General features: G+C 40.7%; 1 protein-coding gene and 3 pseudogenes across 1 annotated transcript; 3 read left to right on the top strand and 1 right to left on the bottom strand.

Annotated features, from left to right (window-relative positions):
* The window catches only part of LOC116589391, an 11,787-nt pseudogene extending 9,402 nt beyond the window's left edge, over positions 1-2,385 (top strand).
* Positions 2,386-99,258: 96,873 nt separating this feature from the next.
* LOC116589390 lies at positions 99,259-99,844 on the bottom strand (annotated as a pseudogene).
* Positions 99,845-107,278: 7,434 nt separating this feature from the next.
* On the top strand, positions 107,279-121,952 carry LOC116589389 (annotated as a pseudogene).
* Positions 121,953-131,149: 9,197 nt separating this feature from the next.
* COL12A1 (collagen type XII alpha 1 chain) lies at positions 131,150-249,168 on the top strand. The gene is given in 69 exon segments (XM_032340481.1): positions 131,150-131,763; positions 134,809-134,916; positions 141,935-142,051; positions 143,937-144,080; positions 144,514-144,573; positions 147,067-147,330; positions 147,507-147,671; positions 148,350-148,523; positions 150,682-150,972; positions 151,171-151,773; positions 152,913-153,185; positions 156,635-156,907; positions 158,572-158,844; positions 167,801-168,073; positions 173,633-173,899; positions 174,364-174,556; positions 175,424-175,545; positions 177,325-177,474; positions 177,556-177,675; positions 177,775-177,939; positions 178,466-178,612; positions 180,332-180,471; positions 180,987-181,022; positions 181,025-181,055; positions 181,058-181,117; positions 187,421-187,563; positions 187,874-188,003; positions 189,871-190,007; positions 191,125-191,254; positions 194,872-195,011; positions 195,348-195,480; positions 195,596-195,622; positions 195,978-196,120; positions 198,597-198,726; positions 199,144-199,283; positions 199,710-199,839; positions 201,432-201,502; positions 201,504-201,575; positions 202,665-202,794; positions 203,475-203,617; positions 205,340-205,469; positions 207,412-207,531; positions 208,800-208,946; positions 209,686-209,802; positions 209,967-210,113; positions 210,706-210,780; positions 212,483-212,622; positions 214,105-214,228; positions 214,400-214,543; positions 216,032-216,196; positions 218,039-218,077; positions 218,180-218,318; positions 220,515-220,657; positions 221,003-221,112; positions 224,700-224,849; positions 226,708-226,785; positions 228,111-228,197; positions 229,670-229,723; positions 230,824-230,919; positions 232,165-232,218; positions 233,070-233,123; positions 237,383-237,436; positions 239,025-239,096; positions 242,550-242,585; positions 242,693-242,759; positions 243,850-244,038; positions 245,434-245,502; positions 246,496-246,666; positions 248,906-249,168. Coding segments are annotated over 68 exon segments (9,360 nt in total). The 5' UTR covers positions 131,150-131,763; positions 134,809-134,843; the 3' UTR covers positions 249,082-249,168.
* Positions 249,169-288,358: the final 39,190 nt, after the last annotated feature.

Below are 288,358 nucleotides of genomic sequence, written 5' to 3'. Positions count from 1 at the left end.
ATGATGCCATCTCTGGTCTCTGATAGACCTAGTTCTACTGTTTCCTTTCACTTGTGGATTCCTTATTTCTTGCCTTATTGCTCTGGGTAGAAATTTCAGTGCAATACTGAGCAAGGAGTGAAAGCCAGCACGATGGACTTCTTCATGGTTTCAGAGTAGAGCTGTCAGTCCTCAAAACTGAGCACAGTGTTTGATTAGGGTTAGGGTGGGGTTAGGATTAGGGCTTAGGTTTTAGGTCTCCCTGTCCTCCGCTGTACAGAGTCCATTCTTCTCTGCTAATCAGCAGAGTGATTTTTTTAGAATATAACCTTTGAGTCTCTCTGTGATCTGCTCCCCAGCTTCCTGTCCTCTCCAGCCTTTCCTCTCCCACCATATCCTCCCCACCCCTGTGGGGCTCCCAGGTGGGTGGTTGTCCCACATGTGCCTCAGGCCTGACTCCTGGCCTTTACATTCTCTCTGCCCTCTGCCAGGAGCATTCTTCTCTCCCCCTGCTTCATGTCTGGCTTGTTTCCCTTTTGGCTGGACCTGGACTTGCCCCCCAGTGAGCTGACTCATGTCTGTTGGCTGTGTATGCCCTTGTCCCCTGTTTAAATGTAGTGTCCACTTTCCCTGTGTGAGCGATTTACTAAGCTGCCAGGTATGGGGCAGGCACTAGGAAGTAACCTTAGTGCCTGTGTAAAAAAATCAGTTCCAGGGCACCTGGGTGGCATAACCTGGTAGTCGTTAAGCATCTGCCTTTGGGTCCAGTCATGATCCTGGGGTACTGGGATCGATCCCTGCCACGTTGGACTCCCTGCTCAGTGGGGAGCATGATTCTCCATCTCCCATTCCCCCAACCTGTGTTTCCTCTCTAGCTGTCTCTCTCTCTGTCAAACAAATAAATAAAACCTTAACAAAAATCCATCTCAAAGGGGCTCACCACCCTGGCTGACAATGGGGGAGCTGCTGTCCTCACAGGTAGTCCCCTCAGAGAGACAAGACTTCCAACTTCTTGGAGCCTGGGAGATGTAGACCTGGACCTGGAAGCTTCCATTCTTGGAATCATGGCTAGGACCTTAGCAAGCCCCCTCTTCTTCCAAACTTCCTCTTTCTTCTTCCATGTCCATGGGTTGGACCTGATTCCTGATCTGGGGGAGTTCAAGGGTGACCACTCCTAGGAATAACAGCGGTTGACTGATGGACCTTGTCAGCAAGAGACCCAGTAGTAGCCTTCAAGGGAGGACAGTTCTGTGGGGGCCAGCGACAGTCTCCTCAAAGCAAAGTGGGGCAGGAGACCAGCCCTGATGATTCTAGCCAGTATGTAGGCCATAGAAAGGAGGGCTGTGCCTAAAGGTGCTCCACTCCTGGCAGGTGGGGACAGGACCTGCAGGGGGTCGGCCAGGGAAGGGCACCTGCAGGGTTTGCCTGGGAGCTTGGCATAGAAGGAGGGTTCCTGGCTCCAGCATGCTGGCTGTGGGGTTGGTTTCCCATCTCTAAAGCCTCAGGTTCCCCTTTGTATGATGGGGTACTGCTGGCCCCATCTCTGGGAGCAGAAGGTAGGGAGTCCCCATAAGCAGACTTGCTCATGACAGGCTGGGAGAGTGGCTGTAGCTTAAAGCAGCCCAGGGCCTGCCCCTGTGAAGAAGGTACACACATCCATGGCTCCCAGCTCTGGAGTCCTGCTGCCAGCCTCTGACAGTGACCCTTCTCCCACCTTGTCCCTCATCCCTGTAGATAGGTGGTCTTCTTAGAGCTGCCCTGCAGAGGACAGAAAAGCCCATCATTGTGGGACAGTTTCATCTACCAAGTCATCACTGACCAGCGGGCTTCCAGGTCCTTGTGCCCCCATGGCAGGGCTGGAGGGTGGTGGTCCTCGAGGTCTTCAGCTCCCCATACTGGCAGGATGTATCCATGAAGCACATGGTGATGGTCAGCTGCTTCTGTGAGCAGCACTTCCTCCATGAGTTGGATGACCTAGTGTGTGTAGATGTGGACATGAAGTTCTGCGACTATGTGGGCATGGAGGTCCTGCCCCCCATTTGGCACCCTGCACCCCAGTTTCTACTGGGTGTTCCATGAAGTCTTCAGCTACCAGCACCAGCCATGGTTCCAGGCGCACATCCCCAAGGACCAGGGTGACGTTTACTACATGGGGGCCTTTTTGGGGGTGCTGGTGGTGGAGGTTCACTGACTGACCTTGGCCTGTCACCCGGTGATGGGAGTTGACCTGGCCAATGGGATCAAGGTTGTATGGCATGACAGAGCCACTTGAACAGGTACCTGCTGGAACACAAGCCCACCAAGGTGCCATCCATGTGGGACCTATGGTACCCACAGTGGATGGGCTGTCCCCTGGAGGACCTGTGGGACCTATTGTGGCTGGGCTGCTCTCCCCACCCTTCATGAAGAAGCTGAGATTCAGACCATGCCCAAGAATCACCAGGACATCCGGGACTTATGAGGGGCTGTCCCTGTCTCCAACAGGGGGTGCTGTCCTGAGCAGAGCTGTGAGAGCAGGTTCCTACTTCTGTCCCCTCGAGGGAGACCATGGAATCCAGCCCTGCCCAAATGGGCATTTCCAGGGTCCCAGCTGCACCCACACACAGGAGGCCTGCTTGGGGACACAAGTTCCTCTCTTTGTGGTCACTATAGTTTGATAACTTCTGGGTCATTTTCAGCTGTGAATGGCTCCAGTTTTATGTTGGATGATTTCTGTGTCCATGTTGAGCAACCATCTTTAAAAAGGACAATCAAGTGAAAAGGTTTTCTTCCTGGTTCTAGACAGACACTGCCGGGTGGGGGTTGGAGTGATCCTGCGGCGGCCGTGGAGCCAGGATGGCCTCTGGTCGAGTCTTCCCTCCCAGTCCCTTCACATTGCCAGGGCCATGGGGCTTCAGGGGTAGGGGTGCACCAAGCCTCCTCTCAGACCTTCAGTCCCCTGACTGCCAGAGGCCTTGGCTGTGGCCGCTAGCTCACCCTCCAAGAGCATGGAGCCTTCTGAGTTATGTGTGGTTTCTACCTTGGTTTTATTTTTTATTTTTAGATTTAACTTAATTTTTAAAATTTAAATTCATTAGCCAACATATAGTACATCAGTGGATTTTAATGTAGTGTTCAGTGATTCATTAGTTGCCTGGAACACCCAGTGCTCATCACAACATGTGCCCTCCTTACTACCTGTCACCCAGCTACCTCATCCCCCCACCCCCTCCCTTCTGTCAGTGGGGCCAAGTCCCCTGGCTGGGGCTCAGCTAGCTTCCTACATGTTCCACTTACCTCTCCCTGGCTCCCCCAGCCGTGCACAGCCCTATGCTGCTTCCCAGCAGAGGGCAGTTTTAACAAAGGTCAGGAAGACAGGATGGATTTTCCTGACTCCACCTGCCATCCCCCACCCCTGCCCAGGACTGCAAGAGAGGAAAGTTTTCTTCAACTCCTCTTAAGGTCTCTGGATGGGTCTGGAAATTGACAAAGACAGATGAACAGGAGAAAAGCTGGCAAAGTGTATTGATTTTTTTGCTGGGAGCCCCACAAGAACATGGAGACCACCAGAGGCAATGGAAGCCTACAGTTCTTCTATGTTTTAGGCAAAGAAGCAATAAATGTGTGAAGAATTGAGAGACACAAGGGTTTGAGCTGGGGTGGGTAAACGGTAAAAAAGTAACTAGGAAGAAAAGGTTAGTTTAACCAGGTTTGTTCCTCTAGCCTTTGTGGCCTGAAAGTCCTTGACTCTGGTGATCAGAATTTCCACCCTGCTGTCTGGGGAGAGAAGGTGCCACATGGGAGTATTCTGACCTGCTTCAGGGAAGGAGGGCTGACGGCTGGGGATCAGAGGGATCTTCCTGCCTCTGCTCTATGGAAAATTCTTTCAGCTTCTATATTTAACTTGCCAAGGTGTCATATTTGGGGCAGTGTGTCCTGACCCTCACTGGATTGGTGCTGCACTCTGTCTCTTCCTAGAGTCCCAGGCATTGAATGTGCTGTTGTGGAGACCTCCCAGTCCTGGGGCAGAGGGAAGCACCTGCCTCTAGGGGAGGGTTGCCTACAACTTCCCACACAGGTGCCCTGTTGCTAAGGGTGGCCACCCCTCCTTGGGGAGATTAGGTGAGAGTGTGAGATCTTACTTTGAGAAACTGACTTCATTTCCTACAGATGTCTGACTTCATTTCCTGCAAATGATCCAGTAGTGGGATCATGTAGGAGTACTATTTTTAGTATTGGGGGGAAACTCCATATTTTTCCCAGCATGGCTGTGCCAACCAAGGTCAATCCTGGATGATTTTACCCGTAAACCAGAGATTTTTCAAGATCCTCTTCAGCAGAGAACATGAGGAGAACATTTTCAAGGCCTTGCGAAGTACACTAACCACAGGAACAAACCAGTAACTCAGAAACTATTGAAATGAAGAACAGGTTCTCCTTCCATGTCTGGCTACTGTGCTGGTCTGTGGCACAATCCCGCCTCGTGCAGCTGGAAGGTTGACCTCCCAGGTTGGCTGCCATTGAGATGCCGACTGTTTCCAGATATTCTTTGGGGTATGGCCGGGTTTCTCCACCTGTGCACAGATCAAGTTGACAACCTCTGACAGGGGAGCCACAGTTTCTTCAGGCATGGTCCCTCCCCCATCCCGTGGTGGAGCCGTCACACTGAGGGTTTAGGGAGATGGGAGCCACCCCTAGGCGAAACCACCCAAGATTCCCACTGCCCTGACCTGACCTTTAGATGCTCCTCAGTTCCTCCTGTGCCTCTGGTGTCTTCCGGGCACCCTGACCTGGCTGTTTTCTGACAGCTCATCTAGTAGTACCCTTACTTTCTGGGAAGGGGATTTACTGGAATCCCCATTGTGTCCTGCTGCCCCACCTGGATTGCTTTTTGAAGGCACATCATATAAGTCATCTGAGGACCCAAGACTGCGGGCCTGTGGCCTGAAGGGGTTCTGAGCAGAGCTGGTGGGGTGGGAGGGCTGCAAGGCACAAAGGCAGGTTTCTAGAAAGTTGTCTGGGGTCCCTGGCATTCTACCTTTTAAATTTTATTTATTTATTTATTTATTTATTTATTTATTTATTTTTAAAAAGAGATCTTATTTATTTGACAGAGAGATCATAAGTAGGCAAAAAAGCAGGCAGAGAGAGAGGGGGAAGCAGGCTCCCCGCTGAGCAGAGAGCCCAATGTGGGACTTGATCCCAGGCCCCTGAGATCATAACCTAAGCTGAAGGCAGAGGCTTAGTCCACTGAATCACCCAGGCACCCTGCATTCTACCATTTTTGAATCAAAGCCCTGAGATCTTTCAAATGCTAGCAATGTTACAGCATGGGCCAGAAAATCACATGTTTCTGTGCACCCAACAACACCTAAACTATTGGCCATTTTTTGCACTTGAGCTGAGTACAAAGGACTGGGAGTAGGAGCTTGAGGGGAAGTCCTGGGCCAGACTTTGTGTTTGGGGACACAGATCATCCGGACAAGCTTGTGCTGAGCCTCAGGAAGGGGCCTGTGTGGAGACCCCAGCTGGAGACACTGCTCTCCGATGATGCCCCCTCAGTCCGCCCCAGTGCACCTGGTGCTGGGGGAGCGCCTGCCTCTTCCTCTCTACCTGAGGGCTCTCTTCTGCACCAGCCATGCCCCTCCCCTGGCAGTCACTGCCAGCCTGTAGCCTGGGAGGGTGGATACCCCGATGACCTCCAGCCCTGGGGACATCCAGGGCAGACGGGACATGGTCTCCCAGCAGGTCTGAGCACCAGGCCCCCACGTGCTCACTCTCCTCCTGGGGACTCACTGTGCCTCGTCCTTCCTCAGGGTCCCTGGGCCTAACTCCTCCTCTGCTCAGGCACCACTCTCGGCCCAGGCTCCACATGCTGGGATTGGAAGGGATCATCTGGACCTTCTGGACTCGTGCTTCCATGCCTGTGACATGGGCACAGGCTGGCCTCACAGACTCATCAGAGGAGACCCAGTGCAGGAAGATGCAGGCCACCTCAACGGAGAAGCCAGGTGACCCCAGAGGGAGCGCACAGGCCTTGCACAAAAGATAGGGCTCATGGAGCACAATGTGGGATGTGGGCACCCAGCCAAAGTGTATGGGGAATCCTGGTGAGGGTGGCCCTGGTGGGGGGAGCGCAAACCACAGAAGGGTCACAGAAAAGGCAGGAGACAAAGATGACAACAGGACAGAGCTTCCCAAGGAGGTGGTTGGAAGAGTCAGAGGATTTCAGAGACCCTTGGGAAAACTTGGAGGCCCTGGAGATGTTGGCTGAAATGCTGTCATTTGGTCAGAAAAGTTGTGTCACTGACCCCCAGTTGGCACTGGATGATTTACTCTTTATTGCTTCTAGGAATCAGGACGTATGGGCCATTAGCACTCACATTACATGAAGTCTAGGATATATTTATTTTTCATCAATTTTCAGGATTAGATTTTTCTAGAGGAGGTGCTAAGCATGGGTCTCTCCATTCTTTTCTTTGTGCCACCGGCCTCTGTTCTCAGGAGCAGATTCCTGGTGCTCATCACCACTGCTAGCCGTTAGGACCACTCCCTGTCACCTCCCACAGTGGACATGACCACGGTTGGGGGGCGTGCTCATAGATGAAGCCCCAGGGCTCAGTGCAGAGCAGGGACCCCAGATCTTCTGCTGAATGAAGGAGGGCATGAGGGAGGAAGGGTAAGGAGGAAGGGAGGAGGAGGAGGGAGGCAGGGATGGGGGAGGCAGGGAGGGTGATGGAGTGGGGGAGGAGAGGGAGGAGGGGAAGCAGAGAGGGCGTAATGAATGAGGTGGTGAATAAATGAGGTAAGGAAGGAGGGGGTGAAAGAGCTGAAGTCCGGTCCATACATCAGGAGCCATTATTTGGGGTGAGATCCAAGGGCATCACGGCCTGGGCCCTGGATGGTGGCTCAGGGCCCATCCCTCTGTCCTCCCAGTGCTGACCTTCCTTCTCCTTGTCCTGCTGTCACCCTGGATCCTCTCCACCTCCTCAAACAATTCTGAATATTCCCAGGAGCAGGGTGCCAGCAGGGGGGTCTCAGGAGGGGGTTCCCAGATCCTAGACAACCCTGGGACAGTAGCTACAGGACATTCTATCATGACTGGGACCGTAGATCCCACCCATCTCCTTGAACATTAGCCCTGTTCCATTCCCTGCTCTCTCCACCACCGCTGTGCTGAACGCTCCTGACAATTCATCTGTGAAAAATCGTGCCGGAGTTTCTGGGCCGAGCACTGCTGGGGGACGGGAGCACCTGCGGCCTGGATGGGTGCTTCTCACCCTTCTCCCAACAGGGGTGCCCGTCACCCTTCTTTCCGGGGGACCTGCATTGGACCTCTGGTTCTTCACATTCTCCCAGGGCTGCAGGTCCCCAGACCAGACACCTGCCACTCCGAGGGTGGCCAGCGCTGCCTTCATGGGGTTTCCTTTGCCAGCCCTCCCCAGGGAGCTCTTGCATCTCTGACACATACTCCCCGCGTGCCTATCCTCCCTTCTGGATGAGCATGCCTTTGGTCTCTGTCCCTGTGGAACCCTGTGACTTGGGAGCCTGGTTTGGAGCAGAGTCAGGTGAAACTTTTCTCTGGCCTTGGGTTGTGAGCGATGTGTTTGCCCTCTGTGATGTGTCTTCCAGCTTTCTGCATTTCCCTGGTTTCTGTGTGGGCCACAAGAGGAACCAGCTGTGTCCTGTCTGGGGTCAGGCTGTGGTGTTCCAGCAGGAACAGGGGTCTTGGGCCCGAGATTGTGCTCATAATTCCTAAAGGGGCCTCTATGATTACATCTCATCTGTAATCCATCGGGGGTTTCAATATCGAATAAGGGAAATTCTATGTCACATAAACACAGAAAAAAAAGAAAAACGAGTCCCCTTTGAAAATAGGACAGACAGAAAGGCACATATTGTGTGACTCCACATACAGAAACATCCAGAACAGGTAAAGAAACAGAGAGAGAAAGCAGCCTAGGGGTTGCGAGAGACTGGGCTGGAGGAGAAATGCGCAGGGAGGGCTTTGGGTTCAGGGTCTCCTCTGGGGGAGGAAATGTCCTGCTGTGAAGTTCTGTGGTGTGGTGGCACAGTGTTGGGAATGTGCTTAACGCTTGTGACATGTTCAAGTGAAGAGAAGTAATTTTATTTAAAACAATAAACTATGAAGAACATGGAAAGATAAAGTAACAGTTAATAAGTACCAGAGAGAAGGAATATACAGGTAGGGACGAAACATTCCTGCAGGATGTCGGGGTCGGGGGATAGAACAAGGGATAATTGTCCGACAAGCAGGGCTGTGGGCTCAGGATGTGGCTCTGGGAGCCCTGCAGGAACAGGAGTAGGGGCAGGGGTTGAGATAGAGGCAGGGACAGGAGCCAGGACAGAGGCAAGAGCAGGAGCACAGGCTGTGGCAGAGGAAGGGGCAGGAACAGGAGCAGGGTGGGAGCAGGGGCTGGGGCAGGGGAGGGGGAAGGGGCAGGGACAGGAGCTGGAACTGAAGCAGGAACAGGGGCAGGTGCCAGCTCTTCTGGGATAGCATCGGGCTCTCTGTGGGCAGGTGCCTGGTTCCCTGCTGGCTCATGGTCTCCTGCTGATGTCTCTCCAGGCACCATCACCCCCTCTGGAGCTGCAGGTGACGTTGGGGCCGGCTCTGGCTCTTCAGAGCTAGACACAGGTGTCCAGGCCCCCACATTCCAGAGACAGCCCCCTGCCCATCTCCTATCATTGGAGATCCTCGAATGAAGAACATGCTTACGTGCCTTTGCAGAGACAGAGCTCAGCCCAGGGCCTCCCAGAGAAGCTACAACCAGGAAGGAACCCTCATTGGGACATCGCCCCAACTGCAGTCCACTCACTGGGTGCTCTGGGCCCAGTCCTCACTCCTGGGCCCACACCAGCCTCTGGGTTCTCCTGCCTGTGGGGCTTAGCACCGTCTCATCCCCAGACACCCACATACACCCACATACATCCAGCCCTCACCTTCTCATGCTTGGGCTTGGCCTCCGTATACTGGACCACATTTCGGTGTGGTATCAGTAGGGACAGTGGCCTGGCAGTGTCAGAGGCCTTCCCAGGTAGTCCCCAGTCCCTGCTCCTAGAGAGCCCCTTATGGTCACTCCCTGTGTCAGGAAGATGGAGCAGGTGTCCACCAGCCTCCCATCATCCCTGGTGTTCTGCAAAGACAGGGACCGGTAACAGGCCTGGACGCATCACAGCCCTGCCTGGCCATCCTCACTGTTCTCCTGCCCACTCCCCCTGCAGCTCCCAGATCAGACACGGACCTGTGCATGCACAGCCCCACACCTGGGACAGGGACCTACACCTGCAGGGCACAGGATAAACCCTGGGGAGAAGCTCACAGCCCCCTACATTCCATCCCACCCAGCCAGCCTTGACCTAAGGTGTGAACATGACCTGCCCACCAGGCAGCTGACCCCTCATCAACCTGCTCTTGAATGGGGTGGGCGCATCCCACGTGAGCCTCCTTTAAAAACAGACACATACACACACACACACGCATAGGAAGGGGCCCTGGGGTTGCACAATCAGATCAGAGCATATGAGGCTGGGGGAGGGCCCTGGGCCTCATGATATCACCTTTCTGTACTTCTGGCCAAGTGACCAGAGATGTCAGGAAGCCCTGATGTGACATCCCCAGTGAGGGAAAGTGTTTGCAGGGTGTGCTTTCCTCTGCCTGCTGCCTCTGGACTTTGGGATGCAACACGCAAACATGTTCTTCTTTAGAGGATCTCCAAAGAAATGAGCTGAACAGGGGGTTGTCTCTGGAATGTGGGTGCCTGGTTACCCAGGTTCCAAATTCTGTTGGGCTCTGTTGTCAGAGAAGTGATGTCACCACTTCCTGGGGACACCTTACGAGACTTCATTCTCACAATAGAGTCCCCTGAGGGCCGCCCTCCCCCAGCTGTTCAATGCTTACCCTCTACCCCATACCCTGTCCAGTGACACCCACACAGCCTACCCACAGCCCCTGCGAGGCCTGCATGAGGACAGTGACCCGCTGTGAGGGCATAAAGCTGGGTTCAGACTGGGCTTTTGTTCATGCCCAGGACTGTGACCCTGGACAGACTTTGTGCCTCTCAGGACCTCCCCAGGCTCCCCACTGGCACAGTGGGGTCTTATGGCTTCTACTTCTAGGGATGCCATCAGGGGCAGGACCTCTACATATGTTCCTGCTATTACAGGAGACTGGGACACACACATGCCAATGCAAGGATGAGCTGTGGGATGGGTGGGGCATAGAACACAGCTCAGCAGGGCCTGGGTCTGCTCTGGGGTCCAGGCAAATTTACCCTCCTCCTGCTTGTCTCCCAGGCCCTGTGAACGGATTCCAGCCTTGTCCTCTTGTGCCACAGACTTCCACGGGCTCCCATTAGTTTTGGGCCCAGGTCCCAGGGCCGCCTCTGTGCCCATGTGCTGGGCAGTCCCCACAGTGGCTCTTGGCATTGCCAAATCCTGGTCATACATCCTTGTGGAATTCTCTCCCCTACAGGGTGGATGGCCTGTATGACTGCACTCTAAAGAATAGAATGGAGCACAATGAAGGGATATTGTTTCCAACCTAATGGAAGAAAGTCTGTGACTTCTCCTGGTTCCCTCTCTGTGTTCATTCTCTGTCTCTGTCTTACCTGTGTGTCTCTGTGTCTCTCCCAGGAGCAGGATCTGTAGGCTCTGGGGGTGATATAAGAAACCTCAGAGGCCTACCTTCTCCCTGTTTCCTTCTCCTGTCCTGGTGTTTTGTTCCCTCCTAAGTCCTCCTCACCCTGACCAGAGCACTGACTCTGGGACATCTTCCAAATGGGGACCCTGTGGCTGCAACAAGGAGGGTCCTGACCTTGGTCCCCAGACCAGTGGCCCAGTGGTCTGCCACGTTCTGCAAACCCAGGTCCTCAGTCCCCCAATCCTCCAGGCTATCCTCTGCTCAGAAGGACCTCGAGGGAGTACAAAGCATTTTCCCAGGACTGGGAGCACAGTGAGTCAGGGATGGAGAGCCTAGGCCAACAGACTTTTCTACAAGCCTGTGGGACCCTAGGGACACCCCATCTCTGTAGCCCAATTGACAGAAGAGTAAGCTGAGGCCTTTTGTGCTGTAGCCCCATCTGAACTTGTGGGGTATCTCTTCCTACTCCCAGTATCTCAGGATGGTGATGGACACCAGACCCCAGACCCTGTCTTTTCCCAGTGCCCTGGCCACCCCCCTGGGCTCCTTGGGGACCCTCCGACCATCAGCCTGGCCTGTCTTCTGTCCCCATCCTATGGATCTGGGTTCTTGCCAGGGGTCCTGATGCCCCTGCCCCCTTGCTCAGCTGTCTCTGATCTCTTTCTTCTTTCCCCCTGTCACCCACCTTGCTCCCAGGATATCTACCCCTTCTGACCCTGGGCTGGGCAGTCAAAGTGGGATGTGTGTGTGTGTGTGTGTGTGTGTGTGTGTGCGCGTGCGCACGCATGTGTGCAGGCGCACATGTATCTACTTGTCTGGGGATGCCCAAGGTCACGTGCCCACATGGGACAGGTTGGGTAGCTGTCCCTGAGGATCTGAGGGGCTCTCACCCCCAAAGAAAACCTCATGGAAGGGTGGGGCTGGCCTAGGGCTGGAGCACAGCCCCCCTCCTTGGCCTCTGTACTCCTCATTTGCCCTGGTCGGTCACTGCCTCTCTTGACCCCAGGTTTCCAACTGTTCCTGAGGGTCGAACATGGAAATGCTTGAACTTGGCCACTCTTCCAGGGGTGGGTGGAGGACAGGTGCACCAGGCACACAGGCCTCCCTCCTGAGAGGGCCAGGTGTGCACAGGGGATGTGCACGCAGCACTGTACCATGACCCAGCCCTGCGGCAGATGTGCCTCATACCCATGGCTTCACACCCGACATGTCCCCTGTGTTTCCTCACCACCACCAAGGGCTCTGTGGCCCCAAAGTCCACTTAATCCTGGAACCACGCCCATCCTGGGATGTAAGTCTCAGGGTATAAGGCCAGGTGGGTCTGACATCTGGGGCCACAAAGGTCACTGAGTACCCCCCACCCAGCTGGCCGGGAATGCAGACTGCCTCCCAGGGTCCAGCTAAGTGCAGGGCTGGGCCAGAGGACCTGGAGACAGCCGTGGAGGCTGACTCAGGGCAGGAAGGAGAGCAGCCCACCCACTCCCCTTCTCTTCTCCTCCTCCTTCCTCATCTTCCTGGTAGGACCCTGGGCCAGAGATTCAGCCTGTCCCTAGCTGGAGCCCTGGCTGGAGTCAGAGGTGTGGGATGGAGGCCAGGGAGGAGGGGCCCACCACCAGGATGCCCGAGTGTGAGAGTGTTGTTACTGTAGTGAGGGACCCCACGGGCACTCAGGGATTTCAGTGGCCCCAGGACTCGGCCCCTGCCCCACCCTTCACCCTCCATGAGGCCCCGCATCTTCCCTACCTTGTCTGCAGCCAGTCCCCCCTCCTGCCCCATGAAATCCAGCTGCTCTGGGGGCTTCAAACTCATTACCAGCTGGAAACAAGCCAGCCCTATGGGGCCTGGTTCTGGGTCCTGGAACACCACAGTGCGGAGAGGTTATGTGGGGCAGGAGAAGGGAGAGGGCAGCGTGGACTCTCCCTGGGGGCCATGGCTCCCTGGTCAGCGCAGGCCCTGTTGTGTCCCAGCCCCTAGGGCACCCAGACCCCAGCTCGCAGGCAGGCTCTGGGAGGGAGACCGGAGTGTGGCTCCTGCTAGCTCAGACCTGTCAGTCTGTCCTGTGGCTACAGCCTATCTGCCAGCCGCACACCCCTTCCTAGTCAGCTAGCATCATCCCCAGGACCAAGACGAACAGCCCATCATCCAGCTCAGGGGCCAGTGTGTGGCTGGGCAGGCAGGGGAGGGCTTGCTCTGGGCTTAGGGAGTCCCCGGGTGGGCTAATGGGACTCGAGAGGTGTGGCCTTCCAGCCCCTCCGCTGACCAGTCCTATCACTGGAGCCATTTCCCTTCCCTCTCTTGGCCTTGCTCTCCGCTTCTGTGCAATGCAGTGATGCTGAGTGATTGCTCCCAGGGCAGGAGCATGTGGGGTGCTGGTGATTGACCTAAGCCTGGCACAGAGCCTGGACTGCAGAGTGCAGTGGGGGATGGTGAGCCGTGTCACCAGTGAGCACCCCTCCCCAAAAAAGACACCCAGCCTTTCCATGCACCTGCCAGGCCCCTGGAAGACCACACTCCTGATACCAGGTCCTGTGTGTGTGGCACTTCATCAGCAGTGGGGCAGGGTGGGGACCCCGGAACCTGGGGCCAGCTGCTCCCTCTGAGGGCACAAGAACAAAGAAGACTCTCCTTGGGGTTCCCCAAGGCTATGTAAGAGAGGATGTGGCTGCCCCCAAACAGGACACTGAAATTCTGCTTCTGTTAGAATCTGAGGATTGGGCTTTGGGTTTTTTGTTTGTTTGTTTGTTTTGGTTTTGATTTTTTTTTTTGCTGGGCCAAGGAGACATACACTCTCTCCATGACTCCTCCTCGAATGAAGAGCTCTTGCAGGGCCGGTGCCCCTCCCTGGCTCCTGAAGGAGACCTGTGCTTTCAAAGACAGGATTGCTTCAGGTCATGATCCTGGGTCAGGATGGGAGATAGTCCCTCATGGATCCCAATTCTGGGGCTGAGAGCACCTTTCTCAGGCACAGCAATGCTCACTGAATGAGGGGACTTCAGAAAGAACACATGCCTGGCTCAGGTCCTGTCCCAGGATGGTGCTGCCTTCTCCAGCACCAGAGGAAGAGGGACATTCTCTGCTTCTCTGGGAGGGGGTCCTCTGACCCACAAGCAGGCCCTGGAAGGATTCTAGTCCATCTCTGGATGCGCACAAGCATTGAGTGGGCTAATCACTGGTCACACACAAACATGGACAATGTGCTAAGGAAGCACCGGAAGTGATCCTGTGCAAATGGCCTGCAGCCAGAGGGGCTGGTGACTTCAGTGCCCTCCAGTGGGCCCCTTTTCCTGATGAGAATCTTCCTGGATTCTGTCCTCAGTGCTCGCTGCCTGCTGGTTTCAGGACCAAAGGCAGGACTGTGGTGCATCTTAAAAGGCTCCACCACAGCCTCCCTCCTTCTGCACACATCACTGCTCCCCAAGAAGCAGGGGATGCTGCTCCCACACGCTCCACACAAGGCTGGTTTGAGGCACTCATTCCCTCCAAGCCCCACCCACTCTGGCTCTGTCATATACACAGTGGCCATAGCTGCCTGGCTGGGCCAGGCATCCCAGGAGAGCTCTCCTTTCCCAGGATCAGGGTTCATACTCCTAGACCGAGGAAGAAGTTTCATCTGTCATCTGCTAGAGAAGGTGAACTCCTGGGCCAGGTGGCCCTCAGGTGCCCGAGGACATGGGGGTCCCTTGGAGAGAAGATGGGCACCCCTGTCTGAGAGAACAGTGAGCAGTTCCCATTCCGGACCACAGGGGCACCCATCACCTAACAGTGCTCATACTCAGACTCATTCCAGGAAACTCTGGCACAATTTTTCATAGATGCATTTTGAGGAGGGTTCAGAACAGTGGTGGTGAAGATAGCAGGGAATGCACAAATATTAATGCCCAAGGAGATGGATGGTGGCTCAGTCGGTTAAGCCGCTGACTCTTGATTTTGGCTCAGGAAGTGATTTCATGGTGTGTGACTGAGCTCCATGTAGGGTCTGTGTTCAGTGCAGTGTGGGCTCACGATCCTCTCTTCCCCCTCCTGCCTCGCCCACCACTCTCGTGCCACACTCTCTCTCCTCTAAAATAAATTAATAAAATCTTTATAAAAATGGAATCATACACAATGTACTTTTAAAATATTGTAAAATATCCTAACATTGATTTTGCCATTTTAAACATTTTCAGTATAAAGTCCGGTAGTGTTATCTATATTTACACTGCTGTGAAATATATCTTGATAATATTTCATCATGCAAATCTGAAATTCTATTCCCATTATTATGTTTCTCATGTAGAAAGCATATAAATTAATTAACTAATCTATTAATTAATTTTATTATGTTCAGTTAGCCTTCATACAATACATTAGTTTTTGATGTAGTCTTCAATGATTCATTATTTGTGTGTAACACCCAGTTCTCATCACAACACGTGCTGTCCTTAATACCTATCACCCTGTTACCCCATCCCCCTCCCCTGTGTAACCCTCAGTTTGGCTCCCAGGGTCCAGAGTCTCTCATGGTTTGTCTCCCTCTCTGATTTCTTCCCTTTCAGTTTTCCCTCGTTTCCCCTGTGGTTCTCCATGCTATTCCTTACATTCCACGTATGAGTGAAACTACGTGGTAATTGTCCTTCTCTGCCTGACTTAATTCATTCAACCTAATCCCCTCCAGTTCCACCCATATCGATACAAATGGTAGGTATTCATCCTTCCTGATGGCTGAGGAATATTCCTTTGTGTATATGAACCACATCTTTATCCATTCATGTGCTGAAGGTCATCTTGGCTCCTTCCACAGTTTGGCTATTGTGGACATTTCTGCTATGAACATTGGGGTGCAGATCCCCTTCTTTCCACTATGTCTGTATCTTTGGGGTACCCAGTAGTGAAATTGCTGGGACGTAGGGCAGTTCTATTTTTTTTTAAAGATTTTATTTATTTATTTGTCAGAGACAGCGGGAGAGAGAGCGAGCGAGCACAGGCAGACAGAGAGGCAGGCAGAGGCAGAGGGAGAAGCAGGCTCCCTGACGAGCAAGGAGCCCGATGTGGGACTCGATCCCAGGACCCTGGGATCATGACCTGAGCCGAAGGCAGCTGCTTAACCAACTGAGCTACCCAGGTGTCCCAGGGCAGTTCTATTTTTAACATCTTGAGGAACCTCCAAACTGTGTTTCAGAGTGGCTACACCAACTTGCTTTTCCACCAATAGTGTAGGAGGTTTCCCCTTTCTCCCCATCCTTGCCAATAACTGTCATTTCCAGACTAGTTAATTTTGGCCATTCTAACTGGTGTAATGTTATTTCCCTGATGGCTAGTGATGTTGAACATTTGCCATGTGTCTGTTAGCCATTTGTCTTTGGAGATATGTCTTTTCATGTCTTCTGCCCATTTCTTGATTGGGTTATTTGATTTTTGGGTGTTGAGTTTGAGAAATTCTTTATAGATCTTGGATCCCAGCCCTTTATATGACATGTCATTTCCAAACATCTTCTCCCATTCCATGGGTTGTCTCTTTGTTTTGTTGACTGTTTCCTTTGATGTGCAGTAGTGCTTTATCTTGATGAAGTCCCAATTGTTCATTTTTGCTTTTGTTTCCTTGGCCTTTGGTGATGTGTCTAGGAAGAAGCTGCTGTGGCTAAAGTCAAAGAAGTGACTGCCTATGTTCTCCTCTAGGATTTTGATGGATTCCTTTATCACATTGAGGTCTTTCATCTATTTTGAGTTTATCTTGATGTGTGATGTAAGAGAATGGTTGAGTTTCAATTTTCTGCATGTGGCTATCTAATTTCCCCATCACCATTAATTGGAGAGACTGTCATTTTTCCATTGGGTATTCATTCCTGCTTTGTCAAGATGAGTTGACCATTTCTGGGGTCATAGACCCCAGAAGACATAGACCATTGATCTATGTGTCTGTTTTTGTGTGAATACCTGCTGTTTTGTATGAAAAACTGCTATCACAGTTTTGTAATATAGCTTGAGGTCTGGCATTGTGATGGACCCAGCTTTGGTTTTCTTTTTCAACATGTCCCTGGCTTTGTGGGGTCTTTTATGGTTCCATACAAGTTTTAGGATTGTTTGTTCAAGCTCAATGAAAAATGCCAATGGTATTTTAATAGGGATAGCGTTGAAAGTGTAGATTGCTCTGGGCAACATAGACTTTTTAACCATGTTTATTATTCCAATCCATGACCTTGGAATGGTTTTCCATCTTTTTATGTCCTCCTCCATTTCTCTCATAAGTGTTCTGTAATTTCTAGAGTATAGGTCCTTTATGTCTTTGGTTGGGTTTATTCCAAGGTATCTTACAGTTTTTGGTGCTCCTGTAAATGGAATCAATTCCCTAATTTCTCTTTCTACAGTTACATTGTTAGTGTATAGAAAACCAACAGATTTATGTACATTGATTTTGCATCCTGCCATATGACTGAATTGCTGTATGAGTTCTAGTAATTTGGGAGTGGAGTCTTTTGGGTTTTCCACACAAAGTATTATATCATAATGAAGAGACAGTTTGACTTCTTTTCCAGTTTGAATGCCTTTTCTTTCTTTTTGTAGTCTGCTGAGGCTAGGACTTCGAGTCCTTTGTTGAACAATCATGGTGAGAGTGGGCATCCCTGTTGTGTTCCTGATGGTATTTGCAGTGGGCTTTTCATAGATGGTTTTTATGAAACTGAGGAATGTCCCCTCTATTCCTACACTTCAAAGAGTTTTAGTCAGGAAATGGTGTTGTATTTTGTCAAATGCTTTTTCTGCATTAATTGAGAGGATCCTATGGTTCTTGTCTTTTCTTTTATTAATGTGCTCTATCATGTTGATTCATTTGTGAATGTTGAACCATGCTTGTATACCAGGAATAAATTTCAACTGGTTGGGATGGATAATCCTTTTAATACTATTAGATCCTATTAGCTAGGATCTTGTCAAGTATTTTGGCATCCATGTTCATCAAGGATGTTGGTCTGCAATTCTCTCTCTCTTTTTTTTTAAGATTGCATTTATTTATTTATTTATTTGTCAGAGAGAATGAGAAAGAGAGAGAGCACACAAGCATGCAGAGTGGCAGGCAGAGGTGGAGAGAGAAGCAGGCTCCCTGCTGAGCAAGGAGCCTGATGCGGGACTCCATCCCAGGACCCTGGGTTCATAACCTGAGCTGAAGTCAGCGACTTAACCCACTGAGCCACCCAGGTGTCCCTGCAATTCTCCTTTTTGATGGGGTCTTTGCCTGGTTTGGGGATCAAGGTAATGCTGGCCTCATAGAATGAGTTTAGAAGTTTTCCTTCTGTTTCTATGTTTTGAAACTGCTTCAGAAGAACAGGTATTATTTCTTCTTTGAATGACAGCCTTGCTGGATAAGGTATCCTTGGCTGCATGTTCTTCTCTTTTACTATCCTGAATATGTCTTGCCAGCCATTTCTGGTTTGCCAGGTCTCTGTGGACAGGTCTGACATTTTTCTGATGTTCCTGCTTCCAACCATAAGAAATCTCTTCCCCCTGGCTACTTTCTGGATTGCTTTCTTGGTTCTAAGATTTGCAAGTTTTCCATTTTGAATTCTAATAGTGTATTTATAGAGTATTTTTATATTTTCTATGTACACCCTCATATTATCTGTGAATAGTCACAATTATCCCCTCAATTCTTATTCTTTTTATTTCTCTTGCCTTATAATACTTGGTAGATTCTCCAATGCAATGTTGACTGGAGTAACATTGTTTGAAGACTTTAATATACCTTTCTTAATATCTGATAGAAAAAGCAGATGAAACATTGGTAATAAATGTAATCCATTAAGTACATTACCCATTAAGTACAGAATGCATTATTTTGAAGTGGTCCTAGGATATTTACCCAAGTAGACAAAATGTTGGGCCATGAAGCAAGTCTACACATTTTAAAGCCTGAAATTAACTGTGTTATATTCCTAGAACACAGGGGAATTGAGCCATATTCATAATGAAAAGAAAACCAGGAAGTCCCTCAATGTTTGAAAATTAAATGTAACTTTGCTACATATCCTAAGGGTTAGGGAGGGAATCACTAGGGAAATCTTCAACCTTTCCTACATCAGAGCTCACAAACAATAGCACTCTATGTGTGAAGAGCAGTGTAATTAGCTAGACAGGAGTTGAGCCTTAAGTCAGAGTTCTGCCTGCCCCAGCCACACCTGGCAGCTTTGTCCTGTGGTCTCCCCAGAACTGCCCTTTTTGGTGGCCCTGAGCGAAGGGGGACAATATGGCCATCTGGAAATGGGAAGCTTCCCACTCCTAGTGATGATGGTGCCCTCACCAGGCTGCCCTTTCTGGTGGCCCTGAGCTAGGGGGGACAACATATCCATATGGAAAGGGGAAGTTGCATACGGCTAGTGGCAACAGTGCTATTGTATTGTCCTCATCAGTCCAACAGCGTGTCTTCTGAGTAAACTACGACAAAATAGAAGGTTCTTGATGTTCCTTAATCATCTTGGGGCCATCTATTAGAAATACCAATTCAACATGTGGTCTTTCTTTTGGAAAAGAAATAGACCCAAATAGTCATTATGGCTTCCTGAGCACCTGCTCTTGAGAGCCATCACACTGGCTCTTTGTGGAATTCTCCCTCTTAAATGTCCAGACTTTGATGCAGATATTATCAGTCACATTTTCTAGATGGTTAGACAGGGGCCCAGAGATAATTCAAGTCACAGAGGATTTTACTGTCAGAAACCTAAGTGTGATCCCCAAACTGACTCCAAATCCCTTGTTATTCCATACATGGTACTATTTCCCTCTTATCTCTGGTTTTCTTGATCTGGAAACATCTCAAGTCTCAGGATTTTCTTGTTGTGTGGTCAACTGGAATGAATTCAGCTGGCCTTTTTACCTCTGCCCATCATGACCATTAAGCATGGAGGACCTCTGAGTAAGATACTCAAAGATCCTATGAATAGAGACAATAAAATATTTTTCTGGTATTAAAGTTACCAAAAGAACTATTTTTTAAAAACTGATTCAGGCTCTGTTATATTCAGAGTGTGCTGTAAGACAGGTCTGAAATAGTATTTTAAAACACTCAGCTCAGTCTCTTCTACAAAGTGAGACAATATTTATAAACATTACTAATATATTCCCTTACCCATGATGACTTACATTGCAAGCATCGTGGTGTTTATGTGGTATGACTATGACATACATTAGTCAAAATCTGCAGGGAAAGAACCAAGACAGTGTATTCAAGCTTTAGGGGGACTTCATGTTTAAATTAGTGTTGAGAAAATGAGCTACTCTGTTGTATTCTGTAGTCCAAGGGAATGGTACCAGACATTTCTAAGATGTTGGGAGGTTCTAAAATTCTGACTTTAAATTAACTGTGTGCTTCAGAGACTTGGGCAGGAGAAAGGGAGAAGCCCAGCTTCTGTGAACACTTCTGTTACCTGTGTTGACCATGGAACTGGTAACCTTCTGTAGGCATCATTTTCATTTCTTAGTAAGATTGTTAAAGGTACTTTTGTCTCAAGTTCCTCTCTTTAGTAGTAATTAGAATGATAATGGAAATTTTTGTCTTTTACCATCCATGGGCCAGGATCCTGGGCTCCCAGGGAAGCTATCCCTTAACATTTTACCAAGCTCAAAATGACTAGGCAAAACCTCAGAGCATGGGTCCTATTTCTGCCCCAAGCACATGTTGTACATCTGCTTTGAGAAGAAAAATAAAACCAAAAAGTGTCATTGCAAACATAAAGATAAGAAAAACAAAAGAACCTCTCCTGCTCCCATTAAAGTCATACTGACTTGCACATACTGAAAACATAAGAAAAAGTCTGTAACTTTCTGGGATTTTCTTCATCATGATGATGTGTAATTCTGTATGAAAAACAATACAGAAAGAATATAGAAATCTGCCCCAAATGTTCCTCCCCCGGAGCACTCCCTTCCTTGTGAAGATTGTGTCTCCCAGACAGCTGTCTTGACTTGGGTTTGAGTAAAACTCTCTTCCTTTCTCGCTAAAATGTTTAAAAGGGTTTTCTCCTTTAGTGTCTACAATAACAATATGTTTTCTTTTTAAGTGAAAAACCCATGATCCTGGTTCACACCTCCAACAGCACAGGAGGGCGGCTGTTCTTGTTCATCCTGGAGCTTCCCTGCAGAACCAAGCATACGTGCATATTTTCCAGCACAAGTGAGCTCATCCTAGAAGGATGCTCGGGAGATCTGAGAAGCACTATCAACTCTATGGGTGAGACCAGAAGGTGAAGCTTCTCCCACTTAGAGCATTACTTATTGGGTCTTAAAATGGCCTTGGAAATGTTGGAAACTATTGCATGTCCTTTTTTTTTTCCCCTTAAGATTTTATTTATTATTTGACAGAAAGAGACATAGTGAGAGAGGGAACAACAGGCAGGGGGAGTGTGAGAAGGAGAAGCAGGCATTCTGCTGAGCAGGGAGCCAGATTCGGTGCCTGGTCCAGTACCCTGGGACCATGACTTGAGCTGAAGACAGATGCTTAAGGACTGAGCCACCCAGGCACCCCAACCATTGCATTTCCTAAAGCCCAAACCTAGGAAGGTCTGAGAGCAGCTGACCTAGCCCCGAGCTGGGAAGAGCTCCGCAGGCAGAGCTGGTTCAGGAAGGGAAGGGGCAGGGCTCTTATGGTGGTGTGCAGCTAGGGGGTCCTCAGAAGGGGCCAGATGTCTCGGGGAAGGGGAGTCCTGCCCATGCCTGCCCCACGGAGCCAGGTGTTTGATGGAGGGGTCCCCTCTCCAGGAGTCTGTGCAAAAACAGGGAAATGTGGACCTAAGGCAGAGGCTTTAACCCACTGAGCCACCCAGGCACCCAGGGAAATGTGGACCTAAAGGCGGGACACTGGTACAGGCAGGTGCAGCATTCATTCAATGGGCTCAGGGCACCACCCTCCTCCACTGATCAGCACCTGGGGGTGGAGCTAAGTCATCTATGGTTGGGCCTAGGCTGCCTTAGGATGCAGAGGCAGGACAGGCAAAGGGTCCATGGGAGAGATCCTGGGCAGGGGTCCTGGCTGGGTGAGTGCTGGCTGTATGCTGGTGTGAGGGTCCCTGTGGTAGGGTCCTCAAAGGGCACATGAAGTGAGTTCATTATGGGAACTCAGATGGGTTTTCTTTTTCCCTTGAAAGCTCTTCTGCCTGATGTCCATCAACTGGCCCTTTCCCCCTCACCCCTGAATTCCAGGGTGCCTACTCACCCAGACTTTTGTGGGATGGGTTGTGGACATTTCAGGGTTTCCCATGTTCCCCAGGACAAGTGCATGTAATGACAGCAGACAATCCCCAACTTCATTGGGGTTCCTCCCATCCCCTGGCACAGTGTAGGTAATGGACCTTGAGCAGCACCCCGAGATCAGCAGTTTGTCCGCTGTTCCACACCCCCCACATGTATGGTGGTAGAAGCCCCAGAACAGTTCCCCAGCTTCAGCATTTTGCACCTTGTCTGCGGTGTTGGTGGTAATGAATGGGCTGTCAGGGTTGTGCACCAGGGTCCTCCAGGTTCCTGCACCCCCCAGACACAGGCATAGCTCTAAGAAACCCCAGAGCCATCCCCCAGCTTCAGTATTGGGCTCTGTGTTCCCCAGAGATGGTGGTAATGGGCTGTCAGGTACCTGCAGGAGCATCCTCCAAGTGTGAGCCTGGAAGCTGGAGGAAACCAGACTCCACTCAAGTTGCATGAGGAACAGGTGAGCTGAGGTGTTCATTTGGAAGGATAATTTCACTTTTCCAAAAAAGACAAAGTCATTGGTCTACTTTAGAATGTTGATAATTACTACTTAAGAAACAAGTATGTGTTCCCAAAAAGAAAAGAAAAGAAAAAGAAGAGAAAAGAAAAGAGACAAGTGTGTGTTTTCCCTTCTCCCAGGAACAGAGGCATGTGTGCCAGCCTTAGGCCAGAGGTGCATTCTCATTCCCACCTGACAACACTTCTCTGATTGGGCTCCACAAGACCTGAAGCTTTGAACAACAGCGTCTGAGTCAGTCACGCAGCTCAACGCAGGACATCAGTGTTCCGAGAAAGCAGCAGCTACTTTGGGCTCAGTGTCACTTACGTGTCAGACTGGAGGTAAAACTTCTTTTTAACCAAAACCCCCTAGGCTTTTCTCTTTTCTCTAGTTGAGCCACGAAGTAAAACTGAAGTAGCTGTCCGCACTCTGGCTTTGGTGCAAGAGTTACTTAGTGTCCCTGCAGGCAGGACATTGCAGGAAATACCATTTTCGCTGTTCATTTACTGCTTACAAAATATCATCTGCACATCTGTTTCCTGGGAAGTCACTTGTATCAGAGAAGGAGGATGAGATCTAGTGTGTTTTTAGCATGTAATTGGATCCTTCATCTAACAGCGTTTATTCCCTTGGGCCTGGGGTATGGTCGAGTGGCCACCATCTAGAGTTAGGTGGCTTTTTGTGGCCAGATAGAGACATGGATGATGTCTTGTCATTTGTCAAAGGTGATGCTTCATAACTGATTAGTGTTTTCATCACAAGAGTTCTAATTAAGGTAGAGGGAAAAATTCAAAATGATTCAAAGTAGGCTTTTATCGTTTAAAAGTAAAGCTTTACTTTCAAGTTTGACTCAATGTATCATCTAGATATTTTGACATGCTGTACTTTCTCTGTAGTTTCTTTGGTGGTGGAATCAGAAGGAGAGTCTCTGGAAATTCTCCTGGATAGAGGCCACACTGGTGGCGTCAAGGGGCTTGGCAGATTCCAGGAGCCCTGGGGTGAATTCTGGAACTGCTTGCCTCACACTGGGCAAGTCAGCTTATCCCACAACGTTTGTTTCTCCTTATGAAATTGCTGGAAGATAATATCTATGGGAAGGCATTTTACACAGAAACTTTCGACCTAATGAAGAGCAACTAACAATGAGGTGATTTGGACTGTATTATTCTGTAAATAATAGTTTCATAACCCCCGTCATAGGCTATGGTATTTACTGCACAAGGAGTCCTCAGAAGGCTGCAGTGAAAGACTCAGATCTCCAAGCACGTTCATGTTCTATTGATATGTGACTGTCAGTTTGCCCAGGTAGGAAGGTAAGTGGAGAGAAATATGATACATTTATGAAAGCCTTGGGCCAGTGTCATTTTGAAAAGAGCCTTGCAGCAGACAGGGAAGCTCCAGGTCTGGGTAGAGCTGCCAGGGGTCCTGGAGGAGAACAGGGTGAGATCTGCTGGAGGGTGTGGGCAGGGCTGGCTCCAGGGGTGGCCGTGTGTCCCCCGTGTGACAGTTGTGACAGGTCAGCATTATGAGTAGGTTCCTGGCTGAGGACAGGTGAGGCCTGGGTGAAGAGCTGGCAGGGCCCCTTGTTGTGTGCCACCAGCTTCAGCCAACACACGCGAGCTCTTCGTCTGTCCCTGTCCCTCCAGTTCAGACTGCTCCGTGTTGCCAGGCTGAGATGTTGGTTTCTTTCTTTGAGTGTGTGTGGTTTCACAACCTCGATGATGAAATGACGGGTCATCAGAATATCTATTCCTCTTGGATTTCCTGCTCTCCTTTAAGTCATCGCTGTGAATCGTATGTGCCAGTGAAAGGGGTGATCTGCGCATTTTTATTTCCTGTTTTAGTTAAACAACCGGAAACAAATCTGAAATGTTTAAAGAATTCCTTGTGGGTGTTCATGCTTTTCTCTTCCGTGAACCACATTCCAGTATTAGAAAATATTTTTTGTAGTAAAGCACAGGTGTGGGGCTCTAACAGGGCACAGTGACCTTTGTGAGGAGGACACATGGAGATGGAGTGTAGATTGTTGAGGAGCTCAGGGAGGGACTTCTTGTGCTCCCAGAGAAAATCTCTGGGTGGCTGCTCACCTGGTGGCCCATCCTGGGCTTTGAAACCTGACCCAGTGAGTCCCTTGTACCTTAAACTTCGGAATTGATGAAGAAAACAGAATGAGCCTTGGAGGGGCCCTGCATCTTTGCACTTGGACAACTCCATGGAGCAAAGGAGCTCATCATCTGTGAGGCATGTCAGGATCCCTGAGGTGTGGGTGTTGCTTCCTGGGAAGAGATTGTGTCTTTACCCTCATCTGTACTAGAGTTGTGTTGTCTGGTTATGGAGACCCAGACCTTTTTGTGACCATGCCATTCTTATTCTTGTTATTTTAAACAATCAATATAGACACTGACTTCGAGATCCAAACATCAAAAGGGAAAACACAAGGTCATCTATATGTATGAGGACTGAACTTGTGGCACCTCTCATTAGTATGGACAGTGTACGGCTGCCCGGATGAGAAAGAACACGGAATTCTATTTGGATAGAAGTGGGCTGTGCCCACAGAGTGCTTTATTCTATCCTTTCCCTTACTTCTCTGAAGGGAAAATAGAGCGGTGACTGGAGCTCGGTGTCTGATTTGAAGAAATAAGAGACCAGAGAGCTGAAAGAGCAGTGTTCATGCTGATGTGGTGCTGCATGCCCCGTGAGTGAGGGTTTGAAGCTTGGACTTGGAAGCGTTGCTGTTTGGGGAGGATGTGGTCCGAGTTTCCCACACACAGAGCCGCTCGGCTGGTCTGCCAATACGGACCTGTTCCTGCCTTTTGAAGGGCATCTTGAAGGTGGCTCGAAACCCTAGGGCACTGGATGAATGATCTGGAAGGAACATGTGGGTGGGCCAGTGTAGACAAACCCAGAGAATTCTAGAGCTAACGCTGAACTCGTTCCTGAGACTGGAGTTGGCTTCTCTGTGAGCGGCACTGAGCTGGGGAAGAAAGCAGTTTCTGGGTCTTAGGAGTCACTGTGTCAGCAGGTGTGAGCCTGGCAGGGAGTCAGATCATAGCTGGGAGATTGTGAGCCATGGCAGTGGGCCTTCACTCTTGATGCACAGGCCAGCTTGCTCCAGGGACAGGGCTCTGCTCCCCAGCCAGCCCTCCTGCTGCAGATGTGATAGGAAACTTGCTTCCTGTTGGGTTTTCCAGCCCTCATCTCAGCAGGGGGCTTGGTAGGAAGCAGCCCACAGGCAGCATTCTGGATTCTTGCGCAGTGTGCCCCTTGCTTCCTCAGACAAGGCACCGCAGGTGTCTTCTCCTGGCATCTATGAATTCAGCTGGCAGAAACTCTTCTTCCAGAGCCACACCCCTGAGAAATCCTCCACTTTCCTGTGCTGTGTGGAAGAGGCCAGATTTCATTTCATTTCAGTTCCATACTGAAATAACAACTCCTGCCATTAGGTTCCAAGGCCACAGGGCACATCAGTCTCCTTGAAGCTCTAGTTCCATATGGGATCTTCTGTGTGAGACTGAGACCAAACCTGGGCAGACTGATTCTGCTGGTGATGCTGCAGCTGCAGCTGCAGGTTCCTTCCTGAAAACCAGGCAGCAAAGCTGGTTTGTGATGACATCCCAGGAAAGAGGGACAGGTGCACCATTCTGCCCCAGCAGAGGAGGATGGCGGACATCAATCACAGGTGGCTGGTGCAGGGAGGAGAGATGTCTGTTTCCCAGGACCTTGGTCAGAAGGAGATTTGGACCCCAGGATGCTTCTCTGCTCAGCATCAGACAGGGAAAGCATATGCAAAGGCCCTGGGGCAGGAACATGACAGGTATGCTTAGGACCAGCCACAAGACCTGTGGCCACAGGAGACAGCTTAGGACATGACCTCAGGACATAACAGTAGGGTGACAGAAAGCTGTTGCAGGGCTGTGACCCCATGGGACCCTGTTTCATTGGGCCATCCTGGCTACAGTGTTGAGAACAGATGACACAGGGTTGAGGATGGACAAGGGAGATTCAATGATGAAGATTTTCCAGGAACTCAGGTAAGATATGGGATCCAGTGTGGACCAGACAGGCAGCTGGGATGGGTTAGTGCTGTTCCAGGTACCTGTTGAAGATGGAGTTCAAAGGGTTTGCCTATGGGTTTGATATTGGGAATGGAGAAAGGAGGAATTGAGGTAACTCCCAGATCTTGTGGGTTGTCCCGAGTGAGGCAAAGGAGGAGGTTTCTGGGGGGAAGTAGTCCGTGTTCTGCCTGTTGAGGAAGGTGCCTTTCAGAGTGGATCTGCTGTTGTTTGTGTCTGGGTGTACTTTCAACATCTACTTCCTTAGTGAACTTCAAGTACTAGTCTCCCCTATTTTCTCAAAGTTCATGGTAAGTCACTTGGCTTTTTGGAAAGACCTACATTATTACCCAGCTCCAGTACCAAGAAGAAACCTGAAGATGATTTCCCTCTTATGAAAAGAGTCAAAAAGCAGACATCGTGTTCAACATCTGTTTTGTGGGGAACCACCACAGAGGCGGCAGCACCCCAACCAGATCTTTCCTGGGCATTACTTTCTGCCCAGCTACTGCACTTTCAATTGTGTCTGTGAGCATCTGCTGTGCTTTATCTCTATTTATTTTGGGTATCCATTAGGATGTTGTGTCCTGAGGCCTAAGAAGAGCCAAAGAGAAGGATCTTTTGGTGTCTGAGCATGCTCACTCACTTTTCTGTAGAACTGAATGGTCATTCTTTTTTCCACTTACACCATTTCTGCTTTGAAAGGTTTCCTAGGAACACTGTACTTTCAGATAGTGGGGGAGCCTGCACCCCATCCTGCAGGGTTAGCTTTCATCTCCATGCTGCACAGAACATTCCACAAATTGCAGGTTTTATCACTCAAACATGACACCTTTGACTACCTTCACCCGTTTCCCCACTTCACCAAATCTGACAGCCACCAATCTATTCTCGGTATGTAAGTATTCAGTAGTCTTTGGATTCTATGTGGAATGTCCATGAGAGCCTCTGGTGTGTGTCTTTCTGTGTCTGAGTGACTTAGCATAAGGCTCCCAAGGTTGATGTTTCCATATCTGGTTATTGTGAATAATGCTGCTGTGGTCACAGCAGTGCATCTCTCTTTTGGAAGGAGTGTTTTTGTGTTCTCCGAAGAAATACTCAGTAGAGCAATTACCAGCTCATGTGGTAGTTGTATTCTTTTTTCTGGAACCTCCACAGCATTTGTCACAGAGGCTGCACCCATTTCCATTCTCACCGGCAGTGCACAGGTTTCCCTTGTGTACACACTCTTGACAGCACTGGTGTCTGTCTCTGGGATGATTGCCATTCCCACAGTTGTGAGGTGATAGCTGATGGTGGTTTTGACTTCTGTTTCTCTGACAACAATTGGTGATGTTGAACAACTTTTTGTCTGTTGGCCATCTTTGGAAAGTATCTATTCACCTATTTTCCCCAGTTTTTATTCATTTTTTGTTTGGATTTGAAGAAGTATCTTGTGTATTTTGGATATTAGCCTCTTCTCATGCACATGATGTGGAGATATTTTTTCTCATTGGGGAGGTTGTCTTTTAAGGGTTTGATCATTTCCTTGGTCATGCAGAAATTTCAATTTGATGTCCTTCCACTTGTTTATGTTTGCTTTTGTTGCCTTTGCCTTTGGTGTCTGATGTAAGAGACTCTTCACCCAAACCAATATCAAGAAACTACCTGGTTCATGGATTCTGTTCTTATGTTCAAGTCATTCATCCATTCATGATTTGTATGTGCGGTGTAAGACAGTGATCCAGTCACATTCTTTTGCATTTATTGTCAAGTTTTCCCAGTACAGTTCACTGAAGAGATAGTCCTTTCCCCATTTTGTATTTTCTGCTGCTGTGTCATAAGTTAAGCCTAAACATGTGTGGGTTAGCTTCGAGGTGTTTCTTTTCCTTTCCTTTCCTTTTCTCTTTTTTCTCTTTTCTCTTCTCTTTTCCTTCCTTCCTTCCTTTCCTTTTTTTCCTTGTTTTCTTCTTTCTTTGTTTCCTTCTTTCTGGTCTTACAGTTTATTTGCTGGGAAAATATTTTTCCTGTTGGAATATATACAATGTGTACTTCATTGGCAACATCTTTATAGTCTTTGTTAGGACTTTTCTCTGACATCTGTGTTTTTGTAAATGAGTAGCTAGATCTATAGCTTTCAACAGGTTGAATATTTGGGGAGAGCTACTTAAGTAGTATTCTATTCTTCCATCAGACACCAGATTGTGTCTGATTGTCTTCTTCTGTGATGTTCTCAGTTGTGATGATGGATATCTATGTTTCCCTTTCCATGGTAGATTTATGAAAGTGAATTTAAGTTTTCCTAAAAGTGTATATTCTAAATCATCCTTGTTTTATAGTATATATGTATATAAAACAGCACGTTTTAAAAAATGCATTTATTGGGGGGCGCCTGGGAGGCTTATTGGGTTAAAACCTCTGCCTTCGGCTCAGATCATGATCCCAGGGTCCTGGGATTGAGCCCCGCATTGGGCTCTCTGCTCAGCAGGGAGCCTGCTTCCTCCTCCCTCTCTCTCTGCCTGCCTCTCTGCCTACTTGTGATCTCTATCTGTCAAATAAAATAAATAAAATCTAAAAAAATGCATTTATTGGAAACAAACTTTGGAATAGGACACAAATATTATTAATTCCCATTCAAACTCAATAATTATATCAGAGCTAAGTTTAAATATCCCTTTAATATAAGAATGAATTAACTTTGCCAAAAGTACTATGATTATGTTCCTGAGCTTTCTATTGTGTTCCATTGACCCGTGTGTCTGTTTTTATGGCAGTCCCATACTGTTTTGATGACAACAGCTCTGTAATCTAGCTTAAAATTGGAGTGTGGTGAATCCAGGTCATTTAGTCGCTGTTTGCTTGCTTTCTATCAGTGAGATTATTTACTTATTTATCTTTATTTAGTATACATTTGTATTCTAAATTTTTTTTCCACTTTTTTATTATGATCATATACTGTGTCATTTGTTTCAAGAGCACAAGTTTGTGATCGTTCCGATTTACAAAACACACAATGCTCACCACAGCACATACCCTCCCCATCCCATCACCAGTTGCCCCATTCCCCCATCCTCCTCCCCTTCAGGAACCCTTAGTTTGTCTCCTGAGTTTAAGTTTCTCTTGTGCTTTGTCTCCCTCTCTGGTTTCATCTTGCTTCTATTTTTCCTCTCTCCCCCTATGACCTTCTGTCTTATTTCTTAAATTCCACATATAATTGATGAAATAAATCAATCAGGGAAGGAAAATGATAATGATGATGATAATGATATTTATCATTTTCCTTCCCTGATTGATTTATTTCACTTAGCATAATACCCTGTCATTCTATCCATGTCTTTGCAAATGGCATGATTTTGTTTTTTGATACCTGCATCATATTCAGTTCATTGTCATGTCCATTCATCTGCTGATGGACATCTGGACTCTTTGCATACTTTGGCTCTTGTAGGCATCGTTGCTATAGACATTGGGGTGCAGGTACCCCTTCAGATCACTCCATTTGTATCTTTGGGGTAAATACTCAGTAGCACAGTTGCATTGTTGTAGGGTAGCTCTATTTTCAACTTCTTGAGTAACCTCCACACTGTTTTCCAGGGTGGTTTTACAGCTTGCATTCCCACCAACAATATGAAAGGGTTCCCCTTTCACCACATCCTTGCCAACACCTGTTCCTGACTTGTTCATTTTAGCCATTCTGACTGGTGTGAGGTGGTATCTGATTGTGGTTTTGATTTGTATTCCTCTAATGTTGAGGGATGTGAGCAGTTTTTTTTTTTTTTTAATGTGTCTGTTGGTCATTTGAATGTCTTCTCTGGAGAAATGTCTGTTCATGTCTTGGCCTATGTCTTGATTGGATTATTTGTTCTGTGGGTGTGCTGTTTGGTAAGTTCTCTCTAGATTTTGGCCCTTTATCTGATATGTCATTTGAAAATGTCTTCTCTCATTCAGTTTGTTTTCTTTTGGTTTTGTTGACAGTTTCCTTTGCTGTTCAGAAGGTTTCTATCTTGATGAAATCTCAACAGTTCATTTTTGCTCTTGTTTTCCTTGCTTTTGGAGAAGTGTCTAGCAAGAAGCTGTTGTGGCTGATGGCAGAGAGGTTGCTGTCTCTGTTCTATTCAAGGATTTGGATGAATTCCTGTCTCACATTGAGGTCTTTCATCCATTTGGAGACTATGTTTTGTGTATGGCATAAGGAAATGGTCCAGTTTCATTTTATGCATGTGACTCCCATGTTCCCAGCACCAAACTTTGAGGAGACTTTCCCCCTTCCCATTGGATATTCTTTCCTGCTTTGAGGAAGATAAGTGGATCCTAGATTGAGGATCAATTTCTGTTTTTTCTGTTTTGTTCCATTGATTTATGGATCTGCTTTTGTGCCAATACCATACTGTCTTGATGATTAGAGCTTAGTAATAGTTTAAAGTCTGCAATTGGGTTGACAACACCTTTGGTTATTCTTCTTCAACATACCTTTGGCTATTCAGGGTACTTTTGGCTTCCATACAAATTTGGGGATTATTTATTCCTGTTCTGTGAAAAGTGTGGATAATATTTTGATAGGGATTGCATTGAATCTGTGGATTGTTCTAGATAGACATTTTCACAATATTTGTTCTTCCATCCATGAGCATGGAATGTTTTTCCATTTCTTTGAGTCTTCCTCTATTTCTTTCATGACTATGGTATAGTTTTCTGAGGACAGATCCTTTACCTCTTTGGTTAGATGGATTCCCAAGTGTCGCATGGTTTTGGGTGCAATTATACATGGGATGGACTCCTTAACTTATGTTTCTTCTGTCACATTGTTACTGTAGACAAATGCAAGTGATTTCTGTGCATTGACTTTATCTTCTGCCACTTTACAGAATTCCTGGATGAGTTCTAGCAATTTTGGGGTGGGATCTTTTGGGTTTTCTGAAGAAAGTATCCTATTGTCTGCAAAAGGTGAGAGTTTGATTTCTACTTTCCTGATTTGGATGCCTTTTATTTCTTTTTGTGGTTTGATGTCTGAGACTAGAAATTATGTACTATGCTGAACAATAATGATACAAATGGACATACCTGTTGTGTTCCTGATGTGAGGGGAAAAGCTCTCAGTTTTTCCCCATTGGGAATGATACTCGCTGAGGGTTTCCCATAGATGGCCTTAGTAGGATGCTCTCTATCCTCCATGTATTTGAATTCTTTCCACCTTTCCTCTTGTGATTGAGTTCCATTTTCAAAGTACTGTGGTCTGAAAATATGCAAGGTACACACCTCCACACCCTAAAGGTCATCTATGGGAAACCCTCAGCGAGTCTATGGCCTCAGAGCTGAGAGCTTGGACCCCACTCCTCAGTGCAACCTCACAGAAAAGCAGTCAATTCTTCAGGTCTCCCTGGTTTCTTTCTGCATTCTGTGCTCACAGGACCTGTGATCAAGCATTTCTGTCTCTGGCACATGACCCAGTTTGTAGTCTACCAACCCAGCAGACTCCTGCAGCATGCTCAGGCACCACTCCTCCTGGGGGAAGAAGGGGCTCTCTCCAGGTGTGCCCCTTCTTGGGCCCATTCTGAAAGAGCAGTGGCCAGACTGCTGTGGATCACAGTTTATGGAAACATCCAGCTTGGAGCCCACTCCTGGGCTCACACTTTGCAGCTGGCTTCCCTTCTCTGATACCTGGGAGCTCTACTGTCCTCAAACACCCCTGGTCTTCCTAGGACCCCAAGGAGCCTGAGAGAACACTGTCCCATCGAGGGTTCCACCCCCTGCCCAGCCACCAGAGTGACATCCCTCACAAGAGCAGACTTCTAAATGTTCTGAATTTGTGCTCTGCAGCCCCTAGCATCTGGTGGTAGCCAGCTGACAGGGGATCCTCCCCACCCCCCCAGGCTTATCTTCTCACCTATCAGCTTGGACTCACTTTTCTGCACTCTTAGCTTGTGGAAAGTCCTCCCTTTTCTGTTTGTAGAGTTGCAGCTATTCTTTTATTGGATCTGTGCTTGAATTTGCAGGTGTTCAGATGGTTTGATAGCTATCTAGCTAAATACCTTGTGCCAAAAGGTGTCCTACTCCTCTGCCATCTTGGACTCTCTCTCTTCTTTTTCTTTCTCCTTTTTGTTTTGGGTATTTGGGGTCTTTTGTGATCCCATATGAATTTTAGGACTGTCTTTTATTTCTTTGAATAATGCCATTGGAATTCAGATAGGGATTTCATCCCAAGTGTAGATTGCTTTGGGTTCAGTGGACATGTTAACATTATTTATTAAGTCTTCCAGTTAATGAGCATGCTATATGCCTGTTTATTTGTGTCATCTTCCACATCTTTAGCACATACATTCACCCACCAACATGCACATATTTTTCTTTCCTTTTCCACCATGTGTTCAGTGTACCACATCTTTCTCATTCTTGGTTACTTGTATTCCTAGATTTTTATTGCTTGATGCTATTGTCAATGGCATTGCTTTCATAATTTCTCTTTGCAAAAATTGGGTATGAGTATATGGAAATACAAGTTGGGCACTTGGGTGGCTCACTCAGTTAAGTGTCTGCCTTCAGGTCAGGTCATGATCTTGGGGTTCTGGGACTAAGTGTGGCATTAGGCTTACTTCATGGTTCATTCTAGGTTCTTGTTAGGAACTTATCCATTTCTTGTAGGTTGTCCAGGGGTTGGCCTCTACTTGCTCATAGTACTCTTTAATGATCCTTTGTATTTTTGTGATATTCCTTGTAATAGCTCAAGTTTCTTTCTTTTTCAAAATTTTTTTCACATTTTATTTAAATTCAGTGAGCCAAGGTATACTTTTTGATGTAATGGTCAATGGTTCATTAGTTGCATGTAACACCCAGGACTCATCACCATATGTCCCCTCCTTAATACCCATCACCCGACCACCCTGCCCCCCTACTTAACTCTCCTCTAGTTTGTTTCCTATGATTAAGAATCTCTCATGCTTTGTGTCCCTCTCTGATTTCTTCCCATTCAGTTTTCCCTCCCTTCCCCTGTGGTCCTCCACACTATTCCTTGTGTTCCACATACGAGTGACACCATATGATTATTGTCATTCTTTGCTTGATTGATTTCACTTAGCATAATCCCCTCCAGTTCCATCCATGTCAATGCAAATGGGAGGCATTCGTCCCTTCTGATGGCTGAGTAAAATTCTATGGTATGTATGTACCACATCTTCTTTATCCATTCCTCTGTTGAAGAACATCTCATCTCCTTCCACAGTTTGGCTCTTGTGGACATTGCTGCTATGAACACTGGGGAGCATGTGCTCCTTCGTTTCACTGCATCTGTATTTTTGGAGTAAATACCCAGGAGTGGAATTGCTGGTTCTTAGGACAGTGCTGCTTTTAACTTTTTGAGGAACCTTCATGATATTTTCTAGAGTGACTGAGACAGGTTGCATCCCCACCAACAGTGTAAGAGGGTTCCCCTTTCTCCACATCCTCGCCAACAGTTCTGGTTTCCTGTCCTGTTAATTTTAGCCATCTTAACTACTGGAAGGTGGTATCTCATTGTGGTTTTGAATTCCCTGATGACAATTGATGTGAAGCATTTTTTCATGGACCGTTAGCATTTTGTATTTCTTCTTTGGAGGAGTGACTCTTCCTGTCTTCTACTCATTTCTTGAGTGGTTTCATTATTTCCTGGGTGTTGAGTTTGAGTAGTTCTTTGTAGATCTTGGATACCAGACCTTTATCTGTCAGGCCATTTGCAAATATCTTTTCCCATTATGTAGATTGCCTTTGAATTTTGTTAATTGTTTCCTTTGCTGTGCAGAAGCTTTTTACTTTGATGAAGTCCTAATAGTTCATTTTTGCTTTTGTTTCCCTGGCCTTTAGAGACATGTTTTGCAAGAAGTTGCACTGCCCAAGGTTGAAGAGGTTGTTTTCTGTGTTCTCTTCTAGGATTTTGATGTGAGACAGTAATCAATTATCTTTCTTTCCTCATTGCATTTGAGCTCTCTCATTTTCTAGCTAAAAGTTTGTCAGTTTGGTTTAACTTTCCAAAAAAGGCATCTCATATTTTCATTGATCTTTTATCTTTTTAGTCTCCATTGGATTTATTTCCACTTTCCTTTTTGTTATTTCCTTATATCTACTTTTGCTCCCCCCCAACTTCTTTCCCATGTATATTAGGTTGGTTATTGGAGAGCTTTCAGATGGATTGATGAGGACCTGAATTTCTATGAACTTCCCCTTAGAGCTACTTTGGCTGTATCCCATTACTTTTCATAGTTTCTCTTTTTCATTTGTCTCAAGGTACTTTTAAATTTTCTTTTGAGGGGCACCTGGGTGGCTCAGTGGGTTAAAGTCTCTGCCTTCGGCTCAGGTCATGATCCCAGGGTCCTGGGACCAATCCCCACATCAGGCTCTCTGCTCAGCAGGGAGTGTGCTTCCTTCTCTCTCTCTGCCTGCCTCTCTGCCTACTTGTGATCTCTGTCTGTTAAATAAATAAAATCTTAAAAAAATTTTTTTTTGAATTCTTATTTGACTGTTGGTTGTTTACTAGCATGTTGTTGAATTTCCACATATTTGTGACTCCCTTTTTCTTCTTGTGACTGATTTCTACTTTCATACTGTTGTGATTGGACAAGATTTGAACCAGAGCATGAAGGGAGCATTCAGGTTAGTTCCCTTGCATATTTTCTGAGGGAAGACCATAACTTCCATGGGGACAGAGGAAGGTTTTCTGAGACTGGGAGTGGGGGGAGGTGGTCAACCCTTGTTGGAATTATTAGTTGCTACCATGTAAGCTGTGTAAAATTCTATGGTATGTATGTACCACATCTTCTTTATCCATTCCTCTGTTGAAGGACATCTCATCTCCTCACTGTTCCCACTATAGTCCTGGTGGACATATACTTCCTTAGAAACATTTTCCAGGAGGTGCAGGGTTGCCTTCTCTAACAGAGGGTGCCATGTGGGATCATGGCATGGTCCCAAGTCATAAGCCAAAATGTATGGTAAATAAAGGCTTGGGAACCACACTATGAAAACCAAGATTAGGGATGCCTGGGTGGCTCAGTTGGTTAAGCAGCTGCCTTTGGCTCAGGTCATGATCCCAGCATCCTGGGATCGAGTCCCACATCAGGCTCCTTGCTCAGCAGGGAGTCTGCTTCTCCCTCTGCCTCTGCCTGCCATTCTGTCTGCCCGTGCTCGCTCTCTCCCCCTCTTTCTCTCTGATAAATAAATAAAATTTAAAAAAAAGGAAGTTAAAAAAAAACAACAAAATATCAATACACAAAAATTTATAGTACCTGTATACACTAACAATGAATCATCCAAAAAGGAATTTAAGGAAACAATTCTATTTTAAGGAACATCAACATGGAGAAAATACTTTGGAATAGATGTAATCAAGGTATATGTCTTGTACACCAAAAATTACAAAACCCTGCTGAAAGAAAGTAAGGGAAACCTAAGTAAATTTGAGGACACTCATGGTGATAAAAAGACATACTATCGCTAAGATGGCAACAGTAACAAAGCAATATGGAAATTCAATATGCTTCCAAGAAATTTCACAAAGGCCTTTGGGAAGAAATGCACAAGCTAATTGTAACAGTCATATGGAATTTTAAGGGACCACAAGCTAGCCAAAACCACCTTGAAAAAGAAAACCAAAGGTGAAAAGTCATACTTCCAAAGTTCAAATCTTAATACTAAGCAACAGTAAATAAAACACTGTGATACTATTGTAAAGGTATTCTTACAACCTGAAACACATAATACATTATTTGTTAATTAATTGTTTTTAAATTTATTAAAAAATTTTAGATAAATAAAATAACTTTTTTTTTAAAGGATGCATACAGATCAGTGGGATTTAACTGAGAGCCCAGAAGCAAACCCCTTTATCTATGGTCCACTGAAATTTGAAGAGGGTGGACAACATTACACTGGGGAAACAGAATGGTCTTTTCAACAAAGGGTGCTAGACAATTGGCTATCCATGTACAGAGGAATGGAACTGAACCCTTAACTCACACCACATATATACATTAACTCAAAATAAGTTAAAGCCTTAAATATAAGAGGTAAAATTATAAACCCTAGAAGAAACAAATGGGCATAAATCTTTATAACCTTGGATTTAGCAATGCTTTTAGATCTGACACCAAAGCATAAGAAGGGGAAAAAAAATAGATAAAATAATATCCTCAACATTAAATATCTGCCCCGGGTTCCTTGGTGGCTCTGTTGGTTAACTGTCTGACTCCTAATTTTGGCTCACATCATGATCTCAAGGTCATGAGACTGAGCCCCAAGTCAGGCTCCACATTGAGTGTGGGGCCTGCTTAAGATTCTCTTTCCTTCTCCCTCTGCCCCTATCCACTTGCATACTCTCTCTCACTCACTCTTAAAAAAAGAAAGGTAAAAAATTTAAAAATATTTGTACATCAGAAGATGCTATCCAGAAAGTGTAAAAACAGCCCCCAGAATAGAAAGAAATATTTGTACATTATTTATCTAATAAGTGTCTGTTGCCCAGAATATGTAAAGAGCTTTTACAACTCAACAAAAAGACAACCCCATTTTTAAAATGGACAAAGGACTTGGATAGACCCTTCTCCAAAGAAAGCGTATAAATGGTGAAAAGCACATGAATAGATGTTAAACATCATTAGTCTTTATGGAAATGAAGATTTAAAACAGTTAGATGTCCCTTTACACAAGTAGAATCACTATGATCAAGAAAACAAAAAATAACAAAAGGATGTTGAGAGACTGAAACCCTTAAACCTCACCTGTGTAAAATGGTGCAGTATACATATACAATAGTTTGTCATTTACTCAAATAGGTCCAAACAGAATTACCATAGGGTTCAATAAATGTACTCCTAGATATATACCCCCCAAATTGAAAACACTGGATCAAACAAACAAAAATGTACAGGAATATTCATAGCAGCTGTGTTCACAACAGGCAAAAACCAGAAATGTCCATCCACGGGGAAATGGATGTCCTTTTGCAAATGACATATACAAATGTCCATGGGGAAAAGAATGAACAAAATGAGGTAGATCCATAAATGGCTATCTTGTTCTGCCCTACGAAAGAATGTAGTAAAATGGTTCATTTGTGGGGGAAAAAATATGGTGGTTCCTTAAAATATTAAACACAGAATTCCACTGTAGCCTATATGATCCCAAAAAGTAAAAGTAGAAGGACCCATATTCAGAGCAGCATTTCTCACAACAGCCAAAAGGTGGAGCCACCCAAGTGTTCACTGACAGATGAATGGATAAACAAAATGCAATTTATACACCATGGAACATGATTCAGCCTTAAAAATGAAGGGAGTTCTGACACAGGTTACAACATGGGTTGATCATGGAAGTCATTACACTGAATGAAATCAACCCGTCATGGAAGGACAGATATTGTAATGATCCCACTTAGATGAGGTGTCTCGGACACAAAGCTGGGTGTGGCTGTAGGGGACCGAGGGGAAAGGTCAATGGTGATTTGGTGTTTAATGCATACAGGCTCCCTTGGGGAGAATGAGAAAATTTTGGAGAATGATGTACAACTGTGGAATCTCAACTAAGGCCAGAGAATTGTGTACCTGAAACGCTTTAAGGGGTCCATGTTCTTATGTTCAGTCACTGTGAAAAAGTGAATGAATGACTGATGCATGCCACAATGTGGATGGATGTTGTGTCCACAGAAAACAACCCCAGTGACATAAGCCATACAGAAATACCACTCAGATAAGAAACTTCTGTGCTCCTTAAGTCTATTGAGGTTGCCCAAATAAGGGAAAGTCCTGGAAGAAATTCCAGAAGAAAACTGGATCCGAATGAAGAAGACATTTCAGACCATCAGGCAGGTGGTGACAGCTGAAATGGGCTTGTGGTCTGGGTTCAAATGTGGGAACCATCATGATTTCCTTACTTGGTGTTATGTGGTGGTTCCGCAGGACACTGTCCCTGTTTGGGGTAAAATGCACCAAAGTAGCCTATGTGAAGTGGCAAATGTGGTAAAGAAATGACAGCTGGGGAGTCTGAGTGTGGAGATAAAGCATATTTGTGCTGCTGTGACAAGTTACTGCAGATTTGAAATCACCGCAGAGTAAATGACTCTTCCAAACATGCACATTAGCACCACATCACAGAAGCAGAGAGGACATCAGACTTCGGGATGGAGGCCAAGCCCTCCCAGATCCAGTTCACCCACTGTGGTGAGGCCACTACCCTTGGAGAAGGCCACATGTTAGCAAGAGACTCGTGGGAGGATTAAATCGGGTGCCCCCATGTCTTGGGTGAAGTAGAAGCAGTAGGATTCAGAATTCCAGTTCTCCATAATCTGGTTAGAACTGTGAAAAAGCATGAAGGGAAGCCTCTATAAAGTAGACTGAGGATACCAGAAGGGGAGGCTGGAAGGGGGCGCCTGGTGCTCAGTGCCCATTACAGACCCCACATTACAATCCCCCATGGGAGAGAGTCATCTGTTCCAGGCCCCACAGGGGCAGCAGGAGGCTTCATCTCCTACAAGAAATCCACCATCCCCGCAGCTTGGCTGGTGAGAATCCTCCATCCCCCTGACCCCCTGTCTTTCTCCAGGGGACTTTCCTTCCAAGCAACTCTCTCAACTTCTTCCTCCTCCATGAAATAATGTTCCTCTCCTTTGTTTCTTGCACTTGCCTGTGATGTGTCCATAGCTTGGTCATCCCAGATTGCCATTCTCTGCTATCCCCAAATAAACCCATTCTGCTGGTCAAATAAGGCAAACAGAACTAATAAATTCAAGAAATTTGCAAGGAAAAAAATCAACATACACAAATCAATTACATTTCTATGTGCTCCGAAGGAACCATCAGAAAGAGACTACGGAGAACAATCTTATTTACTACTGCATCCAAAAGAACAAGACACCTAGAAGTCCCCTGAACCAAGCGGGTGACAGACCTGTCCTCTGACAGCTGTGGGACACTGATGACAGACAAGGAGGGAGACACACGGAGATGGGAAGACACTCTGTGCTCAAGGAAGAACCGACAATGGGAAAATAACTCCTCTCCCCAAAGCTGTCTTCAGTCTGCGCTGTTGCTCCCGAACTTCCAGACTCTGGACGAACCCTGACATGGGTGTGGACATGGGAAGGACCCGGCAGGGCTGAGGCAGGGGGAGCATGAGCTCCGAGGCGGGCAGCCACTCCCTGACTGCAGACTGTCTCAGGAGCCCCAGGAACCGACCCGCATGCACACAAACACAGATGCAGGACCCAGGGTGCACACCTGGGCTCAGGAAGGGGGGACCCCACAGCCCCACAAACAGCACTGCTGGAGGCCACATCACCACACACAAAACCACGGAAGCCCCAGTGTCTACACAGCATGCCCTTCTTCTGTGGGGTACTGAGACCACACAAGGCCTCGCCAGTCCCCACTCAGGCGGCTTCTCCTCACGTCCTCCAGCAGCAGGTCCTGAGGGGGCAAGATGGCTGTCAGTGTGGACACAGCCCCATGTCCTCTGCAGTGGGTCCTCTCATTGTGGATGTGGGACCACATCCTCCCCAGCTTGTTCTGTCAGCGTGGGAGTGGCCACATGTCCTCCAGAAGTCTCCAGAGCAGTTCCCAAGCAGACCTGACACTTGTCCCAGCCTTGGCTGCACAGGCCAGGCTCAGGGTGGGAGCTAGCATCTGCACCCTCTTCAGGTGGTGGAGGGCAGTGCAGAACTAGGGGAGCTCACCCTTCAATGGAAGCACCTGCTCCCTCCTGGGGTCCAGCTGGAGCCATTTCATTCTGGAAATTCAAGCTGCATGGATCCCAACATTCCCCAACTTCTCCAGAAATAGCTAAGAAACAATGAATTGGAAACAATATGGAATACCAACAGTCCCTGACCCAAACGGTGACAATGAATATGACCCTGGCCCTGACACACACCCACACTCTGATCTGAACTTACTCTCAATCCTGGCCCTAACTCCAATCCAAGACCCTAGCCCTAGCCCACAGTCCAAACAGTGTTCACAAGAATCAAAGAGTAGAAACTGCAAATATCCATCAGTGGTGAATGCATAAACAAAGTGTGGTGAAGGTTTTCAACTGGGTTCAGGTTCAGGTTTCATCCCGAGTTCTAGATCAGGCTTTGGGGATAGCATCAGAGTGACGACTTAGAATGAGGGACAAGGGAACAGTTAGAGTTTAGGGCTTTAGGTTTATGATTTAGGGTTAAGACTCAGGGCTTCTGGGATAAAGTCCAAGGTCAAATTGGGGGTTTGGGCTCATGCTGGGATTTGGGTTCAAGGTTCATGGCTCAGAGTTCTGGTTTAGGGTTTGGGTTCATGGTTCACGGCTTGGGTACAGGGCTCAGGTTCAGAGTTTAGGCTTCGGGTTCAATTTCAGGTTTTGGATTCAGGGTTCCAGTTTGGGCTTTAAGGTCAGGTTATGTTTCACCATTAAAGTTAAGGGTTAGGTTAGGTTTAGAGATGACACATTTTCTTCAGTTATCATTATGGACACAAAATTCCTATCTGAACTTTCTAAATCTGGAATGCTTTTCATCTGGGTATCAAGACCTCATTTAGAATTTAAGATCTCAGTAACTCTCTACCAATAACATTCTGATCCCGGGGTCTCCCAGTCACCGAGAATTAGCATTTGTCTTGGCTCAAACATACCCTTAGCAGAGAAGGGTGAGCAGCTGCCAAAGTTGGGATGATTTCACAATGGTATAGTTGTGAACCCAAACATTGTGGAACTGCTCATGGAAAATGAAATAGGTGACACATAATTCGTCAACTCCTGATTCTTCCACAAAGAACAAGTCTCCGATAGAATCTGATAATGTTCCCTAGGAAGGCCTGTGGTACTCATTACCAATACTTAAAGAAGGCCCCCTCCCCTGCTTTAAACTAAGAATCACAGCAGGATACATCCTACTTTGGGTCAAAAATAAAACTTTATTATTTGTCTGTTCCAGTGTACAATTTGTGGAAGCATTGATAACATTTTCTTTCTCAAATCCACATCAACACACGAAAAAATTGTAGGCAATGTTGTAATGCACTGCTCATTGGAATACCAAGTACAAGGAGGACTATCAGGAGCAATAAAAAGATATCGAATATGAAACTCAGAAGAAGAATCCTTGATGGGCACTTAATGAGGATCCCTAACCATAAGATCTAATGTCTCATCCTATGGAATTCACCCATATAAATCATCAATAACAATAGCCTGCTGACCACTGTAACGACCTCACCATTGGCCTCTAGGCTTGTAATACACACTCCAACCACTAGAGACACACTTCGCAGCCGCAGAATGGGATTGCCCACTTCCGGTGGACCAACTCTTACAGTGAAGCGAAAAAATCCCACCCCTTGGAAATCCCAGCCATCAGGACACAGTCACAGAAACCACACCCAGAACTCAATGAAGAATAGGCATCTCATGAAATGGATGCTACAGATCACCATCACTCCCATGGAGTAGCTCTATAGTAGACTCCAGGTCTGTCCCCTGCCTGGGATCACATAGGGCACCGCATTCTTCCAAGACTCCATCCTCAGAACAAAACCGTATCCTCATCAGTCCTATGTGTAGGCTCCCAGTGAGCCCTGTGAAAGTGAAACACTGTCTTGAGACACTCAGCCTCTCATGCCTATCCTAGCAGATGGAGGGTGCTGCTCTCCCCAACTTCCATACAAGCTAGAGAATGCTTGGAACAAGTCATGCCATACTCCATGCAAAAGGCATATTCTCCATCTACAAAATAATGGACACTGAAACACCAGGATTCCTCACACCTTCTTGAACCTAGATAAGCTTGACCTACAGCTTGGCCAGAGCTAATGTCTCCAACTCTTTCTCTACACACACACACACACACACACACACACACACACCCTTCTCTTGTGGACTCCAGATGAGTTTCCATCCATCTTGTTCATTCTTAGCCATTGTCTCTGAAGAGTAGTACAGCAGTACTGAGGTGCTGGGACTGAGGTGCTAGGTACTAAGATAGCACCTTTAACCACTTACTATCATAAATTAATATTCATTTAACAGATGCATCACAGAAGATCTTGCCACCATGGCCATTAGAAAAGGCATTACAACAGAGATCCTAAAAATCTGTGCCAATCTCTATGTCTCCACTTCCTGGCTCCAGGAATTGGCTCATAAATGGGGCATGTGACCTGGTCCCAGCCAATGAGGAGTGACGAAGTTTAAGTCTCAGCCTATAGGCCTATAGACCTCTAGTCAACCCCAGGCGAGGGGTTTATCCATCACGACTGCACAAGTGGCCTAGGCCAGGCCCATGTCAGTGCCACAGAGGGCCCAGGAAGCAAGGTGCTCCATAACATTGCTGAGGGCTCAATCAGACTCATCCTGAAGCCCACACATGCTAGATCCTCTGCTAACTCATGAGAAACCCAAATGTGCTCGTGGTCTTGGCCTGAACAAGATGAGCATCATCAAGATAGACTTGCAGGCTATGGGGACAGACTCAGCCAAACAATACCTACATGGAATTCAACCACAGACAAACATGTTGTGGGAAGCTCAAGGCTGACAGAGAAATGGGGGTGGGAGGGAATTCCTGAGGCCTTCATTGTTGGTCAATCTCACTATCATCTTTTTTTCCTCTCAAGTGCAGGGGCTGGGGTCAGGCAGGGTGGATCCCAGTGTCTCTCCACTCTGCCACTGGAAAAGAAGAGCCCTCTCCTCCATCATCCATCGTGTTGCAGATCTGGGGTGTGGGAAACTACCACCATGGGCCAAATGGAGCTCCTCCCATATTCTCTCAATCAAGTGTGTCCGGAACATTAGTTATGGATGGCCTGTGGCTGCTTTCAAGCCACAAAGCAACAGTGCAGTCATTGCCAGAGACACCACATGGACTATAACACCTAACAGAAAATCTTTACAGAAGACTTCCCAGAAAAGTCTATGCTGATCCCTGGTCTCAAAGATCCTAGGATCATGTCCCTTCTTTGAATAGAATGTAGCACCTTCTGCGCCAAATCTAATTTCTTTACCCCCAGAGGCAAGGACTTCCATCCTTTTAGCCAGAACTCTATCTCCATCCTCCTCTCTTGACACCCTGAGTGGCATGGCTACAGGTCTGCCACCTAACGGGAATTCACTGTCATTTCCATGGAAGTGATGCTCAGAAACAGAGTCATAGGTGTGAACTTGTGAGGGTTAGCGTGTGTTTCCTCTTCGGTAGCCACAGGGTGCAAGGAGGCTACAATACAGTAGTGTGCTTTCTGCCCCACAGGAATGGCCACGCAATGTGGTTGCATAGTGATCTCAGATGGAAGCCACCTCCATAGAACAAACTTCATCTGAGAGGACTCCCAAGTCCCTGGTCCTAGACACTAGGTTCCACTGAGGCTGGGTGCACACAGAGGGACAGAGACTCCCCCTGCCCATCAGGGTGTTGAAGAGCGCCTGCTGTTCCAGGGCAAAAGATCCCGAAACCGCTCATCCACCTACCATCCAGCCAGGTATCTGTGAGATCTACTTCAAGGAGAAGGGACAGCCTGAGAAACAAAAAATGACAGCCTTGTGTGACAAGTGGCATGACAGGGGACACTCAACAAGACTGGGGATGTGCAGGGTTGGCCATATTGGGGGGACAGGGGAACCAGGGGTGCTCCAGGAGGATGTCATGGCTGTGCCCTTGTATGGCTACACATGTCCGTGTGACTGGGCATTGGCCAGACCGGAAATGACAGCGTGTGGGAGGGGCGGTGTCCCTAAACTGTCTTCCAGGATGCAAAAGTTCGGTAATGAGATTTCTTTCAGTACAATTTCATGTCACATGCATCCGTGAGTCCCTAAAGCTGATTGTGTAGAACTTGAAGTACGATGTAGTGGGATATTGCTTTCAAACCCGAGGTGCCAGGGGCAGAGCACAGTCTGTCTTTCTTTTGGCTGTTTTTAGAATAGGCTGCCTTTCCCGCCTTCATTTCTGACCCCAGGACAGGGAACAAAGGCAACACAGATGTACACCTTGAAATGTCAACAGAAATCTGCAAAGCCAGGTTCTCCCAGAAGCTAAGGGTTCAGAACCGGGGGACAGAAAGGGGAGGCTAATAGCAAGGAACCGAGGAATACGTTGTCACGTGCATGGGAGCTGGCCCACTTCTCTACCGGTCAGAAGCAAGCCATGCCTGACAGGAGGGAGTCCCACCTGCATCTGGTCCATCTGTTTGCTGCCCTTGAGCAGAGCAGAGGATGGGCTGATCTGGGTGTGGCTGTGATGGGGGGTTGGTGGTGGTGGGGGGGCAGTGATGACTAGCTGGCCACAGATGCTACCGGCCAAGTCCCTAGAGGACCATCCCCTTGTCCTCCGCTAAGATGAAACCATCATTATGTGTAGGGACCTATTTCTGGAGACTGGTCATGTGCTGGGTGCTTTGGTGACTATATCCTCTCCCATTGTACTTTTTCCAAAACCCCTTAGCAGGTAAGATTGACCTGCTGAGAGCTGTCCCAAGTTAGTGTATGTAAGTTGACCTTGACCCTAACCCTAATATCTAGTTAAGAGATACTCCATTTGGAAAACTGCTCATAAATGAGAGGATGGATTTCAGGAGCCAAGGAATTCAGGGACCAACCTTCTTCAGTCCTATTCTTTGTTGAATCCAATGAATCAGAAAACAGTCGGCCACATGCTATCTGGAGAGTGGCCACACGGAGGCAGCAGTGAGGAAACAGTGCCCCAAGCCCCACGGCAAAGCCCATTCTTCCTTCACTGTCAAACCTTGGGCATTCAGTGTTTACAGATCCTGGGAGAGATGATGAAAAGTGTGACTTTGTTGAATTTTTTGAAAACCAAACTAATTCTTTCAACCTGTTAAGAATAAAAGAATAAAACCTGTTAAGAATAAAAGACGTTTTCTGAAATCTCGCGCTTGAAGAGTATGTGAAGGCCTAGGGGCTGGGAAAGGGCAATGACTATGGAAGCTATTAGGGTCTACTTAGGAAACAAGGATGCCTTTTTTTGCCCTTCTTTACAGGAAGAATTTGTGTCAACTAACAACCCTGAATCCACACAAAATAGTGCAGCTCAGAGGAAAACAAAGGAAAATCAATAGTCTCCAGCAGTGGAGAAAGAGCCTTGCCTAAGAACCAAGACAGACCAGTAAGCCTCTGCTCAGGCCCGCTGGCATTTCTATGGAGCCTTTGGAGCTGGATTGCCCCCAGTGCCCCCAGGGGTCCTGGGTCAGGCCCAGTTCACACCCTGACGCTGCCCTGTTAGAACCCGTGACCAGCCTCCTGGTCCCTTCCTCCACGAGACACCCCCTACTCCCTGACGACTGAAGCTTGCTTCTTGGAACTCCCATTCCCCTTTCCGACCCCATTGTTCACTTTTCCCATCACTGCCATCATAGAGAATCCATTGAACTACTTACTATTCTGTCATTGAAATGTTTTTGTCATGTTTGCTGGGAAACAATACCTTGCACCATCTACCCTGATGTAGAATTCCTTGTCACACTGCATGACTTCACTGTGGACTCTGAGTGCCCTAACAGTGTCCCATGGTGCTGCTAGTGTTCCAGGCAACGTCCTCACTAAGCCTGCTGAGCAGTTTTGGTAAAAGCTTGAGCCAGGCCCTGCTATTTGTGTGCGGGTAAGGCAGCTCAGCCAACACCTTGATTTGGGTTCAGAACTGTTCATGGTCCCTGGGCCATGTCAGATGGCCTTGGGGCACACCCTGCAGACACTGGCTAGTCCAGTGTTGCCCTGGGGAATATCCATTTAACTGCCATTGTGTCCAATGAGTGAATTCCAGAGGACTGGTGATGATGGGAGTCAGAACTCCTGAGATGGAATCCATCTTGCAGACTGTCCAGAACTTATAAACATTTCAAAATAGAGCTACCCTATGTCCCAGCAATCCCACTACTAGGTATTACCCCGAACATATAAGTTGGGTGAAATGTAGTGGCACCTGCCCCCCATTGTTCAGACATGGGGGTAGTGGGACTGGGGATCCTGCAGGATCACCTTCAAATGCTGACCAAGTCTTTCTTCTACTCAGTCCTCTGCGGAGCCCATCTCCGCACTGGCAGTGTGCCTACCATGCCTGGGTTTGGTTCTCAGGCTTCCTTCCCCAGAGGCCTGGCCCCGAAGCCCTCCTGATAGGGACCCCTAAGTCACACCCCAGGAGTTTGCCTGCCACCCAGGCAGAAACCATGCCCTTTGGAGCTGCAGAGAACCCTTAGAGTGGGAGAAAATTTCATGTACCCCAGAGGCCACTGCCATACTCGGAGGCCTCCTGGGCCATAATCTCCAATTTAACACCCCATAACCACACTCTCCAATCAGACCCCCAGATAGGACCTGCCATGCACTGGGCCCCAAATTCTGACTCTACTTTAGGTTTTCAGTCTCCCATCCCCAGAGGTTTGGCCCCCCAATCCTTCCAAATTGGGGACCCCTGAGCCACACTCCAGGACTCCACCTGCCACCCAGGAGAAGACCGTGCCATTGGGACCCGCATAAAACCCTCAGATTGGAAGAAATCTGCATGCACCCCTAAGGTCACCCCACCTTCTGCACCACCCTGAGCTACAAACCCAGAGCCCGAGGCTCAGCCTCTCCTTGTCCCTTAACTCTGACTCCGGGGAGCTCACTTACCTGATGACCAACAGGGAAGCCACCTGGACCAGGACCATGGTCCTATATGTCCCCAAGATGCACCTAGCGAGAAAGCGCTCCCAACACATGGTGGGCACGTGGCTGGTATTGCCTCACAATGATGGCCAATTCTCATGAGTTTTCTCCCCAAATGAATGCTGCTTTGGGCAGAAAGCTTGTGAGAATTGGTCAGGTACCCAGGCAAACTAGCTTATGGCAGTGGGGGCTTTCATGGGGGCCACGTCAGTCCCGTGTGGTCATGGGCCAAAGCTTTTGAGAAAGCCCTCTGAACACCAGATGCAATCGAGGCTCAGATGGCCTCTGAATGCAGGCCAAGCGTGTCCTCTACTCTGCCCTTTGGGGAGTCTGCCTAATAGCTGGCAGTTGGGGCCTGCCATGACCCTAGGCCTTAATCCTAACCTTGGGTTGAGTTTGCAGACTTTCACCCAAGAGGCCTGGCCTCCAAGCCCTCCACATTGGGGATCCCTGAGCCACATCCCAGGAGTCTGCCTATCATCAAGGAGGAAACTGTGGCCCATGGAGATGCGCAGAATCCTCAGAGAAGGAGAAACCTGCATGCACCCTTGAGTCCATACCCAACTTCGAGGGTCCCCCTGGCAATAAACCCAAAGTCTGACACCCCATCTGGATACTCCTTCCACTCAGCCCCATGGTGATCCTGCCTCAGTGTCAGCAGATCGCTAACCCTAACCCTAACCCTAGTTTGGGTTTTCAGGCTTTCATCTCCAGCGGCCTGGCTCCCCTAACTCTCCAGACTGGGGAGCCCTGATCCAATGCCAGGACTCTGTCTGCCAGCCAGGAGGAATCCATGCCATTGGGAGCTACACAAAACCCTCAGAGAGGGAGAAACCAGGATGCCCCCCAGAGGCCACCCCCACATTTGGTGCCCCACCAGGACACCAGCATGGAGCTTGAGGCTCAGCCTAAGCCCCTCCATCAACTCTGGCCCTGGAAAGCTCCCCTCAGCTGTGGCCCTCAGGGGAGTCAAGTGGATCCGGCCTGAGTTCCCAGATGGTCACAACATGCATGTAGTGAGAAAGCACTCTAAACAGCAGGCGCGAGCGTGGTCCGAATCACGGCACAACGCTGGACAATTCTCATGAACTTTCTGCCCAAATCAATATTGATTTGGGCAGAAAGCTCATGAGATTTGGCCGGAAACCCCCAGCCAACTCGCTTCCAACTGCTTAGGCTTTCAGGGAAGCTGCCTAGGCCTGGCCAGAGGTCCCAAGTGGTTACGTCCCAAACCCTGTGAGAAAGCACTCTAAAATCCAGGGCACAGGTGGCCAAACACTCCATCTACTCAGCTCCCTGGGCTTTCATTTTCAGCGCTAGCAGATCGGGCCTGCCATGACCCTAGACCCTAACCCAAACCCTAGGTTGGGTTTTCAGGCTTCTGTCCCCAGGCCTGTCCCTCAAGCCCTCCAGATTTGGGACCCCAGAGCCACACCCCAGGAGTCTGCTTGCCACCCAGATGGAAACTGTGCCATTTGGAGATGTGCAGAACCCTTCAGAGCCGGACAAACCTGCATGCCCCCCGAGGACTGCTTCACGTTCTGAAGCCCCCTGGTTACAAAACTGTAGCCTGACATGCTGCCTGACCCTGCCCTCAACTCAGCATCCCAGGGAACCCGCCGCAGCACTGGCAGATTGGGCCTGCCATGCTCTTAGCTCAGCTCACCTCAGGGACCCCTGTCAGCTCTAGGCACACCTGGAACTCCCATCTGCCACAAAGTTCTGGGATCCCCTCTCCTTCTTCCAAAGTTACACTGGCCCAAGTCTTTCATGATAAAGGGAAAAGGCTACCTCCTGAATGCTTAATACCACCTTTCCTCTTCTGTCGTATTTCTCTCTCCTTACCTTTGTTCCTAGGTAAACTGTAAGTAACATATGAATGGGACATGTACTTGCTCTGAGATGTGAATATTTCACTGCAGCTTTCTGAGGACTCCTTATGTAATCAGAAATTACCTTATCCTACCATGGTGTGTTTGAAAATGTTCATCTACAGAATAGGAGAGTGAAAATCACTCCATTTTTACTCACTCTTCATGAAGCAGAACATGGTCTTCTTTTCTTCATTGACTTCAATTCCAATTCGTTTCTATGCAGTGGTAATTCCTTTGCTTCAGGGATAGGATTTTACCATTCCTCACCTGCATGGATCACCCCGAGCTCATCACAACAAGTGCCCTTCCTAATAGTCATCACCCATTGAACCCTTCCCCCCAGACCCCTGCCCTCGAGCAACTCTCGGGTTGTGCTCTAAGGTTGAGTCTGTTTCCTCATTGGCCTATCTCTCACCCCTCACTATGTACATCTGTTTTCTTCCTGAAATTCCGTAGGAGTCAAATCATAGGTGTCGGTCTTGTCCTACTGATTTTGCTGAGCTGAATCCACTCTAGATCCATCCACAGCCTTGCAGATGGTAAGATTTCATTCTTTTTGAAGCTGACTTCTATTTCATTGCACATGGATATAGATATAGATTACCCACATCCTCTTTCTCCATTCTTCAGTGACTGGACATTTGGACTCCTTCCAGTTTCTGCTATTGCTAAAAATGTTGCTATAAACATCACTGTGCTTATACCCCATTGAATGTGCATTTTTTGTGTCCCTTGGGTAAATACTTAGAAGTGCAATTGCTGGATCCTAGGGTTATTCAGTTTTTAGCTTTTGGAGGAACCACCATACTCTTTTCCAGAGTGGCTACAACAGCCCGTATGCCCACTGACAGTGCAGGTGGGTTCTGCAGAATATTACCTGCCAGCAATTTCCTAAGGAGGAAACGGAAAACCTGTGGGACAGTCTGACTCACCAAGCATCAGGCCCCATGTCTGTGAGAAAGCACTCTAAATGCCCCGGGTCACCTCCCAATGTCGACCAAACCCTCCCTCTACTCAGGCCCTCGGGGAACCCACCTCAGCATTGGCAGGTGGGGCCTGCCATGCCACCGGGCCTGCACCCTAACCCTGGGTTCTCAGGCTTCTGACCCCGGAGGCCTGGTCCTCAGGCCCTCCAGACTGGAGATCCCTGAGCCATACAGTAGGACTTTTCCTGCCACCCAAGAGGAAACCATGTCCTTGGAAGCTGTGGGAAACACTCAGAGTGGGAGAAACCTGCATGCCCACCTCAGGCCACCTTCACCTTTGGTGCCTCCTTCTGCCAAAAATGCTGGAGGCTTATGTTAATGCACATCCCCTCCCTCAAATCTGCCAGCAGGTAGCTTACTTCTGCAGGGGCCCTCAAAGAGCAGTATGGGCCAGGCTCGCATTCCCGCACAGCCCCAACATGCACCTTGTGAGAAAGTGCTCCCAGCTCAGCGCCAGCCTGTGGCTGAATCACTAGCCAGCGCCAGCCAATTCTCACTAGCTTTCTGCCCAAATCGATGTCCCAAGTCGATTTTGGCAGAAAGCTCATGAGAATTGGCCAGAAAGACCACGCTTACTCACTTCCAGCAGAGGGGGCCTTCAGGAGAGCCGCCTGGGCCTGAACCAGTGTCCTGCATGGTATTGCCTGAGGCCTGCGAGTAAGTGCTCTAAACTCTGGGTGCATGCTCAGCCCGGGTCGCCTCTGAATGCTGGCCAAACCCGCCCTCTACTGAGCATCCCCCTCCCCCCGGGAGCCCGCCTCAGCACTGGCAGGTGGGCCTGTCATGCCCCCAGGTCCGAACCCTAACCATGGGTTGGGTTCTCAGGGTTCCATCCCAGAGGTCTTCCACTTAATCCCTGACATTGGGGACACTTGAGCCATAGGGCAGGATTCCGCCTGCCACTCAGGAGGAAACCTTGCCCTTGGGATCTGTGGGAAAAAATCAGAGCTGGAGAAACCTGCATGCCCACCTCAGGCCACCCTCTCTTTCAGTGTCCCTTCTGCCAAAAAAAAGCTGGACCCTTATTCTAATGCACACCCTCTCCATCAAATCTGACCCTGGGGAGCTTTTATCTGCAGGGCCCCGAGAGCCCAGCTCATAGTCCGGCACAGCCCTAACACACACCTAGCAAGAGAGTACTCCCAGCATGGTGCAAGCACGTGGCCCGAATCACTGCCCAGCGCTGGCCAATTCTCGTGAGTTGTGTGCCCAAATCAATGTCGATTTGAGCAGAAAGATCATGAGAATTGGCCTGAAAGCCCAATCGAACTCGCTTCCGGTGGCATGGGCCTTTGGAGTAGCCGCCTGGCTCCAGCCCAGTCTCCCACATAGTACTGCCTGAAGCCTGTGAGAAAGTGCTCTATACGCCAGGTGCACGCGTGGCCTGGGTTGCCTCTGAATGCCGGCCATACCTGCCCTCTACTCAGCCCCCTGAGGATCCCACCTTAGCACCGACAGGTGAGAATGGCCATGCCCCCAGACCTGAACCCTAACCCTGTGTTGGGTCCTCAGGCTTCCATCTCCAGAGGCCTCGCCCCCAAGCCCTCCAGATTGGGGACCCATGAGCTAAACAGCAGGACTCTGCAAGCCACCCAGGAGGTAACAGTTCCCTTGGGATCTGTGGTAAACACTAAAAGTGGAGAAACCTACATGCCCACCTCAGGCTACCCTCACCTTTCGTGCCCACTTCTGCCAAAAAAAGCCAGATCCTCACCCTAATGCACACCCACGCTCCGTCAAATCTGCCCCCTGGGGAGCTTTCATCTGCAGGGGCCCTCAGGGAGCCACATGGGCCCCACTTGCAGTCCCACACAGGCCCAACACACACCTAGTGAGAAAGCGCACCCACATGATGCAAGGGTGTGGCCCGAATTGCTCCCCAGCACTGGCCAATTCTCCGGAGATTTCTGCCCAAACTGATGTTGATTTGGGCAGAAAACTCCTCATGAGAATTGGCCGGAAAGCCCCAGTGAACTCACTTCTGGTAGCAGGGGCTTTCAGAGGAGGCCATGGGGTTCTGTATGGTATCCCTTGAAGCCTGTGAGAAAGTGCTCTAAATGCTGGGTTCACGTGTGGCCCGGGTCTCCTCCAATTCCAGCCAAACCTGCCCTCTATTCAGCCCCTGAGGGAGCCTGCCTCAGCACCGGCAGGTGGGGCCTGCCATGTTTCTAGGCCCAAGCCCTAACCCTGGGTTGGGTTCTCAGGCTTCCATCCCCAGAGTCCTGGCCCTCAAGCCTTCCAGATTGGGGACCCCTGAGCCATACAGCAGGACTCCGCCTGCCACCTAGGAGGAAACCGTGCCCTTGGGGGCTTCGGGAAACACTCAGAGCAGGAGAAACCCGCATGCCCACCTCAGGCCACCCTCTCCCTTGGTGACACCTTCTGCCAAAAAAAAGCCGGAACTTGACACTAATGCTCGCCCCCTCCCTCAAATCTCCCCCCAGGGACCTTTCATCTGCAGGGGCCCTCAGGGAGCCATGTGCGTCCCGCTGGCAGTCCCGCACAGCCCCAACACACAACTATCGAGAAAGCGCACCATGCACAGCAGAAGCGCACAGCCCGAATTGCTGCCCAGCAATGGCAAATTCTCACGAGCTTTGTGCCCAAATTGATGTTGATTTGGGCCGAAAGCTCATGAGAATTGGCTGGAAATCCCTAGAACACCTGCTTCTGGTGGTGCGGGCCTTCAAGGAAGCCTCCTGGGCCCAGCCTGGGGTCCCACATGGTGTCTCAGGAAGCCTGCGCTCTAAAGGGCAAGTGCACACACAGCACTGCGCTCCTCCAAATGCCGGCCAAACATGTCCTCTACTCAGCCCCCCCAGGAACCCGCCTCAGCACTGGCAGGTGGGGCCTGCCATGCCCCTAGGCCTGAAACCCCACCATGGGTTGGGTTCTCAGGCTTCCGTCCACAGAGTCCTGGCCCTCAAGCTCTCCAGATTGGGGACCCCTGAGCCATAGGATAGGACCCTGCCTGCAACACAGGAGAGAAACTATGCCATTGGGAGCTGCGGGAAACACTCAGACCGGGAAAAACCTGCACACCTACCTCAGGCCGCCCTCACCTCTGGCACCCCCTTTTGCCAAAAGAAGCGGGAACCTGAGGCTCAGGCTCACACCCTAACTCAACTCTGCCCCCAGGGAGCTCACCTCTGCAGGGGGCCTCCGGGAGCCAGGTGGGCCCAGCTGGAAGGCTTGCACAGCCACAACACCCACCTATTGAGAAAGCGCTCTCAGCACGGGGCCAGTGTGCAGCCCAGATCACTGCCCAATGCCGGCCAATTTTCATGAGCTTTCTGCCCAAATCGACATGGATTTGGGCAGAAAGCTCGTGAGAATTGGCTGGAAAGCTCCAGCAATCTCTCTTCGGGTGGCAGGGGCCTTTGGGGGAGCCTCCTGGGCCTGGCCCAGGGTCCCACATGGTGTCACTGGAATCCTAAGGGAAAGCACTCTAAATGGCAGGTGCATGCCTGGCACTGGTTTCCTCTGACTGTGGGCCAAACCTGCCTTCTACTCAGCCCCCCGGGAGTCTGCCTCAGCACTGGCAGGTGGGGCCTGCCATCCCCCTAGCCCGGAACCCTAACCCTGGGGTGTGTTCTCAGGCTTCCATCCCCAGAAGCCTGGTCTTCAGCCCTCCAGATTGGGGACCACTGAGCCATACCACAGGACTATGCCCGCCACCCAGGAGGAAACTGTGCTATTGGGAGCTGCAAGAAACACTCAGAGTGGGAGAAAACTACACACCCACTTCAGGCAACCCTCACCTTTGGCACCCCCTTCTGCCAAAAGAAGCGGGAACCTGAGGCTCAGGCTCACACCCTAACTCAACTCTGCCCCTGGGGAGCTTGCCTCTGTGGGACCTCCAGGAGCCAGGTGGGCCTGCCTCACAGTCTCTCACGGCATCAGCATGTACCTACTAAGAAAGCGCTCTAGCCCGCAGGCGCCAGTGTGGCCCGAATCACTGCCCAACACTGGCCAATTCTCATGAGCTTTCTGCCCAAATTGATATCAATTTGGGCAGAAAGCTCGTGATAATTGGATGGAAAACCCCCGGTGAAGTAGCTTTCAGTGGCGTGGGCCCACAAGACTGCTGCCTGAGCTTGTCCTGGGGCCCCCAGTGGTCGCGTCCTGAACACCCAGAGAAAGATCTCTATGAGCCAGGTGCATGTGAGGACAACTCATCCCGCTATTCAGCCCCCTGGGGTACCCGCCCCTGCACTGGCGGCTTGGGCCTGCTAAGCCCCAAGGCCCTGGCCCTAATCCTCAGTTGGTTTTCAGGCTTCTGTTCCCAGGGGCCTGTCCCTTGACCCCTCCGGATTGGGGACCCCTGAGCCGCATAACATGACTCTGCCTGCCACCCAGGAGGAAACGTGCCATTCAGAGCTGCGCAACAATCTCAGAGCAGAAGAAGCATTCATGTCCCCCAGGTCCACTCCCACCTTTGGCACCCCACCAGGCCGCAAACATGGAAGCTGACGCTCTACCAGAACCCCTCCCTCAACTCAGCCCCTGGAAAACTCCTGCGTGGGGGCACTCACAGGAGCTGCATGGGCCTGGCGCAGCCGTTGTTCCCGGATGGCTGGGACATGCACCAAGGAAGAAAGCGCTGTAGACAGCAGGTGCCAGCGTGGCCCTAATCGCCACCCAATGCCAGCCAATTCTCACGAGCTTTCTGCCCAAATTGATATTGATTTGGGCAGAAAGCTCGTGAGAATTGGCTGGAAAACTCCTCAGAAGTCACTTCCAGTGGTGCGGACCCGCGGTGCCACCGCCTGAGCCTGACAATGGCTCCCTACTGTTCATGGTCCGAACCCTGCAAGAAAGTCCTCTACAAGCCAGGTGCTCACAGGGTCAGCACCTCCCTCTACTCAGCCTCTTGGTATAACCCCCACCCCAGCCCTGGCGAACTGGGTCTGCTATACCTTTAGGCCCTCACCCTAACCCTTGGTTGCATTTTCAGACTTCTGTCTGAAGGGCCTCTCCCCCAAGCCCTTCAGATTGGGAATGCTGGATCCACACTCCAGGAATCCGCCTGCCACCGAGGAGGAAAGCATGCCATTCGGAGCTGCGTAGAACTCTCAGATTGGGAGAAACCTGCATGCCTCCCTGAGGCCACCTCCCTATTCGGCAGCCCCCACTGGCCACAGACTCAAAATATGATGCGCTTCCTGACCCACATCCTTGATTCAGCCACGAGGGGAATTCCCCTCAATGCCAGCAGATCGGGCCTGCTAGACCACTAGGCCATAATCATAACCCTAGGTGGCGTGACCAGACTTCCATTCCCAGAGGCCTGGCTCCAAGCATGCCAGATTGGGAAACCCTGAGACTCATGGTGAATCTGCGACAGCTGCCTAGGGTGAAAAGGTGCCATTTGGAACTATGCAGAACCTTCAGAAGGGAGAAATCTGCATGTCTCCTGAGGCACCCCCAACTTTGGCAGCACCCCTGGACACAAACCTGGAGTCTATTGTGCCATCTGATGCCCGCCCCCCCGACTCAGCCCACCATGGAGCCTGCCTCTGCACTGGCATATCGGATCTGCCATGCCCTTAGGTCCTAACCCTAACCCTAGTTTAGGTTTTCAGGTTTCCATCCCAAGAGGCTTGGCCCCTGTGCCCCCCAGATTGAGGATGCCTGAGTGACGCCCCAGGACTCTGCCCACCATGCAAGAGGAAACCATGTCATTTGGAAATGCGCAGAACCCTCAGAAAGGGAGAAACCTGCATGTCCCCCTAAAACCATCACCACAATTGGTGACTCCCCTGAACACAAACCCAGATTTTGGTGGGCTGTGAGACACATGGCCTCAACTCAGCCTCAAGGGAAGCCCACTGTAGCGCTGGCAGATCAGGCCTGCCATTCCCCTAGACCTTAACCCTAACTCTAATGTGGGTTTTCTGACTTCCATCCCAAAAGGCCAGACCCCCAAGCAAACAGATTAAGGATGCCTGAGGGACACCCCAGGACTGTGCCTCCCACATGGGAGGAAACTGTGCTATTTGGAGCTGTGCAGAACCCTCAGAGAAGGAGAAACCTCCACGCCACCCCGAGGCAACCCCCAGTTTCTACGGCCCCCTTGGACACAAACTCGGAGTCTAATTAGCTGCCTGATGCACACCCCAGGTCAGCCTACTGGGGAGTCCACCTCAGCACCGGCAGATCGAGCATGCCATGCCCCTAGGCCCTAACCCTAACCCTAGTTTCTGTTTCAGGCTTCCATTCCCAGATTAAGGACCCCTGAGTGACACCCCAGGAATCCAACTGCCACACAGGAGGAAACCATGACATTTGGAGCTCTGCAGATCCCTCAGAGAGGGAGAAACCTGTATGCCCCCCTAAAGCCACCCCCACCATCATTGGCCCCCTTGGCCACAAACCTCAATTCTGCCACACCGCCGGATGCATTTCCTCAACTCAACTCCCAGGGGAGACCACCTAAGCGCTGGCAGATTGGACCTGCCATGCCCCTAAGCCCTAACCCTAATCCTAAATTGTGTATTCAGGCTTCCTTCCCCAGGGGCCTGTCCCCCAAGACCTCTAGATTGGGGACTCTGGAGCCACACTGTAGGAGTCTGCCTGCTACCCAGCAGGAAACCAGTCCCTCTGGAGCTGCACAGAACCCTTCAGAACCAGACAAACCTGCATGCCCCCTGAGGACTCCCCCATGTTCTGAGTCTCCTGGCTACAAACCTGTAGACTGATACACCCCCCCAACCCCCCATCCTCAACGCAGCCCCCTTGAGGAATCCACCTCAGCACCAGCAATTCGGCACTGCCATGCCCCTAGCTCAGCTCTCCTCAGGACCCCCGTCAGCTCTAGGCCCACCTGGAACTCCCCTGTCTGCTGCAAAGCTCTGGGATCCCCCCTCCTTCTTCTAAATTTACACTGGCCCAGGGCTTTCATGAGAAAGGTAGAGGCTACCTCCTGAATACTTAAAACCTCTTTTCTTCTTCCGCCATATTTCTCTCCACTTACATTTGTACGTGGGCAAACTGTAAGTAACATATGGATTGAACATGTACATGCTCTGAGATCTGAATCTTTCACAGCAGCTTTCTGAGGACTCCTTATGCAATCAGAAACTAGCATATCCTACCACGGTGTGTTTGAAAATGATCACCTACAGAATAGGAGAACGAAAACCATTCCATTTTTACCTCGCTCTTCATGAAGCAGCACATGGTCTTCTTTTCTTCATTGACTTCAATTCCAATTCGTTTCCATGTAATGTTAATTCCTTTGCCTCAGGGGTAGGATTTTACCATTCCTAACCTGCATGGAACACCCAGAGCTCAACACAACAAGTGCCTCCCTAATAACCGTCACCCATTTAACCCTTACCGCACACCCCTGCCCTCTAGCAACCCTCGGGTTGTGCTCTAAGGTGAAGTCTGTTTCCTCATTGGCCTATCTCTCTCCCCTCACTATGTACATCTGTTTTCTTTCTGAAATTCCACTGGAGTCAGGTCATAGGCTATTGGTCTTGTCCTACTGATTTTGCTGAGCTGAATCCACTCTAGATCCATCCACAGCCTTGCAGATGGTAAGATTTCATTCTTCTTGAAGCTGGCTCTGATTCCATTAAGAAGATGAGGGAGACATAGCCCCCCCCCCCATTTTTCTCCACTCATCGGTGAATGGACATTGGGACTCCCTCCATAGTTTCGCTATGGTTGTTAATGCTGCTGTAAATATCAAAGTGCTTGTACCCCATTGAATGTGAATTTTTGTGCACTTTAGGGAAGTACCTAGAAGGGCAATTGCTGGATCCTAGGGTTGTTCAGTTTTTAGCTTTTGGAGAAACAATCATATTCTTTTCCAGAGTGGCTGCAACAACCCACATGCCCACTGACAGTGCAGGAGGGCTCCACTTTAAGCAGAACAGTCCCTGCCAGTGATTTCCTAAGGAGGGAATGAAAACCCTGTGGGATAACATGACTCACCCAGCTTCAGGCAAGCAGCACAGAAATTCACCCATGGGTTCCTGACGCCAAGCCCCTTGAAGCCACCAGAATGCCTCTATTCAGGGGAATTCCCAAAGCCTCTTCTTCTGATTCTACCACCCATGAAGCTGCAGAGAAAATATGGCATGCCCAACTATCTAGACGTTTCCTTGAGTGAAACTGGAAAGTCAAGCTTCCCTTTTAAATCATCCAAGGCTCTTTGGAATCATTTTGAATTTTCCCTCTGCCCTCACTGGAACTCTTTGGATGAAAAGACGAATCCATTAGGATACATCACCTTTGACAAAGGAGAAGACATCATCCAAGTCTCTATCTGACCACAAACAGCTACCTAATTCTAGATGCCTGCCATTCCACCATAGCCTAGTCCCAATGGAATAAACACTGTTATATGAAGGAACACATTACATTCTATGTTCAAAACACACACCAAGTCAACCTCATCTTCCCTTTAAAATCCAAGGGATTGCCTAGGAAAGAGATGTTCCAAATACATTTGTAAGCCAAAATAAACAGAGAAAATGGTATCCCCTACCATGTGCTCCCTGCAGGGAAACTCAAGAACTCGGGCCCCCACTCTGGATTGCTGACAGCCTCTTCAGTTTGATTTTGTGGCTCCACTGGAGACAAGAGGAAAGCCCTGGAGGTTTGGGGTGAAAGAAGTTTTACCTACCATCCTGGCATGGGTGTGACATTGCACTCAGTGGGCAAGCTGTTTTCTCTGAACGCTCATGCCCTGAAACAAGCTGCATGCCTGACTCAGACGCTGATTCCAAAACTTCAGGTCTCGTGGAGCCAGAGTGAAGAAGCCTTGTCAGGTGGAGATAAGCAGGCATCTCTCACCTGAGAGCTTGTTTGGAGGTTCTAGCAGGGGAGCGCAGCTACTGGTATACCCTTGACTGAAGAATGGTCCTCTCCTCTATCGGGGAAGGTCATCCTCTTCGACCGAGCGCGCAGCTTTGGGAAAGACGCACATGGAGCGGTGAGGGAGGAAGGGGACACCCGCCTAGCCAGCCAGATCAGCCGAATCAACCCTGGCGATCAGTGGGGTGACAGATGTCGCAGCCAGATCTCCCTCACATCCCAGGCACCTCTCACCTAAAGCCGGCACACCTGCTCCAATTCCTGGGCAAAGGAGAGACACATGCTTGTTTTTAAATTTTTTTATTTTTATTTTTTTAAAGATGTATTTATTTATTTGACAGAGAGAGAGAGAGAGAGAGAGAGAGAGAGATCACAAGTAGGCAGAGAGGCAGGCAGAGGGAAAGGGGGAAGCAGGCTCCCCGCCTAATAGAGAGCCGCATTTGGGGCTCGATCTTAGGACCCCATGACCATGACCTGAGCTGAAGGCAGAGGCTTAATCCATTGAGCCACCCAGGCGCCCCACATGCTTGTTTCTTAAGTGGTAATTAACTTCCTTTGAAAGCCAAGCAATGCCCTTGTCCTTTTTGGAGAAGCAAATATACTCTTCCAAACACTCAACTCCTTGGTTCCAAATGCACCATGAATCGGGTTTGGTTTCCCCACCCTCCCACCCCGCTCCAGACCCCCACCGGGAGGACCCTCCTGAACCATCCTGACAGCTCATTACCAGCAAACCTGGGGAAACGCACAATTCTGAGTGGGGGCCTGGCTCCAGGGTTTGTTACCACCACTCTAGAGCATGGGGAAACAGACTTTTCAGCTCACCACTCCCTCCTGTAAAAACAAGCTGCAGTGACTCACTTTCAGGGTCTCTCACCTACCACCTCACCACTGCCCTCAGAGCCAACAAGCTGCACTGACTCCTCTTCAGGCATTTCCCACTGCAACTCGGCACTGCCTCCAGCGGTGGCAAGCAGCATTACCATGCCTTCCGGGGACTCTCGCACCACAGCTCACCACTCCCCCCAGTGGCGTGAACTGGCACTGCAGGGCCTTCCAGCATCTAATAACAGCTCACAATGCCTCCACAGGTCTAAAGCCACACTAACACTGTTCCTCCAGATTGGGGACCTCTGAGCCACACCCCATGGTTTCGGCCTCCTACCCAGGAGGAAGCCATCCCATTCAGAGTGCACAGAACCCTCAGAACAGAAGAAATCCGCATGTCTCCCTGAGGCAATCCCTACCTTCAATGGCCCCCTAGTCACAAACTCATAGCCTGACGCCCTTCCTGACCTCCGTCCTTGTCACAATCTACCAGGAATCCCACCTTAGTGCCAGGCAGATAGGGTCTACCATGCCTTTAGGCGCTAACCTTAACCCCATTCTGGGTTTTCAGGCTTCTATCCCGAGACCTGGCCCCCAAGCCCTCCAGGTTGGGGACACCTGAGCCACACCCCCCAGACTCCACCTGCCACCCAGGAGGAAACACACCTATCAGAGCCGTGCAAAACCCTCAGAGCGACAGAAACCTGAATGCAAACACACCCAGGCAACCCGCACATTCAGAGCCCCACTGGGCTGCAAACACGGTGTGGTTGAGGCTCAGCTGAACACCCTCCCTCAACTCTGCCCCCAGAAAGCTCCCCTGTGCGGGGTCCCTCTCAGGAGCCACGTGGGCCTGGCCCATGTTCCTGGATGGCCGAGACTCCCACCAAGGGAGAAAGCACTTTAGATCACGGGCAGCAGCATGGCCCGAATCGCCGCCCAACGCTGGCCAATTCTCCTGAGCTTTCTTCCCAGATCAATATCAATTTGGGCAGAAAGCTCAGGAGAATTGGCCTGAAAACCCCCAGCAAAGTCCCTTCTGGTGATGCAGTCCTATAGGGCCACTGCCTGGATCTGGCCTGGGATCCTGAGGGTCGTGGCCCAAACCCTGTGAGAAAGCCCTGTGCAAGACAGGCATACACGCCACCAACAACCCCCTCTACTCAAACCCCAGGGTTGCCTGTCCCAGTGCTGGCAGATATGGCCTGCCATGTCCCAAGGCCCTCATCCTAACCCTCGGTTGGGTTTTCAGGTGTCCATCCCCAAAGCCTGTCCCCTGTCCCCTCCAGATTGGGGACCCCGGAGACACCCATCACGAGTCTGCCTGGCACACAGGAGGACACCGAGCCATTCGTAGTTGCTCAGAACTCTCAGACTGGGAGAAATCCGCATGCCTCCCTGAAGCCACCCCCACTTCCAGGGGCCACCCCTTGCCACAAAACTGGGAGACTTACATGCCACCTGACCCCCGTCCACAAATCAGCGCCCTGGAGATCCTGCTCAGTGCCAGCAGATCAGGCCTGCCATGCCCTTAGGCCATGGCCCTAACCCTCAGTTGAGTTTGTAGGCTTCCATTCCCAGGTGTCTCTCCCTGCAACCCTCCAGAATGGGGACCCTGGAGCCACACCCCTGTAGTCTGCCAGCCACCCAGGAGGAAACCATGCCATTTGGCGCTGTGCAGAACTCTCAACCTGGAGAAACCTGCCCCCACAAACTTGCTTCCAGCAGCAGGAACCTGCAGGGGCACTGCCTGGGCCTGGCCCTGCCTCCCAAGTAGTTGTAGCCCAAACCCTGCAAGAAAGTCTTCTGTGAGCCAGGACCACGTGCTAAGAACAACCCCCTCTACTCAGCCCCCTGGGGTGCCTGCCCCAGAGCTGGTGGATATGACCTGCCAAGCACCAAAGCCCTTGCACTAACCCTCAGTTGGGTTTTCAGACTTCCATTCCCAGGAGCCTGTCCCCTGAGCCTTCCAGATTGGGGACCCCAGAGGCACACCCCAGGAGTCTGCCTGCCACCCAAGAAAAAACCATGACATTCAGAGCTGTGCTGAAATATCAGATCAGAAGCAATCCACACGCCTCCCTGAGGCCACCCCCACCTTCAGTGGCCCCCTCCGGTCACAAAACCCAGGGCCTGACACGCTGCCTGACCCCATCTCCACCTCAGCCCCATGGGGATCCCGCCTCAGCACTGGCAGAATGGGCCTGCAATGCCCTAGGCATTAAACCTAAACCTAGGTTGGGTTTTCAGGTTTCCTTCCCCAGAGACCTGGCCCCCAAGTCCTCCAGATTGGGGACTCCTGAGTCACAAACCTGGACTCTGCATGCCACCCAGGAGGAAACTGTGCCACTCAGACTGCGCAAAACCCTTATAGTGGGAGAAACCTGCAGGCACAGGCACCCCTCCAGGCCACCCACACATTTTGTGCCCCACCAGGCCACAATCCCAGAGGCTGATGTTCAGCTGGTCCACCTCCATCACTCTTCCCCGAGAAAGCTCACCTGCACTGGGGCCCTCATGGGAGCCTGTGGTCTTTCCCCGGATTCCTGGATTCCCAGATGGCTGTGACATGCACCTAGAGAGAAAGCACTCTAGACTGCGGGCATCAGAGTGGCCTGAATCGCTGCCCAGTGCTGCCATGATATTGATTTGGGCAGAAAGCTCCTGAGAATTGGCCAGAAAATCCCCAGCCAACTCAATTCCAGCAGCTTGGTCCCACAGGACTGCCACATAGGCCTGGCCAGGGGTCCCTAGTGGTTACATTTGAGCACTGTGAGAAGCCCTCCACAAGCCAGGCACACACCCACCACCATCAAAACCCTCTACTCAGCCTTGTGGGGTTCCTGCCCTGGCGCTGGCGGATCGGTCCTGCCATGCCTCTAGGCCCTCGCCCTAAAACCTTTGTTGGGTTTTCAGACTTCCATGCCCAGTGGCTTTCCCCCAAGCCCTCCAGACTGGACACCCTAGAGGCAAATAGCAGGAGTCCACCTGCCAACCAGGAGGAAAGTGCCATTTGGAGCTGCACAGAACCTTCAGATCAGGAGAAACCTACATGCATCTTGGGGCCACCACCATCTCTGGTGGGCCCTCTGGCCACAAATACCAGAACCTGACGCACCACCTGACCCCCGTCCTTGACTCAGCCACCCAGGGATACTGCCTCAGCACTGGCAGATTGGAACTCCTTTGCCCCTAGGCTCTAACCCTAATCCTAAATTGGGTTTCCAGATTCCGTCCCCAGAGACCTGGCCCCAAGCCCTCTAGACTGGGGACTCCTGAGCCATACCCCAGGACTATGCATGCAACCCAGGAGGAAAATGTGCCCTTTGGAGCTGCACAAAACCCTCAGAGCAGGTGAAACATACATGACCGCCCTGAGGCCACCCCCATCTTCTATGCCCCACTCAGTGTAAATACAGGGTCTGACATTCAGCCAAACCCTCTCCCAAAACTCTGCCCCAGAAAATTCCCCTGGGTGGGGGCTCTCAGTAGACCCACATGGTCCTGGCCTGTGATCCTGGATGGCCATGACGTGCACCTAGTGAAGATGCGCTCTATATTGCGGGCACCAGCAAGGCCTGAATTGCTGCCCAAAGCCAGCCAATCCTCATGAACTTCCTGCCCAAATCAATATCGATTTGGGCAGAAAGCTCATTAGAATTTGCCGGAAACCCCTCTCCCCACCCCAAACTCGCTTCTGGCAGCGGGGGTTCTTAGGGCTGCTGCCTGGGCCTGGCCCAGGGTCCTGAGTGGTCACAGCCTGAACAATGTGAGAAAGCCCTCTGCGAGCCAGGTGCATGCACCAACAACCCCCTCCACACAACCACCTGGGGTGCCTGCCCCAGCACTGGCAGATATGGCCTGCCATGACTTAAGGCACTCACCCACACCCTCGTTTGGGTTTTCAAGCTTCCATCCACAGTGTTCTGTCCCCCAAGACCTCCAGATTGGGGACCTCAGAGCCACACCCCATGGAGGAAACTGTGCCATTCAGTTGTGCTGAAACCTCAGACCAGGAGAAACCCACATGACTGCCCGAGGCCACCTCCAACTCTGGCGGCTCCCCTGGTCACAAAACCCAGAGCCTGACATGCCATCTGACTCGTCCTCAACTCAGTCCCCCTGGGATCCTGCCTCAGGGCTGGCATATCAGGCCTGCCATGCCCCTGAGCCTTAAACCTAACCCTAGGTTGGGTTTTCAGGCTTCTTTCCCCAGATACCTGGTCCCCCAGCCCTCCCAATTGGGGACCCCTGAGCCATACCCTAGGACTTGGCCTGCCACCCATTCTGTTTGGAACTTAGGAAAACATAGAGTGGGAGAAACCTGCATGCCCACTGAGGCCATCACACCTTCAGCAGCCCCTTGGACAGAAATCCATAGCTTGACAATCAGCCTTACCCATGTCCTCAATTCAGCGCCCCTGGGAGCTCACCTCAGTGCTGGCCGATCGAGCCTACCATGCCACTAGGCCCTAACCCTGTACCTCGGTTGGGTTTTCAGGCTTCAGACTCCATAACTGGCACTCCAGCCTTCAAGTATGAGGACCTTGAGCCACACCACAGGACTGTGCTTGTCCCCCAGAAGGAAACCATGTCGTTTGAGCTGTGCAAAACCCTCAGTGCAGGCAAAACCAGCATTCCTTCCTGAGGCCACCCTCACCTTCAGCAGCCCCCCTGGAGACACAAACCAGCAGCCTGACACTAAACCTTATCCCCTGTGAGGGCTCGCCTCAGTGCCCACAGGTCAGGCCTACTATGTCCCAGACCCTAACCCTAACCCTTGGCTTGGTTTTCAGACTTCCATCCCCAGAGGCCTGGCCCCAAAGCCCACCAGATTGACAAGCACTGAGCCACACCCCAGGACTCTGACTATCCCCCAAAAGGAAACCGTGCCACTTGGAGCTGTTGCAAACCCTCAGAGTGAGAGAAACCTACATGTGCACTTGGGCCATTACCCACTTTCAGAAGGTCCCCTGGACACAAACCTACATCCTGACACACAGCATGACGCCTGATCTCAACTAAGCCCCTGGAAACTTCACCTCAGCAGTGGCATATCAGGCCTGCCATGCCCCTAGGCCCTGACCATAACCCTAGATTGGCTTTTCAGGCTTCCATCCCCAGAGGCCCGGCCCCTAATCCTTGCAGATTGATGACCCTTGAGTCACACCACATTACTCCGCCTGCCCATCAGGATGAAACTGTGCCATTTGGATCTGCACAAATCCCTAAGAGCAGGAGAAGCCAGCATGCCCCCCTGATACCACTCCCACCTTAAACAGCCCCCTAGACACAAACCTGAAGCCTGATACTCAGCTTGACCTCCTCTCAACTCTGCTTCCTGGGCACCTCCCCTCAGCACCAGCAGATTGGGTCTGCAGTGCCTATAGTTCTGAACCCTAAACCTAGGTTGGGTTTTCAGATTTCTAACTCCATAGCTGGCTCTGCAGCCTTCAATTTTGAGGACCCTGAGCTACACCACAGGACTCTGCTTGCTGCCAAAGAGAAAACCGTGCCATTTGCAAATGTGCAAAACCCTCAGAACAGGAGAAACCTGCATGATCCCCTGAGGCTACCCCCCAGCATTGGTGGCCCCCCTAGACACAAACCCACAGCCTGACACTCAGCTTGACACCTGCCCTCAACACACTCCCATAAGGAGCTCGCCTCAGCATTGGCAGATGCAGCCTACCATAACCCTAGTCCTCAACCCTAACCATAGGTGTGGTTTTCAGGCATCCAGTCCTAGAGGCCTGGCACCCAAGCCCTTGACTGGGGACTCTGGAGCCATACTGCGAGATTTCACCTGCCCCACAGAAGGAAACTGTGCCATTTGGAGCTTCATAGAACCCTCAGAGCAAAAGAAACCTGCATGTCCCCCTGAGGCCATCCCCATCTTTTGTAGCCCCTGGACACAAATCCGCAGCCTGAAACTCAGCCTGACAACCCTCATCAAATCAGCCCCCATGGAGAGCTCGCCTCAGTGCCAGCAGATCAGGCCTGCCATGTCCCCAGGTCATAAACGTAACACTAGTTTGAGTATTCAGGCTTCCGACTCCATATCTTGTGCCCCAGTGTTCAAGTATGATGACCCTGAGCCACACCATAGGACTCCTTTTGCCCCCCAGAAGGAAACTGTGCCATTTGGAGCTGCACAAAGTCTTCAGAGCGGGAAAAACCTGCAGGAACCCTGAGGCCACCCCCACATTTGTGGCCCCTTGTACACAAACCTGCAGACTAACACTGAGCCTGAGCCCTGTTCTCAACTCAGCCCCCCAGGGAGCTTGCCTCAGCGCCAGGAGATTGGGATGCCATCACCCTCAGACCTAACCCTGACCCTAGGAGCGGTTTTCAGGCTTCTGTCCCCAGAGTCCTGGTCCCAAGCTCTCCAATATTTGCCATCCCTGAATCACATCATATTACTCTGCCTGCCCCCCCAACCCTGAAAGAAGCTGTGCCATCTGGAGCTGCACAAAACCCACAGATCAGAAGAAACCTACGCACGCACCTGAGGCCACCCCCACATTTGGCGGACCTCTGGACACAAACCCACAGACTTACACTCATCCTGACCCTTGCCCTCTTCTCAGCTACTGGGGAAGATCACCTCAGCTCTGGCAGATCAGGCCAGCCATGCCCCTTGGCCCTAATTCTAACCCAGAGTCCTGGTCCCCAAGTCCTCCAGATTGGGGATGCGTGAGCCACTCCACAAGACTCCTGTTCCCCCCAGAAGGAATCCGTGCCACTTGGAGCTGTGTAAAACCCTCAGAGCTGGAAAAACATGCACGTCTCCTTAAGGCCTCCACCACCATTGGCGGCCCCCCTTATTTCATGGATGATATATGGAATTTAAGAAATAAGACAGGGGATCATAGGGTAAGAGAGGAAAAAATGAAGGAAGATGAAGCCAGAGAGGGAGACTAAACATAAGAGACACTTAACTCAGGAAACAAACAGGGTTTCTGAAAGGGATGGGGGTGGGGGAATGGAATGGCTGGACGATAGGCCTGGGGAGGGTATGTGCTGAAGTGAGCACAGTAGTTGTGTGAAACAGAAGGATCACAAACCTGTACCCTTGAAACAAATAACATATTATATGATCATAATTTAAAAAAAAGTGAAAGAAAAACATTTAGAATACAAATGTAACCTAAGTAAAAATAAATAAATAAATAACCTCACAGATACCAAGCAAGCAAGCAAGCAAACAAGAGACTAAGCAACCTGGAGTCACCACACTCCATCAGATGAATGAGCCATAAGAGGAATCCAGTTGCACATGAAACCTGAAACCAGACACCTTCCTTGATTCAAGGTGAGCACATACACTTCCTTCCCTTGCCTGATGTGCTCACCTGAGAAAGCTGAGCAGAGAAGCATCCCAGGGTCCAAATATCCCTCTGTCCAAGGTCCTGGGAAACAGACATCTCTCCTCCCTGCACCAGCCACCTGTGATTGATGTCCGCCATCCTCCTGTGCTGGGGCAGAATGGTGCATCTGTCCCTCTTTCCTGGGACGTCACCACAAACCAGGATTTGCTGCACACTTTTCAGGAAGGAACTTGCAGCAGCAGCAGCAACAACAGGGTGCCCAGGTTTGATCTCAGTCTCGCACGTGAGGTCCCATGTGGAACTAGAGCTTTAAGGAGACTGGTGTGCCATGTGGCCTTGGAACCTAATAACAGGAGCTGAGATTTCAGTTCCGAGTAAAAACTGGCCTCTTCCACACAACACAGGAAAATGGAGGATTTCTCAGGGGTGTGGCAGAAGTGCTTCTGCCAGCTGAATTCATAGATGTCAGGAGAGGACACCTGCGGTGCCTTGTCTGAGGAAGCAAGGGGCACACTGAGCAAGAATCCAGAATGCTGCCTGTGGGTTGCTTCCCACCAAGCCCCCTGCAGAGGATGAGGGCTAGAGAACCCAATAGGAAGCAAGTTTCTTATCACATCTGCAGTAGGAGGGCTGGCTAGGAAGCAGAGCAGTGTCCCTGGAGCATGCTGGCCTGTGCATCAAGGCAGAAGGCCCACTGCCACAGCCTCCCAATCTCCCAGCTATGATCTGACTCCCCTGCCAGGCTCACACCTGCTGACACAGTGATTCCTAAGACCTAGAGACTGCTTTCCACCCCCACTCAATGCTACTCAGAGAAGCAAACTCCAATCTCAGAAACATGTTAATTGTTAGCTCTGGAATTCCCTGGGTTTGTCTACATTGGCCCACCCAGGTGTCCTTTCCAGATCATTCCTCCTGTGGGTTTCAAGCTACCTTCAAGCTTCCCTTCAAAAGGCAGGAATGGGTCCATTTAGGCAGACCAGCCAAGCAAGTCTGTGTGTGGGAAACTCGGAAAACATCCTTCCTGAACACCAATGCTTCCAAGTCCAAGCTTCAAACCCTCACTCTCTGGGCACAGAGCACAATGTCAGCATGAACAATGCTCTTTCAAATCTCTTGTCTCCCATTCCTTAAAATCAGAAATAAAGCTCCACTCACCATTCTATTTTCCCTTCAGAGAAGTAAGGAGAAGGATAGAATAAAACACTACGTGTGGAGGGATGAGCAAGATGGTGGAGAAGTTGGAGACCTAAATATCATCATGTTCCAGGAGTTCAGCTAGATAGTTATCAAACCATTCTGAACACCTACAAAATCTAAGGAGATAGAAAAGAAGAAGAGCTGCAATTCTAGAAACAGAAGACTGACCCTTTCTGAAAGGTGGAATGTGCATAGAAGTGAATCCCAAGGCAACCTAAGGGAAGATAGACTGTGGGGAGGAGGGGTTGGCTCCCGTCAGGCTGTGGAGCAGCAGATCACAAAATTGGAACTGCCTCTTCTTTCCTTTTTTTGTGGTGAGTTTTTTCATCTTGTCATTTTATCCATATAGTAGATGAATGAGAGAACAAAATACTAAAAGAGTAGCAATGACCCACAGAGAAATATAGACTAACCAAATCAGAAAAGACCGAAAACTGGAGGGAGAAGAAAGGGGGAAAAAAGATATCTATCTATATCTATCGATCTATCTATATATTAGAAATATATCTAATATATATAGATATTATATATATTAATTATATATAATATATATTAATTAGAAACATGTCTAATATATATATTTATATAAATATATAAATCCAGTGTGTGACTCTGGATAAAGAACTCATCAAATTCAACACACACAAAACAGATAATCATGTCCAAAAATGGGCAGAAGGCATGAACAGACACTTCTCCATAGAAGAATACAAATGGCTAAGAGACACATGATATAATAATGTTCATCACCATTAGCCATCAGGGAGATTCAAATCAAAAACACACTGAGATACCACCTTATACCAGTTAGAATGGCCAAAATCAACAACACAGTAAACAACAAGTGTTGGAGAGGATGCAGAGAAAGGGAGACCCTCTTACAGTGTTGGTGGGAATGCAAGTTGGTGAAGCATTGGAACTTTGGAAAACAATGTGGAGATTCCTTAAGGAATCTTTGGAAAACAATGTGGAGATTCCTTAAGAAATTAAAAATAGAGCTACCCTATGACCCTGCAATTGCACTACTGGCTATTTTCCCCAAAGATACAGATGTAGTGAACAGAAGGGCCATCTGTACCCCCAATGCTTATAGCAGAAGTGGCCACAGTTGCCAAACTGTGGAAAGAGCAAAGAGCAAAGAATTGTCAACAGACAATTGCATAAAGATATATATATAATGGAGTGTTATGCTTCCAACAGAAAGGAAGAAAACTCAACTTTTCTATCAACATGGATGGGACTGGAGGAGATTATGCTGAGTGAAGTAAGTCAAGCAGAGAAAGTCAATTATCGTATTGTTTCACTTACTTGTGGAGCATGAGGAGTAACACAGAGGACATTGGGTGAAGGAGAGGAGAAGGGAGTTGGGGGAAATCAGAGGGGGAGATGCACCATGAGAGACCGTGGACTCTGAGAACCAAACTGGGGGTTTTGGAGGGGAGAGGGCTGGGGGTTGGAAGGGCCTGGTGGAGGGTATTAAGGAAGGCACATATCGCATGGAGCACTGGTGTGGTACATAAACAATGAATCCTGGAACACTGAAAAAATTAACTTAAATTAAAAAAAATGTTAAAAAAATAAACCTACTCTGCTGAGGGTTTTACCATGAAAAAACAAAAACAAAAACAAAAAAATAAAAGAGGCAGTACCGATGGCTAGAAACCTAATCAATACAGACATTAGTATTATGTCAGAACTAAAATTCAGAATGATGATTATCAAGGTGCTATCTGGGCTTAAAAAAAGCATGGCAGATATTAGAGAATCCCTTTCTGGAGAAATAAAATCCCTTTCTGGAGAAATAAAAGAACTAAAATCTAACCAAGTTGAAATAAAAAGAAGCTATTAATGAGGTGCAAAAGAAACACAAGCTCTTAATGCTAGGATAAATGAGGCAAAAGAGAGAATTAGTGATATAGAACACCAAATGATGGAGAATAACAAAGCTGGGCAAAAGAGAGAGAAACAACTACTGGACCATGAGGGGAGAATTTGAGAGAAAAGTGATATTGTAAGATGAAACAATATTAGAATAGTTGGGATCCCAGAAGAAGAAGAAAGAGAGAGGGGACAGATAGTATATTGGAGCAAATTATTGTAGAGAATATCCCTAATTTGGTGAAAGGAACAAGCATCAAAATCCAGGAGGCACAGAGAACCTCTCTCAAAATCAATAAAAGAAGGTCTATGCCCCATCATTTAATAGTAAAAGATACAAGTCTCGGTGACAAAGAGAAATCCTGAAAGCAGTTCAGGACAAGAGGTCAGTAACATACAATGATAGAAATATTAGATTGGTAGCAGACCTATCCACAGAGACCTGGCAAGCCAGAAAGGACTGGCATGATATATTCAGAGCACTAAATGAGAAAAATATACAGCCAAGAATACTTTATCAAGCTAGGCTGTTATTGAAAATAGGAGAAATAAAAATTTTCCAGGACAAACAAAAACTAAAAGAATTTGCAAACACCAAACCAACCCTATAGGAAATATTGAAAGGGGTCCTCTAAGCAAAGTGAGAGCCTAAATTGTTTCAGTCAAAAGATACAGGGTATCAGAATGGATTTAAAAACAAAAACAAAAACAAAAACAAGAGCCATCAATATGCTGTCTACAGGAAACTCATTTAAACCATAAACACCTCTAGATTTAAAGTGAGGGGATGAAAAACAATTTACCATGCTAATTGACATTAAAAGGAAGCTGAGGTGACAATTTTTATATCAGATAAATTAGATTTTAAGCCAAAGACTATAATAAGAAATGAGTAAGGACATTATGTCATACTTATAGGGTCTGTCCAACAAGAAGATCTAACAGTTTTAAATATCTATACCCCTAACATGGGAACAGACAATTATATCAATTATATAAACCAATTAATAACAAAATCAAAGGAATGCATCAATAATAATACAATAGTAGTGGGGGACTTTAACACCCCACTCACTGAAATAGACAGATAATCTAAGCAAAAGATCAACAAGGAAATAAAGGCTTTAAATGATACACTGGACCAGACGGACATCACAGATATATTTAGGATATTCCATCCCAAAGCAACAGAATACATATTCTTCTCTAGTGCACAGGGAACATTCTCCAGAATAGATCACATCCTGGGTCACAATTCAAGTCTCAACCAGTACCAAAAGATTGGGGATCATTCCCTGCATATTTTTAGACCACAATGCTTTGAAACCAGAACTCAATCACAAGAGGAAAGTTGGAAAGAACTCAAATACATGGAGGTTAAAGAGTATCCTACTAAAGAGTGAATGGGTCAACCAGGAAATTAAAGAAGAATTTTGAAAAATCATGGAAACAAATGAAAATGAAAACACAACTGTTCAAAATCTTTAGGACACAGCAAACATGGTCCTGAGGGGAAATATATAGCAATGCCAACCTTTCTCAAGAACCAAGAAAGGTCTCAAGTGCACAACCTAACCCTACACCTAAAACCACAATGAGATGCCACCCCACAACGGTCAGAATGGCTGAAATTAACAAGTCAGGAAATGACAGATGTTGGCAAGGATGTGGAGTAAGGGAAACGTACCTACACTGTTGGTGGGAATGCAAGCTGGTGCAACCAGTCTGGAAAACAGTATGGTTTTCCATAATGTTTTGAGGAAAAAAACTGTTCCTCAAAAAGTTGAAAATAGAGCTATCCTATGGCCCAGCAATCACACCACTAGGTATTTACCCTAAAGATACAAATGTAGGGATCCGAAGGGGCACTGTCCCTGAATGTTTATAGCAGCGATGTCCTCAATAGCCAAACTATGGAAGGAACCTAGATGTCCATCAACAGATGAATGGATAAAGATGTGTACAAGGGGAGAAAAGATGGCGGGGAAATAGAAGAGAGCGCTGTTTCAACCTGTACCCTAAAGTGAGCTGATTGCCTACTAAAGAACTCCAATCACCCATGAAATCAGCCTGAGATCAGAATTATACATGTCTGGATCTCTATGGGGGCAGAAGACTCCAGTGGGCAGGTAAAGTGGAGTGGGAACATCAGACTGATATCGGAAGATAAACAAAAGGGGGAGGGAGCCACCAGAGGCGACACATTGGAAAGTAATACCCCAATACGAGAGTGCCCTGTGTCTAGGGACCAGCATTAACTTGGAGTCTGGTTGAAAGCACTCAAAAAGAGCAAAGGATTGCGGGGGGAAATTGTGGGAATCGGGGTGGTTAGGAACAGGGGCTTAAGTCCCCGGACCCAGGACAGCCACCCCTGGTGCTGAGCCATAAAGAGTGTGGTGGAGAAACCAGGTCTTGGTCCCTGAGCTGCCAGCGCACCTGAGAACCATGGGGTCCAGCTTCCGTGAGGGGCTGAGAGCCTCGCCAGGCTGCAGAATGCTGCACTGTGCTTTCAGAGCCTGAGACACGGGCGCCCCACACCCTGCCCTGAGAGAGGTGCACGCAGGAGCCAGACCGGTGCTCTCGAACCCAGCACTCCTAGCCCAGGCCAGTGGGAAAATCTCAGCATGTGATCGCTGTTTGGAACCTCTTTTGCCGTCTGGAGCTGCCCAGACAGCCGCCACTGTCATGATTTTGGGTACAAGTAGGAGTTCCTGTGTCCCCAGGGACCATGACTTGGAACCTGCTCTGCCAGCGGCTGCGGGGGAACTTAATGTGCTCTGGGGGAACAGGGGGGAACAGACTGAGGCTCTCTCTGAGAGGGAGGTTGGGGTGCAGTTCGCTTTCCTCTAAACCTCCAATAACCATCAAAAGCTGTCAAGGCAAGAGAAAAGAAATGAATAAACATAAAAACCTCCAGAGAACAAAAGCCTGAAAAACCGGTTTCCTCAGAGCTGACCCCCTTGAGGGGGGCGGGAGAACTTAACTCCGGGAACATTGTCTGAAAAGCCCCTCCCTCAGAAAACCAACCAGGAAAAAAAAAGGTGGGGGGAAGATGACAAGAGAACAACCACCACTACTTCACAGATACAACTTTTGTTTTTGATTCATTCCCACTATTCTGGTTCATTTTTTTTTATATAGATAATTTTTTTTAAAGATTTTATTTATTTATTTGACAGAGAGAGATCACAAGTAGATGGAGAAGCAGGCAGAGAGAGACCCTGAGATCATGACCTGAGCCGAAGGCAGCAGCTTAACCCACTGAGCCACCCAGGCGCCCCTATATAGATAATTTTTTAAACTACTTAGCATCACAGTGAGATGTCTAGTACATCAAATTCCATAATAATCTTTTAACCTGAACTTTTTGATACATATACCTGTGTTTTTCTTTTGCTTTTCTATTTTTTATTTTTTTAAATTTTAGTTTAGTTTAGTTAGTTTTATTCTTTTTTTATTTTTATTTTTAGATATTCATATAGAGTTAAACTTCAAGGTAATTCCCTTTCCCCAACCAATGCTATCCCAGTAGTAAACCAGTTTCTAATCTCCCTTTATCTTAGGAAAGTTGAGTCCTTTAACAAACATATCAAGATACATCCAGGAAGAATCAAAATAACCTTCCTCGCCCACACTGAGAATTTATAACCTCTCTTCCATCTTTTTCTTCCGCCAGTGTTTCTGTGTATTTGTGTTTGTCCTGATAGTATATAAATCTTATACTTGGGGTTCTTTTTAACGAGGTTCTTCTTCTTCTTCTTCTTTTTTTTTCTTTTATATATATATATATTTTTTCTTTTGTTATATACTTTTATCAGTCTTTTTCTTTGTTTTTATTTGTATACTTCATAAATCTTATCTTGGGGCCCATTTGGGATGAGCCTTCTCTTTTATCTTCCCTTTTTTTTCCTGTCTCTCTCTCTCTCTCTTTTTTTCTTTATTTTCTTTTTTCTCTCATTTGGGTGGGGAGTCCTGATTGCTCAGAAACGTTCCAGGGTGCACCTTGACTCTACCACAGTAGATACACCCAGCTAAATCCATTCAGCCATCTCTCACCAAAATGACTAGGAGGAGGAATGCCCAACAGAAGAAAAACATAGAGGATGGGCCTTCTGCAACAGAGCTAACGGCTATCGAAATAGACAATATGTCGGAAAGGGAATTCAGGCTAACAATTATCCAGGCAATAGTTAGGTTGGAGAAAGCCATGGATGACCAAATGGAATTGATTAGGGAATAACTGGAAGCCACCAGGGATGATGTTCACAATGCTCTCAATGAGATCCAATCTAATCTAAATTCTCTAAAAGCTAAGGTAACTGAGACAGAAGATAGAATTAGTGATCTGGAGGACAAACAGATAGAAAGGATCAGGAGGAATCCTGGAACAAACAGCTTAGAAGCCACGAAAACAGAATCAGGAAAATAAATGATGCCATGAAACATTCCAACGTCAGAATTATTGGAATCCCTGAAGGGGAGGAGAAAGAAAGAAGTCTAGAAGATATAGTGGAACAAGATCTTCATGAAAATTTTCCCAATCTCACGAATGGAACCAGTGTTCATGTACTAGAGGCAGAACGGTCTCCCCCCAAGATTATAGATTCTAAAAAAAATCAAGGCACCTGATAGTAAATTGAGAAATCATAATTGTAGATACAATCTCTTGAAAGCCACTAGGGCGAAGAGGCTTCTTACGTACAGAGGAAAGCTTATCAAAATAACGTCAGACCTGTCCACAGAAACCTGGCAAGCCAGAAGGGGCTCGCAAGATATATTCAGGGCACCAAACGAGAAGAAAATGCAGCCAAGAATACTTTATCCAGCAAGACTGCCATTCAAAATGGATGGAGAGATAAAGAGTTTCCAAGACCAGCAAGGCTTAAAAGACTATGCAACCATCAGGCCAACACTGCAGGAAATATTAAGGGGGGTTCTATAAAAGAGGAAAAATCCTAAGAATAGCATTGAACAGAAATATAGAGATAATCTACAGAAAGAAAGATTTCAAGGCTAACACGATGTCAATAAAAACGTATCTATCAATAATCATTCTCAATGTGAATGGCCTAAATGTGCCCATAAAATGACACAGGGTTGCAGATTGAATAAAACGACAGGACCCATCCATATGTTGTCTACAAGAGACCCATTTCAAACCTAAGGATACACCCAGACTGAAAGGGAAGGGATGGAGAAGCATCTTTCATGCCAATGGACCTCAAAAGAAGGCCGGGGTAGCTATTCTTATACCAGATAAATTAGATTTTAAACTAAAGACTGTAGTCAGAGATACAGAAGGACACTACATAATTCTTAAAGGGACTACCCACCAAGGTGATCTAATAATTGTAAATATCTATGGTCCCAATATGGGAGCAGCCAGTTACATAAGAAAACTATTAATCAAGATAAAGAGTCATAGTGATATGAATACATTAATAGTAGGAGATCTTAACGCCTCTCAGAAATAGACAGATCATCCAAGCAGAAAATCAACAAAGAAACAAGAGCATTGAATGACACATTGGACCAGATGGACCCTATAGATATATACAGAACATTCCACCCTAAAATAACAGAATACACATTCTTCTCAAGTGCACATGAAACCTTCTCTAGAATAGACCACATACTGGATTACAAATCAGGACTCAACCGATACCAAAAAACTGAGATTATTTCCTGCATATTCTCAGATCACAATGTTTTGAAACTGGAGCTCAAGCACAAGGAAAAATTTGGAAGGAACTCAAACACCTGGAAGCTAAAGACCATTTTACTTAAGAATGCTTGGATCAACCAGGAGATCAAAGAAGAACTTAAACAATTCATGGAAACCAATGAGAATGAAGTCCAAAACCTATGGGATAGAGCAAAGGCAGTCCTAAGGGGGAAATACATAGCCATCCAAGCCTCCCTCAAAAAAACTGAAAAATCCAGAATACACCAGCTGTCTCTACACCTTAAAGAACTGGAGAATCAACAACAAATCAAACCAACTCCACACATAAGAAGGGAAATAATCAAGACTAGAGCAGAGATCAATGAGGTAGAAACCAGAGATACAGTAGAATGTATCAATGAAACTAGAAGCTGGTTTTTTGAAAGAAACAATAAGATCGATAAACCATTGGCCACACTAATCCAAAAGAAAAGAGAGAAAGCTCAAATTAATAAAATTATGAATGAAAAGGGAGAGATCACAACTAACACCAAAGAAGTAGAAACAATCATCAGAAGTTATTATCAATGGTTATATGCCAATAAGCTAAGCAACCTAGATGAAATGGATGCATTCCTGGAAAACTATAAACTCCCAAAATTGAATCAGGAAGAAATTGACAACCTGTATAGACTGATATCTAGTAAAGAGATTGAAGCAGTGGCCAAAAACCTCCCAAAAAACAAGAGCCCAGGACCTGACGGATTCCCTGGGGGAATTCTACCAAACTTTCAAAGAAGAAATAACACCTATTCTCCTGAGGCTGTTTCAAAAAATTGAGGCAGAAAGAAAACTTCCAGGCTCTTTTTATGAAGCCAGCATTACCCTGATCCCTAAACCAGGCAAAGACTCCACCAAAAAGGAGAATTTCAGACCAATATCCCTGATGAATATGGATGCTAAGATTCTCAACAAGTTCCTAGCAAACAGGATCCAACAGCATATTAAAAAGATTATCCACCATGATCAGGTGGGATTCATCCCTGTGTTACAAGGGTGGTTCAACATTCGCAAATCAGTCATTGAGACAGAACAAATCAGTAAGAGAGAAGAACCACATGATCCTCTCAATTGATGCAGAAAAAGCATTTGACAAAATCCAGCATCCGTTCCTGATTAAAATGCTTCAAAGTATAGGGATAGAGGGAACATTCCTGAACTTAATAAAATCTATCTATGGAAGACCCACAGCAAATATCATCCACAATGGGAAAAAGCTTTCAGCCTTTCTGCTGAGATCAGGAACATGACAAGGATGCCCACTCTCGCCACTCTTGTTCAACATAGTATTAGAAGTCCTAGCAGCAGCAATCAGACAACAAAGAGAAATAAAAGGTATCCAAATTGGCAATGAAGAAGTCAAACTCTCTCTCTTCACAGATGACATGATACTTTATATGGAAAACCCAGAAGACTCCACCCCCGAACTACTAGAACTCATACAGCAATTCAGTAACATGGCAGGATACAAAGTCAATGTACAGAAATCAGTGGCTTTCTTATACACTAACAATGAAAATACAGAAAGGGAAATTAGAGAATCGATTCCATTTAGTATAGCACCAAGAACCATAAGATACCTGGGAATAAACCTAACCAAAGAGGTAAAGGATCTGTACTCGAGGAACTACAGAGCACTCACGGAAGAAATTGAAGAAGACACAAAAAGATGGAAGACCATTCCATGCTTTTGGATCGGAAGAATAAACATTGTTAAAATGTCTATACTTCCTAGAGCAATCTATACTTTTAATGCCATTCCGATCAAAATTCCATTGGTAATTTTCAAAGAGCTGGAGCAAATAACCCTAAAATTTGTATGGAATCAGAAGAGACCCCAAAATCTCTAAGGAAATGTTGAAAAACAAAAATAAAACTGGGGGCATCACGTTACCTGATTTCAAGCTTTACTACAAATTGTGATCACCAAGACAGCATGGTACTGGCATAAAAACAGACACATAGTCCAGTGGAACAGAGTAGAGAGCCCAGATATGGACCCTCAACTCTATGGTCAAATCATCTTCGACAAAGCAGGAAAAAATATACAGTGGAAAAAAGACAGTCTCTTCAATAAATGGTGGTGGGAAAATTGGACAGCTATATGTAGAAGAATGGAACTCGACCATTCTCTTACACCATACACAAAGATAAACTCACAATGGATAAAAGACCTCAACGTGAGACAGGAATCCATCAGAATCCTAGAGGAGAACATAGTCAGTAACCTCTTCGATATCAGCCACAGCAACTTCTTTCAAGATATGTCTCCAAAGGCAAAGGAAATAAAAGCAAAAATGAACTTTTGGGACTTCATCAAGATCAAAAGCTTCTGCACAGCAAAGGAAACAGTCAACAAAACAAAGAGGCAACCCACAGAATGGGAGAAGATATTTGGAAATGACAGTACAGACAAAAGGTTGATATCCAGGATCTATAAAGAACTTCTCAAACTCAACACACACAAAACTGATAATCATATCAAAAAATGGGCAGAAGATATGAACAGACACTTCTCCAATGAAGACATATAAATGGCTATCAGACACATGAAAAAATGTTCATCATCAGTAGCCATCAGGGAGATTCAAATTAAAACCACATTGAGATACCACCTTACACCAGTTAGAATGGCCAAAATTAGCAAGACAGGAAACAACGTGTGTTGGAGAGGATGCAGAGAAAGGGGAAACCTCTTACACTGTTGGTGGGAATGCAAGTTGGTGCAGCTGCTTCGGAGAACAGTGTGGAGATTCCTCAAGAAATTAAAAATAGAGCTTCCCTATGACCCTGCAATTGCACTACTGGACATTTAACCAAAAGATACAGATGTAGTGAAAAGAAGGGCCATCTGTACCCCAATGTTTATAGCAGCAATGGCCACGGTCGCCAAACTGTGAAAAGAATCAAGATGCCCTTCAACAGACGAATGGATAAGGAAGATGTGGTCCATATACAATATGGAGTATTATGCCTCCATCAGAAAGGATGAATACCCAACTTTTGTAGCAACATGGATGGGACTGGAGGAGGTTAGGCTGAGTGAAATAAGTCAGGCAGAGAGAGCCAATTATCATATAGTTTCACTTGTTTGTTGAGCATAAGGAATAGCATGGAGGACAAGGGGAGATGGAGAGGAGAAGGGAGTTGAGGGAAATTGGAAGGGGAGGTGAACCATGAGAGACTGTGGACACTGAAAAACAACCTGAGGGTTTTGAAAGGGCGGGGGGTGGGAGGCTGGGGGAACCAGGTGGTGGGTTTTGGGGAGGGCACATACTGCATGGAGCACTGGGCATGGTACAAAAACAATGAATACTGTTATGCTGAAAAGAAATAAAAAAAAAAGATGTGTGCAATGGGATACTATGCAGCCATCAAAACCCCTTGAAATCTTGCCATTTGCAATGATGTGGATGGAACTAGAGGGTATTATGCTAAGCACAATAAGTCAATAAAAGAAACATAATTATTATATAATCTTTCTGATACGAGGAATTTGAGAGGCAATCAGGGCTCATGGGGGTAAGAAGGAAAAAATAAAATAAGATGGGATCAGGAGGGAGACAAACCGTAAGAGACTCTTAATCTCACAAAACAAACTGAGGGTTGCTAGGGGGTTGGGGGCTAGGGATCGGGTGGTTGGGTTATGGACATTGGGGAGGGTATGTGCTATGGTGAGTGACGTGAAATGTATAAGCCTGATGATTCACAGACAGATTTCCCTGGGACAAATAATACATTATATGTTAACTTAAGAAAAAAGCAATAAAAAAGTCTTTGGAAATAAATAAACTTCTCTTACAATGTGCACACACAAATCTGCAGGGTTGTAAGCTGAAGCAAAATTGAGATATTTCCTCATATCTAGTCACCAAAACTTCATTGTATATACTTAATTTACCATTAATTCTTCTGTTTATGAAAAAGTAAGATAATAAGAAAATACAATTTAGGCTTCCTCCTGTCTGTTCTTTTTTTTTTTTTAATATTTTATTTATTTATTTGACAGAGAGAGAGAGAGATCACAAGTAGGCAGAGAGGCAGGCAGAGAGAGCGGGAAGCAGGCTCCTCACTGAGCAGAGAGCCCAATGCGGGGCTTGATCCCAGGACCCTGAGATCATGACCTGAGCCAAAGGCAGAGGCTTAATCCACTGAGCCACCCAGGCGACCCCCCCTTATTTTTATATAGAGAACTTACTGTAGTATATTTCAGCCCACAATAGTAATTTATATTTGTTAATCATTTACTATGTGCTAGGCACAGTTTTAAATATTTTATATCTTAATCAATCTTCACAAATATATAAAATATTTACTGAAATCTTCAGTCCTCCTTAAAGATAAAAGAAATAAGTCATTGAGAGTTTAGGTAAATTTCCCAAGACATCACAAATAGTAAGTGGAAGAACTGAGATTTGAACCAATGTAGTCTGGGTACAGATTCCTTGCTGTTCAACTTCATTCTGTTTTGTCTAAATTAGACTCTGTAGTAGATACCATGAATGCAAAAAGAAAGCAAGTTGGGACTGTTGAATTTAGAAATGGATTGGTAAACTGTCAACAACGTTTAATAACTGAAGTCATTATGAATGCATATTGGCCTGGGAAAATCCTGGGTTATTCCCTTTCTTCATTTCTTAAAATTAATAGTGCCTCTTTTATTATCAAATTTTCCTTGTTTGGGAAATTGATTACAAATTCATCCTATGAATAATGCATTTGTGCTATTAGAACATAAGCTAACATTTCAAAGTTATCAATAAACAGGACTTGAAATGTTGAAATTAAGGTTATCACAGACTCTTATACTTTGGGGGAGGGTAAGTAATTGTATTTCAAGTTAAATCAAAGTATGGTAAGTTAAATATATAAAATATTTGGGGTAAACATACAGGTAGAGTTTACTCAATGATATTGTTGATGGAACTGATGTGTGCTAAATGTTTCTTCATATATTTATACAACAGGGAAGGTAATCATTGGCTTACTTCCTGTTTTTTATTTAGTGATGCATTTCAGTTTGTCCACTGTGGTTTTCAATCTTACCTCATATTGATAAGCTATAAAAGATATCTACAGCTAAAAGAACAGATTGTGCTTCCAGCTTGAGAAAAATACATTGTATCAATTTAAAATATTTTTAAATTCACCATCATTATTCTCCAAAATTCCCTTTATTGAAGATGTGACATGGAAAACTTCAGATGCTTTTTGGTATGACACTATTTAAGTGGATTATAGCTTCCCTAAATCTATTGTTATATCAACTGAAAAACCTTATCAACCCTTCCTCTCCCCAAGAAAAAAGGTAGAAAAACCTTTGGGGAGTATCTTATGGGGCATAAATTAAATAATAAAATAAATCTCTCATTCATAGAACATGGTGATTAGAATAAATTATATATATTTTTAATTTGGTTCATCAATATATTTGAGTATTTATATATAGGCCAAAAATATTTAATATAAATTACTTAAACCTGATTATATAAAACCAGTAGGCTACATCAAACAAGTAGCACACATAGAATTTAAAAGAAAAAGACTTTTAGGAAACAATAACAAAATTTTGACAAGATTGCTCTAAAAACCAAAGCATGAATGTACACAGTTTGCATTGGGTAATTGGTACCATCACTCAGAGCTGGCTGACACTAAGTTTTTGTATGTATGTATGTATGTATTTTTAAAATGTGTTGTTTTTCATTTTTCCAATCTCTGTTTTGTCTTGTGGGTGATGGTCTTTGTTATATAAGGTTATAAGTGATGTTAATGAGGGCACCTAACAGAAATACAGAAAGTATCCACCTTATCATTACTAGGGCACAAGATTAAAGTTCCCTCTTAGCAAAACACAAGAGGGAAATCAGAAGAAGTAATTTAGTATTTTCGAGCAGGAAATTAGCTATTTAAATGCATTTTGGAATTTACTGTTTCTAAGTGAGAAAGCAAAGCATGAGTGTTTCAACAGGTGCAGGGTTCTCTTTTAACTTCCCAAAATTTATATACATCTCTAATAATATTGCATAAAGAGTGCTAGCAACTTAAATTCAAAGCCATACTGAAGAGAAAATTCAAAAGTCAACAGTCAGTAGTATTTTTGTTGAAATACTATCAACAGAAAATCTCCATTTACTAGACTCCTCTAGTTCATAGCTATGTTACCTCTAAATATTTTATTTCTTCATAAAGATGATATTTCATTTCACCTTCTATCTAAAAGGGTAAAGATTTTCCTCCCAGATAAATGGATGTAATTAAAGTGAATATATTAAAAAAATACATCAGCTTTCTATCTTTTCATTTGATGAAGCCTCCCTTTTAAAATAAAACAAATAGTAATTCTATCCATTTTAAGCAAGTTATCTCCCTATATTAATGCATGCATTATGTTTTTCTTTGTAAGTATGAAAATGTCTCAGTGAGTCTCCCTTGTCAACTGGTTATTAAAAATAGAGCATGATTTTCTTCCACCTCTTTGTTCTACTTTACAATGCTTTTATAGTCAGATCAGATCAGAAGTAGAAAGAGTGTAAGATAAGTGGGAAACAAGGATTGCACAAACAGGAATGAGTACATTTTGAAACTAATCAAAACCTTAGTAATTGGTTATGTGCATTCCAAGGGAGGTTCAGGAATGAGCTAATATGTACTAGCCGGAATACAATGGTGCTTGCTTACGGGTGTCAGGCAGAGAGGTACAGAACTTGAAGCTGGGTAAACAAGAATTCATAGACTTGGGGCACTTTCCCAATATAGAATTTAACAACCAGTGTATACCCAGAAAATAGGACAAGTTCACTGCTAGAGTGGCCCTTAAAAGCCTAGAGAGAATGATTGTCCACACCAAAAAAAGTGGAAATGCCTGAATTTCCCTGGGATACAGTTCTAGAAGGGGTCCAAATGGCTCAGAAAAGTGGCTTTGCAGGAGGGACTATATTGTGTGAGACCATACCACTCAATGGGGGATTATATTCTGTAAGAATGCCCAGTGGGCACATCTATTTATCAAAGTCATCAGGAACATTACTGGTGAAAGGGATACTGGTACCATTTCTTCTGTAGGCCAGAGTTGATAGTAAGAAAGACAATCACAGAGTTTGGCTTTATAGCAATAGAAAAGATGGAACACCAAAACAATAGTGAGGAGGTGGGAGTTTATAACTTCAAGAAGCCAAGGGACCACAATTACTATAGTGACCTACATATCAGAAAGATAAGCAAGGGTCTCTAACCACAAGAAGTTAAGGAGATGGTTAGTAAAACATAGTGTCTTGGAAAGCAAGAGTTACACAGAAAATGGATTTGGATGCAGATAGCTTTTTATTTACTTTTTATATCACTTGTATTTCTTTATCTTCTTTTTCCTCTCCTTAGATGTATATTTATTCTCATAATATAAATATTTCCAAGATTATATTTATATAATATATATATTATCCACCAAACTGAAAGAAGTCTAAAGTGTAAAACAAAATCACCATCATCCATTTTTCTCTTTATAAATTCTAGCCATCATTGTTTGGTGTTTATCTCCACCATTTCTTGACACTCAAAAACCTTTTCTGCCTTTATTCATTCACTCAACTGATGTTTATTGAGGGTATATTACATGCTAGTTTTACTGGAGATACAAAAGTGAACAAAACAAAATTTGTGCCCATTTGGCACTTTCATTCTAGGAAAGAAAGAGAGACAGTAGAGAAACAATCACATGATGTACCAAGTAGTGATTGCTGCTCTGGAAAAATTAAAGTGAGTTAAGTGGGATGAAGTGCCAGGAGCTGGCAGGGAGGTGTAGTTTTATTGTATTCTCATCTCCTCTCTGTTAAACCAAGGTTTTAAAAGGAACAGTTTTCATTTCAGTCCGTGGAAGTTGAAAAAGATTATGGGATAGTAGTATTTGTGATTCTCATTAATGGTGAAACATAAGATTCTATCATTTTCACTCAGCATAATCTAAAATAAGTCAAGCAGAGAGTCAATTATCATATGGTTTCACTTATTTGTGGAGCATAATAAATAACATGGAGGACAAGGGGAGTTAGGAGAAGGGAGTTGGGGAAAATTGGAAGGGGAGGTGAACCATAATAGACTATGGACTCTGAAAAACAATCTGAGGGGTTTGAAGTGGCAGGGGGGTGGGAGGTTGGGGGAACCAGGTGGTGGGTATTGGAGAGGGCACAGATTGCATGGAGTACTGGGTGTGGTGCAAAAACAATGAATACTGTTATGCTGAAAATAAATTAAAAAAAAGAACTGTTGAATCACTCTATATTGTATACCTGAAACTAATATACCACTGTATGTTAACTACATTAGAATTAAAATAAAATTTAAAAAGAAAAAAATAAAATGAAGTTAACTGGAGAAAAAAAAAAGATTCTATCATTTTTGGGAACAGGAAGCATTTGAAGAGATCAGACAAAAGAATCTAATTCTTCTCTTTGGACCAGCACTGAGTCCTCTACTTATATATTACCCCCCAACTCTTGCATCAATAACTTGAACCTTTTAATATAAATTATAAAGATGATAAAAACAGAAATTATTTAAACTTCTTTTTGATCCTTATATCAGAGCACCCACTGCAAAAATCAAAGTTTTCTCCAAACCCATAGGTTTTACTATTTCTATGAGATGATTTATAGACAAACATGCCAATAAGTCAACCAGACATCCAAGCTCTAGTCTCCTGTTTTGAATTCTGTGAAGCATTTGAACATTGTCAGGGTAAAGGGGCTATTACTGCCACTAAAGGCTAATGTTACAGGCTGTTTTGCTCAGATGGTAGCAAGGAAGTACTCACTGCCTTCTTTTAAATTTCTTTTCCGTGTTCCAGAATTCATTGTTTATACACAATAGCCAGTGTTCTATGTGATACATGCCCTCCATAAAATGACAACCAGACCCACCAAATCCCCCACCCATTTCCCCTCCAAAACCCTCAGCTTGTTTGAGTCCACAGTCTCTCATAGTTTGTCTTCCCCTCCAATTTCCCCCCAACTCACTTCTCCTCTATAACTCCCCATGTCCTCCATGTTATTCCTTATGCTCCACAAATAAGTGAAACCATGTGATAATTGACTCTCTCTGCTTGACTTATTTCACTCAGCATAATCTCTTCCAGTCCCATTCGTGTTGATACAAAAGTTGGGTATTCATCCTTTCTGATGGAGGCATAATACTCCACAGTGTATATGGACAATATCTTCTTTATCCATTTGTCCATTGAAGGGCATCTTGGTTCTTTCCACAGATTGGCAACTCTGGCATTCCTCAACTTCATAAAATCTATCTATAAAAAACCCATAGTGAATATCATCCTCAATGGGGAAAAGCTGACAGCCTTCCCTTTGAGATTAGGGACACAACAAGGATGCCCACTCCCACCACTGTTGTTCAACATAGTATTAGAGGCAAGAATAAGACTGCTGGTAAGCAAATAATAGAAAAGGAAAAAAATGGCTTCCATGTTTTGTTTTCTTTTGAATTGCTTTGTCATTTATTTCTTTATTAATTTTGAATCTTTTTAAGTTTATTTATTTATTTAACATCTTAATTTAATTTTATTTTTTCAGTGTTCTAGGATTCATTGTTATGCACCACACCCAGTGCTTCATGCAATATGTCCCCTCCATAATACCCACCACCATTGGTCTTGTACTGAGAGAGCAGATTTTCAGCTAATAATATCTCTATTGTCATCCTAGTAATGCATGAAATGAGCTACATCTCTCTGGTTATCCCTGGATGCTTGGCTCTAAAAATATATAAATGTCATCAACAATAAAGGCAAGAACAAATGGGAGAAATAAAATTCTATCAATACAATCAGTGTAGTGAGGACTACAAATCAGAGCAGAGAAGAACATTCCTATTTGCAAAGACTTCCCCTTCTTTGTGTGATTGGATCTGTCTCCTGCATGTTAAACACACCTGGAATCCCAGTGAATACTCTGCAAAGAGTTCAGCAGAAATCATTGATTATAATGCTGTACCTAGTGCTATATATATATCACTATATATATAGTCATATACAGTGCTATTGTTGTGTGAGCTACAACTTTTTTCCCACCTAAATGCCTAGAAATCTTAACTCTTTGTGGATCCTTTACACTGATTTTGATTTTGTTAGTTTTCTCTGAGCAATTAAAATCTTGGGAAACATTTCTTCATAGTACAATGGAATAGGGACACGATTAGTGGATTTCCCCATTTCTCTGAATTAAAATTCACCTGAAAACTTTCAACAAGAAATTATAATACTAAATGTTCTAAAAGGAACCAAAATACTTGCAATGAAACAAAGAGTTGCTAGCATATATTTATCTCTTCAGAAGCCTGAAATGACAGTAAGTAGAATAATGACACATGAGAAAAATCTGGAAATATTCTGAGTACTACAACAATATGCAGTACTCACTTCCTGCCCACACAAGTACATCATTCTAGTGACGCTTCCCTCCTCCTTCTGGTCTGATAATTCCAGTATCTTTACCATGTCTGTTTCTGATGCTTGCTCTGTCTCTTCAAATTGTGTTCTTTGCCCTTTCAGTATTTGGCTTTGTTTTTTTCCTGATAGCCAGACATGATGTATTAGGTAAATGGACCAGCTATAAATAGACTTTGCACGGCACCTGGGTGGATCAGTTGGTTAAGCAGCTGCCTTTGTCTCAGGTCTTGAGGCCAGGGTCCTGGGATCAAGCCCCACATGGGGCTCCCTGCTACGTAGAGAGGATGCTTCTCCCTCTCCCTCTGCTTGTTGCCCTGCCTGCTTGTATTCTCTCTCTGTGTGTCAAATAAATAAATAAAATCTTTAAAAAATAAAAAATAAATAGACCTTTGGTTTGCAGTATGAGATGTGAGGAGAGGGGAATGATTAAGCCTCTGACATTTTAGTGAGTCTTTTAGTTAATGTATGTCTCTTCTGAACTCTGAACTTCATAAGCATTTCTCAGTTTTGTTTTGTTTGCTTTTTTCCTTTCCTTTAGGTGGTACAGGATGGCTAGAGTGGTCTATACTTGACTATTTCCCTTCTTTCCCGTGGGAAATTAGACTGGCTGGACTTGGTAATTTTTCTTTCAGCAGGTGAGCTGCATCTCTTAACACCCCAGCAGGTTAGACTCGGGTTAAATATCTTCCCTTTGAGGGCAGGCTTTAAGGGGAAAGCAGTTTGCTCTGGTTGGTTCTTTTTTCTTTTCAAATTATTTTAAAGCTTTCTATCATTGTTTTTATTACTGTGGAATATTTCAAACATTCACTAAATTAGAAGGAACAGTCTAATAATTTCCAAAATACCAAGCATTTCATCCTCGATAATTATCTACATTTACCAACTTCAAATTTTCCCCGGCCCTTGTCCAAAACACAAGTGGGGGACGTTTTCTCCATTACTTATTGAGGAAACCTGGTCAAGCTCCTGGAGGTAAATCTGGTGGGGGCCATTTTATGACTCTTTTCCCCAGGAGTTTTAACTTTCAGAGTTGTTTGTGTAGAGCCTCTAGGAATTCAGCAACTATACTTCGGGTTTTCCTACCATAGTGGTGATTTCCTTCAGTGGTGATTTCTGGTGGAATCTCTACTGCGGTTAAGTCATAACTCCTGTGTCTCCCTGTGTTTGTCTCTCCAGTGTTGGGGACAGCTGATTTGTTTGCCATGTGTCCTGTTGTCTTTTAGCCATGAAGTGTTACTGATATTTTCATATGGACATTCCATTTCAAATTTCCTATAAACTGGTTCAAATTAACAGAGCCTAGAAAAATTGAACCAGCTATCTGAGCTATAAACATCCAGCATACTTCACATGAGTTAAAAATAAATGTTATTTTTGTAATTCATGGAGAATTTGGTTGATTTCTGCAGCAAAAAAGAAGTAGTGTAGTACAGGATGAAGGACAAAGAACCATTAAAACTATTACTTGTCTACAGAAATTCTAACCTTCCCAATACTTTACGTCATTTTTTGTTATTAAAAAATGCTATCACACTGGGCACATCTGATCTTCTTAATGTTGTGAGTTAGACTACATTTATAGACTCAAAATTTTAGAGTCTAGAAAATTAATAGAGGTAATTTTCTAGTTCCTAGGAAAGATGAGTAAAGACCTAGTTCTTTTGATAATACAGCTAGGATTTTTTTTATTACACTAACTTATTTTGAAATGTATTATAGTTAACTATGTAACTTTACCTGGTTTATACTTACAACAGTCACTTAAATAGCAATACTAGAAATTAAAACATTCATCAAAGAAATACTCTTGTTATTAACTTCTTCATTGGTTTGAGAAGACCATAAATCATTCAGAAACCAGACTATGTGTGGTTGTAAAAAGCACATAGAAAAACCTTGATTTTTAGAAAATATCACTGCTCTGGCTTCCTGATTTGTATTGTAAGTGACATTTAAGATACGAAGGAAATACTAGTGTTTCCTTTGGTTCTACACCACAGATTCTGACACTTGATTTTATTTTCATTTGTTTTCTCCTCCAAGATTTACATATGCTCTGATGTCCTTGAGGACAAAAACTAAACTTTGTCTTTTAACACATTTACCATGACTTTAAGAACAAATGGTAGATGTGTAAAATTTTTAATTCATTAAATGTCCAAATAAATGTAACTTTCACTTTTCTCACCAAATTTTGTGTTTAATTTTGTTAGTATGGTATTAGCATACGCAGAGGCTAAACTTAAATTGTATTTTTCTTTCTTTCTTTTTTTTTTAAAAAAGATTTTATTTGACAGACAGAGATAACAAGTAGGCAGAGAGGCAGGCAGAGAGAGAGAGAGAGAGAGAGGAGGAAGCAAGCTCCCTGCTAAGCAGAGAGTTCAATGCGGGGCTCAATTCCAGAACCCTGGGATCATGACCTGAGCTGAAGGCAGAGGCTTTAACCCACTGAGCCACCCAGATGCCCAGATTGTACTTATTTCTATGCATGAGAATTTTTCTTCTGATTAAGGAGTACTAAACGAATAGCCCTTCTTGTGTTCTATATTAACTTTTTTGGAGATTACCTATTACTATTAAATGTATGTGTCTGTCAGACAAAAATAAAAACACAGTTCTGACTTCAGAGTTCTTACATTATAGAATGATTTTAGTAAAATGTGGGTTTGTGGATATTTGGTATTATTAATAAAAACTTTTAAAGGAAATTGATAAAATTCATTAATTCTCCAAAAAGGAGATAATTTCACTCTGCTTTATATTCATGAAATTTAATTTCATGGTTATCCAAAAAGTTCAAACCTGCCAGTGAAAAAATGTCTTCAGCCTAACTAATGTCAAATTTTGGAAATGTAAAGTCTATGCTTTGAATACTGATATTTCTGGTTAAGAATAACAAAAGTAAGACTTGGTAGAATTTAAGAGGCAGTGTATTATCTATTAGTTTCAAAAAATATTGATCCATACTTCAAACTTTTATGTAAGTCTTCAGTGCTGTGCCATTGTTACTTAAATCCACTTAGAAGTTACTATACTATTGCTCTGTTCTAAGAGGAGGTAATTTCTCCCTACTCCCTATAATAGTTCACCTGAAGATTGTTGAGTAACCCCTGATGGTTTACTCCATGCAATCTCAAAATGAGATGCTTTCAACAGCAGAAGGAGACATCTATATAGATATCCAAGTCATTTTTTTCCCAGGTTTTTCTTCAGAATGCATAATGGATTTATTTTTATATAAATAGTTGTCCCATGAAAGGTTAACATTATGTTTTAACTACGAAAATATTCCATTGTGGTGAACAAATTTTGTTTTGTTTTGTTTTCTGTGATTGGCTACTACAGTGTTTTTCAGAGTATTTTTTTTTTTAACACTATCATGTCCAAATTTTCCTTGTGTGTTGGCTTTTCTAGTTGGTCCATGTTTTTATCCCAAGAGTCTTGTTCTGCTTTCTGTAGAATTTAGGGATGTCTGCTTTATCCTTAAAATCCAGTTTAATTAAATTCAAAACTCCTATATTGAGTTAGGACCTATGTTCAGGTTTGAGGCCAAGTAGGATAATTACTCTCTATGAGTTTCCTTCGGGAGTGGATAAAATAATATGAAAGGAGGCATGGAAACAAATAATTATTATAAGTTAGAGATGTAACAGAGTTAGGAAAATATTTCCTTTATGTGACAGTACTACTAGCACATAAAGGAAATATTTTCCCAACCCTGTTACATCTCTAACTGTACATAAGAAAGGTTTCATGTTTATGTGCTACCAATAACCATCTGATTGTCTTATATAAAGCCATAATATATAAATTTATATAAAATCTCCAAACTTAATTTCATTATGAGTTAAATTGTTTCCTTATCTTCTCCGAGTACAACATACTTGAATAAATAGGTCAAGAACTATTTTTATGGTCCTCTTTGAAGCCAAGACTGTGAAATCACCTCTCTTCAGTGACTCTCAAAGTTCTGAGAAAGTATTACAGATGAATTAGAAACCCCATATACCATAGTTTTCTGATAGTTGAGAAGCACACTGAAAGCAGAGATCAGCTGCTACATTTAATTTTGGAAAACCTCAGATAATAGTGATATTGACAAGAGTTAAAGATACATATGTATGTGTGTGCCAGTGTGTGTGTGTGTGTGTATTTATCTATAAATATATTGAAAACATGAGAATGAGAGCCTAAATGATTATTCTTTATGTGGTTTATTGTGGTGGTTGTTGTTCAGTCTTTGTAATATTTTCAAAATACCATTCTGGTTCTTATTTTCTTAGCTATTAAAATATTATTTTGAGGTATAATTTGACTTTAAGACTATTGATTACTGAACTAGCTATATGATCTTGGACTGAAACATGTTGTCTTGTTCCTGATCATGGGTAAGGTGGTCTGTATTTCAGCATTAATTACGGTATCAGCCATGCTGCTGGTTTTTTTTTTTTTTTTTTAAAGATTTTATTTATTTATTTATTTGACAGAGAGAAATCACAAGTAGATGGAGAGGCAGGCAGAGAGAGACAGAGGGAAGCAGGCTCCCCGCTGAGCAGAGAGCCCGATGCGGGACTCGATCCCAGCACCCTGAGATCATGACCTGAGCCGAAGGCAGTGGCTTAACCCACTGAGCCACCCAGGCGCCCCCATGCTGTTGGTTTTAAATTAGTTTTTGAGACTTAATTTATGAGGTTGAGAAAATTTACTAGTATTCTTTGTTTACTGATCAATTTTATCTCATGAATGTATGTTGTATTTTCAAAAGTGTATTCACATCTTTTGCAGTTAGCATATGATATTTCTCCTTTAATTTTAATGGAATAAATGAAGTATGTAGAAGGGTTTTTTTTTTTTTTAATGTTGACAACTTTGACTTACTCTGGGATTACTTTGTTCAACTAGCTTCTTTAGGATTTTTTTAAAGTAATCTCAATACCCAGTATGGGGTTTGACTCACATCGAGTCACATGCTCCACCCACTGAGCCACCTTGGTGTCCCTCCACTAATGTGAAAGTTTATGTCCTAGATTGGACTCCTTTTTCCTTTTTCTTTATTGCATTTAATGCTCTAAATCTAAGCACTGATTAGTTTATGAGACAACTTTTAATAAGTTGTGTTTTCATCAATTATTTTTGAGGTTTTATTTTTAGACTCATGATCTATTAGAAATAGACTGTGTAATTTTCAAGCATGTGGAGATTTTTCTAGATTTATACTACTTAGTGACTTAGAATTGGATACTACTGTAGTACAGAACAAATTCTGTACAAATTCTCTTCTAACAAAATGTGACCTATTTTGTGGCTCAGCATATGGCTTTGATTACTGATCAAAGTACATTTGAGAGAAACGTGTCTTTTGCCAATATTCAGTGTGATTTTACCAATATTCAGTGTGATGTTATATAATACCAGTTAATTCAGAATGACACAGCTCTTCTAATCTGCTATATATTTACTGACTTTCTTTGCCTAATTTAAGACTGGATGAAGGATATGAATGAGGCCAACTACTAATTTAGGAAGAGGTTATTTAGTTTTTGGGTTTTTTTTAGATTGTTGTATTTACCATCTATTTATTCTTCCAGGCAGTGCTATCTATTCAGAATTACTTTTCTATATGGCATCTTTTCTCTTCAGTCTAAAGAAATTCTTTTAACAGACTTTATTTAGCAGGTCTGCTGGAGATAACTATTTCCACATTTTATCTGAAATGTATGTATTTATTGATCTTTCTCTGTTATTTCCAGTTCTCTCAAAGGCCCCCCCCAATCTTAATGCCTAATATGATTTTTTTTAAATCATAGCATTTCCATTCAGTGATTTTGAAAATTTTCATCTCTTCATTGAAAAACATTATTTATTCCCTCATGTTGCTTACTTCTCGAAATTATTTTACATGTTAATCATAATTACCTTAATCCATTTCTGTAATTCCAACATCTGGACATTTCTGTGTCTGGTAACATTATTATGATAAGAATATGTTTTTACATTTCTTAATATTTTATTAAATGTGAGATACTTTGTATAAAAAATGGATAAAAATGGTTTCCCATAAAAATGAGACTGTTTCATCTTCCAAGTTATTCACCTGGGATTGAAGGATAGAGTTTCTGATGCATTGTGTAAGGTCCAACCACCTGTTAATTTTCTCCTGTTCCTCTACATACATCCTTACTCTACCAGGCTCCTTGCTGTCCCTTGACAACAAGTGACCCTTACTTCTTCTGCCTCAACTCTAGGGACAGACGGTCATTTCCCATGTTTAAATTTCAGCTGTCTTAACAGCATTTAAGGAGGTTTCTTCCTCCTCTCACTTCTCTATTAAAGGTTAAATCCACCATGGATCTCACCTAGCAGGGGACTTGTTACTTTTTTGTATTCATAGGGTTCATATTCCCATGTCTATTTTCTAATGGTGTAAAATAACTATGATTTTGAGTATTATTTGTCTTAAAATAATTACTGGGTCTTAAGTGGCATTCTTTAGTGATTATTGGCCTGGCACTACTTTAAAATGGCACTTGGAGATCTGGTCTTAAAAATTAGTTGTACTTGAGGGCACCTGGGTGGCTCAGTGGGTTAAGCTGCTGCCTTCGGCTCAGGTCATGATCTCAGGGTCCTGGGATCAAGTCCCGCACCGGGCTCTCTGCTCAGCAGGGAGCCTGCTTCCTCCTCTCTCTCTCTCTGCCTGCCTCTCTGCCTACTTGTGATCTCTCTCTGTCAAATAAATACATTAAAAAAAATCTAAAAAAAAATTAGTTGTACTTGAAACTACTGTGAAAATCAGTATATCAGTACTTGTGCTAAAATACCCACTGTGGGTATTTTAGTCACCCCTAACTGTCTCCTCCCAAATCGCAGTTTCCTTGAGCAAACTGTTGGAAATGGAAGAAGAAAAAAGAAAAGACCATGTAACATGTATACTGAGAAATAGGTTTATGTTTTATAGTTAACATAAAAGCATAAAAAGGTTTATGTTTTCTAAGGAATCAGGCAGTAAGTCTTCCCAACTGAGTCTAATAGATACTGAAAAAAATACCCAGTAGATAAGTTTAGGGCCACTCCATATAAACATTCCTTCCTGCTTTTAGAATAAAAATGAGAATGAGTCCTCTTATAGGAGGCCATTGCATGGACAATTCTTATATCTTGCCAAATACATATTAATTGAATTATCTGATTATATACTGGGGAAATGAAAAAGGGACAATCACCAAAAAACAAAAAGGGACAATCACCAAAAAACAACAACAAACATATAAATGTTATCAGGGTGTATCTGCTTGACCAGTAAAAAGACCTGTCAATCTGAAAAGAGGGAGCCAGGCCATACTTTAGAAAAGATAGCTGATTAATAATCAGAAGACCACTTATTTTGGTGAAGTCTCATTGTTTTATTTTTATTTTTGTTCCCCTTGCCTCAGGAGACATATCTAGAAAGAAGTTGCTATAGCCAATGTCAGAGTTTACTTTCTGAGATCTCCTATAGTACTTCCATAGTTCTCTTATGGTTTTATGACTCACATTTAGGTCTTCAACCCATTTTGAATTAATTTTTGTGTATGGCATAAGAAAACGGTCCACTTTCATTCTTTTCCATGTTGTTTTGAAGTACTTTGTCAAAATAAAACCTTCTGTACAGTGAAGGAAACAACAAACTAAAGGCAAATTACAGAATAAGATATTTGCAAATGACATATTTAATAAAAGGTTAGTATCCAAAATATATAAAGAACTTAAGAAACTCAAAACCCCCAAAACGAATAATCTAATTAAAAAATGGGCAGGAAACATGAATAACCCTTCTTCCAAAGAAAACATACAAATAGCCAACAGGCACATGAAGAGATACTCAACATCACTGGTCATTAGGGATATAAACTGGGATATAACTGTGATCAGCTATCAACTCAAACCTGTCAGAATGAATAAAATCAAGAACAGATGAACTAACAGGTGTTGGCAAGGATGTGGAGAAAGGGAAACCCTTTTGCATTGTTGGTGGGAGTGTAAAATGGTGAAGCCACTCTGGAAAACAGTATGGAGTTTGGTCAAAAAGGTAAAAATAGAACTACCATACAATTCAGCAATTTTTCTACTAAGTATTTACCCAAAGAATCCAAAAATACCAATTCAAGGGGATACATGGGACATTATCTACAATAGCCAAATTACAGAAACAGTCCAACTGTCTGTCAACTGATGAGTGGATGAAGGGTGTGTGTGTGTGTGTGTGTGATTTCATTCTTTTTATGGCTGATTAATATACAGTGAGATATTACTCAGCCATAAAAAAATGAAATCTTGCCATTTGCAATGATGTGGATGGAGCTAGAATACATATTGCTAAATGAAATAAGCCAGTCAGAATAAGACAAATACCATATAATTTCAGTCATGTGTAGAATTTAAAAATCAAGTGAGCAAAAGAAAAAAGAGAGAGAAAGACCAAAAGACAGACTCTTAACTATAGAGAAAAATGGATGGTTACGAGTGGGGATGGGTGAAATAGGTGATGAGGATTAAGAAGAGCATTTATGATGATGAGCACAGGGTATCTTACAGAAGTGTTGAATCACTATAGTGTACACCTGCAACTAATATTACACTGTATGTTAACTAGCTGGAATTTAAATAAAAACTTAAATTCATTTTTAAGTTACTTTTTTAAGTTCATAATAGAACACAAATCCATGAAATTCAAGCAAAAATTAATAAGAACAGAGATGAGAGGAAAATAATGTAAGATAAAAAGGAAGTGAGTGAATAAAGCAAAATTTAAATTATTTAGTAATAAAATGATGTATTAACATAGTTATTGTTAATGAGGCAGAAATTGGGCTTTAAAAGAGCAAAAAGACACCAACTGTTGAAAATAGTGAAGAAGAAAAACATGGTCGTCAAGGTGGTGATATTTCCAGAATGAGAGTTTTTTCAATCATAGATGATAGAACAATTGGGACAGAAAATGTAAATCATAATTTTGAGATGAATGTAAGGTTTTAAGACAGTTTTTGATTTTTTTTGTAATAATAGTCTTACTGTATTTTAGAATATTTTTAACAACCACAGAAAGAATCAAGAAAGAATTATTCTTATCATGCAGAAATAATCATGGTTTTCAAGTACAAAATTCTACAAAATTTTCACCATATCAAATTTATATTTTCAAATAGAAATTACTCTAATTTTATAATCAACATAATAATTTTTGTTCACTATTCAGAACCTAAAACAATAGTTTTGGTATAGTAGTTGTTACTAAACATTTATAAATGAAAAAAGGTTTTGTTTAAAGGACTGTCATTTATAAAAGCAAAAAAGAAAACACATCTGTAATCACACTGGAGCTATACTGTGTTAATTTTTTAATCTACATCTTCCCAGATTTCTATTAATCATAAATGTGTATGTATATTTACAATGGTACTATATATACACTAAAATTCATATTTAATATGATTTGAATGTATTCATCAATCCTCCTTAGCACAATATTACAGAGATTCTCAAAGCCCATGCTGGGTTGAAAAAGGGGATGTTTAGCTCCAAACTGTGGTGGAGTCAAATTTTTTTTTTTTTTTAAGATTATTTATTTATTTATTTGACAGATCACAAGTAGGCAGAGAGGCAGGCAGGGAGAGAGAGAGGAGGAAGCAGGCTCCCCGCTGAGCAGAGAGCCAGACTCAGGGCTGGACCCCAGGACCCTGGGATCATGACCTGATCCAAAGGCAGAGGCTTTAACCCACTGAGCCACCCAGGAGCCCCAGAGTCAAAGTTTTTGAGGAGCTAAACAAAAACCCTTGAATGGGCTTCCCCATCTTCCTCTGATCTTGCTCATCATGCTTGAAAATGAAATCTGTTGTTTCACTAACATCAAATCTTTTTCCCCCTAAGGGAAAATATTAACATGAATGTCCTCCAGCAACTCTGAGTTACATATAAAAAAGTTTATTTTCTTTCTTTCTTTCAAAGTTTATTTCTTTGAAAAATGCTTTGCTTTCTATTTACCCCATCTGGTGTCACTTTTGGGGCACCTGAGTGGCTTAGTGGGTTAAGCTTTTGCCTTCAGCTCAGGTCATGATCTCAGGGTCCTGGGATTGAGCCCCACATCAGGCTCTCTGCTTAGTGGGAAGCCTGCTTCCTCCTCTTTCTCTGTCTGCCTCTCTACCTACTTGTGATCTCTCTCTCTGTCAAATAAATAAATAAAAAATCTTAAAAAATTAAAGAAAAGGAAAACTCACTTTTTTGTGGATAGCAGTATTTACCTTGCCTATTTTAGAAACATGTAGAAGAATATGGTAAAATGTCCTATTTGAAAATACATTAGAATATAGTTCATTTTAGAATAATGATGATCATCCAAGAAAGAATCCGAGAGGGCATACGCAGCTTCCTTGGGCTCAGATCTGTTTTACTGCTCTCCTAGTGAAATGATCTGTGTGTAGCGCTCATAAAATGTTATACTAAATATTCTTTATGCTAAAAAATGATTCTTAAGCTCCCAAGCCATATAATATGTAAAACATCTGATGATAACATAGTGCCTGATTTAATCTAGCTTGAATCACAGCGTTATGATCTAACATGTGGATCGCGGATGGGTGAACTACAAACTGTATTGCAATCTGAGGCCAGTAGACATACTAAATCCTTGATCTACCAATCTATGTTTTATAGTTAGAGGATTCATATATTAACTCTGCTTAAATAAAAATAGCCATACTGATAGTAGTAAAAAAATGTTTCTTACGTAAGTGTAAATCAAAGCAGGAAGTAAAAGGAATCATTTCAGCTCTTTCCTCACCATATTGTCTCTCAAGGTGATGGAAAAATGTACTGCAGGAAGTACTGGAATGGTTTTATATGTAATTTATCTCAGTGTGGATTTGTTTAATCATAGGTAATTAAACTGATGAATGCATGCAATAGAATACAGTCAGCACCAACATGTATCATTCTTTGTGCATCTCTACAGTAAGAGAGTGAATGAAAAGATCGAGTTGGGAAAGCATCAAGTTCCACTAATACAGATTTTGAGCATGCTCGGAACAATAGATATTTTAATGAAGAAACATGGAAAAGTATAAACCATTTGAATGAGAATTATAAACACCAATTTCAATATTGTTTATAGCTGAATTTGGAAAGAAGTATTTAACCTGTATCTATAAAACATAAGCATGTGAAATAAATCTTCTAGGGTGCTCATGGAGAAAGAAGTAATGTACTGGTATTTCAAATTTAAACCTAGTTCAATAGTAGGTAGTAACTTTGAACTTTTCTCCATCAACAAAGAATGATTTGGGCTATTTCCTGAGTATATGCACCATCTAAAATTTTGTTTAAAAAAAAAAAGTGTAGCGGGGCACACAGTATTTTATCTAAATTAATGAAAAAATGTGTGTACCAGAGAAGTGACTTTCATTTGTTTTTTTTTTATAAAGTATTAAAGAAATTATATTAAATATTTTCTACCCATCTTTGTAGCATTATATTTTTGGTAGGAATATTCCTAGAAACTTACACTTCAGTCTATTTGGTCCAATGATAGTGACGCTTAAGAACTTACAATTGTTAGGTTTATTTGAAATTATTATCTGGATGTAGCAACGCTTAGACTTTTACTTTCAAATACAAATCTGGTTGAACTCAATATCAGTCAGTGAAGCGACTGCTTTCCACTCAGGTCATGATCTCAAGGACCTAGGATCCAGCCCTGCATTGGGCTCCTTGTTCAGTGAGGAGTCTGCCTCTCCTTCTCCCTCTGTGTGCTTGCTTGCTCTCTGTCTCTCAAATACACAAATAAATCCTTAAAAAAAAATTTAAAAAAGAAAAACATAAGCCAATACCTTCTGTGAGGCAGTCTCATGATCCCTAAAAATTCAAGGACATAAATCTCAGGTTAGGAAAACCTGAAAGCTAGTTCTTATATTTTTAGTGCTGTTACTTCATGTGTGTCTAATGTGTGTGTGTGATGTAAATTAAAATCAAACAAAGATACCTGCTGCTACATAATATGTATGTAAAATTATATGTATATAATATGCATGATACCTAAATATCATGGTTAACTTTACTGGGAGATAAAAAATGAGAAGGCTCCTATATATAAAATACTTGTTGATTTGACAGGCCACACATTTGAAATTTCAGCAGTAAAATATATTTCATTTGGGTTAAAGTGCATTTTCCAAAACTTTTGTCAAAACCAATTTACTCTGTTACCCAGGATCCCCCAAAATAGTAATATATTAATAAACAATGAACATTACCATGGATTAATTTACTTTAATCTAGTTTTATTTAGCAAGTGCTTGATGGGTGAATGGTATACTCTGTAAGAAAGAGTATCTGATAAACGTACCAAGGTCATGATCACAGAAGAAATGTTATACTGATAAGAAAAAAAGGATTGCAAAGAAGTGTCTCTCAGGAGCTGAGATTTATACCCAAGCTTTGTTTTGAGAAACAGGATGAACACACTAGGGTATACCTTCTGTCTGTACAACACACACGTGCATGCATATGTTCACATGTGTGCTTATGTGTATGTACACATACTTTTGATATTTCTTAAAATCTTCAAATTTTATACAAATGTATAAGATGTAGGCCAGTTAAATTCAACAGGGAATATACTTCTGTATATACTTATCAGTATATATATCTAGTCTATTACTGTTCTAGTCTGAACTGTAATAATTTTACAATCACTAAATGTTAACATGATCAAAAATAAAACCACTTTAAAAAGATGGGACTGATGACTCTAACATTAGTTTATACATGAGCCCTTAGGCTTCAGAGTTCTAATATTGATTTTTCAAATAAGCAAATTTTTTTATGGAAAAATAATTCAATTTATTTCCCATTTTTAAAATGTAAAAATAAAGAAAAAAGGCATCGGGTATAAATTCTAAATGTCTTCGGTGGGATCAGTCAGGAGCTTTAAATGTCACTCTTTACCACCTTTGTGTGAGGAAAGGGGTGGAGAGCAGGAAGGAAAGGGGGAGGAACTGAGGTGGAGGCTAGGGACCCTTATCTACTGAAATCTATGCTGAGAAACACTTTAATGCGCAAGAGGGAGGATCTATTGTCTTAACTGCTCAACACAAGTGGCCTGAGCCTGTCCTAGGTAAGTTAAACTGTTTTGTGTGCATAGGGCCAACCCCCATCCCACAGAGGCACAAATGTAGCCTCTGTGAAGAAGGAAGGGCATCCACCAATGTGGCAAGAATTGGTTACCTTTGGCCTTGGTGAACTTGTGAGGCATAAAGAGCCCTGGTAGAAGCGGGGACCCCCTCGCCCCAGTCTCACAGCTGTCGGTTTGCAGAAATAACATTATAACACCGCTGTGCTAGTCTCCGGAATACAAACGGAGTTTGAAGTCCCTCTCTCCTGACAAAGCAGTTGGGAGTTTTTCCAGTGTTAAGTCATGACCCAGGCATGAAGGAAGATGCTGAGGGGAAATAACACAACTGTGAGGAGGGCGATCCCTTTGAACTTCTGGAATACAGAGTTGCCCAGGCCAGCCTGGAAGAGGAAGGTGTTGAAGAACAGGAGGAAAATGGTGCTGATGTTGCAGAGAATCACGGTATCCCGGATAACAACAATCACCAGGATGACAAGAGCCATTCAGAGTAGTTCTAGGAAGGAATTAACAGACCATCAACAGCAGCAGGAACTGAAGAGAGAACACCAGGCTATAGTTACTGGTCTGGAGCATTTCCCTTTTGTGCAATTTGCACCCAGGGGCACATTCCACAGTTTCCCATAAAACAGCACCTAGATTTCTCTCCAGCAGTGAGGGAGAAGCACTAGTTCATCAGAACCAGAGTTGTTTCCCTAGCTTTAAGACAGGGGATTCAAAGACCCCCTTCCATCTGTTGTTCCAGGGATGACATCCTGGCTTCCGCAAACTGGGTTTAAATCCGAGAAGTAAGTAGATGGTGGCTGCAGGCTCCGCCCTCACTGGGCTAGCCAGTTGTCCTCGGCTCTCTTGAAGTACTCTGTGGTCAGCCCCGTGGCCTTGTTTGGACCCCTGCTCACCTGGGCCCGCTCCCCTCCTTTCTTTACAGCATTGCTGCTCCCAGCTCCTGAGTCTCCCAGCGGCCGCCCGAGGGCTCCTGCCCACACCGCAGGGCCTTGCTAAGGGCCAGCCCCAGGGGAGACACTTGGCCTCTGCTGCAATCCTTATGTTTCCATACCACGACGGGTGGGGAGGGACAGGAGGAGCTGAGGCGCTCCTTGTGGAAGAAGTACCTGTGGAGGAAGTGGGAAATTGGGAGGCAGCACCTTGGCGTGCTAGGAGCCAGCTGCTCCAAAACCCCGCACTTAATTTCCCAGGCCCCGGCAGCTATTTGTTAGTTTCCTGTCTTCTACACTGCTAGCCTATTCCCGTTTTCTTCCTTACAGCCTGTGTGTGTGTGTGTGTGTGTGTGTGTGTGTGTGTGTGTGATCGTTTAAGCGCATTCATGCTTATATGTGCGTGTGTAGTAACTTACTGTTTTTCTCCCACCACTCCTAAAATGCAAGCTCCACATCTGTTGGAAATTTCTTCATTTATTTTCTTTTGCTATATCGGCAGACCCTAAAAACATGCCTGGTATGTAGGAAGTGCATAGAAAACATATGTTGAACGAATGAAAGATGAATTCAAATGATTTACCTATATTAGCAATCCATATCTCAAACGTATCCTGACCTACTTATGAGGTATGAAATGTGTGACTTACATAGAATTAAACATGTGTCTAATCCAAAGACCTATATTTGCAGGAAAGCCAGTATAATTTTTGCATATTATACTGGGAAAAGATAGAATTTTTTTTTTAGGATTATTTATTTATTTGACAGACAGAGATCACAAGTAGGCAGAGAGGCAGGCAGAGAGAGAGGAGGAAGCAGGCTTCCTACTGAGCAGAGAGCCCGATGCGGGCCTCGATCCCGACCCTGGGATCATGACCTGAGCCCAAGGCAGAGGCTTTAACCCACTGAGCCACCCAGGTGCCCGAAAGGATAGAATTTGATTAAATTATATTAAAGGTACATATTTTATATCAATCTAAAATGCTAGCTGTTAAGAAAAATTACTAAAATTACAAGGGTTTTATTAACATTAGAATAGTTACATTATGAATATGTATGTTGAGATTTTATGAAGACAAACATACCCAACTAGGTAATCCAGTCATTCTGAGAAGAAGTTTATTATAAACTTCTAAATAAAATCAGGCTCACAAGTTTAAGCTTAACATTTTAAAGTAAGGATCTTTTATCACTTAGGGTGTACAGAAACTTTTCATAGAAGGCACTGAGAAATAGTTCACTTGCAAAATCCATATTCAAAAATAAATATCCTTTGGACAGATAGATAATGATGTGAAAACCGTTTAAGACCTGTTTAAGGTTTTTGAAGTTTGTCCATTACTGCTGATGATAAAGTTTTAAGGAATTTCAATCTTTGGTCAAAAGACTGAGGTCAGCATCTCATTGAAATATCTTTTTAAAAAGCAAATTAGGTAGTACTCTAATCCTTATTCCTGTGTTCAAGGATCATATGAAAGGGTGTGATAAAGAAGAAACCTTGAACCACAGGCTGACTAAACAAAATCATTAAGCTCTGTATTAGTCTCAAGAGAAAAACAATCCAATGAAGTGACAGAGTGTTGCTGACTCAAGAAGTCCTTGACTTTCACAGCTGTCTCCAGTTTCCCAAATATGATTTTAGGTTCATGGTTGGCTAACATTATTAACAGTAGAATTCTAGGTTCTATATATATATGTATATATAACCAGAAGTACATGAGAAAGGTTTATAAAATTCTTCTTTAAAATTGTAGTGTCACATTCATAAGTTATATTCACACTCACCTTTTTTTACTATGTAATAGAAGGCATTCATCATCATCCAAGACAGCTATAATTGACTCTTTGACAGATGGTAGACATGTTTGAACATAGCTCCCCTTTTCTCCAAAGTTTAAACTCTACACAGCAAAAATTAAAAATGAGAACATTTTTGAGCAATGATCCATGCTAAGGTCAAACTTACCTCATTTATCTCCTTAAGGTTATTTTCTATCTAACTGTTGAGTCATGCTAATACACATCCTTTCAGGTTGGAAAAGAGGAAAAAAACTGAGTTATTGAATGTATCTTCTGCAGTACATTTATAAAGGTAGCGTTTATAAAGCCTTGTCAATCTCTCTACTCACATTTAATCTGTCTAATCTATACATGTAAAATTTGAAGCAAAAAGGTTAAGCTACCTGTTGAAAGTTGCATAGCTAGTAAAGGCCAAAACCAAAATTCAAATCTAAGTTGTTCCACTCTCACATTGTTAACCAAAATGTTACATTGAGAGTTCTGTCTTAGTGGTTTAAAATTATTTCTTTTCAGCAGAATGTATAAACTAGTGGCCTTAAAAGGAAGACAGTGTTTTCCTTTTTACTGATAGTTTTGTAAATTAAAAGAATAATTGCACATGGAATATTTAAGGAGAATTTCATAATCAATAGATGGCTTATATCAATAAAAATGTCACTGGCTTCAAACAAAAAGTAAAAACCTATAAAACCAAAGAAAATGAGGGAGATGATGACCATGCAGTTTAAGAAGATGCAAAGCATGTCATTAATGGAACAACAACAACAACAAAAAACTGAATCCAGGGTCAGAAATAAAAAAAAAATCCAAACAAAAGAATAATTTGGAGTATACATAAGAAACTTAGACAGTCACATCTGTCACCTCTATAAATGAGGTTGAAAATAGCTGACATAAGATATTTTTTTGAAATTCTATTCAGGATTTCAATTGTGTGTAAGGAGGGGTGAAATGCAACTAAATACAATCTATTGATGAAATACAAACAAGTTCACATGTGATGAGTAAATAGAGGAATGAGTATCACTTTCAGATAGTGTATGTTGATATAAGAATCTTCCCAGCATTTTAATATTTTGTGGTAACAAGTACCAGCAGTTGAATGACATAGAAAGTGTCCCCCAAAAGCAACAGGGTGCTACACATACATGACACAACTCTACTCCACATTTTTTTTTTGTCACAGGCTTTGACTTACAAATGCTATTGGGTGGTCTTCTCTAATCTGTCCATAGTTCAGTATCTTTAGCTCTTACTTACATCCCCTCTGTTGAGCTATCTTTACAATTTTTTTTAAGGTAAGGTCATGTATTTAGTACAGTGCTCCACTATTTGAAAATCTCCCATGTTTACCTATACTAGTATTTTTCCTTAGGAATTGGTGTTGACTGGTGACACTGTTCCTAATTCTGCTTTTTCTCCCAATTGGTCCATTTGGCATCATGTAAAATTTTTAGCAACATATACATCGTATATGATAAATAGACCTAAACTGCTATGGAAAGATTTTCAAGATACATGTAGATTTTTAAAGAGAATACATCATAGTATGCATAGAGTGATTGCATTTTGGTATGAAGGAGGAAAAAGGAAATTATACCTAGATCTGCTTTTGTATCACATAATATATTTAAAAGGTTTCCAGGTGGATAACACAATGGTAGCTACCTAGGTTTGTATCTCCCAATATTTTCTCCAGAAACAAAAAAAGGAAAAGAAAAGGGAATGTACTAAAAATCATGCCTTCAGCTTTCACAAGTTGAAAATGGAGAATGCCCAAACTGTAAAAGTAAAAGTAAGGAAAATAAGAGAAGTTGCCAGATTCTGGTGTACACTCTATATTAATCCTGCCCTGCTGCAACGCTTTGTGTTGAACAGAGCAGAGAGAGAGAGAAGGAGGAGAAAAGGGAAGGAAGAGGGAGAAAGGGGTGGAGGAGAATGTGCTATGAAGAGAGACCAGGGGATCTAGTGATAGATCTAAAGTTCATCTTAAACCACCAGTAAAAGTAGCACAAGCGTAATAGTGAAAGTACTTTTAAAAAATAAAGCTTCCTGGGTTGCCTGGGTGGCTCAGTCGGTTAAGCCACTGCCTTCAGCTCGGGTTATGATCCCAGCGTCCTGGGATTGAGTCCCATATCGGGCTCCTTCCTCAGCGGAGAGCCTGTTTCTCTCTCTGCCTCTGTCTGCCACTCTGCCTACTTGTGTTCTCTCTCTTTCTCTCTCTCGGACAAATAAATAAATAAAATCTTTAAAAAAAATAAAAAAAAAAAGCTTTCAGAAGTGTCACAGCATGATTGTCACAGAAGAAACTTAGTTTCTTACAATACGAAGTGGCTGTCTTTGAGACACAGAGCATCTGAGAGGAAAAAGGAAAAAGAGAGGTACCTCTTGGCAGGGAGAAATAATGGAATATAACTAAAATTTTAAACAAGAATCTCAAGTATCTTTTGAAAATGAATGAAGATCTGCATCTACAAATTAGAGGGCAAATAGGAGAAAATTTTCTCAGAATGATTAGGTCTTAGAAGTATCCCAGTAAAACTATTAATCTTTGAAGAGAGAGATGAAAAAAATAATTGAGTTCTTCAGCAAAAAAGATCAAATAACTGACAGGGCAAAAATAAATTAGACTGACATTCAATTTTGGAAAGCAACATTCAGAACAAGATCATAATGGAGCAGGATCCACAAAAGATTATTAAAAGGAAGTGTGAACCAAGGATTATCTATCTAGTCAAACATTTCTTAAATAAAAAGGTTATAGAAAAAGTTTTAAACATAGATGGATTTAGGGAATTCTTTACTAATGAGACCTTCTTGGGAAAATTAGAATGAGCTCCATTACAGCAAGAGATACCTGGGGAAACTTCAACAAACGGACAGATACTGAACATTTTAATGTATGCAACTTAAATTTCATGCTGAAAAGCGGAGATGAGGACAGATGACTAATGTACAAAATCTATAAATGGCGACATAGCACAACTTTTTTTAATGGGAGGAAAACGGAGATAGAAGGAATTTGGATGAGCTCATTGATTCTTTTTAAATTGATGTATAGTATTATATTAGCCTTTGACAGAGGGATAGGCCAAAGATAGGAAATAAAGGATCCCATTAAAAACTGACAAATCAGGTATTAAAAGTTTGAGTATAGAAACTGGGAACTAAGGGCATTCATGACTTAGAAGTACAAAGGTAGTAACTAGAATAAAAATACAAACCTTCCAAAATACACTTTTTAGTTAAAATGAGATTGTAGCATATAAAGAAGCATGAAATTAAAACATAAAACCTCTAATTATAAAATATGGTTACAGAAATAAAGCCAAAAATATTTGGCAGAAAAATAAACGGGAACGAATGTAGTTTCCCTCTTAAAAAAAGATACTGAATTTCCTCACAAAACAAGATGCGATTATGTTATTTCAAGAGGAAGATGAGGATAAACTGATTTTAAAAAGACAAAAAATTTTTTTAAAGACATATTTTTAAGGAATGTCTAAAGTTATATTAGGCAACTAGAAACCATAAGAAAGTGTGATGGCAATGCTATTTATCAGACCAAGTATAATTTAAGTCCACAAGCTAAAACTTCATTTGACAGAGATGTTTTTAAATCACAGTAATTGGGACAGATTAAAGAAGAAAAAAACCTACACAGCTACTGTAATCTGGATATTTTTCAGAGGATTATAGTTTAAGAGTTCAGACACCACATATATTCGAAAATTGAGCAAATTAATATATTATGATGAAAGTCAAGACTAAATTGTTAGAGAATGTAGTTAGATGTTAAAAAAAAAAAGGCAAAAACTAGAATAAACCCCAGGTGTTGGTTTGAATGGGTAGTATCAATAAAAGCTCATTACTTCCTACATCCATCTTTGGAGAGATCCTAGAAACAGTGATCTTCTTGATGTTGGTTTTTAAATCTATTCTCAGTTAAAAGAATCAAAAGAATCAAGATTCCATACAGAAATGGTTGATTGCATGGCAAGGAGAAAGCAAGATGAGTTTGGAACATCTTGTAGTATAAAAAAGTAGGAAGTACTCAACATATAAAGGAGGCATTACAAACAGACAAAACATTATATTGGTGAGATAGGTAATTGGTACATAAAGTTAAACTTCATTCATTCTTCCAGCTGCATCATCCCCATTGTATTAATATACCCAAATGTTTTTATGCCTCCCCTTCTGGGTGGGCATTTAGGCAATTTCCAGTCCAGATCCATTTAGAACTGTGCTGCTCTGAATTTTTTGGTACATGTATGTTAATAAGCATGTGTATACATCTATATTGGGTATATATTTGGAAGAGGGACTGCTAAGTCCTAGGGAAGGCATCTGTTAAGCTTTGACAGATACAGCCAAACAATTTTCTTTTTCTTTTTTTTTAAAAGATTTTCTTTATTTATTTGACAGAGAGAGATAACAAGTAGGCAGAGAGGCAGGCAGAGAGAGAGGAAGGGAAGAAGGCCCCCTGCTGAGCAGAGAGCTCAATGTGGAACTCGATCCCAGGACCCTGAGATCATGACCTGAGCCGAAGGCAGTGGCTTAACCCACTGAGCCACCCAGGCGTCCCCAGCCAAACAATTTTCTAAAGTGGTTATCCCACTTTCCTTCCCCATTAGCAGTGCACGAGTTCCACTTGATCCATATTTTCTCCAAATTCTGTATTTTTCTTCTTTTCCATGTTAGCCATTCTGATTTTTTGAAAAGCCCTTAAAGAGAGACCTGTTATCTCAAAGAAATGAGAATCATGATAATAGGCCTCACGGCAGTTACTTTGGAAGTCAGAAGGTGGTAGAAAACACATCTTCAAACAGGTCTTCCAGCTTCTGCCCTTGACTTCATATAACCTATTAGCAGCACAGCAACCGGAGTCCTTTGATCAAAACGTTAAATCAGATCATGTCCCTCCTTGCCTTAAAATTATCCAATGGCTTTGACTCTCATTCTATTTAAAAAGCCCAAATTCTGAATACAGTACAATGAGACCTTCATGAATTGTCCCTTCTTATGCTTCATTATACTTGCTTATTCAGCCATGACCACCTACTCTTGCTCACACATCAAGCATATGTCCACGCATGTCCTTTGTTCAGTCTGTTCCTTAGCCTGGAAAATGTTCCCCCCAGATGTCCACATGGCTTCCTTATGAAATATTTTCTCAAAATGTTTAAATAATAACCTCTTTTCACTTCATAGTCTCTTTCTTGCAGGATTCTACTCCTTGATATCTATCCCCATCTAAAATATTGTCTTTTTGGCTGACTGTGCTGTCCTGATTTTTGCTGCTGGTGCTGGGGAATTTGAAGAAGGCATCTCCAAGAATATGCAGACTCTCAGCATGCCCTTCTGGCTTACAGACCAGGTGTGAAACAACTAATTGTTGGTGTTAACAAAATGGATTTCACTGAACAACCCAAAAGCCGGAAGAGGTATGATAAAATCATTAAGGAAGTCAGCACCTACGTTAAGAAAATTGGCTACATCCTTGATATAGTAGCATTTGTCCCAGTTTCTGGTTGGAATACAACATACTGCAGCTCAGTGCTAACGTGACTTGTTTCCAAGGATGGAGTCACCCAGAAGGATGGCAATGCCAGTGGAACCGTACTGTCAGAAACTCTGGATTGTACTTTACTACCAACTCATCCAGCTGACGAACACTTGCATCTAGTTCTTTAGGACGTCTATGTGATTGGTGATATTAGTAGTGTCCCTGAAGGGAGACTGGTGTTCTTAAAACTGGTCACCTTTGCTCCAGTCAGTGTTACAACTGAAGTAAAGTCTGTTGAAATGCACCATGAAGCTTTGAGTGAGGCTCTACTTAGGGGTAGCATGGGCTTCAATGGCAAGAACACATCTGTCAAAGGTGTTCCTTGTGGCGATGTGGCTGGTGACAGCAAAAATGACCCCCTGATGGAAGCAGTGGGATTCATGGCTCATTGGATTATCCTGAACTCTCCAAGCCAAATCAGTGCCAGATAAGCACCTGCACTGGATTGTCACATAGCTCACATTGCTGGCAAGTTTGCTGAGCTGAAGGAGAAGATTGTTCATTGTTCTAGAAAAAAGGCTGAAGATGGCCCCACGTTCTTGAAATCTGGTGATGCTGCCATTGTTTTTTTTTTTTTTTAAAGATTATTTATTTATTTATTTGACAGACAGAGATCACAAGCAGGCAGAGAGGCAGGCAGAGAGACAGGAAGGGAAGTAGGCCCCCTGCTGAGCAGAGAGCCCAATATGGGACTCGATCCCAGGACCCTGAGATCATGACCCGAGCTGAAGGCAGCGGCTTAACCCACTGAGCCACCCAGGCGCCCCAGATGCTGCCATTGTTGATAGGATTCCTGGCAAGCCTATGTGTGTTGAGTTTCTGGTACTATTCTCCTCTGGGCCGTTTTGTTGTTGGCGACATGAGACAGTTGCTTGTGGGTGTCATCATAGCTGTGGAAGGTAGCTGGAGCTGGCAAGGTCCCCAGGTCTGTCCAGAGGTTGAGAAACTAGATGTGTATTATCCCCAATACCTGCCACCCTAGTCTTAATCAGTGGTGAGAGAACAGCTTAGAACTGCTGTGTCAGTTGGCCATTTAATAGTAAAAGGCTGGTTAATGATAACAGTGCATCATAAAACCTTGGGAAAGAGAGGAATTTTTGCGGACCATTTGTTTAGTGTGTGTGCAGCAATTTCAGGTCACTAGTTTTTAAAATAAGTACTTTTAAATGGAAACAACCCAATCAAAAATCTGTGACAGATTTCTGAGAACCATTAGAACAAAAGTGTAATGGGGGGAGAGCAAGAAAAATTAATTAATATAACATGGAAATTTATATTCAAAGTACATTTTTAAACTTAGAGTTACTTGTTTGAAGGAAATTGGCTTAATTTTCTTTATTGCTTTCAGTATTTCTTTCATGGGTTTCAGAGTTTTAATTGTATATGCCTGTCTGTGCTTTGTCTTTATATTTATACTACTGTGTGCTCATACTCATTTTTGAAATTGTGGATTGATGTTTCATACATTTTGGAAAGTTTTCAGCTTGCATTTCTTAAGACATCCATTCTCTCATCTTCTCTATTTTGGAACTGTAGTTACACACTTTTTGAATCTCTATACCATGTCCAAGTGTTTCTTTCAGACTTTACTGTAATCTCTGTTATCTTTATATTTCTACCTGGCTGTCTTCTGATTATCAGGCTTTGAATTCCCTAATCCTCTCTTCCATTATATCTTCAACATCTATTTGTAGATACTACATTTTTAATGTTTAGGAGTATTTGCTTTTTTTAAGCAAATATATGTTATTTCCTTGGTGAAATTATCCATCTTTTTAAAATCTATTTTAATAAAAATGTAGTTGAAGTTCATTTTTCAAAACTCCATGTTTGGATCACTTGCAGCTTTATTGGTTTATCTTTGCTCATCTTGATTTTTGTAACTTGGTCTTATTTCTTCCTAGGACAGTTTTTACTGAATGCAATGTACATGAACAATAGCAAAGGCTCGAGATGTTGTTTTGTTTCTCCACACTGCATTTAATTTTCTTCCTATAGAAAATGGAGAATAGTCAGATCATCTTACTCCAGCTTAGGTTTGTCTGCCTGTTTTTTTTTTTTTTTTCCCTTCTAGCATTTACCTCTTTCAAGGTCTCACATAAAAGCCTGAATTTTAAACTTAACCCCTCAGTCTTGTCAGTTGTGAAACCAATTTTTGTCTTCACTGTGTATATTCTGGAAACCCTGATTAGTGCAATAGCCTCGTTGGTGTCTGTTTTAACATTCTCAGGATCTCCTCCAATGCAAGTAGTATTTATTTCAAGATGAGATTATGTAAGGACTTTGCAGTTCATTTAATTTTATTTCCACGATCGTGACACTCCTTAAATCCCAGCTGCCTTTTTTTTTTTTTTTTTTTTTGGTAGATTTAAACATCTTTAAAAAAAAAAACTTACTTGTTTTAGTTTCTGCAAGAAACTAAAGAAGACTCTTCTGCAAGAAGAGTTAACCTATTACAGCTTCTATCATGCTACGTAAATGTGGAATTTTCTCTAAAAATATATTTGGGATTTAAATGTGTAACTATTTCTCATGAGAGCTAGTTGTGTTGACTGAGGTTTCAGAAAAGAAAAAAAAATCCTTCTCTCATTTTTAGACCAACTCATATTAAACTCTAACACTTTTCTTTCAAGTCAGGCTTTTAATTTCAATATCAGGGAATCTATTGATAACTTTGAATTGTCATGATAATTTCTAGTTGTGCCATGGTGGTCAGTGGAAATCTATCTATATCTACAAATGGAGAGAGAGAGAGTTGGGAGAGATATTTTTCTATTGTGAAAGCCATTGAATCTTCCTAATCACAAAACAAAAACAAATAACAATTCTCTGTATTAAGCAAAAAAGATAATTAAGCAAGATTGACTACATAAATTGTCTGTCATAATTTGACAGAATGTAACATGAAAATGCAGGGCCCTTATTTAAAAATGAAGAATTTCATGATATCTAAAGCAGAACATTAAGTAGATTTTAGAATAACAACTGTTCTTTCTTTATTTCTAAAGTTTATAAAGAGGCTAGGGTAGAAGCAACTCTAAAAATTACCCTCATCGTAATGTTCCAAATATTTCTCTAATGATGAGTTAGTTATTCAGTGCCCAATATGATATGTACACAGTAATATATAATCTACTAGGGAAAAAATTCCATATAATAAGAATATATTTAAGGACTTTTTTTTAAAGGAATATAGATGAGCTACATAGGAAAGTAACTTATTCCTCCTTGATCATAGTTAGAAAAAATACAAAAACTTATATTTTATATATTAACCATAATGTATATTTTCTTCTTGAGAGCTCCTCTGAGACTGCATATTTTATACTTAGAGCCATTGTTTGCATTCTGCTATGTTATGCTGAGTCCAAATAGCCACAAATGGTACAACTTCTATTTCATGTTCTGATACTTTTTCTTGGTAAAAATTAACTTACGTGTAAAATTGGATACCATAGTCTTATAACACTTCTAATTAGAAACATTTAACAAAAGTGACTTTGAACTATTGTTTGATTAAAAAAATAATCAATGGCTTAATTTTTCCCCATACATCATGTTTTCTCATGCTTTTGAAATTTCATATTCTGTTCCTTTGGTCAAAAATGCTTTTAACGTCTTTATTTTCCTGGCAAACCTTGGTTTAATTTTAGGATTTGGTTTAGACAAAAGTCTTGGAGCTTGCTGGCCGAGTTCGACTGATTCTGTGCTCCTGTAGCATCTTTTTCTTTTTTAAATGTATATAATGGATTATTTGCTTCCCATAACATCTTATACAGACTTGGAGCCTAATGGACCATTAGGTACAGAGCACCATAGACTCTCAATGTGTGTGCTTTTTATGGCAGTGCCCTGCTTGATTGATCTTTGTTATCTCAACCTTTCTCAGGTGCTCAGCAAACAACTATTTGACTAAACTTTAGTCAACTAAGACAATTGTGTTCCTAATTTCTTTTTTTTTTAAGATTTTATTTATTTATTTGACAGAGAGAGATATCATGAGTAGGCGGAGAGGGAGGCAGAGAGAGAGGGAGAGGAGGAAGCAGGCTCCTCGCCGAGCAGAGCACCCCATGTGGGGCTCGATCCAAGGACCCTGGGATCATGAACTAAGTCGAAGGCAGAGGCTTTAACCCACTGAGCCACCCAGGCGCCCTCTGTGTTCCTAATTTCACTCATCAAACATTTCTTGAGTGCCCAGCATTTTTTGCACAATAGACATATGCTACTTATCAAGAAAGATTTGCCACTGCCCTTAGAGAACTTAAAATACTAGCAATAAAAATTAGAAATGAGAAAGAAATACTGTAATCATCACTATAAGGAGAGTAAAGAGTGCTCAGGGCATGTAAATGGATCTTAGGACCCCCAAATTACTTAGCTTAAAATGGAGTTTCTCAAGTGATGTATTTAGTATTAGAATTTCAAATAATCAGAAAGATTGTGCATGCAACCAACCTCATTAAGTCTATTTTCTCTTTGTTACTAGATAATGATATCACCCCCCACTTACTAATTTCAGATTTTCGGACTGCCTTTGTATTCATATGAACCCTGAGGCAAAGAGATAAGGGACTGGTATTTTAAAAGCATGATTTAGATACTTAGGTTTCACATTTTCCTAATTCCAACCACATTCCCTTATTGACACTCCCTGGCCTCCTTGTGAGGAACCTTGCCCACACCTCCCATTTATTGGCACCAAGTCAGCACAGGATTAATATCACCTGCCTCCAACAGAAGGAATAAAGAAAATAGATTTCTACAAAAATCGTAATACCTCAGTGTCATTTTCAGAAATCTATGACAGCCCTTAAATTTATGCCTTTCTATTTTAATATTTACTCTTTATTTGTTCTTTGATAATATTAAAATATTTAGTAATATAACAGATATGAAAAATGAAATCACGTGTCACATAAATGGGCAACATACTACTTTAGTGTTAATTCTCTTGTTTGAAGATGTAGGTAAAATGATAACAACATCAAAAATTTAGTCACTTAAAAGCTTGTTATGGAACTTGATTATTCAAATGTGATGTCAAGTAGTAACAAATCAAGTATAAATGGAACGGACTCCAAGATCACCTGGTCGGTCTGATGATCTTCATTTATGCTTCCTCTAGAGACTACTCATACATAAGCTGAATTATTTTCCCTTCAGGTCTGACTTTCCTAACACAGATGGTAACTTCTTGGTTTATATCACTAGCACATAATTTATATTAAAATATCATTAACTTTATTGTCATCTTTTTTTGTAAAATGAACAGTCTTGGCTTTGACTAAAAACTGTGTTTGACTTAAAGAGTGAATAGAGCCTTGGAGGACATGCTAAATGAGAAACTCTTTTGGTCACCTACACTCCTACACTCCTACACACACTATTCCTTATGTTTCCCAAGCACATGTTTCCTAACATAAATGATTTTAGTAGTTTAACCTCTGTTATGTTAGGGGAAACTGCTGTTGAAGTAACCTTAGGGGACAGGTTTACCATATTCAGGTAGAATATCTTGAAAAACACCCTGTGCATTTTTAACCTTTAAGTAAAAATCTGCTAAGTAGTCATACATGATAGAGAAGCAAAGTTTTTTTCAAAAACATGGGGAAAATTCTTTTTTTTAGTTTAATTTTATTTTTCACTGTTCCAAGATTTGTTGTTTATACACCACACCCAGTGCTCCATGCAATACATGCCCTCCTTAATACCCACCACTAGACTCACCTAACCCCCCATCCCCTCCCCTCCCAAACCCTCAGTTTATTTCTCAGAGTCCACAGTCTCTCATGGTTTTTCTCCCACTCCGATTTTCCCCAATTCACTTTTCCTTTACTTCTCCTAATGTCCTTCATGTTATTCCTTAAGTTTCACAAATAAGTGAACCATATGACAACTGACTCTCTCTGCTCAACTTACTTCACTCAGCATAATCTCCTCCAATCCCATCCATGTTGATAGAAAAGTTGGGTATTTATCCTTTCTGATAGAAACATAGCATTCCATTGTATATATGGACCATATCTTCTTTATCCATTTGTCTGTTGAAGGGCTTCTTGGCTCTTCCCACAGTTTGGCAACTTGGTCACTGCTGCTATGAACATTGGGGTACAGATGGCCCTCTGTTCACTATGTCTGTATCTTTTGGGTAAATACCCAGTAGTGCAATTGCAGGGTCATAGGGTAGCTCTATTTTTAATTTTTTACGGAATCTCCACACTGTTTTCCAAAGTGGCTGTACCAACTTGCATTCCCACCAACACTGTAAGAGGGTTTCCCTTTCTCTGCATCCTCTCCAACACTTGTTGTTTACTGTGTTGTTGATATTGGCCATTCTAACTGGTATAAGGTGGTATCTCAGTGTGGTTTTGATTTGAATCTCCCTGATGGCTAATGATGATGAACATTTTTTCATGTGTCTGTTAGCCATTTGTATGTCTTCTTTGGAGACGTGTCTGTTCATGCCTTCTGCCCATTTTTGGACGTGATTATCTGTTTTGTGTGTGTTGAATTTGATGAACTCTTTATAGATCAAGGGTATCAGCTCTTTGTCTGTATTTCCATTTGCGAATATCTTCTACTATTCCATGGGTTGCTTCTTTGTTTTATTGACTGTTTGTTTTGCTGCGCAGAAGCTTTTGATCTTGATGAAGTCCCAAAAGTTCATTTTCACTTTTGTTTCCTTTACCTTTGGAGACATGTCTTGAAAGAAGTTTCTGTGGCCTATGTTGAAGAGGTTACTGCCTATGTTCTCTTCTAGGATTTTGATAGACTCCTGCCTCACATTGATGTCTTTTATCCATTTTGAGTCTATCTTTGTGTATGGTATAAGAGAATGGTCAAGCTTCATTCTTCTATTCATAGCTCTCCAATTTAAGGGAAAAAAATTCTTACTCTTAGGTAAAATAGGATAGCCCATATATAGCACAGGCCACCATGTTTGGAACTTATGTTCCCTGTATGTGTTTCAAGAGTAATCAGAGTTCTGATTTTCAGAGAAACCTGAAAGTCCTCAAATCCTGATTACTGAATATAATTAAAATGTGAGCTTTGGTGTTGGCAATTTTTCAGTGGATACCATCAGCTACTTTTTCTCCCCATTAAATAGCAAAAGTTTATTGAAACTGTTATAACTGCATTCTGTTTTATTTCTTTTTTTTTAACACAGTGAAGTATTTTTTTTCTCACTTCTTTTTATTTTATTTTTTTCAGTGTTCCAAGATTCATTGTTTATGTACCACACCCAGTGCTCCATGCAGTATGTGTCCTCCTTAATACCACCACGAGGATCACCCAACCCCCCACCCTCTCCCCTCCAAAAACCCTTAGTTTGTTTCTCAGAGTCCACAGTCTCTCATACTTTGTTAACTAATCTGCTTTTTTTTTTAAACCAGCATTCTTTTTTTTAAAACTTCTCTTTCATTTTTATTTTTTTTAATTTTTTTTAATTAAATTTATTTTCAGCATAACAGTATTCATTATTTTTTCACCACACCCAGTGCTCCATGCAATCCGTGCCCTCTATAATACCCACCACCTGGTACCCCAACCTCCCACCCCACCACCCCTTCAAATCCCTCAGATTGTTTTTTAGAGTCCATAGTCTCTCATGATTCACCTCCCCTTCCAATTTCCCCCAACTCCCTTCTCCTAACTCCCCATGTCCTCCATGCTATTTGTTATGCTCCACAAATAAGTGAAACCATATGATAATTGACTCTCTCTGTTGACTTATTTCACTCAGCATAATCTCTTCCAGTCCTGTCCATGTTGCTATAAAAGTTGGGTATTCATCTTTTCTGATGGAGGCATAATACTCCATAGTGTAGATGGACCACATTTTCCTTATCCATTCGTCCATTGAAGGGCATCTTGGTTCTTTCCATAGTTTGGTGACCGTGGCCATTGCTGCTATAAACATTGGGGTACAGATGGCCCTTCTTTTCACTACATCTGTATCTTTGGGGTAAATACTCAGGAGTGCAATGGCAGGGTCATAGGGAAGTTCTATTCTTGAGGAATCTCCACACTGTTCTCCAAAGAGGCTGCACCAACTTGCATTCCCACCAACAGTGGAAGAGGGTTCCCCTTTCTCCACATCCCCTCCAACACATGTTGTTTCCTGTCTTGTTAATTTTGGCCATTCTAACTTAACCAGCATTCTTAAAAGACTGAGGCCACAGGTGGGTAATTTTCTCTCACCTACCCATTGGGATAGATAGCAAATTAGCTCATGTACATACACTGGCCTTTGATCTTATAACACTAGGACTAAATTAGTTTAGAAAGATAATTATAAAAAAATTGTAGTCTAGATAAAGCCAAGATCCTTCTTTCCTAAGAGCAAACGAATAATATAGAAATTTAACTTTAATACATTATTTCTAAAACCTATATGGTCAGAGGTATGACATAATAAATCTATGTTTAAATTTTAAATTGTTTTTCAAAAGTCTTCTTAATGGAGCTAAAACATGACACAGACACAAAAAAGTCTAATTTTTAACATCAGAGAAAACTATTTCTATGTATATACCTTCTAGACTTCACACCCATATCTGGGCTAAAGAAAATGTTGCATAATGACTTATTAAAATAAAAGAGAAAAAAATATTTAAAACTCTAGAAAAGAATTCACCCCTATATAACCTTCCCTTTTCTAAACTATGTATTTTAAGTATTAAACTCAATCATTATTCATATTAATTTTGCTTTTGGTCTCTAGGGATCCAAAAAGTAAAAACTGTAGGAAAAAAAGAAAAGAGAAAAAGTCAAGACTTTAAGAGAATAAAAATAGAGTAATTCGGATTTTTCTTCCAGAAAGGCATACTTGTGTTCTTTCTCTGAGCACGCCATTTTTTGTAGGCCCAACTGCATAATTTGCAGGACCCAATAGAAAATGAAAGTGTAGGGCTTTACGTTAAATGACTAACATTTACAAGACAACCACAACAGAGCATGAAACCAAGTGTGAGGTTCTTCTCTGTGTGTCTGCCTAAGTTACACACCCATGAAAACTACTACTTAGGTATTTTCTTTGTAATTGCTTCTGATTGCAAAATGGCTTGTCAATTCTTTCCCTTCTTCCAATTTTTTAAAGATTTTATTTATTTATTTGACAGAGAGAGAGAGCACAAGCAGGCAGAGAGACAGGCAGAGAGAGAGGAGGAAGCAGGCTCCCTGCCAAGCAGAGACCCCAATGCTGGATTTGATCCCAGGACCCTGAGATCATGACCTGAGCTGAAGGCAGAGGCTTAACCCACTGAACCACCTAGGTGCCCCCTTCTTCCTTTTAAAACCACACTAATACTTATTAGAAAATAGATGAATATTGATTAAAAACACTAAACATGTTCATAGTTTTTTTTTTAAGATTTTATTTATTTATTTGACAGAGAGAGATCACAAGTAGGCAGAGAGGCAGGCAGAGAGAGAGAGAGAGAGAGGAAAGGAAGCAGGCTCCCTGCTGAGCAGAGAGCTTGATGCGGGGCTCCATCCCAGGACCCTGGAATCACGACCTGAGCTGAAGGCAGAGGCTTTAACCCACTGAGCCACCCAGGCATCCCTATTCATAGGTTTTGATGTGAAAGAAGAATAATGTTATAATACATATGGTGAATTTATAGGTTAGCAGATATATTTAAGAAAATTATCCTTGGTTAATTCATTATAAATACTGGCTGAAGTAAAGCCAAAGATGAACTTCCTAGTTGAATTTTCACTTTTATTTCCTCTGCCTTTGGAGACATGTCTTGAAAGAGGTTGCTGTGGCCAATGTCAAAGAGATGATTCCTGATTCACATTGAGGTCTTTTATCCATTTGGAGCTAATCTTTGTGTATGGTATAAGAGAATGGTCAAGCTTCATCTTATATACATAGCTGTCCAATTTTTCCAACATCATTTATTGAAGAGACTGTCTTTTTCCACTGTATATTTTTTCCTGCTTTGTCGAAGATTAGTTGACCATAGAGCTGTGGGTCTGCATCTGGGCTCTCTACTCTGTGCCACTGGTCTATATGTCTGTTTTTGTGCCAGTACCATGCTGTCTTGGTGATCACAGCTTTGTAGTAAAGCTTGAAATCAGGCAACATGATGCCCCCACGTTTTTTTTCTTTTTTTCAACATTTCCTTAGCAATTCGGGTCTCTTCTGGTTCCATATAAATTTTAGGATTGTTTGTTAGAGCATTTAGAAAAATGTCGGTGGAATTTTGATCAGGATGGCATTGAAAGTATAGATTGCTCTGGGCAATACAGACATTTTAACAATGTTCATTCTTCTGATCCATGCGCATGGAATGATTTTCCATCTTTTTGTTTCTTCTTCAATTTCTTTCATGAGTGTTCTGTAGTTCCTTGAGTACAGATCCTTTACCTCTTTGGTTAGGTTTATTCACAGCTATCTTATGGTTCAAGGTGCTATAGTAAATGGAATTGATTCTCTAATTTCCCTTTCTTATACACTAATAATAAACTAACAATTTTTATTGTTAATGTATAAGAAAGCAACTGATTTCTGTGCATTGATTTTGTAACCTGCCACATTCCTGAATTACTGTATGAGTTCTAGTAGTTTGGGGGTGGAGTCTTTTGGGTTTTCCATATAAAGTATCATGGCGTCTGTGAATAGAGAGAGTTTGACTTCTTCTTTGCCAATTTGAATACCTTTTATTTCTTTTTGTTGTCTGCTTGTTATTGCTAGGACTTCTGGTACTATTTTGAACAACAGTGGAGAGAGTGGGCATCCTTGTTGTGTTCCTGATTTCAAAGGGAAGGCTGTCAGCTCTTCCCCATTGAGAATGATATTCACTGTGGGTTTTTCATAGATAGATTTTATGAAGTTGAGGAATGTTCCCTCTATCCCTATAATTTGAAGAGTTTTAATCAGGAACGGATGCTGTATCTTGTCAAATGCTTTTTCCGCATTGATTGAGAGGACCATGTGATTCTTTTCTCTTTTCTTACCGATTTGTTCTATCACATTGATTGATTTGCAAATGTTGAACCACCCTTGCATTCGAGGGATAAATCCCACTTGGTCATGGTGGATAAGCTTTTTAATGTTCTATTGGATCCTATTAGCTAGGATCTTGTTGACAATCTTGGCTCCATACTCATCAGGGATATTGGTCTGAAATTCTACTTTTTGATGGGGTCTTTGACTGGTTTGGGGATCAGGGTAAAGCTGGTTTCATAGAAAGAGTCTGAAAGTTTTCCTTCTGTTTCTTTTCTTTTCTTTCTGAAACAGCTTCAGGAGAATAGGTACTATTTCTTCTTTGAATGTTTGGTATAATTCCCCAGGGAATCCATCAGGTTCTGGACTCTTGTTTTTTGGGAGGTTTTTAATCACTGCTACAATCTTGTTACTAGGTACTGGTCTATTCAGTTTGTCAATTTCTTCCTGTTTCAGTCTTGAAAGTTTATAGGTTCCCAGGAATGCATCCATTTCTTCTAGGTTGCTTAACTTATTGGCATATAGCTGTTGATAATAATTTCTCATGATTGTTTCTATTTCCTTGGTTTTAGTCATGATCTCTCCCCTTTCATTTAAAATTTTGTTAATTTGCCCCCATCTCTTTTCTTTTTGATTAGTTTGGTCAGTGGTTTATTGATTTCATTGATTCTTTCAAAGAACCAGCTTCTAATTTCATTGATGGGTTCTACTGTATTTCTAGTTCCTAACTCATTAGTCTCTGCTCTAATCTTGATTATTTCCCTTCTTGTGCATCAGGTTGGCTTAATTTGTTGTTGATTTTCCAGTTCTTTAAGGTACAAAGAGAGCTGGTGTATTCAGGATTTTTCAGATTTTTTTTTTTTTTTGTGAGGCTTGGATGGTTATGTATTTCCCTCTTAGGACCAACTTTGCCATGTCCCATAGGATTGGACCAATGTGTCTTCATTCTCCTTGGTTTACATGAATTGTATAAGTCCTTCTTTGATTCCCTGGTTGATTCAAACATTCTTGAGCAGGTTGGTCTTTAGTTTCCAAGTGTTTGAATTCCTTCTAAACTTTTTCTTGTGGTTGAGTTCCAGTTTCAAAGCATTGTGGTCTGAGAATACACAGGGAATAAATAATCTCAACCTTTTGGTATCAGTTGAGCCCTGGTTTGTGACCTACTATGTGATCTTGCAGTGTCACTGAAATTCCTTCCTTGGTCTTAAAATTCCTTCCTTGCAGTGTCATTGTCCCCCAAATATTTTGTTGGAATTCCTAGTCCTTGGGAAGCTGATCTGATAGGATCACTTCATCAAGATTTATGAGGACCAGTTTCCAAAGCCCTCTCTGTGAGTTGAGTGGGAGAGCCATTCAGAGGACTGAGAGTCTGAGTCTGGGGATGAGCCAAAGACAGGAAGAGCAGAGCTCCAGGATGAGGGACACACACAGCAAATGGCCAACCACTAGGCTGGAAGGAGACTGGAGCTGGCTGGCTGTTGGACTCTTCTGTCAGCTGGGGCAGCAGATAGGGGTTTGAGAACCAGCTGTGCCGCTTCCTAGTCACATGGCTTTAAGCAAATCCTGAAACCTTTTATTTAAACGTCAGATTTTTTCTCCTCTGTCCGAGATGCTGAGGAAATAATAGTAGCTCCATCTGTCTCAAATGATTATTGTGGGCATTGCACTGAGACGTACTGGTAAGTTCAATATATACTGCATGAGTGTCTTTTTTTTTTAATTTTTAAAAAAGATTTTATTTATTCATTTGAGGGAGAGAACAAAAAAATACAAGCAGCAGAGGAGGGACAGAGGAGAAGGAGAGGGAGAAGCTGACTCCCCTCTGAGCTATGGGACCTCAGGGACCGTGAGATCATGACCTGAGCCAAAGATGCCACACACCACACACACACCCATGAGTGTCTTTGAATTGGTCAGTTCCACCCTAAATTCTCTTCCATTGAACCTTCTTTTGATTTTTGCTCTATAACTACCACTTCAATGGTTCCCTCTCTCAGATCCATTTAATCTCTTTTCCTGCCCCTTTAGAACATCCTGTGTGCTTTAGAGTAGCAGTCTGTGATACTTTCCTACCACAGTCCATCTCAGGCCCAGAGAACACAGTTGTAAGGTTTTAGACATGACTGAGATGTGCCTTCAGTTTCAGGTTGTGTGACATGTCAAAGACCACTCAAATTACATTGCAATGAACTTCAATTACATTGTGATAAACATCTCATCAATCTGAGATGCTAGGAACCTTCTTAATATCTGAGGGGGTGTAGAGATCCTTCTGTGACTCTTTCACTGTCTCTAATACAAGCATCTTTTCACAGAAGTTCAGACATAGTCATTTATAAAACGCCTACATTTTCCTGGAAAACTTCCTATATTCTTTCTATTTATAACTGCATTTGTTTTGCCTTTTTTGTGTGCCAGCATAATGTTTCTTTATAAAAAAAGATGTCATGTAATCCTTGCAATGCCCTCCGTGATAGGAAAGATGAAATGAAGTTTTGGTGGAGTAAATGACTCACTAGGGAAAACACATGTCTGTGCCATGATGTCATCACTGATGATTCCATGGACCCTTTGTTCTCGGGGGACCTGCTGTTTCCATAGGCCGTCTAGCTCACAGGATGGTTTTGCTTTCAAGTAAAGCCAACCTTAAAATTATGCTAAGTGTGAGGGCCAGAAGTTAATAGGAGTTAAGGAATTTCTGAAGACAATAGTGCAAAGAAGATTCCACTGTTCTTGGCAGCTAGTTCTCCAGACCGAGTGGAATGAGTCAAAATTCTTATTAAGGTCTTATTAAATCTGATGTCAGTAACAAGGATTATTTGGCACCTTGAATAGGGACTGGCTGAGTTTACTTTTTAGCTACCAAGTGCCTAGGCCAGCCCAGCCCATATGTCCCCACAGGCCGGACAGTTAACATTGCATTGGTATTTATTAGTGATAGATTCTGCTGCTCATTCCCCATTTTCTCTTCTCCCTTTCTTCAATAATACTGGAACCAGAGTTTTACATGGGCACCTGGGGGGTCAGAATAAACTATGTTGTCCAGCCTCCTTTGCAGCTAGATGTGGCCACATGACTGAGTTCTGACCAAAACAACATAATCCCAATCAGCCAAGAGCAGCTTTTGGGAATTTTCCTCTGAGGACAATAAAGATTACTGTGTGACCCCTGCTCCCCACTTTTCTTTTTGTCTTTGCTTTTATCCTTTTGGCTAAAATTGTTGTGGCACCTTAGGTCAGAACAGCCATCTTGGACCATGTGGTACCTCGAGATAGATGTCTCCTCTGTGGAGTACTAAGACGAAAGAAACCTGCATGTCTGAGGACTTCATGGACTGCTATGGACTGTCCACCTCTTGACTTTGGGGAGTGTTTTCGTCCCCATTATTTCCATCCCCTGTTGCTAGCAGCAGAACCCTTCTGATGTAACAAAGCGCCAGATGTGGACGCTTTGAGGAGGGGAGAGATTAGAGGGGGTGGCGATGTTCTCAGGGATTCCCGAAGGTGGCCTCAGGAAGGAAGCAGACACTGCCTGGGGTAGGACACGAGTCCAGTGTGACAGGTGCGTCCTTTCACGTGCACACAGCACACACGACAACTGCCCTGGTGTTGCTTTGGCATCTGTAGCCAGTAGTCCCCGAGACTGCCCCCCTTCTCGCCTGCTCTGGAACAGGAACTCATGGCTCCGAGTAAACTGGTCTTCTTATTAGCTGCTCTGTCCGAGGTGCTGGTAAGTGGTGGGTGGGCCAGCCACATCTTAGATGCTTCAATCGCTGCCTGTTGGTGGCAGTTTTGTTCTGCTTTAACTTTCAGAGATTTCAGATGTAGATATCCTGCGACAGGTGGCAGGCTTCCACCGCTCCAGTCCCATCCTGTTCTTGAGGGAGTGCGGCAATGAGTTCCAACATGTTTTGCAAAATTAATGACATGCTCAAGAATCAGGTACCCAGAATAATGGAAAGAAGACCAACCAGGCAGCTGGCACCTGGATTCTTAGTACTGGCACCAATGATAGAACAGGGCATCGAGCAAGTTCCTGAGCTGCTCTGGTTCTCAGGTTTTGGAAACACGGGAAGTGGTGCAGCTGGTTACATGATTTCTAAGACCCCTTTTGGTTTTACAGTCTGCTGGGTGTCCCTCATTATCCCTTCTCTTTCTTCCATAAGAATAGAATATCAGAGTTCTGTTATCGTTCCGACTATTTCTGTCACCATTAAATAGATGGGGCTTACCCTACAATTTTACTTCTATCTCTGCAAGTATTCAACTCACCTGTGTAATATACATACAGTAAAACATTTTACAGTCCTTTCATTGGAAATGGGAGAAATAAAGCAAATTTGTCCTCACCTTTGATCATACATTAGTAAGGACAAGAAAGAAAAGAACATTTTGAGTGTCCTTGGGTAAATGAAACTGAACCATGTTTTTGTATGATTTCATCTTTAAAGCCAATGACAACCATGAAGCTATGCTTTCCAGGGGTCATTCGGAGCGGGGAGTTGTGGAAGCTTGGGAAGAAGGTGGGGATGGGTTTGATTCTGGCTGCCGCACTATTAGGCTCTATGACCCTGGCCAATCAACTTTCCTGTAGTTTGCTGGTTTCCTCAAAATAATTTCCTAACTACTGCTGACAACACTGAACCCACATTTAAACACTCCCCTGGAACCTTGACTTAGGGACCAGCCTTACAGGTGATTGGCCTTCCTGACCTGCCAGTACTAGATGACTCCCCTTAGTCTTCAGGTAGTAGTTGAGGTCTCATCCTGCCTTAGCACAGACTCCATGAATAACCAAGGGGGCTTGGCTTTGATCAGCATGTGACAAACCTCACAGGCCATCAGAATTATCCAGGAAGTTTCAAAAACATACAGATGCCCAAGCCCAGCCACGGAGAACACTTTGATTGGCCTGAGGGTGGTGCTTAGGTATTGGTACAGTGTTTCAATTTTTTCAGTTTTTCAGATCTCTTGAGTGATTATTTTGTGCAGGCAGGCTTGGGACCCATTGGCTTAGATCTCCGTGGTAGGGCAGTAGGGCAGAAGTGGGAGGAATATCCCAAGCCATAGATAAGCAGAGGAGAGATTGAGGGTTGAGGACTATCCCAAGCCAGTTGCAGAGCCCACATAATAGCCATATTGTGAAGCCCATTATTTAATTGCGGAAATTCTTACCTTAGCTCCAGTGTAGACATGGGAATGAGCATCACACATTGCTAGAAAATGCAAGACCAGCCCTCTCAACTCCATCCTCGCAGGTAGCAAGAGAAATAATAAAGGCACAAAACTTCATTCCAAAAGAGAGCTAATAAAAACATAATCTCAACACTTGGTTCCCTACATCGGTGTTGTAAGCAAGGCCTTAACTGTTCCTCAGGTCAAAGGCCAGAATCTTTTATTTTGGGAGCAGTTAGTGGTTCTGTTCAAAGCTATTGCTACCAAGAAAAAACCAAAAATATAAGAGATGAAGCCATTCAATAAAGAAAATTACACTTGGAAAAAACAAACGAACAAAACACTTAGACCATGTGTGAAAGTTTGAAATGATTTTCTCCATTTAAACAATGAGTGGGGACTTCATGTACTTTCAGCCTGACAAGTCCAGCACTTGGGCAACATAGACAGAGGGAGGATGGAGAAAATTGTTTAAGCATTTCCCAGATGCTTTTTGTATCACATGCAGTGTTATGTATTCAGACACCCATGAGCAAACTTGCAGGAGCGCCAAGGAACAACAATGCTGTCGTTTACCCTTTGAATAACTAACCACCCGTCACAGAGTGCAAATGTGATTCTTAAGTAGTTTTTCACACTTTGCAAAATTCTGGCAAAAAAAGGGAAGGAGCATTTCTCTCTCTTAAAAAATCTGTATTGAAATCTGAGATATTATTTATATTTTTTATAAACATATTAATAAAATGTAATAGAAAGTTCCTCCAAACTTTTTTCGTTAGGAAAAAAAAAAAACCTGCCAGAGATTTTGGTCATTTGTAAGGCCATTTTGTCATGTTCTCTCTCTCTCTCTCTCTCTTTTTTTGAAGATTTAATTTATTTATGTGAGAGAGCAAGAACACAAGCAGGGAGAGTCGTAGAGGGAGAGGGAGAAGCAGACAACCCCTCCCCCCAAGAGGGGAGCCTGATGATGCGGGGGGCAGGGCTTAAGGCTCCATCCCAGGAGGGGCTCCATCCCAGGACCCTGAGATCATGACCTGAGCCAAAGGCAGACCTTTAACTGACTGAGCCACCCCGATGCCCCTTGTCATGTTCTCTTAAAAGTGGCTTGCCTGTCCCAATTCCCTTATTTTCCCCATGGCACATCATTCTTTCAGTCATCTGACTTTGCTCAGTCATTTAAAAATATTTTCCCATTCTGACTTCCTAACACCAGTCTTCTTCCTCTTTGCTTGCTACTATTGTGAGCGCCACAAGGTAGACTCTCTGAGTCTCTCACCTGGACTCTGGGCACCTCTCCCTGCCTCCTGGCTTGCAGGCTTTCTTCTCAGAAAGTTTCTGTGAGCTCCATTGCCAGATTAGATTTTTTACAACACTTTTTAAAATTATTCTTTTGTGTAATAAGCATTCATTTTAATACAGTGGAAAGACCATGAACTCAGATGTCAGAGAGCAGAGTTCAGGTCTGAGTTCCAAAATTAACTAGTAAATCACTTGACTCCCTCGAGCCTCAGTTCCTTATCTATAAGCATAGAGATAATAGTTAAATATTGTGAACTGACATATGTAAAATGCTTCATGCAGTGTCTGGAACATACCCTGTCAATTATTTGCTCAGTGATTATTATATTTGAAGGAGTGGATTCTAGAATCTCAGCCACTTCCAAGCTCTAATACTATTCCATTGTGTTCACAAACTTTCGCCTCAAACAACTCTGCTTTATTTATTGCCCAAGACATTTCCTGTCCCTTTGCTATTTTCTCAACTTCTCATTTTGAATTTTGGGCTTGGAATGTTAACTGTTAGTGCTTTAAAGTCTTCCTCCTCCAGAAATTCTTTAGGGACCACCTCAGCATTTGCTGCCTTGTGCCTTCCATGAACTCGCAGCAATTCCTAGCGTGGGGAGCCATGCCTCCATGGGTCTCTCACGCTTCTCGGGTCTTTTGAGCAGCAGTACTTGCTGCCTTTGTTTCAAAGGATGTTTCTAGGGTGTTTGTATATTTGCAGCTTGAGGATACAGAGGTAATTTCTCTCTCTGGTGCAAAGGGCAAGTTTGTTTACTGTCCAGTGTAACAAAGAGAATGCCTCCTTTCAGAGCAAAAGTCAGGCAGGCTCACTGCCCTCAGAAGAGACATGGGTTCCCCAAGCCCGGTTCTGTTCCGATAATGCAACCCATGGTCTATGTAAGGGTCACTGAGCCTTCTTTGCATTAGCCTATGGGACCCAGGGCCTGGAGGACCAGTGCAAATGATGATCCTCTGGCTGCTGTTCATCCTGTCAGTCACTCCTTGGGGTCTGGTTCCTTGTGCGTTCTGCCAGCATCCCTGAATCTGTAATATGTTAACTTGTTAGCTTGCAAGTAAGATACCATTTCAGATCCTAGAATAGCTCTTGACAACTATTTTTGTTATTGTTATTATTTGGTTGCTATGGTTTCTAAATATTTTTTCGTAACAATCTACTCTTTCCCCTCTTTTTTCTTGTCATGGGTCTGTGGAGAGACTGATTTATAGAGCAACCGGTTTGTGGGGAAATCGCCTTTTTTTTTTTTTTTTCCTTCCTGCAAGAACGTTCTGAATCATGGGTTGTGCTGATTGCTTCTTGCGTTGTTATTTGTTTTGGTTCTGTATACCATGATCCCCCCCTCCAAATTATTTTTCGTGCTGGTCAGTCTGCTTGCAACTACACACTGTCTCTAGACCTCTTTTGAGCCATTTGGATTTGTTTATGTTTATTTCTGGCCTTTGTTACTCCATTTATGTTTTCTTATGGAGAGGGTCTCTTTTGATTTGCCTTTTTAAAAAAAAAAACCCCACGGTTTCTAGTGAACATCATGATTAGAGCAACAGCGTTTGCTGAACAAACGCTCAAGATACAAGCGTTTGAAGGAGTCTAGTCAGGTAATGGCCATCCTTTCCCTCTTTTCCACCAGAGGGCGCATTCCATTCCACCTTAGATTTAGGAACATTGCACAATCTGGGATTCCCTCTGCTTTGAATACCTGGGTGTCTGTGCTTCCTAAAGGTAGCTGAATGAAGTGGTAAGTATATAAAAATGCTTTCTTAAATGAAGCCTTGGTATGGTTACACTTTATCCTACACTGGAGCTCCAACTGGGGCCAATGAAACCTTCTAGGATTTCATCACTATTGCGTTTCAATTTACTAGGTAGTGAGTTTGAAGGCCAAGACCACATCCTGAAAAATGGGTTCCTGTGATTTTTCACCTTTTCCTGCAACCTGAAAGTTTATGTCAGTGCACACATACTGACAGTCCACACACAGAGCAGTGGTCTGACTAGAAATTCTGGACCTTGTGCTACTTTGAGGGTTACAAAATAAATAGATTCCAAGTCCCGAGGTGGTAAGGATGACTTAACCAGTATTGAATCTGACGGAAATGAAGTGGCAAAGTGTTGCTTTCTTAACCTGAAACTGAATTTACTCCCTTGTATCTTTCACAGTTTGTTCAAGGAGGTCAGAGCTAACTGAATAATCAACTCCCACCAGCATTGGACTTTTATTAAATTTGAATGGTTCTTCCTAAGAAGATACTGTATTAGTATTAGGATGCAGGGTTTTTTTGTTTGTTTGTTTTGTTTTGTTTTAAGCTTCGTAACTTTCCACGCAACCACAGCTTTTTGAAGTCTCTTGAAGTTTGAGCTAGCCACCTTGGGGAGGAGGATGAATATGAAGCACTTACTGTTTTCTGCTCCATGGTTGCTCCCATTCTGACAGAGAGAAATTTTCTCAGGACAAGTGAGGGGTGCGCAAAGCTGTAGACTCCACAGAAGTAGCTCTTTGTGAAGAAGCAGGGCCTGTCAAGAAGGCAGGAGTGCAGTATTCCTTCTTCCTTCCTGTAGGGACGGCTTTGGCCTCTGGATTGCTCAGCTTTGCTAGTACAGAAAGGGCAGCTCTACCCTTTCTCATTTGTAACATTAAACATTTTGAAGCCATAAACTCTTCAGAGATGTGAGGGGGCCAGTGGAGTTGCTTCAGGTGCCTCAGTTCTTCCTTAACAGAGTTTTGAGGGCAAGTCCTCATCTTATCGTCATATCCAGTGCTCTGAACTTGTCACTTACAGGCACACAGAAGGTGGTCATTAAGTGCACAGGGTTCTAAATGAAAGGACTCAGATATGTGACCTCTTGACTCTTCAGGCACACTGCCTCGCTGCCCCCGAAAATTAGTGTAGAGTGCCACTTCCTCTCTTAACACTTAAAAAAAAAAAAAAGATTTTATTTATTTATTTGACAGAGAGCGACAGCGAGCGAGGGAACACAAGCAAGAGGAGTGGGAGAGGGAGGAGCTTATAAGGGCTTTCTTGGCCCAAGACCCTTAAAGTCTGCTCTGGCCACACAGAGCTCCCAGAATGGGACAAGCAGTGCACATTCAGCCTGGGTTCCTCCTCCCAGGTTCCCCACCAGGTACCTCAGCAAGCACCTTCACCTGTACCAGGAACCCTGGCTAGGTTAACCCCCAGGAATCCAATGAAGAGGCTGCTTTTGCCTTTTTGTAAATTAGGGATGAGATTCCCCCCACCCCCGACCCCGTAATCTGAACTCCTTCCTGAAAGTAGCACCTCTTCCATTGTTTACCCTTGACCAGAACTTTGCCACACCTTGGGGCAAGAACTTCCATAGGCTGTTAGCTGAGGGACACAGAGAAAGTCTATGCTACCTCCTCACTTGTTCTGCCGTCTTGCTGGCTGTCAGCCATTTCTGGGAACCAGGCAGATGAATGACAGGTGTTTTCTTTCTTTCTTTCCTCTTTCTTTCTTTCTTTCTTTCTTTCTTTCTTTCTTTCTTTCTTTCTTTTCTTTTCTTTTCTTTTCTTTTCTTTCATTATTTCTTTCTCTCTTATTCTTCTTTTTTTTTTTTATTTTACAAAAACTCCCTTAAATAAACTCTCAACTTCTGGGTCTACACTGTGTAGTTTGACCTCGGGCGCCAGCGCTCGCGCTGACCAGTAGATTGCGCTGTCGGACAAGGAATCCGAAGATCCCGAACCGCCGGGAACCCCAGAGCCGGAGGGAGAAGAGGTGCGAGCGGAAGGCAGGGAGAATGAGGAGAGGGAGATCCCCGGGTTTAACCTGAGGACAGAAAGCAATCAAATTTCAATCAGCTCTGCTTCAGTCGGTAACTATCAATTCGTTGCAAACACTGATGAATTCCAAGGGGGTAAGGACTGGACGCACTACAAAAGGGGACAGATGGGAGGAGGGTTTACAAGGTTTTGGTGTTTTGTTTTGTTTTTAAACCCACATATTCACTTAGGGTGCTAGAAGTCTAGCGTGCCTAAGAGCCCCGGAGGTCAAACCGTGCAGATGTCCTGGTGGAAAGCCCCTGAAGATCTCTTTTGGATACCCTTGAGTTGCACGCATGTGCCCTGGGAATGGGAGTGCTTGGATTAGCTTGTGAATATATATGTGTGTATTTCCGGAACCAGTGTCCCTTCTTTCCTCTTATTCTACTTTGGAAGCACTGCGTAGAGATTCTTTTTTTTTTTTTTTTTTTTTTTTTTGAGGGACAGAGGGTGTTTTGAGGCCGGTGACTTTGTTACAGACCTTTGTAGCAATTATTTCAAATGCATTAAATCTGTCTGTGAGCGACAATGCCTTAAGAGAGGATGGCCACGGGGGTCCCCAGGACGCCAGTCTGGGTCCGAGAGCTGCACCAAGTGAGCGCTCTTGGGGTCTTGAGCTCAACATGTGCAGCTCTGAGTCAACGCAACAGGAGAGAGAACTCTTTTAAAACCAGTAATATCAACACACAGAGTTACACTGCTCCCCAGTCAACAACTTTGCCATCACAAATTAAAAACAAAAAGTACATAAAGAAAAACGCGCCCTCGCGCGCGCGAACACACACACACACACACACACACACACACACACACCTGGGTGAAATGCAAACCCCAGCCAGCCTGGGCTGGCATTCAAGGCGACGGTTTTCCTTTTCTAGACAGTGGGTGTCGGTTTCCCAAGGGGTATCCCAGGCGGTTCCAGGCCGCTGTGGGGGCCAGGGCGTCTGCAGGGTGCAGTGCAGCGCTACCCGCTGTCCCGCCGGCGGCTGTCGGGACTTAGCTGCCTCTCGGCTCTGTCATCGAGCCCGCTACCAGCCCACGTGCGTCTGTAAGCAGGAATTTGAGTGAGGGTGCGGGTGGAGGTTTGTGCTGGACACCCGGGGTTGTGAGAGTTTGAAGGGGGAAGACTATGCGCGTGTGTGGGCTCTTTGTGAGAGCTGCCCAGCTGGACTTCGAGTGGGCCCTGTGTACTCAGGGAATGTGCAGAGGTGGAGATTCCCATTTTTTCCCGTTCCTTCCGTCCAGTCTTCTCTCTGGCTTCCTCTGGCTTTCGCTGGAGGCAGCTGTGAGTGGGGCAGAGTTTGGGGGGGGGGGGAGCGGGAGGAGGGCGCTCAGCAAGTTCTTGTTGTTCTAAAGGTAAGTTCAGAGGATATCGCGCCTGTTGGAGGGAAGGCCCAATTTGCAGACGTCAGATCAAACAGGGAAGAGAAGTTTACATTAGCGACAAAAACCTCCGCTTTTACTATTGGGGGCGGTCAGTTCCAGGAGAATAGCTCCCGCGTTCGCCTCCGAGCCCCCTCCTCTGTTTGGGTGGCTCAGTCTCCAGGGTTAGCCTCTGGACGTCAGGAGGCCAAAGGTACAGGGCTTGTGCTGAGACTCACAGACGTGAGTAATCTGAACTTCTCCTGGAGCCTTTTCTGATGCCACAGTGTAGGAGCCCCGCACTTCCTCCCGTGCGCCTAGCACCGTTTGGCAATCCTGAGTGCCAGGCTCGCTGCTCAGGCCAAGGAGGGTGGAGCCGAGGGGGAGGGGTTGGTAGAAAGGAGAAGATGCTCTCAGAATGTAAGCCCCCATTTGGCCTCCATCTCTTTGGCAGCTGGGGGAAACTTAATTTCATTCTTCTCCTTGACCCCAAGGGGTTTTAAGGGCAAATTAAAGCCCTCCGCCGGGGTCAGCTTATGCTCAAGGTCTCTGCCGTGATTACAAGTTGTTCTCTAGCGGCTTCTTGTTCTGAGGATCCCTAGGTTTCATTGCGTCCCTCGACCTCAATCTTGGCTCAAATTAAGCCTCTCAGTTCCGTCGCAAAGCATCAGGGAAGCAAGACAGGACTGGGAAAGCCATCCATCCCGTCTCCGAGCCCTGCGGGCTGCTGTACGGGTTCCCAATAGCAGCTCGAAGATTGGAAAAGACAGAAGGCGCGCCGCGTGCACAGACAGTTAGTTAATGGAAACCCTGTAAATCGGTTTTAAGTGCACCCAGGACAGAGGGGGAGGAAAGTGTAGGTGGTGATGATGGGGGATGCGGCTAGGGTGGTTTGGGGTCGGTCACACGTTCTTGCAGTTCTGAATGTAAAAGAGTCGCTTCCCTCCCTCCTATTGTTCTTAATTTAGAAAAAAATAAATTCATTAAAGAAAATCGCAAGGATAGGGAAACCCGAGCTCTCCAGCCCGCCCCAAGCGGAGGAGTGAGCGGCTTCCCTTGGCAGTGAACCCGACTGCGGCTGTCCCCCTCCTGGCTTCCTCCTCCCCCTCCCTTCAGCCTCCCCCCTCCCCGGCGGGGTATTGCTACTACGGGGATCGCCACCTCACGCTGAAGGAATGCTGGAAGTATGCACACGTTCCCAAAAGTAGACCTCCTTCACCGCCGGAGGAGCATACATCACCCCGTGGCAGCCGTCCACCTTCTCAGGCGTTTCGTAACCGAGTAAACTGAGAGCTGGGAACAGCCCTCTATTAAGTAGCCCGTGGCGCGGAGCCTCTTCCCACTCGACTAAGGCGAACCGTCGCAGACGCGTCCGCGCGCGGGCAGCTGCGGTCCCGGGCAGTCTCCACGGGTTCCGCAGCGTCTGCCGCACCTCTTGGGATCCTCAGCCTCTTTGCCTCCTCGGTGGCCCTGCAGCTGCCCACCTCCCGGCAGCCGCCAGGTTCTCCTCCAGCGCAGCGCCAATTGCCTGGGCGTGCGGGGGTCACACAGGACCCCGGCTTCCACGACGCCGGGAAGCCGCTGTCGCCGCCGCTACCTCGGTCACCACCGCCTCAGGTTGGTCCGGCTTCTAGCCATTTACCCTTACCCCACACCTCGCAAAGATAATTAGGGGAACTTGTTTCTAGCCTGTTGCCCAAGCCCTTAAGGGTCGCAGGAAAGAACGGTTTGCACTCGTAAGAGTGGAGCTCTGCCCGAGATTTGCCGGGTATCCTGGGGTTCTGCGATTCCTTTTATCTTTGTGGGAGAAAGAACTGTAGTTTTTCTTAAGGGCTGTACAGGGCGGCTGTGTGCGTGAAGCACCCTGCTCATTGTTTCTGTTTGCAGAGGAATTTCATGTATAGATGCTGTCGATTTCAATGAAGCGTGCCCCAGATTCTGTGGCCACCGCGTTATCTCTTGGCAATAGCTTTCCCCGGGGGGTGCGGTGGTGCAGCCCCGGCGCTGGGAAGGTATTTTAGTGACGCATGGTGCGGAATTCTTTGGAGGGCTGGCTGAGTGCTCTGCAGCTCGTCGAAGCTGCGCGGGTGTGTGTGGCATCTTGAGACAGATTCCTAGAGGAGTGTTCTGGCTCTTTTGCTTTTCAAAGCATCTGAGATGGTGGGTTAATCCAGCTCTAGGGAACTCAGCCTTGGCCTTCTCAACTTCTGGAGAAAGCTCCCCTTCCCGACCTCTTCCCGAGTGCATTGGTTGAGGCCATACTAGGGCTCCCTGGAACCTTTGAAGTAGTTTCCATCCCCAATTCTACACAGTGTAAAGATCAGAGAGCTTGGAGGCGCCGGGTTCATTTGTGGAGCGGAGATTCGAAGTGAGGGAGGAAAAGAGGTACCCTGACTCGAGTGTCCTTAGGGAAAGGGGACCCATAGGGGCGTTCCAAAACCCCTATCCCTCACCCCCACCCCCAAGCCTGGACTATGTGATCTAAAGTATGCTGGAGCACTGGGGGAGGATGGAGCAAAGAAGGGAATGGGCACTAAACCCGCCCTTGGCTAATGTCAAGGTCGCCGTGGGTAAGAGGAGGTAGGTGACTCGGAAGGATCTGGAGAAACCCCACGGGGTAAGGGTACGTATTAAGTTTCTTTTTTAACTGGAATCAGGAGTTAAAGAATGGGTCTTTTCTGGCGGGGTGGGAGAGGCGGCAAGTTGGTGGAAGGAGACCAGTCCCTTAAGACCTCCCTCCGCACGCGCTCCTCCGCAAATGATTCATTTTCATTCATGAGGGTGAAATGAGGGAATCCTCTCTGACACGTAGGGGCGGCCTCTTTCAGACATTTATGTCTGAGAATGTTCAGTGAAGCATTGAGCTAAGCATTCACATAAAGGTTTTGGCTAAAAGGAGAGTGGTTTTTTGTTTGTTTGCTTGTTTGTTTGTTTTTGTTTTTCCTTCTTCTTTTTTTAATGTATGGACGAGATGACTGGCGGGCGGGTAGGTTCGGATACCCCAGCGCAACATGATTCATTCTTGCCGCTGAGTCAGGCAGCCAATAGGTGGCGCTCTAGACCCAGACAAAAGAGCTTCCTTCCACTATTAAGGTTTTTGTGAAGAGTTCAAGATTTAATAAAAAAAAAAAAGGTTGCACAGAGCTTTTTGATGGGTCGATTGTCAGCCTTTAAGTTTTCGCGAGCACGCTGCCAACTGAGTTGGAAATTACTGTAACAAAGTTAAGGCCAGCTGATGGGAACAATGGGCCAGTCTCACCTCCTGCTTTTCACTGATGGAAGAAGAGGGTTAGAAATGTCAAACAGCTGTTAATTAGGAAGAAAGAAATCGCTGGAGCCCTTGAATCTTCAGAGCAGCGCCAACATTTTAATCTTGGCTTCATAAAAAGGACCTCTGGGCAATTTGGCACGCCTGCTCATCAGACGTTTAAAATGCAATTTACACTCAGGCAGAGGAGAGATGCTCTAATACATTGTGCCAATAATTTGGAAGGGCATGGTTGGAGCTTGTCAGTTTCTTTTCTCAAAGAGAGTTCGACCTTTGGCTCCTTTTTGGATTCCCAAACAGAACTTCGTTTTTCAAGGGGGCTCATCTGTTGCTTTACAATAATTTATGTACTTCACAGTCAACTCTCTTTTTATGTTTTGCCTCTGGCAGTTTCCCAGTTCAGTTCATTGCTAGTAGCTTTTGTCTCTGAGTTGGACCTTAGAATATTTAAGAAGATTCTCTTCTGCCAACATAGACTAAACACCTACTGTGTGCTGGGAGTCACCAAAGATGAATTAGACTCTTTGTCTTTAAGGAATTAATAATCTAGGTACAGAATCCGGAAAAATCAGAATAGAACATAGTCTCCTGTGGAGCATATATACCTGCAATCTTCTGGAATTTGGAATCTTCTGGAATAAGTGAAGTGAAAATAAGTTAAAGGAATAAAAAATATCTTGGGCAAACAGACAAGAGTGGTTTTTTTTTTTTTTTTTGTCTGTTCTATGGCTTGTCCTTTTTTAAAAAATTATGTATCTTAGAGTTGTTTTCCCCTCATCTTGGGTAAAAGATTTATCAGATGTGAAGACAAAGCAGCTAGCTGTCCGGTCAGGTTTCGGCTGGGACTTACATATTTCTGTATAATCCATTTCAGACCTTAAAGAGCTGCATATTTGTAGGCAGAACAAAATGAAGAAAAAAAAGAGAATAGAAGAGGTTTATTATACTTTTCCAAACTACCCTGAGACCACTAAAGTACAGTTACCTAAAGAGTTCAGCAGCTAGGAAAAAGCTGCTGGCCAAATAAAATCCCCAGCTGGAAGAGACATTTAGTTGAGTCAGGGATAAAGTGACCTCTGAATTAGCCATCACCAAGGCAGGATGAAGTCATGTGGGGCCTGGTAAGGCCATCACCCAGGGATGCTAAGCAGGACCAACCTCCAGGAAAACAGGACCCTCTTTAAACTTGAAATCCCTCTTAGTGCCATGATTAAACTGCAGCAGATGAACTTGACTTCCACCGCTCCATAATAGGCCCATTATACGCCAGGCTGGGCCCTGAGGTTATTAAGGCAGATCTGGTCGGGTCCTGGCCCGGCTCCAGGCTCCAGTTCTAACCTGGTGCCAGGCCTGCCTGGACCCGGTTCTGATACGGTCACTGCTTCTTCCCGCAGATCCCTTCATGTGGCTGTGAGCTTGGACGCTGAGCATGCGACCCAGGCTTCCCCCAGTGCTCGCCGCCCTGGGCGCGGCCCTGCTCCTGTCTTCCATTGAGGCAGAAGGTAAAATGCTCTTCCTTTCCCCTCCCTCAGTGACAATGCAGAACTCTAGAAAGGAAAAGACAAAGGATCTTGCCACTATTGCTTGCTCCGTTTTCCCTGTACTTCGTGTTTTCTCCGGATGTTTCTCTCCTCTCAGAGAAACACCCCCTTCTCCTGAGGTCTGTCTATTTTCCAGCTCTCAGGTCAAGCTCTTTCGTATTCTGCTTAAACCATTCCGTACAGTGCTGTGTGGTCTCCCTGCGCTTGTCCCTGCGGTGTGCTGTCCACACTGCCACCTACACTGCTGCCTTCCGAGAGGATCAGCCATCCGGGAGGGGGCGACAGCTGCACCCAGCTCTACGAACTGGACGCCTCCTGGTGCTACCCGGGAGCCCCAGAGCGCGGGCAGGCTCGCTCGCATGGCTGTTCACCACCTGGTTCCGGGCTGTGACCTCGGGGACAGCATGAAATAAAGGACTCCAACAGTGCCGGCTCTGCGCCTCTGTGTGTTTTGTGGGGAGCTCAGCCGTTTAGGCGGACGGTGCAGGCGAACCAGGTGGCAACTAAACCGCCTAGGGGATGGGTGGCAAGCGGAGATCCAGACCCAGAATGGGTTCTCCTGACCCAGGGTCACTGCTTCCCTGTTTGGTTTGTGGAGCTCAGAGGAACGTGGCTCAGGCCCAGTCCGGCGAGGACAGTTCGGGTCTGCGCCAAGGTTTCCAATCCAGAGAGCAAGCGGGCGCCAGGAAGGCCAGGCTCTCCATCCTTCCCCTCTTCCCTCTCACATCAGACCTGAGTGGGTTCCGTCAGGGGCTGGGACCTGGGTGTCCTGGTCCCGAGGTCTGCAAAACGACTAAGTCCTGAAAATGAAGGACGTTTGCTAGATTTTCAACCTCACTTTATTCTTTTTATTATGTGCACTCGATGTCCTAATTTCTCAGTATTTATTTAAAAAGTTATTTCTGTGTATTAATCTAGTGAGAGCTTCTGTGTTCCTTCAAGAATCATCTGAGACCCCACAAACTAGAGTTCTTGTTTGTTCTGCAAGGTAAATCAGATAATACCATAACAGACACCTTAATTTGTTTTTTTCCCAATAAAAATGTCCCAGATGGAGTTAAGGGAGGAAAGAAATGCATGGGGCAGCTGTGGGAATTCTAGGGTGGGTGGTACTTTTTTAGAGGTTGTGGGAAAGGAGAGCCCTTTCATAGCAACACTGAGATTTTTTAAAAAATTTTCTATTGTTTTTGATTTTCCACTTCAGGATGGTAGGTGCAAAAAAAAAAAAAAATGAAGATTAGGAAAAACAGAGAGGCTCCAAAATTTGTTACCTGCTTAGAAAAGTGACAGAAACTTGCTCCTCTTATCTGACCCCTCCTGTGTGACTGTAGAGGCTTTGCAAAGTGGTCTCTGTGAAGTAATACTCAGATGAGGTTGCCTTTAATGTTCCTCTCTATGTCGTTTTTAGGAAGGAATTTTATTTGAGGAGCTTCTGGAAGCCCTACTAAAGATATTTTTAGATAATTCACTGAAGTGGCCTATTTATTGCCCCTTAAGAGAATAGTTATTTGAAAATCAGAAAGATTTGAGAATTATTAGGAAAAGAATTAGGTTGGAAATGATGTAAGTGGAAAAAATCAATTCTCAATTGGACAATGGCTTCTTAGCAAAGTGCAGTTAAAGAGAACATTTTGCTATTGTGTGTCAACTATACAGCAGTAATGAAAAGAAGAGAACATTTTACTATCTATGTTACTGATCATTTCCATATTTCTCGCATTTTAACTTTCCAATCTGGTGCAGCTCACTTTTGCTTCAGCTGTGTCTTTTTGTCTCCCACCTCCTTAGGGTCAGCATTTAATAATTACGTTTTATTGGAATTCATTTTTTTTGCCTTGTTTTCTAGTTTACTACTGTCAAAAATATACATATTGTAAGCCACAAAAGCACGCCACATGTGTGACTTAAAATTTTCTGGTTGTCACATTAAAAAAGGAAGAAGAAACAGGAGACATTACTCTTTATATTACATCTAACTTACCCCACTATATCCACCATGTTATCACTTCAACATGTAATCAATATAAATTTTTTTAGTGTGATATTTTACAACTTTGTACTAAGTATTTGCAATCAGACATGTATTTTCCACTTGGAGTGTGTTTTATTTTGAACTGTCCGCATTTCAAGTGCTTAATTGCCCCATGTGGCTGGTGGCTCCTGTATTGGACAGCACAGCTTGCGTGTTCACTACCAGCTAAGTGGTCCCACGAGCCTGTGAAGGGCTACCACAATTTGTGGCCAAGGTCTTTCTGGGGATAATGACTGGAAAGAAAATTTCTTGGAAACATTGGGGGACATTTCAAAATTTTAACTGTCACCCCTGCTATGTCATTTTGAACTGAGCTGTAATGTAAAATGGCCCTAGTTACTTTTCTTTCCCTTGTACAATGCCATGCTTGAACTCTTGAATTCATACTATTTTCCAACCAATTTCTATTTCCTTAACTTTGTATATGTTGAAAACAATACCTTTTTTGAAATTAATTAAAAGGTTTTAGCATACACTTTTTGTATCTACCTTTTTTATACTGGTACCACTCTTGTCCTGTTGTTTTCCTTCTATCTGCTTATACAAGGAACTTTATTTTTCATAATACAGTATTTTGTCTTATGGAAATGAGGGCGAAATGATTTTTTTTTTTTTGCTTTAGTAAACTTTATTGGCCTTGTAACTTGGCCAGTGTTCTGTATGACCTAGAATGTATGAATCATTTTTGTTTCATGTATCATATAGTATGTCAATTGCCTTTTAGGAAACTTAATACTTAGCATTTAAAAGATTAATGGCCAGCATTCCCTGAGAATTAGACATCTTTTAAATTAACCTGGAATTTAAGTTGAACATGTCTTGTGAAAAACAGGGTTTTAAGTTTAGTAAGTTTGACTTGTATTTATAATTAATGAGGTTATTATCAATTGACCAGTGAGTTGAGGCCGTTACAGACAAGTTGTAATTGTCTTGTGTCTAGGTTAGAGGCTAATTAATATGTATTTTTATAATGTGTCTATGTTTGTCTTTTTTTTTTTTTTGAGATTTTATTTATTAGAAAGAGAGAGATAGCGAGAGAGAGCACAAGTCAGGGGTGGGTGAGTCGGGCATGGGAGAAGGAGACTCCCCGCTGAACTAGGAGCCCAATGTGAGGCTCAATCCTGGGACTCTGGGATCATGACCTGAGCTGAAGGCAGATGCTTAACTAACTGAGCCACCCAAATGCCCCTGTGTTTATGTTTATCTGATAATACTGTGCCATAACAGAAATTTTGGACTATAGGGGAACTTACAGATCATCTGTTCTGATTTTCTCATTTGCAAATGGGAAAATGAGGAAGAGAGGCTGAATAACTCAGTCAACTAATGTGGTTACTTCAGGTTTTCTTGTCCTGCTTTAGGACTAGGTTGCTTCTTGCTTGAAAACTGCTCAGCCCTGAAAAAGAACATGTCTTGTAATGTGTACAGAATAATCCTTCACTTGTTTAAAATGTCAACTGTTCATTTTTTATCTTACAAACACAAATGAAATGATTATATCATGGCAAAGATCATTAAACTTAGACTAGCTTTGGATGGAAGATATAAATTAATGCCAAATGCATAAAGTGAAAGCACTTTTGCATACTACTAAAGGTTTCTGAAGGTAGAGTAATATCCTTTTCAGGGTTACCACAAAGATCAGACTAAAAGATCTTGCTAGTTCATCAAGATGATATTTGGGTAGTATGTTTTGCTTTATCTTTAACATATATGTTACCAAAACTTACTAGACCATTCTCCTCTCTGTCCATCTTTCCACCCATCCATTCATCTCTGTTGTTAAACTTCCTTTTGCTTACCATAATGAAAAAAATTGTTTTATAAAATACATATCAGGATAGATACTTTAGTTTTAAAGAAAATGGGCAAAGTTAATTTCTCAAATTCTATCCATATCTGAACTGGAAATAATCTGAATACCACATATTTCTTACTGAACAGACATCAAAGAATGTTTTTTAATAGAATAAAAAAATGCAAGGGTATGTATTAATAGGCACATATGTACAAATATTGCTTTGTAGAGTTAGCCATTCACTCAAATATTTCTTCTTTTTTACATTGTATGCTCTGGAGTCCGACTATGGGATCTAAGTTTTGTTGCTTATTAGCTGTATTAATCTCTCTGAATTTCACTGACTCATCTGTGAAAAGGATAACAGGGCACAGTATGCTGGATCATTATGAGAAGAAAAAGAGACAATAAAGGTGACTTGTACTCTGCCTGTTGTGTAGTAGACACTCGGAAAACGGCTGGCTCTAATTATCATTCCTAAAAAGCCCCACATCCTGCCAATTTATGTAACAAAAATATCACCAGAATGCAGTTTTCATAGCATAGCTTGTTGATAAGGGAAAGCATTATTCCTAAATGGGAGTTAAAACTACTAAAGTTAGGAGTACTTAAAATTTTAGTCTTCGTTATCGGTCTTCAGGTATGTTATTTATTTATAATTTGAGTTCTAGTTCTCTTGGTTCAGATTCTCATTCTATGCAACTGTGGCTCTCTGCAATCATAATCCATCATAGATAGCTCAGCTCATATTTGAAATATTCTGGCATCTGCATTGTCTCAGGGTAGACACTGCTTGTGACAATGCGTTGGCAGTTGTGAATTATTTTTATGCAAAAAAAGGTTTTCAAAATTAATAAAGAAATGTTTCTCATTGATCAAGTTGACATGGGACCCTACTCACACCTGCCTTGTTATCTTTTCTTGTGAAATGAACAAGCAAAAAACATACAAATGGAGTGGCAAGCCTGGAAGGTTTTACATGTGATACAAAGTGGAAAAGTGGAGTGGGTTCTCAGTTGTACACATGCTACTTGGCCATTCTTTCCTGCTTTTGATTCCCAAGTACCACATCTGACTTTCTATGAACACCTTAAAATCCTCTGAAATGTTAAAGACTTTTCCCAACAGTCAATTTTTCAGTTTTTCTGGAATCCTGGTCATTTGGACACCAACAAGGTGGGCCGCTGCTGCCCTTCAGCAGTTTTAACCTAATGTCCGCTGCTTCAGGTCAATTTCCTTGCAAGGTTGGTGGTACTGTTTTTCCATGTACTGATTTTTTTTAAAAGCATGCTCAGGCCAGTTGTGTCTGCCTTTGCATTAAATTTGTCCTGAGCCATTGCTACTGGAACAATATTTTATAATGATATTCTTAATAACTCTTGTTCTATTAACATTTGTTGCATGCTTGTTATACTAAGTGATGACTCCAGCTAAACCTTGCAATATGATTACAGACAACAGAATGTTGAATAATTAAGCTATGCATGTAGATTAATAGTCTAATCTCACTGCCTGTGTATGGATAGTAAGAAAATAACATTCATTCCGTGGCTAGTATATCCAACGAAAATAAGAAGCCATCTCCTACAGTCGGAAGCATCAGTTCTTCAAAGCAAATGTTTGCTTACTTAATTTGTTTTATTTCCATTTAAATGTGCTATTAATATTACATAGATCCCTAACCCCAGTTAAATTCTGTGACTCGTGTCTCAACGCTACCACTGTATTTCAATTGACATCTATGAAAACCTAAAAGGAGATCGTAATCCCTCAAAAGAGATGCAAAGAATCTGACTCACAAGGAACACTTTCAGACTTAAATACTTTAAGAAGAGGATGGCTGCTAGTCATCTTACTTTGTTGACCTACTTCAAGGGTAATCATTTATAACACATTGACCATGCACTGACAGTGAGTCAGTACAATGCTGCATGAAGAGGCATGAACATTGCAGAGAGAATATCATTATAAAATATCTCTGAAACGTCTTTGTGTAATGACTATTGTACATGGAGGCTTTCGTTCATTGTGGGAAACTAAAAACAAGTCAACATTTCATTGACACATGCATGAAGCTGTATAGTTTTGTATGTAAACTATTTCTTTCTGTACTTTTCAAGTATTCCTGTCATTGACTTCTCCAAGTTTTTATGCACAGTCATGTCTTTAGATCACTGATCCTTCTTCACTGTTTTCTTTAAGTTCTGTAAATAAATGTCCATAAACATATGGTTTGATGTTGTCTTTTCATAATTAACCATTGTTTTGTAAAGGACCATACTGGCATTTTAATCTAAAATGCCATTTCTAGTATGGAGTATACCTGCTGCAAAGGAAAATAACAGTGTGGGTTTACACCTGGCAAACATACAGCAAGCATATTGGTGTAAACAGGCAGAATATTAGTTTTATAAACAACTGTTTACATATAATTTTTAAATATTTATAAATTAACAGCCCTTATTACTATTTTTGAATATTTGTCCATGTGAACATTTGTCCATGTAATATACATTTAAATGTATATTTTCTTGTGCAACATAACAGTGCTAAATTTCCCATGATTTCTCTCTTTCATTAAATTTCATCTCTGCACAGACTGAGATCTATCAAACAAAAATTATGCACAACAATGATGCAGAGAATCAAAAGCATCAGTGATTCTTTTCCATATTTTGGGAAAAATTCTACTATGTAAATGTTCTAAATTAACTTCTATGGTTATAAGCAGGTTGTGATTTGGCATGCTTGTTCAAAATGCTCTCCGCATGTATTGAGATCCCTTTAATTGTTATGTGAATTGTTTGCATATGTGGTTATTATCTGTGATTTCATTGTACTTGTATGTACTTATATCCAAATATGTTTCTATTATGCTTGATTTTGCTGGCCATTCTTGGATGACCTAGCAACTCAAGAATCAAAAGTGTTTTGTGCTGTCTTCTATAATATGTATACTCTCTGATGTTTTGTCATATCTTGTCAGCTTTTAATTTTATTCTTATCCAACAAGATATCTTTTATATTTGTTGGAAACAAATTTATGCAAAGACAATTTTAGTAAGCTTTGCTCAACACAATTCTTTATTGATTAAATTGAAAATTTGTGAATTGGAAAATATATTTGATCTCAACTCTCTCTTTTGCAGTTGACCCACCTTCAGACTTGAATTTTAAAATAATAGATGAAAATACTGTTCATATGTCATGGGCAAGACCAGCTGATCCAATTGTGGGTTACAGAATAACAGTGGACCCTACAACAGGTAAGTTTTGAGATGTTGGGGTTTTAAAACAGAGACATCAAAGATGATATAATCCAGTCTTCTCTCCTCCTTCCATTTCATTATGAGAAAGCTGAAATTTAGAAAACCTTAGGAATTCAACCAATGTCACCAGATATTTGGTAAACTCAGGTCTCCAGATTTCCAGCCTAGTACTCATTATTATATTTTTGTAGTATTGAGTTTTATTAAAATGGTTCATTGTGCTAAGCTGCTGTTATTAAAAGTGGACTTTTTTTTTTTTTTTTGGCCTGGTCAGAATATTGCTTGTAATATTTGATTTTATAAAATAGGATTCTCACTTCTTGATATTCTTCTTGAATTAGTCTTTTCAATATTTAAAGTGTCAAGTGATGAAGTGAGTTGTAATTCCTTACCCAGTCTCCTGCACATTTCAGTATTCAGGAAACATTCTGGAATATGGAATAATGGTTAGCTGCCATGATGGAAGACAGGAATTTACTTTGGCAAGGTGGATTCCACAGATCCTGGGCTAAGAGTCTTTGAAAAACAACAACAACAAAACACCTTGTTTTGATTGTTCTCAGGAGTTATCTTTAAGTGTTTATGATGTTGCCCAAGTGTGGAAAACTAATCTCTGTTGATTAACTTTCAGTTTTAACATGGAAAAAGAAAATAACCATTTCCACTAACACTGGTCAGGTGGTAGGAAGAAGTCTTATCTGGCCAATAATAGAGAGGGATGAGGTCAGTATAATTTATCACTATGGCCTCTAAAAATACTAATGATTTAAAATGCTAATTTCTCACAGAACTGGGAAAAAATTTTTAATAGGATCTGGGAACTTAAGGGGTCAACAATTTACTTTTTCTTCTTTGAATCTTTTCTCCCCAAATGTACTTGCAGTTAACTCATTCGTTTATTCCAAAGCAATAAAGCTGTTGAAAAACAGTTCTATCGGTTTCCACGTAATGGGAATTCCTGACTTCTGTACTCTGCAAACTGGCACCGAGACCACCCAGCCCAGCAGAGCCCTGGTATCTTGTCCTTTGGGGGCCCTGGTTGGTTCTGCATGCTCCACACTTAAACCAGGACTGTTTCTTGGGCTTCTATTATACTACCTGTTACTTCTTTTGATTATTTCTGTTTTGATGAAAATATAATAAAATTAAAAATCCTAGAAGGTTCTTAGTCCCTAGGAAATACTGTTTCCTGATTGAATTAAGAATGAACATACTCTGGTCAGGTGGTAGGAAGTAGAGGGGAGTACATAACTGTCAGTATATAAGTACATACCCAGTACATGGTATTTTGAAATGTTTGATATCTAGTTAAGTCAACTGAGAGGACTGTGGCTACCTATTAATATATACAACCTTTTGAGGATGGAGAATGCATTGTCCAGACTGCTTCCCACTACAGCTTAATTTCAGCTTATGGTGTTTGTTGTTCTTGAGTTGATTTTCATCCCCTAATAACCTTTCTTCGCTCTTCTCCAGGACATAATTTAAAATTAAGTTATTTTCTGGGGGTTTTTTGGGTCTCATTTATGAGATAATTTTGTTATCTACCATTTACCTTCAGAAACAATGGGAAATTTTGGTTTGATATTCTGATGTATCTTTATCCCAGAGGAAACCTTGAGTCCTCAAACAAATATTAAATATGATTATCATTAACTAAAGTCCATTTATGGACATTTATGCCAGTCCATTTATAGAATTTCAAAGTTTTGGTTTCAGAAGAGAGAAGAAGATAATGAAGATAGTGTTTGGATGTTCTGAAAAAATGTATATATATTTAATTTTTTAGATTTTGAGTATATCTGGGAATGATATTATATTGTGTCATGTTATATGTGAAAGATAGTTTATTCCATTCATATTTTCCTTTCTGTATTTCCAGATGGGCCCACTAAAGAATTTACCCTTGCAGCTAGTACCACTGAAACTTTATTATCAGACCTTATACCTGAAATAGAGTATGTGGTGACAATTACTTCATATGATGAAGTAGAGGAAAGTGTACCTGTTATAGGACAACTAACAAGTAAGCACACATATAAAGTACCTTTATGCTTTTAATTTTGCTGGAGACATCTCCAGCTTTCAGATTTAATCTATTATGCAGAGTTGCTTTGTATCAGTATTAAATATTCTTCCTATGAACCTAGGTATTTGTGGATGTTAATAATTCATTCTTGATTTACAACCCTAGTCTTTGGAAGCAGCAGGAACATTATGAGTGAAAACTATTAAAAACATTAAACTTTGCCAGCCTACAATATCACTGTCTTTTTGAAATATAGCTAAAACCTCACCACAAGTAATTTGTAAGGCATGGCTTATTTGGCAGTATTCTCTAAGCAGCTGGGCATGGATCATACGTTTGAAAGACAGTAGTGGGAAAACAACATACTTATATTTTTAGGAAGTATTTGTACAGGTTCATTTCTTTTTGTAATAATCAAGTTTTGACTCAGTTCAAACAGGTGGTCCGACAAAGCCAGGTGAGAAGAAACCTGGAAAACCAGAGATACAAAGTAAGTATTTCCCTTAATATTTTTGCTTGGATTTATAGAAGTAATAAATGTAACGTAAAGGAGATGTTCCAAGTATATGCATACTTTGATTTTATTCCTATATTAACTTCTATAGGTGTTATCTAGAAGTAATATGGGCAATATAATAGTAATATCTGACAAAACAGGTTGTACTACCTACATTTTGAGTTTCTAGTCAGTTTTTCATTCCATTTAGTAAATATTCATTATACTGGGAGTAAACTGTATATTGGTGTGTATCCATCTTTTTTTGTGTTTGTTCATTTGTTTGTTTTGGTAGGATTTTGGCACTAGGTGAAAAACAAAAGCTTACCACTAGACTTAACTCATTTCTCAAAGACAAACTAATAGAAATAGGGCTATATGGGGAATATAAAGCTAGAATACCAGAGAGATGCCCTCCTTATGTTTGAAGAATTTCTTGCCATGGAAATATATTCCCAAATCTCTGGCTGTGTTATGCTCACCTCTAGAGTATTTGCATGCCTTTCATTGATGTCAGTGTCACCATTTCCAGTGTCTGTGTAAGACAGCTCTAGTAACATGTGGGTCTTCACATATCTAAAGGATATATACATTTTTCAGAGAGGATGTTGGGGAGCTGGTTTCTGGTACCCAGCGGGGTGAGAGATGGAAGTGGAGCCTTATCCAGTTTAAAACAACTCCCCCGGTCATTCTGATACATTCTTGCACCACCTCTATTGTTATTTCACCCCCACAAAGAATCATGGAGACAAATTAGAAAAGAAAAAGTCATGAAAAACGACAAATTAGAAAAGAAAAAGTCACGAAAAACAACGCTGTTCACAGTGTTCTTTGTAATATACAGTTGGGAGCCCAACCCCAAACAAAATAAGATACCCAATGATCCTTGGTGCACTCATAACCAAACAAAAGGAATTTTATTCAGTCTAGTTTTGGCAATTTCTAGCCTCCTTTGTGTTCTATTGTTTTGTCTGACTTACTGGGAAACCCTTAAGAGGCTTCTTGGACTTCTAATTTGCTACTTATAAAAGTTGGATTTATGACCAGGAGGACAGCAAAAGGATTTGAATACAAAGTCCCCTTTACCTAGAATTTTTCCTTACAAATGCCTGTTCATCATTCTTTCCTATATCTAATAATCTACAATGAACTTTGTAGTAGTTACAATGCTAATATTTTTCCTGAACCATCAATATTTATTCTAAATCAAAGCATCATAGCAAATATTGACCAATCAATAGACTTAAATGGGCCCATTAAATGGTATGCAAAAATTATTTAAGCACACAACTTGTATTTAGCTCCAAAATTTTCCAAGACCCTTTCCTTCTCTTTGTAGCCAAGTATTTCTTTTTTTATTCACCAGCTGACTTATAAGGATGAAAACATCTTCAAAAAATTCACTTTGTGTTGCCTTTCAAATACAGATTTTCATGAAAATCAGCCTGTTTTCATTCTGACTGCAGAGAAAAGGAAAGACACAGGTGTTCATTTATAAAAGCATTTAAGTAATTTAAAGATATAATGTGCCTTTTTTACTTTTGAACTGAAATGTTTTTCTATTCTTTGTTTTGTAAAAGTAGGTTTTAGGTGTCAAATTTAAATACACTGGTAATTAGGACAATAAGATATTTTGACTATCTTATATCATATTTATACTTCTTTTTACATCTTTTTTTTTAAAGATTTTATTTATTTATTTGAGAGAGAGAGTGAGAGAGCAGGATCTGGTGGGAGGGGTTGGGGGGAGCAGAGAGAGAGGGAGAAGCAGACTCCTTATTGAGCAGGGAGCCCAATGCTCCTTTCTGGGTCCCAGGACTCTGGGATCATGACCAGAGCTGAAGGTAGAGGGTTAAATGACTGAGCTGCCCACGTGCCCCTATGCTTATGCTTCTTTTTACTTCTGTTAGATTCTATTAACCCTCTAGACTAAGTCACTGCAAACTTTAGTTAGACAATTGCGTTCTAAAATGCAGAATTTTAAAAGATTTTCCCTTTCCTTCTGCTTAACTACATCTGCTTGAATAAGACAGCAATTGTTTTGTATTTATTGCTAAATATCAAGGAATGAAGACACTGCTTATTTTGTATGTATCCCAGATGTTTTGTGTAATTTGTACTTGGAGAGAAAAGGAAAAGGATGTCCTTTATAAAAATAGGTTGATAGCATGAATACTTCAGTCACATGTTCTTGGAGAGTAGGTCATGTATCTATTTATCTCTTCTTGCACAAAGTCTTATATACTAATTATGAGCCATATAGTTCCATAAATCCATCTTAGTGAAGGCACTGAAAATGCTTCTGTGTTTGTTAATAAAATGATATATTCTTTTGTGCATATCAGTTGTGGGTGAAGAACAATGTGAATATGTTCTAATGAACAAAATGATTTAAGGAGACCATAGTTTTTCAATGTGAGTTTGTATTTGTTAAGGATGGATAGAGTTAAGAATACATCATTTAAAAATATATCAAATGTATTTCAGAATGCTCTGTCAGTGCCTGGACTGATCTAGTGTTCCTCGTGGATGGCTCATGGAGTGTGGGAAGAAATAATTTTAAATACATTTTAGACTTTATTGGTGCTCTTGTGTCTGCTTTTGACATTGGGGAAGAGAAGACAAGGGTTGGAGTTGTTCAGTACAGCTCTGATACCAGGACTGAATTTAACTTAAATCAGTACTACCAAAGGGATGAGCTTCTGGCTGCAATTAAAAGAATTCCATACAAAGGTGGCAACACAATGACAGGTATGATTTTACAAATTTTGTTATTGTTGAAAATAAATGAAATAGCTGTATGGGAAAGAAATTGTGCATTGCACAATTTTAACATGTTAAATAATTTTGAGAATAATCACATGGTTTTTGACTTTGGCAAAATATTATAGTAAGGAGTGAACGAACATGTTTTTTTTTCACTTCAGGGGATGCCATTGATTACTTAATTAAAAATACTTTCACGGAATCTGCTGGAGCAAGAGTTGGCTTTCCTAAAGTGGCAATTATTATTACGGATGGCAAATCCCAGGATGAAGTGGAAATCCCAGCAAGAGAGCTTCGAAATATTGGGGTTGAAGTTTTCTCTTTGGGTAGGTCACGTTTGGTTAAGTATTTTTGCTCTCGACATACCTCAATAATTAATGCTTATGAACAAGAAAGGTACGTTCCTTAAAGAAAGATGCTATTAGAAGTGTTTAGTGCATTTCATAGTGTAGTGTTAAACCATGTCATCTTTTGAGTAAAAATTCTGCTTATGTATTTCTCTTAATACATAACTCCCTTAGCCTATGCATTGTGAGGTGGTATTCATATTTTTGCCAGCCCTCTCCTTTTAAAAGAGTGCTGGACCAATGATTCTAATAAAGATCCTCCTTGTATTATCATTAAGTGCTTTTTTAGATGTGTTTCCTGTATTATGTAATACTTGAAGAATTTGGAGGGTTCCAGGTCATTCAGGACTCTGGAAGAAAAAAAAAGTATTATCTTTACAGATGGCAGGGGCAAATGATGGCAGGGTTGAGATGAGAGCCTGCTCTGTTTTATTAACCATTCATTTTCCTTTCTGGCCAGCCACTTTCTATGAAATTATAAAATGACTTTGTCATTTGACCAATTGCACGTTCGTTATGAAGCCAAGCAATTCTGATTTATGACTACATAAGGATTTACAAATGGCTTTACTTTCGAAGGACTGAGAAGGCAAAGAACTTCCCTAATTCAGCACGTTTTTCTTTCCAATATATATCCTTGTCCTTTTGTTTTTGAAGGCATTAAAGCTGCAGATGCAAAAGAACTCAAACAAATCGCCTCCACGCCTTCATTAAACCATGTTTTCAACGTGGCCAACTTTGATGCAATTGTGGATATTCAGAATGAGATCATCTCCCAGGTGTGCTCTGGTGTTGACGAACAACTTGGTGAATTGGTTAGTGGAGAAGAAGGTGAGTGAATGGTTCAGTGTTCCCCTGTGTTCGCCTTTTCCATTATTTGGTAGCATTTATAGCTTTACAGGTATTCTAAAAGTAGGCACATTTACTCAAACACATCTGGTGATTCTCCAGGTGTATACTCCATCATATGGCTTTTTAGTAACTCAACTTATCATTTGCATTGTTCCCCCTCCCTCGGTAGAACATGAAGTAAAACATTTATATCATGATAAAGTTCTTAAAAATCTTTTTTGGACACGTTTGACTTGTTCTTTTTCTCTGTGACGATTTTGTGCACGTTGAATGTCCATAATCATGCTCTCCATGTACTTGCTTTAATGGCCTTACACTCTGAAGTAAACAATGACAGGCTGGGCAGACATGTATCTTAACATTCAGCAACATCAGCTAGTGAGAAACAGTGTTCTCTCACTGGTGAAACAAAAGGGTTTTCTATCATCATTCTCTGCATGTTTTCAAAGTTTTTAAAAAATACTTCAAGGATCAGTCAGTTTGATCCTTCCACATCTGGAAAATCTTCCCATTTTTATCAGTTATTGCTTCTAAATACATGGGAGAAAGAAAAGACATTTCAGAGGACATTTCATAAACATCCTTTTGGCCATTAAAAAGTCACAATTTCCATGATTGTTCTTCTCTTAGCCTGAGAATTGACAAGGGATTAAAGATAAGTTCTAAATAGCTACTTCTTCAGTCTTATAAACTCTTTAATCTCCAAACCCCAAGTATTTTGGCAACATTCGAGGGCTGTAGTTCTGTTTCAGAACCCCTTCTCATTACTTCATGGGCTCCAAGCCTTTCTTTTGTTTTACTGCCTAATGTCTGATTCTTTTGCTCTATGTGATTACAAAATTGATCCCCTCACCCCACTTTCTCCCGATTAACCTCTCTTTACTTAGTTTTTTAAACATTCTAATGCTGCCCTGTCTTCCCTGGGGTGCATGTGTGGGATAGACCAAATGTCCATCCTGCCACTGTTTGAACTTGGCTTGCATAGGGCATGGGGCTGCTTTGCAGGTGTTCACTGTGCTCCTTGGGGCCTCTCTTCCTTCCTGGTTTGGTCCGCGGCTTTATCTCTGTGTCACTCAAAAGTTTTGGCCAAACATCCAGTTGGCACATCTGTTGTTTCTCCCTGCTCCCACCACTTGTCACTTTTTAGAAATCATTTTTATGCACTCCATATGATTACCTTTTTGAAGAGGCCATGAGGAAATTTGTGCCTGTTTGATCATCCACTTCTTACAGTATGAAATGTAATTTCAATTTTAGAAAAAGGAACTGTATATTCTGGGAAGTTGCTTCCATTGACAAATGTAAAAGTGTGAAAATTTGATCTGAAGTATCTTAAAATACTTCATATTACCTGTTAAGTACCTCACTGTCATATTATCTGTTAAGTACCTCACTAGATTCTACATTGCATAAGGATAGAAATGTTTTAGATGATCAATATTTCCTTGTTAGTGTACATGTTATAAAACATTGAGTCACTCTTGGTGGCATTATGAACATTTTTTCCTTGGCTTGAAATAAGTGAGAATAAAATTTTCTAAAATTAGAAGAACTTGTTTAAGAGCTGCTGAATCCTTTATCTTTCTTACTGTACTATGAAGTGTCTTTTAAAGATTATATTTTAGCCTTTATAGTATCATTAAAAGAGAAAAAGAATTGAGTAAGTAATTGATTTAACAGATATTTATCAAGTGCCTACTTTGATACCTAAGAATAAAGACAATGAATAAAATATCAAAACCAAAATGGAAATCTTGGTTCCACAGAATTATACATCAGACATCTTATTATTAATGTCTCCCAACAACGTTCTTTTCCCCTAATTTTCTCAGTGCCCAGACTAAAAATCAGGCACTGAGTTTCTTTTGGTTGTGGATAGGTATAGGTGGAAGTAGAGAGTTGGAACTAGGCAGCTCTTCTAGACTAATTCTTGATTAATTTGGATAAGGAGAATTGATTGTCCAAACCTAAGGGTTGCATCTCACTGTAGTTATTATTTATTTATTTATTCTCTATAAACAACGTGGGCTTGAACCTATGACCCCTAGATCAAGAGACATATGCTCCTCCAGTTCTGTAGGCCAGGTGCCCCTGCATCTCACTGTTTTTAGTCACTGTTTGGCTTGTTACTTTGCAGTTATTGAACCTCCTTCAAATTTGGTTGCCACAGAAGTCTCATCAAAATACATTAAGCTAAGTTGGAGTCCATCTCCTAGTCCAGTGACTGGCTATAAAGTCCTTCTTACACCAATGACAGCTGGAAGCCGACAGCACGCTCTCAGTGTGGGTCCTCAGACCACCACACTCAGTGTTCGTGACCTTTCAGCAGACACAGAATACCAGATCAGTATTTCTGCCATGAAGGGACTGACATCCAGTGAACCCATTTCAATAATGGAGAAGACTCAGCCAATGAAAGTTCAAGTGGGTAAGTGAATAGGTCTATCATTGGGTTTAGTATATGCGATTGTCCATTGGACAGTATGTCTTACTGGTTCAGGTTTAGTTTTAAAATATTTTTAATAGTTTTCTTTTAAATAAGTGTGCTTATTAAGAAAACCAGGTATCTATATTTAGTGATTAATTTATATTTGTTGAACTTTAATGGACTTTTTTCTTTTCACAGAATGCTCACGTGGTGTGGATATAAAAGCCGATATTGTGTTTTTGGTTGATGGCTCCTATAGCATTGGGATTGCAAACTTTGTTAAAGTTAGAGCCTTTCTGGAAGTTCTCGTAAAAAGTTTTGAGATTTCACCAAATAGGGTACAGATAAGTCTTGTCCAGTACAGCCGGGATCCTCATACTGAGTTCACTTTGAAAAAATTCACCAAAGTTGAAGATATAATTGAAGCAATAAACACCTTCCCCTACAGAGGAGGATCTACAAACACTGGGAAAGCAATGACTTATGTCAGAGAGAAAATATTTGTGCCTAGCAAGGGTTCAAGAGGCAACGTACCAAAGGTCATGATTCTTATCACTGATGGGAAATCTTCAGATGCTTTCAGAGATCCTGCTATAAAACTAAGGAATTCAGATGTGGAAATCTTTGCAGTTGGTGTCAAGGATGCTGTTCGCTCAGAGTTGGAAGCTATTGCTTCTCCTCCTGCTGAGACACATGTGTTCACAGTGGAAGATTTCGATGCTTTTCAGAGAATATCTTTTGAACTCACACAGTCTATCTGCCTTAGAATTGAGCAAGAATTGGCAGCTATAAAGAAAAAAGGTTAGTAGACTTTGTAGAGCCAAAATGATCTCTTCATGAACAAAGCATTTTTGGTTCTAAAATTGTTGGATAATATGCTTCTCCGTTTCCTTTCAGATACAGGAAGAAGTAACTTTCCTATATTTATAAATCTATTGAGCTTAGTTTATTTAGCTCTGAAATATGACTTTTTCCTGGGTATGGCTCATGTAGTGAAAAAGTTATTTACCAGGAGTCATTAGATGTTTTTGATCTTAGACCCTTAAGTAGGGCTGGGCACCAGCTTGATCACACCTATTTGTCATATTCAATACAACAACCCCTAGCTGAGTGTCCTCTATGTAGTGGATGGTGACCCAAGTCCTTTGTAATAAAGGTGATGAGAACATAGTCCTAGAACTTTGAATTCATCTTATGCATTCCCTTTCCTGGACCAATTGTGGGCATCGTTCCTCACAGCTGGAATTCCTTAATCTCATTTCTTCATTTGTTCAAGTTCTATTTGTCAAACTTCAGTGAACAGTCCCATCTCTTTCATTAAGTCTTCCTTAACTGTTCTAGTGCTGTAACACTTACTATCACTTCCAGTCACCCAGGGTTCATAGGTACTGCTCTGATTTGTTGATAATGTCACACTCTCCTGTCTTTCCAATTCAACAGAGCAGTGTGCCTTAAACATCGGCTCTTCTATGATTTTGTCTCATGACCATTCTTTTGTTAGGAAGAATTCCTTAATCATTAATTTGAAATACTGTCTACCACTAAAAGTTAATATCTGATTGCCAAAGATTAATGGGAAAGTATTGCTGGTTCATTTTAGGTCTGTTACTATTTAAATATTCTAGTTGCAGGCAGGACCATTCCATTACTGCTTTGTGTTTAGAAACCCAATTCAAATTAAATTTTAATTAATCATTTAAACAGTGTAACTTAGTATTGTTAATGGTCAAGACAAATGATCAAGACTTCCTGGTAGGGTTGTAAATGAGAGGCCTTCTTTCAGTGGTCTTATGTGGAATATTTACTCAGTACATTTTTCTCCATGACTATTCCCCCAATGAACATAAGCCATTTCAGAAACATAGTCATCAGGTCCATTTTTGCTTTATAGATTTAAACATTTTTAACTGTGTCCGTTTTTTTTTTTTTTTTTTTAATAGCTTATGTGCCTCCAAAGGATCTTAGTTTTTCTGAGACAACTTCTCACAGTTTCAAAACTAACTGGTCTCCTGCTGGAGAAAATGTGTTTTCGTACCACATCACCTACAAGGAAGCTACTGGGGATGATGAGGTTACAGTGGTGGAGCCGGCGTCCAGCACCAGTGTCATTCTCAGCAACCTGAAGCCAGAGACCCTCTACTTAGTCAATGTGACTGCAGAGTATGAGGATGGCTTTAGTATTCCCTTAAGTGGTGAGGAGACCACCGTGGAAGGTGAGATGGGGTTTTAGACCTTGTTTTCCAAAAACTAGCAGTTTATTATAGAACCAAGTTACAATTTGAAATAACTATCTCCTTTATAGAGATGGTGAATGCCTTTGTAGGATTCAGAATCTATAAAGTACAGCTATTCGTAAGTCTCTTTAAAAAGTGAAAAAACTTTTATATAAAAAACTCCTAGGTTTATTTTGATGAATTTGAGGTTAAGATGTGTAGAGAACTGTTAATAACTATGACACTAACTCTTGAAATACTGCTCAAGGCCAGATTTTTCTGCCCCATATTTCAAGAGTGTTATGTTCAAATACTTCTGAATTTTGTTTACTTTATCGATGGATGTGATGGCAAATACATTACCGCATGTTTTTTCTTTTTAAAAATTGTGGTAAAATATACATAACATAAAGTTATCATTTTAGCCATTTTAAGTATACATTTCAGTGGCATTTAGTACATTCATATTCTTATGCTACCATTATCATCATCCATCTCCACAACTTTTCTCATCTTGCAAAACTGAATCTCTGTACTCATTAAAAAAATAACTCTTCGTTCCCCAACCCTCCCTCCCTTCACCCCATTGCCCCTGTCAACAACCATTATATTTTCTGTTTCTATGAATTTGAGTATTCTATGTACCTCATAAGAGTGGAATTGCACAGTATTCAGCCTTTTGTATCTGGCTTATTTCACTTAGCATAATGTCCTCAAGGTTCATCCATATAACTCGAGTCAGAATTTCCTTTCTTCTTATGGCCAAAAGAGAATGCCTTTATATGTATATATCACATTTTGATTATCCACTCATCCACGGACACTTAAGTTGCTTCCACCTTTTAGCTATTGTAAATAATGCTGCTGAGAACACGAGTGTATAAATTTTACCAAATGTATTAAGCATTATTTGTTTAGATATGTCCTCTTTACTGATAGAATTGAATACTTTCTGATACGTTTCATTACATTTGACATTTAAGGGATACCAAGGAATGTGGTTACAAGAAGACTAAGACTAGGTAATTACTCTTCAAGATAAATATCACAAATAAAAAAAGGCATGTCAATTTTTCTCTGTTTTTACTGGAGATAGGTGAAGAAGCTGAAACAGATGCATGAGGAAATTAAGATAGTTACAAAGAAGAGTTTGCTAACAGTAAAGTCATATATTGGCATATCTTGCTGGTGAAAGCTAGAGAATCTTTTTTCTCTGAAAGATTTTTAAAATAAGATTGCTCTATTCTTTTTGTGCATGGTTTAAGTATATTTCTATCTGAAGGCCCGCCAATAAAATAATGACCTAGGTTGACTTTTTTCCTTATGATATTTGTGTTGAATAATGTGGAAGTCCATATTTAGATATTTTATTTTCCTTTTTTTTTTTTTAAAGATTTATTTATTTGAGAAAGAGAAAATGCATGCATGACTGGAGGGTAAGGCAGAGGTAGAGAATCTTCAAGCAGACACCCCATTGAGTGCAGAGCCCAATGTGGGACTTGATCTCAAGACCCATGAGATCATGACCTGAGCTGAAATCAAGAGCTGGACGTTTAACTGACTGAGACACCCAGGCACCCTCTTATTTCTGATTTCCTGATGATTTCTCTGTAATGTGCATATTGTTACTTGATGAGCTTTCCCTTTTTCCTTCATCACTTTGGGAGGGGGATGGGAATGTATCTCAAGAAAAAAATTTAAGTCCAGGATGTTTTTGAGTAAAGCCAACTACATTCATATATGCTCTAGTTTTTGTTCATTGGGCTTCAACAATAGCATTTGGTAATGCGTTTCCAGTTCTACTGTCTGAGTGAAATATGAGATTTACACTTTCTTTAATAAATAAGGAAGCTTCTGATCTCAGTACCTTTCTTAAGCTAACAATTACTGAGCTCTGGCTTATGTGTCAGTTATTAGGATAATTGCTTTCCATGGATTATTTCATTTAACCAATTCAATAATCCTATACAACAGTCTTTTTTTTTTTTAACTATTGGGTAATCTAAGGCTCAAAATTACACATTCAGCTTCAAAACTAGTAAAGTAGTTCCTCTTGATCCTCAGCTTCACTTTCTGTGATTACAGTTGCCTATAGTCAGCAACAGTCCAGAGGTAGATGGTTGTCCTTCTGACTATTGTTAGAAGGTCAATAGTAGCCTAACATTATGTCATGATGTCTACATCATTCACTTCACTTTTTCTCATCGTGTAGGCATTTTCACAAGAAGGGGTATAGTAATATATTTTGAGAGAGAGACCATCTTCACATAACTTTTGTTACAGTATGTTGTAATTATTCTATTTTATTATTAGGTATTGTTGTTAATCTCTTAATGTGCCTCATTTATAAATTAAACTTCATCATAGTTGTGTATAAGAAAAACATATTATAAATAAGGTTCAGTACTATTCGTGAATGCAGGCATCCTCTGGAAATCTTAGAATATAACCCCTGCAGATAAGCAGGGGTGGGGAATTACTATATTCAAATTCAACAGTTTATTTGCCTCATTTGTTCTGGCTAATTTAGTCTTTTTCCTTGCCATCTAAAATGAGTCATGGGTGTAAGTCTGCCAACTGCCATTGGTTTTCTTAAGGGATTCACTTTCTTTCTCCCTGAAGTGGTCTACTGATGTGTTGGCTATTTAGATAAATTTCTAATTATATGTGAGGTAAATGCCGATGTATTGCACTGTGCTTTCACTCCAGTGGATTGAGAAGACAATAACCTTTATTTCATCTTTTCTGAATGTGTGGTCCAAATGGACAGTTTTCCCCTTAAATGAATAAATAATTTAAGCATGTTTACTGTCTATAAAGCCAAATGATGTTCTCCTTTAGGCTCATTTAAGATTGTGAGTCAATGTACATTACCCCCATTGCAGTTTAACTTAAAGATTTAGATTCTGCTGGCATTCACTAAATACAGTGTGTTTGGCCCAATTATTGGGTATGGTCTAACTATTCTTCAAGTCAAATGACTATATAAATTAAAAAGTTAGCTGTGGAACTGACTGGACAGATTCAAGTGGGTAAATATGGTAGAACTGGGTGTTAGGTATTATTTTCCTACTTTTCTGGGAAAAAATCGAGTTAGAAGGAAAGCTTTGCCTACCTATATTTCAAGAAATGAAGTATTTTTATTCCTGAATTCTATGTCAATATGTATTTACTACTTAATAGAGTACTTGTGATTTTAAAAGTTTACTATTAGGTACCTCTTTATCTGATTAAAAAAATCAACAATACTTAGTTTCTTTCCGTATATTATAGAGTATTTGTTGTTTCAGCATCTAGTTAATATCTGGCTAAATGAATGCTGTAACTAGGATGTTTAACAAAAAAACTGCCTTCGGATTTGTTTAGAGAAATGTTATAATTTAGTGATCAAAGGCTTAGTTTTGCATTTTTTATGTAAAGTAAACTTTTTTTTTTTAAACCAATTTCAGTAAAAGGAGCGCCTCGAAACCTAAAGGTGACAGATGAAACTACAGACAGTTTTAAGATCACCTGGACTCAAGCTCCAGGGAGAGTTTTAAGGTACCGAATTATGTATAAACCAGTTGCTGGTGGAGAAAGCAAAGAAGTTACCACCCCTGCCAATCAGAGGAGGATAACACTTGAGAACCTGACTCCAGACACAAAATATGAAGTATCTGTAATTCCTGAATATTTCTCGGGACCTGGTTCTCCGTTGACTGGAAATGCAGCCACGGAAGAAGGTAGATGAAATATGCTGACTGTATGGTAACAACCCAGATCTTGGACCTTAAGGGGTCCTGTAGGCAGCTATCCAGACACTACAGGCCATGAGATACTGTCTCAATTATCTGAGTATCTTGGATGGTAGTCCTTTTAGAAGTGGGTTACTCAAATTTTTGACTTACCTATGACAGCAATTTTTTGTGTCAATAGGACTCAAATGCTATCATATGGCCTAAATATTATTTTAAAAATAACATTATTAAATATTCTAATATAAATTGAAGGATTATTAGGGGTTAAAAATCAAACTGCTATGTACTGTTGAAACAGATTAGATATTACTTCTTCAGGAAGATTTAAAAATAGTAGCCTGTTTTTATTTAAATGGGATAGTCAGACTCCCAGGATAAATTCTGATATATGTTGCAAATTATTAATGTTTAATGTTTATTTCATTGAGAAAAATTAAGGCATTTCTAATTTTCATTTTATTCCCTATCTTTAAAATTAATAATAATAATAATAATAACAACAACAACAACATATTAGCAATAGTGAACAGTTATTGAGTACTTACTTGTGTCAGGTTCTGTGCAAAGAGCTTTTCATATATTATCTCATCTGATCCATGCACAGAGTCAATGGAATTGTTAATATTATCCTTTTTTTATAAGGAAATCAAGGCTAAAGATACTAAATAGTAACTGAGTCATGCTGCTGATAAGCAGTGCATCTGAGGCAGACACTCATAAGGAATATCCATTCCCCACTTGTCCTCCATCACTGTTCCCTGCTTCCCTCCCGGGGGAGCCTAGCTAAATAGCCTTTCCTGCAGAGACCCTTTCTCTTTCCATCTGCTTTCTTCCTCCTCTCTGTCCTGTAGGAAATCACTACATTTCTTTTTTCTCTTTCTAGTTGGGGATATAGGGCCCATTGTGTGGGGACCATAAAAAGACCCAGTGACTCTTCATCTTTCTGTTTTCTAGAGTAAAAGTGGCTAGCTGTTCCATGCCCAGTGGAGAGTGTCACAGGGTTGGGTGACTTCAGATCCTTCAGAGATGACATGACCACTCTACCAGAAAAGTCATGAAATGCCGAACATCATAGTTGCAAAGGGATAGGTAGCCCCTGAGTTTTACTCAAGGCAAGACGTCACTCGGGCTGTTTCCTTTCTTAAGTTTTTTTTTTTCTAGGGTTAGCATTTAATCATTAACTATTTTTATCACATCAGTGTATTTCTAGGCTTTCTTGGAGGTGGTAAAAAACCTACATTGTGATACTAATCAATGTATTTATAATCTGTAGCTCTTCGTTTCACTTTCAGGGAAAAGACTGTAGTTTTTAATGACAAAGATATGCAAAAGATACTAACCTGCATAAATACAGAAGAGCAATTGGATGCCTTTTGCTTTGTTTCTCCCAACACTCAAGGCCCAGTTTAGAAATGCTAAAGCTCTGTTGCTTGTCAACAGTTGAAATTGCTGTCATACTCCTCAGGATATAAATTTGATGCAGCGCGCGCACCCATGCCCATGCCGATGCCCATGCGCGTACACCCACGCACACATGCGCGCACACCCATGCACACATGCGCGCGTGCACACACACTTAAAGCAACCAAGTATTTTTTAAGTCATTTTATTAAATAATGAATTTTGATGTTGTTGTTTCTTTAATGAAGTTAGAGGGAACCCAAGAGACTTAAGAGTGTCTGACCCTACAACATCAACTATGAAATTATCTTGGACGGGGGCACCAGGGAAAGTGAAACAGTATCTCATCACATACGTCCCAGCGGCAGGGGGTGAGACTCAAGAGGTCACTGTGAGAGGACATACGACCAGTACTGTGCTGAGAGGATTAAACGAAGGAACGCAATACTCCTTATCTGTGACGGCCTTATACGCATCCGGGGCTGGAGATACCCTTCATGGCGAAGGAACAACCCTGGAAGGTAATAACTGTCATGTTTTATAGAAATCCCTGAGTTTGTGATGGTATTTAGGAAGCTGAAAACGTTTGCGGAGAATCAAATCTAGAAATGTGCTATCCTTTCTCTTAAAAGGAATTTGTATTGAAAAGTAAGTAACTACAAAACTGCCTCTTACTCAGAGATGTAGAATGTAAGCCGTTGTGAAAAATTAAATTTGATCAGGGAGAGGTGTACTGAGGAGCTGAGTGCATTAGAAGGCCATAGAAATATGTTCTCAATGCCATGACTGGTTAAGTGGAGAATAGGTGTGTGACATTCAGAGTGAGAAGCCACCTTGGGAAACATCTGTGGATGAAAAGGATTTGGGTTGCCCACAGTAACACAGCAGCTTCCATCACTAGGAACACACAGGAACCCTTTCTGACTCTGAGTCTCTCATTCACCATGCATAAAAGCATTTAGTTTGAAAAAATAAGAGGACCCCGATTTCTGTTCTGTTTGTCTTCTAAATGACCTCTGAAATTCAGTTCTGTGTTAGAAGTTTGAAGTTAATGCAGTATTTAGTGAGAACCACCAAGACTGGAGCTGTGTCCTTGGTTTTCCAGACTTAATTGTCAGAGGGCTTTGTAGTTCTTAGAATCTTTTGAAATACAGTGGTGGCTTGCATTTAACTCACCGCAACTACAAAATAAGTTGTGTAAGAGGGAGAAAATGTAAATTTAACCTAGCCACAATAAGAATGTTATGATGTTAAAAAGAAGTATCAGTGGATGGTTAAGATAATGAGTCAGTACCATAGTTGGGGATCTAAATGGGAAATTAGGCATTGATTCCTTGTTATCACCATCTTTTATATGATCTATTTAACATAATTATAGGAAGAAAATGCATCTGAAGTATCTTTTGTGATGTGAAGTCACAGTGACTTTAGGTAAAATATCTGTCAAATTTGGAAGATTCAGGCGTTTGGAGCTTTGTAGATGTTGTAATTAATAGGGACAAGGCCCACATTAGGCAGTTTCCATTAAAAGTACAAGATTTAGTCAAGAATTAAAAACAAATAGCCAAAACATATTCTAATCAATTCAATCTCTAATAATAATCAAGAGTTTACTTTTAATAATCAATGAAATTTATTTTGAAAAGATGATTTAAATCAAAGATTAAATACCAGTAGTGTGTAAAATACTGATTACTAGAAGAGTCCTGGTTTCATTACTTAGCCATGTGACCTTGAAATTTTTCCTTAGGGGTGCCTGGGTGGTTCAGTGGATTAAGCTGCTGCCTTCGGCTCAGGTCATGATCTCAGGGTCCTGGGATCGAGCTCCGCATCGGGCTCTTTGCTCAGCAGGGAGCTTGCCCCCCCCCCCCCCCCCCGCCTGCCTCTCTGCCTACTTGTGATCTCTCTCTCTGTCAAATAAATAAATAAAATCTTAAAAAAAAAAAAAAAAAAGAAATGGTTCCTTAACCCCTCTGAGCCTCAGTCTACCTATCTATAAAGAGAGGATGATCATGGTTTCTGCATCCCAGATTTGCTATGGAGATCAAATGGGAGACTGTAAGCAAAACTTTTTGGAAACTGTAAAATGCTATAGGTATATAAAGTTCATCAGGAGGAAATGACATTCACTTTAGAATCGATATTTAAAAATATGGCTTTTGTAAGTAAGTATTTAAGAAATATTGATCAGCTACAGTAGTGTTTTGGAAATAATAAGAGGTAATGGTGGAAACTGCCTTAATTACAGACACCTAATCCAGCAGTAAAGCATGTGATCCTTGTATCCAGAGCAACATCCAGAATTTCTGACAAGTTTGTTCTTCTGTTCTGACCTTTTGAAGTTCTTTTACTCTTGTGCTTCCCAAAGGCTTTCAACATAGATTGTTTACAGGATTTTGTTTTAGGGATAAAGTTTTGAGCTTTTGTTTTTTCCAGAATAATTGTAGGTAATTCTTGTTTGTGAAAATTTCTCTCTTGTAAGGAATATCTTGGAAATGCTTTTAATAGTTTTCCTTCTTCTTGTACCTTTCAACCTTCTGATATTCTTCTGCATTTTCTTACTTTAAAAAAATATATTCATACTTGGGGTTAAAAATTAGGCATTTTTCTTCAGAATGATATATTAATCTTTAGAAAACAGAATACACATTTTAATTTAACAGCAAACATATTCTACAGGCTTTGATTTTTCTGGTGTATAGCTAAACTGTTTATAATTGAACTGAACTGTTTATTGCTTTGCAAGTAGTATAGAAAATCTACCAACGTGTATGCATGTGTGACTATGTACCCATGTGCACACACACACTTATTTGATCAGAAATTACCTCTAAGTGAGATACATAGGTAGTAAAAGAAATCTTAAAAAATTACCATTTTTCCATTTCCTAAGAAGGAGGGATGCAAGATGATTAACTATAGTTAATTGATAAATAAGTTGTCATAATGCATTTTTTTCCACTTGTACCAAGTCTCTTTACTACAGTGAAGGATTACATAAAATGATGCCAGCCTAATTTTATGAACATATTTATCCCATTGCATTATGTGTGGTAAACTTGACAAATATGTAAAAGGGTAGTTGTGACTAAATTAAAATAGTAGAAGATTTTAGCCCCTGGTTATTCCATTTCATTTTATTGTATTAACTTAGCCAAATCCACATACCATATACAGGAATAGGATATGATGGTAAATGCAGGGAATGGAAAGCCAGAAACAGAGCCAGGCAACTGCTTTTGAGGGCTGCTGTTTTTCTAATCTGTTTTTCTCTTGGGAGAGAAGGTGGTAAGAGCAGACCTTGAAGGAATGTTTCTTCCATCCAGAGGCATGGCTCAGCCGGCAGGAGCATTCTGTAGGTTAAAAATTTTATAGATGGCCTCAAGTGCATTCTATTCAAATCAACAAACAGGAAAAAAACAACATATTTCTTGTGCTCTACAACTGTCACTAACTTGAATCTATTTCCTAGTTTGTTGAAATGTAGCCAATGATCAGAAAATTCCCCTGTCCCTGGAAGAGAGATTTATTAGAACTGGCATTGGGGAAGTTCATGGTTTGCTCTAGTATTGTATGAAATAGAATCACAAAGGCAGTGTTTATTACTATTTCAGATCCAAACTTTAGAGGAATCTGAGCACAAACTATTAGGTTTGATTTATGTTGCTCTCTCCTGCCCACCCCGTGTTGTTTTTAAAATAGATTTAATGTGATTACTAAAGGACTGTTGTACATGTAAGTGTAGTTGAGGTTGTGATAGAGCTTTTAGTTGTCATTGTTAGTGTGTAGAGACAGGAAAACCTGCTCTTATAAACCTTGAAATGAATAATGCTCATTTTAATTCTGAGATTTTACCACAAATGAATGAAAATTTCAGTTTGGGAATAATATGGTTCTTTTTGTTTTTGACTGTTGGTTCTTGGCTATGGAAAGGATGACTCTTAAAAATTTCCTTTGTTTTAGTTTCTATAGCAACCTGCCAATGTCCTAGATAGGGACAGCTTCCTGTACATCAAACCAAGCTCACTTTGCTGACATTTTGTTACAATGAGGTTTTTAGCACATCATAGGAATTCCTCTGCAGGATGTTGAGTAACATGGGGCCTCTCCAAGACAGACTAAATAAGGTCTCTGTTTCCCTTGATTTACTGCTATCTCATAATTTGAAAGATAATACATTCTGGGTTTAACAAGGCTGAGATTTCCGGGGAGCTTTAGCACAATTGCCAAACAGCAACTCATATTTCCTTTCCTGTGCATTAATGGCTCATCGGAGAAATATGTAAATCACATTGGGGACATAACAATTACGGAAGAAATCTCATACAGACTTTGAGGTTGAAGGGTGATTTAATTGGTAAGAGGTTTTCAAGAACTATGTATTGCTTCATGTAGTTGTTCCTTATCGATAGTGAACTTTGTACTTTGGAATGGTGATTCTAATTCATTGGGGTTGTAAATCAAGTGTGTTTCCACATAAACGTGGAAGCAGGTTTTCTCTATTCTTCTGTGGAAAGTTGGATGACTTTTGAGCTGAGCTCTAACGGAAAAGACAAATTGATTTAGAAGAGGATTTACATTACATTTTCAATTTAACTTCTATTTTTGAAAGTGGTATGTGAAACTCAATGAAAGCCGACTGGAACAATTTACACAGTTTCATTTCATTATGATTAATTTTTCAGTTATCATCATTGGCTAATTTGTGTTTTAATTATATTTGAATTGGATGATGATTTGCTTTTCAGAAAGCAAATGGAAAAGGGCTAAGGAAACATAGGAAAGTTACTTAAATGAGGCATTAGTTCTTTGGCCTTGTATGTGGAAAAAAATAGAAATCAACCCCTTGTGGATGTTCAGATCATGAGAAATGCACCTGTCTAAATTACCTCTCACAGTAGTAGCTCAGAGATACATGTGAGCAGGCATGAGAAAAATGACTTTTGAATATATCTAAATATGGTTCATAATCAGGGCAGAAAGGCTGAGTATCAAAATTTTAAAAAACTGATAAATTTTGTGTTTTAATATATGACAGAAAAGAATGTTATTCCTTATAACTATACTGGTACTATACCAGGGAGACTAAGATAGCTAAGGAAACGATTGAGAAGGGTAAAGTTGAAGGCATACCATCATTATAGAAGAGAACTTATTTGAAATGACTGCCAGAAATTCTATTACCGGAAATTAAAATACTATACAAAGCATAGGCATATACCCCAGAACAGCAGAAAACAGGTACTAATTTATTTTATCTTATTATTTTATTTTATTTTATTTATTATTATTTATTTTATTTTATTTTATTCATTTTATTTATTGAAAACAATGCCACTTATGTGAAGTCCTGAACAAACTGAAACATCATAAAACAAACATTTATAAGTCTTGGGGGAGAGCAAAAAGAGGAACTTGAGGAAGTTGGGAGCCTTTGCTAGAGCAGAAGTGGATGCAGGTTCTGGGAAGCACAGTGACAAAGGGGCAAAAAGACTACTGGATTTGGTTCCTATTCATTGGACCTGTCAATGGTTTCCCCTGTTGAGACACAGTAATGCCTCTGCAGAAGCTATAGGCTTGTCTTTAGACATCTTTCCTTTCTTCTTCTTCTCTCTTTCTTTTCCTTCCCAGGTTCTCTAAAAAGAGATTCCCAAACTCAGTCTAACCAAACTCAGCCAAATAATCTCTTCCTTTGTTATGGATGTCCAGAGTTCCTTAGATTGAGGACAGAACCTCCAATTCAGTATTTTAAACCAAAGCAAATGCTTGGCTAGATACCACTTGAGTTGAACCTCATTCACAGGAAAATGTGGTCAACTCTAGAACAAGAAGCATGTGTTGAGAGCTATTTCCTTCTGAAACAGGATGAAGGGGAGAAGAGAGTGGTGAACATCCCACATGTGTTATGGGATGGAAAGGATGTGATGAGAAGATCTGATCAATTTCTCAGGTCCCTGAAGGCCAGCCTTGAGACATTCGACTAAAGGGCAATTAGTCGTGTGTGGTCATACATCCACACAACGTATAAACCTACAAACAGTTCCATGCAGCAACCCTGGGCCCAACGATGTTGATCAGGTTTGCCTCACCGCACCTGTCCTGATTTTGAAGGAGCCTCATGTCAGAGTGAAAGCAAGCATGAGGGTTTCTTCCTGCACCGACCAATCAGATCTTCCAAGTAAATGCCTCCCTAGGCCTCAGAGAGGAATAGCAGAAAGAAGGGAAAGGAAAGAAATGAGAAAAGAATAAAGAATTGTAGGGGAATGAGAATAATAGAGATTTTTAAAAAAAAAGATATTTATTTATTTATTTATTTATCTGTCAGAGAGAGAGAGATAGGTAGATAGATAAAGAGAGAGCCTACAAACAGGGGAAGTGGCGGGCAGAGGGAGAAGCAGGCTCCTTGCAGGGACCCTGACATGTGACTCGATGCCAGGATCCTGGGATCATGACCTGACCCAAAGACACATGTTTAACAGACTGAGCCCTAGGTGTCCCAAGCATAACAGAGATTGAAAGATGTTTTAGGAAGTATCAGTGCTTAGGTGTATGTCCAGATATTTCAGTTTAGTTGATTTGGGCAGGGCCCACTCTTTTGGCATCCCAGGTGATTATTCTGTGTATCCTTTCAAATCTAGTCCATTTATTTTGTCCCAAGGCCTTAGGAGGTGACATAGCCTCCTGCCGGTGGCCTATTCAGCTAGTTATACACCAGGTCTTAAGACCAGCTTGGCCACTCACTGCCTGCCAATTGTATTACAGGGTACAATTCAACTGCTTCATTTTTTTGTAATCCAATATTTGCCCAAGCCAAGATTCCATTTAAAAAATATTTTTTAAAGGTTTATAGGTCTGATAAAATTTATTTGTCATGAGTACATCATATTTTCAAAATTCGTGGGTGTAATGCAGCAGGTAGAATACCCAACCCTCTAGCTTTTTTGAGAAAAAATGTTTATCAATGTGTTTGATGATGGTATAAACTTAATATTTAGTCATATTCTTATCAAACTGACTGACTGACACATAAGAAGCTTGTTGAAACAGTTTGTCTTTTCAATCTTGGCTTCTGGATAGAGATGCCTTTCTTCCTTCATTGGATTCCATATTTCTTTGTTACTAACATGGAATGTTGCAATGCCAGTGTCTGTACATAACGCCTTTGGATGTCACAGGCAGATTCTATAATTTTTTGAGGATTGTTTTCTGTAATTTAAAATTTACTCAGTGCTCACTGGAATTATCATTGTCACGCCATTAATTAGAACTTCAGAATGTTTTTTAGTTAATACTTCATTTTTTTTTTTTTAAAGTGCTTTTAACCCATTCTTTTTGGGACACTGATAAACCTTGCAAACATCTTTATTGAAATTTCACTAGTATTTTGTTCCAGCTTTACAGGTTCTGAGAGTGTTAAAACAGTTTATTAAAATCCATGCGAATGCATGTGTAGTGAACTAGGCTCCTTTTGTTTGTAGCCCGGAAATATCTTTGTGAATATATTTTTGCTTCAACCACAATTCTTTTCCTATTATTTTCTCACAGTGGAATCATTAGCCTGTGTTTGTGAGATTGATGTCTGTTGTCATGGAAATAAATAATGTCACAAATTCAGCGCTATAGAAAGTAGGGAGGAAAACGGGCTGAGAAACACAATCTTGAAGCAGAGGAGAAGTGGAAATGATTGTAAACTCCTCCATTGTTAATATGGAACATAATCCCCACAGTCTCGATAACTTTTTCATCTTAGACTTTCTTGGAATGTCATCAATGCCATTTTTAGCTCATTTAAGTTCAGTCACTTTCAAGTACAATGATTTTACAATGGCTGCAATTTCTAACTGCAACTTACGCTCTTTAGAAGGGGCACATTGAAAAAAAGGGTGTACACCAAACAAAGAAAACATGTGCTGCCCATTTTAAAACTTAGAGACCAGTTGCTGGGATATCAGTGATCAAAACAAAATAAGACATAAAAGACGACAACCAAACTGAATCAAAGGAATAGTTTGTTTATGTTCCCATATATAGAGAAAAAATAAAGATATGTGACCATTTAAGTAGCCCATACAGTGAAAGAAGGCCTTCAAGTGAAAATTAGCCTCACATACTGAGGGAGCAAAGTCAGTATTCTCTTGAAAATAAGTATTCTTGGTTTCAGTGAAATATGTAACTAATTTCCCTCCAGAGATGAGATGTCCTGTCAGCAGTTACAGTTATTTATAATGGAGTTAGAATTTTCCATTTGTGCTTGGGGTCTGGTAGGATGCCCAGCTCCTGTTTTATTTATCTTTCCCCTCTAAATCCTACAATATGATAGGTTTCTGTCTACCCAGATTTCTTTTTTCTTTTTCTCTTTCTTTCTTTCTTTCTTTCTTTTTTTTTACTTATTATTATCTTTACTCTTCATGTTGAAATTTAGTGGCTTAATTATGAGTATTTTTAGGGTATTCATTTTTACTCTTTAATTCATGTAAAATAATAGTCTTCAGAAATCTTGTAACAGCTTTATATATCATTTGCTTCAATTTACAACAATTACTGGTGAAACATATGCTGTAGAAGCAGATAGTTTTATGTTTATGTCATGCTGTGGCATGAACCCTAGTAAAGGTAGCCAATATAAAGTGACCTGTGTATTTATCTTATATTTAAATGATGGAAAGTGAGGGTTTTATTGGAAGACATCTGTGCCTCCTATTAAGTTGAGGTTTCCATATTTTTCCATTTGGGTTGTAGTTTTTCTTTTTTCTTTCTTTCTTTCTTTCTTTTTTTTGAATTGAAAGAGCCAAAATTTAGAAGCAGACATTTTCGATCAGCTAGAACAAGTGGTATGTTTTGTTTTGATGACTAATCGCTTTAAAGTTTTCCAGAAGAATTGGTGGTTTTCATTTCATCAGAGTTTAGCTGTATTGGAGGTTTGTACTTCTCCTTTTAAATTGCATGAGCAAATAGAGTTTTCACCAAAAAATAATGATGGAATTAATTTTAGCAAGTGATATGAAATTGTTGCAATTGTCATAGGTCATACATTGACACTGAGCTTATTTAAATTATATCAGAGAGTAAAAGATGACGGTAAAGAAGTAAAGATCTTTGTGAACAATGGGGTATGTTATAAAGTAGACTGACATAGGATGAAATTTTGGGATTAGATGCCTTTTTTCCCTTTGGAGAACAAATTTTTTCGTCATGTAATCTTTCATGTTTGGATGGCATTCTTGTCCTGAAGGGCCTTCCCATCTGAATGAACATGTGGAGATCGGGGAGATAGGTGGGAATCAGAAAGGATTCTAGAGTTTGATTCATTCAATCTGGTCCACTGACAGAACAGGATGGATAGCTCCGAAAGAAGAAATGGGCAACTTTAGACAAACTGAGTTTGAGTTCAGCAAGTTAGGATGTCCACTAGGATGAAGGAATATTTACATATCTAGTAGACATTGAAAAATGATTACCCTTTAATTTCTATTCTAGAACGTGGTTCACCTACGGATTTCGTTACTAAGGATATCACCGACACATCAATTGGGGCATATTGGACATCAGCTCCAGGAATGGTTCGAGGTTACAGAGTCTCATGGAAGTCGCTTTATGATGACATTGAGACTGGAGAGAAAAGTCTTCCTGGAGATGCAATTCATACTGTGATAGAAAATCTGCAGCCAGAGACCAAATACAAGGTTTCAGTTTTTGCAGTTTACAGCAGTGGAGAAGGAGAACCTTTAAATGGAGAAGCCACAACTGAATGTAGGTAACATCACAAGTGTGTTTAGGCGTGTGTTGGTGCTACCTAATGTCTATCAGCTCAAGTGACAATGTAATCACTTGCCTTTAGTTTTTGTTCTATGATAAATGGGGATGAAAAATTAAGACCTTTAAAGACTGTGGTTTAAATTCAGGTTCATTTAGTTCACTTAGTATAAAAATTATATCATATTTTGAAATATTGAATCCTATTCAACTACCTATATTTGTCTCTCTCTCTGTCTTTTTTTCCTGATAGGATGGTCAACTAGATAAGAAACTCAACTAGTGAAAAGATCAGGAGTCATGGAGACAAAGAGACTATAGGCCCATTTATAGCTGTATGACTTTGGACAAAATTCAGTTTCCTTATCTGTGGCTTACAGTCTCAGAGTTGTCTTGAGGTTTAAATGAAATGACAATGATCAAAGCACCAAGCGTAGTGCCTAGCCACTTAGAGTTGATTGATACATGAGAGTGGCTACTGAGACTGTGATTATTATATACCCAAGACCAGTCCTAGAGACTTGACTTCATCCCTCTTGTATTTGGTAAGGTTAAATCAAAAGTCCACTCAATATTCTGGTGGCTCAGATTTACCTTTATGTCATTAATATTCTTTCTCATGAATAATTTTGAATGACTTATAATCTTTTAGTATCAGCTGGTTGGTGAAAGCTGTGCCAACATTCCTTAATTCTCTTCCCTAAGAAGCTGTTTGTTGAGCATATATAAGCATTTCTAAGAATTTATAGGAGGAAAGTTGATTCCTTTTGTTCTGGGAGGGTTTTAGGAAAAGGGAACAAGATGTTACATTCTTGCATTTCCTTTTATTAAAAAGAAATAGAGGGGCACCTGGGTGGCTCAGTGGGTTAAAGCCTCTGCCTTCTGCTCAGGTCATGATCCCAGGGTCCTGGGATCGAGCCCCGTATCAGGCTCTCTGCTCAGCAGGGAGCCTGCTTCCTCCTCTCTCTCTCTGCCTGCCTCTCTGCCTACTTGTGATCTCTGTCTGTCAAATAAATAAATAAAATCTTAAAAAAAAAAAAAAGAAACAGAAGGATTGAGGGATTCTTCTGGTAAGGGAGGGGAGAGGGAAGTGCCGTGAGCAATTTCAGATAAGCCCCACATCCTGATTTTCAGTTGTCGTTAAGTTGAAGTCTTTTGGTCTGAGTTGTCTGAAGAACTCTTCTCTCTCTCTCTTTTTTGTTTTTTTTTTAAGATTTTATTTATTTATTTGACAGATCACAAGTAGGTAGAGAGGCAGCCAGAGAGAGAGAAAGAGAGAGAGAGAGAGGAGGAAGCAGGCTTCCCACTGAGCAGAGAGCCTGATATGGGGCTTGATCCCGGAACCCTTGATCGCAGAACCCTGGGATCATGACCTGAGCCGAAGGCAGAGGCTTTAACCCAGGGAGCCACCCAGGCGCACTCCTTTTTATTTTTTTTTTAAATCACTGGCAAACTCAGTGGGATGTATCTAAGTTAAAATCTGTGTCAAAATTGGGGCGCCTGGGTTGCTCAGTGGGTTGGGGCCTCTGCCTTCGGCTCAGGTCATGGTCCCGGGGTCCTGGGATCGAGCCCCACATCGGGCTCTCTGCTCAGGAGGGAGCCTGCTTCCTCCTCTCTCTCTCTCTGCCTGCCTCCCTGCCTACTTGTAATCTCTGCCTGTCAAATAAATAAATAAAAAATCTTTAAAAAAAAATCTGTGTCAAAATTAACTGGATTAAAAAAAATCAAACTCCTCATTTGAAATTTAATATGTGAAAAGGCCTATTTCTCAGATAGTCATATGATTGGTTCCCTTGGTAGTAAACGAAATCTCGTGTCTGAATATATTGGCTGCTGTAGTTTAAGAATCTGGCAGAAATTTATTTGTTGTAAAGAGAAATTATAGGTCAGATATGACACATCTAGCTAAATTTATCTGTAGGAGTAAAGATACAATTCATGTGGTTGAGCAGTTATGAAAATATATATATTTAGAAGGAAGCTTTTTCAAAAATTCTCCTCTATTGTGTCTTCTTCCAAAAAAACCGAGTCTTCAAATATATATTTGGGATTGAAAATCTCCACAAAGGATTTCTTTTAGCCAAATGCAAATATATTAGTATAAATCCTAATAAATAAATAAATTTTCATCTCTAAGAAGCTGAACCTCTAAGAAATTGTATTTCTTGGCTAATTGATTGATTTACCTTTAAAAGTAAGTGAAGAAAAAGGCATTTTTTTAAAATTTGGAGTGGATTAGGCAGGAATGAAACTTCTTTTTTTTTTTTTTTGAGTTTTGTTTCTATGCGAACTGCTCAAACATCTAAGCAGATAAGAGAGAAGGTAAGAAACTTTCTTTGTGCTGCTACCATTTTGTTGTGTCTTATTTTGCTCTCTTCTTGGGAACTATAGCAGTGTAGAAAGTGCTTGAGAAATCTGAGTCAGATGTGGTATTTCAGTGGCAGATGAATCCTAATGTATGGATAAGTGGGCAGAGTCACTAGGTCACGCTCTTAGAGTTTCTTATAGACTTCCAGAGGGACATTTTGGGAATATTTTCAGGATTGCTTTTACCTAAAACTCAACAATATGGTACACAGACTGTTGATACAATGAAAACCATGGATTGTTGCTAGAAAGCCAGCAGATGAGAGCCTATCTATTGGACTTCCAGTTTATGGCAGCTGGTTTAGCTGAGGTGCAGTGGGTGTTGGAAAGCATCTCGTGAAAGTTTCTAAAACATGAAAAGAACTTACAGTGTGAATGCTGCACCATTTTATAGTATGTGGCATATGTCAGGGAGGTGAAAAATCTTGGTTTTTACTCATGGGATGCCAATGAGGCTTTCTGTCCCCCCTAAAATCCAAAGTTTTCCATTAAAACTAGGGTAAGATATTTTGTACCTTATGCTTGCATAGCTGCTAAGATTTTCTTTTGAACACTGATTGGAAGCAGTTTGCTTCTGAGGTGCTTGATGTAGGGTTTTTTTTTTTTTTTTTTTTTTTTTTTTTGTGCTTCTTGTGCTTAGGGAGTTCATTGAGTTTCTTGGATCTGTGAGTTTATAGTTTTATACAATTTGAAACTATTTAGACCATTATTTTTCTCAAATACTTTATTTATTACACCCCTACTCTCTTTAGGTACTCCAATTATGCATGTGTTATTCTGTTTGAAATTACCAAACAGTAAACCACAGTTTGGTTTGTCAATCTTTTTTTTTTTTCTTGCATTTCATTTCAGATAGTTTCCATTACCACGCTAATAGTTTCACTAATGTTTCTTTCTGCAGTTTTGAGTCTGTTGTCAATACCATCCTATGTATCTTTCATTTCAGATATTGTACTTTCCATCTCTAGAAGTTCGGTTTGAGTTTCCTTTATATGTTCTGTGGCTTTACTTAACATGTCTATTATTTCTTCTGCCATCATCAATGTCTGGAATATAGATGTCACAGCTGTTTTCCTGTCCCTTGTGAATAATTATGTCCTATATGCCATTTCTGGTCCTGGTTCTATATATTTGATTTTTCTTCTTCTTATGTGTTGTCTTAGCTCCAACTGCCATAACAAAATACCAGAAACTGATGACTTAAAAAACAGAAATCTGTTTTCTCACATTTCTAGAGGCTGGAAGCCCAAGATGCAAGTTCTGGGAGAATTTGACTTCTGGTGAGAACTCCTCACTTGCCGATGGCCACCTTGTTATATCCTCGCATGGCCTTTCCTCCTCTCTGCATATGCGTGAGGGGTGGTGGTGGTAATAGCACGCTCTGGTGTCTCCTCCTCATTTTATAAGGATTTCAATTCCATCAGATTAGTATTATACTCTTACGACCTTATTTAATCCTCATTACCTCCTCGAGGTCCCATCACCAAAGACTATCATGTTAGAGGTTAAGACTTTAACAAATGAATTTTGAGAAGACACAATCATTCAGCCTATAACATAAGTCATATTTTTTCCTTCTTTGCGTGCCTGGTAATTTTTATTAGATGCCAGACTTTGTGAATTTTACTGTGCTGGGTGCCAGATATTTTTACACTCTTATAAATGTCCTTAAGTTTTTCTCTGGGATTTAGTCAGTTACTTGGAAGTAGTTTAATTTTTCTCAGACTTTCATTTAAGTTGTGTTGGAACTGAACCAGAGGATCTTTTAGTTTAGGGATAACTCTGCCTCATTACTGGGTCATTACTGGGGACCTGCATGAACTCTAGGAATTAATTGTTCCTTCTGCTCCTTTCGGTGGTTCTTTCCCTAGTTTTGTATAGTTTCCTCATGCATATGCACTGATTAGTATTGGGCTGAAGACTACAGGAAGACCTCTTGCAGATTTTTGGAGCTCTTCCCTCTGTTACACCATCTCTTCTCCAATATCTGCTCTGCAATTCTAGATGCCTTGGACTCCCCTGACTCACAAAACTATCTCCTCAATTGAGTGAGATCACCAGGCTCCATCTGGTTTCTCTCTTTCTAAACTGGGGCTGGAAATTCCCTTTAAGCAATAAGCCAGAACAATTATAAATCTCTCTGTTATATTTTTCTATCTCTCAGGAATCACTGTCCTATATTGTCCAATGTCCAACGTTTTAAAAATGTTGATATATATGTGCATATGTATACACATCTACACAAATACATACATATGTTTATATTTAGTTTATTCAGATTTTTTAGTTTTCAAGTGGTCCTTCCCTTTTTGAACATGAAAATTTCTCATACGGTTAAGAAAGATTCTTTGCAGCATTTCCTTCAGTTTACTGTCTTTATATAGAAAATGCTTATGACCTCTGAATGTTAAGATTAGATTACTGAACTGAGTGAAATGATCTTGTTTATAAACTCTAACTATGTAAAAAGAAAGAAATGTGTGTTGGCTATTTGTGGATATGGGATGATCTGTTTCTGATAGAGTTATTGATAATTGTGAGATATTAGTAAAAATTACTTAATAAATAATATATATATTTATGAAACATTTTTTACATATAGCATTTCCTCAAACATTCAATATGTACCAGTTTATCTTTAGAGCTCTTGAGATATTTTTATGTGTTAGAGTTTCCTACTCTTTTGTGTTCATGGTTTTATATGACAGTGGCTGTCAGAAAGAATAGTGTTAAAAATAGTCAACTCTGGCTAGTCATTTATGGACTGTACCCTTTTCTGAAAAGACCCAAATGATATTTCTGACCCTAAATTCATGATTTTTAGTATTCCCCACAGCATGATAACCACAAGAATTATTTATAGCTGGAAATACAATAAAAATTTGAAAAGCTCATCTCCGGAAATGGATGTTTTCTTTACTAAAGTCCCTAGAATGCAAAAGGAAATCCGTGCAATAAGAGCTTCCATTTTTTAGTTATTAGCTAGGTAGGGAGAAAACATCTTACTGTGATCTCACTGAGATTAGGCTCACACGCCATCATGAATTTATGAGAGATCATACTGCTAAACAAGAACACAGTGTACATATTTGAGAAACCAGAGGTTTTTTTTTTTTTCACATAAATGGGAAAGTAGACATATTTATCTTCTTTCATGGTATACATTGTCATCTTCCTTTTATCTCACAGTATCCCAAGATTCAAAAATCTTAAAAGTGGATGAAGAAACGGAAAACACAATGAGAGTTACCTGGAAACCAGCACCTGGGAAAGTCATCAACTACCGGGTTGTGTATCGCCCCCGTGGGGGTGGAAGACAAATGGTTGCCAAAGTGCCACCCACAGTTACCTCAACAGTGTTAAAACGACTTCAACCCCAGACTACATATGACATCACAGTTCTCCCAATGTATAAGACAGGAGAAGGAAAGCTTAGGCAAGGATCAGGCACAACAGGTATAAAATAATAATTTTTTGGGAGTGGGGAAGAGTGTTATATTTAAAGGAGGGTTTTCATACATCTATTCATTTGTAAATGTCTGAAATTAATTCTATAATAAATTAAATTATAATAATTAGATAGGATGCCTAATTAGCATTCTATTTTTTTACCACCCACGTTCCTGGTAAAATGATTCTACATATTAATGTTCTAATGCTAATCTAATCTTCTCAGTTATGAGAATTATTTATGTATTCACTTGGGTAGCACTTGGTTATCAGGATTTTTATTGAGTATTATATCCTGTGCTACTTGACTTAACCCATGTGATAAATATACAATTTGAAGTGTGGTGTATGTGATAATTCTCATGTATATCACTTAGATATTTCTAATTCAATTTCTTATTGCAGGAGAGGATAAAAAATCCAAAGCTTAGGCTTATGGATAATATTTTAAAATCCTTTTATCTTTACAGCTTCTCGATTTAAGTCACCCAGAAATCTCAAAACATCTGACCCAACCATGTCGAGCTTCCGAGTGACTTGGGAGCCTGCCCCTGGGGAAGTGAAGGGTTATAAGGTCACGTTTCACCCCACAGGGGATGACAGAAGACTGGGGGAATTAGTGGTTGGACCATACGACAATACAGTTGTTCTGGAGGAACTTAGGTAGGAATGAACTATATTGTTTTTGTTAAAAGACTTAATAATTTATGAAAATTAGTAGGCCTTCCACAGATAATCGCTTGGGTGTCTGTTTGCTAGTGGAGGGTTTAGAATCAACGGAAGTTGCTCTCTTGGACTTGCTGAAGTTGAGGTTAGGGTTCAGAGGCTAGCAGAAATTTTTGCAATGTTTTAATGATTTTTGTTATTAAGTGAGCAGGAATGGCATTTTTTCAATAACATCCTGCTTTTAAAAAATTAACGTCTATATTATACAATTTCACCTAAAGCAGCTTGTCCTTAGCCAGGTCGGTGGAAGTATGGGGGTTCTTGTGCCTTCTGGAAAGGCCCAGGTGACTCACGCTGTGATGCTGATTATGAGTCTCCTACCAGGGTGGGCCATGGGAGAGAGAAGTAGGACTTTGTGCTTGGTGCCAGCTGGCCGGATTGGGGAAGGGTGGGCTGATTAAAGGTCTCGCTTCAGGCTGTGCAGTGGAAAACAAGGAAGTTTGAGTTTGAACAGCACCCTACATTCATTACAGTAGGAAGAATGGACTACTGTGCATTGCCTTTTGGAATGTTTGTTTGTCTCAATCATTCACTCACCAATATTGAAATCTATATAAACCCTCACTATTTACTTTTGTCAGATTAGAGAAGATGAAATTTACCAAGTCCACTATGTGTCGAGGACTTGAGTTACCTTGCAACATACAACATTGAAATTATTTTCTTAAAGCCCAGTGCTTAGAAGCAGTGTGTTAGAACCTGTTTTAAGTAAATGAATGTAAATCAAGATGAATGTCTTTAACAAAGCACATATGCTACCACTTGAGCCAGTATACATACAGACTATATATTTTAACATTTCAGGGCAGGTACCACCTATAAAGTAAATGTTTTTGGAATGTTTGATGGAGGAGAAAGTTCGCCACTTGTTGGACAAGAAATGACAACCCTTTCTGACACAACTGTAATGCCAATTTTATCTTCTGGTAAGAAATAGAATTACATTACCCTAGGAAATCTTAATATTATGAAACTATTTCAAATGTGAACTATTAGGTTAATCACACGGTGAAAGGCAGCTATAAACATTTTATACTAAAATGCATTTAAATAATTTACATGCCTAAACACATATTTTCGAACATCCATCTAAGTATATCTTTGGGAATATTTTTTTAAGGCCTGTCTTGTCAGCATTACCTTGGTTACACAGTACTGTATTATTTAAAGATGAGCTTTTGCAATGGATAGGTAATATAAATATACATTTTCTCTCTTTTTGATGACTAAAACGCAGTTTTATTTTGTAAATGTAGTTGCAGAAATGATTTATTTGAGCTGAGCAAGCAGAGTTGTGTTCTATGAGTAGGTGGATAACCATGACTTGGGAAGCAACATGGTAACATAAACCCTTCAGATTTTCCTGCTCCTACCACAATTATAGTTTTGATGTACATGAACCTAGTTTTGAATGTTCTTAGAGGTGGAAGTAGTGGATAGGATTTACTTCCCAACATTTTCCAGCATTTTATAAAGAAAGAGTAGATCCAGGCAGGGTAGGGGAAGGCTTGCAAAGCTTTAGGTGTTTGGAGTAGTATCTGGGAGTCCTCAATCCTGGTGCAGTGTACTGTACGCAAAGGACACCTTTGTAGTGTGATGAGCACCATTTAATTTTTCTCAAAGAGTTTTTTTTAAAAACAATATAAAGATGAGATGCTAAAATGGCAAGAAGTTGGAAAAGTCATAGCTGGGAATGTAAACTATCAGAAGAGAAGGTATTTAAAAAATATGACGTAAATAAAATATAAAAGTGTCAAATCCTGCTGTTTTGCATGAATGCTCTATTGTTTCTGTTATGATGATATTAACTGACTTATATTTTTATTTTGTAGCTTGTGCACTGAGGATATTGGGATTTTTCTCTCTTTCCAAAGCACCCTAGCTTTGTATCAGTGTTTGTGCTTGTTGTCTCTACAGTTCTCAATTTGTATATTTGTTTGCATACTTCCTCTAAATTGTCTTCCTTCTTTCTTGTTTTTTTAAATGTGCGGACTTCACCACCTATATTTACTTGATTGTTATACATAGTCAATGATAAAGTTAAACAGCTAACAACTTAATAATATAATAGCTATCAGGTTTTAAAACAACATATCTTTATTTCAAAAAGTTCTAATTTTAAGAGTCAGGTGTCTAATCCTTCGTGATATATGAAATAATTACCCAGAAGCTTAATTATTTTAGAAGATGTTTTTAGCTCACTAAGACCCTTCTTAGCTCACACATTTTATCAGCTCATTTCATATTAGTCTGCTGATGACCAATACATCTTATGGAAAAATACAGCATGTAATCTTTAGATCACATTAAAATTTTATTTAAGTTATTGATGCCTTATAGTAAGATAGCCATACATTTTTATTCATTTATTTCAGCTCTTGGGTTTGTGAGCCCATTCATATTTACAATGATGGTTTAATTTAAGTCTCCAGGGTCTATGATAGTGGCCAGGAAATATGGTCAGAGATGAAGGAAAGATTTGCCATGGAAATAATCACTGGAGAACTGGTGATTTTCTTGAATGTTATTTGAGGTTAATAAACCATATGGACGTATGTTGAAAGTCTTGACCTCCAAATCACAAAGCTAAGCTACAGAACTGAAGCAGCTAGGCAAGCATCCAGGGATGGCAGAGGCATGGTTAGGAAGTAACCCTGTGAAGAATTTGCTCCTGACCCTGTCCTGTATCATGATTACCACATTAGGGTTGGAGTGTATTACCAGAGCAGAAGCAGACATTGTGTTGCTGGTGGATGGATCATGGAGCATTGGCCGGGCAAATTTTCGAACTGTGAGGAGTTTCATCTCTCGCATTGTGGAAGTCTTTGAGATTGGTCCCAAAAGAGTACAGATTGGTAGGTCTGGCAATACTGAAGACCTTTAGACATTTTCATCATGCTCTTTTATATACGCTAATGCCAATGATGTTATTTTAGCCCTTGCTCAGTATAGTGGGGACCCTAGAACAGAGTGGCAGCTAAATGCTCACAGAGATAAGAAGAGCTTGTTGCAAGCTGTGGCAAACTTGCCATACAAAGGAGGCAATACTCTCACAGGTGAGTAAGGGTGATGTGGTATACTTTTAGCTCTTGCTTTTGGTCAGAACTTGTGGCTGAATAATGATGTGACTGGTGCTCTTTTAAAAATCCCACTAGGCATGGCTTTGAATTTCATTCGTCAACAGAGCTTCAGGACCCAAGCTGGCATGAGGCCTCGAGCTCGAAAAATTGGTGTTCTCATCACCGATGGAAAGTCACAGGATGATGTTGAGGCACCTTCAAAGAAACTCAAGGATGAAGGCGTAGAGCTGTTTGCTGTTGGTAAGTACTCAAAAGTCTAGCAGTGCCCCTGGGATTACAAAAGCTGAGGATATTTTTGTAGTTAAAATTTTTTTTGAAGCACAAAAAACAAACAAACATATTTTCCCTATCACAAAATTTATCAAAATGATATGCCAAGAAGTTAACTTATTTTCTTTTTTCCCCTTGAAATGGGACAGAACTACAATCGCTTCTTGGAAGAAAGTAATGGATCAAGAGGACAAATGTACTAGTAATAGGATCCAGGAAAATTCCTATTTGGTTTTCCGTGGCACCATGTTTATTTTTGATAGCCATTATTTTACTTTCCAGAAAAAACACTCAAGAGACACTTTTTGGTGGGAAATTGGTGCTAGAAGCATTTAGAAGAATCTAATTCAGAATAGCTTTTAATTTATATTATTTTTTCCTTTGTTTCTATTTTGTAACTATAGATAATCATTATTGAGGAGAATCACATATATGTTCTACTTAACATTGAAAATTCAAATGCTTTTGAATTTGAATATGTCCTTTTTTCCCTAAGGTATTAAAAATGCTGATGAAGATGAATTAAAGATGATCGCGACAGATCCTGATGATACCCACGCATACAATGTGGCAGATTTTGAGTCACTCTCTAAGATTGTAGATGACCTCACCATTAACTTGTGTAACAGTGTCAAAGGTCCAGGTAAGATTATCCCAGGGTTTCTCACCCTTAGCACTGTTCATATTTGGGGTAGATAGTTATTTTTGGGATGGGGGAAGGGAGCCCTTTAGTGTATTGAGAGATGTTTAGCAGCATCCCTTGGCTCTGCCCACTGGATGTTGGTGGCATCCCCTGAGTTGTGACTAATAAAAATATCTTCAAATATTGCCAAATGACTGCTGGGGAAAATAATGTCCTCAGTTAAGAATCATTAGTTTGTTTGTTTATTTATTTATTTATATTTTATTTATTTATTTGACAGACAGAGATCACAAGTAAACAGAGAGGCAGGCAGAGAGGGAGTGGGGGGAAGCAGTCTCCCTGCTTAACAGAGAGCTGGATGTGGGCCTCTATCCCAGGACCCTGAGATCATGACCTGAGCCGAAGGCAGAGGCTTAACCCACTGAGCCACCCAGGTGCCCTGAAAATCATTAGTTTAGTCCCTGATTTTTTCTCTGATTTGTTTCCGATGGCAGCAAACTAGAAATGGCTTGTAACTTATTTGAAGATAAATAATTTGGTAGAAATGGTTCGTATCCTTTGGGTATTAAGGATGCATTTATTTGCCTTTTTCTTTTTGAGTTTTTCTCTCCAAACATTTACAGATTTTCTTTTTGGATTTTGAACAACAGACTGACCTTTTCCCTGGAGAAATAAACCAGCCAAGAAGCCAGAATTTGTAGGCTTCTGGCTCTGGATTAGCTGAGAGAGCTGTAGTTTTATTTAGTTGGAGAGGACTTTGAGTGGGGATGAAAACATCTTTATCTGTTTCCTTTATTTTTTTTTTAATCAACTATGTAATAGTTGCATTCATTCTAGTTTCTCAGACAGTAAAATTGCTGATAATTTTTGTAGGCTTGACTTATGACTCAACTATAATAAAGGTTTAGAGTACTAAGAATGGAAATTCTTTCCCCAGCTTTACAAAGACAGTTAAAGAGTTTTTATGAGACTGATTGACATGCTAATGAAGTCATTGTGTTAAGTCTCTTTAAATTATTATTGAGGACGTCTTTCTAATGGTCATAGTGAATTTAGTATTTCTATTTTCATTGATGTTAATTCTGGATATTGTTCTGTAGTCATTCTGTTGTTCATTGGTCATTTCACTTTACCCACAGAGAGCATAATCACAGGCAGTAGGGTATTCCCAAACTTTAAAAGACTTGGTTGTTTTTCTTCTTTCTTGAATAAGAAAGTGGTTAACTTCTCTTACCACTGATCTAGGTCCTGTAGGGGAACTAGACACAAATAAGAAACCAATTCCATTCTCACAGAGTATAACCTATAGTTAAGGAGGTAAGACATGATGAATTTAAATGTGGTGAACTTGGGTAGTACCAAAGGTGATAGAGACAATAGAATTGCCAATTTTGTAAGATTAGAGGAAGGAGGACATATTCAAGGTTGATTCAGAGGTTTTTGAGTTAGGTGACTGGTAAACTGGTGGTTTCGTAAAGGAAGGGTGGGACCAGGTTTTAATGAAAGAAAATGAGCCCAGCCTTGAATCTTCTGGGACTGAAGAATCCTTTGCCTACGCATTCAGAGAAGTCTTATGAGCAATGGGACTCTGGACTGATACACTGTATATGTGTGTACAAGTTTGAAATATGGGAAGTAGTGCTATTATAATCTAATTTCAAATTTCATCACCTTGCTATAATAATGAAATAAGCGTATGGATTTTGTTTCCACATGTAGGTGACTTGGAAGCACCTTCTAATCTGGTTATTTCTGAGCGAACCCATCGTTCTCTTAGAGTGAGCTGGACACCTCCTTCTGACAGTGTGGATAGGTATAAGGTGGAATACTACCCAGTTTCTGGAGGGAAACGTCAAGAAGTGAGTAGGCAACACCTACAACCCGTTCCCTCCTGATAGCGAGATTGACTTCTTCACATGAGCACTCAGAAAAATGTTGGGTGTGGAGCAAGAAAGATGTCAAGTGGGGCAGAACTGAGTCAGCAATGGTGCTTTCATTTGGGCTTAATTAAAGGGAAAGATCTTTGCTTAAATTCTTACAGTTTCTACGAATTGCAGAATACCAATATGGTTTTAATTAAAGGATGCTTGATTAATTTTGAATTTATATTAGAGTATGGAGTTGGAAGGAAACATTAAATATGATCTAGTTTACCCACTCATTTTACAAATAAGGAAACAAGAGCTGGGAGAATAAATTACATGAATTGTCTAAGATCTCATTGTAATCTGGTAATTTCCAAAAATGAAAAACAATGGCCTCATTGAAATATAATTTCTAAGTTCAATTGCAGTTAAACTACTTTTTAATTATAGCAGAAAAGAGGGAAGCAATTACAACACAGGTTATTATTATTTTATTTTTTTTCCCCTAGTTTTACGTCAGCCGACTGGAAAGTAGCACAGTACTGGAAAGAATCTGAAGCCTGAAACTGAGTACGTTGTTAAGTGTATTCTGTAGTGGAAGATGAATATAGTGAACCTCTGAAGGGCACAGAAAAAACCTGTAAGTCTGATTAAAAAAAAAAAAAAATCTTCTCCTCATTATCTTTTTTAAGATAAATAGGAGGCATTCCATATGGGATTTTTGGCAGCCCTCCAAATCATTCCTTTATTCAATATCCATCCAACAAATATTTACTGAGTGTGTTCTTGTCCAGGTACTCAATAAATACTCAATTGCTCTTACTGTTTGTTCTTGTCATCATGGGATCCCACTGGTGGAATGGGTAATCATAGCCAAAGATAACTTGGAGGGATAACTTACCTTTCATAGAGTTATTCACATCTTAAGAAAGATAACATGTGGGGAGTGGGACTCAGATTAGGAAGGGGAGCTGTGCAGAGGTGACCTATTTCAGTTTTGCAGGTGTCCAGATTTTCCTCCTATCAATGAGATCACCCTTGTCTTCGGGACTTTGCCTCCTGGCCTTTGCTTGAGAGGCTCTAATGGCTTTGACTTTGAGTAGAGCTTTTGACAGAGATGTTCCTTGCTCCTGCACCTGGCAAGATTTCTGAGGCATGGTAGGGTTTTTGAAGCCACATAAAAATACTCTTTCCTTCTCCCATCTTCTTGGCTGGACTCCAGGGGAAGGGAGGCCTCTTATAAGACAAAGAATTGGGCATCACTCTCTCCAAGGCAAGGATTGGTTCTATTTAATCTTCAGTTCTGTTAAATCTTTATCTTCCTCTCTCTCTCTTTACTATATAAGTTTTAGGTGTAGAACATTTGTAAGTCAACATCTGTATACACTATAAGGATCCCCCCTCAAACGGTATTACCGTCCGTCACTCTACACTTGATCCTCTAGCCCTTTCACCCACCCTCTGACCCCAGTCCCATCTGGCAACCACTGATTTGTTCTTTGTATCCATGAATTTGGTTTTGTTTCATTGTTTCTTTGGCTTTTATTTGTTTTTAGACTCTACATATGAGTGAATCAGATGCTATTTGTCTTTCTTCTGATTTCACTTAGCATCACCTCAAGGCCCACCACAAATAGCAAGATTTCATTCTTTTTTATGGCTGAGAAGTACTCCATTATATACTCCATTACATACATTACAGCACTCCATTATAGATAGATATGGTCTCTTTATATGAGGTATATTTCCTCTATAGCCATTTTTTGAGTTTTATCGCATATGGATATTGAATTTTATTGAGTAATTTTCTCCATATATTGAGATGATCATGTGATTTTATCTTTCATTTTGTTAATATTATGTATCACATTGATTGATTTGTGAATTTGAGTCATTCTTGCACCCCTGGAATAAATCCCACTTGATCATAACATATGATGCTTTTAATGTACTGTTGAATTTTGTTTGCTTATATTTTGTTGAGGATTTTACATCTATGTTTGTCAAGGATATTGACCTGTAATTTCTTTTTTCTGTCAATCCTTGTCTGGTTTTTAGTATCAGGGTAATGTTGGCCTTGTAAAATGTTGTTTGGAAGCATTCCCTTCCCTTTAATTTTGGAAGAGTTTGAGAAGGATATGTATTAAATCTTATTGGCTGTTTGGTTCTGAACTTTTGTTTATTTTGAGGTTTTTGATTACTGATTCAATCTTCTTCCTAGTAATTAGTCTACTTATGTTTTCTATTTCTTTCTAATTCAGTCATGGAAGACTATATTTCTAAGAATTTGCCCTTTTCTTCCAGGTTGTCTGGTTTGTTGACATATTATGGATTGTATTAGTGTCTTATAATCCTTTGTATTTCTGTGGTATCATTAACTTTTCTTTCATTTCTGATTTTATTTATTTGAATCCTTTTACTTTTTTCTTTGTTAGTTACCTAAAGGTTTGTCAATTTTATCATTTCCAGCTCTTCATTTCACTAATCTTTCCTATTTTCATTTTACTCTCTATTTAATTTATTTCTGACTCTGATTTACTATTTCTTCATTCTACTAACTTGTAGGCTTCCTTCGTTTTTCTTTTTCTAGTTTCCTTAGGTGTAAAATTAGATTGTTTACTTGAGATTTTTTTTGTTTCTCAAGGTAGGCCTATTTCTGTCTAATAACTCTTTTGTTGAATCTCATAAATTTTGGCATGTTATATTTCTTTCCATTTTCTTGAGATATTTTTTGATTTCTCCTTTGATTTTTTTTTTTCACGACCTAATGGTTGTTCCATTGTATATTGTTTGATTTTAATGTTTTTGTATTTTTTCCAGTTTTGTTATTGTAATTGATTTCTAGTTTCCTACTTTTGTTTTCAGAGAAGATATTTGATGTGATTTCAGTCTTCTTGAATTTATTGAGACTTATCTTGTGGCCCAACATGTAATCTGTCTTGGAGAATGTTCCATGTGCACTTGAGAAGAAGGTGCATGCTGTGGCTTTTGGATGAAATATTCTGATTATATATTCATTATGTATATTTCTGTTATATCCATGTGATCTAATGTGTCAATTATGGTAAAAATGTCCTTATTGATGTTCTGTCTCATGATCTATTCATTGCTGTGAGATGTTAAAGTCCCCTATTATTGTTTTATTTTCAATTTCTCCCTCCCTTTAGTTTTTTTTTTATTTTTAAGATTTTTATTTATTGATTTGGCAGAGAGAGAGACCATGAGAGAGGGAATACAAGCAGGGGGAGTGGGCAGAAGGAGAAGCAGGCTTCCTGCTGAGCAGGGAGCCTGATGTGGGGCTTGATCCCAGGACCTTGGGATCATGACCTGAGCCCAAGGCAGCCACTTAAAGAATGAGTCATCCAGGAGCCCCCACCTCCCTTTAGGTTTCAAATATTTGTTATATAGTTTTGTGCTCTTTTGTTGGGTGCTTATAAATAAACACTTATTTATAAATGTTGTATCTTCTGGTTGGATTCATCCCATTATCATAATGTGGTGCTCCTCTTTGTCTTTTAGTACAGTCTTTGTTTTTAAGTCTATTTTATCTGATATGAGTATATGCCAGCTTTCTTTTCATTTCCATTTGCATAGAATAATTTATCTCCTTCCTTCACAGTCCTTATGTGTCCTTAGCTCTGAAGTCTTTTATAGGTAGCACATAGACATTTCTTTTTTGTTTTTTAATCTAGTTAGCTACTCTTTGTCTTTTGATTGGTAGATTTAGTTCTTTTATATTTGAAGTAATTATCAATATGTATGTACTTATTTCCATTTTGTTGTTTTCGGGCTGTGTTTGAAGTTCTTCTTTGACCTTTTTCCCCCCTCTTTCTCTCTTTCCTTGTGATTTGCTGGCTTTCTTTAATATTATGCTTAGATTCTTTCTTATTTTCTTTTATGTATTTAGTATAAGTTTTTCTTTGTGGTTACTGTGAGGTTCACTTATAGCATCTTATGTATATAACAGTCTCTTTTAAATTGATAACTTAAATTGGAACACATTCCAAAGCTTTACATTTTTATTCCCCATATTTTATATTTTTGATGACACATTTTATGTCTTTTTATTTTATGATCCTTTAGATAACTATTGTAATTTTAATTGATTTTATTATGTTTTGATTTTCATACCTTTTGATCTTCATACTTGCCTTATTAGTGATTGATCTATTTTTACTATCTCTTTACCTTTTCCAGTGAGATTGTTACTTTCATATATTTTCTTCTTATTAATGATTATCTTTTCTTTTCAGTGTAGAGAAATCCCTGTAACGTTTCTTATAAGGTCAGTTTAGAGGTGATGAACTCCTTTAGCTTTTGCTTATCTAGAAAATTCTTCATCTCTCCTTAAATTCTGAAAGATAATCTTGCTGGATAGAGAATTCTTGGTTGGAAAATTTTTCCTTTCAGCATTTTGAATATATCATGACCCTTACTTCCAGCCTGTAAAATTTCTGCTGAAAAAATCTCTGATAGTCTTATGGGGTTTCCCTTGTATGGAATAAATTGTTTTTCTTTTTTTTAAAGATTTTATTTATTTATTTGTCAGGCAGGCAGAGTGGCAGGCAGAAGCAGAGGGAGAAGCAGGCTCCCTGTGGAGCAAGGAGCCCAATGTGGGACCCGATCCCAGGATCCTGGGATCATGATCCAAGCCAAAGGCAGCCGCTTAACTGACTGAGCCACCCAGGCATCCCTAAATTGTTTTTCTTAGCCATTTTAAGATTCTCTCTTTATTCTCTTTATTCTTAACTTGTACCATTTTAATTATAATGTACTTTAGTGTGGTTCTCTTTGGATCTTTTTTTTTTTTTGGAGTTCTCTGGGCTTTCTGAACCCAAATGTCTGTTTTCTTCCCCAGATAAGGGAATTTTTCAGCTATTATTTCTTTGAATAATTTTTCTGGCCCTTTCTCTCTTTTCTCCTTCTAGGACCTCTATAATACAAATATTACACCATTTGATGTTGTCCTAAAGGTCCCTTTAGGTATCCTTACTTTTTAAAATTCTTTCTCAGTTTGTTGCTCTATCCAGTTGAGATCCATTGCTTTGTTTTCCAGCCCACTGATTTGGGCTTCTATTTCATCCATTCTGCTGTTGAATCCCTCTAGTGTATTTTTCATTTCAGTTATAAATTCTGTTTGGTATTTTCTTCTAGTTTCCATCTCTGTTGAAGTTCTTACTGTGTTCATCCATTCTTCTCCTGAGTTTGGTGAATATCTTTACGACTATTACTTTGAACTCTTTGTTGAGTAGGTTGCTATATTCATGTCATTAAAATTTTTTTCTGGGAATTTGTCCTGTTCTTTGGTTTGGAATATAGGCCTCTGTCTCCTCATTTAGCCTGACTCTCTGTGTATATTTATCAGGTAAAAATAATACCTCTCCCGGTCTGGAAGGAATGATCTCGTGTAGGAGATGATCCATAGGGTTCAGAGTACAGTCTCCCCTGGACTCCAGAGCCAGGCAACCATCTTGTGGGTGGGACATCTCTTGTGTGGACTATGTGGACCTTCTGGCTATGGTGGGGCCACAGCTTTGATGCAGGGTCAGTGGGGTTTGGGGCACTCACCCAGCCTGGTTGTCGTGCAACTGCTACTGGGGCAGATGGAGCATGTAGCATGCATACTAGCAGACATGAGGGAGAACACCAAAAAGGGTGCTTCCAGCTCTATCACTAACAAGTTAGACTAGGATTGCAAAAATGACACCTGTCAGTGCTTCTGTCTGTAGAGAAGACCAATGCAGGTTCCTGCCTCTCTGGCAACTGCTTTAAAATTAGTAAGTAGGTCTATCTCACTTATGATCCTGGCATTTTCCAAACTGTTGCTTTTACGCAGGCTCCCAGGGCAAGTGGGTCTGTGCACAAGCTCTTTAAGAGCACGTTCTCTATTCCCTCTAGTTTCTTGGTTTCCCTGGACTTCATCCCTGTTTATTTTCAAAATGAGGCATTTTAGGGGCTTCTTTTTCAGATGCTGGACTCAAAGATCAAGGTACTTGATGTGGGCACACTTCTTTTGCTTCTTGAGGGAGAGTTCCATATTTTGGGAATTCCTTCCCGACTGTGAGTCACCATGCTTGGGGTGGGGTCCTGGACAAGGCTGAGTTTCTACTTCTCCTACCTGCTTGATATGTCTCTTTTATCTTTGTTGTGGAGGCACTGTTTATCTAGTCTCAGGTCCTTTTCAGAGGGTATGATTTCAAGTGTAGCTATAAATTTATTATATCATGGGAGGAAGTGATTTCAGAGTGTTCTTATGCTGCCATCTTGAACCCCTCCTCCATGTTTTCTGTCACTAGCCTTCATATTATACCGTAGGAGGTGGGAAATAAAATATTTCATAATGGGCAGGATTAATCTGATAATTTCTGAAAACTTTAAACTCAGTCTTTGGACAATATATGTGAATCTATATTGGCATTAAATGAAGAGGAGACTGTAAATCTTTTACTGTGCCTCATGAACCTATCTTCAAAAAACTCATGAATCCCCTAAGTTCCAGTTATTAATGTATGACTCTCTCACTTAAATTAATTTTTTGTGAAAGCTGATGTAAAATACTGTGCTGGTTACTTACGTATGAAATTCTATGATTGAAGACTGAAAATAGTCAACTTAAAGATGTTCCAGAAAAAGAGACTGAAATCTCAGGAAGTTGGTATCTATTTTGGCTTCTATATAGACTCATTGGAATGCCCGTTGAAATTTAAACTTTGTTCCTCCATGAAATAGTTGTAACTTGCAGTCCTGAGTATGAGATGGCAATGAACAATGAGATTGGGTTTTTCAGGAGAGAGGAAAGGATTCTATTGGCTCTCACTAACTTCTCATAGTAACTCATTCTCTATTTAGCATATATAAATATCACTTAGTAAGTAGGAAACAACAATTAATAATGAGTAGAATGACAGGCATTAGACTGATGTTTGCCTTTACATTTCAACAGTACCAGTCCCTGTGGTCAGCATGAATATTTATGATGTTGGCCCTACCACCATGCATGTGCAATGGCAGCCAGTGGGAGGGGCTACTGGCTACACCTTGTCATATGAACCCATCAACGCCACAGAACCAAGAAAACCCAAAGAGGTGGGAGACATTTGTTTCTTTTTCATTGAGTCTTTCTGAGACTTTATAGTTTTAGAATCCACATTAAACTGCAGTTGCTTATAAATCATTTATAACATTATGTGCAAAAAAAAATATAGAAAAATAGACTTGGGTCCTGTGACACATTTTTAAAAACATTAGCATGAAGAAGGAAATTCATTTCAGAGAGGTGAAAAAGAAAAGTTGTGTTATCATCTAGTAGTTACAAGTAGGCTGTAATTGCATATCCCTGGTAAGTGGAAAGGTTTGATTTGAATGTCTTATTTCCCTTTGGCATGTCCATATGCAGATGCGTTTGGGGCCAACAGTGAATGATGTGCAACTCACTGATCTTTTTCCCAACACCGAGTATGCAGTCACAGTCCAGGCTGCCTTGCATGACCTCGCTAGTGAACCTGTCACTGCTCGGGAAGTCACGTGTAAGATATTGCCAGTGTTCCTTCTTTCCTTTCTGTTGTAAACATAATGTTCATTAGGATATTTCTTTTACCCAATAATGTTATCAATAATTTGATAATTTATGAATAAGTCACAAGGTTATTCCTTATGGCAATCAAATTTGAGAATTAAAATTAACTCTAGCCTTACGGCAGCATCTTAAATTGATTCTAGGATGTACTTTTTTTTCCACATTGAACATAGCTGATATTGAGATGTTTCTTACAATTGATGGTATACTTTTGGCCAAGTGTCAGGGCATGGAGCATAAAAAGTTGGTGTTGTATATCCATGAAGTAAGGTACATAGCCCTGGTGAGAAGGGAATGTTGGGTGAGTGTAATTTTGGAGGAAGATACTAGACTTAATATTAAGATGTTCCAAGTTCTTGGTGAAGTAGGTACTTTATTGCACTTATAGAAAAGTTTGTTTCAATTAAGTGAGTTAATCAGCTTACTCAATCCAAAAACATTGGTCATATACTTCAGTCACTATGCTAGATATTGGGAATGTACCATGAGGTAATACCAGGCAACATAGAGCGCATGAACTCCTTTGGGGTTTGCACTTTTCTTGTGTGCGTTGATCAATTCCTTTTGTGTTTTTGGCTTGTTTCACTGGCATTTAGGTGTTTTCTTCTTGAAAAGTGGCAAGAATTGCACCTAGAACCCTTGCCTTTCCTGGCTGGAGGTTTTGTTTTATGCTTATTGAGGTCATGCTGAGATAGATGACATGGCTTAAATTTTAGGCTCAGCCCACATTTTTAAGGCAATTAAGAAGGCAGAAGAAATCTTCAAGGGAGAAAGGGGACTGAGAATAATCATAAGGCAGAAAAGAGAAAGAGCCCCTGAAGGGTGGGACAGTATAAATTCATTGACAACAAATAATCATTTTTTATTTATTAAACCCTGTCTGGAATTGGTGGCTTTGTAGAAATGAGGTAGTGGCAGATGGAAAGGTGGGAAGCCAGCTAGGGATAGAGACATGTGTTCTCAAAGTGCTGGGAGAGAAGACCCGAGAGTCATACTGGGATGAAAGGCAAGTGCGGTCATGGATTTGATATAAAGTTGACTGCACCAGTGGAGGAAGGGAGGCCACAGAGAGATGCGGAGAGACAAAAACATTAAAAGGATAAAGGTGCAGAATCATGTAGGTGGAGGGAGACATTTAGGGGAAGAGATGCACAGAGTTGAAATGAGAAACAAAAGGAAATTGGTCAACGGGCAGCTGGAAAGTGAGATCTGTCTCATATAACAAAAGAAACTTTCTTTGTTAGTTATCCTCGTCTTTGTTCTTTTTAAGCAAGGCTTTGACTTGGCAAAATTTATCATTTGAATTTTCTCGTAACCATTTAGACCCCTATGGATTTTCTTATAAGCTTACCAGGTGCTTAATTTTGGCCCACCTTCATCCCTCACTCTCATAACCATTTGTATTTCTATCATTTTCTATTCTTAGGAGACCATAATTCTTTGGATTTTGTTTTCTATCCTAAACTGATTTAAAATATCTGAGAAAGAAACACAAGCTGTGCATTTGTGGTGAATTATGATGTACTATAGCTGAGCAGCAAGAGAGAGCTGGAAAATAGAGTGGAAGTTTAGATATAAAAGATAAATTAGAATTGTAATAAAAATTTCAACTTATCATATTTTAAGAAATTTCTTAAGAGGACGGGAGCTTTACCTGGTAGAATCATAGTACTTTTGTCATCAGAGCTATTTGTTTAAAGTTACTTTGCTGCACACTGTTAAATTTTCTCTAAACAACTCCTTGAAAGCTTGTGTGAATGCTTTAGAGTTTTGTGGTTGAGAGCCACATCTGGAGCTCATTATTCATGCATCTCCAGTGCCTTTACCCAAACCTCGAGATCTGAGACTCAGAGACGTGACTCACAGCACCATGAATGTCTTATGGGAACCCGCGCCTGGAAAAGTGCGTAAATACATCGTTCGCTACAAAACACCAGAAGACGATGTCAAAGAGGTAGGTTGAAGATTAGAATGGATTTGGAAGTATTTGTTTTCCTAGTAGGTTTAACAACAGAACTCAAAAAAGTGCAGAGGATAGAGTGTTTTGAATATTTGTCACTTTATTAATCTAGGGTTGAAAGCTTGTAATATTAGTAGAGCAATTTTTGAATATTGATAATATATTGGATTTTGTTGCATTTATTTTAGAAATGTTTTCTTCCATGATACTCATCTCAAAATCATCATCCCTTAGTAGACAAAGAGTTATAGAATGTAGATAGTACTTCCTTCTCATCCAGATGTCTTTTTTTGGTGCTCTACATTCTATGAATTACCAAAAAAAAAAAAAAAATGTGTCTAAAAGTAAAAGCCAGTAAGGGTGCGGGAAGGAAAAGGAGAGTTTGTCAGATAATAGGAAGATAGGACAATGGAGAAGTTCTGAGAGAAAGCGTAAATAAATAGATTGTTAGAGGAAAGTCCTTTTGGCCATGAGCATTTTTGAGATGGGGCAGAGATTTGTTTCCATGACAACCTAATTCAAAGTGGGAGCAAATTGAGGGTTTTCTCTAGAGAATGGGTTTAAAACTTCTGTGTGCTTGGGAGCGTATCAATGTCAGAATCTCAGAGACATTTTTGGAAGATAGAAATGGTTTCTGTAAGCCCCTAGGTATTGACCATGCTGTTCAGTTGGATTATATCAAAGCTAAGTTATACATATGCACACATTCCTTTCATTCTAGGTTTCAATTTCGAAAGAGACACCATGACCAGAGGGTCTCACAGGGCTCTTGTGCACAGCAAATGAGATAATGCACAGGAGAACATTTCTGAGAGAAATAAAGCAGTGATGCAAAGGGAAACAGAGAAACTGTCAGTGAAAAATGATCAGGTTGTTTGAATCTGTTGGCAGTCTTATTTACCAAACCTTGGCATTGAAATAGAGCTCTAGTACATACATTTTCCCACTTTATAAGCATTTAAACTTTTCCAGTTCCTGGACTCATGCATATTGAAAAACATTGCTATTTTTTATAGCACAATTCTTATGCTCTTGTGCTAAGAAGTACAATAAACAACAGAGATGTTAAAACTAGACCCTTCCTAAAAATAGTTCCACTGCTCTATTACAGGTAGAGGTAGACAGGTCACGGACCAGCACCCCTCTCAAAGACCTCTTCTCACAAACCCTGTACACAGTAGGCGTCTCTGCAGTGTATGATGAAGGGGAGTCTCCCCCCATGACTGCTCAAGAAACTACCCGTAAGTTATAATTGTGCTACACTGATACTTGAGAAATGACATGACATGATTGTGTAACTGAACTTACTGGGTCCTTTTGTTTCTTGGTTCCAGTTTTTTGAGTATTTAACGTTTGAATTCACAGATTGCTTTTTACTTATTTTCTTCTTATCTTCTACCTTCATGTCCATTCTTCTTATTTATTTTTATTTTCAATTAAGTTTTTAATTTTAATTTAATTTAATTTTAATTCCCCTATAATATATGGAGTTACGTTAGTTTTAGGTATATAATAGAGTGATTGAACATGTCCATTCCTTTTATGATAGTTTTTATCCTCCTATTATTCTATCAACCACTGTCATTACTTCATCTTCCAGATATGTAACTGGTGTGTGTGCGTGTTTTGTGTGTGTGGGTGTGCACGTGCTTGTGGGTGAGGGGGGGTAATGGGGAGGAACTAAGTTATTGACACACATTGGACATTTTCTCTGGGAAGGTTGTGTTAGTTATCACATATTTTGTGAGATCTTACTATATGTAAATTGTTATCAGGGTAACAAAATATAAGTATCTTTGCCCTTACCAGTTATGATTTCATTGTGGAGATAAGAAAAATTGATTAAGAACACATGGGATGGTGTAGGGATGGTGAGGTAAGTGGAGCTCAGATTGCATGCTGTTGGATGTCAGGTGAAGGGGAGGACTGCATAATGGAGAATCAGGGGAGATGTCGGGCAGCCTTCCTAGGCTTCTCCTCACCAGCTCCATTTTGGTGCTGCTTCCAGAGCTGTCTGTTTCTTTCCCTCTCAGGGTACTTCCATAGTATTTAACCCAATTATGACTACCTGTTTGTTTTTTCCTATCTATTTTGTTTTCCCTTTCTTCCCCCCAAGTGAAGCCAGAGACACACTTACTTTGTACAACTTTGCATCTCCAGTGCCTGGCACCATGCTCAACACATAATTTCCTGCTTGAATAGGGGCTAAGAACTTGAGGTCTAGAGCCCTCAGTGTTCTGAAGAAATATAATGAGAGCTACTTCTATAATTCAAAATTTTCTAGTAGCCACATTTGAAAAAGTAGAAAGAAGAGAAACTAATTTTGATAATGTATTATATTCAAGCCAGTATATCAAAAATATTGTCATTTCAACATGTATCAGTAGAATAAGTATTAAAATATTTCACATAATTTTTCCATAATAATTCTTTAAAATCCAGTGTGTGTTAATTTTATACTTACATTAGATCTCAATTTGGACTAGCTACATTTCAAGTACTCAGTAGCTGTATATGGCTGGTGACTCTGAGAGTAGACAGCACAGGTCTAGAGAATTTAAATGACTTGCCCTGCCTCATCTAGTTAGCTACTGGTGGGATCAATACAAATCTGAACTTTTATTTGCTGTCCTGTCACTCCCTCACTAGAGGTTCAAAAACTTCTCCTTTCATACCCAGCTGTCTGTACCTGATCGGGCCTCTTGTCAAATGGCACAGCCTATGCCTTAACAACTGACAGTATCTACTTCTGCTACTTTCTTACCTGTGATCGCTCTTAGCAGTCTCACTTGCCTTCCTGGCGTTGGTTCTTACTTGGTAAGTGTAGTGTCTGGAAGTGAAAATTGGTGCGTATGAGTAAACTGACAGCTTTGCACATGCATAACAGGTGAAGTAGAGGACAAAAGTCAGGAAAAAAGTCTAGTGAAAGCAGGTAAATTAGTATACTAAATCGATACTTTCAATATGTGGTTGGTTTTGGAGGGGAAGGGGGTGGGGGTTGGGTGAGCCCTGTGGTGAGTATTAAGGAGGGCACATATTACATGGAACACTGGGTGTGGTGCATAAACAATGAATCTTGGAACACCGAAAAAAAAAATTAAATTAAAAAAAAATCCTTGAGATGTCCTAATAACTTTAGGTGTTGCCAAAGTGTATTCTTTCTTTTCTTAAATTTATTTTTTATTTATTTTCAGCATAACAGTATTCATTATTTTTTCACCACATCCAGTGCTCCATGCAATCTGTGCCCTCTATGATACCCACCACCTGGTACCCCAACCTCCCACCTGCCCCCCCACCACTTCAAACCCCTCAGATTGTTTTTCAGAGTCCATAGTCTCTCATGATTCACCTTCCTTCCAATTTCCCCGAACTCCCTTCTCCTCTCTAACTCCCCATGTCCTCCATGCTATTTGTTATGCTCCACAAATAAGTGCATTCTTAACAGTTGGTTTGTTTTGCAGTTGTGCTTCTGGACATGGTACCAATCATTTTCTCTCAATGAGCCTTTTCATTGTAATTATTAGAAATATATTTTTGATGGCCCTGGATTTTGTGAAGTCAGAACTGGTCAATAGTGGATAGAGAAGTAATTGACAATGACAGCTCAGAACTGGGGGCAGACATTCCAGATTCCATGTGTTGTGAACTAACTAGGGTGCCTGGTCAATGGAGGGGCTTTTAATTGGGGTTTCAGCAGTCATCAACCCTGTAGGGTTATTCCTATCTCTGGACACAGTCAGTATAGTCTTCCTCAGTTGTGTTTAACATTAGCATTCTACAGGAAAACCTCACACATGGCTTACTTAGATCATAATATTTCATAGACCATGATAGACTATGCACTCTTTGATAATCAATACCGAAGTTTGTGCTTATGTGTACTGCTCTGCAAACAAGTTCATAGTTTTGACATATAAATGTTCAGCTTTCAAATATGACATTGAAAAAAATGTGTGAGATGCAGAATGATTAACTGGGTTAGAAGAGTCTTACTAAGAGGTATTTATTTATTTATTTAAATTAAAAAAATTTTAAATAAACATATAATGTATTATTAGCCCCAGATTCACAGGTCTGTGAATCGTCAGGTTTACACACTTCACAGCACTCACCATAGCACATACCCTACCCAATGTCTATAACCCCACCACCCTCTCCCTCCCCCCTCCCCCAAGCAACTCTCAGTTTGTGTTGTGAGATTAATAGTCTCTTATGGTTTGTCTCCCTCCCGATCCCATCTTGTTTCATTTATTCTGTTCCCATCCCCCAAACTCCCCACATTACATCTCCACTTCCTCATATCAGGGAGATCATATGATAGTTGTCTTTCTCCAATAGACTTATTTCGCTAAGCATAATACCCTCTAGTTCCATCCATGTCATTGCAAATGGCAAGATTTCATATTTTTGATGGCTGCATAGTATTCCATTGTGTGTGTGTGTGTGTGTGTGTGTGTGTGTGTGTGTGTGTGTGTATACATACCACATCTACTAAGAGGTATTTAGAAAAAAATCACCATTTTAAAATTATTGTGTTATGTTACTCACTGTTCAATACATCATTAGTTTTTGATGTAGTGTCCCATGATTCACTGTGCATAACACCCAGGGCTCCATGCACCATTTTAACTTAACACAAATAGTAGCCTATTATATCCATATGGTGCTTGAAGTTTTTGAAACTTTCTCTTATACTTCCCTTTCAGATGAGCTGAATTGGTAAGATGTTTGGTTCTAAATGATGATTTCAGCCTGTTTCCTCATGTCCATGAAGATAAAATGAGGAGGCTTTATTATATCATTTGTGTATTATATTGTTTGTTCAGAAACTTTGTCCTGCTTTACCTCATGATAGGCACGGTGCCAGCCCCAACAAACCTAAGGATTACCGAAGTGACACCGGAGAGCTTCCGAGGGACTTGGGATCATGGGGCTTCAGATGTGTCCCTTTACAGGATAACCTGGGCACCTTTTGGAAGCTCAGATAGGATGGAGGTAATGTTAATTCTCTTCCTTCTTCCCTACCCCTTCCTCCCTCCTCCCTTCCCCCCCCTTTCCCTCTCTTCCCTTATCTTCCCTTCCCTTCCTTCCTTCCCTCCTTTTTAAAAGTTTTTTTTAAAACTTTTTAAATTTCATGACAAGGAATCGTGTTTGAAATAGATATTACCTCTGTTGCCTGAAAAGCATCCTTTTCCATTTGAGCTCCTGGCATGTATCAAGGCGGAAGAATGTCTGGCTAAATAATGTCAATAAACTGCCATCGAGAGTATGATAGACATGGTGACTTAATTTTTTGTGGGTGTGTGTGTTTTTCTTTTCTCTTTCACTAAGACCATCTTAAATGGAGATGAAAATACTTTGGTGTTTGAAAACCTGAACCCGAACACTCTCTATGAAGTTTCTGTTACTGCCATTTATCCTGATGAGTCAGAAAGTGATGACCTGACTGGCAGTGAACGCACACGTAGGTGTTCAGCTTTTAAATAGGACATTATTATGTTAAAGTTAATTTAAAAAGTAGAGCTATAACTTTATTAGTAATATTTCCCCAAATTCTGTTTTTTTTTTTTTAATTTTAGCTCGTTTGATACCACTTACAACACAAGGTAAGAGTTTAATTTGCTGAACCATATAAATGACCAAATAATGAATGAATGAATGAATGAACGAACAAGTGAATGAATGGAAAAAAATACCACAAAATCCATTGTAAACAGGTTTTTTCTGCTTTTAAATTATAAGGCATCTCTTGAAACTTTTTTAAAAGTTTTTTTTTTTTTTGAAAAACATTGCTTTACTGCCATTTGTTAAGGAGTCATGTAGGATTCCATGACCATCAGTTACCATGAGGTCAAATTTAGTCTTAACCTTAAAAGTATACTGATTTTAGTGAATGGTGCTTATTTTGGGAGGAGGACTCATTCTATGAGCTTACTATGTTTCTCAACAACCTTTTTTCAGCTCCAAAAAGTGGCCCACGAAACCTTCAGGTGTACAACGCAACATCTAACAGCTTAACTGTTAAATGGGATCCTGCCAGTGGTCGTGTGCAGAAATACAGAATCACTTACCAGCCTTCAACAGGAGAAGGCAATGAGCAAACGGTAATAAAAAAAATATATGTAACTTGGAAAATTCTACCTCTTCTCCTCGAACTCCTCCCTACCCAATGTATAGTTAGTTGTACTACTTTGAGAGATGCAGAATTTACTGTAATGAGTGGATTTATTTGACTCCATTCTTATGGGAACTTGGACACCCTCTTGGGAGATGAAAGTTGCTTTTCATGTTGGGTAGCCCCACAGCATCAGGGATGTGCCTCATGCATAGACATTTCCCTTAGGAACTCTTAGGGCTGGATTATCTATGAAGATTTCTAGTTTTTTTTTGTTTTTTCTTTTGTCTTTTTTTGGTCTTTAGATTTTTAATATGTATCTCTCAAACGTAATCAAATACTGAAATTTGCCAAATTTCTGTTATTGTAATTTTCTGGTTTTTGCATGTCATAAGATATCTCTTGTATTTGGAATTTCCAGATCTAGGTGGCTGTTCCCCTAATTCTTACTGTTCATCATTTTTATATTTATCCAAACAGAGGTTTCTGGAAAGGTGGCATGACTGTCAATAGCCTTCATCTTCTTTATCTTTCTGGTCTTCCCCGTTTAGAGAATCCTAGTTCATTCACCTTGCTTATGTTAGGTGTCTGATTTTGAACCTTCTCCAGCTTTGCTTTGTGAGATGTGTGACTAGAACTGCACATATAGGAAGCATCATGATTTTTTACACCAGGAAGGGATGCTTCCTGATTTATTTAAAATGCCTCTTTTGGTAAGGTTTAGTATTTTGTTGACAATCTTTGGGCTATACTATTTCTTCACAGTCATAGAGAGAGATAAGAGATATGAGTTACTATCAATTAGTCACATGACTTACTGAGCTCTAGCAAATGGGTTCTACGTCTTCCCAGTTTAGAGATGTTAGCAGGCATGGATGCTGGCAGTGGTTAAAGGTTTCTGATACTGCATATTAAGTGGGTTTAGCTGAACCAGACCCTCTTCCATCCTAGTGTAACTTTCGAGTTGATCTTTTGAGGTTTCCACACAATTAGTCTTAGGGAGTATCTTTGGATAGAAATGTTGTCTAATTAAATAGGTTACCAGTAGTACACTAAATACAAACTGTAGTCAACTGGCTTTTGTAGGAAATAAGAGAAGACACACGTGATGAACTGATATTTTCATGTCAGAAACAGAACTTCTTTTGTCTATGCCAGGCCAGATTTGGGTAAAACTATGAGGTGAGGCTTGTCTCCAGCATTTCTACTTTTGGTGATAGTGACCCTCCAGTTGCTGCCTTCAGTTTCTTTACTGCCTAACAGAGGTTTGTTATAACTTGAAGAAGTCTCATGAACTCACCCTCTGATATGTATTAGCTGACAATCCCTCAAGGTTTGTTGTTCTTAGGGATATTTGCGTTTTACTGCTAGTCCATGAAATAAAGTTTTGAATTACTGATACCAGAATTTTGGAGAGCTGGATGGGAGAAGTAAGTAGACACCCCTCTGCTTACTCATAGGGCTAGTTTTACTAAGTGGATGCCTTTGGATTTGTTAAATATCAAAGGGCTTGTACAGATATGGATACTTCTTTCTCATAACATCTAATATTCAATTTAATAAAATTAGCCACTGTCGTTAAGTTTGCCTCATACGGAGGAAGAGTACAGTGTTTCACTGAGGTTTTCTCTGGCATTCAAAGAGTTGATGGGTGGTAAGTTGGAAACATCTGGACTGTTACTGACATGTCCAGCCATCCAGATGTGCACTCTTTGTGGGCAAGGGGCCATTTTCACATGATTTTAATTAGTATCACATAAATATTTGAATTCAGTAGACTGTTTACAAATCATACAAATTTTCTTTCAACAAGATAGTTAGATGGCCTTAAGCAGTGAATAAAAAATTTCAAAGTCTGTATTTGGAGGAAATTGAAAATCTTCATACCATAAGGCTGGTATCATAGAGATGGCTGGGAACCCCAGCCCCGAGTGTGGTCTGGCAAAGGGTCTAGTCACATAGTTTGCACAGCTAATGTTGTTAGAATGGCAGTTTTTGGGGGGAAACATCAAAGTTTTAGATCTTCTGCTGAATCATTTTAATGTGTTCTCTAAAGCAAATAAAAAACCTCTATAAAAAAGTAAAAATAATAGCAAATGGTGTGGAGCCTCTAATATTTGGCAATTCTTTGCTATCTTAAAACTCCTTTCTAGCTCACTTATGATTAATGCCTTTTGGGGGAAGAGATCCATGAAATGTGTTTTGGATGAAATTTTGCTGTGCTGGCGGCAAGCAAGTCGGAATATCTTTTTGAGGTCACCAGTTTAAGGCTTAGAATGCCTTTTGTGATTTAAGGTGCATACTTTACATTTAAAATTACACCATAAGTTATATTTTAAATCTTCACTGTGGTATGTGTTTCCAGATTTTGGCCAGGATCTCAAACAGCTCCTGTGTAGAAAGAGCTTTAACAGATCAGTGCGACCAAGAGAACAAGGCTAACACTTACCCTTACCTTTCTCTAGACCACAATTGGGGGGCGGCAGAACAGTGTGGTCCTGCAGAAACTGAAGCCTGATACTCCTTACACCATCACTGTGTCCTCCCTCTATCCTGATGGCGAAGGAGGTCGAATGACAGGGAGAGGCAAGACCAGTAAGTACCAGGCCCCTGTAGCTTCTTTAATAGCTACCACAGAATCCCATCTTTACTTGGAAAAGGTGGGGTAACACGGTTTTGCTAATCAAATTTTAATGCATTAAAAAATGATATTAATTGCTTTTAATATCCTTGCTCAGAGTTACTGGTCTCTGTTTATGGAGAAAGACAGTTATTACTTTCTGCGATTTTAAAAACAAAAACCAAAACCACCCTGCGACCAAAATATCTCATGGAGAGGAGACGTGTATCAGATTACCACAGATATTGTTTTATTTATTCACTACTTCAACAAATATTTGTAGGGGGCCCACTGTGGGGTGCTTGCCGTGTTGAGGTGCCTTGGAAATATCAAGGAACTTGCATTTGAGTGTGCTTAGGATCATAGTGTCATGTGATTTCTGTGCATTACAGAACCTCTGAATACCGTGAGGAACCTCAGAGTGTATGACCCTTCTACCAGCACCTTGAATGTTCGCTGGGACCATGCAGAGGGAAACCCTCGTCAGTACAAGCTTTTCTATGCACCAACAGCAGGTGGTCCGGAAGAACTGGTAATTATGTCCAGGAGTGAAAATTCCATGTTTATTTAAACTGTAGCTGAATGATTTAAAAGGCGAGCTAAAAAGATCAACCAATTTGCTTTAGGGCAGAAAGAGTTGGTATTCATTTACTAGAACCTGAGAGAGGCTCATAGATTGTGGCCTTAGTGCCTGGGTGATGGAGGGGAGAATTGAGCTGGGGGAAGTAATCATTTCCCAGAATTTTAAAGGGGGAACTGAGAGTGAGCGTAGGGTTCTAGAGAAGTCTTTATCACCTCTTGTAAAAGTTCATACAGGGCACATCTTTATATCCCACTATGACAGTACTTGCTTCTTGACTGGGTCTTGAGTTAGTATTTTGAGAATTATATTGGTTGAGGTATTAGTTCTTTTACAAGTTTTTCAAATCCAGTGCTTTATGTTTATTAAAATGTTTAGGTACCAATCCCTGGGAATACCAATTACGCCATTCTTAGGAATCTGCAGCCAGATACCCCATACACCGTTACGGTAGTTCCTGTTTATACTGAAGGTGATGGAGGACGCACATCGGATACTGGGAGGACATGTAAGTTGAGAAGGAAGAAAAAAATTAGCTTTTTCATTATAAAGACCACATAGGCCCGTTAAGAAAATTTGGAAAATCACAAATGATAAAATAAATATATACCCATGGTTTATCTTCCAGTCACCACCAACTGTTAACACTTTGATGTCTGAAATAACAGATTTATGATGGTATTTTTCTTCTGAAATGATACTATCAGGATTTATGAATGTGCATACAATCATCAGTCTGCTATTCAATCATTCTTTCACCGAAGACAGTTCGTTTGCTTTCTTTTGTGCTTTATACATTTGTGTGAAGCAGTGCTTTGCAATTGGCTTTCAGGGTGTGAATTGTTTATTGCATTACATGATTGTACATTTCTCCGGTTTGCTGATGAAGTGCTTTTGGTCATCAAAATTCTGTGTGCTTTTGTTTACTGTTAACATCTTGAGTAACCAGTTTATAGCGGTTTTCTCATTCTTTGTAGTACTGCTTACAGGCTCTTGTGCATATTAATAAAGAATTTCTTTGGCTTTGAAAATATGCTTGCTGGTGGCTAAAAGGAAGCAAGTATGGGTGGCTTCTTCAGGTAAAAGATCAGTACTCTAGAAAGATGATGTTTTTGGCTCAAGTAGACTTTGGGGTTAATACATGGAATTAATTTGTATGTTTTTCTAAGTCCCACGTGGGGCAGGTAATTGAAAACTGAGTGTGTGTTCTATTTCTCCCTCCTTTTGTCTTTTTTTTTTTTTTTTTGGTTTTTCTTTTCTCTCTTTTCTTCCCCTTCTTAAAAAAATTTTTTTATTTTTTATTGACATATAATGTATTATTAGCCTCAGGGGTACAGTTCTGTGAATCGCCAGGTTTACATACTTCACAGCATTCACCATAGCACATACCTTCCCCACTGTCCATAAGCCAACCACCTGCCTTTTCTTTTAATCACAGAACATATCAGTATCTATTTCTTGAATGAAGAATGAATGAATGAATGACTGAAGCCAGCTGACTGAGTTATATGCGCTTCATAGCTGTTGTCAGTTCATACTTCGAAACAGACACTGTAAAATCTCTTTTCTCTATCTCTGCATTATCTGTATTGGAAAACTGAAGCTTCTTTTCCACTTTCCTGTCCCTTATCCCTTGTCCTTTTATGGCCAACCCAGACTACTACTTTTTTTTTTTTTAAGATTTTATTATTTATTTGACAGACAGATCACAAGTAGGCAGAGAGACAGGCAGAGAGAGAGAGGAGGAAGCAGGCTCCCCACTGAGCAGAGAGCCCGATGTGGGGCTCAATCCCAGGACCCTGGGATCACGACCTGAGCAGAAGGCAGAGGCTTAACCCACTGAGTCACCCAGGTGCCCCCAGCACTACTACTTTTACTAGCTTGTTCTTATTGGTAACAACTTTGCCTCCAAATAGACAAAGGCCATAACTGGCTAACCCAGACTAAGTTTGGATCTGGAGAGTTTTAATTTGCTTTTGTTTGTAGATAATTAGAAGGGGAAGGAGGACAGTGTTTTATCCTGTTATAGAGTGTAAGTCATGCAAACTTGACATATATAAACAGATTTCAGAAAATATGTGTGGGCTTCTCTTTTTCCAGTGGTGAGAGGGCTGGCAAGGAATGTCCACGTGTACAATCCGACGCCAAACAGCCTCGAAGTCCGCTGGGACCCCCGCACCTGGGCCCGTGCAGCAGTATCGTGTCATATATTCTCCTGTGGCCGGCACGAGACCCTCTGAGTCTGTAAGTGATTTTTGTCCTCTAGAGTTCAGTCCAAGATCTGTGTAGATTCCCCTGTAACTCTGGCCCTGGCTACTGGGCCAGAACAGTAAGTCAGTTGTCAGTGTGGCCTGCGGTCTCCTGGAAGCATCCTTTCCGGAAGAACCTAGTCTTGTGCTTGTGTCTTGCTCACTGCCTGTGAGAATGCCAGTCACAAACGTGACAATCAGTAATGCTTAGATGGTCACTTCTATGTATTTAAGGCAGGTGTACTAACTATAGGGGTAGTTGGAAAATATGAATTTTTGGAAAATACAAATTAGCTATATGAGTTAACAAGCCTAGGAATAAATGCAAATCACTGATTGACCTTGTCAATATGGACTTTTATTGTAACATAGAAATGTCTCCTTTATGAAAACATCTTGACGTTTGCCTTCACTGGCCTTACAGATTGTCCAGTTTATTTTTCCTTCCCAGTACTATTCAGTTTTATAAGTAGATCAATAATGTAAGAATCAGGAATTACTAATTTGAATAAGAGTAGACTTAACACACCTCAGGGAAAATAAATTGATAGATTAATTTATGTATTTATAAATATGGACAATGGTGGCAAACAAAGATAAACAAATAATTTGCCCATCCCTGTATTTGGCAGGACTTATTCGGACAACATTGCCATTATCCATTTGTGGAGTGGTTCTCCATTTTAACACAAAATCTCTTCCCTATTAGCCTGTGTGGGGAATCCTTTCTCTTTTGTGTGTCTAACATCTGGGATGCTCTGTAGGTAACTACCATGAGCCCTAGATGTTGTCTTTGAGAATCTTCACAGTAAACATAAAAGAGAGATATTTGAAGCTACTAAGGGTAGCATAGTATGTTTATTAGCTTAGTGAGTATGAACTCACTTTTTTGGGGGGGGAATTTCTGAGGAGAAATTGTATCTCACGGTGTGGCTTTGTCAGATCTCTTGAGGACGCATAGTAGTGAGCTTCTGACGTGCCTAGGCTCAGCTTTTTATTATAAATATTACTATGTTGACTAATAGAAGACTTGATAAGCATTTGAGCTGCTGTTGAGCAGAATTTGGCATTTCCTCCCCTCCAGATTGTGGTGCCAGGAAACACGCGCACGGTGCACCTGGAGCGGCTGATTCCCGACACACCCTATTCCGTGAACATTGTAGCTCTCTACTCGGATGGAGAGGGGAATCCCAGCCCTGGCCAGGGCCGAACGCGTGAGGCAGAAATCCTTTCCCCACCCCATTCCCTTGTAACTCAGTTGGCAGGGCTTCTCTGAGTGAGTGAGAAGTGGGAGGTGGGTGGTGACTGAGAGGTGGTGAGAGCTTTCTCCACCTCTGTACAGGCAAGGGTAGGCCTGGGCATGTGGTTCTGCCTGGCACCTCCACATTCAAATTCCAGGCTGAGGTTCTGGGCCCGTGACTGCCATAGGTGCTGAGTGAACTGCAGTCGGCCATTTTCTCATCTGGGACTTAAGCTGTAAGGAGGGGCTTTTCTCTTCTGCCCTGCAGTGAGTCTTGTCACCAAGCGGGAACTTTAGAAATGTGAGGGCTGGGCCTCTTTATGTTTCATTAAACAGGAGGTGGTTATAGTAGTTTAAAATATACCCTTTCTCTCCCAGTCTATATATTTAGGCTCAAACCTAGCTCAGTGTTACTGAAAGTTCAGTACGTAGCTATACCTCTGAAATGTAGCACTTTCTGTTTATGGTTTCCCACTGAAACCAGAGGAGGTATATATTTTATCAAAAGCGGGTAAACATCCTAATGAATGTGAAGCTCCCACAAGTAACTTCCTTAATCTGACCTGGGAAAATTCTTTTGTATCCCTCCCGCCACCTCCGTGTCCACCGTGCTCACGATAGGCAACTAACTTGATTGTATTTTTATTTATTTAGTACCACGAAGTGGACCAAGAAATATGAGAGTCTTTGGGGAGACAACCAACAGCCTCTCTGTAACCTGGGATCATGCCGACGGCCCAGTTCAGCAATACAGGATCATTTATTCTCCCACTGTTGGAGATCCCATCGATGAATATGTGAGTCCACTTCTCGTTTAGTTGAGCATTTTGTAAACTCTGACCTGGTTGGAAGGTGAAATTAAGGTTTTTAGTTTGGGAGTGTATTGTGATTACAGTTGAATAATTGTGGGACACTCACATTTTATATGACTTCCTCTGACACAATATTGGGAACACCCAAAGGCGTCTATTGTCGCCCACGTTACAGAGAATCAATGTCTTTGGGCCCATTTCTGTTCTAAAGACAGATTGAAAAATTGTCTTATTGCATGAAATGCATATTTCTAGCCACCTAATTTTATTTATAGGAACTAGGTCTAGTGAGACATGATACCTAATATTTTGAGCTACTTAATGCTCAAAAGATTTGACAATCCACATCCTATCTTTCCTTTAAATTTATTTTCACTACAAGATAATCCCTTAAGTATTCAAGCGCTAACTGATGTCTCTTTTCTTTAAATTTAACATTTTTTGTTATACTTTGGTTTTGGAATATACATGCGTTCATATTAGTTTCAAACTTTTTGTGTGTCACACTATTTCTTGAGAACTAGATTTAGGTTTCTTGTAGCTTCCTCATAGGCCTTACCAGGCATATCCATTTATTATGGATGGAAATACTCACCACTCTTTAGTAAGTGTAGTGATTAGCTGAAGTGTTATTAGGTCAGCCGAAGATTATACAAAATGTTGATAGTAAAGCAGTTAGGTCTGTGGTTTACAACCGTTTTGCCACAGACCCTCTTGGATCATCCCCCCTTTGTTATTGCTACATTATGTTTCATCTATTTGAACTTGATACATTAAGCTTTAATTCAAACCTGCATTTTTATTCATCAGAAACACATGTAATTGTCATTTAGAGTTTCTGATCAAAATGAGATAAACAGTTTCACCACACTTATTTTGCCAGAGCAAAGAAGCTGGTATTTTAATGTTTATTCAGCTTTGCCATGGGTGAATATTCGACTTCCCCCCACTTTCTGAAAACATTAAAAGTATAGTTTCTTCCCCCAATTCACCATTTGTAATCAGGCGACTCTATGTTGGGAATCACTGGTGTTAAGTGAGGCACGTTGTTTGTAGAAGTAGAGCATAAGGTTGGGAGAGAGATTGAGAGATTTATCTGGTTCACTTTCTCATCATGGAGGTAATTGAACGTACTTTCACCTCCTGTTTTTCATCCTTTCCACTTGATTAGTATCAGCCAACCTGATCTTCCTGAGGGCAGGCTCAGAGTCCGTGTTTGCTCACCAGTGCATTCCCATAGCTCTGACCACTCTTGGCCTGCTGTGGCTGCGTGGTGCATACTTATTGCAGAAATGCATGGAAATGTAACTCACAGATAGGAGATATTTGTTGCAGGAATGCATGGAAATGTAACCCACCGATGGGAGATAGAGACAAACGAAGTGCTGCTGCATGCTGCAGTGGTCGGTAACGTGTGCCCAGCTGTCGTGCGCATTCTTACCTTTCATCCTCACCATTTCCTCCAGAGATGTTAGGTCCCAAGGCTGGCAAATGGCAGACCTGGGATTTGAACTCAAATGTCTCTGACTCTCAGACCATTCTCATGCACTGCACAGAGGCAGTGTAGACCTTGCTGACATGAGCATTGTACAAAAGAAGCAAAGCATGAAGAAACCTTGCTGTTTATAGAAATACATAAAACCGTGTTGTCTTTTGTTCTGGAAGGCCTCTGGCTGATAATTAATTTGATATATAACTTCCCTACAGACCACAGTCCCAGGCAGAAGGAATAATGTGATGCTGCAGCCACTACAACCTGATACTCCGTATAAAATTACGGTTATTGCAGTATATGAAGATGGGGATGGTGGCCATCTAACAGGAAATGGAAGAACCAGTAAGTGTCTTATCCCTTTTATAATTTTTAAGTTTTGCCTTTACCAATGCATCCCCTATATGCCATTAATACTGCATTAACATTTACATTAAATCTTGAATTTTGGCAAAAATGACGTGGGAACAGAATTTGTATTTTAACTTTTTAAAAGTCCACTATAAGATGAAAGAGGAGACAAAAATCTGCATATTCTTCTTTGCTTGAGATAGTTTTATTTCTCCTTTGGAAAACCATTGCCTAGTCTCTGAATAATGTTTTAATTTATGTGGTATCAGTGAAAGAGGTAGCTATTGACTCAGCCAATGTATTATCAACAGAAAAACACTATCCTGATAGAATCTTAAGCCATAAATAAAGAAGCAAGGTGACTAAAAATCATCTTCTGTCTTTACAATTTTTACTATTTTTTCTATGGTACCAAGTAATTTACAGAAAATGATCAGCATTTAGACTTCTTTCTACCTTACACAGGAGTCGATTGTTTAGAGCAAAGGCTCTCCAAGTTGGTTACTCATTGAAATCATCCAAAGAGCTTTATTTATTTATTTTTTTTTTAAAGATTTTGTTTATTCATTTGACAGACAAAGATCACAAGTAGGCAGAGAGGCAGACAGAGAGGAGGAAGCAGACTCCTCCCCGAGCAGAGAGCCCGATGTGGGGCTCTATTCCAGGACCCTGGGGTCATGACCTGAGCTGAAGGCAGAGGCTTTAATCCACTGAGCCACCCAGGCGCCCCTCACCTGAAGAGCTTTAAAACATACTTGTGCCTGGGTACCACCCCCAGAGATGCTGATGGAACTGGCCTGAGGTGTAGAGTGGATCCGCTTGCCTTCTAGTGTACAGCCAAGTTTGAAAGTCACTGGTTCAGCATAAACTATAGGTCTGAGTTCTGTTACTGGTCAATATTGGCCTTCCTCTTTCCACTTCACTCCCCCAAAATCCACTTAAGTAAATGGTTTCAGGATTCTTGCTACACAGCTTAAATAATCTTGATATTACAGAATTTGGGAGAGGTGACATTTGAAAGCTCCCAAGAGAAAAGCATGACTAGGATTATTTTAACTTAGTCTCTCAAGGCCAGGAAGTTACATATTTATTGATATTTATGGTCTATGGGACGGAGTCAACAGAGACTCAGTTTAGTGATTCAAAATTATTTAAATGGAAGAACATTTCATTTTTCACATTCCTTTAGATTTTAGAATATATTTTGGTACTTTCTGGGGGAAACACATGTTTTAGAATTTTGTGCTTATCAAAATATATAATTTTTTTTTAACCAGACTTGAATTTTCTAGGATGTGCCAAAGCCGTTTCTAGTTTCTCTTGAAAAAAAAAAAGTTCTTAAGTTGAATTCTTTATTTGTGTGATGCTATAAATAATAACTCAGGGACGAGTCAGCATGCTGCCTAACATTGGTTTACAAGGGTATGGGGTTAGAGGCAGTACCTCTGGAGGCTTGAGGATTTGCTCCAGGTTTATGCTGGGGGAGGACAAAAGGGTCCTGGGAATGAGCATCATTTTAGTCGCAGCTAGCTGTGTGGTCTTGGGCAAATCAAATCTTATTTATGTGATAAGGTCATCGGACTAGACAGTTTCTAAATTGCTTTTTGGCTCTAACAAACTATAATCTATAACATGCTAAAAATGGTGTGAGATCTCTTGTAGTTTCTGTAATTCTGCATTATATAACCTAACAGCTCTGGGACTCCTCAGTTCCTGAGTCCATTTGAGTTGCTGTTCGAATTTGGAAAACTAGTAAGATTCCTGTTAAACGTTTCAACACTTTTAGATTGTTTTCTGGATGAGGGTATTGTAAGATTTTATTAAGTTATGCTCATGGGACCACACTATCAGTACTCATAATCAGTGCTCATGAAGTTCTGTGTTCTCCTTGTGTGTCAGCGAAAGGTCAATAATGTGTGCCAATATTTGCTTGCAGTGGGACTGCTTCCACCTCAAAACATACACATCTCTGATGAATGGTACACGAGATTCAGGGTATCCTGGGATCCTTCACCTTCTCCGGTTCTTGGATATAAAATTGTGTATAAGCCAGTGGGTAAGGAGTCATCTTTATTATCATAAAAATGCATCGGAGAGCTATTTTTTTATGAGGGAGCTAATTACAGTCTTTTGATCCGTTGTCACATTGAATCCCCTCCCACCAGAGGCAATATTTTTGGAAATAATGTTCTAAGCCAATAGTCTGAAGTGTCATTGTTACTATGGGAGTAGATGAGACTCCCTTCCAATTGCATGATTAAAAAGTTTGGCCTGGTTCATAAAATTATACTAATGGAATCTGAGTCCAGACATTCTGGATGTTATTATGATTGTGAAATTATGCACATTTAATCAATATAAACTTCTGTATTTTCCCATTGAGTCAAGTTGTTATTCCATTTTGGGCATATGCATTTTAGTTTATTCCTGCTGAGCTTGCTTTCCACTTCCCATTGACATTTACACCTAAATGGATACCACCTTGATTAATTGATTTATTATCTTTTTTTTTGAGATTTTATTTATTTATTTGACAATCAGAAATCACAAGTAGGCAGAGAGGCAGGCAGAGAGAGAGGGGGGAGCAGGCTCCCCGCTGAGCAGGGAGCCTGATGTGGGGCTCGATCCCAGGACCCCGGGATCATGACCTGAGCCGAAAGCAGAGGTTTTAACCCACTGAGCCACCCAGGCGCCCCATCTTTGTTTTTATGTTCTGTCCATATGCTTAGCAAAATGGAGGAAAAATTCTCTTCGTACCAAATTTGCCAGGGTCTCTTCCATGCACCCAGAAAGGGTGATAAAGGAGAGATGACAAGAGAGGAAACGTGGGCCTTAAGAGAGATAACTAAAAGAAGGAGGAGGTGTTGGTAACTGGGGGGACCTTCAGTAACCAAACTTGAGGCGTGAGGACCAGGCAGAAGCTCTTAAATCACCACTACGACAGATTGGAAAAAAATGTTAATTGAGCACCTACTGTGTGCAAAGCACCATGCTGCCAAAATGGGGCTTAGAGAAGAGGCTTGAAGGTTTAGGGTAGTTAATTGTCTGATTGAGTTTATTCATTAAAGGAACATTGATGACATATCTACTACATTCTAGGTACTGTGCTACATACGTTTCGAGAATAAGAGGGGAAGAATTTGGTCTCTGTTTATAGTTTTGTTTTTCACCATGTAATGGAATGTGTGTTACAGTGAGCAAGTACATAATGGACTGTGGAATTAATGGTGTTCATACTATCATTTGAGTATAACTTATTTGATTTTAAAGGAAATTTGAGACTAGGTGTGGAATATTTTTGTCTTTTTGTGATTGTTATTCAAGGTTCCAATGAGCCCATGGAAGCTTTTGTTGGAGAAATGACATCGTACACGTTACACAATCTCAACCCTAGCACCACCTATGATGTGGATGTTTATGCTCAGTATGATTCTGGACTCAGTGTCCCCCTGACGGATCAAGGCACTACCTGTGAGTCATATAACTTTTTCATGGTTGTAAGAAAAATGTAGTACCATTTGCAAGGCCAGCCTGTTTCAGTTTTATTTCTTCTTAACGTATGCATGTTTCCTCAGCATTAAGTGAGTGGTTCTTTCTTGTCCAGCCAAACAAATATATAAGGAACATAATTAAGTACACAAAAAAGTATGTGATGAAGTATTTTTATATCTCATAAGATATTTTGAATGTTGAAAGACAAAAAGTATAGAAATTATGATTTATCCATGAATTATCATAAAATTAGACTTGGAATGCTATTTGGTTTTTTGACATATGATGTTAAAACTTGTATTACCTAAATACATTGATTCAGTTGAAAGTTTTCACAGAAATGCCACATTTATGGACTCAGCCCAAAGATAGGTTTTGTTGTCAACAAGAACTAATGACTATTTAAGGACTTAGAAAATAGCCCTTTAGAAACATATCATTATTTTACATAAGACATCTTTGTCATTTATAGTGTCCAGTGGAACTATGTGGAATGTCTTTCCCTTGAAAATTAGTGGTAGAAAGAGAGGTCTGTTTTAGCTGTACCACATTTCCATGTATGTTTCATCTAAGTTTCTTACAAGGAGACATACTAAGAATTTAGCATTATTTTTTCAGCCACAGTAGAAGTTTCAAAATTGTTATGATTAAGAGTATGCTTTTTTTGTTTTTATTTGTGAAGTAAATTTATTTCTTTTTTTTTTTCTTTATGTTGTAGTGTATTTAAATGTGACAGATCTGAAAACTTACCAGGTTGGATGGGATACATTTTGTGTTAGATGGTCTCCTCACCGGGCAGCCACCTCCTACAGGCTAAAACTAAGCCCTGCTGATGGTACGTGTGCCAAAAAAATAAAAAATCAAATAATAATAATAATAAAAGAACTAGAGCACATAGTAACAACATTTTAAGCTTCAGGAAAAGAGATGAAATGATATATAAAAAAGTCTTTAGATATAACTGATGGTGACACTGGTATTTCCTTTTGTCATAATCAGGAACCAGAGGACAAGAAATCACAGTGCGTGGATCAGAAACCAGTCACTGCTTCACTGGTCTTTCACCAGACGCTGATTATGGCGTCACTGTTTTTGTGCAGACACCGAATCTCGAGGGACCGGGAGTCTCTGTCAAAGAACATACCAGTAAGTTTTTGAATAATCTGAAAGTTTCTGTAAGGCTTCTGAATAGAATGTTCTAGGTGAGGGAGACTTAAGTGACTCCTGCTTAGCCACCTTTCCCTATGGGCCACAGTAATGATTATAAAGATGGCAGATTTATGAAGAAGGAATCTGTGGCTGGTTCAGGACCTTTCTCTACAACAAATCCATGTTTTCCCTGTTACAAAGTTGGTGTTATTTTAAGGATAAGGCTACAGGAGGGCAATGTGGTTCTAGCTGGCAGTGAGAAGCAGAATATGCACCAATAGTAGTGACTTTTACTCATTGACCTTATTCGAAGGCCTTCCATGTGTCCTTTGAGTTGTGGTTTTGCTTTCTGCAGCTGTAGTCAGTGTTGGAATGACTAGCAATGACACTAAAATTTGGATAAAATAGAATTTCCAGTCTATTAGTGTCAATGAGACTTGGTCTGCTATCTAGGAGTTAAATTGCTCTTAAAATGTGATATGTGATATGGAATTTGTACAGGTTATGTTCTTCTAACTATCCTCCTATGTTCTTCTAATTATCCTTCTATGTTCTTCTAATTATCCTTCTAATTTTTTTAAAATTCTAGCTGTAAAACCAACAGAAGCTCCTACAGAGCCACCCACGCCTCCTCCCCCTCCCACAATTCCACCTGCCCGGGATGGTAAGTGGCAGTACATTTGGCTGATAGGATTTATAGCCTTCTTATTTATGGAGCCTATTCATGATTTCCAATTGATATAGGGTATTTCTGATTTACTATTCTTGCTGAAGAGTTTTTAGATTAAAAAAAAAAGTGTATCAGTAATTGTTCTCCTCCTCCCTCAGGCCCATTTTGTTATTTATAAAATCAGTCATAAACTATAGCTCTTCAGTTGGAACCATTTCCTTAGTTTTGCAGATTAATGTGTAGTGATACTTTGCGTCCGCAGTCACATGATGGGCATTTCTTTCTTCTAGCTGCTGGCATCAGTAGGCACTGTGAACTGTTTTGGTTGTATCTTCAACCTACCCCTGGGGCCTTTGGCTTTGGAATTCCTGGCTTCTGCCCTGGATTGCACAAAGCTAAAAAATGCTCATTCACTGAAGTTTGCACCTCAGTCACTTGCAGTGAACTGGCAAAAAGACATGCTGAGCTAATAAGTCTGGTCTCACAGTAATTTGAGGGCAATTCTCAGTGTTTTATCAGATTAAGTTTAAGCTAATTAACTACTGGTTTATTCTTTGCCCACATTCTGTTTTCAGCATTTAGTTGAAGGAACTTCGTATTTTTTTTTTATGTTTATAAAAAATAAAAAATTAATAATAAAAAAAAGAAACAAACAAAAAAAGGAACTTCGTATTTTTAAAGTATTTTTCTTTTGTCTTTAAAGGTTCTAGAAAGCTATAACTTTATTAAGCCTATTAAATAAATAAAACTAAAAAACAAAAGTATTCTTATAGGATAAAATAATATACAGGGCAAATGTATTATTATTATAAGATAAAATAATAATGGGTTTCTTTAAATAGACTATTGAAAGAAATTCAGTAAATAAACTTGGTTTAAACTTAATAGACTCTACTTCTTAAAGCAGTCTTAGATTCATAGCACAACTGAGTTGAAACTACATGGAGTCACATATGTATCCTTGTGGGCCCCCCTCCCCAGCCCCGTCACTCAGCCTCCCCCAGTATCAACATCCAGCACCAAAATGGTGCATTTGTTACAATCTATGAGCCTACACCAACACGGTCCACAGTTTACATTAGAGTTTACTATTGGTGCTTGCTGTATAGTGTACATGTTAAGTTTTTATATACTAAAATTTCAATTTTTTTAACCCTCCAAGTCTAAAAATTCAAATCAAAGACATTATTTTATCCCTTCCCTTTCTTCCCTCTGTATAATTTTAGTGATTTAATTTAAAATGAAAAGACACTATTTGTACCAAATTTTTGATAATTACATACAAAATCTCCAGACCCACTGATGGCTGTTCTTAAATTCTGGACATTGTTGCTTTTCATCCATTGTTTGAAGCCACTTGAATAGTTCCATGAAGGAAGAGCATATATTTGCATAATGGATCTAAACAGATGGAGTAATTCCAGAGCAGAGGTTGAGGGGTAGTTAGACTAGAGTTTCTCAAACTTAATTATGCATGTGATTTGTCTAGGCATCTTGTTGTTGCTAATCTGATCCAGGAGGTCTGGGGTAGTGCCCAGGACCTGCATTTCTAGGAAGCTCCCAGGAGATGCTGCTGCTATTGCACTTCACTTTGAGTAATGAGGTTTTAGGCTACATTTCTTGGTTTTGTAACTTCATTTGAATGAAATATTTCACGAGAATTGGGGTTTCTCGTTTTTTTTTTTTTTTCTCCCAGTATGCAAAGGGGCCAAGGCAGATATTGTATTCTTGACTGATGCTTCCTGGAGTATCGGGGATGATAATTTTAATAAAGTTGTAAAATTCATCTTCAATACTGTGGGAGCCTTTGATGAAATCAGTCCTGCTGGAATTCAGGTAGGTACTATTTCATAGGTGGTTATTCATTTGTAATGTCTTGCTGTTTTTTTTTTTTTTTTTTTTGAATATTGGTTTTTACGTAGAAAGGCTCGGGCACCTGGGTGGTTAGGTGGGTTAAGCCTCTGCCTTCAGGTCAGGTCATGTTCTCAGGGTCCTGGGATGGAACCCTGCATTGGGCTCTCTGCTCAGTAGGGAGCCTGCTTCCCCCACCTCTCTGCCTGCCGCTCTACTTGTGATCTCTGTCTGTCAAATAAATAATTCTTTAAAAAAAAAAAGGCTTTTCAGAATAAGCTATGTTTTGACTTCTGTTATTTAGTATTTTCTTGACGCATGCTATCTTGTATTTTTGGGAATGAGCTGGGTGGAAATGGCAAATAGAAAAATAAGCCCTCCTCTAGGTATTTTCTTGGCTAGATGATATTCCTTTTGGAGATTTTAGGGCATTCCTACTCTGACTTCCTTCTTAAGACTTTTGATGATGATACTTTTTCCATAAAAGGTCATCTAATGTTCTGGAAACCAAATGCATTATGATTGTCATGCCCTGTTAAGTTAGAGGACTCAGCGATGAATAGTGACTGGAGTGGGTGTGTGGTATTTTGTACTTGGTCATTGTGGCATTCTAGATTAGGAAAATAAGAGATTTTGACAGAAGCCACAAATAATTTCATAAACAACTCACTCTTCTTTTATGGAATGTACAAATTTCAAATCTCCAAATAATCCTTCGAACATTTTTGCAACCCAAGAAGAGTAAAGATTCAAGCCAGTTAGTTATAGTCCTAATTTAATGTGTTAGCAACCAAGCCCCTCTTTTCATCCTTTTAGAAACTGAGATTTCTGATAAAAAGTAAAAATTTAAAATAAGTACTGTATTTTATTAACTTCTATGGGCCAGCTACTTCCTATATATGATTTTAAACAACTCTAGAAATTAGGTATAATTATCTCCATTTTGCTGATAGGAAAACAAAAGCCCCAAGATGCAGAGAACTTGCCTTAGGTCACATAGCTACCAATTGGCAGAGCCAGGATTTGAGCCCATTGAATTCTATGAAGTTTGTATTCTTTCCAGTTAATCATACTTCTACTAAGTTTGTGGTAAGAAGAAGCAGTTGGCTGAGAACCAGTTGCTTTGCTGACATTTGAATTCCAGATGGTGTGTTCCCATATCTAATCCTGGAAGGTCACTCTTCCCCAGCTTTACCCATCCCTTTCTATATCCTAGAGAAAGGATGTGGTTACCATGTGACTACAGCATATTTACAATGTTACTGTGATTGGCAATTTCATCGAAGAGTAGACATGAGAGAATTTAATGAGGAAATAGTAGTCAGTGTTATAATATTAGCTATAAGAAGATTATAATATTCTGTTAGCTCTAAGACACTTCCCCATTCAACAGCAGGAGGAGCCACTGTAAAGTTAAAATATAAAAAGAGGTGTCTTAACCTCACCTTGGACCACATTCCCTTTCAGGTCTCATTCGTGCAGTACAGTGATGAGGTCAAATCTGAGTTCAAGCTGAACACGTACAATGACAAGGCCCAAGCCTTGGGGGCCCTCCAGAATATTAGGTACAGAGGAGGCAACACAAGAACAGGTACGGTTTATCAAAGTTTATGTAGACCTTCACCTTCCAAAGTTTTGGGAGTGGTAGAACTGGGTGTACTATCACATTTCATTATTCAGATTCTTATCAGTTGAGTGTGACTAATGGCACTGGGATAGTTTTTGCTGAACGGACTAAAATGTTCCATGTTGCACTCTATAGGCAAGGCTCTCACATTTATTAAGGAGAAGGTCTTGACCTGGGAGAGCGGCATGAGGAAGAATGTCCCCAAGGTGCTGGTTGTGGTCACAGATGGTCGGTCACAGGATGAGGTAAAAAAGGCAGCTTTGGTCATCCAGCAGTCAGGTAAGCACAGGCATGAATTTGATGCCTAGTGATTGCTCTCATTATCTTAATGTGTTTTACATGTTCAGGAATGATAGCAAAAGATGAAACCGCTGCTTTTACTTCACTTTACTTTTACTTTACTGTTCTGCTTTACTCTGGACTCTGTACCTTTGAAATGTTAGTTTATATTTAATCATGGATGGTTTAGCGATTGCTCAAAAGAGACATTGTGTATATCTTTGTTCAAGATGTGACTCGAGGTGTGTGAAAAAACAAACCTAACTTCCCCACAGTGGCTGGAAGGCTATGGAATGCAATTAGAGGATGCTTCTAGAGCAGGCTTTCTGCAGATGTGAACTTTGATGCTGGGTCCCTGAGCAAGGAGAAACATAAGGAAGTCTTTATCTTTTAGCACAGCCTTGCAGATGCAGACCGAAGGCAGATTGCTAAAAGGAGGTATAGTGAGGCCTCAGGAAGACATCTTTGGGGTAGACCTTGAAAATCAAATATCCTGGGAGCCTCCTGCTAACAACTTCCCCTCGGATTTGTTTTTTAAAAGAATTAGTAGAGATGAAATGAGGTGTAACCAGCATTCACACTCTCCACAACCCTAAATTCCAAACCCCAGGTAGAGTCCAAGGTAAATATATCTTGGAGAGAATTCTATTTTGTGCATGATCTATTGTAGTAAATTGCAAAATAATTTGTTATATGGAATTTGTCATCTGCATATACATGATTCTTTGGCTAAAATATGAGTCATGATTAGTGCTAAATCATACTGTTTTCTTTCAACACATATTGTTCTTTGCACTGACTTTTTTAAAATAAATTTTTGCCTTTATGTTAAGGAGATATCTACAATTTAGGGGTTTTGGCTGATTTAAATTTGGGATTATGAATACTTGCTCAGGTTACCTTATTCATATCTCATTAGAGAACTGACTTCTTATATAGTCTGCTTTTTCAAGCTTTTGGAGTGGACTCTTTGTTTATTTGTATTAGTCTAAATAAATGAAAGTTTATTGCCAGTGGGAATTGTCGATTCCATTTTGAAAGTAGCCAGAGTGTCTCCTTTGTGCTTGAGTTTAATTGAGAATATCAGTTTCAAGAATTCAAATTTTAAAATGAGCCCATTCTTGGTTTCCAAATTATATAAGCTTGAAGTGTTAATAGTGCCTAAGAGAGCTATGGAATGGGTGGGTATATTAGGACTGTGTTCTCTGTGAGGAAATGTGCACCACTTTCTGCTGTTAAAATGTGCTTCTCTTAACTGATAGGATTTTATTTTAGGAAACCCAATTAGTTGAGTTTTCTAAGCCAGAACATAGGAAGACCTGGGAGAAGTACATGTTTATTAAAGAGAGTTTATGTCAACCAAAAGGACTTGCTGCATCTACTGAGAAAATACAGCATCATTTCTGAAAAGATTTTATTTTGAATTGCTGAAATAACAAAGGACAGAGAAAGGGATATGTAATTCTCTCCATAACCACTGTTTTGCAGGGTTCAGTGTCTTTGTAGTTGGCGTGGCTGACGTTGACTACAACGAGCTTGCCAACATCGCCAGCAAACCCAGCGAACGGCACGTGTTCATTGTTGATGACTTTGAATCTTTTGAGAAGATTGAGGACAACCTCATTACATTTGTCTGTGAAACTGCCACTTCAAGTAAGTCATGGTCCAAAGGGATCCACAATCTCACCTGTTTTGGAAGATAACAGCTTAGTGGGAGATAACAGCTTAGTGGACAACTGTCTGTCCTATATGGGATCAAGTCTGTGCATAAATAGATTCTGGGGAAATCACTTGGGAATATGATGAGTCATTGTTCCTACTGAGATTGTGCTGAATGTGTGTTTGTCACAGGTCCGCTTTTAGCCTTGACGATGTAATATTCCTTGTATGGAAATGAAATGTTTTAACATAACCCTTTTCCCACCATCCCAATGCTATGACGTTTGAGTAAATTAATCTTCAGCTTAGAAATGCGTTTATAGCAGCATTTCTGTGAGATGAAGGTTTTCCCTATTAGTAATCAATTGGTATTTGTTCTGTCAACATCCGTGATTCAAGGGAGCAATGAGAACACTGACCTTTGCGTGTGCACTCCATAGAAACGCACTTGGTTCTCATTTGTTTTTTTGGGTGTAGATTTTTTGCTTTTTGCCAAGACTTCAAGTTCAGCTTTTAAAATACAGTGAAGGACCAAAGATTAATTATTTCACTCAATTTATCCTCTTCCCCATCCATAAGTGCTAATTCTTGGGATATCATATTTTTAAGACAGTTTTGTGGCTAGTACAGACCACTGGTCCTAGGGAAAGCTGTGCTTTACAAGTATTATATTTCCCCCTATTTAGCATTACCGAAAACTCAGACTCCCCATAGAGGTGGCAATAGTCAACAAACACCAGTGGTTTACTATGAAAGCTTACCCTGAAGCTCCACCTGGAGCTGCCCTGGGGGAAGTGGGTCTGGAAGTACTGTTGTCTCCCTTGAACAACAGGGGGTCCTGAAAGCCACCCCAGGTAGCCCTGGCTCTGGGGGCTTCACGGTGAAAACTACGGCACACTCCTCACTGTTAGGTGGTGTTTGGTAGCCAACATGAGGCTTAGTAGCATGGCAAAGATGGTTAAATAGGGACAAACTCCTCCTGCCTTTGCATACACACAAGAGGAGAAGTGAGTTGGGGGAAACCGGAGGGGGAGACAAACCATGAGAGACTGTGGATTCTCAGAAAGAAACTGAGGGTTTTGGAGGGGAGGAAGGTAGGGGGTTGGGTGAGCCTGGTGGTGGGTATTATGGAGGGCACGTATTGCATGGAGCACTGGGTGTGGTGCAGAAACAATGAATGCTGTGGAGGACAAGGGGAGTTAGAGAGGACAAGGGAGTTGAGGGAAATTGGAAGGGGAGGTGAACCATGAGAGACTATGGACTCTGAAAAACAATCTGAGGGTTTTGAAGGGGCAGGGGGACTGGTGGGAGGTTGGAGGAACCAGGTGGTGGGTATTAGAGAGGGCGCGGATTGCATGAAGCACTGGGTGTGGTGCAAAAACAATGAATACTGTTACGCTGAATAGAAATAAAAAATTTAAAAAAAACAATGAATGATGGAACACTGAAAAGAAATAAAATAAAATGAAAAAAATAAAATCTCTTGGGAGGAAGCTTCTTTATTGAAGAACATCTGAAAATTTAATTCTTTTTAATTATATTTTAGTTATTGGCTTCCCTTTTAAAATCCTTTAACTTTATTTAACTATTCATAAGAACACTGTAGAATTCCCACTTGGAGTGGAGAAATTTTCAAAAACATCAATTATACCAGTCAGTAGTAGAATTTCTACCGCATACAGGAGGTGTACAAAAATAACTTAAAAAGGGGTAGATTGTTACTATTTTTTATAAGCGAATCAGCAGTTACTTATACAGGTACACAGCTGACTTCCGTGTGTGTATGTGTGTATATCGTGTTGATGAATCGTACTTATGGAGCACTGTGCATTGCAGGTTGCCCTCTCATTTATTTGGATGGCTACACGTCCCCAGGTAAGCCTTTATACCCTTGAACTAATTTATTTCAGGATTTAAGCAATAAAATCATTAAAATGACCTCATTTCAATATTTGCTTTTCTTTTTTTGATGTAAAGGCTTTAAGATGCTCGAAGCATACAACCTGACAGAGAAGAATTTTGCTTCTGTACCAGGAGTCTCTCTGGAGTCAGGGTCTTTCCCCAGCTATTCAGCTTACAAGCTTCAGAAGAACGCCTTTGTCAATCAGCCCACAGCGTAAGTGGGACTGCTAGGAGGTTCCTTTTCTTTTCATGGGCCTGACACTTCATGGAGTTTCTTAGAATTTGTGCTGATTTCTTAGAATCTAGAAACTTTAGAATCGTCAGAAGTCTCCTTATGGAAGATTCAATTTAGTTTCCTTAAATACGGCTGGGTCGGGTGTCCCAGGACTCCACCGGGTCCCCTAGGAGACTAGGACTCAAGCCTTTCTATTCTCAGACCCAAGAATCTCATCCTGGTTTTGTAGTATTATGGATTACAGACCTTTGAGGGTTTAAGGCGAGGATTATAGATTTAAGCCTTCTTCTAAACAGGAAGGCAACTAATTATTTTTAAATAGGAAGGCAACTAATTATTTTGAACATTTCTCCCTGTGGTGCAGAGAGACTGAATGGAGTAAATGCAGAATGGGAGCCGGCATTCTTTCTAGTGTTTCAGGTCTTCAGAAGATGAAATGTTGTGGCAGTTTTGCTTGTCCAAGATCAGACAGACAGTGGTTAGTTTTTATTGGCCAGTGCTCTGGCAATCTGTTGGATATCTCTAGCTGTTGTTATTTTACTTCATGAACGTTTTCACCTGGGTATCATAACTAAAATATGTATTTTGTTATTCATTAGAATTAAAACACTTTAATGTTGAAAATATGTGCTTGGCAGCTTATGGAGAAAAAAGAACAAGGAGAAATAAAGCCTTCAGAACCTTAGGACAGGGTCAGAAAATGATGTCTGAAATTTGAAATGCTCTAAGAAAGCTGATGGAAAATTCAGACTAAAACCAAAGCTAATTTCTTTTAAGAAAGCGCAGATCACATTGTTGTAGTTTGACCACATTGGAAGTTCCTAACTCTTTCATGGTTAACCATGTTGGTTCACAGCTTTAGCTTTGTCAGTGAACCCTTAATACCCAGTGTTTAACTTTCAGTCACCGCAAGATATGATTCCTACATTTTAACTTATGACAGCCTACCGTGTTCTCAAGAGTCAGAACTTGTGGCTGAACGAAGCTGAAAGAAAGAAGCATAAATGCAATTAGAGGTTTTTTCATAAGCACTCACTAACAGAGGAAGGAGAAAAATAGATTGGGTGAGAGATGTATGGAGAAGGTAATATTTTTAACATGGAATATTATGAAGGTAATGGGTTTTTTGCATATACAAAAGGCAGCATGTCAGCTTGCCCAGAACATATGTTTCAAGAAGCAGGGCCGCATTGTATCCCAGAGATACCAGTGGTGTGGTACTGGGACATGAAACCTTAAGAGATACTCTGTGCCCTCTGTCAAAGTTTGTGGAGGAATAGCTTCTTTTCTGTCCAAGAGTTGATAAGTAAAGCCTTTTCCCTGCCTTCAGGAAGAAAGTATTAAATGGTCTCAGACAGAAATCCATCAATCCTACCTACTTCAAAGCTTGCCCCAGAACAATGACTGACTCAACTCTGGAAGAACACATGGAACCACATTTTTTGTCTAACAGACTTAGAGCCAAGAAACACTTCCTTTTAATTGAATCACATCCTTTATTATCACTAAACGTTTGCACATGTACATGGCCTTAACATTTATTACTGGTTTTATTTTTGGGAACATGTGAGCTTCTGGAGATTATGTGATTTATTTAATTTCAAGGGAGGAATTTGAAAGTGTAAAAATGATTAGAGTTAGGGATGGAGAAATTAAAAACTTAAGCCATATGACTTATGATCTCATACCTTTGACATTGGAAATTAAGTATATTTAATAAGATTCATTCTTTTTAAATTACACCCATAGATAGAATGTTTATCACTCTAAAATTATTATATAATTTATAATCATCTTTGTGTCTAGAAAAAATTAATAGGATATTAACAGTTTTTAATAGTAGACTAAAAGAACTAAGGGCTATTTCCCAGACTTTTGTGCCTTTAGCAGATTGTAAAGAATCTATAATTACATATACATGTATTTATATACATAAATATATACATTTATAAATGTATAAATATAAATAATCTATTAACTGCTTATGTCATGAATCTTTAGTATTCTTTTGATGTGTTTCCTAAATTTCCCTCTTCTAATATGTAGCCAGATTATTATGAATGGATTCTAATACTACTGATAATGAGATTATCATACAAAGATTTAAAATATCTTCTATTTCTTGTGAGAAATCCTTATTAAATACTAATTAATCAATTATGTTTTATCCAACAGAGATCTACACCCAAATGGACTCCCTTCTTCATACACGATCATATTATTGTTCAGACTTCTCCCAGAAACTCCCAGTGACCCTTTTGCAATTTGGCAAATCACAGATAGAGACTACAAACCACAAGTTGGAGTGATTGCAGATCGTAAGGATTTTTATCTTATACTAAGGCACAGGCATATGTATTTTTGATTATGTTTTCTCTTTCTGTCTCTTTAAGAACCTTCTGAATATATATATCTATTTATATATTTATATTTATATAAATATATATATTTACTTGATATATATTATTTTATATATATCATTTTTATATATTATTTTATGTTTAATGTTTTAAAAATATGTCAGTAAATATTCTAATTACATTTTATCTTTACTTAAATGATTGAATATTTTAAAAATCTCTCCAGCAAGAGCTGTTTGTTAATACTTTCAACATAAAGCATGCCACATGTGTGATTTAATAACAATTATGTGTTGGTTACAGCTGCTAGCAAGACATTATCATTCTTTAACAAGGATACAAGAGGTGAGGTGCAAACTGTTACATTTGACACAGATGAAGTGAAGACATTATTTTATGGAAGTTTTCACAAGGTAAAAACATAAAATTATCCTTTTTATAGAAAAAGAATATGACTTAAAAATTTAAACTAATTTATAATTTATTAAAATGTCAGGTTAACTTGGTAGAAACATAGCTATGTCTTTTAAGAACAAAATCTCATTTTCAAGGATTTGATTAATTCAAAAATATTTAAAATAAAACAATGATTCTTCTAATAAAGAGATAACTAATACTAACATTTTGATATATTTTCAATGCTATTGTCTTTACAAAGTATGAGTCACATAGTGTACATAGTACTGGATGCCTAATTTTTCTACGTACCATTTTATTGTGAACCTTAATGTCATCTCATTTCAAAAGCTTAATTTTTGTGGATTGTATTTTAATTGATAAAATTGTTCTTTTTTAGAACATAGTAAGCTGCTCTGCGTGCTTATTTATTGAAAAGTTACAAACATACTAGTCCAAAAGTTATGATTATCTACCAAAATAATTGATATACATATTTGTGAGATTAACTTTTCAATTATAAGATTAACTTTTCAATAAACTCGCTATGGTTTCTCTAAAAAATATTAAAATTTCTAAGATGGATTCTTGGGGGATGGTTTATTCTTGTTGATCTTCATTAGTCTTTTGCATGTCAACATCAGAGGATAATGTAGACTTTTTATCAAATTTCTAAAGGGTGATTAATTGACACATTAATACTAAAGTTGGGATCATTAGAAATGAGAACTGTCTAGGTTAGGAATGGACTTCTTAATGGTATTCCTCTGTCTCTTGGATTGAGATAACAGGAAGAATACTTCCTGTTGGGAACTATACTGGGGCAACAGTATGGCACTCAGAAAATTAGTCCTCGTGCGCAGAAGACAAATACTTCCAGTTCAGTCTGATTCTCAAGTGATAATTGAACTTTCCTGTACTTTAATAGTTTAGCAAGATTCCTTACAGATTCTACTCCTGAGAATCTTAGTTTCTTTCCAGAATCTTTTTTTTAATTGATGAATCACTCTTGCCAAAGATGGCAAGGGACTCTCCTCATGGAGCTCAAAGTGGCTTCAATGTGCACATTAGTGAGGAAAAAAAAACAAAAAACAAAAAACAAAAAACCAAAACAATGAAGGAAAAACCAAGATTTCTGAGTATTATGTCGTATCTGCTTAACGGTTTTCAGATTTCCATGATGAAGTACAGTAAAATAAATGCCTCACCAGAAAAGCAAATTCTAGTTTGACAAATAATATTAGCTTTAACTGCTCCTTATCTGATAGTAGATGTTGAATTTGGCTAAGTTCTTATGAACTTTTTTGGCTCATTAATACACCTATTAAACTTACTTTTGAGTACTTGCTAAAAAGAACTATTTTATTTTTCCTTGCATATGACTGAACTTATTAGAAATTTAGTCTGCTATGAACAACTGATAACAACTTAAAATTATTATTTTTAAATTTCTAAGTTTCATCAAACACTTTATTTTACTTAAGATAAAAAAAGGCAGTATTTTACGGAGGTCTATAGTGACAAGTCCTTAATTATAAATCAAGCTAATTTTTTTTGACATTTCCTTCTTTGCCTTTATAGAGAGGCATTTGTGTTCTTAGGTTTTATGTAATGCCTCTTCTTTTTCCTTCTGACAAGCTCTCTTTTCTATTCAAATATCTACCTTCTTTTTTCATCAGATCTTTCTTTTTTTAGTTTCTTCTCTACTTTCACCATGTTCTTTTTCTTCCTCCATTTCTCCACCCCATTTTTTTAACCTATTCTTACTTATCTCAATTCAAGTGCCAAGTTCAGTCACTGTTAACATTCTTTACTGATCCAAAGGTTCACTTTTCTTTCATTTTCCGTCTAATTTGGCAACTAAAGTTCTTCAGTCTTTTGGATGAGAATGAGTGGTACTCATTAATGAAAATGACATGCAGAGGGTTCTTGGGAGAGATGATGAATAGCCTAAAAAAACTTAAATAAGGAATGGCAAATAGCTATGGCTCCTTAAGGATTCTCTTGACAAGATTTTGGTCTCTGTTCCAAGTGAGAAGTTTATGGTAAGAAGAAAAAATGGAATAGATGAAAAATAAAGATTTAGGGAATGGCTGAGCTTGGGAAGGGAGATGAGTTGATAAGAGTGTTCCTGCTATTTTCTACTTTTCTGTGACCAAAAAATGTTTCACAGCTAGGAAATAGTCCCTGAATAGTCTACAGATGAAGAGCCCACTGTGAGATGTTATTATGCATGTGTTTAAAATGTATTGAAACATATTGAAGAGATTGTAACAAAATATGTTTTTAAAATAAATTTCTTAATGGTTGGTATTGGCTGACAATTGGAATAATTTTGTTACAAATTTAAAATTTTGATTTTGTAATAATTTTGGGGGGTACTCTGATTTTTTTAATATGTTGTGAATTTCTGGCTCTGAGGTTATTCATACAAGAGCCAGCAAATAAATTTTTTTAAATTTTTTTTAAGCTGGATGTGGAGCCCAGTGCAGGGTTTGAACTCAAGACCCTGAGATCAAGACCTGAGCTGAGATCAAGAGTTGAATGCTTAACTGACCAAACTACCCAGGAATCCCAAGTTTTAGTTCTTATTAGATAATAAATATCTTGGGTATGCATATACAATGTTCTTCTTGAATTCAATATTAGATGAAATTTATTTTTAGCAGGCTATGTAATACTTTTATATAAAAGCAATCAATATGAAATTCAAACTTAAAACTAATTGATGCACTAAATTAGTGTTTTGCTGGTGATTCTATATGGGAAAAATATTCCCTGTTTAAAGACATCTCCAGAGATTATCCTAATGCTTATTAACTCAAAGCACTTAAGAGAATTTCTGTTCCTTTTAACTTGGAGCCAAACTTTTCAAAGTAATCAAGTACTTACTTGAGTATTTGTGCTGTGGTAAGTGGAAACTAGGAGCATAACTATAAACTCAAAGATTACCTGCAACAATTTTTTACATTGTTAAAATACCAAAGTTTTGTTAATTATCTGCACTAATAGATTTCAAATTCTGAGTGTCTTCAATATCAAATAAGAAATAAATCAACGTAAGATTCTTTCCTTATAAGGAAATTGAATCTTATATGTGTTGATTTTCAGAATTGAATCTCTATAGAAGACGTGTGCTAATTCTTTACTATGTTTGGTATCTATATGGTGTACAAGTTCTTTTTGACTGAGATTAAGGGTTAACAGATTAAATAGTGAATTTAGCAAAATCAGTGGACATTTGAGGCTCCTTTCTATTGAGTATAATAATATGTTAATAATTTCTTAATTTGTATTTGAATAGTTCTTTATAGTTAATGGAATCATTTAATCTACTACTCACCTCTGGTCATCTCAGTAGTGGTACATATGGTAAACTAGGAAATGGGTATGCCATATGTGTGGATGAGGGCTCCTTCAGTTTGATGTTGTTAATAAATGACATTGACATTGCAACCTGGTTGTTGGATTTTTAGTCCAAGACTTGATTTGGATTAAGAGAAACTTAAAGAACATATTTTTTAACTTGTGATCTGAAAAATGCAGGAGTCAACCAAGTTTTTTTGGGTAGAAACTTTGTAATAGAAACAAATGATCTTTTTAGGTTCATATCGTAGTGACCTCAAAAAGTGTTAAGATTTACATTGACTGCTATGAAATCATAGAAAAAGATATCAAGGAAGCTGGAAATATCACAACCGATGGTTATGAAATTCTTGGAAAACTTCTTAAAGGGGAGAGGAAATCAGCCACAGTAAGTAATCATTTTTTTTTTTTCTTGGTACCTTGTGCTAAGATTGAGATTACATTTTAAAAATAATCAGTGAATTTTTTTTTTCCCAGTGAGTTTTATTTATTTATTTATTTATAGGATTTTATTTATTATTTGAGAGAGAGACAGAGAGAGCATGAGCAGAGGGGAAGGGCAGAGGGAGAAGCAGATTCCCCCCACCCCTGATGTAGGGCTCAATCCTAGGACCCTGGGATCATAACCTGAGCCAAAGGCAGACGCTTAACCAACTGAGCCACCCAGGTGCTCCCTTTGGGAGTTTTTAATTGTCTAATGTCTTAGATTGAAACACTGAAAAAGTTACATTGAGGAAATAGGTACTGACAGAACACAGTAATGTGCTTGACTGCTAGAAACAAAGTAAGATGTCAAGGCACCAGAGAACATCATGTAGTCATCTTGAAACTGGATCAAGTTGGAGAGTACAACACAAATAGTTGCCAGGATAATCAGTGAAATCTAAAATAACTCATTTTTTGTTCTTCAAAGATAGCAATTGTTAGTACAAATTTTTGCAATCAAGAAATTAAACATTTATAGCTTAATGACACAGACATAGACTGTTACTATCATAGAGCCTACCCTCTCTCACAGAGGAGTCATCATCTGTCTCGGAAGGAAGAGCGGCGTTGGGGGCAGCCAGCTGACCGACCACATTACTCACAATTTAAACTGACTCAAGTTTGAGGCGGGAGCATGCCAGTTGTATTTACAGTGCTCTCTAGTAATACAGTTTTAAATTTAGAGTTTTCACTGCTCAGGCTAATTAATTAAGTTCAAATTAAATGTCAGTCAATAATAATACTGTTCTGAAAACAAGGTTAACATCTTTTATTATTATTTTTTAATTGCATTTGCTTTCTTCCGTGGACAGGATTTCCTTCTCCTAGATTCACAAGTGAAGTTTATATTCCACAATGTAGACGTAATTAGTGCAAACTTAATGTGTTGTGATTAACATCTTGACTTATAATTTAATTAAATTTTAAAAAGTTTTAGAGATTAATAGAATAATTAATATGTTTAATCCTCTAAATTAATAGCAATGATAATGATGATTACTAAGATTTATCAAGCACTTAGAATATACCTTTTTATTTTTCTTTATTGAAGTATAGGTGACACATAATGTTACATTACTTTTAGGTGTACAGCAATAATTCAACAAGCTTACACATAGACTTTTTATTGAGTTTTGGATTTGTTCTTCATGTAAAATAATTACAACAGGTTTATAAAAGGATGGCTATATCCAAGTAGTCTTCCTTTTCACCAAAAGAGCTTTATTTTTAAAATGTGTGAATATAGAAAGCATATACTATATTGAAATAGTTAAACTGAGGTTTATCATGAAAGTTCCTAGTCGGCCAGTCAGCTCCCAGGTAAGAATTTATGAAAATAAAAGCATCAGTTTTAGAATAAATGAAGAATTCTTTTAATGTAATTTTTCTACAAGGGTGTACTCTCCAAAGTTGATTTAAATGTGGAGAGTCTTCAAATTATTAATTAAATAAGATTTTAATTCTCAAATGAAGAAATTAATGTTCTCTTTAAAAAAAAAAACAAAATCAAACATTTTATTTTACCTAAGGAAGTGAATCAGAAGTGGGAATTTCACATACGCATTTTGCCTTAATATTGCTTTCTCTTAGGCATAGGTTTCTATGTTCTTTCCTTAGGAAGTAAGGATCATGTTGCTCTCAAGAGTTTGCACCCTTGAGAGAGTCTCTGTGAGAGATTGACAAAGGTTACAATGTGGAAAAGTTAATATAAAATGTTTTTTCGTGCATCTTTAGCTGATGTTGCTGTTGGTTGTTTGCAGTTCCAAATCCAGAATTTTGATATTGTCTGCAGTCCGGTGTGGACCAGTAGAGACAGATGCTGTGATATTCCCTCCAGGGTAAGTAAAATGGAATGGAATTTGTCATGGCCTTAAGAGTCCTCCTGGAATAAAGGATGTGGATGCAGATGGTCCGGAAGAGGAAGTAGCACTCAGCAGCTGAGTCTCCAGCATGGAGCTAAGGGACAGACATTATGTGCATGCTCACCCACTACCACAGCTCAGGCCAATGACCCCTCCTTCCAAAGCCAGGAATACTACAAGAGGACATCTGGAAATTCTCCCTCCCAGCCAGTGTGGTCATGTATAGTCAGAAAAGTCCTGCTGAGTCAGCGTGTTTGATGAATCTACTTACTACAAAACCCTCCTATAGCTTGTAAAATATCAGCATTTTACAGAACGAACCATCATCTCTGGATATCTAAGGCTTATGGCCGACATAACTATATTACTTTGTGAGATGATGGTTTTCCTTCATTGTAACTGCGTAAACGGTGATAGTTATAAAGTTGAATGTAATGATGGATTGGACTCTTTGGGCAAGCAGTGAGCTCCATCCATCCCCAGGATGAATGTGTTATTTATTCATCAAATAATTATTGAATGCCTATTTATTTTAAGCCAGGCAGAATTCTATGTGTTTGGGTTATAGCAGTGAAAAATGAATATTCAGGTGGAAAGAAGGGGGAGAGAAAGAATTAACAAGTAGATATACACTACATTACAAAGTAGAAAGTCCTATGATACAAAGCAAATCCAGGTGAAGGGATAGAGAGCCGGGTGAGTACCATCAGCCCCTAGTGATAGGGTGAGGTTTAATCAGAGACCTGATGAAGCGAGGGGGTGGACAATGTGGATAACGGAGAAACTGCATTCCAGTTGGAGGAGACTGTACGTGCAAAGGCCCTATGGCCACAAAGTGCCCTGAATATCTGAGAAATATTAAGTAAGAACAGGGGGGGCTGGAGCTATGTGATTGGAGGGGCAGTGGTAGGCAGTGAGATGGGTAAGTTGGTACTGGTTTGCAGAACATGTAAGGCCTTGTTGGCCTCGGAAAGGATTTTAAATTTTACCCCAAATGAAATGGTATTACTCGCTGAGCTACTCAGCATTTCTCTAATACTGGATTAGGGAAAAATTATATTAAATTACCAGAGGTCCCCATGGCGGTTTTGTAAACACTTGTCATATAAGGTTTCCTGAAGTAAAACAAAATAAAGATGTAAAGGACCAAAGCAGGATTCAACATAAGACCGCCTGTCATGCCAAATGCAAATTATTTCTTTAACTTGAGAAACAGATTTCCTTGTGTATATAAGTGGGAGGGGAAGGATTGGAAGTCGTTTTGCTTAATTCATAGGCAAATATGCTTTTCAAAATTTCAGAGAGATGAAGCAAAATGCCCTGCTCTTCCAAATGCTTGCACATGTACACAGGACAGCGTTGGACCTCCAGGTCCACCCGGGCCTGCGGTAAGAGAATTGCAACAGTCCTAGCTTTTCCTCTAAATCTTTGGAGTGATCATCTTTTTGCCAATATAGAGTGGATAAAATGCTTCTAGCCATCTGTATTTTCTAGGACAGAGCAAGCTAAACTTCAGATGACTTTTTGTGGTATGTTTTGGGATCGGAAACGGAATAAATCAAGAAGAAAATTTGAACACATTTGCATACATTTCTCCAGTCATGCAGGAATGACTGATAGTGGCTAGTATTCAAGAGCTTTGCTCTTAAAGATGTGAATTTGGGTTTCCATCTATAATCATGATTTTGGAAAATTTCTTCTGTCTCCTAAAAGCTTCTTGTATGTATGTTATGGAGTCATGTTGAGAAGCTGACCCAGAACAACTTATTTAGAACAATTAGGATACGTATACTTTATGTAGTAGGCATATAACAAGAATAACATGCAAGGAGGGTAATTTATGTATGTGATGGTATTATAAACTCTAAATAGAGGGGTTTAGAATAACTTGAGTAGGAAGTCTATAACCAGGTCTATTCATGGGTGAGGGGAGACCAAGAAAGTGCAAGGCACAACACTGAAGATTGCAGTGATAGTTTTCACTAATCAGTGTGGAACCTCTTGATCTAACCTGGCATGGTTTTGTGGAATGGAAGGGATACCTCTAAGGTCTATTGGCCTCTTTTAAGAAAATGGTTGATTAATGTAGGAAAAACTCTGAGATTCTTGGAACACCAAATTTTATCACACTTGGGTCATATTAAATAATGTAAATTGATTTTAGGTTAATTACAAACCAGCTTCTCACATATAGAATCAAATGTCACTGGAATTATCACCTTTTATTTATTTATTTTTTTATTAACAGTAACTTACCTGATTTATATTTGTAATCACAAAATTATATCTGGGTGTGACTTAGATGTGTTTGAAAAATAAAGGTTTTTTTTGTCCTCTAATTATAAGATAATATTATTGGAAATCACTATCATATTTATTTCCTCTTTGTTCAGTGAATTCTGAATTTCAATTACTAAAAGTACTTGTTCTGAGATTCTGAGAGTTTCAAGATACTCTTCTTTTTGCATATTAGCTTCTCCGAAGAATGCATACATATAATTCCAAAACAGAATTTTCTCCTTACTGTATTTAAGTAATGCTTATTTTTTCCATTAAACTTGAAATTTTCAAATGAACTTCAAAACTTGCTAATGATTAAGGAAAGTTCAGAATGTAAAAGTGAGACACTTAAAATGTACGAGGTATTGAAATTCTCTTTCCCCACATATTTATGACATGTATTATTCACTTCAGTATTTAGAAGGTAGCTGTTGATTGTATTGGCAGTATTGGTTATTGGTAATATTGGTAGTATTGATTGCCTAGAGAACACCCTGCTGTTGGAAGTAATTTCTGTATATCAGCTTCTCCCTACTGTCCTTATTTTTACCCTAAAAGGTGTTCTCACTATGTATTTTAGGGAGGACCCGGTGCTAAAGGTCCCAGAGGTGAAAGAGGAATCAGCGGGGCAGTTGTAAGTATTTTCAGGGCACATTAACATTTTCACGTAGATGTTGAAGTCTGATTGTTCAAATTTCCACTAAGGGGATATGTGATTTTGAGCAAGTTAGGTCAAGTTTAGTGTGCTTTAGGCAATATAGATACTTGTGCCTCGTCTCTGGTTGTCAAGATGATGGATTAGACTCGCCAGAAAAAGAATTGTTAAAGGCATCTCACTGCTATAAGAATTTCACATGGGAAATCTGCCCACAAACCTAAGGGTTCTGCTACAACATGGACACACAGAGCTGGTCACCCAGTCATCAGTGGGAAGACACACAGGGAGCAGAGTCCCACTGGGAAGCCAGAGAGGGTTGGGAACAGTTGTGCTGCTCTTTATTTCACCTGTCTCAGAGAAGAGCTGAGGGGCCATATATGTGTTCACTGAGCCCTTTCTACCAGGTCCAACACAAGCTTATTAGGGCAATCTATTATGAAGATAATGTCATAATATTTTTATTTTTGTCATAATTTGTCAAAAATTGTCATGAGTTTTTGTCATAATATTACTAACTCAGTTAGGAAAGGGTGAGACTGGAATGCTAACCCAGGGTCCTGACTCCAAGTTCACATGTTTTCCACCTGCACATGTTGCAAAGAGGCTCCAGCATAAAGCATCTTCTTAGTGGATATCTGTGTTGCCTTGCTTGATTCATGTATACATTAGTCCCAGAAATAAGCCCAAGTCTAAGAGAAATCAGGACTAGCTAAAACTAAATCAAATCCACTGAAATTCAAGCTTCAATCTCATATGAATTCATGAAATACAAATGTATGAATATATCATATTCAGTGTGACTTTAAAAAAAAATCTACTTCTAATGGGACTTTTGGAAAATTAAGTGCTCTTGTGATGAAAAATATTATTGCATTTTTCAGCTGGTCTTTAATGAGTAGTAAAGGGAAGAAAGGAATGGTATTAATAAATGCTTTTATAGGTGTGTAGATTTCTAAAATGTTCACCAGCATTATATGATTAATGTCTTAGAGTTATGACGATAGGCTTCTGATTGGATGTTAGCTCTGGAAGGTTATTACATGACTTTGTGGTTGTTTCTGTCTTATGTATTTTAGGGGCCCCCTGGCCCTCGTGGAGACACAGGTCCTCCAGGCCCCCAGGGTCCTCCAGGTCCCCAGGGACCCAATGGACTCTCTATTCCGGGAGAACAAGTAAGCACAAGGGCTTTCTGTATTTCAGTGAGGATTGTGAATTAACATTAAGTTGAAGTGGAATATTTTTTACTGTATTTTGCCAACCTCAGGTGTTTTCTGATAATTCAGTAAGGTTAGTCATTGAGATAACTTCTTATGACTATTATTTCAGATATGTAAATAGTGTGTGTAATAATGGATAAATGTGTAGATAAAATTATTGCCACTAATTTGACCTTTAAAAAGTAATAGGTTCTTCAGCATCCTGAAAGCTTTGAAATTACTTTCAGCCTTTGCAGCAGGTAGCTAATATTGATGACCTCAAGGCAAGCTTGCATTATTTATCTAGGTCATTACTTCCTTAAAAAAAACAAAACAAAAACTTTTAAATAAAATGTTGACCTTTTGTTTCAAATGTGAATCTGAAGTTATAAAAGATTCATACTCTTTAAGACTCATATTTTATTTAACTAATACCATTTTTTCTATGTCTTAAACAAAAAAATACAGTAGAAGAATTATGATAACTGTACAGTTTAAAAATAAAGTAAAATAACATAAAATTTTATATTTATAAATATTTTATATTTATTATAAAATAAAATAAAATTTATTATCTATTAAGATGCCTTACTAGATAATTTTTTTTGGCACTTAGAGGAAAAATAATCAATATCAGATATAGCTAGAAATGAGAATGTGGAGGGATAGGGCTTTTTCGCTCAAAATTGTTGACTATCTCTACTTTTAGCTTCTTCTGTTCAAAAGGGAGTTTGGGGGCTTTTTACCTGTCTTACTACTATCATTAAATTAACTAGTTTAAATTAATTCAACTTGGCCTTTTAGCAAATGTCTTCTATCATGTAGTTATAAAGATCCAAATTATGTTACAACATAATTTTCATTGACTATCTTCCTATTAAAATGAGCACCTAATTAAATATATTAAATTAAAAAGTAGTTTTTTCCTTCAAATTTTATTTATGTGAAAATCCCTTATGTTAAAGTACATCCTTTTAAAGTAGTAAGTATATCATCCTATAATTATGTAAAATTATCCTATAACAAGTGGAAATCAGAACACAGCATTTGTAGTTTAAAAAAGTGAGCATCAATCCCCAAAATGATTTATTCACTCTACCTTCCGAAATGTGTTTATATTGGATTTATGAAGTGATAGAGATTTCGTAAGTGACTCATGTCTTCCCCTTTCACTTAATCTCTGTAAAATGCCTGAGGACTGTTTTCCCATTGTTTCTCTAGGGGCGCCAGGGGATGAAAGGTGATGCTGGAGAGCCAGGACTTCCAGGCCGAACAGTGAGTTGTTCTTCAAGTTGCCTTTTCTTTCACTTGTCAGGTGCTGTTTGGAAAGTTGCCCTTGTAGTTCCCCAAAAGGTGAACTCAGGGGAAGCAGCAGAGTAGAAGCCAGACTGTGGGCTTCCCATGATTTCCATTTCAGCCCCTGGTCTTTGTTGTCAAGTTTGTGCTTTTCAATTCAAGTGTTGGCTTCTTCTTTTTTAAAAATTATTTTTATCAATATATAATGTATTATTTGCCCCAGGGGTACAGGTCTGTGAATCATCAGGCTTACACACTTCACAGCACTCACCATAGCACATACCCTCCCCAATGTCCATAACCCCACCACTCTCTCCCTACCCCCCACTCCCCAGCAACCCTCAGTTTGTTTTGTGAGATTAGGAGTCCCTTATGGTTTGTCTCCCTCCCCATCCCATCTTGTTTCATTTTTTCCTTCCCTATTCCCCCACAAGTCCTTCACCCTACCTCTCAAATCAGGTGTTGGCTTCTTGACAATGATCTATTATATGGCTGGCACTGTGCTTAGTTCTGGTTTTCTGTTGCTTTTTGAAGCCCCCTGACATTTTTTTTTTTAAAGATTTTATCTATTTATTTGAGAGAGAGAACAGGAGGAGGGCCGAGGAAGAGGGAGCAGCAGACTCCCCACTGAGCAGGGAGCCTGATGCAGGGCTCTCCATCCCAGGACTCTGAGATCATGACCCGAGTTGAAGGTAGACATTTAACCAACTGAGTGACCCAGGCACCACCACCCCGTGGAATTTTTTTCAAGCATTTTGAAAAATAAAAGTGTCTTTTCCCACATAGGAACTAATTTACAGCATTTCACTTGTTTGTTTCCTTTTATGTAGGGAACCCCAGGATTACCTGGCCCACCAGGACCAATGGGACCTCCAGGAGATAGAGTAAGTTTTCTTGGGCTGGCTCTGATGATGTTGAATAGGACATCACATTGTTGCCTATTAATTAAAAATCCTCCACAATTCAGTTTGCATGGCTGGAAATGCAGGACCCACAGATCCTGCGGAAGATTGAAAAACTATTATCAGTGACCACCTGACACCAGATCAATCAATGAAACAAAATGGTGGGACTTTCGGCAGGTCCTTGAAATTTTCATTTTGGGAATTTTAGAAAAACTTATCCTATTCAGAAAAAAGTTCATAAAAGGAGTTTTAGCCTATTAGAAGGAGATTCAAGAATCCTAACAAATGCTTTTAAATCACAAGATTAAGTTCTTTTTATGAGGCAACTTTTATGTAACTCTGAGCGTGGTCTTAATTTTCATGGCATTTTCTATGAAGTCAGGACATCTTTTCTAACACATGTGGAACTCAAATTCCATCTTTACACCTTGAGGATGGGACAGACAACTGTCTTAATAGGAATTTTGCTTCTTTGTGGCAGCTTTCAAGTCTCTCTTGATTTGTGATGGAATCAGTATAGGAAACCTCATCTTTTCTAGGACAAGTAATAAGAAGCACAGTGGACATATCTTCTGTGTTCTATTCAACATTACAGGATCATTTGGTTTCATAGGAAACGATGAATACTTTAATAAGAGATTTTAGTGTCACTCAGAACCAAGGAGCTGTTGTCTTTTCAGTATCTTAGGGTTTAGACAACAACCTGGAGTAGTCTATAATCTGACTAATCAAGTTAAAGCTTGTGATTAGCAGCAGGATCTGAGAGAGCTGACACTAAAATAGCTATCACTAACACACTGATTTTCTAACCTTAATACCTCTAAGACACCAGGCAGAAGAGGAACGTAATTCAGTTGGTGCAAAGATTTGCCCAGATAATACTGAATGGAGGATGATATGCCAGTGAACTTTATTTGCCTACTTTTGAGTTTGAGAGAGAGAAAGGTCAGAGAGAAAACTGTGTTCTTTGGAAATCTGTGACCTGGAGAGGTACTTATATGATACATTCTTCTAACTCTGAGACTGGTATTTCAGTTTTTTTGAATTCTTACTTTATTATAAAAGTAAGATTGCAGAGGTGACAAGTTGGTCTATTCAATTAGAGGACAAAACCAAAAATACTGCAATTAAGTGATGATGGGCTGACTCACTTGGTGCTGTTATTGAGGAAGTCTTATTGTAGCCATCACGTCCAGCCTACAGATAAGGTGGGTTGCCAGTGATGTCCCATCAACAGGTTCTTCCTGAACTGGTGATCAGACAGCCATTGCCACCATCACTGCCTCTCTGAAAAAATGAGGGAATGGGAAGGTTCTATGCTTTTTTGCTTTTTCACTCTCAGACTCTAATCTGTGAATCCAACTTTGTAGTGAGGCCCCCCAGATCTCCCAGGTTGAGATCATTTCAGAAAACCATTCCCCTTTTTCTCACCCAGCCTTGTTCACCTACCCACCACTTAGTTTTCTACCATGAATACTGAAAGTAGGGTGCACAGCTGATAGAACATAATCAACTTTGGAAAGTTAGATAGACTTTGATATAGGCATTGTGGCTGAAAAGAAAAGGAAGGAAAAGAGAAAAGAAAAGAAAGAAAGAAAGAAAGAGAGAAAGAAAGAAAAGGAAAAGAAAAGAGAAGAGAAAAGAATAGAAAAACTTGAAGTCTGTGATGGAAGAGAAGAGAAGAAAGCTCAGGAGAGCAAGCCCAAGGACCACAGTGAAGAAGGAAGAAGACTTGTTACCAAGAAGGAGTTGGTAGGAATTGAATATGTGGGTTGTCTCCAGCATAGATGATTTTCAAAATGAGGCAGAGCTTTGGCGACTGTTAGAAACAAAAGAAGAGAAGTGAGTTGGGGCAAATCAGAGGGGGAAAAAAACCATGAGAGACGTGGACTCTGAGAAACAAACTGAGGGTTTTGGAGTTGCAGGGAGGGTTGGGTGAGCCTGGTGGTGGGTATTAAGGAAGGCAATTATTGTATGGAGCACTGGGTGTGGTGAGTAAACAATTTTGGGGGAAAAAATGAAAAAAAATTAAATTAAATAAAAAAGGAAGAAACAAAAGAACTTCATATATAGGTATCTAGTACATGTGTATCTATGAAAACAACCATGGATCTTCTTAGCCAGCCTCAAATAGGGGGAAGCAGCAAAAACTACTGCAGCTTTGAAAGTGGAGAATAAAATAAAATTATAGCACTAAGTCCTGCAGATGGCTCAGGGGGCAGACCTCTGAGGACGTCAGAATGAGATCCTTTTCACCCCCAACTTAGATATATGTTTCTTCTAAAAGAAAGTGGTTGATCAGACCTAAGTGTTCATGAATGGATAACATATATATGGTTCAGCCTTAAAAATAAGAAAATCCTGTCATGTGCAACAACATGGATTAAACTCGAATTTGGAGGACATTATGGTAAGTGAAATAAGCCAAGCACAGAAAGAGAAATACTAGATGATCTCACTTATGTATGGGATCTAAAAAAAGTAGAACTCACGGAAACAAAAAGTAGAATGGTGGTGGCTGTGGGCGGGGGTGAGGGGAAATGGAGAGATGTTGGCTAAAGCTACAGTGTTGCAGTTGTTAGGTAGGATGCATAAGCTTTGGAGAGCTAAGGCACTACAGAGCTATAGCTAAGGATATAAGTCTATAGCATGGTGGCTATAGTGAATAACACTACATAGTATGCTTGAAATTTGCTAACAGAGTAGAACTTTAAATGTTCTTGTTGTACTCAAGAAATGATAACTGTGTGAGGTGGCTATATGTCAATCATCTTGGTTGTGGTAATCATTTCACAGTGTATGCATACACCAGAACATCATGTCGTGGATACCATAAACACATACAACTTTTATTTGTTAATTATTCTTCAATAAAGATGTGGGGGCAGGGGAGAAAATGGTTTATCAGGAAGTTCTTTAGCTGACTGAGGAGGATTATTTGGAAATATAATACTCAACTAAAAAAACAAAAGAGTGTCCTAAAGATGCTGGAGAAATTTAGATGGGAGAAATGCCATTTGAACTGCTAAACAATACCACCAGAGCCTTTTTCTTCTTCAGTGGCTCTCAGAAGCAATGGTGATGTTGTATCAGATGAACCTGGGGTCTGTTTTTTGTGAAGCAGCCCTGGATCTCCCTGAAAACAGTCTGAAATCTTCATCTGTTTAAGTTTCTGGGGAAAAAAAAAACAAACATTGAGAGGGGGTGGTGGTGGTGGAATATTTCTAACACAGTTTTATAGAAATAATTGAAATGTCCTCTGGTGTAAAATCAATGGAAGCATGGATACTGAATGCAGGCAGTTATCCAAATGCTCTTGATTTTTGCTAGAATCCAAAAATATGGATGAAATTATCACTCTTATTCCCTGCAGAAAATGAGACAAAAATCTCCTTTGACAGAGGAATGCAAAAACTATAAAAAAGACCTGACTCCGAAGTCCTCTGCTGAATTTCAGAGCTCTCACTGTTGGAATGAATGCTAACTGGGTAGCAGAGTGACTCATTCTGGGCAGAGGTCATCTGGCACTTGGATGGAGGCAGGTCCTGAGAGCCTGCAGGACGGGTGGGGCGCTGCGGGGGCACATCTCTCTGCCCGGCAACCTGACACCCATGGGGATATGGCCTTCTGTGCCAGATGAGGAGAGACAAACCACTAAAACGATTAGCTGAGGATCTGAGGATTTTCTTTCCAATGGAAGACAGTTAAGACAACTTCACACATTTCCAAGGTCTAAGAGAGAAATGCCCTAGGGGTGGAGTCATCACTGGCCCTGCCCTTGGCTGTCTGGCCATTGTTTAGGAAGGAAGGAGTTTTTACTCAAGTGGTTGGCCTTTCCTTCGTCTTTATGATACCATGAGTTTTGGGCAGCAACATTTCCTTTCCTCCCACTTTGATTCTTTCTGGGCTAGTTTGTGGACATTGATGTTTCCGTAGAAAGGGATAGTCGTGCTCTAGGCTTCGTCACACTCATACACAAGCGAAAGCTGACATCTTTATAAAAGAAGTCTACCTTCTTCAAAGAAGACTCTTAAAATTACTTTATTTATACTGTGTCTTTGAATAAGTATGGAAAGTACTCAGTTAAAGGCATAGCATAAATTCGAGAGCATTTTTTGTTTTCATATTGGAAGTTTACTTGCTGTTGGGTACTTCACTCTTAGTCATCTTTTTAGTGTCTTTCCTTTTCACTCGGTCATTATTTCACTAATCCATCATTGATTTTATGTTTACAATAGGGCTTTACTGGAAAAGATGGTGCAATGGGACCCAGGGGCCCCCCCGGGCCACCGGTAAGAACTGAATGGATTATATTTTTGTCTCCCCACCTCACAGCCTCTACCCCAGCTGGTAGGGAAAAACCCAGTAACCTGGCCTTTGAGGCACATTCCATCAGTGCTGTGGGTACACTGTCAAGGGAGCTGTTGGTTTTTTTTTTCCTAGATCAAAATGGGCTACTGAAAACGGATGTGTTAAAATATAGAGTCTTTCTTTTTAATCAAGTTGTATTTGGAAAAATAGAAAAATACCCCTAACTAACTTGGCCACTGGCTGGTTGGTACTCCCATTCCTTCCAATCCCATGTTGAGTGGTAGGGTTTTAAGACCTTACTGATGATTACTTTCTGTTCTAAGATTTTGAGAATCTATGGTCTGTCATATTTCGATTTTATTGATATTTATTGCTGAGCACTATTGGTCATTCTGAGAAAATAAGTTTCATCCAAGTAGGTCTTCTATTTAAGATCTTTTGGGAAAATACTGAAGCCAATGATTTGGAAAGTTATCATCTATATACTTGGGTGTGGGTGAGATCATAATGAACTTCTGTGAAGTGCTGAATGTTCTTCGTGTCTGATGGGAGGAGATGAGGATTTGAGTGTTATGTGTTAAAATAATGTTATTATTCATGTTTAATATATATGTTCTCAGGTAGAGGAGAGTGTAAATGTATAGTAAACTGGCATTTTAAATATTTACTATGGAGCTGACTTAATATTTGCATAATTGACAAAGGATTAACTGCCCTACAAAGTTTGATGATTCCCTTTTAAGGAAATTTGGGGCTTTAGAACATAAAGTATTAGTTAGGATATATTATAAATATTCTGTGAAAAATATGGCCAAGACTTTCAAAGCTGTGTTAAAAGCAACAGGGAGAAATTCTTATGGTTTGGATGGGATGAGGGGTGCTGACATGATAGAAGAAAATGGAAGTGTAGAGAAGGCACCAAAAAAAAAGTGAATATATAATTTATTACATGGAAAATAAGAAAAACCTGATACAGAAGAATACATACTCTTTGATTCCATTCAAATGAAATTCTAGAATAGACGAAAATAAGCTCTGAGAATAAAATCAAAATAGTAAAAAAAAAAAAAAAAAAAAAAAAAAAAAAAAAAAAAAAAAAGTGAATGTCTGGGTGGAGAGCAGGACTCCCAGGAACAAGGGTTTCTGAGATTTAGCACAAACCCAGCTACTTTCTTGATTTCTTCCCCAGCCATAGTTTTCACTCCTCTCTTTTGATGGGTTTTCTGGTTTTGCAACAGAGATAAACTGAAAAACAGGGATTACTTTCTGCAAATTCATTTAGTAACCAATCTATTAGAACCACATTCTGTGAACTGTGAAACTGTGTGTATTTATAGATTTTCTCCAAATGGTCCTAAAGTATGTTTGAGAACTATGCATTCCATAAGACTGAGAATTATTAAGATTTTCTTTTTCCTTCATGCTGTCTTGAAATTTGTTTTTACTCTTCCCTGTTGCATGCAGTTTCTGAGAAGGCTTTTAAAGCTGGCCATGTTGGCTAGTTTACTTGAGATGGGATTTTTCTTTCATTGTCTCCTTCCTTTTCTCGGCCTGGCCCATTTGTTGCAGGGAAGCCCAGGCTCTCCAGGCGTCACAGGACCGAGCGGGAAACCAGGAAAACCCGGAGACCATGGCAGACCTGTAAGTGGACAGATTGCATGTTGTGATTCCTTTTCCCTGTGGCCATAAATAATGAGGATGCTGCAAGGTTTTGACCTGTTTATGTTACCCGGGCTGTAATGGGTTTGAAGCATTTGTTGAAACTCTGCTAAACCCCTGGATTTCATATGGTACCAGTTCTAAAGTTTTCTCTCTGAGTTATAATATTCGGGGATGAAAATTGTGGTCATAGGGTTTCTTTAAAAGGCGAATGGGATTTTGAGCCAAGGCACATATTTCTGCACTGTATAAACACTTGAAGCTGGCTCAGCAGAATGATGCTTTTATTTAGGAGTGGTGTGCTGCTTAAGATAGAAAATACGTGGTGGTGGTTCTTGGTGCCTCAGTCCCATACGGAGTTTGCAGATGTTAACCCTTCATGAAATTCATCCAGCCACGCCTTCCCTCATTTCCCTTTCACTGAGGATGCTTGAACAGTAGTCTCAGGTTTAAAAGGATTTCTCTAATCCACTCCTTTACTTTTTTATGGGGCCCTTTCTTTCAGCCAGAGGGTTTGGTTAAAGTAATAGTTAAGATGGCATCATGTGGATCTGGTGTTTTCAAGTTAGTCCCTCCAAAATTGAATGTGAAGTGCCTGAAATTACAAATCCATAAGTATTTGCAATCACTGTGGAGCATCATCTTCTTCTATATAGCCTTTTTCTTCTTTATAAGTATGAAGTGTGAAAATATTTTTTTAGCAGTTTGTCTGAATTGAATTCTAAGAGCTAAAAGTTCATGTTGAAGATAATGAAGTCCAACTATTAGCAATGACACAAATCCATCGGGGCTGTTCTCTGGACAGAACTCTTTTTTTTTTTTTTTTTTTTTTAAGTATTGTCCAAGTCATATAAATCCCAAGCTTAAAAACTGTTTAATGTCAAAGAAACTTAGGGTAGAATCTTTATGTGACAGGACCTGCCTTCCCTGTTTACATAAAATTAAGCAAACAGCATAAAGATGAAAGGACTCCTGATACACTTTATAATCTGTGAGTACCCGAACAGATGCATTTATTACTCTCTTTTCCTCAATGAATCATAGAAAAAACTTCACAAGAGCAGTTTAAAGCACATGAAACTTTTCTACCCATTCACAATTCTGTTTCATTAGAGTTTGACTGAAATGGAGTCTCACGTAAGAATCTACCTGATGTACTTTATGGCTGGAGCTAGAAACCTAAAAGAAACTACTGCTCCCTTTACTTGAAATGTGATCTCTAGATACTGGCAATAAAGATGATTTCTACAAATCATATATGCTAGAACAATCTCAGAGTGGCAGTAAATCACACACACACACACACACACACACACACACACACACACACACCAGGAACAGTCTCAAAGTAGCAGTAAATGTAGGAGAAAAAAATTCCTTGCAATTTACAGAAGGCTCCAAACTGAGTCATAATAGTGTTTCCATAAGAGTCTAATATTCTTGGCAAAGGGAGCACTAAACTCCGTTTCTTATTATAATCTGGTAACATTTGTTTGGACCTTACCCACCCTCTTTTCTCCCTTTATTTTCCTCATCCTTCAAAGGGGGAAAATTGTTCTTTCTTTTCTTCTCTTTTCTGACATTCCCTTAATTTCTAAAACTAAAACTAGCAGATGGGTGTATAAAGGTCTTAGCAAAGAGCTCGGTTCAATCACTGTTAGCTCATGTCGTTAGCTATGGTCACCAGTTGGTATGTTTTTGCTAACCTGTAACACACGGTGCTGTGTAGAGGATGTTTTAAGGAACTGCTTGTGGAATTTCTGCAGTCATTTATTCAGCACCTGTTTAGTGCCTAACTGTGTTAGTCCGTGTTCCAGGGTCTGGAGATAAAACAAAGTCTCTGTAAACAAGACAAAGTCCTGGTCTTCATGGAGATTCTTCTAGTGGGGGATATAGACCCAAAATGTGTAACTAAACACTATAGTTTCTGGTGGTGTTGAATAATATGAAGAAAAAGGAAATGGAGTAAGGGGTCAGGGAGTTGTTGTGATAATGAGAAGGTAGTTATTTTAGCTATAGTAGTCAGGGAGTCTCTATGAGGAGGTGACACTGTAGTGATGTGAGGGAGGAAACTGTTTGAGGATCTGTGGGAAGAAGAGCCCAGGTATGAACAAAAGCCTGGAGGGAGGAACGAGCCTGGCAAGTGAAGGAACAGCAGAGACGCCTGCGTACCCTAAGTGAAGCGTATTGAAGGGGAGAGGGATGACAGGCGAGGTCAGAGAGCTGGGTGAGGTGATCATGAGGACAATCTAGTCGATGATATGGAATTCTTATTTCATGCTAAGTGTGATGGGGAGCCCTTAGAGGCAAAGAAGTGACATAATCTTATTTCCCTTTTAAAGATATCACTCTGGCTTCTAATGTGGAAAACAGACTCTACAGGGGCAAAATGGGAAAACAGGAAGACCAGGAAGATAATGGAGTTGTTGAGGCAAAATACTTGGAGGTTGTAAGAAGTGGTTTGGTGTGGGATGTTATCGGAGTATCGGGTTTGTCAGTGGTTTGGATGTTCCTTCCATGATCACGTTTGGCAGCCTAGAAACACATTACGGAAAGACAAAAACTTCTTGCCTTTAGAGAGCTTTTTTTAAGATCCTCTTCTGGGCCAGTGAGAGGCTTGACCGAGGAGGGACAAATATTCTGTCCTGCATTTCGATTGAGTTATTTAGTAAGAGAGGCGCATGGTTCCTTTTATACTCGATGCACATGCACACACAATAATTGGAGGAAGTCAGAGATGTATATTTAGTTAGGAAATTGACCAAAAGCCCCCCACCCCCAGTTCTTACTGGAACTGAACTCGGATTAATCTCATGGATGAGCTACAATAAGAAGCTGAGCTACCCAGCCATGGTGTTGTAAAGGAAAGCATAATGGTACCAAAGGCAGTTTCTCATCTATATTTTAGTTCCAGGCTTATACTGTGAAGAGCATCATAAATGTATGTAGAGCACGTAACTTCTAAATGTGTGACCATAAAATTCCCATTTCATGGGGCACCTGGGTGGTTCAGTGGGTTAAACCTCTGCCTTGGGCTTGGATAATGATCCCGGGGTCCTGGGATCGAGTCCTGCATTGAGCTCTCTGGTCAGGAGAGCCTGCTTCCGCCTGTCTCTCTGCCTACTTGTGATCTCTCTCTTTGTAAAATAAATAAGTACAATCTTTTAAAAAAATAAAAAGATAAAATAATAAATAAAATTCACATCTCAACACTAATTTGGAGGCTATGTGCTCTGAGAGAGACAGAGAGACAGGGAAAGACAGAAAGTTTCCTTTTGACAGACAGGCAAATTGCAAGCAACATGGTTAGAAAGTTGCTGTGTCATTTTGCTAATCTGTTAGAAAGCAGACCTTGGTGTCTTTCATCATGTGCCTTCATGAATCATTTTAGATCATGCTTGTCAACTTCTAATCTATGAAATTACTATATTTCAGGGTCCATCTGGGTTGAAAGGAGAGAAAGGCGATAGAGTATGTATTTCTTAAAATCTGATTTACATTTATTTTGTGTGTTAAACATTGAAGTCTGAAACTATAGAAATAATATGCTAATGATTCTCATTGATTTAATTATCAAGGGAGACATTGCTTCCCAGAACATGATGCGAGCAGTTGCAAGACAAGTCTGTGAACAATTGATAAGTGGTAACATTTCTTTTCATTTTTAATGTATGAATGGTTTTTAAATTTATTGCTGGAAAATGCAGAGTTGAGTCATAAAGTTTCTAAGATATATGTTTCTATTTCATTTTGATGATCTCGTATTTTTATACATCTTCAGTTTTGGATCTAGTTAGATAAAACTAGTGATATTTTAATGATTGTCATGAAGATAAAGTAAGAACCCAGAGTAAAATAATCACCTGTTATCCTATACTTGATCTGATGCAAAATCATATTTTGAAAGGGCTTTTCAGTTTCCTTATTAGGATTTTCAGTGATCTTCATCTGGGTATATGTAGAAGCAACAGACATTGGATTTTCAAAGTTATAAACTATAAGTTATTCTATGACTTTAAGGAAGGAGGCCCATCAAGATTAATTTGATCACAGAAAATACATTTTGGCGGGGACCTTTTTATTGCTTCCTTATTTTTCAGACTCTTTCTTCTTATTCTACAAAGCTTACCGAGTAGTAAAGTTCAGTGCCCACAAACCAAGTATGGCCTTAAACTCAAGGTTCCCTGTTTCAGGAGTCTTAACAGTGTTTCTTCAGGTCTCATCCCGAGGACCACCTGCTTTAGAATCACCTTGTTAAAAACGAGGGCTCCTGGGCCACCCTAAACATAGCAAATCACTGTCTTTGGACACGACGCCCAGAAATCTGTATTTTTCAAAGGATCCCATAATCGATTCCAGCTGATACCACAGCCTATCATCCTTAGACACACACAAAAATGGTATACTTCCTTACTTTAAGAAAGGTTCTCTTTCGAGTGACACCATCTGGCAAACCCCAGGGCTTTATATCAGAGGTATATTAAACTTTCACAACTCTTTTATGGTTTATAGTAACGCTGTGGCTTACTGCTCAGTATTTTGTGGAGACAGTTGTTTATCGGGGATCATTTTGTTTTGGATGGCTGGAGTGTTATTTTTAGGCTTCTAATTAGAATGTGTCCTGGAGGGGAAGGAATGGAGATGGATTGCACTAGACCCTAAGAGAAAAGAGTTTCACCATCTCAATCCCTTCCCTCATGGGTTTCTTATTAACAAGTCTTCTTTCTGTTTGTAGGTCAGATGAGCAGATTCAATCAGATGCTGAATCAGATTCCAAATGATTATCACTCCAGTCGCAACCAACCAGGCCCACCGGGTCCCCCAGGCCCCCCAGGCAATGCGGGAGCCAGAGGTGAACCAGGACCTGGGGGGCGACCAGGCTTTCCTGGCACACCAGGGATGCAGGGACCCCCGGGTGAACGAGGTGGGTGTCTCCGGCTGCTACGCAGGGATAAAGGAAGGAGTTTGCAAGTGTGGGATCTGGATAGGTTGAAAAGCATGTGGAAGATGTGGTCCATATAGAGTATGGAGTATTATGCCTCCATCAGAAAGGATGAATACCCAACTTTTGTAGCAACATGGACAGGACTGGAAGAAATTATACTGAGTGAAATAAGTCAAGCAGAGAGAGTCAATTATCATATGGTTTCACTTGTGGAGCATAACAAATAGCATGGAGGACAAGGGGAGATGGAGAGGAGAAGAGAGATGAGGGAAATTGGAAGGGGAGGTGAACCATGAGAGACTATGGACTCTGAAAAACAATCTGAGGGTTTTGAAGGGGCGGGGGGGTGGGAGGTCGGGGTATCAGGTGGTGGGTATTATAGAGGGCACAGATTGCATGGCGCACTGGGTGTGGTGCAAAAATAATGAATACTGTTATGCTGAAAATAAAAAAAAAGAAAAAAGAAAAAAGAAAAGCATGTGGAAGACTGAACTTGGCAAACTGCTTTAACTATTCTTGTTTGGACAGCCCAGGAAGAGCTGTGTGTCCATGAACCTGTCTTTTCATTAAGGCAGCCCCGGGCCTTCGAGATCTGTATCAAAGAACACAGGAAGATTTTGTCAGGAGATCTCAGCAAAGATAATGCTATGTACTGATGGTTGTTGTCCTTGTTGGTGGAAGAAACCGTATTCTGGCAAACTCACTCAGACACTAAAATCTGATTAATTATTGTGACTACCAAGAGTTGGGCTCCAACTGAATGTACTTAAGCAGCCCTACAGTTTTAGATCCAAACTCTTCTGGTGCCTTTATTCAGGGCCTGGCACCAGTCTTACGTGTTTGTTTGGCTTTAATTTCATAGTAGATAAGTGTCATTGAAAGAAAAAAAAGAAAAATAGGATTATTTGATTCCAGATGTTTCAGGATTTTGGTGTTCGCTTTTGTTAAAGCAGCAGTTAATATTCCGGAGAAGATTCAGAGACTTTGGTAATTCAGACGGTTTGGATGCTGTGTGGTAGGGCTACTGAAGATAAGATACCTTTAAGATGTTTCTCAATGAGTTGTAACTCTTCATTCAAGATTCCTGTTCTTAATTACTGTTTCTAAAAAAAAAAAAAAATATATTAGACATGTTTGTTTTCTTCAAATAATTTTCCCCCTGACTTGTAGCCAGATTTGTTTCTTGGCCATGAATCTGGAATTACCCAAATGTCTAGAAAGAATTTGGCTTCAAGAGTGAGCTTCTGTGAAAAATTGGGTCCTGCTTTCACTAAAAGAAGTGAATTACTTGAATTAAGCATTATCAGTTAAGATGAAAACTACATATTTCCTGATAATTTTCTCCCTGTGCTTTCTCTTTCTGTCCTCGCTTAGGGTTGCCGGGAGAGAAGGGCGAAAGGGGAATTGGGTCTCCAGGACCTCGAGGGTTGCCTGGCCCCCCAGGTACGTGTGCCCGGGCATCAAATAAGTAAACAGCAGAAACACTGGGAGAGTGTACAGCCCCAGGAGGTTGATTCACAGTCTCCTCCTCTTCGCTTCAGTCAGGACTGCCACCATGAATGTATTTTAGCAGGAAGTTCAGCTTGGATAACCTTCTCATTTTTATGTTCTCTTTGTTCAAAAAACTGTTCGAGTGGGTTTCATTAAGCCTTCACTGTAACTTTAACATACGAGGGTATGAGTTTTAGTGACACAGAGGGTTGCTGTTTTCGTTTTTATGGAATTCCTATTTGTTTTGTTTGACCCCATGGCTTTTCAGGATGGTGTTATTTCCTGTTTCTTCTGGTATTGTTCAAGAGGTTGCTAGCAGACAGAAAATACATTCTTATTAAAAAGCCTGACACATTGCAAGATTTCATTCTCAGTTTCTTTATTGATGTTCTGGAAAGAAATAATAGCCATCCAGTGGTTTTATGCATTTTGTTTCCTAGACTGAAAATGAATTTTTGTTTTTCTTCATTGTAAGGCCCATGAGACCCTTGAAAGGTCCATAAGGTCAGCCCTAGTAGTTACATCTTTACGTTTACGTTAACTGTAAATAAGTACAAGATCCAGAAATAACATCCCTCTGCATAGTCTGGAGGTGTGGAGCAGGCACTCCCATGTTTTCCTGGCAGTCTGATGTGGCTAATATAGCCATTTTCTTCAGAGAGTTTTATCTCTGTAGAAGTGGGAGCCATCCGGAGAACTCACTGATAGCTTTAGTTTGGCTTAATTCAGTTTTCTTTGAATAAAATCGTTAAAGCAGTTACCTCTCTGTCATTAACTCTGGATGGATCATTGGTAAGAAAGTTCCACACGTTGGTTCATACCACTGATCTCTTAAGGAAATATTTTCTTACCATACCCTGTGTGTCATATAGTTTTGAGAAGTGTTGATTGCCTCAGGAAATGTATTTAACAAAAGGGGAAATCTTTGTTTTAACCCCGTACTAGGTCCACAGGGAGAATCCAGAACAGGTCCACCAGGGTCCACAGGATCAAGAGGTCCCCCTGGCCCCCCGGGTCGTCCTGGAAACTCAGGTATCCGAGGCCCCCCAGGTCCTCCTGGATACTGTGACTCGTCGCAGTGTGCCAGCATTCCATACAACGGACAAGGCTATCCAGGTATGTTGTTGCCAGTGTAGGAAACCAAATTCACTCGAATTAAGAACCTTTATGGAAATCAAGTTCCCTAGGATTGAAGGAAGGTTGATTTGGGGATTTCTTGAAGATATCAACTCTTTCAGTTACGTATTTTGATCATGTAGTAACATTGTTCTCTCTCAAAGCATAAAACATTACTTCATTGTTAGGAGTTGAATAATTATTTGCATTTGCTCTTCCTTCCTATATTTCTACATTTGCCAAATCACATTGTAAACCTCTCCTTAATTTCTTTAGGGAGTTCAGAGAATGCTATCAAATGACTTTTTTTTTTTCTTTAAACCTAAAGATTGGGAACAGGGATTTGTTGAATATAATTTTAGAATATCAAGAGTACATACTAAAAAATTGTTTTGGGAATCCAATGTTTAGGCAAACCACTTGATATCATGGTGCAGACAACTGAAAATAATTCACTGTCTCATGCTATCCATAGTATTAACGTGCATAAAATCTGGGACTTGAGTTTTTCAGAGAGTTGGTAGTGCATATCTAGTGTTTAACCATTACAGAGGCCAGGTAGCTTGTCTCTACTTTTGGGGTTGTGGGGACAGGAGAGATTATGTTGATCTGGGAATAAAAAAACTCATGTTTTAATCAGTGGAGACCTTTTCATCAGCGCACCCTCAAGCATCTTGCAAGTTTTAAAAATGATACCGCTGTTTGATATGGTTGGCTACTAGCAAATAGTGCATGAGTAGTTGAATATCTAAATATCTATATATCTATATATTTATGTGCATACTTACATATGACCAAAAATAATAATGAATTTTAATGCAAATTTCTCATGCAACTCATTCACAAAATTACAGTTTAAGTCTTTATAAGATAAATTTTAATTCCCTCTACCTTATGGTATGTATGAATAACTGGAAATATATGGATATATATATATATATATATTTTAACCATTACATACTTAGATGGATGTGTATATATATTTTTTGCATAGTAATTCAACTTTTAAAAACTATCATCTTTGACCTGTTTCAGGTTCCGGCTAACAAAATTTTCTAAGTCGCCAGTGCTGCTTACAGTTTGAATACATGAAAATCCTGTTTCTGAGATGTTTGCGCACGTGCTTATTAGGAAATGAGTCTGTATGGAAATCTCACCACAGATATGGTTAAAGAGCCGGGTGGACATCATAAAGGAGGGTGGAGACTCTTTATACTAACTTGAATGAGACAAAAGCAGTGGTGTTAGTTTATAAGCCTGATGCATTTCAGTAATAATGTAGAAAAATATTATTAAAAAAAGAAAAAAAGTTCAAAACCACAACCAAGAGGAGCCTCACTGTGAAAGAGGCGCATAATAAAACTACTAACCAGCAGAGGTTATGCTATTTTGAGAAAAACAATTAACCTGGTTCAAGAGAAATGTTTTATGTAAATAATAAACTAATTGTGGCTTGTAAATGATTTGTATGTGATCCTGTCCACTAAAATCACTTAACAATTCTACAATAAGCTTCTGCATCAAAGCCTGCTGCTTGCTCTCTGCCGAAATAACACCGAATGGAATCTCTACATCTCTTGCCTGTTAGCCATGTGTCTGATTCAGGGCATGTATCCTATTACTCATTTTTTGTACATGTACTCTCGTTTGGTTTTGTAACTTGCAATTTTCAAACCAAAGTTTTACAGTCACTTTTTCTCTTCCTGTTTCGCTGTAGTCACTGGTGTTCCTTTCCCCCGCGCCCCCCGACTGTAACTCAGTCTGTGGGAGGGACGGCCCCAGAAAACGTCGTGTACTGTATATTACCTGGTCATAGTTGATTTTCGCCTCCACAGTTCGGTTTCTAGGAGCCAATAAAACTTCCCCTTGCCTCCTCATCTTTCCAAATTGTTCTTTGAATGGAGGAGTTTGAACTCATGAACGGTTGCTTGGGGATTTGTGAAAATCCTACCTAGGTTTCCGCGTTTACAGTTCTTTGGCGCAGCCTCGGGCCCTTTCCAGGTACTTGTGCAATGATTGTATTCACTGCTGGATCCTTGGAGGTTCAAAAAAAAGTGCCATTTCATTATTTGATCATCACCAAATTCTCTCTGCAAATGGACGTAATCAGAACATTGTAACTTATCTATTTATAGTGATGAGATTAAGACTGGAGTGCCATCACCTCGGGTGATGAATTAGCTTTTGCTGTGTGTGTGCCTTCCAAATCATGCCATAACTGTAATGTTGAATCGGACAGAGCCCTACGTGCCCGAGGGCGGGGCCTACCTGCCCGAGCGCGAGCCCTTCATCGTGCCGGTGGAGCCTGAGCGGACGGCAGACGAGTACGAGGACTACGGCGCCGACGAGCCTGGCGACGAGCAGCCTCCCCACGGGCGCTGGCGGCGCGCCCTACCCCGCGGCGCCCGGCAGTGAACCTGAGACCGCGCACCGGGCGGCCACTCTGGGGGGAGGTGTTGGGATTTTCATTTACAGGTCAGACAGAGCAGTGTACGTCTTATCTGCGATGTTTCTTCTGGCGTTGCTTCATCCAAGAGTACGCTTTCTGACTGTAGAGAACCTTGTTTCTGCAGGAAACCTAGCTCGCTGCACGCAGTTTTGTAGACATTTTTGCCTTTGCCCTTGAAATGCTTGCAAAATACTTTGCTCGCGAAAGCTGCAAGGAGAGAACGTGCCTTGTGACTTCAGTTAGCACAAAGGGCAGCCTCAGTGAAACTCTTAGGTTAAGCAGTAAGTCCTGGAACCCAGAACTACTGTATATTTCCAGAGGGCAGTTCATCTTTTCCAATACTTGTTTGCAAATTCAGTTACACCACGATTAAAGTAATTCCCCTCCTCACACCAAAAAGGAAGAAAAAAACAACTCCATTGCAATTATTTATCTTCCTCTTCTATCTTCTGTTATGCATTAGGGCATAGAATGCTCTTATACATCTCCTTTAACAAACACAAACCTTAAGCCATTTAGCTGAAATTACTGTATCAACTGGATACAGTTCCATATTGCCTTAAACCTCCTTGTTTTAGACACACTAACATTTATGCCAAATTGCAGATTATTCTGCAGAGATGGAATTGCATGTTTGTGTTGTATATTTAGTATGAACTATTTTTTTTCAGAACATAATGTTTCTTAGTTATCAAAAGCAGTTGGAAAATGTTTGCAAGACTATGAACATAGAATTGCTGCTTTTATATTTTAACTGCAGATTGTGAATTTCACTGCCTTATATTATTTATTTCTGAAACAAAAGAGGCATTTTTCAATAAAACTACTGAAAATTTGACATGGTATGTTCTTTTTTTGAATGGCCTTTTGGAGTGTTCAGGCGGTTGTCACAACAAACAAGTTTATATCCTTGGATACGGTTACAAATCTTGCTAATACTATTAAATTATGCTAAATAACTTTAGATTTTTAATGATACGGTGAAGTCATAGAGAATGTTGAGAGCCTTAAAAAGCTCAGCAGATTCCAAAGGCTTTATTGGGAATGTAGAGGATGTGTGGGTTGGTGGAAAAACAACGAGGTATCCTAGGAGACCCCAAACAACTAAATAATCTTTAACAACCCACATGATTTTGATTTAATCACCTTCCTATACCATATTTTACCCAACAACATGTTTAATGCAAAAAGGAAAATTCCTTAATGGAAATTTTTACATTTAGTTTTAAAAATGTCCTAAATGTAAAAATTTCCTTCTGCACTTTAATGAATTCAGTAACTTCATTCTAAATAGCAAAGCAAACAACGTAAGTGTTGGTTTGAAAGAACCAACATTAACAGAAGAAGAGAGGTAGCAGTAAAAAATTTGCTGCAGAGAAAACATTTGAGTTAAATACTTCCTGGAGACCAAGATCAAAAGGAAATGACATTAAAAGAATATATTGTGCTCAGGAAGTTTCTAGCACATAGTGATAAAATCATAGCATTCACAGGTAATTCCCCAGTACCTACATTTTATTTATTTATTTTTTAATTATTATGTTCATTTAGCCAGCATATAGTAAGTACATCATTAGTTTTTGATGTAGTGTTCAATGATTCATTAGTTGTGTGTAACAAACCAGTGGTCATCACCACACGTGCCCTCCTTAATACCCATCACCCAGTTACCCCATCCCCCACCACGTCCCTTCTGTAACCTACATTTTTAAAGTTAGGAGAGACCCCCGGGATCATTCCAGTTCAGTTCTTTGTTTTATGGAGAAGGAAACAGACTCAGCTAATTAGCATCAGAACAAGACCAAGACTCTAGGTCTTGTGGTTCTTTTTTTTTTTTTAATTTTTAATTTTTTATAAACATATATTTTTATCCCCAGGGGTACAGGTCTGTGAATCGCCAGGTTTACACACTTCACGGCACTCACCAAAGCACATACCCTCCCCAATGTCCATCACCCCACCCCCCTTCTCCCAACCCCCCCTCCCCACAGCAACCTTCAGTTTGTTTTGTGAGATTAAGAGTCACTTATGGTTTGTCTCCCTCCCAATCCCATCTTGTTTCATTGATTCTTCTCCTACCCACTTAAGCCCCCATGTTGCATCACCACTTCCTCATATCAGGGAGATCATATGATAGTTGTCTTTCTCTGCTTGACTTATTTTGCTAAGCATGATACACTCTAGTTCCATCCATGTTGTCACAAATGGCAAGATTTCATTTCTTTTGATGGCTGCATAGTATTTCATTGTGTATATATACCACTTCTTCTTGATCCATTCATCTGGTGATGGACATCTAGGTTCTTTCCATAGTTTGGCTATTGTGGACATTGCTGCTATAAACATTCGGGTGCACGTGCCCCTTCGGATCACTACGTTTGTATCTTTAGGGTAAATACCCAGTAATGCAATTGCTGGGTCATAGGGCAGTTCTATTTTCAACATTTTGAGGAACCTCCATGCTGTTTTCCAGAGTGGCAGAGACATGAACAGACATTTCTGCAAAGAAGACATCCAGATGGCCAACAGACACATGAAAAAGTGCTCCATATCACTCGGCATCAGGGAAATACAAATCAAAACCACAATGAGATATCACCTCACACCAGTCAGAATGGCTAAAATCAACAAGTCAGGAAATGACAGATGCTGGCGAGGATGCAGAGAAAGGGGAACCCTCCTACACTGTTGGTGGGAATGTAAGCTAGGTCTTGTGGTTCTTAACTCAGTTTTACTACAAGATGCACCCTCTCTGCCCTCCTGGGAACACTTACTTTCTGGGCAGGAGCTTTCAAACCTTAGAGTTCTATGAGTTTATTCTGATGGATTTTCTGATTCATTTGCATTTCTGATGCTCCTTAATGAAGAGCCCCTGTATCAGGAGATTGAAGACAGGTTCAGTTCCCTGTCACTGACGGCAGAGTCCCAAGGCCACATAAGTTTGGGGCACAAAGGAATTCCATCTTCTCTCACTGGCTCAGTGTGGGTTTCAGTCTTGACATTGATGATGCACTGAATTAATTACCTGCTAGTCTGTGCTGGGAGAGGAGATGAGGGGTCAAGGCAGTTCTAACCAGGGGATAAGCACAAAATTAATATTTAGCTGAGATTATATGTTGTGGTTTCTATTATCATAGTATATTTTTTCCTTAGGTTTGTTAAAATTATTTTTGTAATACCTCTGAGTGAATACAGATAAGTGATAGGGAGAAGTGGCCAGGTAGCCTCAGTTTAGAAACTAATGGCAACATGTGAATTTGGTTTATTTATTCAGACTTACTTTTGAGGGAACACTTATTCTAGCCCTTTATATTTGAAAGTATTATAAATTCATTTTCTATAATTTATATTAGAAGGTAGGGCTCTTATTTTTAAGAAACTAGTTTGAAAAGTGGGAAGGGACTATAGCTTCTAATGAGGTCTACTGTGGGAGATATTTCAAAATTTAATAACAGCACATACAGAGATAGTAAATTTCTGAATATTCTTATAAGAATATTTTGTACAGTGGGATTAACAAATTTTTAAAGTAAGTTTGACAGGTGGCTGCATGTATATTTTCTCAGATTTGTGAGCATCTGTTTTGAGTCTGTAAAGAATTATGCTGCCTATGGGACTGCTCAAGCTTGCATTTAATTTTTGTACAACTAAGTGGAATGTAATTGTTCCTAAGTATTCATGATTTTTAATATACATTGTACTGTATTTGGCACATTAGGTTAAGTCCTCATTTGGTCTTAGTCATAATTTCTCTATAATAAAAGCGGTTTGATTATACTACCCTCATATGGTTTGTGTGCCTTATAAAGAGTAGCTGGTTATATAAAGAATAGCTGTGTTAAATCTTTTTTGTTTTCAAAGACAATCTTTTAAGTACAAATTAACATTGATCCCAAAGTCGCTCTATACTTCCGGTTAGAAAATGAATTTAAATCTGAATGTCTAAATGAATGCTTATTAACTTTTTCACTCTTCAATCTGGCTGCTGAAGGCTATTGGAAAAATCACAAGGACTTGCTTTCAGGGGATGACCTATGTGTGGTCCCCATGCTGATGTCTTACTTGGTTCTATATCGGTACATTCAACAGTATATCCCTCCTTGAAGTTCTATAGACAACTCAAAATTAACACATTTGATATTTACTAGGATTAGAATTCAGTTGTGACCAACAGAAAGTCACAAAATAACAGTAGCCTAAACAAGTAGTGATGTCTTTATTTTTCATGTTTAAAAAGTCAAAGACCCAGACTCTTTCTCTCTTGCTGCTCTTCCTTTTATGGTTTCCATGGCCCAGTTAAACTGAGGATCCAAGATTCTTAATAGAGTTCTGGCTCTGATGTCCGTATTCCCCTGTAGGAAGGAGAAAGGATAGGAAAACCCCCCACCCTTCCATTTAAGTACACTTCCTGGAAGTTGCAAACATAACTTATAACAACACATTTATATTCCGTACCATTAGCCAGAACTTAATCATTTGGCTATATCCAGCTCAAAGTGTGAAATGTTACCTTTATTTTGGGTGGCCATGTGCCAAACAAAAGTCAGCTCTCTGTTACTATGTGAGAGGGGAAAGGAACACTGAGGGTCAACTGAAGGCTTCAGTCTTAGACAGTGTCCAAACCTCAACATATCTCTCCATAAATCTGATTTCCTCCATGGTTCCCCGCACTCTCCTACCATTAACTTCCTCAGGCCAGAAATTTGAGAATGACCTTAAACCCTTCCTTCCTTCATTTCTCACATCTAATCAGTGAAGACTAGCTAAGTGAACTCCTACATATATCTGAATCACCCTTATGATGCAATTGTTACTACTAGACTTTTGGGATTTCTTGTCATGCCTATAATAAATGGTCTCTTAAAGGGTCTCTTCTCCTATAGCATTGGGGACCCTCAAATAAGTCTTCAGATTCCAGAATGAGTCAGCATGTTGGAGATGGAGACCCCAGATATGTACTTTAAATGTGTATTTAAATGTGTATTTTAAATATATTCTTCATGTGAGTCATAATGATCAGCCAGAATGGGAAACTTTTACACCTTCTGTCTTTGGCTTTGGATATATTTTTTATGCCAAAACTATATTTCTAGGCCAGTCCTTTCTTTTGATCCTTTAGTATATATCCAACTGCCTTGGTACATCTCCAGTTGGACGTTTTACCAGGCATTTCAAATTCAGTACAGACAAAGTGAAATGCCTCACCCCTTTGCCCACAGCAGTTTTTTTCTACAAGACAAGTTTCTTGTCTTTGTGAGTGATACTCTCTCAAATGCTTAACTCAGAAACCTGATAAGTAACATGACTTTTATTTCCCTCACCTCCTACATTCCATCAATCACTGAATGCTTTTGATTCTATCTCCCAAGCATCTTTTAGCTTCTCACCTCTCTGTATCCCTGCTGCCATTCTCTCCCTCTAGGCCCCATTGACTGGTCTGGATTCCTCAGAAGTCATCTATCTGTTCTCTTTCCAGCCACTCTTCCTTTACTTTAATCCATTTTCCTTACAGCTTAGCAACCAAGATGATTGTTAAGAATGCAAATCTGGGGGTGCCTGGGTGGCTCAGTGGGTTAAGCCACTGCATTCGGCTCGGGTCATTATCCCAGGGTCCTGGGATCGAGTCCTGCATCAGGCTCTCTGCTCAGTGGGGAGCCTGTTTCCTCCTCTCTCTCTCTGCCTGCCTCTCTGCCTACTTGTGATCTCTGTCAAGTAAATAAATTCTTTAAAAAAAATGCAAATCTGGTCACATCACTACATTTCTTAAAAATTTTTAGTGGTGTCTAGTTCAGAAGACTTATCAATACTCATTAGTCATTAAAGACTTGAGCTCTTCCTAGAGCGAATGATACTTCACTTGACATCAGAATACCTCACTTATCTCATTTGATTTTCTCTGACTACGCCGGACTTCCTGCCTGACCCCTCCATTGTTTTGAGCATTCAGATGTGTTATTTCCTTTCCCTGGAACATGCTATCTTCATTTTTTCAGGTCCATTTAATCCTTTAATTTGATACTGAAATAATCACTTTCTTTGGGACACCTGTCTTATCACTTCCCAAGTTCAAGATTCCTGCAAAGTGGCAGAAATCATATTTATTTTTTTCACTCTTGTGTTTCTAGCAGCTACCAAAGTGTTGGCATTAAGGTGGTATTCAAAGGTATTTTTATTGAATGAATAACTTCAGGTGGAATAAACTATTTTCCTTGACTTGCCAGATTCTATTTGAGACATCAAAATACTGTATGAAGATTGAGTGATTCATGTGTAATTGAACTTCTTCATGTCCACTTTGTTGCAGAGCAGTGTTTTTCCCTCCTACCCTCTGCAGGAGCCACCAGTGATAGAGTCTTGATTATTCCTTACTTTGAGCTGTTCTATAATTATGCTTCTTTTCATGGTACTATCCTTCTGTTGGAGGAGGACATAAAGAGAACATAACCACCAGCTGACCTATGAGATGGACCTGGGCAATCAGAGGCTCTCTCCGTCTCTGCCCTTCCCATCCCCACACAAGGAGATGTTTCAAGGATACAGTCTTGAGATAGTCAGGTGTTGTTGGGAACATCTGGACTATATACAAGACTGAAACCAGTTAAGAACTTTGTATATACTTTTTTAAGATTCTCGTGGCTGGATAGGGCTATCTACTTATCTTGTAGTTGCCCAACACAAGCCTTATAAATTCCCTTGCTTATTAAAACTGCCAGCTACCAATATGGAGTGGTCTGCCTCTTTCTTTGTTTTCCCCTTGTCTTCTTTGTATAGGGACCAGTTTCATAGGTTTCTCTCAAGGAATCTCTCAAGGTTTTAAACCAACAGTTGGTAAGCCAGCTAGGACAGATGGGTGTTGGGAGAGAGAGACATCCATGAAGGAAATCCTATGTTGATCACTGACCTCTACTGGGGAAGGGTGGCCCATATGTTAAATACTTGTGGCCCACAGTGTGCAACTGCAGGGACACCCTGAAAATGCTGGCTGGTCTAATGCACTTGTTGGAGGAACTGTGCATGGTGGGGGTTGGGGGGCACTGTAGCAAAGAGAAACACATGGCTGCCACAGGAGGATGGGCTCTACTTTGGATAGTTTGGCTGCACATCCGTGAGCAATTAAAGCTGAAGTTGAACTAGAAAGCTGGAGGTAGAGCTGAGATTAGAGAAGGATGTGAGGTTGTCCACAACACTGTTGGCTTTGGGGCTGACAGATGAGGTGAGAGAGCAGGATAGTAAGTTGGAGACCTTAGCATGTCATTCTGCAAAAGTAGAGGTTGCAAGCCGCTATGAATGGAGGTGGAACACTAGTGACATAGACCCACGGACACAAAGAGGTGGAATCCCTGGGAAAGTGAGGAGAACAAAACGGAGGAGGCTGTGGTGATTGACAGTGGAATGGATGAACATCCCATGCCATCTGATTTCTAAGACAAAAGGAGAGCACAGCGACTGCAACCCCAGTCAGCGGGAGCCCCCAGTTTATGATGAGAGAATATACTCCCACTGAGCTTATTGTTATAGCTGCCAAGTTTCAGCAAAAGGCCAGGGGAAGTATCCAGCTGTAGTTAGTGAAGGCGGGAGTAGGGGTAGGTGTGGGTTGGGGGATGGGGTGGAGTGGTGGTGGGAGTGTGACGAGAGGCAGTGGTATTTTTCTGACTCATCAGGAAATAAGGAACAAAAGAGAAACCTTACTACACCATGCCCCCCAATAGTACCTGTGCTTAGGGGCTTCAAGGCCCTCATTACTGTATAGATTGGATTATTTTAATCTGCAGGGAGACTTGGCCCAATGAAGGGGTTTCTCTTCTCCCTGGGCATGTGTGAACCTGGAAATATCTGAAGGAGGTACAACAAATTCCTAGGGAGTAAGAAGTGAGACATATCATCAATACCCTTGTCTTTGAAGGCCCAGATTGCGTCACACTCACTGTAAGAAGGAAAGCCATACTCCAGTCTACCCTCGTTGCTGGTATGGATGCTGACGTCCATGCTGAGCCTAGTTGTGGGACAAGACATTTATGATATTGAGTCATCTGTCGCTGATCTGGGGAAATGGACAAATCCTGGGAACTGGAATGCTTGTGGGGAAAAATCCAAGATAGGGAAGGAGCTTGAAAAGTCAAAAGTTTATTTCAATCAATTATAAAGTAAAAAAGTAACCCAGAAGCAAATGTGGTTTTACTTTATTGATGCCAAGATCTCACTTGAAAAGACAGGCTGCACAAGCAAAAGTGCTCCATATCACTCAGCATCAAGGAAATACAAATCAAAACCACAATGAGATATCACCTCACGCCAGTCAGAATGGCTAAAATCAACAAGTCAGGAAATGACAGATGCTGGCGAGGATGCGGAGAAAGGGGAACCCTCCTACACTGTTGGTGGGAATGCAAGCTGGTGCAACCACTCTGGAAAACAGCATGGAGGTTCCTCAAAATGTTGAAAATAGAACTGCCCTTTGACCCAGCAATTGCACTACTGGGTATTTACCCTAAAGATACAAACGTAGTGATCCGAAGGGGCACGTGCACCCGAATGTTTATAGCAGCAATGTCCACAATAGCCAAACTATGGAAAGAACCTAGATGTCCATCACCAGATGAATGGATCAAGAAGAAGTGGTATATATACACAATGGAATACTATGCAGCCATCAAAAGAAATGAAATCTTGCCATTTGTGATGACATGGATGGAACTAGAGCGTATCATGCTTAGCAAAATAAGTCAAGCGGAGAAAGACAACTATCATATGATCTCCCTGATATGAGGAAGTGGTGATGCAACATGGGGGCTTAAGTGGGTAGGAGAAGAATCAATGAAACAAGATGGGATTGGGAGGGAGACAAACCATAAGTGACTCTTAATCTCACAAAACAAACTGAGGGTTGCCGGGGGGAGGGGGGTTGGGAGAAGGGGGGTGAGGTTATGGACATTGGGGAGGGTATGTGCTTTGGTGAGTGCTGTGAAGTGTGTAAACCTGGCGATTCACAGACCTGTACCCCTGGGGATAAAAATATATGTTATAAAAAATTAAAAATTAAAAAAAAAAACTAAAATTTTCTTCCTTAAAGGATGCAATAAAACAACTTATTTTAAAGTGAAAAAAAAAAAAAAAAAGACAGGCTGAAACCTAATAATTTGTTGGCCAGCCCATGGAAAGCCTTGAAAACGGACAATGATTCAGACTTACTCCATCTGCCCCCATTATTCCTTATGTCCAGTCAGCTCCAGCAGAGGCCTCAGGGATTTAGTCCTGTCAGGGTTTGGGCCACTCACACCCTGGGTACAGGGTGTAGGCCAAGCTTTCCTGTAGGTGAGGGCTGTGGGAGGCAATCAGAGGCTTCATGTTGAGCTCACTATAAACATCCCAGATATAAACAAAAGACAACTGTTCTCATTGTTACTAGAGCTGAATGTACTCTAATACATGATCACCCTCAGAAGTTTTATGGTCCTCTTAGTAGTATGGATGGTTAGGATTATGGATAGGAAGTTCCCTTTGACAATGCGATATGGACATTTTCTTTCATAAGAGAATATCATATCTCTTCATTACCGGGGAAAACATTGGGAATGGACATTTCACAAGGTCAAATGTTAAACACCTGTACAGGTGAATTCTCTCTCCAGGTTATAGTCATGAAACCAGTGCTAAGGATAAATGCCAAGTGGGAACAGTAAGAATGGCAACCAGCAAATAATATAAATTGGAGGTAGGAGAGCAGAACCAATTGGATATTGCACTCTTTGACCATTGTGCTTTCAACAGCCTGGTATTGCTGGTAAAAAAGCCAGGTAGCTCATGACAGAAGACTGAGGACTATTAAGAATTCAGCAAGTTTTACTCTCCATCCATGTATCTATGCCCAGTATTGATCCCATCTTAGATACCTCGACCGAGGTCCTAGGAGTGTGCCACATCGTACTGGACTTGGTAAATGCAAAAATGCAAAAATCTGTCTTGCAGCTGCTTGAGACGAGCCTTATAAACAAGTTTTCTTGCTTATTAAATCTGCCCCCTACCAGTGGGGAGTGATCTGCCTCTCTGTTCGCTATCTTGACCTCTGAGCACAGGGGTCAGTTTCGGATTTTACCTGGGAATCTCCTGATGTTTTGAACCAACACTTCTACTTGTGAGTTTGTGGCAATATAAACAATAAAGAGTAGATAACTGACTAGATTATAGGAAACAATTCATGTAGTCTTCTTCAAGGTCGATAACTGGAAAATGAGAAATAGAGGTTGTTCCAAAGTCTCACTGAGTTATTAAATCAAAAAACCTCAGGCGTTCAAGCAATGCCACACAGAAGAAAGTATGTTTTTATCTTCTTTCATTGAAAAGAACTCTTTGGTCCAAACCACTCCCTCCAGAACAATACCTCACAGGATGGTTAGATAGTGATGTTTGCTATGAAATCGATGTTGTTGAGAGACTGTTGTCAGTCATTGGAGTTTTTTTTCTTTTTTAAAGATTTTATTTATTTATTTGACAGACAGAGATCGTAAGTAGGCAGAGAGGCAGGCAGAGAGAGAGAGGAGGAAGCAGGCTCCCTGCTGAGCAGAGAGCCCGACGACGCGGGGCTCGATCCCAGGACCCTGGGATCATGACCCGAGCCGAAGGCACCGGCTTAACCACTGAGCCACCCAGGCGCCCCAGTCATTGGAGTTCTTGACTGTAGCTAAAGTTACCCCAAATGGGATAACCAAGCATATAAAATGGGAAATACCTTTAATCAGAATGTTTCTCAGGGTTGCCAAATCAAAGCAGATGTGAGATATTTTTTTTTTTTTTAATTTTTAACTTTTTTTTTTTTAAATTTATTTATTTATTTATTTATTTTTATGTACCCCTGGGGATAGAGTATTATGCCTCCATCAGATGTGAGATATTTATCAATTTAAATTTCTGCTGTTTATATACCTCAAAGCAGAAGCTACTGAACATGTTGTTTAAGGTCAATTCATTCGAGTGGAAGCCAACTAACAGAATTTACAGTTTCCTTCAAATATACCTTTAACTTTACGTTTTCTTATAATGTATATTTTGTTTTTCTCAACCTCTCATTTCTTAGTTTCTCATCTAGCAATATTAATCTTAGAACAGAACACGAAATGTAATTGATGCAAGGACATATTAAGTTAGATTTTAAGAGAACTTCTAATAAAGTTATAAAATATTTTCCATGGATGTTTTAAAGACAGAAAATAAAACAGATATGTAAGCTCTTTTGTGCCTGGCATGATGCTAAATGCTTCCGCTCAGGGATTCTTGAAAGTATTATTATTATTTGCATTGTACAAACGAGAAAAAAAACTTTCAGAAAGTTGGACGGCTACTGAAGTTCATACAGTTAGAAAAGAGAGGAGGCTTCCACTTGACACCTTTCTCCTATACTGTGCTGTCCTCACCTGTGCTGGTGTCCTCAGAGTTTTGTCTCCAAGTCATGATGCAGTTAAGAATGGAGTTTTTTTTGCTCTCCACTAGACCTGGGTTTGAGCCCTAGTGTGGGTGATTTCTTAAGAAGTTAGTTTACCTCTCTGATTCCAAAGTTCTGAAAACTCAGCCCTGTTCAGCGGGGAGTCTGCTTCTCCCTCTGCCCCTCCCCTCATGTGTGTGCATGCATGCATGCTCTCTCTCTCGCTCACTCTCTCTTAAATAGATAAATATTTTTTAAAAAATAAAAAAAAAATTAAAAGGCCAGATACAAATCCTGTGAGAAGGTATTTAGAGAGTTCCGCAGTAGCTATTCCAGTTCATGCAAGGGTGGTTCAGTTCACTTCCCAGACAAAGCTTTCTTACTTTCCCTTCAATTTCCATTCCATTATGTGAAGTTTTAACAGCTGTTTCTCCTTTTCGTGTTGATAGCTTATACTCCCTATTTTCAGTACTCTTCCCAATCGAGTGAGAGGAGTTAATTATGTGAACGTGTCTAGCACATTGGTCACTAAAAATAAATGCTGTCTCTCTCCCCACAATAGTTCCAGTAAATTGGTTTTAATGTGATTGGATTTCTCAGGGCTTCCTGGAGATCAAGGTGAAAGCTATTGTAAAAGGTTTTAGTAAAACTCTGACGTGGCAGGAATTGAACTTCCCTGCCTTGACTTAACCCAATGGAAGAATGTGGGGTAGGAACACGGTAGGGCTGCATGAAACAGGGAAACTCTGGGAATAATTTTTTTTAACCACTATCAGAATTTGTTAATGAGGAGAGTTTCATAATTTTTAAAGGTATTGGAATTATGTCTTTCTTAAATAACACTGTGTTCTTAGGTTGTGAAGCCAAGAGTTACATTTTAAGAATAAAATAGGAAGGGGAAGCAACTCACCCATAGCTTGGCAGTGCAGTAATGGAAAAAGAAAGGTTTTGGAGCCAGGAAGCCCTCAATGCAAGTCTGGGCTTTGCCACTTATTAGCTGCTTTGTAAAAGTAATTCAACTTCTCTGAACTTTACTTTTCTAATCTATAAAGTGAATATATCTCCCCTTGTAATGTTGTATCAGAGGTAATACATGCATAAACACTCAACATGTACTAATTTACCTTTAATCTAGTGGAAAATCATAAATAGGGAGAATTGGTTTTTTCAACATTTGATACAGGGCTTATTTGCATGTGGATGTTCTGTCATTCATTATAATGAGTGGGATACCAGCAAGCTGTTACAAGGGAGGGAATGTACCAGGAAAAAATGTAGCTTTTCACACAAACATTCTTTTATACTGTCTAAATTGGGACTGATTGGGAATTCCTCTTCTGTCCTCCAGTTAGTCAGCTATTTAGCAGAATTATCTTTATCGTGGCATATTTCTTAGCAGAGATCTCTCTTGAATTTAAAGGACTGTCAGTGTCTTCAGAATTGATATAAGGATTAGATACCACATGTTGGCAAAACACACGTTCAAGAAATTATAGGTCTTGTTACTAGTGGAAATACCTTAAAAGACCTATCAATTCCGACAATGACACCAAGAGTTTAGTTACATTTACTATCTGAACTGGATGCAATCTTGAGTATTTTGAGTATTTTAAGAGCTTCCTCAAATTGGGCTGGCCACTAAATGTGTTGTTGACTAAAGTATTCCTCTGACTTTCAGCATATCTGATGTGTAAATATTCTGAACTGCAGATGAACAAAGTTTATGTCCAGAAAATCACTCCAGCAAATTTAGAGCTTAATAATTTATTTGTGAACGAAATGCATGCCTCTTGGTCATCTCTTCAAACACTGACAACATTCCACTTTTTTAGAATTGAAGGAAAAGCAATAACATATGTCAACCAGGAGTCAAAAACACCCTTTGATAATATACTGCGGCATACAGCTGGGCGAGGGAGTCACTCAGGCATCCTGGACACAGAAGCTTCATATGGGTTTGTTTGGGGTTTTGAGTCTAGTGGGCAGGCGGCCCTAACCACTGAGTACTTTCCATGTGAAATCCAAAGTCTCTTCCTGGAACTTATGGATAGGGAGAAACTTCCTAAAAAGTTGGCCCAACTTCTCATTAGATCTTTGGTCACTAGTGCACCGAAAATGACTAGGCACTTGTATACTACTTCAGTGAAATCTAATGAAGAGATTATTAAAATTGAGTGTGATAAGATGATAACAGCTGAATCAGATTGGCAGGGTGGGTGAGGGGCAGGGGGATTAGTAGGAGGGAACCTTCTTGAAGAAGGTTATACTTATGCTAAGTCAAAAAAGAACGGAAGTCTTCCCCTTTATCACTCTCAAGCATGATGCTAATTCAAATATCTTTTGTAAAATGTGGCCTCATTGTTCCTACAACATAGTAGAAAACAAGTAGTATGTAGAAAGATTACATTCCATAAAGGCTAGGTATCTTTACTGTGATAGAAACTGATAGATCTTTTTAGTTCTGATTTTTAATGAGTAGTCAACATTTAAGTTAATTCACTAACATTATTAATAATACCAAACATTTATTGTTTTACCATATGTCACTATGGTACCAAACATACAATAGGCATTAAAAGAGCTAATACACGGAAAGCACTTAAATCAGTTCATGCCACATGGTGAATGTTCAAGAACATTTTTAGCAATTATTGTTATCACAATCTACTATTATATACAACTTATTATATAATAGATATGTGGACAAAGTTTGAAGATATTAATATACTCAGGGTCATAGACCTAGTAAACAACAAATTTGGGACTGGAATTCAGGAATCTCTAATTCAGAGCACAACTCTGGATCATTGTGATTATACTCTCAGTTTGTTGAAATTATTTTCCAACAATCTGTGAACTAAATTAATATTAAGTAATGGTGGAGAACATGAGTGTATACATATTACTTTGACCTACACTATTGGCAGTCAGTTTTTAAAGCCCTGGTAACATGTTGTATATTGTAAAGAACAATTTATTCATTAGTGGTGTTAAAAAAATCTCTGGAGATAAAGCAGATATGCATAAACAGGGGGTACAGATACACCAGGAATCTAATAATGCTGGTGAAAAAGAAGTTTCACTGATGTGGGACTCAGTCCCTGTACCCTGAGATCATGACCTGAGCCAAAGGCAGACACCTAACAAAAGAGCCACCCAGGCACCCAAAGTTTTGACTCTTAATTTTGACTCAGGTCCTGAGCTCGGGATTGTGGAAACAAAACCCGTGCTGGGCTCTGTGCTCAATGTGGAGTCTGCTTGGGTTTTTCTCTCTGCCTCTCTCTCAGCTTGCACATACTCTCTCTCTCCCTCTCTAAAATAAATAAATAAAATCTATTTTTAAAAATAAAGAATAAAAAAAGGAGAGAAAATCAACAAAACCAAAACTCGATTCTTTGAGAAGATAAACAAAACTGACAAATCTTTAGCTTGACTGATCAAAAAAAAAAAAAAAAAAAAAAGACTCAAATTGGAGAAATCAGGAATGAAAGAGGGATATTACTTCTAGCTTTTATAAATTAAAAGAATTATAGAGAAATATTATGGAAAACTGCATGCCAACAAATTAATTTAGATGAAATGGTTAAATTTCAAGAAGTGTGCAAGCTATCCAAGCTGACTCAAGAAAGAATATGAATATCTATAGAAAGTGAAGAGATTGAGTTAATAATCAAAAGCTACCCCAAAAGAAGTCTCATGCACAGATGTCCTCACTGCTAAACACTACCAAACATTTAAAGAAAAATCAATAACAGGAGGAGTCAAGATGGCAGAGGAGTAGCAGGCTGAGATGACATCAGGTAGCAGGAGATCAGCTAGATATTCATCAAACCATTCCAAACACCTATAAATCCAACAGGAGATCTAAGAGAAGAAGAGCAGCAATTCTAGAAACAGAAAATTGACCACTTTCTGAAACGTAGGAGCTGCGGAGAAGTGAATCCAAAGCCACGGGAAGATAGACCGCGGCGGGGAGGGGCGGACTCCCAGCAAGTGGAGGAGTAATGGAACACAAAATCAAAACTTTTAAGTCTGCTTCACTGGGGGACATCGCTTCAGAGGCTAAGCCGGGTTGAAACCCACGTGGGGACAGCATGGTCTCAGGTCCTGCAGGGTCACAGAAGGATCGGGGGTGTCTGAGTGTTGCAGAGCTCGCAGGTATTAGAGCGGGGAAGCTGGTTACAGACACAGAGCTGAGGAGCAAGCTCTTAATTTGGCGTTACTTTAAACTGTAATCTGTGGCACACTCAGGCCAGCACTTTGTGAGTAGGGACCCCACAAGATCTGGGGAGACCCCCATGGAAGAGCACAGGGATCTTCTGGGTTTGGAGACAGGCAGGACTGTGTGCCAGAGACAGAGACACTTGGTCACAGGTTGGGTGAGCTTGGAGCGTGGCTGGAGGCCAAGGAGACGGGAGTGATTGAGTGCTTTTCTCCAAGGGCGCACTGAGGAGTGGGGCCCCGAGCTCTCAGCTCCTCCAGGCCGGAGATTGGGAGGCCGTCATTTTCATTCCTGTCCTCCAGAACTCTACAGAAAGAGTTCAGGGAACAAAAATTCCCGAAAGTGAACCCAAGCAGATTACTGAGCCTGGCCCCTGAAAAGGGTGGCACAATTCCACCTTGGGCAAAGACACTTGAGAATCATTACAACAGGCCCCTCCCCTAGAAGATCAGCAAGAAATCCAGCCAAGACCAAGTTCACTTACCAAGGAGAGCACAGCAGAATTCCAGAGGAGGAGAAAGCAAAGCATGGAATTCATGGTATTCTCCTCATGATTCCTTAGTCTTGCAAAGTCAATTAATATTTTTTTAATTTTATTTTTTCTTATGCTAATTTTTTTAACTTTTACTCTTTCCTCTTTACATTTTAAGTAGTTTATCTTAACAATATCTTTTATAAAAAAATCTTTTTTTGAACCTTCATTATTATAGTCTTATTTTATCCTTCATTGTATATAACTTCATTTTTTGTATACACATAGGGGTTTTTTCTTCTAAAATAATTTGGGATACAACTTTTTCTAATAGATAAAAATATACCCTAAATATAGCACAGGGTTTTGTATACTCTCCAGACTGAGAAAATTCTGTCCACTTCCTTTTTGTTATTCTCCCAACCAATTTATCTTATCAACTCCTTTTTTCAGAAATTTTTAAAAAAAATTATTCATCTTTATAGTCGTATTCCATCCCTTCATTGTGTTTACAATTATTTTGTGTGTGTGCGTGTGTGTGTGTGTATGTGTATTTTTTTCATTCTTTAAAATTTGGGGAGGTAGTTTCTTCTAAGAGACCAAAATACTCCCAAAATTAAGTGGGTAACTCTGTTCTATTCACCAGTCTAATCTATATATTTTCTTTTTTATATGTTTTCCTTTATTTTTTTTTCTTTAAAAATTTTTTTTTTCTGAACTTCTTTTTACTCCTTTTCATCCCCCCACAATTTGGGATCTCTTCTGATTTGATTAAGCACATTTTCCTGGGTTCTTTGCCACCCTTTTAGCATTTTATTCTTTCCCTCATATATTCTTATCCAGATAAAATGACAAGGCAGAAAAACTCACCACAGGAAAAAGAACAAGAGGTGGTACTGAAGGCTAGGGACCTAATCAATTATAGACATGTCAGATCTAGAGTTCAGAATGACTATTCTCAAGGTGCTAGCGGGGCTCAAAAAAGGCATGGAAGACATTAGAGAAACCCTGTTTGGAGAAATAAAAGCCCATTCTGGAGAAATGAAAGAACTAAAACCTAACCAAGTTGAAATAAAAAAAGCTATTAATGAGGTGCAATAAAAAATTGAGGCTCTTACTGCTAGGATAAAGGAGGCAGAAGAGAGAATTAGTGATATAGAAGACCAAATGACAGAGAATAAAGCAGCTGAGCAAAAGAGAGACAAACAAATGCTGGACCATGAGGGAGGAATTCGAGAGATAAGTGACACCATAAGATAAAACAACAGTAGAATACTTGGATTCCAGAAGAAGAAGAAAGAGAGAGGGGAGCAGAAGGTGTATTGGAGATAATTATTGTAGAGAATTTCCCCAATACCCCAATATGGCAAAGGAAACAAGCATCAAACTCCAGGAGGTGCAGAGAAACCCCCTCAAAATCAATAAGAATAGGTCCACAGCCCGTCATCTAATAGTAAAATTTACAAGTCTGAGCGACAAAGAGAAAATCCTGAAAGCTGCCTGGAACAGGAAGTCTGTAACATACAATGGTAAAAATATTAGACTGGCAGCAGACTTATCCACAGACACCTGGCAGGCCAGAAAAAACTGGCATGATATATTCAGAGCACTAAATGAGAAAAACATGCAACCAAGAATACTATATCCAGCTAGGCTATCATTGAAAATAGAAGGAGAGATAAAAAGCTTCCAGGACAAACAAAAACTGAAAGAATTTGCAAACACCAAACCAGCTCTACAGGAAATATTGAAAGGGGTCTTCTAAGCAAGGAAAGACCTTAAAAGTAGTAGATCAGAAAGGAACAGAATAAATATACAGTAACAGTCACTTACAGGCAATTCAATGACACTAAATTCATCTCTCAATAGTTACTCTGAATGTAAATGGGCTAAATGCCCCAATCAAAAGACACAGCCTAAATGCCCCAATCAAATGTCCCATTATCAGAATGGATAAAAAAACAAAATCCATCAATATGCTGTCTACAAGAAACTCATTTTAGACCCAAAGACACCTCCAGGTTTAAAGTAAGGGGGTGGAAAGTGATTTACCATGCTAATGAACATCAAAAGAAAGTTGGGTTGGCAATTGTTATGTCAGATAAATTAGGTTTTATTTAGATTGTTTAGATTATTAGATTATTAGATCAAACTAATTAGATTATTAGATTAAATTATTTAGATTATTAGATTTATTTATTTATATAGCCAAAGACTATAATAGGAGATGAAGAAGGACACCATATCATACTCAAAGTGTCTGTCCAACAAGAAGATCTAGCAATTTTAAATATTTATGTCCCTAACATGGGAGCAGCCAATTATATAAACCAATTAATAACAAAATCAAAGAAACATATCGACAATAATATAATAATAGTAGAGGACTTTAACACTTCCCTCACTGAAATGGACAGATCATCCAAGCAAAAGATCAACAAGGAAATAAAGGCCTTAAATGACACACTGGACCAGATGGACATCACAGATATATTCAGAACATTCCATCCCAAAGCAACAGAATACACATTCTTCTCTAGTGCACATGGAACATTCTCCAGAATAGATCACATCCTCGGTCCTAAATCAGGACTCAACTGGTATCAAAAGATTGGTATCATTCCCTGCATATTTTCAGACCACAATGCTCTGAAGCTAGAACTCAATCACAAGAGAAAATTTGGAAGAACCCAAATACATGGAGACTAAAGAGCATCCTTGTAAACAATGAGTGGGCCAACCAGGAAATTAAAGAAGAATTGAAAAAATTCATGGAAACAAGTGATAATGAAAACACAATGGTTCAAAAATCTGTGGGACACAGCAAAGGCAGTCCTGAGAGGAAAATATATAGCGATACAAGCCTTTCTCAAGAAACAAAAAAGGTCTCAGGTACATAACCTAACCCTGCACCTAAAGGAGCTGGAGAAAGACCAACAAACAAAGCCTAAACCCAGCAGAAGAAAAGAAATCATAAAGATCAGAGCAGAAATCAATGAAATAGAGACAGACAAACAAACCAATAGAACAAATCAATGAAACTAGGAGCTGGTTTGTTGAAAGAATTAAGATTGATAAACCCCTGGCCAGGCTTATCTAAAAGAAGAGAAAGGACCTAAATAAGTAAAATCATGAATGAAAGAGGAATGATTACAACCAACACCAAAGAAATACAAAAAATTATAAGAACTTATTATGAGCAATTATACGCCAGCAAATTTTGACAATCTGGAAGAAATGGGTGCATTCCTAGAGACATATAAATTACCACAACTGAACCAGGAAGAAATAGAAAACCTGAACAGACCCATAACCAGTAAGGAGATTGAAGCAGTCATCAAAAATCTCCCAACAAACAAGAGCCCAGGGCCAGATGGCTTCCCAGGGGAATTCTACCAAACATTTAAAGGAGAATTCATTCCTATTCTCCTGAAACTGTTCCAAAAAATAGAAATGGAAGGAAAACTTCCAAACTCATTTTATGAGGCCATCATCACCTTGATCCCCAAACCAGACAAAGATCTCATCAAAAAGGGGAATTACAGACCAATATCCTTGCTGAACACAGATGTGAAAATTCTCACCAAAATACTAGCCAATAGGATCCAACAGTACATTAAAAAGATTATTCACCACGATCAAGTGGGATTTATTCCAGGGCTGCAAGTTTGGTTCAACATCTGCAAATCAATGTGATACAATACATTAATAAAAGAAAGAACAAGAACCATATGATACTCTCAATAGATGTTTAAAAAGCATTTGACAAAGTACAGCATCTTTTCCTGATCAAAACTCTTCAAAGTATAGGCATAAAGGGTACATACCTCAATATCATCAAAGCCATCTTTGAAAAACCCACCGCAAGTATCATTCTCAATGGAGAAAAACTGAGAGCTTTACTGTGAAGGTCAGGAACATGGCAAGAATGCCCACTATCACCACTGCTATTCAACATAATACTAGAAGTCCAAGTCTCAGCAATCAGACAACAAAAAGAAATTAAAGGTATCCAAATTGGCAAAGAAGAAGTCAAACTATCGCTCTTTGCAGATGATATGATACTATATGTGGAAAACCCAAAAGACTTCACTCTAAATCTGCTAGAATTTGTGAGGAATTCAATAAAGTGTCAGGATATAAAATCAATGCACAGAAATCAGTTGCATTTCTTTACACCAACAACAGGACAGAAGAAAGCGAAATTAAGGAGTCAATCCCACTTACAATTGCCCCCAAAACCATCAGATAACTAGGAATAAACTTAGCCAAAGAGGCAAAGAATCTCAGAAAACTATAAAGTACTCATGAAAGAAATTGAGGAAGACACAAAGAAATGGAAAAATGTTCCATGCTTCTGGACTGGAAGAACAAATATTGTGAAAATGTCTACACTATCTAAAGCAACCTACACATTTAATACAATCCCTATCAAAATCCCAGCCATTATTTTTTCAAAGAAATGGAACAAATAACCCTAAAATTTATATGGAACCAGAAAAGACCTCAAATAGCCAGAGGAATATTGAAAAAGAAAGCCAAAGGTGGTGGCATCACAATTCCAGACTTCAAACTCTATTACAAAGCTGTCAACATCAAGACAGTATGGTACTGGTACAAAAACAGACACATAGATCAGTGGAACAGAATAGAGAGCCCAGAAATAGACCCTCAACTCTATGGTCAGCTAATCTTCGACAAAGCAGGAAAGAATGTCCAATGGAAAAAAGACAGCCTCTTCAATAAATGGTGTTGGGAAAATTGGACAGCCACATGCAGAAAAATGAAACTGGACCATTTCCTTATACCATGCATGAAAATAGACTCAAAATGGATGAAGGACCTCAATGTGAGAAAGGAATCCATCAAAATCCTTGAGGTGAACACAGGCAGCAACCTCTTCAACTTCAGCTGCAGCAACTTCTTCCTAGGAACATCGCCAAAGGCAAGGGAAGCAAGTGCAAAAAGGAACTATTGGGACTTCATCAAGATCAAAAGCTTTTGCACAGTAAAGGAAACAGTTAACAAAATCAAAGACAACTGACAGAATGGGAGCAGGTATTTGCAAACGACATATCAGATAAAGGGCTAGTGTCCAAAATCTATAAAGAACTTATCAAACTCAAAGCCCAAAGAATAAATAATCCAATCAAGAAATGGGCAGAGGACATGAACAGACATTTCTGCAAAGAAGACATCCAGATGGCCAACAGACACATGAGAAAGTGCTCCACATCACTCGGCATCAGGGAAATACAAATCAAAATCACAATGAGATACCACCTCACACTAGTTAGAATGGCTAAAATAAACAAGTCAGGAAATGACAGATGCTGGTGAGGATGTGGAGAAAGGGGAACCCTCCTACACTTTTGGTGGGAATCCAAACTGGTGCAACCACTCTAGAAAGGAGCATGGAGGTTCCTCAAAAAGTTGAAAATAGAACTACCCTATGACCCAGCAATTGCAGTACTGGGCATTTACCCTAAAGATACAAATGTAGTGATCCAAAGGGGCACCTCCACCTGAATGTTTATAGCAGCAATGTCCACAATAGCCAAACTATGAACAGAACCTAGATGTCCATCAACAGATGAATGGATAAAGAAGATGTGATACACACACACACGCACACACACACACACACACACACACACACACACACAATGGAATACTATGCAGCCATCAAAAGAAATGAATCTTGCCATTTGTGACATTGTGGATGCACTAGAGGGTATTATGCTGAGTGAAATAAGTCAATCGAGAAAGACAACTATCATATGATCTCCTTGATATGAGGATGTGGAGAGTGAACGTGAGGGGTTTGGGGGGTAGGAAAAGAATAAATGAAACAAGATGGGATCAGGAGGGAGACAAACCATAAGAGACTCTTCTTACTCTCACAAAACAAACTGAGGGTTGCCAGGGGATGGGGTTATGGAGAGGATGGTGGGGTTATGGACATTGGGGAGGGTATGTGCTATGGTGAGTGCTGTGAAGTATGTAAACCTGGTGATTCACAGACCTGTATCCCTGGGCTAATAATACATTATATGTTAAGAAAAAATTTAAAAAATTATATTTAAAAAAAAGGGAAAAAATCAATAACAACTTTAACAAATTCTTCCAGAAAATAGAAGAGAACATTCCTGACTCACTATATGATTATGGTATCATGCTGATAACAAAACCAGACAAAGATATCAATGGAAAACAAAACACTGTCTTTTATGGTTTTATACAAAACCAATATCTTTTATGAATATAAAAGCCAAAATCTCCAACAAAATAATAGCAAAATACCAGCAAACCAAATTCAGTAGCATACAAAAAGAATTATATGCCATGACCAAGTAAGATTTATCCCAGGAATGCAGTTTATGGTTTAACAGTTGAAAATCAATTGATGTAATACACCACATCAACAGAATAAAGAACCCAAAACCACACAATCACTTCCATAGACCCAGAAAAGGCATCTGACAAAACCCAATACTACTTCAGGATAAAAACATTCAATAAACTTGGAATAGAAGGAAACTTCCTCAATTTGGCAAAGGAATTTACAAAAAAATCTCACTGACAAAATCAAACTTAATGTTGGTAGACTGAATCTATCTGTACCCTAAGATCAGGAACAAAACAAAGATGATCACTCTTGCCACTTTCATTCACATTATTTTAGAGATTCTAGGCAAGGAATTTAGGAATGAAAAAGAAATAAAAGATTTCTAAATTAGAAAGGAAGAAGTGAAATTTTACCTATTTTCAGATGATGATGTTATGTATAAAGAATCTTAAGAAATCTACTAATAACTATGAGAACTGGTAAATGAGATGAGTAAGTATGCAAGATACAGGATCAATATGCAATAATCAGCTGAGTTTCTGTATATTAATAATGAACAATCTGAAATTTAAGATGAAAAAAATCCATTTATAACAGCGTCCAAAAAGAATGAAATGGGAATAAGTTTGACAAAAGAAATACAAAACATACTCTGAAAACAAAAGAAAATGTTGAGAGAAATTAAACAGGTCCTAATTAAGTACAGAGACATCCCATATTCATGGATTTGATAACTTAATATTGTTAAGATGGGAATTCTTTTCAGATTGATTTACAAATTCAACACAACCTTTACCAAAATTTCATGTGGCTTCTTTGCAGAAATTGGCAAGATGATCCTAAAATTAATATGAAAATTCAAGGAATCTAGAACAGCTAAAACAATCTTGAAAAAGAATCATAATGTTGGAGAACCAAAACTTCCTGATTTCAAAACTTATTACAAAGCTATAATATTCAAGACAGGCTGTCAGGCATAAAAGTAGACAAATAGAAAAATAGAATGATAATAAGAGTCTATAAATTAACCCTTATATTTATGTTGAATTGATTTTCAACAAGGGTACCTGGACAATTCAATGCAAAAGGGCAGTCTTTTCAATAAATTGTGTCGAGCCTCCTGGATGCCCACTGCAAATAATTTTCCTTTCTTACACCATACATAAGAATTAACTCAAAATAGATCATGGGATTAAATGTAAGTGGTAAAATTATAAACATTTTTGAAGTTAAATATAGGACTATGCCACTTTGTTGCTGCTTTAGATAAAATCTTCTTAGAAGTGGATAAAAGCAAGAAAATAAATAGATATGTTGGGGTTCATCAAAATTAAATCTCTTTGTGATTTAAAGGATATATCAAGAAAGCAAGAAGACAATCCACAGTACTGGAGAAAATATTTGCAGATCATATATTTGATAAGTGACTTATAGATGTATATAGAAAGAACTCTTACATCTAAGTAATGAAAAGACGTATAAACCCATAAAAAGGGGCATAAAATCTCAATGGACATTTTACTGAAGAAGGTATAAAAATCGACATTTAGTAAATGAAATGGTGCTCAACATTATTACTCATCAGGGAAATGCAAATCAAAACCACAGTGGGACACCATTTCATCCTCATTAAGATATTTATAATTAAAAAGAGATAATAACAAATGTTAGGAGGCATGTGGAGAAATTAGAACCATCACACACTGCATGATAAGAATGTAACATGATGCAACTTTTTAAAGCATATACTAAAAACCATACCATACCATACACAAAGATAGTATTATTAACTATATTAGAAGCCACAGAACTGAACACATTAATGGGTTAATGGTATCTCAATAAAGCTGTTCTATTTGAAAAAAAAGAAAAAAGGAGGTGGCATCTGGATCTGATAGAGGTACAGAAGGATCTCAGAATTTTAGGATGGTAACCAAAATTTGGGTCAGGGCTGAGTCGTGTTCAGAAACGTAGGGAATCTGATGTCAAACATTTTTTTCTTTTGGAGATCCATCTCAGTCTCCATAGGAGCTTGGCTTGCTTCTATGTGTGTGTATGTGGGGCGGGTGCTGTGGGGAACACTTGAAATTGTTATTAGTGATTTATATGCTAGGGCAAATCGATTTTGTATAAAAGGTTTAATGAGGGAAATGGGAAAGAACCTCTGGTGGCATCAGATATCACGGAAAGAAGGTGAATGAAATTGCAAAATGCTGAGAAAAAGGACATTGGAAGAACCAGAAGTCTGCCTTATTAAGATTGCAGCTCAGCCAAGAGCTATACTTTAGTTGTCACATTTTGATAGCCATGAATTCCATAGGGAAGGGTCCCATAGGTATGGGTGGGACTGGCCAAGAAAGACTATGAAGACTTTTGGGGCCAATTGCTCTACCAGGCTCAGCCTAGATCAGTTCATAGAAAGCTAGCGGGGAGGAAACTCCTCTGTCCGGGCTGTTGGAAATACTTGAGAAAATCAGGTAATCAAAATATAATCTAGATATCTTTAGTCTGAATGCTTTCCCCTGCTTGGCCCAAGAACTCTAGTTTGATGATTTTCAGTTACTGGAGGGAACATTTTTCCTGGGAATTGTTGAAGATCATATCAGAATCTGAGAGTTCATGGGTATTTGGACGTGAACCTTTGATATCCTTATTCTGCTAGTAACACAAATTACAGACAATGAAGCACCTTAGTCCTTTTGGTTAGGGGAAATATGCAGGAGAGAAATGAGAAAGCACTGTTAGAGACATGGGATAGCATGGAATAGAGTATTGATAAATAGTGCTCTAGACCAGCAGGATGCAAAGAAGTCAGGAACGAAGGATATTCTTTTTTGATGAGATGTGAGGATGATTTTAGTACTTGGAACAGTGCAGCGAGGGCTGCATTTGACTCTGAGTGCTGAGGGAAAGTGTCAGTTCACCAACGGGGATGTGTCGTGTGGATCACACGTTCAGATCTCCCTCCAGGTTTTCCTACAGAGCGTCTTGTGGGAAAAAGCAATAGAATTTTTTGTGTGGTCCACATAGACTCTCCTAGGGAGGCTTGTACTTCAGAAAGCACATGGCTTATCAACTTGAATTACCGATGCTAGGCGATTGGCCAGAAAACAAGAGTCTTAAAGTTTTTAGGAGTGTTTGAGATCTTATGCTCTTTTTATAAGTGAGATTTTGCAAGGATGAAATTTCAAGTTAAGTATTAAGCTGACTTTTTTAATGGGAATGACTCATATCTCTAGTGGTATGAATCAATTATCCTTTCCAAAATAGAGTCATTAATTCACAAATATGCTTACATAAAGTGTGCTGGTTATTCTCCTTTTTCTCACCCTTCAGCCCTAACCCCTAGATTTCTCTGTGCTCATGGCCTCTGGAAGCTAATGTCTTAGGAAGAAATCACTTGGGCTCTCTTCCTGGCTGAGCACCACTGGGAGATCACAGGAAGGGGGAGACCACTTACTTTGATGTCCCATGTCTGACAGTAGCTATATCCTACCCCACTGTACCTCCTGCTGGGAGCCTTCCTCTCCTCATCTCCAAGTCTCCTTATGCTCTGACAATAACACTGATGTCTTCTCCCCAGGTCTCTTCACTGCTGGGGGTGGTAATGCCTTCCCATTAGCAAGTTCCACTGCTAGTTTCTGGGTGCTTCACCATTCTTAGTGTATTTTCTTAACTTTCTCACACCTTCGTAAACCTTCTCTTTATTAAAGCCTTGTCCTTTGCACCCTTCTGGAGAAATTTCTTTTTCTGAGACTCTGAGTGATACACAAGGTGTCAAAATTTAAGAAAAGAACACTGATTGGAATTAGAAGTAGGTTGGTTGTGAACTGACTCAGTGTTCCTTGGGGACAAGGCTTTACTTTTCTGAGCTTCTATTTCGCCTCGTATAAAAAGAGCAGGAAAGTATCCTCTGACTCGAAACCAAACACAACATAAATGGCTGAAAGGGAAAGTAGCAGAATAGATTAGCTGACAGGTCTCGTTGTTTTTAGGTAGTGGAAACAGACACCAGAACAGACAGGCCGAAGTCAGGCGCTGTGGGGAAATTTTATCTTTGTAAAGGAGGAATACTAACAGAAAATTCAGTCTCAAACCACGCATAACGTAAGACTGGATTTCCTTTAGATAAGGAAAACTCATACATTGGCACAGCAAGCTGGGGAGACCTGGAATTTTAAGGAGTTCATGTAGAAAAGGCAGCCTTTTCCTTGATTCCCAAATGCTGTAATTCAGGCGAATTAACTTGTTGGCAAGATATCAGCAGGTTGCTGTCACCTGGAATTTTAAGGAGTTCATGTAGGAAAAGGCAGCCTTTTCCTTGATTCCCAAATGCTGTAATTCAGGCGAATTAACTCGTTGGCAAGATATCAGCAGGTTGCTGTCATTGCTTAGCACCACATGCTGAGGATTCCAGCCTGAAGGTCCCTGAGTCCTTGTGGACTCTGGTTTTAGAAGGCTCCAGGAGCACCCTGGGTCCAGAGTCTGCCTTCAGTTCTCAGACTTTGTCACATTGGACTTGCACGCTCTTAAGGAACTCTTTTTTTAGTCTTACTTTTCCATTCCTGGTCCCCAGAAAGCACAAAAATGGAAGGTTTAAAAATAATGATTACTTTCAGTTTTATTAAAATGCAGACAAATTTTCAATACAACCAGATTTATTCATTAGCCTTACAGTGTTCTGCTTTCCTGGAGGCCTTGAGAGTGCTATTCGTACTTTTCCAGAAGGGTAGCTGCCAAATGTCAAATGTGGGGATGAATGAGAGAGTATGGGTGGGGGGGAGTAAGCAGAGAAAAACAAATGAAGACATTGTGGAGAGAAAGAATGTATTTGGAAAGAGACACACAGAGAGAGGTGGAGAGCTAAATTTTGATCAACAATGGAAAGAGGAATGATGGCTGTAATATATTAGCTTGTTGACTAATTGCAAAAGAAAGGAAAACCATCTTCATTATACTTGAAGAACTTTTCATTGAATATTTAATTTGGAAGTAAAATCTCCAAAAGATGCTGAAAATGATGAATCATAAAAATATGATATTCTGGGGTTCCTGGGTGGCTCAGTGCGTTAAGCCTCTGCCTTGAGCTCAGGTCATGATCTCAGGGTCCTGGGATGGAGCCCTGCATCAGGTTCTCTGCTCAGCGGGGAGTCTGCCTCTTTGCCTACTTGTAATTTCTCTCTCTCTGTCAAATAAATAAATTCTTTAAAAAATATGATATTCATATAAACACTGGATGAACACATTTACAAGAAGGCTCAAGGGTTGTTTTCTGCTATAATTTGGTAAATTTTGAAAATATGAACAAATGGAATAAGATCCACCATTTGATTTTGTTCATTGTTGTCCATTCACCATGAGATAGGAAAAGGGTCACCTGAGATGAGCGCAGGCATTCTCAAAAAAGTGAGAACAGTTATTTAACTGATGTCTGTAGCTGGAATAGCTTCTCTAGAAATGAGTCTCTTCAGCTTCCAAAGGTAAGGAATGCTCCCTATTACAATCCTATATGGATTTCTTTCTGAAGATCTTCCAGCTTTCATCAGTTAGGTTTGATTTTATTTGGGATTTTTTTTTTTTCCTAGCCAGCATTTTCTGCACATTAGGTTCCAAGGAAATCTTATTTCAAGCACAGCTTGAATCAATTCAGCTTTGGCATATCAGAGCAAGACCTAAATATCTCATTCTATTATATGTCATCTTCTGGCATGTATACTATTATTATTCTCAGCATTTAATTCTGTGGTCATCTTATTTTTCCTTCTTCCTTTATCCATAGCTCTTGTTCCCTCTCCCTCCAAACACCAAGGGATTATCTTGGGAAAAGCAATAGAAAGCTTGATTGTTAGTGTAGAAGCCCCCAAAACCTGGAGATGTAAGGAAGAAACGTATATGGATAAAACATAAAGGAAGAAATTGGTGGGCCAAATAAAAAATTTAAAAAAATTGGTGGGCCAATTCTCTAACTTCTTGTGGGTGTGGTTAAAATATTATTCTCTCTTGATAATTATCATGGGTTATAAGAAACTTTCTGTGATTATTTCCATAAAACAGTAGAATAAATAGCTTTATAAAACTGTAGACTAAAAATAATTTCTGGTTATTTCTATGCTGAATGAAATGAACTTCTTTAATACCCAAGTGCCTCAAAAGCTCAATTTATAGTTTCCAACGATCTTTTAAATGATGAGCTTTATGATTGTCAAAGGGCTTTTCACTTAAAAATTTTGATGACACCCATTGACATTGATAAGTCCTTCAGCATTTCAGCTGTGAGCAACAGTAGCTTCAAATATAATAATATAAAATATAGACAAATGCAGTTAGGCTGAAAGTCACATTGTACCCATCATATATATATAAATATTCAACATATATATATGATGTTGAATATTTCTTTTGGTGTTTCATTGGTGTTATTGATGTTTTCACCTGAATTCTAATGATTTATCAGTTCAAAATAGTTACTGATGGTAGAGTTTAGACTTCCCTAAAGAAGACCAAGAGTAAAACTTTTAAACTTAGGCTCATTTTCTTGATGGCAAGATATACCAATGAATTACTACCTTTGGGATTTTACTATTTTTTTTCCTATAAGAACACTGTAACATAACTAAGCGATTTGAGTTTCCTAGAGGAAAGGCATTCCCGGCAGATGGAGTCCCTTGTAAAAATCTGTGAAGGACCTTGAAGGAGGGAAGAGAAGGCTGGGAAGGCACAGGGCTGGGTTCAGAGAGGGAAACAGGAACAAGATGGTGGAGATAGGGTTTTGCAGTCAGTCTGAGAAACTTAACATTTGTCTTAAGGATGAGCATGAAGGTGCTGTCCAGGGATGATGAGGGAGATATTTACTCCAAGTGTGACAGGATCATAAGTGCTCATTTATCCAACCCTGGCTTTCTCCCAAGCATAGCTGAGTCCTAGTATCACTGTGGAATTCTTTCCTCCAGTCTTTGCCTGGGAAACAGAGGCAGACATGAGCCAGAGGGGAGAGAATGAGACTGGTTTTTCAGAGTTCCGTTCTTGTCTAGGGGATGGCTACTTTGCTGATTTTAAAGGGGCACCTAAATTTGCTTATAAAGTTTCTGTTAGGTGACTTGTCAATGTATTTGTTTGTGTAGAGTCAGTTGACCACACAATCAACATCTCCTCTTCAGGCTTCTGTTTTTGTGCCCTTTGCTGACTGAGAACACATTTAAATTTCCTAGCCAATTCTGACTAAATGGAAACTCAAAACCTACAGATCCCAACAGAGGTATCACATTGTTATTAAGGGACTTTTCTTCACTCGTTCCTCATTCTTGTTTTTCTATAAGATTATGTAGGTGGAGACTGTGAGAACGCTCTTGAGCATGCAGCTATGTTCACCGTTCACATGGGTAATCATCCTTCTAAACCAATCTTATCGTCAACGAAGGAACAGGGAGAGAATAGGAGACAAGAAGATCCAGTTTCTGCCTCAGGCACAGTGTGTTCTCATTTGAGAATGTATTAAGATTTCCAAACTGCATTACTGTCCCAGTGGTTGATATTTTTAGACTATACTCATAATCAGAGAAGCTATCTGAAAAGTAATTAAACAAAAGAGCTTCTTAATCCACACTAATGGAAACCCATATTACAGACATGTGTTACTATTAGTAGGCACTCAAATATGTTTTGAATAAATGACTGAGCAAGTATCCTCCTGGGAATTGAAGGACTATCTTATAAACATATGGTGTTCCAGTATAAAGACTAAACTATTTGGACATGTCCCTCTGTGGGATTTTCACAGCTTTGGCAGATTTTGTTTTGTTTTGCCTGCTTCTGTTTGCTTGATAGTGAAGATTTGAAATCTGAGGCTCTCCAAGTGCAATCCGTCAATCTTGAGTCCTCTATTTCGACAGAGCACACTTAAAATATGTTTTTTATTATTAATTTATTTATTCAGAGGCACTGTGTCAGCCTCTTTTGATAAACCTACAAAGTAAGACACCCTCTTCCCTTTACAAATTCTTAGTTTATAGCATAGGATAATCTCTTAGAAAATACCAAAGTAACCTCATTAGGAAGACAGGTCAGCTGGTAGCCAATTAGCTATCTAAGTGCTTTATCCGAATAAATTTCGAGAATTCGAGTTCTCAAGTGCAGCACAATTTATGAGTTCCTTCCTGTCTACCTATAAATATATTCAGTTTCCCCTCTTAAGAAAATCACGCCTTAGACACTTTATCTCATTTCTTCCATTCACTGCCAAACTTCTTGAGAAACATCTTTGCCTGTTGCTTTCATCTTCTCGCCATCAACTTCAGCCATAATTCCATGGAACATGGATGGCATGCCCATGACTCATCTCAAGTGGCTCTCCCAAGGCCACTGAAGATCACTGTATACAAAGGTTTTTTTTCTTTTTATACTATTCTCTTTGATGTTTGCTATATAAGACACTTTTGACATCCCCCTCTTTCTTGAAACTCTCTTCCCTTGTTTCCCATGATATGAGCATGTTCTATTTCTGTTATCTGGATGGCTGCTCTCTCTTGCCTGATGGGTCCTCTCCCCTTTGTTTCCTGAATATGTGGGTACTTGCAGGACTTTCTGACTTGCTTTGTTTCCATTTTTCCTTCTGCCGGTTCTAGCACCTTGGTTTTCCTTCAGAGAATCAACTTTGATGTCATCTCCAGTCCATGTAGTGACAGAGGAGCTGATGCAGCAACTTGGTTCCAGGACGCAGCAACTTGGTACCAGGGCTCACCACCTGGCCCTGGCCTCTACAGTCTGCACGTTCCATCCCATTCCTCGCCTCTTTGCTACTGCGGTGATTGGTTACCGGCTGGCTGTATGACCCAAACTGAGCCAATCAGAGTCAGCCCCAGAACATTTGCTGGAACTCTTGGGAAGGAAAGCTTGTGTGTGTGTGTGTGTGTGTGTGTGTGTGTGTGTGTGTGTGTGTGTGTGTGACAATGTTAACTTTTTAAAAATACAAGTTTAGTTATAACTGCAGGTGACAATTTTACCTCTAAAAAAGAAAATGAGGTCAGCATCCTCATAGGAATAGGGGAGTGGGCTGGGGTGAGCAAGGAGAAGGGGGTATCGGTGCAGGGAGGGGAATTGGGCAGTAGTCATGCATTCCAGGGTGTCAGGGCCAGTGCAGATACGTGTGTGCTCAGTACTGCAGCAGCTAGGGAAGAGGCTTTTGAGCCCAAGTGGTGAGGTTTGAATACTTCTTACCTCTGAATAAATGTAATTTATTTAATTGCACATTCATATAACTTCAATTTTAATGATTTTAACTGATTCACAGAACTCCTGAAGATTTAATGATTAACTCCAGCATATCGATGCCTCTAGTCTGAATATCCATTGATGTGTCTTGGATGAATTAATTATTACTACGATGACTGCCAAATGGTAATTTTTTATAATTCAGTTGTTTCTGCTACACTTATTAGTTGGTCTTTTAACTCTAAAGAACAGTTTATTTATGTATTTGTGTATAAATATGTATGTATGTATGGACTCACTGATACTTATTTTTATTCAATAGTTTATAATTTAATATCACGATTTATGCTGATGCTTCCATCATCCACAAATTGGCCAGTGAGGAGCTCTTCAAGTTGGTACCTATTACCATTTGACATGGCCTCATAATTTTTTAGGACTTTATTTTAGGATTTTTAGTTACCTTCTGGTACCAGAAGATAATTCACCAGATGTTTATATATTGTTTCCATCCCCTGTGTAGGTTACTGTTCTCTCATTGCCATTGTTGCTTACAACAAGGATGCTCTCCTCATTGTCCTTCGGTCCCCGCAGCCCACTGCAGGGTTCCGCAGCTCTGAACAGTCATTGTCTTTGTCTGCTTGGGCTGCAGCCCCTGTCTCCATGCATAGATGCCTCCTTACCTGGCTTTGGCTCTAGCATCCACCCCTCCTCATCTCCCCCTTTGTGGACTTGATCACTATGTGGTTTATGCTTTTACGTATTAGTTGACTCAACTTTGTGGTTGCTTTGTTAAGGAATTTTTCATCTATGTCAGGTGCTGGCAAACTTTGTAAAGGACTATAGCATCAGTGTTGTTGATTGTGGACTGCGTATGTTCCATTGCATCTTCAACTGTTGGGCTCTGCCATAGCAAATGGATAAATGAGGCTATGTTTCAGTACAATTGTATTTACTGACAGCTGGCTCACAGACTGCAGTTTGTTGACCCTTGATCTATGTTCACAAGGTTCATAGTTTTGGTTGCTGGTTTTCTTTACTATTTCTATCAGTTTTGGTATCAGGGCAATGCTGGCATATTAACGAAATGAGTTAAGTTTTCTCTGTTATTTTCTGGAAGAGATTGTGCAGAACTGGTATTATTTCTTCCTTAAATTTTTGATAGAATTCTCCAGTGAAACTATCTGGGTTTCAAGTTCTCCACCACCCTACTTTCTTTTACACACTGGCTATGGAAGCCAGGAGATCCTTTCTTAATAAGCAGGAGTGGTGCTTGGGGAAATCTCAGCAATAAATCCTTCTCTGAATGCCCCCCCCCACCTTTTTTTAAATGAAGTAACTGATTACCAAAATACTTTTTTGGTGAGTGTACAGTGCCCACTTTACCCCGAAATTCTTAGATGAAAGCTTGATCTACTTAGAATGTAAAATAAACCAAGTTTTATTTTTCTAAATTGAAGAAAATGTAGGAATGGAGTTAAGAATCTATCTATATATCAATCTATTTATTTTCATCTGTCACCTATCTGAAGATGTAGACCCTAACAAGTAGACGATATAAAAGACATTCTGGCATACTTTTCATTATAGAGGCCAGGAAGTCTAGGCCCTTCTTGCAGTGCTGACCATTGGCCGATTGTGTGTTTAGGCACATGGAGTGATTACTGGCACGAGTAAAGACCAGCACAACATTCTTGCTCACCTGCAGTCAGCAACACAACCTTGACCTGCTGGAAACAAATCATGATCACAATCTGTTCACCTAGCCTATTATAATTTAAGAACTTTCATTTTCCTTATTATGTGTCCCTTCCCACTTAATTGTCTCTTTTATCAAGTGTTGTAATGAAAGCAGCTAAGAAAATGGGATTACAGGTCTACATTGACCCCAAGGATACATATGTTTGTAGTATATTTGGGTCCTCCAAACAGATTAGGAGAAGCCAAGTCTAAACTTACTGATTTTTTTTTTTTAGTGTTGTGTGTGTTATTTTTTTTTAATTTTATTTTTTTTAATTTCTTATAAACATATAATATATTTTTATCCCCAAGGGTACAGGTCTGTGAATCTCTAGGTTTACACACTTCACAGCACTCACCAGAGCAGATACCCTCCCCAATGTCCATAACCCCACCCTCCTTCTCCCAACCCCCCTCCCCCAGCAACCCTCAGCTTGTTTTATGAGATTAAGAGTCACTTATAGTTTCTCTCCCTCCCAATCCCATCTTGTTTCATTTATTCTTCTCCTACCCCCTTAACCCCCCATGTTGCATATCCACTTCCTCATATCAGGGAGATCATATGATAGTTGTCTTTCTCTGATTGATTTATTTCGCTAAGCATGCTACCCTCTAGTTCCATCTATGTCTTCGCAAATGGCAAGATTTCATTTCTTTTGATGGCTGCATAGTATTCCATTGTGTATATATACCACATCTTCTTTATTCATTCATCTGTTGATGGACATCTAGGTTCTTTCCATGGTTTGGCTATTGTAGACATTGCTGCTATAAACATTCGGGTGTCCGTGTCCTTTTGGATCACTATGTTTGTGTCTTTAGGGTAAATACCCAGTACTGCAATTGCTGGGTCATAGGGTAGTTCTATTTTCAACATTTTGAGGAACCTCCATGCTGTCTTCCAGAGTGGTTGTACCAGCTTGCATTCCCACCAACAGTGTAGGAGGGTTCCCCTTTCTCCACATCCTCGTCAGCATCTGTCATTTCCTGATTTGTTAATTTTAGCCATTCTGGATGGTGTGAGGTGGTATCTCATTGTCGTTTTGATTTGTATTTCCCTGATGCCGAGTGATGTAGAGCACTTTCTCATGTGTCTCTTGGCCATCTGGATGTCTTCTTTGCAGAAATGTCTGTTCATGTCTTCTGCCCATTTCTTGATTGGATTATTTGTTCTTTGGGTGTTGAGTTTGATAAGTTCTTTATAGATTTTGAATACTAGTGCTTTATCTGCTATGTCATTTGCAAATATCTTCTACTATTCTGTCAGTTAGTCTTTTGGTTTTGTTAACTGTTTCCTTTGCTGTGCAAAAGCTTTTATCTTGCTAAAAATCCCAATAGTTCATTTTTGCCCTTGCTTCCCTTGCCTTTGGCAATGTTCCTAGGAAGATGTGTTCTCCTCAAGGATTTTGATGGATTCCTTTCGCACATTGAGGTCCATCATCCATTTTGGGTCTGTTTTCGTGTGTGGTGTAAGGAAATGGTCCAATTTCATTTTTCTGCATGTGGCTGTCCAATTTTCCCAACACCATTTATTGAAGAGGCTGTCTTTTTTCCATTGGACATTCTTTCCTGCTTTGTCGAAGATTAGTTGACCATAGAGTTGAGGGTCTGTTTCTGGGCTTTCTATTTTGTTCCATTGATCCATGTGTCCGTTTTTGGGCCAGTACCATGTTGTCTCGATGATGACAGCTTTGTAATAGAGCTTGAAGTCTGGAATTGTGATGCCACCAACTTTGGATTTCTTTTTCAATATTCCTTTGACTATTCAAGGTCTTTTCTGGTTCCATATAAATTTTAGGATTATTTGTTCCATTTCTTTGAAGAAAATGGATGGTATTTTGATAGGAATTGTATTAAATGTTTAGATTGCTTTAGGTAGCATAGACATTTTCACAATATTTACTCTTCCAATCCAGGAGCATGGAATATTTTTCCATTTCTTTGTGTCTTCCTCAATTTCTTTCATGAGTACTTTATAGTTTTCTGAGTATAGATTCTTAGCTTCTTTGGATAGGTTTATTCCTCGGTATCTTATAGTTTTGGGTGCAATTGTAAATGGGATTGACTCCTTAATTTCTTTTTCTTCTGTCTTGTTGTTGGTGTAGAGAAATGCAACTGATTTCTGTGCATTGATTTTATATCCTGACACTTAACTGAATTCCTGTACAAGTTCTACCAGTTTTGGAGTGGAGTCTTTGCGTTTTCTACATATAGTATCATACCATCTGCGAAGAATGATAGTTTGTCTTCTTCTTTGCTGATTTGGATGCCTTTAATTTTCTTTTGTTGTCTGACTGCTGAGGCTAGGACTTCTAGTACTGTGTTGAATAGCAGTGGTGATAATGGACATCCCTGCCGTGTTTCCTGACCTTAGCGGAAAAGCTTTCAGTTTTTCTCCATTGAGAATGATATTTGCAGTGGGTTTTTCATAGATGGCTTTGATAATATTGAGGTATGTACCCTCTATCCCTACACTTTGAAGAGTTTTGATCAGGAAGGGATGCTGTACTTTGTCAAATTATTTTTCAGCGTCTATTGAGAGTATCATATGGTTCTTGTTCTTTCTTTTATTAATGTGTTGTATCACGTTGATTGATTTGCGGATGTTGAGCCAACCTTGCAGCCCTGGAATAAATCCCACTTGGTCGTGGTGAATAATCTTTTTAATGTACTGTTGAATCCTATTGGCTAGTATTTTGGTGCGAATTTTCGCATCTGTTTTATCAAGGATATTGGTCTGTAGTTCTCTTTTTTGATGGGATCCTTGTCTGGTCTTGGGATCAAGGTGATGCTGGCCTCATAAAATGAGTTTGTAAGTTTTCCTTCCATTTCTATTTTTTGGAACAGTTTCAGGAGAATAGGAATTAGTTCTTCTTTAAATGTTTGGTAGAATTCCCCCAGGAAGCTGTCTGGCTCTGGGCTTTTGTTTGTTTGGAGATTTTTGATGACTGTTTCAATCTCCTTACTGGTTATGGGTCTGTTCAGGCTTTCTATTTCTTCCTGGTTTAGTTGTGGTAGTTTATATGTCTCCAGGAATGCATCCATTTCTTCCAGATTGTCAAATTTGTTGGCGTAGAGTTGCTCATAGTATATTCTTATAATTGTTTGTATTTCTTTGGTGTTAGTTGTAATCTCTCCTCTTTCATTCATGATTTTACTTATTTGGGTCCTTTCTCTTTTCTTTTTGATAAGTCTGGCCAGGGGTTTGTCAATCTTATTAATTCTTTCAAAGAACCAGCTCCTAATATCATTGATTTGTTCTATTGTTTTTTTGGTTTCTATTTCATTGATTTCTGCTCTGATCTTTATGATTTCTCTCCTCCTGCTGTGTTTAGGGTTTCTTTCTTGTTCTTTCTCTAGCTCCTTTAGGTGTAGGGTTAGGTTGTGTACCTGAGACCTTTCTTGTTTCTTGAGAAAGGCTTGTACCGCTATATATTTTCCTCTCAGGACTGCCTTTTCTGTGTCCCACAGATTTTGGAACCATTGTGTTTTTATTGTCATTTGTTTCCATGAATTTTTTCAATTCTTCTTTAATTTCCTGGTTGACCCATTCATTCTTTAGAAGGATGCTCTTTAGTCTCCATGTATTTGGGTTCTTTCCAGATTTACTCTTGTGATTGAGTCTAGTTTCAGAGCATTGTGGTCTGAAAATATGCAGGGAATGATCCCAATCTTTTGATACCGGTTGAGTCCTGATTTAGGACCAAGGATGTGATCTATTCTGGAGAATGTTCCATGTGCACTAGAGAAGAATGTGTATTCTGTTGCTTTGGGATGGAATGTTCTGAATATATCTGTGATGTCCATCTGGTCCAGTGTGTCATTTAAGGCCTTTATTTCCTTGTTGATCTTTTGCTTGGATGATCTGTCCATTTCAGTGAGGGAAATGTTAAAGTCCTCTACTATTATTATATTATTGTCGATATGTTTCTTTGATTTTGTTATTAATTGTTTTATATAATTGGCTGCTCCCATGTTAGGGACACAGATATTTAAAATTGTTAGATCTTGTTGGACAGACCCTTTGAGTATGATATAGTGTCCTTCCTCATCTCTTATTATAGTCTTTGGCTTAAAATCTAATTTATCTGACATAACAATTGCCAACCCAACTTTCTTTTGATGTCTATTAGCATGGTAAATCATTTTCCACCCCCTCACTTTAAATCTGGAGGTGTCTTTGGGTCTAAAATAAGTTTCTTTTAGGCAGCATATTAATGGGTTTTGTTTTTTCATCCATTCTGATACCCTGTGTCTTTTGATTGGGACATTTAGCCCATTAACATTCAGGGTAACTATTGAGAGATGTGAAATTAGTGGCATTGAATTGCCTGTAAGGTGACTGTTACTGCATATTGTCTCTGTTTCTTTCTGATCCACGACTTTTAAGCTCTCTCTTTGTTTAGAGGACCCCTTTCAATATTTCCTGTAGAGCTGTTTGGTATTTGCAAATTCCTTCAGTTTTTGTTTGTCCTGGAAGCTTTTTATCTCTCCTTCTATTGTCAATGATCGCCTAGCTGGATATAGTATTCCTGGTTGCACGTTTTTCTCCTTTAGTGCTCTGAAGATATCATGCTAGCTCTTTCTGGCCTGCCAGGTCTCTGTGGATAAGTCTGCTGCCAATCTAATATTTTTACCATTGTATGTTACAGACTTCTTTTCCCAGGCTGCTTTCAGGATTTTCTCTTTGTCACTAAGACTTGTAAATTTTACTATTAGGTGATGGGGTGTGGACCTATTCTTATTGATTTTGAGGGGGGTTCTCTGCACCTCCTGGATTTTGATGCTTGTTACCTTTGCAATATTGGGGAAATTCTCTCCAATAATTCTCTCCAATATACCTTCTACTCCCCTCTCTCTTTCTTCTTCTGGAATCCCAATTATTCTAATGTTGTTTAGTCTTATGGTGTCACTTATCTCTCGAATTCTGCCCTCGTGGCCCAGTAGCTGTTTGTTCCTCTTTTGCTCAGCTTCTTTATTCTCTGTCATTTGGTCTTCTATATTGCTAATTCTTTCTTCTGCCTCATTTATCCTAGCAATCAGAGCCTCCAGTTTTTATTGCACCTCATTAATAGCTTCTTTGATTTCAACTTGGTTAGATTTTAGTTCTTTTATTTCTCCAGAAAGGGCTTTTATATCTCCTGAGAGTGTTTCTCTAATATCTTCCATGCCTTTTTCAAGCCCAGCTAGAATCTTGAGAGTCGTCATTCTGAACTCTTGATCTGACATATTACCAATATCTGTATTGATTAGGTCCCTAGCCTTCAGTACTGCCTCTTGTTCCTTTTTTTGTGGTGAATTTTTCCGTCTTGTCATTTTGTCCAGATAAGAGTATATGAAGGAGCAAGTAAAATACTAAAAGGGTGGCAAAGACCCCAGGAAAATATGCTTTAATCAAATCAGAAGAGATCCCAAATCATGAGGGGGGAGAAAGGGGATAAAAAGAGGTTCAGAAAGAAAAAAAATATTAAAAATAGAAAACGAATAAAGAAAAAATATGAAAAAGAGAAAAATATATATATATATTAGATAAACTAGTTAAAAAACGGTAAAAAAAGAAAAGGGTGAAAGTGGAAAAAATTAGCAGAAGAGAGAAAAAAAATTGAAAAAGAAAAAAATTAAATTAACTGCAAGACTAAAGAATTATGGGGAAAAAGGTATGAGTTCTGTGCTTTGCTTTCTCCTCCTCTGGAATTCTGCTGCTCTCCTTGGTATTGAAACCGCACTCCTTGGTAGGTGAACTTGGTCTTGGCTGGATTTCTTGTTGATCTTCTGGGGGAGGGGCCTGTTGTAGTGATTCTCAAGTGTCTTTGCCCCAGGCAGAATTGCATGGCCCT

This window comes from Mustela erminea, chromosome 4, assembly GCF_009829155.1.
Source record: "Mustela erminea isolate mMusErm1 chromosome 4, mMusErm1.Pri, whole genome shotgun sequence".
Classification (NCBI taxonomy): Eukaryota; Metazoa; Chordata; class Mammalia; order Carnivora; family Mustelidae; genus Mustela; species Mustela erminea.
The sequence above is the reverse complement of the archived record's forward strand: the minus strand, read 5'-3'. Positions and strand labels throughout refer to the sequence as shown.